The sequence below is a fragment of the Pan paniscus genome, chromosome 18 (assembly GCF_029289425.2).
Source record: "Pan paniscus chromosome 18, NHGRI_mPanPan1-v2.0_pri, whole genome shotgun sequence".
Classification (NCBI taxonomy): Eukaryota; Metazoa; Chordata; class Mammalia; order Primates; family Hominidae; genus Pan; species Pan paniscus.
The window spans coordinates 16,978,224-17,266,581 of record NC_073267.2 but is presented as its reverse complement, the minus strand read 5'-3'; the positions used below and the strand labels follow the sequence as shown (position 1 = coordinate 17,266,581).

The window sequence follows — 288,358 nt, the reverse complement described above, 5'->3', positions numbered from 1 at the left end:
TGTGCACAGAGCAGAGTTCCCCAAGAATCTGCCATCTTAGACCATTTTGTTTTTTAAATACCTCAGCAAACAAGTCTGTCTCATATGACTTTTGTCCCATTCCAAGTCTAATAACAGCCCGGGTGTGGTGGCTCACACCTGTAATCCCAGCACTTTGGGAGGCCAAGGTTGATGAATCACCTGAGGTAGGGAGTTCAAGACCAGCCTGGGCAACATGGTGAAACCCCGTATCGACTAAAAATACAAAAAATTAGGCGAGCGTGGTGGTGGGCACCTGTAATCCCAGGTACTCGGGAGGCTGAGGCAGGAAATCGCTTGAAACCGGGAGGCAGAGGTTGCAGTGAGCCGAGATCACGCCACTGCACTCCAGCCTGGGCCACAAGAGCGAAACTGAAAAAAAAAAAAAAATCTAATAACATTAATGTTTACTTCTCACAGGAAGATCAGAGGAGTTCTGTCCTGAGATTGCCAGAAAAATGATGAACAGAAAATTATACACAACCGAACAGGCCCAACTTTCAAATGGACTGAGAATGACCCACACAAGTTCCACCGAGGCCAAGGGTGACCTGCAGCCAGCGACAGGGAAAGACTGCCACTTACTGGCGGCCTCCGGAACTGGATGGAGTGTATTGACAATTGTATCTTTCGCAAGCTCTTAACCTTTATACCGTCAATAAAAACCCCATTAACATTTAAAAGGGATGTTTCTGGGTGTCCACTTGGAATAAGAGTTGGAAAACACTCCAAGAAGTGGATTCTGTATTAATATCACATCTGTCCCGGATCTCCAACACTGTTCACTTTCCTTCCACGGTGCCAACACCAAGCTAGCTGATAGGTGGGAACAGGGCAGCTCTGCGGTTGGCCCCCAAGAGCCAGGGAGTCCCCCAAGCTGACCCCCTGGGGTGGCAGTGGCACCTAACAAGAACTTCCACCTTGTTTTCCCTCTCTCTGTTCTTTGTCCTTTCGGACTCTGCTCACGCATCACATCCAGAAAGTTCCCTAAGCTCTCCAGTGGAATGAGAACTCTGCTCTGTGCTCCTGTGGCCCTCCATGTTCCTCCACCTGGAGGCCCTCGGCTCCCTGCATTACCCCTGTCTACTTACTGACTTGCCTTCTACCCAGTGATGGGCCATGTGCTGTGGGGGAACACGCTGTGTGCCCATCTATTCGTTCCTCTGTGCGTGTGTTCATTCATTCCTTACTGAATGCCCACCACGTGCCAAGCATTGGGGTACGAAGAACAAGGCAGACGGGGCCTCCCTGGCCTCTTCCAGCTCGCTGTAGAGTGTTGTCTACCCTACTCATCCTCACATACCCATGCCTGTCCTATGTGGCACTCAATAAATGTCGGATGGATGGATGTGTCCCCTCCTTCAATATCACTTAATTCACTTGATGACTTCCTGTGAGGATTAAGTTTAGCTGTTAAAATGCTGTGACTTCCTCTGGATCTCTGATGCAAGCCGGCAACCTTTAAGCCTCACCCGGCCGACGTACGCATTTTGTTTGGCCAAAGTGTGTGGTTTTTTTAAAAAAACACTGCATTTGTGGCTAATGTTTAAAATTGGGAAAACTTCACGTAAATCTTTGTTTTTCTGGCTTCTCTAGAAAAATGAACGCACATTTCTGCACAGCAGGGGTGAGCCAGAGCTGAGTCCCTAAGCTTCCCTTAGACGTGGTGGGCACACTTCAATTTGCCACAACCTCCACTATCTCCGATTTCTCTATCACTGACGCCAAAAGCTGCTGGGGACCATGTCGGCTGAGCTCGTGTTTTTCCTGCCCCAGCCAGCTTCACTCAGGACTCTGACTTGCTCTACATTTGGCTCAACTGAAGACCCCCGGGGGTTACGCGCATGTCATCCAAGAAATACATCTATGATGAGCTACAACACAAATGAATGGGCCATTTTATTGATTTTTACCTCCTAATAGTGGATAGAGGTTGCTGTGGCTTCCAGCAGGATCTCAGATGCAAAGGGAAGTGAAGAAAACAGATGAATCCCTAGGGTACCCCGCCATGGAACCAAACACCACATCAACTGGAACTCTTCTTGCAAACGAAGGTTGAAGATCAAGAATGACATTCTCACACCACAGCACAGCTTAAATACTTCTTTGACAAAAATAATAATAAATTATATTTGACTCAGAAAATAAATTCTGTTCAGCAGAGTGACAGGAGGGTCCATTCACTGCATTGCACGACGGGCTCTACGGAGGGGTGAGGATGGGTGCAGGATGCCACAGTGACAAGGGACATGGGGTGCGGGCCCAGCAGCACAGGCTGAAGTTAGCTGACGCATGCTTTTGGCTTTTATCCCACGGGCGGGTGGTGGCCAGACCCCTGGCTGTGGCCTGTCCCAAGTGAGACTCCAACTGTCCCCTTCCTCCTCACGTCCGCCTTGTCTTCTGTTTCTTGGCTTGTCTCTTTGCATCTTCTGGGCCGCTATTGTCAGAGGCTGCCTGGCCGAGCGCGCGGACTCCCTGTAGCCGGCTTGTCAACTGCAGCAGCAAAGGAATGAGCTGGAAAAGAGAGAAAGTGTGAGAGAGAGGGGTACAAAGAGGAGGCTTCTGCCAGATGAACAGCGGAGCCTCACTTCTCAACACACCTTCTTCAGACATGATCAGCAGCTGCCACGTGCTAATGGGTGGGTTTCAGTTCAAACGAGGCAGGCCTCTTCCTAATGAGTCCCCAGGGATGGGCTGGCCTCTCTCCGGGCCTAACATGTCCCTAGAGGTGTTCCAGGTTTAAGGATTAGGAGATGTTACAGAAGTTTACAGCCTTGAAAGGAGACCTAAGTCTGGACTTGAGGCCTTCACAGGCCCTCCCGACCCTGAAATGTGATTTCTGTGACCCTGGACATCCCTCTGCTATCACTCCTGCAGCTGTGAGGACTCGCTCTCCCTGACATGCCCGCCATCTCCTGAGGCCTCTGGATTTCCTACCTTGTCATGGTTGTAACCGGCCAGCAGAACCAGCAGCGTCAATGGCAGGGCAATGTAGGATCCTTGTGCGATGTCCTGTTCAGGCAGCTTCCTCTGCAAACACCGAGAGCCCCATCACTCCTCACCAAGGCCACACGCTTGTCCATCATCCACAATGCCACAGCCACCACCCACCCAGCCTTCCAAAGTGGCCACTCGAGGACACCCAGGGGCCCTCATGATCCAAATTCCTTCTATCCAAAGGAAGGAACCAAAGTGATTTGGATATATTTTCCCATGAATCCTCTTCTGCCCAAAGCTTCACTATTTGCTTCTGAAACTCAGGGACAAAGAGATTCCAATGACAAGGCATTCCTCAGCCTCTGGACCCTCCTCCCAACTGAGGAAATGAAGAGATGCAGCTATCAGAGAGTCTTGGTGGTTGAAAAGCAATTGGGTGTCAGTTTGTTGAGTCCCAGCAACATGCAGGGACTTAGTCCTACAAGGATGTGTCAAGAATACAGTTCTAGACCCAGGGCACACAGTGATGGGCAGCTATTCCCAGCCAGTACGGTCTAGTGAGGAAGCAAAGCAGGCACTGCTACTAGCATCCCTGTGGCCACTCTCCCTTTCTCCCAATAGAACCCCCAACTTTTATCTGGGCCACCGACAATACAGATCACCTTTCCCAGCCTCCCCTGCAGCAGGCGCAGCCCTGGAACTAAATTCTGGCCAATGGTACAGGAACAGAAGCGGTAAGTGCCACACCCTGGCTGGACCCTAGGGAAGTGGTGTGCCCTCCCTTTTGCTGGGCGGACAGCATTTGGCCAATTGCCCCATTTTGGAGAAAAGCAATGCACTGGAACAGCGCAATGAGACAGAAGGGGCCTGGGTCCCCTGACGCCTTGGAGCTACCAGACTATCTCTGCACTGGTCACTCCTGGACACTTGACATGAGACAGACATTTCCATCTTGCTAAAGCCCCTGAAATGCTGCGTTCTAATCCATCAAGTGAACCTATATCCCATTGGCCCACTCTACTCTCATAAAGGAAGCAAATAAATGGAAGGAGAACTTCCCAATAATGATAAAAACAAGTTAATGAGCCAGAGCAATGTTCTCAGTGTAGGGTACCGGGACTCCTCTCTCAGAGGTTCCCGAGGCCACAGCTATTTTCAGCCGATAGTAAGATGTGATGTGCCTTTTCCGCCCTCATTCATTCGCAAGCGCACAGTGGACTTTTCCAGAGGCTACGCACCCTGATGTCATCACGCCCACAGCTAACGGAATGTGTAGCTTGTGAGTTCTTGCGTTTTCAACATCTCAGTTTTAATTACTATTATGATAAATATACACATAGATAATCCATGCAAACTCAAACTCTTTAAAATCCTCAATAATTTTTAACAGTATAAAGGGGTCCTGCAACCAACCCATCCGAGAACTGCTGGGCTAGAGAGTGACTGTGGGGGCCACTGTACCTGGGATGCCCTTTCATAAATGAAAGAATAAGGGCAGGAACAGATTTCCATCTCCAACTGCCTACTCCTGTATCTTTGGACATCTCTTAGATCTCAACCCATTTTTCCACTGAAGTAAACACTTACTTAAAAGTTTAATTCAGGCCAGGTGCAGTGGCTCACACCTGTAATCCCAGCACTTTGGGAGGCCGAGGTGGGCAGATCACCTGAGGTCAGGAGTTTGAGAACAGCCTGGCCAGCATGGTGAAACCCCATCTCTATAAAAATACAAAATTAGCCAGAAGTGGTGGTGCATGCCTGTAATTCCAGCTATTCAGGAGGTGAGAATCACTTGAACCTGGGAGGCAGAGGTTGCAGTGGGCCAAGATCGTGCCACTGCACTCCAGCAGGGGCAACAAAGCAAGACTCTGTCTCAGAAAAAAATAATAATGAATAAATAAATAAAAGTTTAATTCAGCAGGAATTAGAGTGATTCAGTCTAGGCTCAGGTCCCAGGCCTCACTGGGTAAACTCAGGCAACCACGTTGAGACTCAGTTTACTCAACTATGACATGGAGATCATATGAACAACACCCACTGGGGGTGGATGCTGTGAAACTTGATGAAAGGAGTATGTGAAACGCTCAGCAGGGCACGGAATACTGAGTAAAATCCAGTCGCAAGGCTGTGGGCAGTCACATCAACAAAGAAGGAAACCAATGTGCTTACAAAGCCCCCGTGAACGTGCAATGCTGAGCCACTCATCACGCGGTGGGCAGAACGAGGTGGAAACCATGTGGCTTGAGACAAACCGCCTCACTTGAGTCCTGGTTCTGCTAACACTCAGTAAGTGACTCAATCTTTCTGGGCTTCTGTGAAAATGGGAGGAATGGCACACCTGCTCGAAGGCTTGTTGTGAGGATCAACCTGTGAGGGCCCTGTATGGGGTGGCACAGAGTGGGCGCTCTCTTCATTCAACACTTGGCCCTGCTCGGGAATCCAAGCCCCAGCAGGCACAGCTTTTTTTTTTTTTTTTTTTTTTAATTATACTTTAAGTTTTAGGATACATGTGCACAATGTGCAGGTTAGTTACATATGTATACAGGAAGGGGAACATCACACACCGGGGCACAGTTTCTTACATTCTCAGAAGCGACAGGCAGCAGCTACGAGGCTGGGCTGCTAGGCCACCACCAAGCAGTGTCTCTACATTCCTGCCACTGGCTCCCAGGTGTGTCCCTGAGCCCGGATGAGTTGTCTGCTAGGGGCCCCTGAGAATGTCACTGCCTGCAGCTATCAACGGCCTTCACAGAAGCCTCTCCCAGCAACTGGAGCCACAATGCAGCCCCAAGCAAAGGTAAGTGGTTCTTGTATATGCTTATCTTTCTGGCACTTTTTTTTTTTTTTTTTTTGAGACAGAGTCTTGCAGTAAGTGGTTCTTTTATATGCTTATCTTTCTGGCACTTTCTTTTTTTTTTTTTTTTGAGACAGAGTCTTGCTCTGTCGCCCAGGCTGGAGTGCACTGGGGCTATCTTAGCTCACTACAAACTCTGCATCCCAGGTTCACAATTCTCCTGCCACAGCCTCTCGAGTAGCTGGGATTACAGGTGCGTGCTACCACGCCTGGCTAATTTTTGTACTGTTAGCAGAGATGGGGTTTCACTTTCACCACATTGCCCAGGCTGGTCTCGAACTCCTGACCTCAAATGATCTGCCCACCTCAGCCTCCTAAAATGCTGGGATTACAGGCGTGAGTCACCACACCTAGCCCTCTCTGGCACTTTCTAACCAGGTCTCTACTGTGAGTAACAAGGAAGTGTTTCCTCGTGGGTCATGAGAAAAACTCTCTTGTTCAGGTAAGATCATATTTACAGGCTCACTGAGCATGAACCACTCTTCACAGAAGCCCGGAATCAGCAGCAGAGCTCTGCTCAAGCCCTAGCACTGCTCCGTGTGAGCTGGTGACCTTGGGCTGCTCACATCTCCTTCTAGGTTCCCATCTTCTCATCTCTAAATGAAAGGTAATTCCTGTCCACCTTCCATGCAGGATGGCGTTTGAAAAGCATGAAATGGTAACTGGATAGCATGTGGAAAAAGACAATCTGGAGCCAAACTTCACATCTATACCAGGAAAAACTCCAAATGGATAGAGAGATTTAAATGTAAAAACAGAAACTATAAAAGTCCCCCTGAAAAAAACATGATGAATTCCTTTATAAAAGCTGGGAATGAAGAAAACCTTCCTATGACTCTAAAATCCAGAAGCAATAAGAAAAAATCAACACATTTAACATAGAAATAAAGTAAATCTTTGCAGAAGCCAAGTGAAAAGATAAATGACAAATTGGGAAAAATATGTACAACAAACATTACAAAGGGTTAATATTCCTAGTATACAAAGAGCTGAAAATGGTTGAAAAAGACCAAAAATTCTATAGAAAAATAGGTTAAATAGTTCACAGAAAATACAAATGGCTCTTAACCACATGAAAAGAGAGAAATGCAAATTAAAAGTACACTGAGATAATATCACTTCTCATCTATAAGCCCGCAAAAATTGAAAAATTTGACAAAATACTCTGTTGGGGAAAAAAGGGTACTCATTCACTGCTGGCGGGAATACAAAACAGTAAAACCCCCATGGAAGGGAAGTGGCCGTATCAATCAAAATTCCGTATGCATTTACCCTTTGACTCAGCAATTCCACTTCTGGGAGTCTATTCCAAAGAGAGACTGACGAACACTCAAAAACATGCATGCGTAAGGCAATTCATTAAAGGGTTATGTGTAATAGCAGAAAACCAGTAACAACACAAACGCCCCTCAACCAGGGGCTAACTGAATATCCTACATGTAGTGCCAGGATCTGAATGTGTCTGTGCCTACATAATTCATAGGTTGAACCCTAATCCATAATGTGATAGTGTCAAGAGGACACCCTTTTTAGGAGGTGATTAAGTCAGGGATTAATGCCCCATAAGAGTGGCCTGAGGGAACTTGTTTGCTCCTTTCCGCCTTGTGGGGACACAGCTAGGTGGCACCATCTATGAAGCAGACAGGAAGTCCTCGCCAGACCCCAAATCTGCCAATGCCTTGATCTTGGACTTCCCAGCCTCTAGTACTGTAAGAAATAAATGTTTGTTGTTTATAAGTTACCCAGTCTAAGATACAAAATAGCAGCCCAAATGGCCTAAGACATACGGTATATCCACACAGAGGAATGCTGTGACGTTATCAAAAAAGGAAAAAGGAGGATCGGAAGATATTGTTCCACTTACAGTTACATTTTTTGAAAACAATAAAGTTCTTATTCTGCCAACTGAAAAGGCCTAGAAGCAACAACCAACACAGTAGCTATGAGGCCAGATTTTTGTTTTTAATGCAGACTCCTGTGCTACACTTTCACCCCGTCAAGTTCAGAATCAGCAGTCCTGAGGCTGAGCCCTGGACTCTGTTTTTGATATTGCTGATGTGTCTGTTTAATCATCAGGTGACAATACTGCATCTGAGCTTTAGGAATCACTAAACAATTTTATCAAGAAGGTAAAAGATACGTGTATGTTTTGTTTGTTCCACTGTTCCAGCCTATCGGATACAGGACAGACCGTATGCAACAGATACACATGTTGCAAATAGTAAGGGCCACATATTGCAATGAATTAAGCGATAAGTTAAGTTTCTTTTAACCCACAGGTATTCTGTCCACCTGTTGTTGGTTTTTTTTTTCCTTGCAATTTATTTGTCAAACAAATCAGGCTCCAGGTGGTTGTCCTGCATCCCTGTGGAGTCATTTGCGTGCTCCTGGGTCCTCCCTATTTCCTGTAAAGTAGCAGTTGGTTCTAGAGGTTTGCGTGGCCATGTACCATGTGCTCCCTCATGGAGGAGCACACGCCACACCAGCGATAGTGGTGTCCCTCCTCCCCCATAATCATTCCTGAGCCACCGATCTAAACAATTACACTGCTCTTATTACCAGTTTCCTCCTCAAAGGGAATCGCAGGCATCAGTGCTCAGAAAAGCTAAAAACAATCTGGAGAAGCCCAGAATCCAGAAGGCAGAATGAGAAAGTGACCCAATGCCAGGAGCCCTTTAAATATCTGCCCTGCAACCTGCGATCTGGAGCACAGGTTGTATGGACGTGCCTTCTTTCGCCACCCCATGGATTGTTTGGTTTTGTTTTGTTTTGTTTTGTTTCTTCTGGAGAAAGGGTCTCACTCTGTTACCCAAGCTGGAGTGCAGGGGCATGATCATGGCTCATCGAGGCCTCAACCTCCCAGGCTCAAGTGATCCTCCCACCTCAGCCTCCTGAGTAGCCGGGACTATAGGTGCGTTCCACCACGCCCGGTTAATTTTTGTATTTTTTGTAGAGTTGGGGTTTTACCATATTGCCCAGGCTGGTCTGAAACTCCTGGGCTCAAGAGATCCACCAGCCTTGGCCTCCCAAAGTGCTGGGATTACAGGCGTGAGCCACCAAACCCAGCCCACGGATTTTTTTTTTAACTCCTTCTTTTACTTACCGTGGGATTAAAAATCAAGGTGATGTGTTTATGGTAGCCCACTGCGGTGAAAGAAACTTGAGGCAAGATGTACTCATACTGGGATCTGGGGAGTGTGGAATCCAGAAGCACAACATAGTTCTGTGCACACATGGGAAGAAGTTATTTTTATAAAGACAGCTCTGGCAAGGCAAATGAAAACTAAAACCTAACGTATGGCTGTGATGTAAAGAACTTTATGTTTTTAAAGAAATCCCCAAGACTACACATCCAAAACAAGGTTGCTGCCTTCAAAGTATCAACCTCAGCGGGCTATTCCATCAGTGGCGGGCATGTGTCCCCAGTGTCTCTGAGACTGTGGCTTCTGATAAGGCTGTCAGAGCCTGCAGCCTTTTTATGAGTACTCAACCTTGACAATTACGGTCCTCTGAGGATCTGACTTTATGAAACACAAAAAATTATTATGAGCCAATTCTGATGAGGGAGGTACGTGATACAACTGAGGATCCACAACGAGGCTGACTTCTAAGGGACGATGCTTGAGAGGCTCGTAAGCTGGCAAATCCTAAAAATACAGCATCCCTGGAACGGCACCAGGGGCAGCCACAGCTCTGTGTGCTGAGCACTGACCAGCTGCCAGGCACCATTTACATTGCATGAGGCCCGCGGCTGCTCTGCTTTCTACCACTGGCAAGGTCGGGATCATCACCCCGTCTTATAGACGAGGAAAGTCAAGCACGAAGAGACTAAGAGTAACTTGCCCAAGGTCACTCAGCTAAGAAGCCTGCCACACATCTATGAAGGCTCTGAACTCAGGGGAAGTGTGACCCCAAAGCCCAAGATGTTTCCGCATCGCTGTAGGAAGTGACTATTTCAACACCCCTGGAGAAAGAGGAGGAGAAAATTCCGTGACAGCCTGTTTCATTATTTTGCAGCCATTTTCCACAGAGAAAGGCCGGAGTAGATCATCTTCACGGCAGGTGGTAAGGAGCCAGGAGAGGAAACGTCACCCTCTAGGCTCACACTTGACATCCTCAGGCTAAGACCACCAGAAAAGAACCAAATTCTTTGCAAAGTTTGCACTCCCCACACCAACTACAAGTTAGCTCTGTCCAAATAGAATTGATAATAAGCACTTTATAATCAGTAAATGACGGCCAGAATAATGGCTGAAAACTTCCCAGTTCCAAGGAGGGAGACATCCAGATTCATGGAACCCAAAGGACACTGAAAAGGTGGAGCTGCAAGTGTTCTACACGACACACGTTATAATCAGATTATCAAAGACAGAGAGAACGTTCAAAGCAGCAAGAGAAAAGCAACTCATCTCATTCAAGGGATCCCCCATCATGAGGAAACTGTATTTCCTTAAACTCATAGCAGAATGTTAAAATAGAGGAATTTTTAAAAATTACAAGGCATTTTTAAAAGTGGACTTCTTAGCAGGAAAGCATGGGGTGATATGTTCAAAGTGCAAGAGTCGATCATGCCCAACAGTAGGCCTTGGTTAAATAAATCATGGCGTTTCCTAGTTTATGGACTACTGTCCATAAAAATCATAGTATGAAAGATTTGGCCAGGCACGGGGGCTCACGCCTGTAATCTCAGCACTCTGGGAGGCCGAGGCAGGCGGATCACGAGGTCAGGAGATCAAGACAATCCTGGCTAACATGGTGAAACCCCGTCTCTACTAAAAATACAAAAAAAAAAAATTAGCCGGGTGTGGTGGCGCAGGCCTGTAGTCCCAGCTACTTCAGAGGCTGAGGCAGGAGAATGGTGTGAACCCAGGAGGCGGAGCTTGCAGTGAGCCCAGATTGCGCCACTGCACTCCAGCCTGGGCGACAAGGCGAGACTCCGTCTCAAAAAAAAAAAAAAAGAAAGATTTGATGATGAGGAACAGATTTGTGATAAATTCTTCATTGAAAAGCACAGATTACAAAACAATGTACAAAACAGTGTCAGTATTGAATTATTAAAATAAATGTCTATTTATATTTATACATGCATGTGCACACGTGCCTGAAAAAAGACCCAAAGGATACCAATCACCGTGTTAGCAGTGGCCATTTCTGGATGATGGGCTTATGTCTTCTTTTTCCCAAAATCTCCTGCCATGAATATGTATTCTTTTTGTAAACAGAAAAACAATGAAGAAAAAATAATCCCTACAGAACCCAACCTCTTTTGATTCAGAGAGCGCATTTCTGCAGAGTGGTATTTAGGGAGAAAAGGAGAGAACTGTGCTTCCTTAAACTAAACAGCAGAATTATTAAAACAAAGGCAGAAGGTAGAATCTGGCCACAGGCATTACCTCGCCGTCTCTGAGCAGCGGGGGGAAATGGAAGAACAGGGACTGGCCAAGGGAAACTGTCTGGATTGGATTGTCGAGGTTTTCGCTTTTGTAAAGCTTGACCTGGAGGGAGAAACAAAGCCAGACATGCTTTGAAACTGAAACACAATCAATATTTCATAGCAGACATCCTCAGGACAGCCGCTCTCTGGGTGGGTGTCTTTGGAAACATGGATATTTGAAAAAGAAAGCTCCCTCCACAGACATCACACATCCCTCTGTCATCTGAGACTCCATCCAGTTATGTACCATGCACAGAAATTAAGATTCAAATCAGATTCTGACTACCCATGTTCTTGCTCAAAATAGTAATATAAGTTAATATAATAGTAATATTAAAAATAGCTTCTAACACGTGTTGAACATCTGTAATATGCCAGGCAGGCGCCAGATATTTTATCTACATTATCGCCAATCCTGACTACAAAACAGGTATTGTTGTTATCCCTATGGAGACCCAGAGAGCCAAAGTCACCTAAGGTCACACAACTTACACATGGTAGAGCCTGGGACTCAACCCCCTGATGACTCCTGAGGGTCCTTCCCGCCTTGCACTGCCTCATGATATGATGTCACCTTAACTCCACCAATCTGTTAAACTCAAAACGCATTCCATCATGTACGTGGCTCTCCACGCTGCTTCAGGAGGCACTGGAGTACTTTGTTTCTGGCTTTATTTCTAGGGTTGTTGCCTGTTCTCACTCCCACACGGGATGGGGCATGAGCAGGGTTAAGGTGCAGCCCTGGCTGATGGCAAAGGCTGTGAGGATGCCACAGTGCACCTGCCGCAAGAGAATGCCAGGACCACCTCCCTGGGCCCACACTGGCACCTTTCTACATAACACACAAGAGGAATTTTCCTAAAATGAAAGTCACAGACTGAAGGTTACGGGTCGCATCAAAGATCCCTTATGTGTTCTTTTTTCTTCTATAACATCTTAAGTAAATCTGAATTCACCGACTATATTTAAAAATCAGGTGATTTCAAATAATTCTAATTTCCAGCTTCTCCAGAAAACTGGGAAGTGACACCAACCCTGAGCCTCAATTCTAGCCCAGCAACACTCAGGAGCAAGAGAGTGGCGCCCTCCCCTCCTCTCTGCCTCTTCCCCTCCCCTGTGCCCCTCATGGATGGGGCAGGAGTTCCCCAGTTTGCCTCCCACCCTACCCAACCCTCTGCACTCTCTGACATTACCTGCCTGGTCCCTACAAGCACACGCCTGCAAGCCCTGGACAGAGTGGACTAAAGTGCACACACACTTTCTCACCCATGCCAAATACTTAACTGCTTATAAAATTACAAGTGCATCTTAACAATGTACCCCCAGAGCAAATCACTAACATCTGCAGAGGGTCTGCAGGGTATTTTATAAACATTTCTTCATTAATGGTAACATGGAGATTTTGTTAGAGCTGAACAAGATTATAAGAGGTCTCTGAGTCCAAAATCTAGGTTTTGCAGAGGACGAAGTCGAGACATGTGGAAATGAAGTGACTGGCCCAGGCAGCAAGGTGAGTCACTACTGGAGACAAGAGAAAGCCCAGACCACCTGCTCTCCAGCCCACCGCCCACCACCTCTGATACTGTTTGGATATTTGTCCCTGCCCAAATCTCATGTTGAATTGTAATCCCCCATGCTGGAGATAGGGCCTGGTGGGAGATGATCGGATCTTGGGGGTGGATCCCTCGTGGCTTGGTGCTGTCTTCGTTATGAGTCTTGTGAAATCTGATCATTTAAAAGTGTGTGGCACCATGCCCCAACTCTCTCTTTTGCTCCAGCTTCTCCCACATGACATGCCTGCTCCCACTTCACCTTCTGCCATGATTGGAAGCCTCCTGAGGCCTCCCCAGAAGCAGATGCCACTATGCTTCCTGTACAACCTACAGAACGAGGAGCCAATGAAGCCTCTTTTGTTATAAATTATCTAGCCTCAGGCATTTCTTTATACCAATGCAAGAACGTTTAATACGACCTCCACTCCAGAGAAAATTTTAAGTTACAAGGCACTTTCTTTAAAATTGGCTTTCCACGTTAGATTCCATATTGTACTGATCATTGATCAGGCTTCTACTATAATTCTTTGGAAGATTAACTGATGGCAGACAGTTATCTGAAACTGGACCACATTCTCTCCCACAATTGGCAATCACTCTCCCAAATACGTGTTGTGGTCCAAGGTTCTTAAATCTCAACCTCAACCCTCAGCAGGCGGCACTCTGGAGCACCTCCACCTGTCACACCTAAGGCACGAGACAGGCACAAAACCAAAAACATCCCATTCGTACTTGTCTCAAAGCCAAAGGGAACACAATACTTGGAGCTTAAAAGTCTGGACTTACCCATAATGTAGGAAGGTATTCAGAGGAAGTGATCACATTTCCACTTAAATCAAATTGATTAATCTGCCGGAAAACTATGATGTTTACATCATCGATGTCATTATTCCCAACCTAGAGAGAGAAAGAGGGAATGCCAGTAATGAGAAAGCTGTGGAGGAACTTCTATGCCAGCTGTCCGATGGCCTGAGAGCTGCTTCATGGCAAACTTTGCTTCTTACATTAAAGAAACGAAGTTTGTCATTGAGTACTCTACGTCCAAGGTCACAAACTGACAGAAGATGGCTATCCCTGGCCCATAGACACATTTCATTTCGAAAGCACAGTATTTTTTTTCTACGTTTGAATTACTTGCCAACATGTTAAAAATTAAGAAATTTCATATATGAAGCCAGATTTTCCAGCTTCTCTTAAAAAAAAAGGAGAAGGATGCTCTTGCCTGTTAGAGCAGGGGCAGAGTCACAGCACCCCCTCTGCGTGAGGTCTGTACATGGAGTTTGCGAGACCCCAGAGGGCCGGCCCCCTTCCCTTTCATAGCTGCCCGGCCACAGTCCACATTATGCTAGTGATCCTGGCCTAAGTTACTACACCGAGAACATGCAAAGCATTTTGGTGTGAGATGCAGTCATCCCAGCCATTTAAAATGCCAACACCGTAAAGATGTCAAGGAAATCCACTTCCAGCCCAGTGCGGTGGCTCATGCCTGTAATCCCAGCACTTTGGGAGGCCGAAGCGAGCAGATCACCCGAGGTCAGGAGTTCAAGACCAATCTGGCCAACATGGTGAAACCCCGTCTCTACTAAAAATACAAAAATTAGCCGGGTGTGATGGTGTGTGCCTGTAGTCCCAGCTACAGGCTGAGGTGGGAAAATCACTTGAACCCACAAGGAGGAGGTTGCCGTGAGCCGAGATCGCGGCACTGCACTCCATCCTGCGTGACAGGGTGAGACTCCGTCTCAAAAAAGAAAAAGAAATCCACTTCCTAGGTCAAAAGTTCTATCCTCCCTCACAATCTTCATGCATAATGAAGCCACCTAAATAAAGCCACTAAGAGGCAGCCCCTCTTGCCCTACCTAAGCCCTCTAGTCTTCCCAATGAGAGTTACTCAGTAAGAGAAAAGCCTTACTTCAAATGATTCCCAGGCCACATTCTGTGACTCGAAGGACGTCCTTTTTAGGGATTAATTTAGCTAGGTCATGATCTTGAGTATCAAAAGACTCTGCCCACAAAATGGGAGCAGGAAAAAGGTCATCTGAACCTAAGATAACTGGGTGGCCCTGCCACCCATTAAGCCCATGTTCTATTATTGTCCCTTGATTTGAAATGCTGCTTAGGCCTTAAGTTCCTTAACTTGCAGAATAATGATCAGAGCTTACAGGGCAAGTCGGGGGGAGGATACAACAGTTCCAATTTCCTTTCTGGATGCATGACAGCAACGCTGTTCATTAAAAACCCACATAAGATGCTGCTTGTGAAGATGACACTATTCTAAGAGGACCCTTAATTAGGATGAAAGCTCCCCCCGCCACAGATGAAAGGCAGACAGCCAGAGGAGACGGGAGGACTTCTGATCAGGGAGGCACCCACACCCAGGTGCAGCGGCAGCACTGAATGCCTTACCTCAATCACCCTATGGTGGGGGAGCGCCCGCTCAATGTGGTCGTTGCCTTCTGCCTTGAGCTGAACGTGGTACACACATCCCGGCTGCAAAAAAACTCAGGAGTCAGTTCTCTAGAAAGGGGGCTTGTCATATCGTGCCTGGTCCAAGCCTGGTTTGGCTGCACGAGATCACTAAGACAGGAGCATTTCTCTCCCCTCATTTCCTAATCTGTGGCCTGTTAACCTTAAGAGTCCAGAGTTCCTTTAAGAACACCCCTAGTGTTGAAACATCTGAAATTTTGCGACTCTTTCAATCCCAACTCAGTTTCATTTTCTCCTACCCCAAAATAAATCAAATTTCGTTTCTTATTTCAAAATTCCAAGCATACTATGTGCTCTTACTCTTCTAAGATGTTTTTCCTCTCCATCCACCCCTCCCCTCTACCCATATATACACATTGATGGATATCTGGAATGTCCACCGTAAGCATTCCCAAATGCTTGTGTTGGGTATTATTTCTGGGAAGTGGGAATTTCTGACTTCTCTTTTTTAAATTTCAAGGATCTGGCAACCCTGACTCTGTCTTCCCCCATGGCTACAATAAGCTGGAACCAAGTGACAGGCTGTCCCTTTCCACAGGCCGTGCCCACTCCACAGCCCTCACCACTCCCTATCATTTCGCACAGCCTCCTCTCCCCCGTTCATACTGCTCTTCTGGCTCCATAGGCATTTGGCTTGAGCCCTGGCGTAAGCCATGGCCACACACTGCTAGGGAAAAGCCCTACCAAACCCATGGTTTTCCAACTCCATTGTGCCACAGATCCTTGATCTGACCTGTTGGCTAGAAAAAAGGCAAACTCTACCAATTAAAGGTAAGAACTGGGAGGGCTCCAGAGCCCCACCCCCAGCCCTCTCGCCCAACCCACTCCTAGCAGTCTTGGGGCCACCACAAGATACTTCTGGACACAGGATGAAAAAAAAGTCCCCAAAGAAAACACATTCCAAGTCTCACCAGCAGTCCACGTAATCTGAACTTGCCCTCTTCGTCTGTCACGGTGTCTTCTCCGTAAATGCTGCAGTCGTTCTGGCCCACCGCTTCCACGGCAACCCCTTGTTCGGGCTCTCCGTTTAAGGAAGACACTGTGCCATAGCAACTAGTATGGCAAGAAAAGGCACGAATGAGATATTCTCATGGTTATCTGAAGGACCCAAGTGTTTCCCGTTTACCAACAATTATGGGGCAAAATAGTTCAGTGGAGAACTGTGCCTCAATGACCCAGGCAACTCGGTGTGGCCAGCCCACTTCCAAACCACACCTTCCTGCCGGAGGGATAAGCTGCCATCAATTTCTTTTCTCATACATTTTGAGGCATGCTCTGGAAAATTGTAATTTAAGAAGGCTAAAGCTTTATTTTATTCTTTCTAGGCTTTATTTGAAATAATGGAGCTTTCAACAACATGGAAATAACTCACTTCCTCTTTCACTCCATATATTCAGTAGAAAATGGTCCATTTTTCTAAACCCAATCTTTCCAACTGCTCTTCCTCTAAAGTGATTCTGTATAAGTCTACAAAAAATACACATATATGTGTGTATCTGTGTGTATACATGTATATATGTATGCATCTCTCTATCTATAGATGTGTATTTTTTTACTTTGTATTTTTATTTTTTTGTAGAGACGGGGTCTTGCTATGTTGCCTAGGCTGGTCTTGAACTTCCAGACTCAAGAGAACTTCCCACTTCAGCCTCCAAAAGTGCTGGGATTACAGGTGTGAGCCACTGTGCCTTGCCAGACACTAATGTGTATCTATCTATCTACAGCTGGAAGCATTCAGAAAAACTGGAAGTACTGGTTGTCTCCCAGAAGAGGAACTTGGGTGGCTAGGAGACGAGACAGAGGGGAAATTTTACACTATACTCTTTTCAGCATTTTGAAGTTTTATTCAACTGAGCACATTTTCTCCTTTTAATAATTTAATTCAGGTTTGAAACTCTTTTAAAAAATAAAAGTGGCCAGGCGCGGTGGCTCACGCCTGTAATCCCAACACTTTGGGAGACCGAGGCAGGCAGATCATCTGAGATCAGGAGTCCGAGACCAACCTGGCCAACAAAGTGAAATCTTGTCTCTACTAAAAATAGAAAAATTAGCCATGCATGGTGGCAGTCCCAGCTACTTGGGAGGCCAGGACAAGAGAATTGCTGGAACCCGGGAGGCAGAGGTTGCAGTGAACCAAGGCTGCGCCATTGTACTCCAGCCTGGGCAAGAAGAATGAAACTCCGTCTCAAAAAATAAAAAACAAATAAAAGCTTTTAGCAACTCAATAGGCTCTCTCAAGCCAATTCCAAAATAGGAAATTTGAGACTGAACCACCAGGTTGAGCTCCTAGGAGAGAAGGGCAGCAGTCAAAACTCCTTTGCCCTCGTATCTCATCTCCCTTCCCTCCCAAGTAAAATCAGTGTGAAGCCTGGGATGCATTTCCAGGCAACAGAGGCCTGAATGTGATTCACCAGCCCAGCCCTGGAAGAGAGTGGGGTGGCCAGGGCACTTACCTGTAAGCGGTTCGGTACCCCGTGATGGTGATCTTCAGGTTCTGGCCTTCCTGCACCTCGATCATCTGTGAGGATGGCTCAAACCGGAACTCCTTCATCATGGGTTTGAAGTAATACTGGCCAGGGCTCTGCCAAGATAATCACACTGAGCCTCAGCAGCCACATCTAGGCATGGCTTAAAAGTGAGGGGCGAATGTCACGATGGACCAGAATTACACCAGGGGAGCGCCATGGCTTCCCGGGCAGCCAGAAATAGTAACCCTCTCTCTATAATCACCACTCACAGTCAGGTAATGGCAATCACAACTCTAACAACGGCAGCTGATGGTATCACCTGCCTGCAATGACTCAGAGAGGTAGAAGTCATATTTAATTTTTCTTTCTTTTTTTTTTTTTTTTTTTCTGAGACAGGGCCTGACTCTGTCCCCCAGGATGGAGTGCACGATCACAGCACACCGTAGTCTCAACCTTCTGGGCTCAAGCAAATCTCCCACCTCGGCCTCCTGAGTACCTGGGACCACAGGCAGGCACCACCATGCCCAGCTAATTTTTTTATTTTTTGTAGAGATGGGGTCTTCCTATGTTGCTGGTCTCAAACTCCCAAGCTCAAGCGATCCTACGGCCTCACCCTCCCAAAGCAGTGGGATTACAGGCGTGGGCCACCATACCTGGCCCATATTTGAATTTAATGAATAAAGAAACTGAGGCTCAGAGAGGCAAAGTAACTTGCCTGATAGGACACAGCAAGTAAGGAGCAGTCTGCATCACTGCAAAGTGGTGTCTTCAGATGCCCCCGCTGCCCGGTCTCCAATAGCCCCACCACAGCCACTTTGTTACCGTGACTGACAAGATGACCAACTAACACACACTTCCTGAATCCCCACCAGTCAGGGCCTCCGACTGCATCTTGAAAGAAAAACTGCTGCTCTCTTCCCACCAAGTGGAATGTCTTTTCAGAAGAAACGCAAGCTAACCACCAAACAAGGCTCAGCATCATAAACATGATTCCGTGGCAAAACAAGAAGACGCCTAAGAGAGCAGCCGTTGTGGCCAGGGAAATTAATTACACTGTCTTAGTGACAAGCGGGTGATCAGAAAACAAGAAGTGCGTGTGGAAGGGAACATGAATCAGCAGCATTAAGTTCGAGTAAGAGCAATACTCTAATGACTGTGGGCCCCCAAGAAACTGAAACCACTCCACATTGGCTTTCTCTTCTCATGTTGTCAAGCAACACATAAGTCTCGCATGCTGCATCCTGGCTCTCTCTCAGGGAAGACAGGCAGGTGGTAAATTGCAGAACACGTTACCAGGTTTGAGAATGTCAGAATGCCGTTGTCCTGGGTCAAGAGGTTGGAACGAAACAGGCCACCGCTCAGGGATAAGAGGACTCCCGGGAGGGGCTGGTCATCCTCAGCTTTTATCTGGGGATGAGAAGGTGAGACCGGAGCAAGGTTAAACTCCTACTAACTATGAAAATAACAGTTCCACAAGTCAAGAGGTCATTTTTTCAAGGTTTTTTTCTTTTATTGTTACTCAAAGGAGGACGGGGACCTAATCTTCCTCCCCACAGGTAACTACTGTTGTAAGTTTTGTAAGTTTGGTGTGTAGCCTTCTAGAACTTTTTTTTTTTTTTTTTTTTTTTTTTTTTTAGACAGGGTCTTGCTCTGTCACCCAGGCTGGAGTGCAGTGGCACAACCTGGGCTCACTACAACCTTCGCCTCCCAAGCTCAAGCAATCCTTCAGCTTTAACCTCCTGAGGAGATGGGACTATAGGTGCACACCATCATGCCCAGCTACATTTCTGTATTTTTTATAGAGACGGGTCTTGCCACGTTGCCCAGGCTGATCTCAAACTACTGGGCTCAAGCAATCCACATGCCTGGGCCTCCCAAAGTGCTGGGATTAGAGGCATGAGCCACCGTGCCCAGCCCAGAACTCTTTCTATGCCCACACAAATTTTATAAACATTACATCTTATTGTTCACAGACTGGCAAGTTCATTGAGTGGGTGGAGGAGGTGAAATAAAAATGGCATGTTATATGTACAGTTCTGCAACTTGCTCTCTTCCTCAACAATTTATCCTGGTTCTCTTCTGCCAGCCAATAGAAATCTGCCTGTTTCTTAACTACTGCATAGCATTCTAAGGCAGGGTTTGACAAACCACAGCACCTACTTTTGTGGTACACAAGAGACAATCGGAATATCCCCAAATATGTATCTCTAGGCACTTAGTTTTATTTTTATTTCCTGAACAATCCATTCCTAGAAGTAGAATTGTTGGATACATGCACTTTAAATTCAGAAAGATACTATCTAATTGCATTCCAAAGTGGCTGTAACCACTTACAGTCCCATAAATTATTTATGCTTGGGAAAACCCACACTTACCAAAAAATAGATTGTCTTAATTACAGCAAATCTAATCCCTGCAAAACAGTGTTTTGACTGTAACTTCCTTAGCACATTTCCTCAGTAACTACAGAGGCTTTGTGTTTCTGTGTTTATTAGTCACCTGCGTTACTTCCATGAATTTCCTTTTCATAATCTTTGTTCATTTTTTTTCTAGCGGGTTGTCTTTTTCTTACCAATTTTAGGAGCTCCTTGTAAAATGGGGATATTATTTATGATACAAACATTTCTTCTGAGTTTGAATATCTTTCAGTTTGGTTCCAAATGTATTCAGCAATATAGAATTTTAAATTTTTATGCGATGTAATCTGTCACTCTTTTCCTTTGGCCTATAGTTTATAAATATTCATTCTCAACGATCTCCAGACCCACTCTGTACAATCGCAGCACGCTTCTTCCCAGAAAGGACCGGTGGAAGGGAGCTAGGCAGCAAACGCCTCAGTAAGAACATTCTGTGTCCTTCAAAATGGAACGGTTATGGATGACAGCTTTAACTACTTCCCAGAAGGTACACAAACATGCTAAAGTCAACAGCTCTCCAAATTATGCTACGTGAAAGAAGTCAGACCAAAAAAAAAAAAAAAACAGTATATCCCGTTTGATTCCATTTATATACAGGTTGGTGCAAAAGTGATTGCGGTTTCTGCCATGATTCTCAATGGCAAAAACCACAATCACTTTTGCACCAACCTATAAAAACTTGAAAATGCAAACTAACCAATGGTGATGAAAAGCAGATCATCAGCTCAGCGGAAGGGTGGCAGGGAGGGATTACCAAGGGGCAGGAGGAAACCTTGAGGGCCACAGATGTGCTATTTTAATTGTGGAGGTGTTTTCATGGGTGTATTCCTAGGTCAAGACTATCACACTGTACCCTTTTTGTGCAGTTTATTATATGTTAATTATACCTCAGTATAACTGCCTTTTGAAAATACAGTGTTAGTTACCTCAAAGCTTACGCCTGCCAGGGCATAGGCCTTGAAGTCTCCGATGGTTCCTTCCACCGCAGTCAGAACATAGCCCTCCTTCTGTGAGGTCACCGTGTACTCCAGGTCACTGTGCAGGGGGCCAACACTGAAGAGGAGAGAGCAGAATGCTAGCAACGGCTTTGTTCACACCCTACAGGAAGCCTTACCAAGCCCAAGGAAATGTGGGCCCCAGTTTCTTCAGAGGACTCCCACGCTGATCCCAGGCAAATGTGTCTCTATCCCGGGCTCACCTGTAGGCACCTTTGTCATCAGTAAAGACTGTGATCAGCGGTGAACTTGCCCCCTTTTCACTGATGACAATCTCGACTCCTTCCAACTCGGGGTGGATCTGGCCTTCTAAAAACAGGCCTGCCTTCCCGTGGATCTCGATCAGCTTCCCTGGGCAGCTTTCTAAGAGGGGAAGAAATAAACACAAGGATGGGGCTTGGTAGCAGAGACAGGAGTTTCTTGGTTGGGGGTTTCCCATGACAAAAGTGGCTAAAACAGATCTTAGAAGCTAGTTCCAAATGCGGTTATTTTACACCCCGGGGAGCTCAATAATTGGATACAGCCCAAGCCTCTTTCCATGCCTGAAAGGCCTTTCTCAGTGTGAAGGACTTTAGCAAGAGAATCAAAAAACGCTGAAGGCTGGGTTTTTACTACTACTCTTCCTAGGTTCTCAGGAGGCCACAGATCAGGAGGGAACACTTTACAGCAGACAGGAGGCCGTGCTGCTCAGCCTCCAGAGGACCCACTGAGAAAGACCGCCCCAAACAGCCTGCCTGCTAGAAGTCACGCTCTTCAACACCCTCTGCTTCCAAACACGAACCACATAACACCCACAACTTAACGAAGCCATAGTGCTGGGAAAAAAATAGTAAGTGGCAAAAGACAAATACTCCACAAGTGATCACTTCAGTCATCCATTCCCCAAAAAAAGACCCTCCCATCATGCTCTGCCAAACAACAGAAAGATCATTAAAGATCATCACTGGCAGCTTTGTGCTTCATCTACCTTCTGGTGTCGACCTGATAATGTCAAAGAAAACCAAGTCCTTTTCCAAAAAGATCAACTCAATTCTAACAGCAAAAGTTACTTTTATTTATCTAAATCATTCATTCATTCATTCATCCATCCATCCATCCATCCATCCAACCCATCCATCCATCCATCCATCCATCCATCCATCCATCCAACCAACAGTAACATCTGTGTGCCAGAGAGGATGTAAGGTGGCTTACAAAGATGGCTTCACTATAACATCACAAATCTACTTGTAAATGCAGGCAACGGAACAACTGCAAAGGTGTGTGTGACATTCGCTCGCTGAGTTGACATTTACCTCCACTGACAACGGCTTCCATTGAAGGGGGATAAAAGAGCAGCTCTTTAGATGATGGTGTAACAGTGATTTTCTCTCCAGACCTAAAATAATTAATATACTTCAGTTTGGTGGGTCCTGTCCCCACAAAACAGAGGACACTGTAGGGAAACGCACAGGAGAGCTTACCGCGCCCAGTAAGAGAAATCATACGAGAAGGGGCCTTGTAACTCATCTACCATCTCCTGCACGGGAGGCTTGGTCATTCTTTCTTCGCCTTCCTCTTTGCCGTTTTTCTCCCTCTCCTGCCTGCGGGCCTCGATCTCAGCCAGCTGCTGCTCCCTCCGCAGCTCCTGCACAGACTTCAGAGGGCCTAAGACCAAGGCGGGTTCACTGTCGATGGAAGACCTAGAAGAAAGAAATGGCGGCCCCTAGGACGTGGTTGCGTATCCTTGTGGTCAGTGGGAATTTGACCTTTCTACGAGTATGGACTTGCGAGTTAAAAACTGGACATCTTATCATGACACCACAGTGGCGGAGTCTTCTGTTTTAAATAAACTAGTAGTTTCACAAAAAATAACAACTGAGCTTTGCAGTGATGGTGGCAGTATCTGGTAGATCTGGGCTGGAATGAAATACGGTTGATTTTATGGCGACTGGATATAAGCTTGTCAGTTTCCATGTAGGACATGGAGTTTTCTCCACGCCACCATCCTCTGTTCCTCCATTCTACCTTCACTGAGAACTGCTCTGATAGAGAAATAGGCACCAAGGATACAGCATCAACAAAACAGACCACACTTCCTACCCCTGTGGAATCCACGTTTCAGTGGGAAGGGGCTGAAAATAAAGAGAAAAATAATACCAGAGGAAAAGTGCAATAAAGGAAAATAAAGCAGTGTGGGAAGACGGAGAGCCCGGAGCACTGTTTTACATTAAAGGGACAGTCAAGGCCTTTCTGATAAGGTGACATTGAGCAAAGGTCTGAAGGAAGGGAGAGAATGCGCCACGCAGCTCTCTGGGTAAACAGTAGCTTGGGCAAAGCGGTGCCAAGTGCAAAGTCCTTGGAGAGAAAGCTCACTCAGATGTTCAAGCAATGGCAACACCAGTCCAGCCTGGGGCACAGGGGCCCACGGAAGAGTCATATCCGTCAGAGAGGTCCAAGGGGCAGCAGATGTCAGACTGAGGCTTCACAGGCTTGGTGCCGACCTGGAGCCACTGGAGTTTTCAGTCGAGGAATGGTATGATAAAAGAAATCATTCGCTGCTTCATGGAAAACACACAAAGCAATGGCGGAAACAGGAAGGCCAGCTGAGAAGCTGCTGCAGTGATCCCAGAGGGGGGTCAGACCAGGGCTGAGGGCCACGTGGTAAGAAGGGAAGGCCAGCTGGGAAGCTGCTGCAATGATCCCAGAGGGGGTCAGACTAGGGCTGAGGGCCATGTGGTAAGAAGCGAAGGCCAGCTGGGAAGCTGCTACAGTGATCCCGGAGGGGGTCAGACCAGGGCTGAGGGCCATGTGGTAAGAAGGGAAGGCCAGCTGGGAAGCTGCTGCAGTGACCCCAGAGGGGGGTCAGACCAAGGCTGAGGGCCAAGTGGTAAAAAGGGACTAGATGACGGGTGTATTTTGATTGTAAAGCCAAGGCTTTGTTGGGGAATTGGCTGGGCCTAGGGTTCAAGGGAAATAAGAATCAAGAAACAAGGAGAAAGCGGGAGCTGCCATATCTGAATCAGAAAAGACCACAGAGGGGCTCATGGAGGGCAACTGTCAGCAGTCGGGTTTTGGGTCTGCTAAGTACAAGATCCCCAGGGGGAATCCGAGTGGCTCTGTCTAGCTGGAAGATGCATTCCATACAACCTCCGGCACAAGCAAGCAACACAAACACCCTTGTGAAGTTACAAAAATGAATGTAATCAAGCTGAAAGGAGGTAATATGCAGTTACTACTGGTAAGAAGGTAGATCGCTAGTCCTATCAGTAATTCATACTTTCCAAGCAGGGAGACAGTAAATGATAGTAAAAGACAGCAACAGACCTTCAGCAAATCCACCCCCAGCTAAAAACCTGGCTCCCCATCACCAGAAACCAGGGCCAGCCCTGACATTTCTCCCGCCCTAACCCAGTGGTCACTTTAGTGCCATGTCTCATCAATTCAGTCCCTCAACGACTCTCCGACCAGTCCGTCGCTCTCCATCTCCGCAGCCACTAGTCTGGGGCCCCCATTGCCTCCCCCTGCCTCCACCACCTCCCACTCTCAGGCCTCTTCTGTCTGTTCTCCACTCGGCCAATAGGGGGACCTTTCAGGAAGAAAAATGTCATTCCTCTATGTAAAACACGTCAATTGCATCACGGGACAAAGACTATGGACCTTAACATGGCCTGGCCCCCCGCAGCCTACCTGTCCTGCATGCCCCCAAGGTCAAGCTCAAAGCACTCAGAACAGGTGTCATTTTACGGTTCTGCATGTGAGTATCTGACCACTGTTCCCCCCATGAGACTGTCAATCCCATAAGTGTAGGGGCTGTGGCCTCATAAGCCCAGTGCCTAAACACTGAAGACTCCCAGTTATTCAGTCATCATGTACTCTGCAGGGATGATGGATGGATAAACAGATGGTGGACAGAAAGATGGAAACATAGCTGGAAAGGTGACTTCAACCAGGGGCAGGAGGGAGACAGGGACTGCGATTCCCATTCTACTTGACAAAGACGGTCATGTTGCCAAAACTCTTTCAATTTCTCAAGAAAATTGGGGCGTCACAGGTACCTCACCACACTGCAAAAATTCCCTGAAAGGTGACATTCACATCAACGTGACCTTCGGTGAGGGACTTGCCTTTCAAATACTTCCTCTCTCGCGACCCTTCTCTTATACCAGGTGCCATCTCTATTTCCCAAGCCTTCAAGCAAAAGTCTAAAGAAAAATAGGCAATTTGAATTTGCTAAAACACTTGAAATACAATGCACAAACCCCAGAGATTTTTTTTTCCTTAGCAAAGATGAGAAGTACAAAGAGTTCAAACAGAAATTGAAGACACTGAAACAAGCTGTCGCAACGCTCTTCCTCACCCACAGGTAATTTCTGAATCAGAAAAGGAAAGGATCAAGGCTGCTGGGAATTGACGGCAATGTCCTATAAGAGAGGGAAGGCCACTTGTACATACATCTAGAGATAAGAAATCAAAACTAATTTCCAGAGAGCCTATTAGAGACTCCCCAGGCCTCATCCACACCCTGTCCCACCACTCTCGGCCCACCGCAGAACGCTCGTCTTACTTGATAGTCACAGTGACATCCATCATTTTGTCGGTGGTGATAGTTCCAAGGACATGGTGGCGAATGGCTGTCAATGTCAAGATACTAGGTGAAGACCTACAAATCAAAGGAGAGGAAACACTAGAACCTACTCATTCTCAGAAGATCATCAGCAATACCCTTTTTGGGCATCCTTCTTCACCCTAAATATACTACAGAAAATTGCTCTTAGTCTGGGGTAAAATAACTCTGGAGATCCAGAGAAGTATTCTAAAGAGTAAACTAATTCTCCACTCCACAACTTTATGCTTCCAATTCCCAGTGAAACCCACACACGTCTGTAAAAATACAAAAATGGCAGACTTGAACTTGACAGATGCCCATCGGTGAGGGCTGGGAGATTTGACAAAGCTTCTATTTAAGGCACTTCAAAAACACAGCCCTCTATCCTGGGGTTACAGAATTCTTGGGAAAGGGATCCTGTCTCCGGTTCCTCAGTAACTAATCCAAGTGTCTTAAAATCCTTATCTAGAAATGCTGTTGAAGGCCTAACCTTGCCTCTTTCAGAAAAAAACCCAGAAAAACTCCTTTTGTTCTCTGAAGTAAATGAAGAATCCTCCACAGAATGTATACAAACACCACAAAGCATTCAATTCCCAGGCTTACGTGTCATAGGTGTAGAACGCTTGCTCAAACCGGTGGCAGGAGCGAGGGGTCACTTTGTACACACCTACAGACGGGAAATCGAAAGTAATTTTCAGAGAATGGCATCTATTACACTGAGCAATTCCGACATCTGAAATCGAGTGGCAGCTCTTTGCATGTGAAAACTCAAACGTATCGCAGATCTGCAATAATGGGATCAGAAATACTGGGCAGGCATCGTTTTCACTGCCTATGAAGGCGTCTTACCAATGACCTGATCCATGCAATGGCCCGATCACAGGCGCATGATTTTCATTTTCCATAAGGTAACAACTCACAGTAGTTAAATCTGCACAGACCAAGTGAACGGACCCATCCATGCACGAGAAGGAACAGAAAGTATGTTTCTACTGCAAACTGGACTGAGGATAATTTTCTACTTAAAAGATTCTATTAAGGATCCAAGAGATAACCACAGCCTCAATTTCTTCCTATAAATATTCCTAAAAAGGAGGTAAGGAGTAAGGGAAGCCCCAGAAAAGTGTGAGTCTGTGTGGGAGGACACTCCGAGTAAGGGTACATTTCATCACTTGCCAGAGGAACACAGTCAATTTCAGGAAGATACAAGGAATAACAATGTATTTCCCCCAAATCATCATTAACCAATATTTTGGCCACACTTCCTACAAAAACCTGAAATTAGCTAAAACCACCCTGCTGTTTTCATTGCACTCAACAAGCCCCAGAGTAATTACCATCAAAAAAAAAAAAAAAAAAAATCAGGTTTCTCTGTTTGTTTTGTTTGGTCTTTCATTCAACAAATATCGACAGAGCACCTCTTCCTGGCCAGGTATTATGCTAGGTACTGGTACACAGTGGGGAATGACAGAGCAGTGGTCCCTGTCTTCATGGAGTTTACCATCCACAGAGAGGGGGAGCATTTGACAGCCACAAACATATCGATTGTGGCACATGCAAGAAGGGGATAGAAGTGAGTGCTGAGAGCAAGAGTGTAGGAGGCAGGCCTAAGTGGCCCTGGAGGCCATCCTTCCCCAGGAAAGCAATACTGAACTGATGGGTAAGAAGGCCCCAGCTAGGAGGGGCAGGAGGACATGTCCACAGAGAACAGCATCTGCCTCACAGGCTGGCTCATTGTTTCCTCAACAGGCATCCTTCCTGCCTTGAGAACAAACCCTGGTTATGTTGAGGGTGGCAACACGCTCAGCCTCGGGTAGCACATCCAACTGTCCCAGCATCCCTTGCAGCTAGAAGTAACCATGTGGCACGGTTCTGGCCAATAATACAGACAAGTAGCTTACTGGAGGAGGGGGCGCAAGGAAATGTTTGCCTGCCCTCTCCTTGACTTCCTCCTTTAAACATAAGTTTTCTAACCACAGCCATCTTGAAAATACAAGGCAAAAAATAGAAGGGAAAGGCCTAAAGAATCACAAAGACACCACCCCTAACATCTACCAGCTGCTGAACCCATGCTGGCAGCCACGCACTGCCACACTTCTTTATTGAGCCAAATAAACTACCACTTGCCGATGGCACTGCTGGATGGATTTTGTTACTTGTAGCCAAAGGCAGCCGAACTGACACCCAGAAGGACAGAGTGGCTGGAGTAGAGACAGTGGCAGACAGGGCTGGGTTATACAGGAGCTAAGATCAGGTTAAGGAGTTTGTATTTTATCTTGGGAACCAAACGGAGGAGCCACTGAATTATTCATTAGGAAAATGCAAAACAAAACCACAATGAGACACGACTTCACATCTACCAAGATGACTATAATAAAACAGACAATAACAAACGTTGGCGAAGGAGGTGAAGAAACAGGAACCCTCGTGCATTGCTGGTGGGAATATCAAACGACACAGCCTCTGTGGAAAACAATTTGACAGTTTCTTAAAAGGTTAAACATAAATTTATTACACAATGCAGCAATTCCATTCCTAGTTATCGAAACAAGAAAAATGAAAACATACGGACACAAAGACTTGTACAAGAATGTCTGTAACATTAGTCATAACAGCGTCAAACTGGAAACCACTCAAATATCCACCAACTGATAAATGGATACACAAAATATGATATAACCACACACCAGAATACTACACAGCAATGTAACAGAACAAACTACTGATATGTGCCATGACACAGATAAACTTCAAAAACATGTTAAATAAAAGAAGCCAAACAAAATACCAGCATCGTATGATAAACGTCCAAAAAAAGCCAATCCATGGGGACAGAAAATAGATCAGTGGCTGGCCATGGCTAGAAACAGGGATTAACTGTCAACGGCCACAGAGGATCTTACATTGTGGGTGATGAACAAATCTAAAACTGGATTCTGGCCATGGTTGTGCAACTTGATAAATTTACTACAAATCATTTTATTGTACATCTTAAATAGGTGAGTTTTATGATATGCAAATTCTGCCTCCAAAAAAAGCCATTATAAAAGAGAGAGAGGGTTGGGTGCAGCAGCTCACACCTGTAATCCCAGCACTTTGGGAGGCTGAGGCGGGCGGATCACTTTAGGTCAGGAGTTTGAGACCAGCCTGGACAATGTGGTGAAACCCATCCCTACTGAAAATACAAAAATTAGCCGGATGTGGTGGCGGGCACCAGTAATCCCAGCTACTCAAGAGGCTGAGGCAGGAGAATCGCTTGAACCCAGGAGGCGGAGGCTGCAGTGAGCCAAGATCGAGCCACTACACTCCAGCCTGGGTGACAGAGCAAGACTCCATCTCAAAAAAAAAAAGAGAAAAAAAAATGAGAAGGAGCGAGAAGCCACTGAAAGATTTTAAGCAAAGTGGGAAATGATTCAAATTTTAAAACAGCACTATAAAGAGAGGCCATTGGCCAATGGTATATTTTTGGAGGTGAAAGGGCCCAGTGGTCTCTACCCAACTCAAACCCAAGACAGACAGAAAAACAAGAGCAGGTTGAACACACAGAAATTGAAAGCTTGATGCAAACAGAACCAAGGTAGAAAAAAATGCCTTCAAAACCATCCTCTGGTGCCTTTCCATTTTTCTAATTCATGGCACATCAATCCTTCCAAACTTACCAGGCTTGGACAGGCAGAATCGGTTGACTCCTTTGGAGAGGTTATAAATCCCCACATTCTCACGCCCATTTCCATCCTGATAAAATTCCTAAGGGAGCAAAGCCAATACAATGACTTACTAAGAGAGATGGAGACACCAAGATGATTAATAATATTTCTCTTTCCAAACCAGTCATCTGTTTTGCCCATTAATTATTGGAGCAGTTGGGTGCCACAGGAAAATTAAAAACCTCCCAAAACTTCCAACAAAAGTGTGCTATTTTTCATTCAATCAACTAATATTTATTGAGCACCTGCTATGTGACAGACACAAGGCTGGGCCCTGGAAGTCATGACCATGGCTCCTGCTCTCACAGGGCTTATGTTCTAATACAGGAAGACAAAATCAACGCATCAACAAATAAATTAGTGATCTCAACTGGTCAGTAATGAAGCTCTGAAAATAAACAGGAAAGCAAGAGAACAATCCCCGCCTAGGGGTCTTTAGCTCGCTGGTCCCAGGGCACATCTCTCCTGAACAATAGGGCTGCACCTGAATGAGGAGGAAAAACCAACGACACGTGTTTCTGGAGAAGACACAGCACTCCAGGCAGAGGGGAGAGTATGTGCAAAGGCCCCGAGGAGGGAGTGAGCTTGGTGTGGGACTGCAGAGGACCACTGTGGCTGGGGCCCGGCGAGTGAAGGGACAGTGGGAGGAGATAAAGAAGGGGTTAAGAAGTGTCAAAAAAAAAAAAAAGGATCTTATTACAAGAGAGCTGGAAATCCACTCCACTGCTGGAAGGGAAAGGTTTCCTAAATATCTATCACTTATTATGAACCGGATATTAATCGATCTCCTATAACAAATCGACCTGTCGAGTTTTTGTAATTAAGCAGTTAGGGGAGTAAGCTGGCACATGAAACACCAGTTCCAATTCTTCTAGTTTCTCTACAGAGAAACTAAGACCTGACGATGACATCTGCCGCCGCTCGACATCAAAACATTATAGAAATTCACGAAGGGATCTACAGAAGTGCTCCTGAAACCCATTTCACACTGCCTTTCAGGCCACAGAGACCACAGTCAACAAGAAGCTAAGATCCTGTTTACAGCTTCTTCCCCTGTGCTGGAATAAATACACCAGAGAAGGTGGGGCACAATGGCTCATGCCTGTAATCCTAGCACTCTGCTAGGCCAACACGGGTGGATCCCCTGAGGTCAGGAGTTTTAAGACCAGTCTGGCCAACATGGTGGAACTCTGTCTCTAACAAAAATACAAAAAAAAAAAAAAAAATTAGCTGGGCATGGTGGCACGCACCTCTAGTCCCAGTTACGCGGGAGGCTGAGGCAGGAGAATCGCTTGAACCCGGGAGGTGGAGGTTTCAGTGAGCCGAGATTGCGCCACTGCACTCCAGACTGGGCAACAGAGCAAGACTCCATCTCAAAAAAAAAAAAAAAAAAATATATATATATATATATATATCAGAGAAACTCACTTGGCAGTACAGAGCGGTGTACACCAAGGACACTTTGATACCTAAGAGGGTTCACTTAAGCCCTGCCATAACCCTGAGAAGTAGGTATTAAGATCTCAATTTTCGGTGAAAACTGAGGCTGAGAAGCAGCAAATGAATTTACCCAAAGCTATTATTCCTAATAATATAAAGCCAGTGTGCTCTGCACTGTACCAAAGGCCACCCCGAATCACCAGTCAGATTTAGCGTACGGCCAGGACAAGGAAACCTCCTAAATACAGGGGTCCTTCCACTGAGAGAGTATAAATGCTTCCTGATTATGCGTTGCGTAACAGGTGGGCGAGTGGAGAGGCAGAAAAGGAAATCTGACTTGCCTACGTTTACAATATGCCTGGGATGTTAGTCTTTCTTGACATCCACAAGGCCAGCGTTTTTCCAAATAAGAGACTCCATAAGCCGTACATACCAGAGTGATGGCGTGAGACAGGGAACATCTCAGCATGTAGCCCGTCTGCCTGAACTCAACTGCAGACACCTCATCCTCCAGCACTTCCACCTCCAGGCTCTTGTTCTTCCAGCACCAATCCTCATGCATGATGCTTACTGCAAAAGCAAACACCAAAAACGGACACGTGGGCGTGGAGCACACCACCTCCCTGCACGCCACCAGAAACAACGATCATGAATTAACTAATTTTAAAAAGCAGGTGTGTATGTAGACATAAAGATAGAAATATACACATACATATATTTATAACTAGCAGTATTTGGAATAAATTACTGCTAAAGAAAACCTGGAGTCGAGCGTGGTGGCTCACGCCTATAATCCCAGCACTCTGGGAGGCTGAGGCAGTTGAATGGCTTGAAACCAGGAGTTCAAGACCAGTCTGACCAACATAGCAAAACCCCATCTCTACTAAAAATACAAAAGTTATCCAGGCATGGTGGTGCATGCCTGTAATCCCAGCTACTCGGAAAGCTGAGGCAAAAGAATCTCCTGCACCCAGAAGGCGGAGAGGTTGCAGTGAGCCAAGGTCACGCCACCACACTCCGGCCTGGGTGACAGAGCAAGGCTAAATTTCAAAAAAAAAAGAAAGAAAAACTCGAACCAATGTCCATTACATCAAGAAAGAAATCTAATGGGGCCTGTAAGATCAGGCTGCAAGTAAGGTATTCAGGGATCCACAAACTTTTTCTGCAACTCTTTTCAGTTTTGCAGGCCACATGCTTTGTCAGCCTCAACCACTCGACTTGGCCACTGTTACACACGAGCAGCCATAGAGAATCCATAAACAAATGGGCAAGGCTGTATTCTAAGGAAACTATGCTTATAAAAAAGGCAGTTTTTGTAGTCTGCCAAGCGCTGCCATAACAGAAAATATTAATATAATTCCAGAAAAGCAGTCTGTTTTATAAGCTATCCACTGCCAGCAGCCCCAAGCTGATTTCTGAAAAAGCAGAAATACAGGCAAGAAGTGGCTTCTTAAGAAGGGCAAGGAAAAGGGAAGTAACATTTGTGGGCACCAACTACTTAGCTGGCTCTCTGCACAACGGGCTTTATAAACTTTACTTCTTTTAGTCTTATATTCTACAGAAAGGTTCTATTACGTCTATTTTACTGATGGGAAAACTGAGTTTCGGGGAGGTCAAGTACCTTGCCATGGCCAGTACTCAGCACCAGTACTGCTAAGTTAGTAGAACACATCAGTGGAACTACTTCACACTCCTTTTTCTGGCCTTTAGAAATAAAATGCCATACGTCGGGGCACCCTCCCTTAACAGAAGCAGCCAGTGGGCTGTGCTGACAAGGTGGCGGTCAGCTCAGGGCCTGGACTCCTCCATGCTTGTCCAACGCTAAATAATGCCGTCAAGGTCACGAGGCAAAGACAACTTAAAGCAAGGAAAGGTACATGGTTGTGATACAATTTGAGACCTGAGTTTTAGAAAGTTTACAAAGACAAGAAGTGTGTGAGGGCCACAGGATGTTGCATTCCAATTCTTACTTTTGTATTTTCCAGGGAGCACGTTGTCAAAGGTGAAAGTCATGGCGTTGACCTTGCCGGAGAGCTGGAGGCTCCGCTTCTCACCCTGGCGGCTCAGGGACTGTAGAGTCACCAGCAAGTCAACGCAGGTGTCTGCAGGGAAAAGAAGGGAGGGCCCCATGTGACCCCTCATAAGGTTTCAGCACAGTTTCGAATCCTAACCCTATGTAATAGCTTCTTGCTACTGCTGAGCTCCTAAGAGGCAGTGGCCGGAGGCGGACGGAGTGCTTCTTTCAAGCTAACATGCACCCACTTGACTCCAAAAAGCCTCCCTCGCACGCAGGTGATCAGTAGCAAACAACAAAGGCAAAAGGAAAAGTTTCCCAAATCCCACTCCTACCGGCTGACTTCTTTGAAACTAAGTGTTCTTACTTTCCAGTGATATCTTACCCAAACAAGAGACTTTCCCAGAAACTGATGCCAAGAACTGTACAAAGGCCACATCCATCACTGGCCTGTCGGTCACAGTAAGAGGAAATGTCTGGGGTTTCAACGTCAGCCCTGCTCTGGTTTCTGCCTCAGGAACCATCACCTGCGGAAACATGGATGGAGCGTTAGAGGCTGCATTCGGGGAGATCTTCCCCCTGACCTACAGGGCGCTAGAACATTCATCTGGGACCAAGGCTAAAGAGATTTTGAAGGCCAAAGTTTCATTTCCAGGCCGATTTTACAATCACAACAAATCCACGAATAACTTGTGTGAAGTAAACACAGTTCTACCCAGATGAAAAATTAGCCTCAACAGACCCATGTGTATGAACAAAAGTCTATCTGGCCTTATTCCCCACAGGCACACAAAGCGGACATGCCTCAATTACATACTAGAAACCATACTACATCCCAGTCACTTTTCCCGGCTTCGGATCACTTGTAGCATAAGCTCTGAACCTGTCAACACTATGTGGATGACACTTTGGTGGAATTAAGTCATTTTCTTCCTCCTATTGTTCTGTGTGCCTTTCATGGGCTAAGAGGAGGAACAGGTGAAGGTAGCAGCGGTCAAATCTTTCATCCCTAGTAAAGACGACACTGCCCTTCCTTGGAGAAGTCCATCATGCTTCCGAAAGGGCTTCCAAAGACTTGTCAATGTGGACGTCTTCGCAAGAAGCCAGCTACCATCTAATAAAGGCAGCTGTCAACCCACACACCACGCTGTTCTGTGGAAGCAGGGAGAACGCAATCTCCTACCCTGTTTCCCACAGAGGGAGGGACCCCACTTTGCCCTAGAGGAGAGCAGAGTCTAACAGGGAACCTTCTCGGCCCTCTCCCTTTGTGTTATTTGCTCTTCCACAGGGAGGAAGGGCAGCTGCTGATTTGATGGGTGAGAGCCCACGGAAACAGTCTCTCCCCAAGGGCAGGGCCACTGCACTGAAAGGCATGGTGGGCTGACCTCTGCTCTGTCCTGTCTCTTGCTTGCTTGGGCCAGCTGTGGCTTGGGCCTTCACCATGGTGATGAGACCACAGGCCAGACCGTCTCCCCGTTCTCGGCCTGCTTGAATGGATAAGTCACGTGGTCCCTGCCTAGCCATCTTGAAGTCAAGGCAAAGCAGGAAATGGGAAGCTCCATTTTGGCCTGGGGTCCCAGAAGCCACGCACTATGGCCATTTTTGAGCTGCCATTAGTAGAGTTCATTTTTGGTGTCCTCTTGGACTCATCGACATTCTACAGCAGCCAGAAGCCTGAAGGTAGAGGAGTGACTGGCAGCCTGATACTAATAAACATCAAGACTGGAAAAAAGAGAGGCAGATGGCATTATTTTTTAGCTGGATGCCTATCTGACTCTCCTCTACTGGTGCAGGATTGTAAAGACTTAGAAACAAGAAGTTGGAAACTGGAATGCTCCTTCTCTAACCCCATTCAACCTAATAACCCTTCTAAAAATCACTGCTTTTTCTCAAAACATTTTAAATTTAAAACAATGCAACGCACCTGCACTTTGTAAGTCCCTGGTTTTGCTTTAAAACAAAATGATCCATGAGCATCTGTCTCCACGGTGACCAAAGACTTGTCCTTGTCTTGAGATGACAGGACAACTTTGTATTTATTCATCTGCTTGACGGTGTCGGGGAAACGAATGATTGATATCTGACCACAGACACTGAACCTGCAAAGAGAAGACCATTCATTCCAGCACGAGGACTCAATTATAACAGGAAAGGCTCTTATCGACCAAAAAAGATGCAGCCCTCTCCCAGCCCTTGTTCCTGAGAATAGTCTAATCTTAATGAAGAGACAGAATGCAGTCCAGATGATTCTGGTTTTAAAAAGCAACCTTCATTCTGGTTTTAAAAAGCAACCTTCAGAAGCAAGACTGGGCATCTTTCTACAGAACAGGGGCCCGTAGTGGGGCTGTTTGTGTGTTCCGGGTGACATCTGGCAATCCCCCACTGCAGAGGCAATTTTAAGAAAACCTGCAGATAATAAAAACGTTTCAGGTAATTGGATCGTTGACAGCGGAGCGGCCTTGGACTGAGAATGTGGGCTAGCCCTTAAAAGCAAGAGCTCTAAGCTGCCTAAGAAACTGTGGCATTACCAGGCCATCAAATAACTCAGGATTATCAAAGACGTCTTCCTTGCTTGTGATTATATATAATACATGGATGAAAGCAAACTGGGAGATTGGAACAGAAAAGGTAATTAAGTTAAAAAATGCAAAGCTAAAATTGAACTCCTTGGGAGGTAGGAGCCACAAATGTAACTTATAACTGAAAAGCCCTATTAAGGTAATGATTCAGATTTGAGATTCTAAATAAGGAGTAAGGTGTTGCAAGGCATCCCTCGAATAACACATGAGAGGCCCCCCTACAACGACCATCATCCTTGGAGTGCTGGTCTTCATTTCTGAAGCAGCTGGTGTGTTAAAGTGTAATAGTACATCGTAGCTGGGGGTCACAGTTGTCTTTTCAACTGTTCCTTTTAAAGAATCTTCAAGAATCATTTTAGATAAAAATTAGTTACTTTTGACATAAAGATAATCAAGAATGTTGGATTCTGACAATTAGGGGTACATTAAATGTTGGAACCACCACTCCGCCTCAAATAAAAAAACAGTGGAAAACACAAGGAAATGGTGGAAGATTGTGTATGTGAAATCTAGGAATCATGAAAAACACAGCCATTTCTTCAGAGTGAAGGGACTGCCCAGCCATATGAGCTCACTATCTCCAGCATGGGTCAGCAAACTACCACCCAAGGACCAAGTCAGGGCCCCCCTCCCGTTTGTGATGAACTGCAAGCCGAGAAAAAGAATTGTACACTCTTAAGTGGTTAAAGTTAAAAAAAAAAAGAAAGAAAGAAAGATAATATTTCACATGTAAAAATTACATGAAATGCAAACTGTGGTGTCCAAAAATGTCGTTGTGTTGCGCTCTGCCCATTCATTTACAAATTGTCTATCTCAGCTGTGGTCCTAGAGACCGTATGGCTCACGCAGCCTAAAATAGTTATTCTCTGGCTCTCCACAGAGAAAGTGTCCCAATCCCTGACCTAGCATATGCATTTTGGTTCTCACATTCCCCTACTGTGAACTTTCAGAATAAAAGGATGGGAAGCGAACACTGACACAATCATTCCCAAGGACCTGTCATATTCTCTTGATTTGTGTACCTGTCAGGGGACACATCACCTTGTCTATTTCCTATCAAATCTCTTTGCCTCCTTAAGTTGTAAATATTTGAACCATAAGATCTGTTTTAGCCCATATTCTTATTAAAAAGAAGTGCCTATTCTCCCTAAACCTCAAATCTATACTGGCTTAGTTTGGAAAAATAAACCAAAAGGGTGGTAGAAAAAGGTTCCGTTATACTGAAGCCCTTAAAAATTGATTTGTATCAATAAATTCTTTCAACAGGGTTTAAATACATATATGGACAGAAACAGGTAATATTGGTGGATATTGAGAGAAATCTATTTTCACAGTCATTTGGACAGAAGCCAAAGAGTTTGTTTTTTTTTTTTCTTTTTTTTTTTTTTTGAGACGGAGTCTCGCTCTGTCGCCCAGGCTGGAGTGCAGTGGCGCTATCTCGGCTCACTGCAAGCTCCGCCTCCCGGGTTCACGCCATTCTCCTGCCTCAGCCTCCCGAGTAGCTGGGACTACAGGCGCCCGCTACCACGCCCGGCTAATTTTTTGTATTTTTAGTAGAGACGGGGTTTCACCGTGTTAGCCAGGATGGTCTCGATCTCCTGACCTCGTGATCCGCCCGCCTTGGCCTCCCAAAGTGCTGGGATTACAGGCGTGAGCCACCGCGCCCGGCCAAGAGTTTGTTTTTACAATAAATTGAGTAATTTTTTTATTTTACTTTAAAGGAAGACTAGGCACCATGGCTCAGCCTGTAAGCCCAGCACTTTGGGAAGCCGAGGCGGGTGGGTCACTTGAGGTCAGGAGTTCGAGACCAGCCTAGCCAACACGGCAAAACCACATCTCTACTAAAAAATATAAAAATTAGCCTGTAATCCCAGCTACTCAGGAGGCTAGGGCAGGAGAATCACTTGAACCCGAGAGGCGGAGGCTGCAGTGAGCCGAGATGGCGCCACTGTACTCCAGCCTGGGCAATGGAGTAAGACCCTGTCTCAAAAAAAATAAAAAGGAAAAGAAATAGTAAGAAGTATCAGTGTGCTAAAAAGGCAAATGTACGACGTCGGCCAATAAAAAAAAGAGATTTTCCAAAAATGTTCAACAAATGCTATTTTTCTTTCTTTGACTCAAATACTCTACTTTAAAGGAGAAAATAAATATATTTCCTCCATCTCTGTGAACAGCGCCTCCTCCATCTACCCAGTGGCTCAAATAAGAAACCTGTAACCTCAACAGCACAGGCCTGTGGGTGTGTTCTCCATGTGACCTACCAAATCCATCTACTCCTCGCTCCCTCGCCTGCCAGCCGCCTGGGCCCGGCCACTACCATATCTCCTCCAGACAACCACCACTGCCTCATATCTGGCCCCTCCATTCACACCATGGCTTTCCTCCAATCCATTCTCCACACAGCAGCCAGGAAGAAAAACAAACTTTTTAAAGTACCATGATCCCTATCACTCCCTTGCCAACTGATAACTCTTTTTTTTTTTTTTGAGACGGAATCTCACCCTGTCGGCCAGGCTGGAGTGCAATGGTGCAATCTCAGCTCACTGCAACTCCTGCCTCCCGGGTTCAAGTGATTCTCCTGCCTCAGCCTCCTGAGTTGCTGGGATTATAGGCGCGCATCACCATGCCCTGCCAACCTTTTGTATCTTTAGTACAGACCGGGTTTCACCATGCTGGCCAGGCTGGGCTTGAACTCCTGACCTCATGATCCGCCCACCTCAGCCTCCCAAAGTGCTGAGATCATAGGCGTGAGCCACCGTGCCCGGCCAACCAACAGACAACTCCTAACGGGTTTCCACTGCATTAGGGAGCAAAGCCCAATCCCAAAGCAAGGCTACAAGGCCCCAGAGCTCCCTGACCTCACCCACCTCCTCCAGCTGCGCAGACTGCCTTTCAGGTCCTTCCTATCCTATGCAGGCCTCTGAGCATGCTGCTTCTCTACTAGGGAAGATTTGCTTTAGCTAACTTTTAGTCTCTACTAAGGTCTCTGCAACCCAGAGAGCCTTGCAGAGCTCCCACTCTAAATTAGCTCTTCTTGCAGCACCCTGATCTCTTCCCTGCACGACACTTGCCATAATTTAGCAGCATAAATGTATTTGTCTTTTTTGTCTTTTTTTAAAATCTTGTTATCTTTTAATTTTTATCTCTTTATTTATTTATTTTTAGACCAGGTTATGAAACTAGCTACTTTTTGCATTTTTGGTAGAGATGGTGTTTTGCCAAGTTGCCCAGGCTGGTCTCAAACTCCTGGGCTCAAGCGATCCGCCCACCTCCGCCTCCCAAGGTGCTGGGATGGATTACAGGTGTGAGGCATTAAGCCTGGCCACAGATGTATTTGTCTTCAGTCTGTCTCCCTGGTAGGGTGAAAGCCCCATCTCTGGAACACTAGTTTGATTAATTATTAGGTACGAAGCATTTTTCAGTGCCTCATCTAGAGCAATTGCACAAAGTGTTTATGGAAGGTGGGAAAGACTTCAATCCAAGAATTACTTTCTGAGGGTAATTTGCTTCCCTGTCTTCCATTCACCACTGGACTCCTTGACCTCGACCTCCATCTGTCTACAGAAAAGAGTCACTGTGGCCTCCTCAGTGATCAAGCCAGGGGACTGTGTTCACCAGGGCTCAGCTCCCTGCACCTCCCTGTTGGGCACTACCTCCTACCCCAAACTTACTTTCTTAGCTCCTATGACCTCATGCTCCCTAGGTCCCCCCTGGGCCACCTGGCACTCTGTTTTTGGCCTACTGTTCTTCTAATTCTACCTGCACATACATATTTGAGGTCCTGGCTGCCACCTGCAGCCGAATCTTCAGGATTGACCATCCATCCAAGTGCCTATTGAAGAGCTCCACCTAGTGGTCCTACAGACCAATGTGGCCAAATCTGAACCCTCATCACCTAACTGGCTTCTCTTTCTGTCCCCAGCCATCACATCTCTCAAGCTGGGCACCCTAAATATCTCACCAGTCTGTCCCTGACTTCCCTACAAGGCAAGCCCTTGTCGTCTCTGCTTTCAGACCTCCTGTGCCCAAGTCCTGTCCCCTTCAAAGCCACTCTACTCCATGCCATTGTTTCAGAATGCCCTATTGAAAACAATGATCAAAGCTTGTTAAATTAATGCTCAAAACCACTCACGGCCCGTTGGCCCCAGTGGGAGAAAGCCCCTACGCCCCGGTGGGGTGTGAGGAGGTGCTATGGGGTTGGCCTCATCATCACCTTCACCTGCCAGTATATTCTGCTCCAGTAGCACCCAGCTTTACACCCGCAGCCACCTGCTGCTGTGAGACTGCCTGACTTTGCTCATGCCACGCTTCTCCCAAGCAGACCCTGCACTCTCCTTCTAAGCTACTGTTTTGTGAGCACCTGTTATGTCTAAAGCTGTTCTGCAGGTTACATGCAGGTGGATCTGGGATCTCACTCCAAAGCCCAAGTTGTTGGCACTACACAATCTTGCTTCAGATGATGGTAAAACCACATGAATTCAACCACAAGATGTCCCTGCCTGTACTTATAGTATAATGAGTAACTACAAGCAGGAAGAACTACACCAATGACCTGAAGCATCTTCCAATAAGCTTTCTCAACCAACAATACCATCTTCCAAAAATCCTCAAAGATTAAGCAAAGAGGGGTCCTGTGAAAGATCGTGAAAGTCAGACATGAAAGATTTTTTAATTTCACAAGCCCATTTTAATTTGAAGCAAGGGACTTTTCATTAAGCATCCGACATGTCAGTACCTTCAGTTTGTAAGATTTAGAACTAATCTTTCTTGTCCGGGTGAAGTGTCTCACACCTATAATCCCAGCACTTTGGGAGGCCAAAGCAGGCAGACAGCCTGAGGTTAGGAGTTTTGAGACTAGCCTGGCCAACATAGAGTGAAACCCTGTCTCTACTTAAAAATACAAAAATTAGCTGGGTGTGGTGGGGCACGCCTGTAGTCCCAGCTACTTGGGAAGCTGAGGCAGGAGAATCACTTGAACCTGGGAGGCAGAGGTTGCAGTGAATCGAGATGGCACCACTGCACTACAGCCTGGGCAACAGGGCAAGACTCTGACTCTCAAAAAAAAAAAAAAAAAAAGTACTAATCTTTCTTAAGTTCTTAAGCTCGGCAAAGACACACAGATCACAGGTCATTTTGTTCTACACTGGCTGCCAGCATATTTACTGGCGCTTCCAAATCCACACGATAAGCTTACCCTGTTGCAATAATGTCAGCCAGCTGAGGTGTGTTCGGTGCAATTTTGATGGTGACCGTTTCAAAGTAGAGGTGCTCTTTCTGAGCATGGATGGTGTATGTCCCTGTGGTTATGTTCTCAAGGCGGAATGAGCCATCAGCTTTTGTTTTAACTGTAAAACAAAAACACACAAACAGAAGATAAGCCAAAAACAACAGTGTATCCTTACATGTACACCAGAATACTTGAGACCAAAAGCTGCCATGTTCTCATATAGTCATCAGTTCCTCTCCATTTCTCTCTGTGATCCAAAAACAGCGCTGGCCATCAGCCTGGGGCTGCTGTGTCAGCCCACCTTTGATTTGGTTATTCAGGGTGACTACTGCTTCTGGAACACCATCTCCTTCGGGTCCGTTCAAGACCCTCCCGGTGACGGAGAATCCCATGACGTGGAACACGGGCTAGAAAACAAAGAAGAAGAAGAAGGTGCTCAAAGGTGCTCCTGTGCCAGAGCCACAAAGCCTCCTTCTGCTGCGCCGGCCACCACCTACCATGTCTGCTCCTGCCGCCCACCTCCCAACACTCAGTGCCCCGGTCCTGTGTGCCAGCCGGGCTCCCTCTCACTTTACCCACATCTGTCTTCTCTGTTGTGTTCCCAACACACTGCTGAGTGTCAAACAACAGAAAAGAAAAGTCTAGAGACTTACTTCCCTCGTTAAAAGGTCACTGACTCAAGCTTCTAGAAGCCCCCCACCCTTACCCCTGTGCCATCTCCTCCCCTCCAGATGCCCCCATTTTGGTGAACCACGTCTTCCTCCAGTCTCCCATGCACACCCCGGCATCACTTCGGATGCCCCGCCCCGCTCCTCCAGCATCGATCAGTCCTGTGGATTCCACCTCTGCAACTGCAAGGTCTCATGTGCCCCCTCCTGTCTTTCCACCACGACCTGAACACAGGTCCTTATGAAATCCACCTAGGCCAGGCGCAGTGGTTCACGCCTGTAATCCCAGCACTTTGGGAGGCCGAGGCAGGCAGATCACTTGAGGTCAGGAGTCCAAGACCAGCCTGGCCAACATGGTGAAGCCCTGTCTCCACTAAAAATACAAAAATTAGCCAGATGTGGTGGCAGGCACCTGTAATCCCAGCTACTCGGGAGGCTGAGGCAGGAGAATCGCTTCAACTCGGGATGCGGAGGTTGCAGTGAGCCAAGATAGTGCCAGCCTGTGTGAAGCAGCAAGACTCTGTCTCAAAGAAAAAAAAAAAAAAAAAAAAGAAATCCACCTAGACCACCCTCCTCCACCACCATCACTGGCTCACACGTGGTCCCATGCTCCATGTGTCTGTGTCTGTGTCTGTGCCCCACTCGCCTGTGAGCAGCACACCTGTGCTTTCTCTGCAGTTACTGAGTTCCAGCCCTGATCTGTGTATCCCCAAGGTCACCACTGCTAACCTATTTTAGTATCTTCATCAAACTTACCAGTATCTGAAATGTCCTCGTTCGATTTCTTAGTTGTCTCCCTCCCACTAGCATGTTACCTCATGGAGACAGGGACTTTTTCTGTCTTAGTCACCTGGTACACAGCAGGCACTCAATAACTGACTCCTGAATGAATGAACGTGTGCACGCACGTGTGCAACAGCATTTGAGATGAAGCTTTAAATAATTAAATGACTTCCTTTTTATGCAGGTAGCCATTCTTTTTTATTTTTTTATTTTTTTTTCAGCAAATGGTTTCTTAGTGATGGTCTCACATGACAGGTAGTCCTTCTTGATCTTTCCAAAAAGACATGTTTCATTCCATGCATTACCTACTTATTAATTCACATATGTACTCAACAAATATTTTTGCTGGGCACCTACTATGTGGCAGGCACTAAATCACATGTTAGGAAAACAGTAAAGAATAAGACACGGTACCTGACCTCAGGGAACTTACAGGGCCCCATTCCCTGAAATTCCATTCATCATTTTCAAAATATGTATTTGGCTGTAATCTGGGAATAGCTGTCTCTGCTCACCTGCCCCCATCCTTCTCTGCAAGCTACGAGAAGCAAAGTAAAGGCTTCATCTTCTTACCCTTCTCTTTCCCCTCCAGTGTACAGCAGAACGGTCAAACACTCCACTGAATCTTAAAATGCAGAGTCTGCACCCCACTGTGCATATGACCTAAAAGTCCGCTTCTGCCAGTTTAAGCGATTTTAACACAGTACTTTCAAATGTAATATTAAAAGAAAATGATTAAAATATAATTGCTTCGATAACTCTAACATTGGGTGGTCCACTTAGGAGAGGCTGTTATTTTCTTTTGGGATTTGTTCTAGCTAGCCAATTTTCTACAGTAACCATTTTCTACTTCTGTAATTAAAGGAGACGTAAGTGAGATGAAAAATACATTTGCCATTTATGTGAGGGTCTAGGCAGTTTATCAAGCCATGTATCACACTGCCCATTCCTACCATCACGGTCCAAGCTCTGCCAGTTCTCACCTGGTTTATGGCCATGGCATCCCAACTGGTCTCCCACTTCCACCCTGACACCCTGCAAACTCTCCTCAACGCAGCTGCCAGAAGGATCACGCCACTCCTCTGCTAGGAACCTTCCAGTGGCACCAATTCTCACCCAGAGTTATAGGCAAAGTGGCCCACCAAGCCCTGCACAATCTGCCCTGTCACCTCCCTGACCCTCTTTCCGCCTCCTCCTTCCTTGCTCATTCCCTCCACTCCAGCCACCCTAGCCTCCTTGGGATGCCCCAAACCCTTCAGCACACTCCTGCCTCAGGACCTTTGCACGTGCCATTCCCTCAGTCTTACACACTCTTCCTGCAGGAGTGAAGTATGGTTCTCTTGTTCTTTCCCTTCAGGTTGTTGCTCAAATGTCACCTTCACAGGGAGGACTTCCCAAAAACACCCTATGTACAACTGCAACCCCTGTCTCCACCCTGATACTGTACGACCTCCTTTCTTCCTTTATTTTTCTAGAAAACACTTATCACCTTCTACTGTACTTTCTAACTTATACATCTATACATGTATTGACCCTTCCTGTCATTAGAACATGAGGTCTAGCCAGGTGCGATGGCTCACACCTGTAATCCCAACACTTTGGGAAGCGGAGGCAGGCAGATCACTTGAACCCAGGAGTTAGAGAACAGCCTGGGCAACATGATGAAACCCCATCTCTAACAAAAATACAAAAATTAGCTGGGCATGGTGGCACGCGCCTGTGGTCCCAGCTACTCAACAGGCTGAGGTGGGAGGATCACTTGAGCCCTGGAGGCAATGGCTGCAGTGAGACGAGATCGTACCACTGCACTCCAGCTTGAGCCACACAGTGAGACCCTATCTTAAAAAAAAAAAAAAAAAAAATGAGGTCCACAGGGACAAGAATTTTTGCCTCTTTTGGTCACTGCTGTATCCCCAGTCCTGGATGGTGCCTGAAACGTATGTCACTGGCAATCAATAAATATATTTCACTGAATGAGTAGATTTAACTAGGAATCCAGCTCTCTACGATAAGGACACCATGTGTAAGAATATAATACCAGATGGCATTTTTTCCAACAGCCCTTCCAGATAAAATAATTGATTTTTTTTAAAAACATGTTTGCAATACCTGTGCCTAGGGATGGGAACTCAAACACCTGTCCCTCCAGAAGACAGAAAAGCCTTACCTCGATTTTCAAGCTGTCATGCTCCACTGTGAAGTCAAGTCTGGAAGGCGCCACATCAAAGGTAATCCTCTCCCCTCGATAGAACGGAATCTGGAAGGAAGAGTCTGTTAATCACTAAGAACCACTAACATGATCAATCAGCAATATTAATAATCGATCTAGCAGCCCACAAATTACAAGGGGTTCAGACAGACCAAGAGAAACATTCATCATAACTGTTGCAGATTCGAAAAGAGGAAGCCTTGCCCTTTTTGTAGCTATTACGAAGGGGTGAGTGTCTCATCTTAAGTAAGTTACTGCTTAACAGCGTGTTCAGAGAACTGCAGGCCAACCATCTTTTCCTTTAACACCCGAACAGCATTGGCTTTTACTGTGTCACGAGAGTCCCAGACATAAACAGAATGGAAATCTGCTTCACTCACCACAGTGTAGCCCCCACTTGGCAAGGAATAGAAAGAGAACGAGCCATCTTCTCTGGAGACCGTGTAGCACAAATACACCAGACTCTCGTCTTGGGGCTGGAACCCAGGCACTGGTGAGACATTGCAGCCCAGGACATCCTATGCCAGGGGGTAAAAAAGACAAGACTTCCTTTTCCATTTACATGTTCTGAATACCATCAATTAGCCACATTATAGGAAAATTTTTTTAAGTTTCATGTCAATATATGTATTTCTGAAATCTAAGACACATTAATACAGAAAAAAGGAACAAAAATCTTGACATTCAAGTTGCAAAGTTAAAAACTGGCACAGTCTTCCCGGGAAAGATGACATGACTGTCCTTCCTTATGATGGGTCACCATTCTCCAAATAAGGAAACGGAGGCTCAGGAAGGTAATGTGACCGGCCCAGGGTCGCACAGCTAGGAAGAGGAATTTGTTTAAACCTGAGATTTGTTTAAACCCAGGTCTGATTTCAAAGCCTGTGTACTTTCCATCACATACCACTGCCTCCCAGTGTAGATGTGCAATGTCTTGTGAGTCAACAGAGACACATGATATTCTTGAAATTTTTTTTTTTTTTGAGACAGTCTCACTCTGTCACCCAGGCTGGAGTGCAGTGGCGTGATCTCGGCTCACTGCAACCTCCACCTCCTGGGTTCAAGCGATTCTACTGCCTCAGCCTCCCACGCAGCCGGGACTACAGGCACGTGCCAACATGCCCGGCTAATGTTTTTGTATTTTTAGTAGAGACGGGGTTTCATAATGTTGGCCAGGCTGGTCTAAAACTCCTGAGCTCAAGTGATCCACCCACCTTGGCCTCCCAAAGTGCTGGGATTGCAGGCATGAGCTACCACACCCGGCCTGAGACAGACGATATTCTTAAGTGTTAAAATGATAAATCAACTCAGACCTGCATTTCTTACAACAGTACGTTCTGGGCTATACTCCCCCACCCTCCTACCCCTCACACCATCTCTTTTGTTCTTTTCTTTGCTTACCTCTTTAGTTACTAAAGAAGAAAAGAGAAGAAACTTCACCCCTTTCATGGGCTCCCCATCACTTCGGACAGAGCCAGACACATTGTAGCCAGCAACGATGAGGGGACTGGCCGCATTGGCATTGGAGTTGGTTACACGCACTGTGGTGCTTGCCTGTAACAGAAAAAGATTTTAACCTGTAAAAAAATAAACACTTGCAAAGTGCCTAACAACATGAGGACACGCTGAAGCTAAAATATTAACTGGGAAATGTAATCTATAAAATTGCTTATTCAGTATGATCACTTCTTTTTTTGAGATGGAGTCTCAGTATGTCGCACAGGCTTGAGTGCAATGGCGCAACCTCGGCTCACTGCAACCTCTGCCTCCTGGGTTCAAGAGATTCTCCTGCCTCAGCCTCCCAAGTAGCGGGGATTACAAGCGCTCGCCACCACGCCCGGCTAATTTTTGTATTTTTAGTAGAGACAGGGTTTCACCATGTTGGCCAGGCTGGTCTCGAACTCCTGACCTCAGGTGATCCACCCGCCTCAGCCTCCCAAAGTGCTGGGATTACAGGTGTGAGCCACCGTGCCTGGCTTATCATTATTTTTTAATGCCCAAAATGAAGTGAAAGGAAATGTGGTAAAATGTAAACAATAATGATTTTGTCTATATGGTGCTATTTTACTTGTATACTTTTCCAGCTTCCAAAATTTGTTTCCACTGCTTTATATTCCTCTGTATGTTCCAATTTTTTTAATGAGCATATTTTGCCTTTTTTTCTATTTTTAATGATATATAGTGTTAACTGAAGATTAGCCTAAAGCTGCCTCCTTACATATTTTAAGTTTGGCCTAAAGGTTTCTCTGTACGTGTTGCCAAGTCTCAGCCAATTCAAGCAGCCACCCTTCAACTACTCACAGGCAGCCAACTGTTCAAACCATGTGCAAATAAGACAAACGTCCAGCTGTAACCAATCCAACTGTTTCTGTACCTCACTTCCACTTTCTGTCCGTCACTTTCTTTTTCTGTCCATAAACCCTTTCCAATCACGCAACAGTGCCACAGTCGCTGTAAACCTATTCTGGCTCAGGGGGCTGCCCAATTGACAAATTGTTCTATGCTCAATTAAACTCTGTTTAATTTGCCTTAAGTTGTTCTTTTCACAATATGTGTATATTTTTAAACATTTTTGTTAAGGTACAATAAACACAGAGAAAAGTGTACAGATTCTAAGCACACAGCACAGGGCTTGTCACAAATTGGGCACTGGTTACCCAACAGAATAGCACCAGCAAGCCAGAAGTGCCCTCACACTTGCTTCTGGTCACTAACACCCCAGGAGGATAAACATTATCCTGACTTCTAACAACATGCTTTACTTGAAAATCCCAATCTCATATTAATAAACTCAGATTCTTCTATGCAGACAATTAACATACAATGTAAACCTTAAAATCTCTTCTATTTATAAATGTGTAAGCTCTTTCATTTCGAATAAATTTTTTTTTTTTTTTTTTGAGATGGAGTCTCACTCTGTCACCCAAGCTGAAGTGCAGTGGTGCAATCTTGGCTCACTGCTACCTCCACCTCCCAGGTTCAAGTGATTCTCCTGCCTCAGCCTCCCGAGTAGCTGGGATTACAGGTGTATGCCACCATTCCTGGCTAATTTTTTTCTATTTTTAGTAGAGATGTGGTTTCACCATGTTGGCCAGGTTGGTCTCGAACTCCTGACCTCAAGTGATCCACCCACCTCAGCCTCCCAAAATGCTGGAATTACAGCATGAGCAACTGCGCCCAGCCTCGAATAAAATATTTTTAAATGTTGCTGCAGAAGAGAAAAACCCCCAAAACCAAAAGTCATAAACAGTAAGAAGAGACATCTAGGTGTGAAACTATCATCAATTATATGTGCGTAAAACCTACAGAGTAAAAATAATAATAAAACATATAGAGTAGAAGCTGAAATACTGATTCCAATGCTTCTTTAGCAAAAATGAGATACAGCTTCAATACTAACACACAAGCTAACATGTCAAGATGTCCCTTAAGTCTTATTTTAATTTGGTCTTTCACGGCTATTACAGAACCTCACCTACTAGGTGGAGTTCCTTTTTTGATCTTTGACTATAAACTATTTCAGTCAAACAAAAAAAGATATGCTAAAGAACACTTACATACCTTCTAACCAGCTAAACAAATTTAAAAAAATACAATTCAAGATGCTGGCATACCCCAAAGTCCCCCTCCTCCCTCTTTCTCTAGAAGTCAGTATCATTTTGAACAGCGTCTGCTATTCCCATACATGTCTTCATAATTTTTCTACATAAGACCGTATCCTCCCTGTCCCTACTAAAAATACAAAAATTAACTGGGCATGGTGGCAGGTGCCTGTAACCCCAGCTACTCAGGAGGCTGAGGCAGGAGAATCGCTTGAACCCAAGAGGCGGAGGTTGCAATGAGCTGAGATCGCGCCATTGCACTCCAGCCTGGGCAACAAGAGCAAGACTTCATCTCAAAAAAAAAGACTGTATCCTTAGCTAGGGGCAGTGGCACATGCCTGCAGTTCCAGATCCCTGGGAGGCCAAGGTGGAAGGATCGCTTAAGGCCAGGAACCAGAGGCTGCAATGAGCCATGAATATGTCACTGTACTCTAGCCTGGGCAACAGAGCAAGACCCTGTTGCAAAAAAAAAAAAAAAAGACTGTATCTGGCCGAGTGCACTGGTTTATACCTGTAATCCCACCACTTTGAGAGCCCGGGGCTGGTGGATCATTTGAGGCTAGGAGTTCGAGACCAGCCTGGCCAACATGGCAAAATCCCATATATACTAAAAATACAAAAATTAGCTGGGCGTGGTGGCACATCCCTGTAATTCAGCTGCTCAGGAGACTGAAGCCGGAGACTCGCTTGGACACAGAAGACCGAGGTTGCAATAAGCCAAGATCACGCCACTGCACTCCAGTCTTGACAACAGAGTGAGACTCCGTCTTTAAAAAAAAAAAAAGACTGTATCCATAAATGATTATCACAAGTATTTAAAATCATATTTCCTTCAACTCTGTTTTTAAATGTAGTTACATTGATATATGTAGCTCTGGTTCATTCATTACTGCTGACATACAGCAGCCTATTGTATGATGGAACCCCAATCCATTCTTCTCTTAAAAGGCATTTAGGTAGTTTACAATATTTTGCTATTACAAACAAAGCTGCAATAAACATTCTCATACATTCTCCTTGGTCACGCGTACCACAGTTTCTAGAATGTTTAGTATATTTACAGATTTCTGTTTCAGGCTGAAAAAAGAACAACAAATCAATCTCGTCAGGGCCTTCTGTTGTTGATTTAGTTTAAAATAGCTATAGTTAATAAAACAGATCTATTTCACAGCAGGAAGACAACACTGTCACCTAAAACTGAAACTAACACAAGCAACATCTGCTACAGTGAGGAGTTACACCTTATAAATAACTACCAAGCTAAACAACAGCACCATTGGTTCTTCATCTGGTCCTGGAGAAACCATAAATTCTTTTCATATCCTAAATTGAAAAGCCCTACATCTGTCCCAAGACCAGCATATTATTGGCATGGCTATAGACGTAGCTGTCACACTCACCTCTTTCAACGCCCAGGTTGGATGAGTTGCGAGGATTTCATAATCTCCAGGCAGAACTTTAAAAAATGCAAACCTAAGACATAAAAAATAACCATTTAACTTTCTCCAAACAACCCAAGTATTTCTAATTCTATGACTAATGTTGGCAGCACAAGAAAACAATGTTGGAATTATCGCAAACTTCCATTAGCTTGTTAAATGAGCATGAATGAAATTCAATCCTTCACTGTACAAATCTGCATAAAAGAGCGCTTACTGAGCACTTACTGTGTGCCAAGAGGGGTGCTCCATGTGCTGATCGGAAAGAGGAGCGCTTACGTCTCCCTTAATCTCAAGGATTTCTGGCATAAAACCAATCCTTGTAGCACAGCAGGGACCAGTCACAGAACATTCGACTGGGTTTGACAGAGGTGACAGGCATGAACTGACAAGGAGAAGGGGACAGAAGTGTCCAAGGAAACACATGGGAAGGGAGAAGTGGGGTGAAAAAGAACAGAACAGATGCACAGGCTGAGGGGGACGCTGACCCAAGATGATGCAAATGACACAGGGCAGGGTAAACTATCACAAGCTTTGAATCCCAGAAAAAAGGCTTTAGAGAAACACAGATAAGTCATTCTGGGTTTTTGCACAAAGCAACTGAGATAAGAAACCAGCAGCTGATGAAAATTACTCTACTAGCCATAGACAGACTAACACCAGAGTGAGCCGAGCTAAAGCTGGAAATGCTGCTGCCAGTATACTAACATGTTTATCCCTTCAAATTTGTAAGGCAACTGACAAATGAGAAGGCTAAGTCCAGTGAAATGAACTAGAAAACGCATTTGATTTCTTCTGTGGTATTTTATTGTATCAAATCTTGCCTGCAATAACTGGATAGGGCTTGGAAATCACATTACTACAAGTATTGGTAAGATTGAGCTTCTATTTCATTTTCATAATAGCCCAGTGCTACATGTTTCATTGTTTCAGTTAGTGCAGATGAAAGGTATTCAGTAGGCTCAAGACACTATTTTTTTCTAGTAAGGTCAACACCAAATTACTAGCCCAGAAAAAAAATTACAGCTCCATATTCCTGCTACACACCAGGGCTGGAGAGGCACCAGTCAAGCAGAAGTAAATGTTATTTCAAAAATGAAAACTAGTTTCAACAATAATAACTTTAAAATTGAATAACTTACTGACAGACTCATTATAAACTTCTATTTTGCAATTTACTCAGTTTGTATGTTAACGGAGTTAGTAATGATTTGAACGCTTTCGGAATTATCAGTTTGAACTATTCTGGTATTAATCTTGGCATATCTGTTAACATTTACAACTCAACTATATACATCCATTAAATAAATGCTTTAAATCTGACTCAGCAAGGTCAGCTAGGCATCTGTTCCAACTACAAAGCAGTTTTGATATAATAATGATAATGATTTTTTCTAATCATAACTGAGCTAACCTATTTGAGCTAATATGCCAAGCAGCTTGAAGTAATAATATTAATTTCATCTTTCCAGTACCTTAGGAGATAGGTTCCACAATTATCTTCATTTACAAAAGAGGAAACTGAGGCACAGAGGGGTTAAGGAACTTGCCCTACGTCAACCAGCCAGCAAATGGGGGAGCTGGGATTCAAGCCCAGGCTGGCAGGCTCCAGAGCCAGGCTGAGCTGCTAAACGAAGACCCACTAAGCCCCAGGCCTTGAAGCAGGTGCTTTATGGGTATTAACTCTTTTTTTGTTTGTTTCAGACAGGGTCTTGCTCTGCTGCCGAGGCTGGAGCACAGTGGCACATGATCACGGCTCACTGCAGCCTCAACCTTCCAAGCTCAAGCAATCCTCCCGCCTCAGCCTCCCGAGTAGCTGCGACCACAGGAGCATGCCACCACACCCAGCTAATTGTTTTCCCCCGTGGGACTCTACTTGATATAATTTTTTAAATTATTTGTGGAGATTGAGTCTCCCTATGTTGTCCAGGCTGGTCTCGAACTCCTGAACTCAAGTGATCCTCCCATCCTGGCCTCCCGAAGTGCTGGCATTATAGGCGCAAGCCAATATGCCTGGCCAGTATGAACTCATATTTAATCATCCCATCAGTGCTAGGCAAGATGGGTCAAATGGATTCCATTTCACATGTGGGGAACTCAGCACTCTGAGGGGCATGAACTCACCCAAAGTTAAGAGGCTGAATCAGGATCTGAACCCAGAACTCCCTGAATCCAAACTCCCAAACCCAGCTCCATGACCCCTGTCAGAGCCCGGCTCTAAGGCAACACTAAGAGACAGGACGCTACTCACTTTCCGCCAGGCCGTGTAACTGTGGACTGGATCTTTGCTTCGGTCCCAGTGTTTCTCAGAGACACCTGAACTCCCGCAGGACCCAGGGGCTGCCCTTTGCTGAGGACCTGCCATGGAGAAGAAAGTTAGGGCCCACCCAGCAAAGCACCCTCCTCTCAAAGCACTGGCAGCCCTGCTTACAACTCCCAGGTGGAGCCAGGAACCCTCTCTGGGTCAAGAATCCCATTGAAAAGATGATATAAATCATGGATATGTTTCCTGGGGATGAGGTAGGAGAGGGAACAGTAACAGTAAAATAAGACTCTATTTCAATGAATCTAAGACATCATCAGTTATAGATTCACCATTATTGGTCTGGGTGGGTGTGGTGGCTCACGCCTGTAATCCCAGCACTTTGGGAGGCTGAGGCAGGCAGACCACTTGAGGCCAGGAGTTTGAGACCAGCCTGGCCAACATGGTGAAACCCTGTCTCTACTAAAAATACAAAAATTAGCTGAACCTCACGGCACATGCTTGTAATCCTAGCTACTCCTGAGGCTGAGGCAGGAGAATCACTTGAACCCAGGAGGCGGAGGTTGCAGTAAGCTGCAATCGTGCCACTGCACTCCAGCCTGGGTGACAGAGGGAGACTCCATCTCAAAAAAAAAAAAAAAAAAAAGTAAATATACATAAAAATAAAAATATAAAAATTAGCTGGGTCAGGTGGCACACACCTGTAATCCCAGCTACTGGGGAGGCTGAGGCAGGAGAATTGCTCAAACCCAGGAGGTGGAGGTTGTGGTGAGAGAGACTGCGCTACTGCACTCCACCTTAGGCCACAGAGCGAGACTCTGTCTCAAAAAAATAAATAAATAAAAATAAAAATAAAAAAAGATTCACCATTATTTTGCAAACCATCGATAAAGAGAAAACTACCCAAGATCCCCATCTCTAACAAGAAGCCCACACATACAGCTGGGATGGCAGGGCCTCCCCCTCACCGCAAAGGTAGAGGAGAAAGAAGCCCATCATGAAGAGAAGGACAGGAAGGAAGGAAGCACATCTCAACCTCAGGCACAGGGCGGGTGGAGGAAAAACGACTGTCCCCTGAGGATCTGAATCGCGGGAGCTGGGGCACACACCCGTTAGGACTCTAAATTCACACCACCATGGCGGTCCAAAAAAATCTCAGAACTTAAATGATGGGAATCCTCCTAGGTAAGTGTCAGAAGCAGATGCACGCTCTCTCTGGGAGACGCTGACTTCAATTCACCCACAGGGACAGCAAGATGCCACAAGGCTTAGAGAGTGCGTCCTTCCAATTCGGCATCCCTGTAAAAGGCCATCCCTGACATAAACACTAACAGCGGCTGGGTGCACAGCGTACACCTGTAATCCCAGCACTATGGGAGGTGGAGGCAGGCAGATCACCTGAGGTCAGGAGTTTGAGACCAGCCTGGCCAACACAGCAAAAGCCCATCTCTACTGAAAATACAAAAATTAGCCAGGCATGGTGGCACACACTTGTAATCCTAGCTACTCGGGAGGGTGAAGGAGCGGGAGGGTGAGGCAGGAGAATCACTTGAACCTGGGAGGTGGAGGCTGCAGTGAGTCAAGATTGCACCACTGCACTCCAGCCTGGGCAATAGAGCAAGACCCTGTCTCAAAATAAAAAATAAAAAAATAAAAACACCAACAGCCTATGCTCTGGGAGCAGAGGGGATGACCAGCAACCTCAATCTCACTCCTAAATACACCTGCTGCGTTCTACACAGGATGAAGTACAGAGTTCACAGGCTCCCTTGCCACTTATCCATGGGTCCCCTGTGGGATCAAAGTCCCCAGGTTAAAGTATCCTGCATTTTTTTAAAAAAGGATTTAGTATACATTATAGAGTGAACAGGAAAAATAATCAAGTTCCAAAGACAAACCTTGCCATTCACAGAGAACCCAGTGAAGACAAAGTTGATGTCTCCGCCCTTTGTGCAGATGTCACTGACTCCATCCACATGGAGTTCCACGGTCGTCGGCTCTGAGGAACGAAGCAGGGGAGGAAACGGGGGCACAAGACACAAAGGCAAGCTTAGTTTTGGGGTACAGTGAACCTAAGTAGAACGTATTTTTATTATTCAGATTTCATTTTACTTTTGAACACTTAATACACTCGTGTGTTTCCAAATCCAAAGGTACAAAAAAGTATTCTGGGAAAAGTCTCCCTCTCACCCCTATCCCCCTAGCCTCCTGGTTTCCTGCCCCAGAGGGAATTCGTGTTTAGAGTATAAAATAATTTTACAACGCCTTTCAGCTAAGTTATATCTCAGAGTTCCAGTGAAAATTCAGTGAGCACCAAATAATTTTATTTCCTGAATACTCATCACCGACCAGGCACTGAGCTGAGTGCCTTTAATCCTCACAATTATCTTAAGAGACAGGCAGTAATAGCTGCAGTTTACTGAGGGGTAAATTAAGGCACAGAAAGGTTAAAGGAGCTCCCAAGATCACAGAGCTTCTGAGTGACAGAGCCCCAATTCGACCCTAAAAGTCTGGCTCTGGATCTGTTCTCTGACCAAGGACATGAGCTCAGCCATGTTAAACCAGGAACACAAACTCCAGGGCCACAGGGGCCTCATGGGTTCGAAGTAAGCGGAGCATCCTCAGGGGGACTGTGGCAAATTGAAAGGAGACAACTGCCACTCAAGTCTGCCAACCACTACCATGCTTTGCCAGAGCTTCCAACTTCTCCAAAAAACTGGAAATCTGGATTTTATATACCATCTCTTGATTTTTCAATATCAGCAATTAACTCCATTTTTTAACTGAAGAGTTCATCATAATAGGGGTTAAGGTTGAGTTTTTGAAAGGTTAGGAAGAATATGCAGTAATGAGTAGAGAAAAAAATGGAAAACCATGAGATGAGATTTTCAGTTAAGATGAATTACACACGTGCTTGCACGCATACATGCGCACGCGCGCACACACACACACACACACACACACAAAGACTCCAATAAAAAATGGGCAAAAGACTTGAACAGGAATCTTACAAAAATAGCTAGCCCATGGCAAATAAACATAAACATACGAAAAAGTGTGCAACCTCATTGGCCATCAGTGGAATGTAAATCAAGGCCACAGTGAGATAATACCACACCCCTACCAGAAGGGCTAAAATTAAAAAAAAACTGATGATACCAAGTGTAGGTTAGGATGTGGAGCAATGGAAACCCTTGTACACTGCTGGGAGAACACAAACTGGTGCATCCACTTTGGATGTTTGCAAACACCTAAAGCTGAGCATGTATCAGCTCTATGGCTCAGCAACTTTACTCCTGTGATATACTCAGCAAAAATGCAGACACACATGTATCAAAATATACATACAAGAATGTTCACAGGAGCACTACTCTTAGTGGCCAAAATCGGTAAGCAACTCAAATGGCCATCAACAGTAGAAGAGATCACTGATACAAAATATGAACATAAAATATAAATATAGGCCAGGCGTGGTGGCTCTTGCCTATAATCCCAACACTTTGGGAGGCCAAAGCGGGCAGATCACTTCAGGTCAGGAGTTCGAGACCAGCCTGGGTCAACATGATGAAACCCCATCTCTACTAAAAATACAAAAATTAGCTGGGTGTGGTGGTGCACACCTGTAATCTCATCTACTGAGGAGGCTGAGGCACAAGAATTGCTTGAACCCGGGCAGAAGTTGCAGTGAACCGAGATCACACTCCAGCCTGGGCAGCAGAGCGAGACTCAGTCTCAAAAAAAAGAAAAAAAGAAAATAAAATATAAATATTTTATAAAATATAAATAATTTTATATTTATGCATCAGAATTCTGAACAGCAAAGAGAATGAACTAAAGCTACAAATGATACAGATAAAGTTCATAATGTTGAGTGAAAGAAACCAGATATTAAAAAGTTCCCTGCATGATAGCATTTGTATAAAGTTCAAAACGACCAAATGGATCTCTCATTTGTAGAAGGTCAGGGTGGTGGTCACCTGGAGGGTGGGGTGGGATGGCTAATGAGCACCCAGGATGGGGACTTCAGGGGTGCTGGTGAAGTGCTATCTTATCATCTGGATGGTGGATACATGGGTGTGTTCACTTAGTGAAAATTCATCCAAGGCACTTTTCTGAAAGCATAATTCAATTAAAAAGCTTATCAACAGCACCAGTTGGGGGTAGGGTGGGGGGTGGCAAACACAACACTCCTCCAGGCCACCAATCTGGACTTCTGCTTTGGCCATGAGCAGGGCTACATTCCTCTCCAGCTTTCTGGAACGTACCAGCCAGGCACCCCCCGCCCTATCCCTGACTACAAACTGATAAAAGAGCTGCTCTCACAGAGCCAAATTAGCTGTCAGCTGCCTGAGCCTCATTTTAGCCTTGGTGATGGCAGGTGCTAAATTCTTCCTTGTCTAATGCACGAGCAAGCCTGATATCAACAACGGTGATCCCTACTCCTCTCCCCAAGCCATGGACTGGGGTCACCCACATCTGTTCTGCTGAAACATCAAGAGTCTCTCCTCTTCAAAAATGTAAACTACATCAAAACAGACCCTCTCTTCTGATCTCAACCCCATCCCCAACTCCCCAGCTATGCCTGAAGACAGTTATATGAGGAAAGTTTGGAGCTTTTATTGGGATGTGTGCAGAAGGGCTGTTTTCGAATACTGAGTACTTGCTAATTACGTGCCAGCCACTCTGAACACTCAGTATTGGTTTATTAACCCTCCAAGTACCCAGTGGGGCAGGGACTATAACTACCCTTGCTCGACAGTGAGGAGCCAGGCTGACACGGGGGAAGTAACTTGCCCAAAGGTATTTAACTGGTAAGGTATAAGGCTGACAGTCTTCTCATCTCATGGGACATAAATCTGGATTTTTATGACAAATCTCACAATCTTTAAATGTTTCAATTAATTCCATAAAAAATTAAAAAACTGAGGGGGCTAAAAAAGCCATCCTGGGACGGGAACCAAGTCCCCACTCTTGATTTCTATACTGTTCTACGGCCACATAATGAGTGAAACTGCAAGGGAGGAGTTTCCAGAAAGGTAGAAGAAAAGATGTCTATTTTTCAAAGGTGACAGAAAGTCTTAAGGTAGATTAAGGTAAATCCGAACGAAACCAGAGTGATGGGGGCAAGGAGGGGAGGAATACAAACCCTCTTCCATACTGGAAATGATCCTTAATATTTTAATAGCTTATGCACTCTGCTAGCCTAAATTAATATTTGGCATATCATCTAATCTTTTACAAAGAATGTCTAGTGATTCAGTTAACTTACCAAAACTCCACCCCAGGGGAGGCTCAATCTTCAGAATGAAATCCCCCTAAAAGGAAAAAAAGAAAATGTAATTTCAAGAAATGAGAATTGTGACTCTGGCTTAATTTAGTTTAGTGTTATCATTTAATCTGAAATTTTTTTACACCGGAAATGAAATTCTAAGAGTAAGCCTTGTTCTTCTACATGGTACTGAGCACTGATTCTCTTCAGAAGCTACAAGCTGAAGCTGAACACCAGAAGTTTTCATCTAAACAATCAGAAGACAGTGCTGAAGCCCATTCATGAGTTCTAAAGACACTAGGTTCAGCCACTCACTGTCTTTTAATACTAAACATACTATAATTCTATTAATTGAGTCTCCCATTAAGCCCTCACGTGCCTACAGTTGCACAAGTTAGCATGTATCTTCAGGAACTAAAGTCACCTCTTAAAACTAGATTTGGCCAGGCACAGTACCTCACACCTATAATCCCAACACTGTGGGAGGCCAAGGCAGGAGGGTCACTTGAGGCCAGGAGTTCAAGACCAGCCTAAGCAACATAGCAAGACCCCATCTGTACAAAAAATGTTCTTAAAAAATTAGCTGGGTGTGGTGGCAGGCGCCTACAGTCTTAGCTACTTAGGTGGAAGAGGCAGGAGGATCACTTGAGCCCAGGAGGTCAGTGCTGCAGTGAACCATAATTGTGCCACTGCACTCCAGCATGGGCAGCGGAGGGAGATCCTGTCTCTGAACAATACATTAACTCATTAATTCAATAAATAAAACTAGATTTTACTTATCAACCCTGGTTTCTTTGTTTTTGTTTTTGTTTTTTTTGAGATGGAGCTTTGCTCTGTTGCCCAGGCTGGAGTGAAGTGGTGCGATCTTGGCTCACTGCAACCTCCGTCTCCTAGGTTCAAGCGATTCTCCTGCCTCAGCCTCCCAAGTAGCTGGGACTACAGGCATCCACATGACACTCGGCTAATTTTTTTGTATTTTAGTAGAGACGGGGTTGCACCATGTTGCCCAGGCTGGTCTCACACTCCTGAGCTCAGGCGATCCACCTGCCTCAACCTCCCAAAGTGCTAGGATTACAGGCATGAGCTACCACATCCAGCCTCCTGGTTTCTTGAGACTGATACTGATACTATTTAAAAATTAATTAAATAGATTTCAGGACAGACCCAGCTAGTCCATCTCTAGAAATCAATCCTATGCATTCTGGATGAAGAGTTAAGTTCAAGAATATTTCCTGGTGTGTTATGTTAAAATTACTACTATTTTAAAATTGGGGAAAGTCTATATGTCCAAGTAGTTAAATAAATTACAGTTTGGGTTTGACTCTGACACACTATGCAGCGATTAAAAAGAAGTCAGTAGGCTGAGCATGGTGGCTCATGCCTGTAATCCCAGCACTCTGGGAGGCTGAGGTGGGCGGATCACCTGAGGTCAGGAGTTCAAAACCAGCCTGGCCAACATGGTGAAACACCATCTCTACTAAAAATACAAAAAAAATTAGCTGGGCATGGTGGTGGGTGCCTGTAATCCCAGCTACTTGGGAGGCTGAGGCAGAAGAATCACTGGAACCCAGGAGGCAGAGGTTGCAGTGAGCCGAGATCGCGCCACTGCACTCCAGCCTGGCTGACAGAGTGAGACTCTGTCTCAAAAAAAAAAAAAAAAAAAAAAGTCAGTAGATCTATCTATGCTAATGTTGAAAGCACGCAAGAGGAAAAAACCAAATGTCCCTCTGGTATTGAAAGCATTAACACAGGGGAAAAAATGAAACTGCAGAATAAATCCTATTGTTTGATTTCATTTGTATTAAAAAATGTATCAAAATCAAAACTATGTATATTGACTATTTTTGCAACTTCCTATGAATCTGTATTTCCAAATAAAATGTTTATATGTGGGAGGATGGGATTGTATAGAGGTGTTTGTGGATACATATCTATGTGCATGTGTGCTTGTGTGTATTTGCATATATACATATGCATGTGTACCCGTGGATATCTGAATAACTATAAATAGAAAGCAATCTGTTAGGATGCACATCAAAATTTTATAAGAGGGCCGGAAACACTGGCTCACACCTGTAATCCCAGCACTTTGGGAGGCTGAGGCACGTGGTTCACTTGAGGTCAGGAGTTCGAGACCAGCCTGGCCAACATGGCAAAACCCTGTCACTACTAAAAATACAAAACATTAGCTGGGTGTAGTGGCAGGTGCCCGTAATCCCAGCTATTTGGGAGGCCGAGGAAGGAAAATGGCTTGAACCTAGGGGGTGGAGGTTGGAGTGAGCCAAGATCACGCCACTGCACTCCAGCCTGGGCGACCCAGCGAGACTCCATCTCAAAAGAAGAAAAAAAAAAAAAATACCTTTATCAGATTATCAGAGGTTATCACTACAGAGGGAGGTAAAATTGGAGGGAAAAGGGTACAAATTTATTTCACATACTTCTAAAGACCTTGACTTTTTTTTTCACAAAGTTCATGAATTTATGTATTACTTATACAATTGTTTTAACAATACTTTAAGCTGCCTGCAAGTAACGGGTTCCATGAAATCAGAGTTTCTCAGCCCTGGCACTACTGACATCTGGGCTGTCGTAGGCAGCACTGTAGCGCATTTAGCTCCACGCCTGGCCACTACTCACTGGGTGACTGTAGCGCACAGCCACGATGTCACAACAAAAACATCTCTAGACATTGCCAAATGGCCCTAAACACAGAGAGAGCCACTGTATTCGTCAAGGCAGTTTGTAAGTTGTCTCCCTCCAAATGTGGCTAGGATTACCATATTCCACTAATAATTTACAAAACAGATGAGCATTTGCTAGTGTAGGAAAGGGCATGGTTAGTGCAGCCTGGTGAGGCACACTAGTGACTTCCCATCATAAGTGACAAGCAGTCCCCTCTTACCTTATCATACAAAGGGATCATAAAGTAACCATTATTAGGGGCACAGTCTGTCTGGTATTTCAAAGTCCCATGCTTGGTGTACAGCTTTATCTGGAAAGGAAGGAAGGAAAACAGAAATCATAACATTGCCTTTGGGAATTAACTACACACGTTACACTTGAATGCACTCAGTCAGTATACATTCACTGAGGACCTATTATATACCAGCTTTTAACACGGGGCATTACTGGGGACAGAGGGAAATCAACAAACTCTCTCCCAAATCATGTGACTCAATGTTTTTCAGATTAGAAACCACCTACAGCCTATTACAATGCCTTATTTTTCAATGCTTTTCTGTGTATTTTAGTGGCTGTCTCTAGGTAGCTCGTGTAAGTTTCTGGGTCTAAAACAAATTTGCCAACTTTGCCATTAGTAAGGTGCTTATTAACATGCAAATTCCTGGCTGGGCACGGTGGCTCATGCCAGTACTCCCAGCACTTCAGGAGGCTGAGGTGGGCAGATCACTTAAGGTCAGGAATTTGAGACCAGCCTGGCCAACAAGGTGAAACCCTGTCCCTACTAAAAATACAAAAAAAGTTACCCAGGCATGGTGGCAGGCACCGGTAGTCCCAGGTACTTGGGAGGCTGAGGCAGGAAAATTGTTTGAACTCAGGAGGCGGAGGTTGCAGTGAGCCAAGATCATGCCACAGCACTCCAGCCTGGGAGACAGAGCAAGACTCCCTCTCAAAAATAATAATAAAAAAATAAAATAAAATAAAATAAATTGCAAATACCTGGGGCCCACCTCTATTTCTCAACTAAAGGTCTGGAATGAGGGCCAGAAATCTTCCTTACTAACTCTGAATAATTTCAAATACTTGGAGCAACATTCATCTAGAAACTTAATTTTCTCATTACTTTCATTCTCCGAAGAAAAAGAGACTAAAAAGACATTTAATATCTGTCCTCTCTTCAAGGACTCTCTAAAACTCTTACATTCTGAGCATTACCAGACACGAAGTGTTAACCCAGTAAGATGCCCAAATGCCATCTGAGTCTTCCACGTGTTGCGTGGCCTTGGGCAAGCTCGTGTTCCGTTTCTTCAGGTGTAGACACAGAGCCACTCCTTTTCATGTGGTTGTACAGATTCACATCAATGCATATTAAGCACCTACTATAGAATATGGATTCAAAGAAAAATCAGTTTGCGGCCAGGCATGGTGGCTCATGCCTGCAATCCCAGCACTTTGGGAGGCCAAAGAAGGAGGATCACTTGAGCCCAGGAGACCAGCCTGGACAACATAGCCACACCTCATCCCTACTAGAAAAAAAATTAGCTAGGCATGATGGCACGTGCCTGTAGCCTCAGCTACTCAGGAGGCCGAGGCAGGAGGATTGCTTGAAGCCAGGAGTCAGAGGCTTTGGTGAGCTATGATGGTGCCACTGTACTCCAGCCTGAGCAACAGTGTGAGACCCTGCCTCAAAATAAAACAAAATAAAATAAGTAAAATGGAAAAAGCAGTTTGTATTACTATTTAATATCTCTCTCTGAAGAAAAAGGCAACACAGTGTAATACGTAGGGAACATACCGGGCTCAAGGAAAATTTCCTAAATGTACCTGCACAGCTCAACCACTCTGAGGCTCAGTTTCCATGTCTGTAAAAGGAAGCAGTTGGGTCTGATGCACCTAAAAGCCTCACCTCCAAAATGTTAATGCTCTATGACCATGAAACAAACCATGACACAAGCTGCAATGAAACAGTCGAATCTTACCAGCCAAGAAGATGTACAAAGTGACTAACTCATAAAATGAACATTTGAACACTTGGGAAAGGACTCGAGTGAAATAAGGTTAAGCCTGTATGTAAAGTTCTCTGAAGTCAGTGACCACAACTTCATTCCCCAGTGCCTGAGACAGTGTCTTGCTTACTCTAGGTACTCAGTGAATTTGCTACAGGTGACAAAGAGATTCAGATGCATGCATTTAAGGCAGGGACTGAAAATTCACCAGCCTAGACCGCTTAGGGAGGCAACATCAAGGGGCATTCATCCAAAAGGATTCAGATCACTACAAAACCCAAGCCAAGTGTGGCAGCCTAAAGATCGGCTGGTTTTCCAGAGAAATAAAGAACCCAGTTTTTAATGTGAAACCTGCTGATTGTTAAAGTATTAGCAGCAGTATAATTTTTTTTTTTTTTTAACAGTAAGGTCCCTGTTAGAGAACAAAATGTCAGTCTCATGAGAGTATGGAGTTTTGTCTGTTCTGTTCACTGTACTGCTATATCCACACTGGGGACAAGGCTTCAGTATGTGCCGGGGCTCAGTAAATAGTTGTTGACTCAATGAACACGATGTAAAAACACCCAGGATGGGAGAAAGCTAGAGAAGAATGACGGCAGTTGCATAGGAACGCAAAAAAACACAATCAAGAAATAACCGTGAAATATCATGATTATTTCTATATCTTTCATAAAGTACAATCAGGACACAGGATGGCAATGTAATCTACGTCAAGATGGCCAGTATGAAATGTCTGATTTCAGAATCTGAATTACTTACGAAAGAATGAGTGTCCCACACCATCTGGACAGGCAGCTCTTGGGCTTAAGGAACACACTTCGAAATGGGTCACAAAACCTGTCCTCTGCTCTCAAGGTCACTATTAGTATGAGGGTGAGGGTGGAGGGGGGTACCTGTCTTTTCCTTCCTTCCAGAACCCCTGGAAACTACAAGTTGCAAGAGGCCTTACTGGCATCTTGCATTTCAGCTTCTGAAATGCCCTGTGCCGTCTACAGCCATACCACCCTGAACGTGTCCTGTCCCCAGTGCAGACCTAGGAGGTGGCATAGGCACCCAGAAACATGTACCCAGGAAATCCTAGGAGCCTTGCCACTGCCAGTGGGTAGATTCATTCAATGCCTGACCTCTGACCTCTTCAGACTGAAAAAGCAGCAAACAAGGGGGCCTTGAAGAAGATCACGGATCTGCTTGTTTAAGAAATGTATCTGCTGGGTTCCACTCTTTCTCTCCCAACACCATCCTATAGGTACAAAAACTGAAACCTAGAGCAAGGGCAGGTCGCAGAGCTGGTGGGGTGTGGAACTGACTCCCTCCCCCTCCCCCAATCCTCAGCAGCCCGCTTTGCAGAACACAGAGCTTCACCCTTCACTGCCAGCCCTGGAACAGCTCAAAGGTGCTTTCAGACGATCTTTGGGGTCTTATTCCCCAATCCCTCTCTTTGGCATTTCCCAGCCTCTTCCTTCGTTTTCTCCTAAATTACCTCCGAGGCACCCGCTCTTTTCCTCTTCCTTGTCCTACTCCACCATAAATCCCCTCCCAAAAATGAGGCCCAGGCCTTGCTCTGGTCCCCTCCCATCTACCGGGACAAATGACATTCTGCCCCTACCTCCATCCATCCCTTTCCTCTTTACGGGAACCTTTCTGGGTCATAATCCCACCGGGCTGATAAACATTTAACAGGCCTTTACAACTTAATTTAAAACACACACACACACACACACACACACACACACACACACACACACAAACCTTCAGCACAAATCTCTAGGGTAATTCCATTAACTACTCATTAAGGCAATCAGGGCAGCTGGCAACTCTCCATTTTCAGAAGTGGAGGGGAGCCGGAGAAATAAAAAATAGCTTTCCGGCCCCAGGGTTGCCAATACTGATCTACTAGGTCAGAATCTATGGGATGGGAATTGACGCTCTTTAAAATCATGCCGCGGGGTTTGGAGGAGCAGTGGATTAGAACTTCGGGGGGTTCTGGGCTGTGGAGTTTGGGGGATAAGACATGTGGTCTCTAGGTTCTGGAATGTGGGTTTGGGGAAATCTGAGTTTCAGGGGGTCTGATTCGAGGAGATCTCAGGTCTAAGTTTTAAAGAAATGGAGTCTGGGCTCCAGGGAATTTAGGGTCTGGGTTTTGAGGATCTGGGGTCTGTGTTCCGGGGATCTGGAGTCCGGGTTTTGAAGAACCTGAGGTCTGGCACCCCCTCAGTCCTTAGACGACCCCATGATAAGAACCTCCCCTCCAGCGCGACTGGGGAGGGGCTGCAGGGAGCCCGCGGACAGCATAGCCTCGGAAGAGGTAAGGGCTCCAAGGACTCCACACCGCCCGGTGTCAGAGACGAGGCCAGCGCGGCCCAGAGAGGCTGAACCACCGGCCCGGCGACTCGGCGCCGGGCAGCGGGGCGGGCGCTCACCTCGATGAGCGAGTAGTTGATCTCCACGTCCGACTTGACGAAGCCACCGCAGCCCACCACGATGTCCTCCGAGCCGTGCGCCGGCCCCACGCCGCTCAGCAGCAGCACCACCGCGGCGGTGACCACCGCGGGCCCCAGCGGCCCCGCACCCTGGCCCACCAGCATGGCCCGACCTCCCCCAGCTAGACCAACCGCCGGCAGCCGGGTGCCGCCCCTCACACTGCAGGCTGCAGGCTCCTTCCTCCTCCTAGGCCGGCTGACAGTCCAGGCCCCGCCCCGCCGCCGCCGCAAGCCGCCGCCAGCCGCCGCCGCGCACGCGCGCTTCGACCCCACGTTCACAGCCCCAAAGGAGAGAACTAAGGCGCAAGCTCGGCAAGGAAGCGAGACCATCTCTGCCCTCTAGAGGCCTGGAGGACTCCGCGCAACATCTTGCTGGTGCAACCCAAGGTGCATGCCTACAGGGAGAAGCTCCAAAGATGAATTCTACTTTAGAATTCACCATCACAGCTGGAAAGGACGGGAGATTTTGTTGGTGGAATTATCTAACAACTTTCTCAAATCTTTCTGACCCATATATTTCGCAGGTAAAATATATAATCTCACAAAAAGCTTTGGGGCCGGGTGTGTGGCTCACGCCTGTAATCCCAGCACTTTGGGAGGCTGAGGTGGGTGGATCGCTTGAGCCCAGGAGTTCGAGACCAGCCTGGGCAATATGGCGAAACCCCATCTCCACACACACACACACACACACACACACACGCACACACACACACACACGAAAAACGCTTTAGGAATTTGTGTAAGCTGGTGTATTTTTCCATGATAAATGATCGATACTTTTTTAAGCGAAACGTGTTAATGTTAGCATATTAAAGAAGGTATGTAGGATTTATTTTAATCCTAGCTCTAATAACATATGCCTAGAAACAAATTATGATGAGTTTTCTTCCCCTAAGGAAGAAGTGCATGCAGTCAGTATACTTTGAATTAGCTCTGCAAGATGAAACATGATTTGCCTGAAAACAAGCTCAAATCCAGCATATTTTGTCCCAAGAGTGAATTCATATGTACACTGAATTTAACTACCAGTCACCACATCAAAATACACACCAAAGAGGCCGGGCACAGTGGCTGACGCCTGTAATCCCAGCACTTTGGGAGGCCGAGGCTGGCAGATCATGAGGTCACGAGATCGAGACCATCCTGGCTAACACGGTGAAACCCCGTCTCTACTAAAAATATAAAAAATTAGCCGGGCGTGGTGGCGGGCGCCTGTAGTACCAGCTACTCGGGAGGCTGAGGCAGGAGAATGGCGTGAACCTGGGAGGCGGAGCTTGCAGTGAGCCGAGATCGCACTCCTGCACTCCAGCCTGGGCGACAGAGCAAGACTGTGTCTCAAAATAAAATAAAATAAAATAAAATAAAAACACCAAAAAATTGCTTTTCTAACCTAATATTAGGATTTCTTCCATTTTGTCTCAAAAAAAAAAAAAGCTAGTGCTTTATTTTGACAGGTTTCATATTTTGTTTCTAAATGACAAAGTAAGACTGAATTTCCGGCTGCAATTTGCCATTGTGGCTAAAACTTAAGCAATAAACAACTAAGAAGCACAGGTTCAAACTATACAGTAGTCAAACCTTCATGGGGGCAAGGAGGGAATGAAGGAAATGACACATTGACCTCAGGGTCATAATCATGAGTGCATCTGATTTCAGTTTCTCGTGCTGCCTTTTCACTCAAATACAGTAGACTCTCAACTATTCAGTGATAATGAGAAACCATTTAAATAATTCGTCTATTTATTGGGGTTTGTTATTTATAAGCACAATTGAAATAGATGCCTTTTATGCAAATCACCAGAGGATTGAAAACCACCAATTAGAAAGTGTTGGCCTATGGAAACCTCTCATCTTACAGAATGGGAAACTGAGGCCCAGAGAAGAAAAGGAAGTTGTCTAAGACTCTGCATGCAGCCATAGGTTTTCCCGGAGCTAGAGAGCAGGAATTGGGGCCAGAAGCCGTGGCATACTACTGTAATACGAAGATGTTGGGAGTCCGAGGTGGGCAGATCATTTGAGGTCAGGAGTTCGAGACCAACTTGGCCAACATGGCGAAACCCTGTCTCTACTAAAAATACAAAAATTAGCTAGGTGTGGTGGTGCATGCCTCTAATCCCAGCTACTCAGGAGGCTGAGGCAGGAGAATCACTTGAACCAGGGAGCCACAGGTTGCAGTGAGCTGAGGTCTTGCCACTGCACTCCAGCCTGGGTGACAGAGTGAGACTCCATCTCAAAAAAAAAAAAAGAAAAAAAACAAAGCAGGAAGTGGGATCCCCAAGTTTTGTTCTGGACTCACCCCAATTGATTTCTGCTGTGTTCTTCTTGAGTTTCTGACTATGTCCCTCAAATTCATCTTCAAATATAGAAAGAAATGAAGCACCAGGACTGTGACAATGCCAATTCATGAGGGTGGGACTGGGGAGTGGCTTGCAGAGAGACAGGGATTTAGCTTCCCCATAATTTCCATCAGTTTCCACCAAAACCAACTCAGATAAGCAGACATGATTTACATGGAAACAGTAGACCTGCCACACTGAGCTTCATGACAAATCCTTGGATTCTTTCTGTCCCGAAGCTTCCCGAAGACTCAGGCAGGGGGACAGCTGAAGGGGGCAGGGGAGGTGGTGCTCCCTGGGCCCAAGACTGGATTTAGAGTGGTACAAAAAGATCGGGGAAAACACGCTGTGGGGTCCCTGCAGAAGGCAAGAGTAGAAGATGAGGACAGGACCCCGAGAATTAGCAAGGCAGCATGGAGAGTGCAGAGGATTTTAATTCTTCTCCCAAACTGAGCACCTGTGCTTGTCTGTCTAAAAGAGCTGAATATTTCATTCCTATCTTGAAATGAGTACTTGCTCACTGCAACAACAAAGAAATTGGAAAAGAAAACTAGGATTCCCCAAAATCACTGTGTTACCACATTTCCATCTTTTTATCGATGCATTTATGCTAGTATGACATTGAGTCATTTCTAAGAAGTGGGGGCTGGGTCTTTGACACTTTGCTTTAAGACCCAAGAGAGAGCTGGGCATGGTGGCTCACACCTGTAATGGCAGCACTTTGGGAGGCCTAGGCAAGAGGATGGCTTGAGGCCAGGAGTTCCAAAGCAGCTTGGGCAACAAAGTGAGACCAGTCTTCACAAAAAATTTAAAAATTAGCCAGGTTTGGTGGTGTGTGCGTGTAGTCCCAGATACTCCAGAGAGGCTGAGGTGTTAGGTTGCTTGAGCTCAGGAGGTCAAGGCTGCAGTGAGCCATGATGGCACTACTGCACTCCAGCCTGGGTGACAGAGCAAGACCCTGACTCAAAAAAAAAAAAAAAAAAAAAGAGACGGAGAGAGAAAAAGACTCAAGAGAGGAAGGTAAATGCCTTGGCCTTCTTCTCCATGTTCCCTAATTTAGGCATATCCTTTTCTTTTTTGCTTTAAAAAAACCAAAGCCTATTTTATATTATAATCTCTTTTATTCAATCATCATTTAGCAACCACCTTTTCATATTCATATATGTCTTCAATGGCATTTTGTTTGTTTGTTTTGAGACAGAGTCTCACTCTGTCACCCAGGCTGGAGTGCAGTGGCACAATCTTGGCTCACTGCAACCTTCGCCTCCCAGGTTCAAGCGATTCTCCTGCCTCAACCTCCTGAGAAGCTGAAACTACAGGCACGCACCAAAACACCCAGCTAATTTTTGTATTTTTAGTAGAAACGGGGTTTCACTATGTTTGCCAGGCTGGTCACAAACTCCTGACCTCAAGTGATCCGCCCTCATCAGCCTCCCAAAGTGCTGGGATTACAGGCGTGAGCCACCGTGCCCAGCTGCAATGGCATTTTAAACCACTGGTTAGTAACCCATGGCCTCACTTATAACAGTAATAATAAAAGCTAAGTCTTCTGAGCATTTAATGTATATCTGGCAGTGTGCTAAACGCTTGCATAATCTCACTAAGTTCTCCCCACCACTCCACGGGTAGACAGTGTCCATTCCAGCAGTGAGGGGACTGTGACGTGGTCTCCATCCTATCTCCCTCGGATATTATGAAAAATATCACAGAGTGTACACCCACTGTGATATTAGGAGAAAGCTCTCCCTTGGGTATTAGAATAATATCACAGGGTGTACACTCACTGTGATATCAGGAGTAAAATCACCCTCAAATATAATGAATAATATCACAGGGTGTACACCCACTGTGATATTGGCAGTAATATCTCTCTCAGATATTATGAATAATATCACAGTGTTTACAAACATGCTGTACACCCACAACGATATTAGGAGTAATATCTCCCTAAATTATTACAAATAATATCATAGGGTGTACAAACATGGTGTACACTGACTGTGATATTAGGAGTAATATCTCCCTAAAATATTATGAATAATATCACAGGGTGTACACACATGCTGTACAACCTCTGTGATATTAGAAGTAATATCTCCCTAAAATATTATGAATAACATCACAGGGTGTAAACACAGGGATACAGCCACTGTGAAATTAGGAGTAATATCACCCCAAGATGTAATCAACACTGTCACAGTGGGTACACACGCTGTGATATTATGGGTAATAATATCTCCAGAAAATTTGAAGAATAATATCACAGGGTGTACACCCACTGTGATATTAGGGGTAGTAACATCTCTCAAGGATATAACGAATAATATGACAGGGTGTACATCCACTGTGATATTATGGGTAACAATATCTCCCTAGGATGTAACGAATAATATCACAGGGTGTACACCCACTGTGATAATAGGAATAATAATATTTCTCAAGGATATAACAAATAATATGACAGGGTGTACATCCACTGTGATATTATGGGTAATACTATCTCCCCACTACATAATGAATAATATCACAGAGTGTACACCACTGTGATATTAGGGGTAATAACACCTTCCCCAAATATAATGAATACTATCACAGGGTGTTCACCCATTGTGATATGAGACATAATAATATCTCCCCAGGATATAACAAATAATATCACAGGGTGTACACCCACTGTGATATTAGAGGAAATAATATCTTCCCAGGATATAATGAATAATATCACAGGGTGTACACCCACTGTGATATTAGAGGAAATAATATCTCCCCAAAATATAACGAATAATATTACAGAATGTTCACCCACTGTGATATTAGGAATAATAATACTTCCCCAGGATATAACCAATAATATCACAGGGTGTACACCCACTGTGCTATTAGGACTAATAATATCTCCCCAGGACATTACAAATAATATTACAGGATGTACACCCACTGTGACAATACGGGTAATATCTCCCAGGATATTATGAATAATATCACAGGGTATACACTTACCAAATCCCAGCTCAATCACCAACTGGTTGAGTATCCTTAAGCTCTTCCAAGGAGTGGGGGATAATCCAATCCATCCCCACAGGATCCTGGTGGGGATTAAATGAGATGCTGTATGTAAAACATCAACACAGGGCCAGGTGCCACGACTCCCACCTGTAACACCAGCACAATGGGAGGTGGAGGCAGGAGAATCGCTTGAAGCCAGGAGTTTGAGACTAACTTGGGCAACATAGCCAGACCCCTATCTATACAATAAAATGTCTTTTTAATTAGCTGGGTGTGATAGCCCATGCCTGTAATCCCAGCTACTTGGGAAGCTGAGACAGGAAGATTGCTTAAGCCCAGGAGTTCAAAGCTGTAGTGAGCTATGATCATGCCACTGAACTCCAGCCATGGTGACAGAACAAGACCCAATCCCTGAAAATAAATCAATCAATTGGCACAGTGCCTGGCATACAGTCAGCACCTAATAAGTAGTAGCTGTTAGAATAATTACAAAAGGCCAGGCGTGGTGGCTCACACCTGTAATCCCAACACTTTCAGAGGCCAAGGAGGGTGGATGGCCTGAGGTCAGGAGTTTAAGACCAGCATGGCCAACACAGTGAAACCCCATCTCTGCTAAAAATACACACACACGCAAAACAAATCACTGGGCATGGTGGCACATGCCTGTAGTTAGTCTCAGCTTCTTGAGAGGCTGAGGCAAGAAAATCGCTTGAACCCAGGATGCAGAGATTGCAGTGAGCCAAGATAGTACCACTGCACTCCAGCCTGGGTGATAGAGCAAGACTTTGTCTCAAAACAAACAAACAAACAAAAACAAAAAAAACACTCAAATCATGGGATTGAGTGTTCAATCATTCAATCAATTTTTATTGAATGCCTACTACATGCTAGGTACTTAGGGATATAACAGGAAATAAGACATACGTGATTCTACCTTAATGAAACTTAGAAGAAGGAATATACTTATGGTATAGTGAAAGAAACATATTTATTAGAAATCAAACATAAAAAGCATAAAAAGTGTTGAAGAGTGCTCTAAAAGAACAGAGGTTTCTGTGAATCATCTACTTTATTTATTTATTTATTTATTTATTTATTTTGAGACAGAGTTTTGCTCTGTCACCCAGGTTGGAGTGCAGTGGCGTGATCTCAGCTCACTGCAACCTCCGCCTCCCAGGTTCAAGCGATTCTCCTGCCTCAGCCTCCCAAGTAGCTGGGATTACAGGCACCCGCCACCATGCCTGGCTTATTTTTGTATTTTTAGTAGACACGGGGTTTTACTATGTTGGCCAGGCTGGTCTTGAACTCCTGATGTCAGCTGATCTGCCTGCCTCAGCCTCCCAAAGTGCTGGGATTACAGGCGTGAGCCACTGCACCCAGCCTGGAATCATCTACTTTAGATTGAGGCATCTGAGACGTGCTCAAAGGACATTTCAGTGGAGAACCATGAGTGTGAAGGAGGGAGTCACACGGAGACTGGGAAGGGACGGACATTTGTAGGACAGACGGCAACACGTGCAAAGCTTGTGCTGGGAGGTGAAGGGAGAACAACTCGCTGGAGGAAGCAAGGAAGGGGAGATTTAGTTAGAGCAGACAGCCAGGATCAGAGCATGCAGGGTCTGATAATTTATTTCCAAGTTATTCTGAAATCAAAGAGAAGCAGGCTTTTAAGCTAAGAATGTGGTACATCGGCTGGCATAGAATAAGAGTTCAAAAAAAGTGTAAGCTCCCTTCCCTATCCTGAAACAACCAAAGTAAATAAAAATGGCCCCTCTGTTTTGAATTATTTATTTATTTTTGCTTTCAAACTGTTTTCTTAAAAAAAAACAAAAACAAAAAAACACTATAGAGTAGTGAGTGGGGGCGGGGGGGTAAGGGGTGGAATACTCAAAACATGTTCAAAATCAAATGAGCCAGAAACTCCTAGCTGGAAATTTTCTCTCTAGATCTCTGCAGGAATCAGGGGAACCATGAGAGACAGAGTCGAAAGCAGCAGAGCCTGGAATTATTTCTCTAAGCAAGACCCAGACGCCAGGCAGGTAGTGAAATTGCTCCTGCCCCACCTCCATCCTTGCTGCCTATCTGAGAACAGAGTCTGCCAACCCCTCCTGATGAGAGACTGACCCCTCATGGCCACTGCAGGCTGGAAGCCATAAGCTTAAACCACTTGGATACCATGAAAGCAAAATGTATGGTTGGCAAAAAGCAAAAAAAAAAAAAAAAAAAAAAAAAACACTGGTTACTGGCGAGTGCAGAACCACAGTCTGGGTGGATGACAAATTATCCAGCATGAATCTTGGTGTGACTTAGGCCCTTCTTAGTCCTCTAAAATTCATCACATTTTGTTTATTCGTTCACTACCCACTTACAGTAGATGCCAAGAAATATATATAACAAGATTATAGATATAAATTTAAAATTAGGACTAAAGAAAGATAATCTAGAATAAGAGGTAAAAGCAGAACAGAGCAGGATGGAAGGTAGAATAAAGATATACAGGCCAGAAGGCCAGTTACTAAACTGGATTTGAGAACATGGCGCTGAGTTCCCTGGTGGCCAAGTCAAAAAGGGCAGTTGGAGATGTTCTCATGGTCCACAAAAAGAAACACACGTAACTTTGCAGAACAAGCACTGTCCTGCCGTGTGACCTCAGATAAGTGATTTAACCTACTTAGACTCAGCTGCCTCGTTGCCAAAAAGTTAGTGAAAACTATTGAATGTTTAGGTAAAAAGTTGTAATAAAAAACAAGAATGGGAAAGGATTCCCTATTTAAAATGGTGTTGGGAAAACTGGCTAGCCATATGCAGAAAACTGAAACTGGGCCCCTTCCTTACACCTGATACAAAAATTAACTCGATTGATTAAAGTCTTAAATGTTAGACCTAAAACCATAAAAACCCAAGAAGAAAACCTAGGCAATACCATTCAGGACATAGGCATGGGCAAAGGCTTCATGACTGAAACACCAAAAGCAATGGCAACAAAAGCCAAAATTGACAAATGGGATCTAATTAAACTAAAGAGCTTCTGCACAGCAAAACAAACTATCATCAGAGTGAACAGGCAACTTACAGAATGGGAGAAAAGTTTTGCAATCTATCCATCGGGCTAATATCCAGAATCCACAAGGAACTTAAACATATTTACAAGAAAAAAACAACCCCATCCAAAAGTGGCCGGAGGATATGAACAGACACTTCTCAAAAGAAGACATTTATGTGGCCAACAAACATGTGAAGAAAAGCTCATCATCACTGGTCATTAGAGAAATGCAAATCATTGTCAGAGTGCTCAGAAAGGGCATGTTCCCTGGGTCTTGGTGGATTTAGAGGTCAAGGGACCATTTCTGGAAGCTCACAGTGTGCCAGGGCAGCTTATATCAGAGCTCCACTCTTTTTCTTTTTCTTTTTTTTTTTTTTAAGACAGAGTCTCACTGTTGCCCAGGCTGGAGTGCAGTGGCACCATTTCGGCTCACTGCAACCTCCACCTCCCGGGGCCAAGAGATTCTCCTGCCTCAGCCTCCTGAGTAGCTGGGACTACAGGCATGCACCACCACCACACCTGGCTAATTTTTGTATTTTTAGTAGAGACGGGGTTTCACCATGTTAGCAAGGCTGGTCTCGAACTCCTGACCTCAGGTGATCCACCTGCCTTGGCCTCTGAAAGTGCTGAGATTACAGGCATGAGCCACTGCACTTGGCCAGATATCTGCTCTGGAAGACTCCCCAGGCTGGAGGGCACTGCCACAAGCAGACAGTATGGCGAGGGTCCCTATGGCCACCTGGCAGGCAAGGTGGATTCTGGAGGGAGGTGGCCTGGGAGCAGGCTGAGGATGGGGTGAGGGTATTTGAGCAGCAGAGATGGATAGATTGCACCAGTCTGCGTGACCGGGCATAACTGGAGGGACAGTAAATGACTCTTGTGTGAGAGGATGAGGGAGGGGTGAGAGGGGCTGACTACCCCCAGGACTTGAGGTGCAGTGAGACTCCTTAGCTTTATCCAGACTCATGGGAGCCATGGAGGTTTGAGGCAGAGGCGTGGGCTGCTGGGAGAGTGAGGACTCACCATCCAGAGAGGAAGGTGAAGCTTTCAACTCTAAGTGCCGTTTTATTTTCGTGTGTTTTTTTTTTTTTTGAGACGGAGTTTCACTCTTATTGCCCAGGTTGGAGTGTGATAGCACGAGCTCGGCTCACTGCAACCTCTGCCTCCCGGGTTCAAGCGATTCTCCTGCCTCACCCTCCCAAGTAGCTGGGATTACAGGCATGCACCACCATGCGTGGCTAATTTTATATTTTTAGTAGAAACAGGGTTTCTCCGTGTTGGTCAGGCTGGTCTGGAACTCCTGACTTCAGGTGATCCGCCCGCCTTGGCCTCCCAAAGTGCTGGGATTACAGGCATGAGCCACTGTGCCCGGCCCCAGATGTGTTTTACATTTTCTTCCTATTTGATTCATCTTTGTCGTGCAACATAAATATGCTACTTTTCCACTGATAAAAAGACAAAATGGAATTTAAAATTGGCCTGGACTTCTCAAAAAAGTCAGTGTGATGAAAACATGTTCTAGATAAAACAGAAATGAGACTGGGCATGGTGGCTCATGCCTGGAATCCCAGCGCCTTGGGAGGCCAAGGAAGGAGAATCACTTGAGGCCAGGAGTTTGTGACCAGCCTGGGCAACATAGTGAGACCGCAGATCTACTAAAAATTTAAAAATTAGCTGGGCATGGTGGTGCATGCCCATATGTCTGGAGGCTGAGGGAGGAGGATCGCTTGAGCCCAGGATCTGGAGGCTGAGGCAGGAGGATCGCTTGAGCCCAGGATTTGGAGTCTGCAGTGAGCTATGATTGTGCCACTGCACTCCAGTGTGGGTGACAGAGTGAGACCCTGTCTCTATTTAAAAAAAGAGAGACAAGATGATCAGGATGAGCGCAGTGGCTCACGCCTATAATCCCAGCACTTTGGGAGGCCAAAGCAGGTGGATCACATGAGGTCAGGAGTTTGAGACCGGCCCAGCCTAGATGGTGAAACCCCGTTTCTACTAGAAATACAAAAATCAGCTGGGTGTGGTGGGGCACGCCTGTGATCCCAGCTACTCGGGAGACTGAGGCTGGACAATTGCTTGAACCTGGGAGGCAGAAGTTGCTGTGAGCAAGATTACACCACTGTGCTCCAGCCTGGGCAACAGGAATGAGACTCTGTCTCAAAAAAAAAAAAAAATAAAGGGATGATCAAACACAATGCATCAACCTCCCGGAGCCGTATAAACCCTAAACCTAAACCAGGAAGCAGGCAAGCCTGTGTGTGAGTTTCCACTCTATTGCTGGTACCACTCGGCTCTGGCAACCCGGAAGGCCACCTTCCCCTGTTGTTACTGTGTAAGGAGGAAGGAGCACTGGTTTCCAAGTCAGAAGCCTGGGTTGAAGCCTCTGCTTGAGTTCCTGCTGGCTGTGGGAATGTGGGGTTACCTTTCCCGGCTGGCCTCGTTTCCTACATGTCCAATGCAGGGGTTCCAGTCACATGCATTGGGCACCATTACATGTCCAAGCTGTGCCAGGATCTAGAAAAATGGCTGGGCTCAGGCCAAGGGGCCTTCCTATCTGGCAGTGAAAATAAGAGGAGATACCAAGGGCCCTGAGCCTGAGTCTGGAGGAAAAGTCATGAGCACAGGGCAGTGCCAGGGCTGGGAGCTGCCACAGAGGAGCCCACCTTGGTGACAGACACCTGTAGGCTCATATGATGCCGAGTGCCCAATACAGGGAACTGGACAAAGGTTTCATGCACGACTCTTTTCCCTCCTTGGCTACCTTGAGGACCTTGATTATAATAGTTAGCCTTTTTTTTTTCTTTCTTTTTTTGAGACTCTTGCTCTGTCGCCCAGGTTGGAATGCAGTGGCAAAATCTTGGCTCACTGCAATCTTCGCCTCTCAGGTTCAAGTGACTCTCCTTCCTCAGCCTCCCTAGTAGCTGGGATTACAGGCGTGCACCACTATGCTCGGCTAATTTTTGTATTTTTACTACAGATGGGGTTTCACCATGTTGGCCAGGCTGATCTTGAACTGCTGACCTCAGGTGATCTGCCCGCCTGGGCCTCCCAAAATCTTGGGATTACAGGTGTGAGCCACTGAGCCCAGCTGGATTATAATAGCCTTTTCATGCACCAGGGGCTTTATACTCATTATCTCATTTCATTCATATGAGTTGAAGTCAGCTTATCCCCCATTTCACAGATGAGGAAACCAAGGCCCAGAGAGGTTAGGAATTTGTCCAAGGTCACACAGCCAGGAAGTAGGACTCAAACCCAGACAGCCAGGCTGTAACACCTATGCTCTTCTCAGGCTCATGCCCTTCCCAGGGGTCTGGGAAGTCCTGACCTGCAGCCTGTCACCTTTGTTTACCCCCCAGCCTCCAGGATATTATGTGTGCACCGGCGTGGGATCCTGGAACTGGCAGGAATTGTGGGTTGTGTTGGTCCCTGAACCCCCATCGCCTATGTGAAATATGGTTGCTTTTGTGGCTTGGGAGGCCATGGCCAGCCCCGCGATGCCATTGACTGGTGAGTGCATGCCTGGGACCAGGCTACAAAATCCCTCACACTCTGGGGTAGTCAAGGCTTATGAGGAAGTACCCAAAACTGAAGCTGGGGTTTGGTCCAGGGAGATCCCAGTGTGCAGTACTACTTTGCAGGCAGGCAGAGGCCTCTTGGATAACATGGCCAGTGAAGCCAGATCTTGGTACTAGCTGCGCCTTACCCTGGCCATGGGCTGAAAGCGTTGCCTTAAAAAATTGGCCAGGAGCGGTGGCTCACTCCTGTAATCCCAGCACTTTGGGAGGCCGAGGCGGGCAAATCACTTGAGGTCAGGAGTTCAAGACCAGCCTGGCCAATATGGTGAAACCCCATCTCTACTAAAAATGCAAAAATTAGCTGTGTGTGGTGGCAGGCGTCTGTAATCTCAGCTACTGGGGAGACTGAGGCAGGAGAATTGCTTGAACCCCGGAGGTGGAGTTTGCAGTGAGTTGAGATTGCACCGCTGTATTCCAACCTGGACAACAGTGCCAAACCCTGTCTCAAAAGAAAAAAATAATAATAATATAAAGTGACCAGGTGTGTTGACTCATGCCTGTAATCCCACCACTTTGGGTCGAGGCAGGAGGATCACTGGAGCCCAGGAGTTTCAAACGAGCCTAGGCAACAGAGTGAGACCCTGTCTCTATATTAAACACACACACGCGTGCGCGCACACACACACACACACACACATACAAAGGCAGCCAGACTATGCACTAGGAACTGCCCTGGGAATCCCTTTGTGTTCTCACAACAATCCCATTTCACATGAAAAACCTAGGCACAGAAATATTCAGTAACGTGTCCAGGTGCGGTGGCTCACGCCTGTAATCCCAGTACTTTGGGAGGCTGAGGCAGGCAGATCACGAGGTCAGGAGTTCGAGACCATCCTGGCCAACATGGTGAAACCCCGTCTCTACTAAAAATACAAAAATTAGCTGTGTGTGGTGGCAGGTGCCCGTAATTCCAGCTACTCAGGAAGCTGAGGCAGGAGAATTGCTTGAACCCGGGAGGCAGAGGTTGCAATGAGCCGAGATCACACCACTGCACTCCAACCTGGGTGACAGAGCAAAACTCCGTCTGAAAAAAAAAAAAAAAGAAATATTAAGTAACTTGTCTGAGGCCACATAGTTACCAAGACGTGGGAGCTGGGACTTGAACCCAGGCAGTCTGGCTGGATTCATGCCTGCAGCCTCTGCACTCCTGCTACTTACTGTGTGAGAAGCGTCTGTTCTGTGGAAGGTTGTGGGCTGAGATCTTTCCATGACTTCCACTCATTTACCCCCAAGGCTGTTCTTAAAGACGGGCATGACAGTTATGCCCATTTTACAGATGGGGCCCTGAGGCTCACAAGGGCATGCCACTCACCCATTTCCACAAAGCTATAGTTAGTTAGCAGAGGGCAGAATTCGGCCGCCTCTCCCCTAGCTTGAAGGCTGTGATTGACACAGAGGTTTTTTTGTTGTCGTTGCTGTTGTTTGTTCCTTTTTCTGTTTTTTGAGACAGGGTCTTGCTCTGTCATCCCGGCTGGAGTGCAGTGGTGCGATGTCAGCTCACTGCAAACTCTGCCTCCAAGATGCAAATGATTCTCGTGCCTCAGCCTCCCAAGTAGCTGGAATTACAGGTGTGCACTACCACGCCCAGCTGTTTTTTGTAGAGATGGGGTTAGTAGAGATTTGTTTAATAGAGACGGGGTTTCACCATGGTCTCTACTAAACCCTGTCTCTACTAAAAATACAAAAATTACCCAGGCATGGTGGCACATGCCTGTAGTCCCAGCTACTCAAGAGGCTGAGGCAGGAGAATCACTTGAACCTGGGAGGTGGAGGTTGCAGTGACCCAAAATCATGCACTCTAGCCTGGGGTCTCGCTTTTGCCCAGGTTAGAGTGCAGTGGCACAATCATGGTGGCGCACTGCAGCCTCAAACTCCTGGGCTGAAGGGAATCCTCCCACCTCAGCCTCCCAAGTAGCTAGGACTATAGGCATGTGCCATCATGGCGAGTTAATTTTTTGTGTGTTTTTATTGTCTCGAGACAGAGTCTTGCTCTGTTGCTCAGGCTGGACTGCAATGGCGTGATCTTGGCTCACTGCAACCTCCACCTCCTGGGTTCAAGCAATTCTCCTACTTCAGCCTCCCGAGTAGCTGGGATTACAGGTGCGTGCCACCATGCCTGGCTAATCTTGTATTTTTAGTAGAGACAGGGTTTCGCCATGTTGGTCAGGCTGCTCTCGAACTCCTGACCTCGTGATCCACCTGCCTCGGCCTCTCAAAGTGTTGGGATTACAGGCATGAGCCACTGAGCCTGGCCTGGTGAGCTAATTTTTAAATTTGTTATAGAGACAAGAGTCTCTCTTATGTTGCCCAGGCTGGTCTCGACCCCCTGGCCCCAAGTGATCCTCCCACCTCAGCCTCCCAAAGTGCTGGGATTACAGATGGGTGTCACCGCACCTGGCCTCTGAGGAGGATTTCATTATAAACCTGCCCTGAAGGGAGGGAATCCAATTTTACGAGCGGGTGTAGCCTGGTGAGGCCTGGATGACCTCTGGAGGCAGGGGCTTGTGCCTGGGCTGAGGCCTAAGGGACAATGGGCAGACATGAAGTTGCCCCAGGCAGAGGGTACAGTGTGGGCAAAGTCAGGAAGTGGCAGGGCTTGGATCACTCCAGGAAGAGAGAGGAGTCATGTGTCACAGGAGCTCGAGACCCAGAGAGGGAGGCAGGCAGGCAGGCAGGGACCAAGCTTGGGCACAGCCAGGAAGGCAGGACAGACCATGGTGGGGCCAATGGAATCATTACCCAAGACGGGGATTTTCAGGGAAACAGCTTAGATAAGGCCAGGTGTACAGTAGCTCCCACCTGTAATCCCAGCATTTGCGGAGGCTGAGGTAGGAGGACTGCTTGAGCCTGGGAGTTCGAGACCAGCCTAGGCAACATAGTGAGACCCCATATCCACAAAAAATTTAAAAAAGGAGTTTGTGTTCCTGTAGTAGCAGACTTGGGAGGTTGAGGTGGCAGTATCACTTGAGCCCGGGAGTTCAAGGCTAAAGTGAGCTGATTGAGCCATTGCACTCCAGCCTGAGCAACAGAGAGATACGCTGTCTCAAAGGAAATACAAATTAAAAAACCAGCCGGGCATGCTGGCGTGTGCCTGTAGTCTCAGCTACTTGGGACACTGAAGTGGGAGGATCACTTGAGCCCAGGAGTTCAAGGCTGCAGTGAGCTATGATTGTGCCACTGCTCTCCAGCCTGGGCGGCAGAGAAAGACCCTGTCTCTTAAAAAAAAAAAAAAAAAAATCATAGATAAGAGGATGCTGTGCCTCCCTGGGGGTCTTCAGTCACCCATGGTCCTGGCAAGAGAGGAGGGCCAGGAGAGAGCTTCACCCACCTGCTGTCCTGCCCATGTGACATCCGCAGGTGCTGCCATGGCCACGACTGTTGTTACACTCGAGCTGAGGCGGCCGGCTGCAGCCCCAAGACAGAGCGCTACTCCTGGCAGTGCGTCAATCAGAGCATCCTGTGCGGTGAGTCCCAGCACCACCATGCCACCCACCCCGAGTATCCCCTGGGCATCCTGGCATAGCCAGATGACTTCCATGCCCCTGTTGCAATAACCACTGCTTCCAACTCTCTATAGACCACCCCTTGGGTATATCTAATGTAAGTGATATTTATTTTTTGAGTCAGTCTCACTCTGTCACCCAGGCTAGAGTGTGCTGATGTGATCTCGGCTCACTACAACCTCTGCCTCCTGGGTTCAAGCGATTCTCATGCCTCAGCCTCCCAAGTGGCTGGGACTACAGGCATGCACCATCACGCCCAGCTAATTTTTGTATTTTTTTCAGTAGAGGTGGGGTTTCACCAAGTTGGCTGGGCTGGTCTCAAACTCCCCACCTCAAGTGCTCTGCCCGCCTCGGGCTCCCAAAGTGCTGGGATTACAGGCATGAGCCGTGGTGTGTGGCCCTAATGTGAGTGATCTTTAACACTGAGCACTTGAAAAAGAAAACCCTGAAGAAACCTAATTCTTTGATGTCTGGACGACAAGGAAGAAGATAGAAATGGCATCAGATAATAAACAGTGTAAATGTTTATCAGAAAGAGGCTGGTGGTCGGGACAAGTAGGAGGATCGCTTGAGTCCAGGAGTGCATCTCTACAAAAAAGTTAAAGGATTTTTTAACATTGGCCAGGCGTGGTGGCACACATCTGTGATCCCAGCTACTTGGGAGGCTGGGGCAGGAGGATTGCTTGAAGCCCAGGAGGTTGAGGCTGCAGTGAGCTGTGATCGAGCCACTGCACTCCAGCCTGGGTGACAGAGCAAAATCCAGCCTCAAAAAAAAAAAACCAAATAATAATATTTTACATAACCAACCACTTCTAAAGATTAAAAAAAAACCCTACGATTAAAAACCTCAGGTCCCTCAGGCAATCATACCAGATATTGAAACAAAGCAATAACATAAGGACTGCAGTATTCATTTTATTTTTATATTATTTATTTATTCTTTGTTAGTTTCTTATCATCCGCTCAGGGTGGAAGCGGAGTTATGAGACACTCGGGAGGTGTCTTGAGATTATAATCCGCTGAGGGTGGAAGGGGAGGGAGCGGACACTCGGGAGGTGTCTTGAGGCTCAGGGAGTTATCCTTTATAGAACGTTGTTGAGGTGGAGGAGGTGGCTGGCGGCACATCCTGGTTTTTAAAGTTTCAGCTGTGAGGTAGGGCCAGTGGGGCAATCCTGAAGAATGACGATGCTCCGCTGCCGCCATTCTGACCTGTAGGGCCAAAGGAGGGAATGTTTTCACACATATTCATTTGATGGACAAAATTACCGCCACCAACACAGTCTGCACCTTCTGTTGCTGGTGATAGATTTTTGCACCTTTCCATCCTCCAGGTTTCAGAATAGCAGTATCAGTGTCATAATATCACCCTTCCACTGAGTACTGCCGACAGCTGGGGGGTAAAGAAAAGTCACTGGGACACACTGTTGTCTCCACATGCCACTGTGTCTGTCTGCAAATGTAGGCAGGCTGGGGTCCTGCCCCAGGGAAGACAGAGTCATAACGGAGTAATACAGAAGCATGTTTGAGACACAGGAGTGTCTATGTCTATCCTCATTCCTCCCTCACAGCCATCACCAGAGCATGTTTCTTGCACCAGGTCAACAGACAGTAAGAGACAGTAAGAGAGGCATGAAAAGCCCATTGTCCACACATGTTGCAGCTTCTTTTTGGAGAATGTTTTCCAGGCCTTTTATGTTCTGTCTCTGATTCTCAGAACTCTGCAAGGTCAGTGTGACCACCCTGCTCCAAATCCAAGAAAACAGAGGTTTCCAGAGGAAGGAGAAATTGTGCCCAGGGTCACACAGCTTGCAAGAGGCAGAGTGGAAGTTGATTCCAGCTCTGCCTGCAGGACCCTCTCATTTCCCCTCTGTTTCCCTTCTTGACAAAGAATCTTCTTCACTCTGGAGGTGCCACCCATGAGAACAAAGAGCTCTGGAGAGATGTGGATTCCTGAAGAGCTGCAGGGGAACTGGGAGAGGGTTTTCTGACAGAACAATCTTACCTCAAGAAGTCAGTTAGGCATGGCTGTAATATTTCTTTTCACTCCCAGGTAATACCAAATTGTAAGTGCACTAGGACATAAAGAATACTTTTGTCCATGCAAAAATGAGGTGGGAATTCTAAGCAAAGCAAGTTTTAAAACTGTGTTTCACTTCAAGTGTACAAGTCCCATCACGTGTAATCATAGGACTCGGCAGCTTTTGAAGGTACAGAGGCCACACAAGAACCAGCTTAGCTGAGCATCATTTAAGGCCTTCATTTGGAATTGTCCCTGTGGGTAATAAGTTGCATTCACTCTTCACTAATTTACAGTCAGGGCCCATTTGCTATAACAAATACGGAACCTCTGACACTTAGAATATTAGATCGGGGCCCCACTGGGTGGGGATGAAGGTGTTTTTGCACAACACGGTTACCAAGAGGGATGGGACTGTGATGCTTGTAGGCAGCCTTCCTCTCTGCCATCTCCCTCTGCAGGGCTTGAGCACAGAGCCGTAGGGAGAAAAATGTATCCATGTCCTGACCTGGCAGACTATGTCCAAAAGCAAGGAAAACAAGCAAACTTACCCAGTTGCAAAGAGGCTTTCTTGCAGAAGGGGGGATCTGAAAAAGCCAACACATGAGAAATTGAATGTTGAGAGAGTCTAAGGGCCGTGGCATCATCTGCATCAGCACTGAACTATCCTGCAGCTGCGGGGAGGAAGCTCCTTACTTTGCATTTGTAGTAGTCCTCTGCCCGCCGCCGCAACGCTTGCACACGTTCAAACAGTTCCCTATGGATTACAATCACTTTCATCAGATAAAGCACCACTTTCAGGATGATTTTAAATAATCTGCCACGTTTCTGTTATCCTCACAACTGTACCCTTACACACTCTATCTCTACCTAGAAAACTTATTTCAGATGGCTGTAAGAGTACAGTCTGAGCCGGTCACGGTGGCTCACGCCTGTAATCCCAGCACTCTGGGAGGGCGAGGCGGATGGATCACGAGGTCAGGAGATTGAGACCATCCTGGCTAATACGGTGAAACCCCGTCTCTACTAAAAATACAAAACATTAGCCGGGCGTGGTGGCAGGCACCTGTAATCCCAGCTACTCGGGAGGCTGAGGCAGGGGAATCACTTGAACCTGGGAGGCGGAGGTTGCAGTGAGCCAAGATCACGTCATTGCACTCCAGCCTGGGTGACACAGCGAGACTCCATCTCAGAAAAACAAAAACAAAAACAAAAAAACTGTACAGTCTGATCCAAACTGTTGCTATATTGATTCCTCCTCTTGCTTACTGCCTGCTGACTTCTGAGATGATAGTTTCCTTCCCCATTCTCAGTAGATCCCTAATTCATCCTTCATTGAGCATCTTTTATCGTAAAGCTGTATTCTCTTTGTATTAATATCCTTACCGTGTTTCACAGGGCAGAAACAGCTGGGCTTATAAACAGGCATAGTCCTTTTGAAGGATGTGGTTGATCCTACAACAACACACTTTCCTAAGGATGACAACAACTCACCCCACCCCTAGAATGGCTGGTATGAACTGAGTTTCCACACACTCTAGCTGGCAATGGGGTCAGGAGACGTTTTGCTGCTTCACATCTTTTGGTCACTGGTAAATATTAAGGTACTTTGTTTTCTGTTTTGTGAACTCTCTCTCTCTCTCTCACGATATGTCTTCTGACCATTTGTTTCTATTTATGCATTTACTGGGTCTAAACATTGTACAAAGGTTAAAAACAACACTCCAATGGGCGTTTCCCAAGAGGGTGGGGTTCAGTTTCTGAACTCACTTGTAGGTTTGTATTTCTTTCATATCCAATTTCCCATTTTCCTCTGCCTCTGATAGCTGCCTCTCCTTTTCTGCATGCTCACGTCCTTTCGTACTTAGTTTCCTCAGACTAGAAGGGAGAGAAATGCACACACATGATCCACCAGCCCGTGTGGGATTCCCTCTGCCCTTCTGGCATCTGAAGGCTGTGATTCAAAGATCCCCCCCTGCAACCTTCCCATAAATGAACCAACTGATTCTCACAACTGAAGGAAGAATGGACACCTCCCATTGAGGGACAAAAAAAAATCACACTCTGGCCTGCTGGCAAGTCACCTGTCATTTCCAGCTCATCTTCATAGTTCCATAGTTAGTCCTATTCTTTAGTAAATATAAAGACTATTAAAAGCTTCTATGAGGTGCACTATGTGTGTCTCTGGGGTCAGTCTTGTGCTTGACACAGCAAAAGCTCATTTTAGTTCAGTGTGAAAAACCAGACCTCACCAATTCATCACAACTAACTCCATCGGAAGCAGAGGATTGCTCCTCATCTGACTCCTCCTGTGTGAGACCTGATTCTCAGTCAGAGGCTGATGCCGGAACTGAGACCATCAGCCATAGAGAGATCCTTCCAGAATATGGTGTCATTAACCCCGCAGTTCACTACTGCACTTTGCCATGATTCAGGACTGGAACTCTTGTCATCGACTTTAAAGATCCTGAAAAGGCAATCTGAATGCTGGGCGCATCTATTGAATTAGAAATGATTGGAATGGCTCCTAAGTCAGGGTGTTATGTCCTGAAAATAGGTGACAACAGCAAACCATCCACCCTGGTGTTGACTGACTTTAACAAGGTTCAGTTCACAGAGATTGGGGGCAGAAAAAGGAAAGGGCCTAAAAAGGGTAAGTTTGCTGTGTTGCCCTCACACCACTTGATTCATGGTCCTGATCCTAAGGATCTCACCTGATACTTGGTTTTATAGGAAGGATGTGTAAAACTCCCAGAACGCTACGAATCAGGGACGAAAACACTTCAAAGAGAAAGTTAATGAACTTGTTTCTGACCACAGGGCATCCTTCAGCACATGCTGTCTGGAGTGGCCTCCAACAAGGAGTGTGTGGTGAGGTGCTGAGAATGCAATGGGAGCAGGGTCCTGTCCCCACGCTACAGAAGCTCACAGTTTAATGCAAATGAGAAGCCAGTGAGGACATCACTACTCCTGCTGTGCACTTGGGAACTAGAAACACAAAACCTGACTCTGGAGGGAAGCTAAGGAAGCATTCTACTCTTGAGTTGACATAAGTGCATCTGAAGCTTCTGATCTCCGATGAGAACAATGGAGGACACCAAACAGAATATGAAACCCATGATTGAATACATCAAATTGCTAACATGGCAGTAAACAGACACGAGGTGAAGACGGAGAAGAAGGAAACCCAGGACGAAAGTCAGCCTCGCATTTGGAACCCATTTCCCTGAGTTTCATTGCTGAATTCCAGAAGGAACTACTGAGATGCAAAGAAGCAGAGCAGCTTTTGCACACATGCATGGGGTTAGATGGAAAACAAGTGGACTGAGGGTCTGCCAATGAAAGCGACCCATACTGAAGTCCACTGGCTCTGGTTGAGACCCAGAAGGGTCATGCAACAGAATAGAGGTGGACAGGAAATACCCTGGCCTTTGTAGGGACTGAGCCTGCACCGAAGACCTCAATTGCAGCCTGTATGGAGGACCCCTGACCATCCCCCAGAAGTAGACTCCCATCTCTTCTGCAGCAAGATAACATGCTACTAGGCCTCAATTCATTGCTAAATATTTTTTAACAAGTATCTCACATTTAACAAAAAAAGATCAGTCATATGGCAGCAAAATACAATGTCATATGACCAAAACATGAAAGACTGTGAAAATGAATCTGGAGGTGACCCAAGCATTGAATTCAACAATCCAGGCTGGGTGCGGTGGCTCACACTGGGAGGCTGAGGTAGGCAGATCACCTGAGGTCAGGAGTTCAAGACTAGCCTGGCCAACATGGTGAACCCCTGTCTCTACTAAAAATACAAAAATTGGGCTGGGCACGGTGGCTCACACCTGTAATCCCAGCACATTGGGAGGCCGAGGTGTGCGGATCATGACGTCAGGAGTTCTAGACCAGCTTGGCCAATATGGTGAAACCCCGCCTGTACTAAAAATACAAAAATTATCCGGGCATGGTGGCATATGCCTGTAGTCCCAGCTACTCAAGAGGCTGAGGGATAAGAATCGTTTGAACCTGGGAGGCGGAGGTTGCAGTGAGCCAAGATCATGCCACTGCACTCTAGCCTGGGTGACAGAGTGAGACTCTGTCTCAAAAAAAAAAAAAAAAAAAAAAAAAAATTGGCCGAATGTGGCGGCACACACCTGTAATACAAGCTACTCGGGAAGCTGAGGCAGAGTTGCTTCAAACTGGGAGGCAGAGGTTGCAGTGAGCCAAGATTGAACCATAGCACTCCAGCCTGGGTGACAGAGCGAGACTCTATCTCAAAATTAAAAAAAAAAAAAAGGCTGGGTGTGGTGGCTCACGCCTCTAATGCCAGCACTTTGGGAGGCTGAGGCGGATGGATTACCTGAGGTCAGAAGTTCGAGACCAGCCTGGACAACATGGTGAAACCCCATCTCTAGGAAAAATACAAAAATTAGCTCGGCGTGGTGGTGGGCACCTGTAATCCCAGCTACTTGGGAGGCTGAGGCAGGAGAATTGCTTGAACCCAAAAGGCAGTGAGCTGACATTGTGCCATTGCACTACAGCCTGGGCAACAAGAGCAAAGCTCCATCTCAGGAAAAAAAAAAAAAAAAGAGAGAGAAAGGAAAACCAATGCCAGTACTAGCAACTCCTCTTCCCCCAAAAAAATTACAAACAAGAATGTAGGAAGGGAAAGGAATTATACATCTTAAACTAATGAAGCAGAAAGGACAAACTCAATTTTGAACCCACTGAATTTGCCACAAATATTGTAGAAAATATTCTCAAGGACAGTTGTCTACTTTGATTGGCACATGGTTCATACAACAGTATTTGTGTCAAGGCACATCTTACTGTTCTTTGGTGGTCTTCCTCTTTCCATTGATTTTGTCATGACGGTTGACTTTTGTTATCACCTTCATCTTATGGATTTTAGCTGGAACTTTGGTTTTCACCTGTCTCCATAAAGTAAAGATGGCTTCCAGGACAATTTTAATTCCTAGAAAGGAAGAAACTCTTTTCTTTGTGTGCATACAAATGGACCTCAGCCCTTGGTCAGAGTGAGGAGAGGAGAAGGTGAGAAACCTGAGGGCAAGAAGCTGTTCTTTCCCTTTCCAGGGCAAACTCATTTCCACACTATGGGGACTCCAACAGAGCCATACCTTCCTGTCTACGGTGGTTGGACCTCCTGGCTCTCTGCAGTACATCCGTGGATCCACCATGTCCATTTTGAGACGGGAAGAGAGTCTTCAGGAAAGACACCTAGGAAATAATAATATAAGAATGACGGCTGGGCACGCTGGCTCATGCGTATAATCCCAGTACTTTGGGAGGCCGAGGCAGGTGGATCACGGGGTCAGGAGTTCAAGACCAGCCTGGCTAAGATGGTGAAACCCCGTAGCTACTAAAAATACAAAAATTAGCCGGGCATGGCAGCGGGCGCCTGTAATCCGAGCTACTCGGGAGGCTGAGGCACAAAACCGTTGGAAGCTGGGAGGCGGAGGTTGCAGTGAGCCGAGATCACACCACTGCACTCCAGCCTGAGCGACAGAATGAGACTCTGTCACACACACACACACACACACACACACACACACACACACAAGAATGACATGAGGCTGGCACGGTGGCTCACTCCTGTAATCCCAGCACTTTGGGAGGCCGAGGCAGGCGGATCACCTGAGGTCGGGAGTTTGAGACCAGCCTCACCAACATGGAGAAATGCTGCCTCTGCTAAAAATACAAAATTAGCCAGGCATGGTGGTGCATGCCTGTAATCCCAGCTAGTCGGGAGGCTGAGGTAGGAGAATCACTTGAACCCAGCAGGAAAAGGTTGTGGTGAGCTGAGATTGTGCCATTGCACTCCAACCTGGGCAACAAAATTTAAACTCTGTCTCAAAAAAAAAAAAAAAAAAAAAAAAAAAAAAAAAAAAAAAAAGGCCAGCTGCGGTAGCTCACGCCTGTAATCCCAGCACTTTGGGAGGTCGAGGCGGGTGAATCACAGGGTCAAGAGATGGAGACCATCCTGGGCAACATGGTGAAACCCCGTCTCTACTAAAAATACAAAAATTAGCTGAGCATGGTGATGCACGCCTGTAGTCCCAGCTACTCGGGAGGCTGAGGCAGGAGAACTGCTTGAACCCAGGAGGCAGAGGTTGCAGTGAGCCAAGATCCCACCACTGCACTCCAGCCTGGTGACAGAGTGAGACTCCGTCTCAAAAAAAAAAAAAAAAAAAAAAAAATGACATGAATATACTTCACACAGCTGAACGGCACACTTCAACACGGTTAGATGGTAATTATCATCTTGTAAGTATTTTACCACAGGTTAACATGTTTCACAACTTGAAAAGGAAGTAATTACCTTCAGCTCTCTGAGTTCTAGAATTTGTAACATTTCACCCCCTGCTCCTTCCTGATCTGCACTGGAGCATCTTCCTTCTGTCCCTGCTCTACTCAGAGTTTACTTTCCCTTCCCCCACATCAGCTTCGATGAGGCTGGTTTGAACTTAACGCAAAACATTCTCACTAATGACTGAATTCCCACCAAGATTTCCATATTATCACAGTATGCTTTTAATCTTCAAAGATATTAAATATTTGTTCTCATCATAGCTAAAATGCAATGCAAATCCCATCTCAGATGTGGGTCAGATACCTATGAATCTCCTGAGGTAGTCATTGAAATGACTTTTTTCTTGAGACGGAGTGTCACTCAACCATGCTGAAGTGCAGTGGCGCTACCGTGGCTCACGGCAACCTCCACCTCCCAGATTCAAACGATTCTTGTGCCTCGGCCTCCCAAGTAGCTGGGATTACAGGTGCCCGCTGCCATGCCTGGCTAATTTTTGTCTTTTTAGTAGAGATGGGGTTTCACCATGTTGGCCCATCTGGTCTTGAACTCCTGACCTCAAGTGATCCACCTGCCTCAGCCTCCCAAAGTGCTGGGATTACAGGCATGAGCCACCACACCTGGCCTGAAATAATATCTTTCAAATTCTTTGTAGAATTTGTTTTTTCCTGATTTCTGCACATAGGATCAAAAAAAATCATGTACTACGATTTCGAGAGAAGCAACAGGTAATCTAAAAAGATGAAAAGCGCAACCACATCTATCCCACAGCTACTGCTAGATTTCATAGGAAAGGTAGCTGGTCCACTTTGGAGCTAGGAGAAATGTCAAACACATGAAGAAATGAGAAGCAAAGAAATGCCATCACGCATGAATGCTTCATGGCACCCATGATGTCCCTGCTTAGGAGGTAATGGTACAGATGACTAGATGACAAGGACAAAGATGAGAGGTGCAAAGTTGTCCAAGTCCAACAGCTCAACTGAACTTTCCTAAATGGAATTGTTAAAAAGTGGTAAATTTAAAAACTTCCCCTGGCTCACGTGGTGGCTCACGCTTGTAATCCCAGCACTTTGGGAGGCTGAGGCGGGTGGATCATTTGAGGTCGGGTTTTGAGACTAGCCTGGCCAACATGGTAAAACCCCGACTCTACTAAAAATACAAAAATTAGCTGGGCATGGTGGTGGGCACCTGTAATCCCAGCTACTTGAGAGGCTGAGGCAGGGGAATCACTTGAAGCCAGGAGGTGGAGGTTGCAGTGAGCCGAGCTCACACCATTATACTCCAGCCTGGGCAACAGAGGGAGACACGTCTTGGGGGTGAGAAAAGAAAAAAAAAAAAAAAAAAAAGCTTCCTCCAATTTATACCGAAAATTCTCTGTTCAGGACTAAGTGGCACAGAGAATGTTAAATGTGCCTAGATATCTTCATAACTCATATATTTTCTGTTTTCTACATATCTTGAAAGGCAGTGCCAAATGACGTGTAATTATCTAGGCGGTAAAACTGAAACATACTTCCTCTTCCCTTGAATATAAAAAAGCATTGTGGTATTAGTACTTTTATCTTGGATCATTGTTCAGAAGGAGGTTCAGCCCCCAGACGGCCACATTTTTACTGTCATGAATGGCAAGACAAAATGTAGAGCTCAACTTCCCCAAAGGAAAAAAGGCTCAAAAGACAAATTATGGCACAACTTAGCAGCCAAATTCTTACCAAGTACAGACTTTTGACATACTGATCTCTCTCCAGTTGCAAGTGGGAACATGCACTTTGAATGATGTCATTCAAAATTACCCTGCCCAGACACACTTTTCATTGATTCTCTTGGAGGGCAGTTCTAAGAGATTCTCTGGGGCTTTCTCTGCATCATGAGACGCAGTGCAGTTCTGCCCTTCACCTTCCGGCAGTTTGTCACCTCGTCCCTATGACCTCAGAGGAACTTTGTCTCAGGCCAACTGTTTGTTCCTTGGGCTCTTTCATTTCCCCTAAAAATCATTTGCTGCCCCTCTAAATGGCCTACATCTCCATCTATCTCCCTCTCCCCTCAGAAGAGGGTGCTCTTTAAGCATCAACCATCCAGCCCTTCTAGCAGTCTCATTTTTCAGCTGGTTCCCATGTTTATGCCTGTTCTATGTTTTTCTTTTCCTGTTAAGCTGTCTGTTGTCAGCTCATTTCTGCAGTGAATCTTCAGAGAGGAGATTGGAAGCTTTCCTTCCACCCATACGATAGAACTATAAAGCAGAAGAGTTTAGAAAGACTTTCCTATTTAAGTGACGAAACCTCATACTCCATTTGTGACAAATAGCACAAAGGTTAAAAAAACTTATTTTTGACCAAAAGCTCTGTTGACATTCTATTAAACACCGACCTATTTAATTTTCATAATGTAAATGGCAGATATTTTCATAATTCTTATGCTAATAAATCATTTCCCTGATTTTTGGGGTAAAACCACATATTCATAATGAAGTCCAGAAACGTGAATTGTTTCATGTAACTTATTCTTATTTGTGATTACAAGTATACCTCTACAGAAAGTTAGTATACTCACAGAAAGGTAACTTGTGCGGAGGGAGATGGCAAATTTATAACTTCTCAGAAACACAGTAATGATAAGTAACCAAAGACTTCCACCAAAGTCAGTCCCACGATGACGAAGGTCAGCCAGAGTATTGATAACCTGGAATAATAATAGTTGAAATAATGAAAAGGTCAATGACACTGACAATATTTCACTCAGAAAGAATCATCCTTAGAAACCGTCAACCTCCTCCAAAAGGTAACCACATCCCTCAGATATCACCGTGGGATTCCACTGCTACAAAAAAGAACAGAAGTTAGAGAAGTCTCATGTTTTTCAGATGGCTGGTAGTGTTTTTAGGCATTGCAAATGTGGGGTGTTGTCTTTCTTGGTATAAAGCAGGGATATCCAATCTTTTGACTTCCCTGCCTATATTAAAAGAAGCAAAGTTGTCTTGAGCCACACATAACATACACTAACACTAACAACAGCTGATGATCTAAAAAAAACCTCTTTTTTTTTTTTTTTGAGACAGAGTTCCGCTCCACTCAGTCGCCCAGGCTGGAGTGCAGTGGTGCAATCTCAGCTCACTGCAACCTCCAGCTCCTGGGCTCAAGCCATTCTCCTCCCTCAGCCTCCCGAGCAGCTGAGATTACAGGTCTCTGCCACCATGCCCGACTAATTTTTGTATTTTTAGTAGAGATGAGGTTTCACCATGTTGGCCAGTCTGGCCTTGAACTCCCGACAGGCGATCTGCCTGCCTCGGCCTCCCAAAGTGCTGGGATTACAGGTGTGAGCCACCGTGCCCGGCCATTGTTTTTGTTTTTGTTTTTGTTTGTTGTTTCTTTTTGAGATGGGGTCTCACTCTGTCACCCAGGCTGGAGTGCAGTGGTGTGCTCTCGGCTCACTGCAACCTCTGCCTCTCAGGTTCAAGTGATTCTCCTGCCTCAGCCTCCTGAGTAGCTGGGAGTACAGGTGCCTGACAGTGCACTCAGCAAATTTTTTTATTTTTTGTGGAGATGGGGTTTTGCCATGTTGGCCAGGGTGGTCTCGAACTCCTGACCTCAGGTAATCTGCCCGCCTCAGCCTCCCAAAGTGCTGGGATTACAGGCATGAGCCACTGTACCTGGCCAAAATCTCCTAATGTTTTAAGAAAGTTTACAAATTTGTGTTGAACTGCATTCAAAACTGTCCTGGGCCACATGCAGCCCGTCACTCATGGCTAAGACAAGCTAAGTATAAAGTAATTATCTTATCTTTCCTTTTCTTTTTGTTTTGAGACAAAGTCTTGCTCTGTCACCCAGGCTAGATTGCAGTGGCATGATCTCAGCTCACTGCAACCTCCGCCTCCCGGGTTCAAGCGATTCTCCTGCCTCAGCTACTGAGTAACTGGGATTACAGGCGCCTGCCACCACGCTCGGCTAATTTTTGTATTTTTAGTAGAAACAGGGTTTCACCATCTTGGCCAGGCTGGTCTCCAACTCCTGACCTCATGATCCACCTGCCTCGGCCTCCCAAAGTGCTGGGAATACAAGTGTGAGCCACTGCACCTGGCCAGTAGTAATCTTTTCTTTAGTTATTTACTTGTTTTTTAAATTGATGTATAACGTTGGATGCATTTATTATATATCACATGGTAAAAGAATCCCTCTAAATAATACTTCTCTCTTGGATTATATGAATCTTTGTCATTTATAGCTCAGCATAAGTAAAGAAAAAAAAATACAATGAAGAGATTACTTCATTCACAAATAAGTATCGAATTTTAGTGCTTAAAAATTAACAAGGTGGGCCGGGCGTGGTGGCTCACGCCTGCAATCCCAGCACTTTGGGAAGCCGAGGTGGGTGGACCGCGAGATCAGGAGATTGAGACCATCCTAGCTAACACGGTGAAACCAATCTCTACTAAAAATACAAAAAATTAGCAGGGCATGGTGGCACCCGCCTATAGTTCCAGCTACTTGGGAGGCTGAGGCAGAAGAATCACTTGAACCCGGGAGGCAGAGGTTGCAGTGAGCCGAGATCGCACCACTGCACTTCAGCCTGGGTGACAGAGCGAGACTCTGTCTCAAAAAAAAAAAATTACCAAGGTGGAGATGATGAAAATGGCATGAATAGTGTGGGATTTCTCTAAGATTGTTGACATTAATTCCATTAGACTCTTATGTGAGTGAAGACGATAACATTTCTACATCGATTCCTCAGGATTTAACTATATATTCTTGAAAACATCTCAATTTTAAATGTTTCTTTCAAGATGGTGAATTAAACAGAGATAGCCCTTCAACAGGTTGAACTCAGCATATGCTGAGTCTGAAATGGAAATGATGGACTTAGAGAACCATACAACAATGGTCATGATTTCAGAAACATGGTGTTGAGCAGAATAAAGCAGACACAAAAGAGTACCTATGGCATGGCATGCATCTGTATACACGAAATTCCAGAATAAGCAAGCTAACCTAGGATAAGAAAGAGACTGGCTGGGAAGAGTGAGAGTTCACTTTCTGGGGTGACATAATAGTGTAGATCTTGGCTGGGCACGGTGGTTCATGCCTGTAATCCCAATGCTTTGGGAGGCCGAGGCGGGCGGATCACCTGAGGTCGGGAGTTCAAAACCAGCCTGACCAACATGGAGAAACCCTATCTCTACTAAAAATACAAAATTAGCTGGGAGTGGTGGCACATGTCTGTAATCCCAGCCACTCGGGAGGCTGAGGCAGGAGAATCGCTCGAATCTGGGAAGCAGAGGTTGCAGTGAGCTGATATTGCCCCTTTGCACTCCAGCCTCGGCAACAAGGGAGAAACTGTCTCAAAAAAATAAATAAATAAATAAAATAATGTAGATCTTGAAAGGGGGTTGGTTTATGCTGGTGTATGTACTTTCCAAAGTTAGTAAACTTACACTTAAGGTTATATAGTTTGGCCAGGCGCGGTGGCTCACGCCTGTAATCCCAGCACTGGGAGGCCGAGGCAGGCGGATCACGAGGTCAAGAGATGGAGACTATCCTGGCGAACATGGTGAAACCCCGTCTGTACTACAAATACAGAAATTAGCCAGGCGTTGTAATCAGAGCTACTCAGGAGGCTGAGGCAGGACAATTGCTTGAACCTCGGAAGCGGAGGTTGCAGTGAGCCGAGATCTTGCCACTGCACTCCAGCTCTGTCTTAAAAAAAAAAAAAAAAAAAAAAAAGTCATCAAACCAGATGACACAAATCAAATGACAATTCACTTTGTTTTGGTCCGTTTTGTTTGTTAGAGACAAGAGTGCAGCGGGGCCATCTCGGCTCACTGCAACGGCCAGCTCCTGGGCCCAAGCGATCCTCCCACCTCAGCCTCTCCAGTAACTGGGATAACAGGTACGCACCACCAGGCCCGACTAATCTTTTTTGGAATTTTTTGTAGAGATGGGGTTTTGCTATGATGCCCTGGCTAGTCTTCAACTCCTGGACTCAAGTGATCTGCCCACCTCGGCCCCCTAAAGTGCTGGGATTACAGGCCTGAGCTGTGTCATTTCATGCCGCGTGACACAGCCCAGTAAAAAGGAATAAACCCCGCGGGTCCAGCGTCTACTCACACAGGTGGACTGATGGCTGATAAATCCCAGCAGGAGCCAAAAGAGGAGCCGAAAGAGCAGCCACAGCACCCGTCCACTCACACAGGTGGACTGATGGCTGATAAATGCCAGCAGGAGCCAAAAGAGGAGCCAAAAGAGCAGCCACCGCACCCGCATGTCCTGGTCCTTTCAGGCGCCCTGAGGCGGCCAGGACAGAGGTGGAGGTGGCTTAGGGCAGGGGGGAGGGAAGGGGACGGGGACGGGCCGGATCTGAGTTGGGGAGGGGGAGGGGAGGGGGAGGGGAAGGGGAGGGGAAGGGGAAGGGGAGGGGAAGGGGGGAAGTAAGGGAAGGGAAAGGAGGAGAAGGGGGCTGTTGGGCACCTGGAGGAGGTGGAGGAGGAGGAGGAGAAGAAGAAAGGGTCTGGGAAAGGATCTGGTTCAAATTAAGTACTCAAGCGCTGGTGGAAGGCTTAGCTACAGGTCACGGAGAAGATCAGGGAAGCAACAGGACACGCGGGGCAAGGGAGCGTGAGGCTTAGGAGCAATTAGAGGGAGACTAAGGTTCTGCTTTCCACCAAACCTTCTTCGGTCTGGGCCCTCCCTTAGCAACCCTGGGGCTTCATACTCCCTCTCCACCAATCCCTGATGACCCCGGTGGTGCCTCACAATGGACATTCCAAGTAGCGCCCGCATCATTCCAATGACCCCTCCCCCATCTCAGTCCCCCACGCTCCTCCCAAGGCCAGGTCCTCTCTGGAACCTTCACAAACCTGATTTCTGGTCCTCCCCAACCAGCTCCCTGTCCCTGCTTCTGGGCGCTCCTTCCTTCCTGAGCTCCCAGGGTTCCTCAAGGTCACTTTTGGTGACAAAACATAAAAAACAAATGATGGCAGGATGGCAGGAAGAACCTCATACCCAAGCAGAGTGCCAGGTTTTACAGCCTCCGCTCAGCCATTCATATCTTAAGCAACAAAACATCAGCAGGATGCGGAAGGTCCCGATAGTAAACCATCTCCATCACATCCATGTAGCCATCCGCCCATCAACCTGTATCTCAGGAACAAATGTACATACATTCATTTTAAACATGCGTGGTACATTTACAAAAATTAACCTGACTTATTTTGTTCCAGCAAATCTCAATATGTTTGAGAGCAATCCAATCACACAGCATGTTTCTGATCATATAACTGTGCTAGAAGTCAATGATTAAAAGCTAATTCAAAATTATTATTTGCTTGGAAATTCAAAGTGCCCTTATAAGACATAAACATAAGAAAGAATCCAAAATGAAACAAGATTGCCTTTCAACTCAATGATAAGATCATAACATGGCAATAAAATGTCTCCCTCTGGCCTGGGAATTCCTCTTTGTGCCACAAGGTTGTGTGATCTCAAATCACCCCTAACCCACCTAGACATTTTAACATCCGAAACCGAGTGATGATGTCCTTATCTATATCATCTTACTGCCTGTGTGTGTGGACTTTAAATTCTGAACCCAAATGAGGGGGAGAAAACCAAGTTGACTTTCATGATTGATCTCTCAGGGATGTCCAAGGAATCTGTGCATTTCAAGAAACAAAGTTCATCAGCTTCTCTCCTAAGGTATTTGCCCACAATACCCAGAGGGCTTGGCAGCATCATGTGTGATGGGTGGGGAGCTCCAAGCAGGTGGGCAGGACCCAGGGGCCTGGTGACCAGGACAGACCCCCACTGTCCATCACCTTTCCTGGCCCTGTCCTCGGCTAAACTTCCCACAGGCCTTCTGCCCGATCACACAGAGTGTGCCCAAACTCACTCAGGCCTCTGGCAGCTGAAAACCACTGCTTTAAATCCCTTTACCATTTACTATGACATAAGGTTATTGTTAACAGGAAATATTCGATTGATGCTACAAATGGAAAGCCAATGCCTTTACCATAAATAGAAAAACAACCCTAAGAAACAAGCAAAACAAAAACAAAACAGGGGCTGGGTGTGGTGGCTCACGCCTGTAATCCCAGCACTTTGGGAGGCCGAGGTGGGCGGATCACAAGGTCAGGAGTTCCAGACCAGCCTGGCCAATATGGTGAAACCCTGTCTCTAATAAAATACAAAAATTAGCCGGGTGTGGTGGTAGGCGCCTGTAGTCCCACCTACTTGGGAGGCTGAGGCAGGAGAATAGTTTGAACCCGGGAGGCAGAGTCTGCCGTGAGCCGAGATTGCACCACTGCACTCCAGCCTAGGCGACAGAGCGAGACTCTGTCTCAAAAACAGCAACAACTACAAACAAACAAAAAACAGGGTTAACAAAACGATGGAATTCAATTCTATTTATATGCTGCAGCCATGTTCCAGCCCTAGATTTCGCTGGGCATGGTGGCTCACGCCTGTAATCCCAGCACTTTGGGAGGCTGAGGCAGGCGGATCACGAGGTTAGGAGTTCAAGACCAGCCTGACCAACATGGTGAAACCCTGTCTCTACTAAAAATACAAAAATTAGCTGAGCATGGTGGCGCACGCCTGTAGTCCCAGCTACTCGGGAGGCTGAGGCAGGAGAACTGCTTGAACCCAGTGCAGAGGTTGCAGTGAGCCAAGATCCCACCACTGCACTCCAGCCTGGTGACAGAGTGAGACTCCGTCTCAAAAAAAAAAAAAAAAAAAAATGACATGAATATACTTCACACAACTGAACTGCACACTTCAACACGGTTAGATGGTAATTATCATCTTGTAAGTATTTTACCACAGGTTAACATGTTTCACAACCTGAAAAGGAAGTAATTACCTTCAGCTCTCTGAGTTCTAGAATTTGTAACATTTCACCCCCTGCTCCTTCCTGATCTGCACTGGAGCATCTTTCTTCTGTCCCTGCTCTACTCAGAGTTCACTTTCCCTTCCCTCACATCAGCTTCGTTGAGGCTGGTTTGAACTTAACGCAAAACATTCTCACTAATGACTGAATTCCCACCAAGATTTCCATATTATCACAGTATGCTTTTAATCTTCGAAGATATTAAATATTTGTTCTCATCATAGCTAAAATGCAATGCAAATCCCATCTCAGATGTGGGTCAGATACCTATGAATCTCCTGAGGTAGTCATTGAAATGACTTTTTTCTTGAGACGGAGTGTCACTCAACCATGCTGAAGTGCAGTGGCGCTACCGTGGCTCACGGCAACCTCCACCTCCCAGATTCAAGCGATTCTTGTGCCTCGGCCTCCCAAGTAGCTGGGATTACAGGTGCCTGCTACCATGCCTGGCTAATTTTTGTCTTTTTAGTAGGGATGGGATTTCACTATGTTGGCCCATCTGGTCTTGAACTCCTGACCTCAAGTGATCCACCTGCCTCAGCCTCCCAAAGTGCTGGGATTACAGGCATGAGCCACCACACCTGGCCTGAAATAATATCTTTCAAATTCTTTGTAGAATTTGTTTTTTCCTGATTTCTGCACATAGGATCAAAAAAAATCATGTACTACGATTTCGAGAGAAGCAACAGGTAATCTAAAAAGATGAAAAGCGCAACCACATCTATCCCACAGCTACTGCTAGATTTCATAGGAAAGGTAGCTGGTCCACTTTGGAGCTAGGAGAAATGTCAAACACATGAAGAAATGAGAAGCAAAGAAATGCCATCACGCATGAATGCTTCATGGCACCCATGATGTCCCTGCTTAGGAGGTAATGGTACAGATGACTAGATGACAAGGACAAAGATGAGAGGTGCAAAGTTGTCCAAGTCCAACAGCTCAACTGAACTTTCCTAAATGGAATTGTTAAAAAGTGGTAAATTTAAAAACTTCCCCTGGCTCACGTGGTGGCTCACGCTTGTAATCCCAGCACTTTGGGAGGCTGAGGCGGGTGGATCATTTGAGGTCGGGTTTTGAGACTAGCCTGGCCAACATGGTAAAACCCCGACTCTACTAAAAATACAAAAATTAGCTGGGCATGGTGGTGGGCACCTGTAATCCCAGCTACTTGAGAGGCTGAGGCAGGGGAATCACTTGAAGCCAGGAGGTGGAGGTTGCAGTGAGCCGAGCTCACACCATTATACTCCAGCCTGGGCAACAGAGGGAGACACGTCTTGGGGGTGAGAAAAGAAAAAAAAAAAAAAAAAAAAAAGCTTCCTCCAATTTATACCGAAAATTCTCTGTTCAGGACTAAGTGGCACAGAGAATGTTAAATGTGCCTAGATATCTTCATAACTCATATATTTTCTGTTTTCTACATATCTTGAAAGGCAGTGCCAAATGACGTGTAATTATCTAGGCGGTAAAACTGAAACATACTTCCTCTTCCCTTGAATATAAAAAAGCATTGTGGTATTAGTACTTTTATCTTGGATCATTGTTCAGAAGGAGGTTCAGCCCCCAGACGACCACATTTTTACTGTCATGAATGGCAAGACAAAATGTAGAGCTCAACTTCCCCAAAGGAAAAAAGGCTCAAAAGACAAATTATGGCACAACTTAGCAGCCAAATTCTTACCAAGTACAGACTTTTGACATACTGATCTCTCTCCAGTTGCAAGTGGGAACATGCACTTTGAATGATGTCATTCAAAATTACCCTGCCCAGACACACTTTTCATTGATTCTCTTGGAGGGCAGTTCTAAGAGATTCTCTGGGGCTTTCTCTGCATCATGAGACGCAGTGCAGTTCTGCCCTTCACCTTCCGGCAGTTTGTCACCTCGTCCCTATGACCTCAGAGGAACTTTGTCTCAGGCCAACTGTTTGTTCCTTGGGCTCTTTCATTTCCCCTAAAAATCATTTGCTGCCCCTCTAAATGGCCTACATCTCCATCTATCTCCCTCTCCCCTCAGAAGAGGGTGCTCTTTAAGCATCAACCATCCAGCCCTTCTAGCAGTCTCATTTTTCAGCTGGTTCCCATGTTTATGCCTGTTCTATGTTTTTCTTTTCCTGTTAAGCTGTCTGTTGTCAGCTCATTTCTGCAGTGAATCTTCAGAGAGGAGATTGGAAGCTTTCCTTCCACCCATACGATAGAACTATAAAGCAGAAGAGTTTAGAAAGACTTTCCTATTTAAGTGACGAAACCTCATACTCCATTTGTGACAAATAGCACAAAGGTTAAAAAAACTTATTTTTGACCAAAAGCTCTGTTGACATTCTATTAAACACCGACCTATTTAATTTTCATAATGTAAATGGCAGATATTTTCATAATTCTTATGCTAATAAATCATTTCCCTGATTTTTGGGGTAAAACCACATATTCATAATGAAGTCCAGAAACGTGAATTGTTTCATGTAACTTATTCTTATTTGTGATTACAAGTATACCTCTACAGAAAGTTAGTATACTCACAGAAAGGTAACTTGTGCGGAGGGAGATGGCAAATTTATAACTTCTCAGAAACACAGTAATGATAAGTAACCAAAGACTTCCACCAAAGTCAGTCCCACGATGACGAAGGTCAGCCAGAGTATTGATAACCTGGAATAATAATAGTTGAAATAATGAAAAGGTCAATGACACTGACAATATTTCACTCAGAAAGAATCATCCTTAGAAACCGTCAACCTCCTCCAAAAGGTAACCACATCCCTCAGATATCACCGTGGGATTCCACTGCTACAAAAAAGAACAGAAGTTAGAGAAGTCTCATGTTTTTCAGATGGCTGGTAGTGTTTTTAGGCATTGCAAATGTGGGGTGTTGTCTTTCTTGGTATAAAGCAGGGATATCCAATCTTTTGACTTCCCTGCCTATATTAAAAGAAGCAAAGTTGTCTTGAGCCACACATAACATACACTAACACTAACAACAGCTGATGATCTAAAAAAAACCTCTTTTTTTTTTTTTTTGAGACAGAGTTCCGCTCCACTCAGTCGCCCAGGCTGGAGTGCAGTGGTGCAATCTCAGCTCACTGCAACCTCCAGCTCCTGGGCTCAAGCCATTCTCCTCCCTCAGCCTCCCGAGCAGCTGAGATTACAGGTCTCTGCCACCATGCCCGACTAATTTTTGTATTTTTAGTAGAGATGAGGTTTCACCATGTTGGCCAGTCTGGCCTTGAACTCCCGACAGGCGATCTGCCTGCCTCGGCCTCCCAAAGTGCTGGGATTACAGGTGTGAGCCACCGTGCCCGGCCATTGTTTTTGTTTTTGTTTTTGTTTGTTGTTTCTTTTTGAGATGGGGTCTCACTCTGTCACCCAGGCTGGAGTGCAGTGGTGTGCTCTCGGCTCACTGCAACCTCTGCCTCTCAGGTTCAAGTGATTCTCCTGCCTCAGCCTCCTGAGTAGCTGGGAGTACAGGTGCCTGACAGTGCACTCAGCAAATTTTTTTATTTTTTGTGGAGATGGGGTTTTGCCATGTTGGCCAGGGTGGTCTCGAACTCCTGACCTCAGGTAATCTGCCCGCCTCAGCCTCCCAAAGTGCTGGGATTACAGGCATGAGCCACTGTACCTGGCCAAAATCTCCTAATGTTTTAAGAAAGTTTACAAATTTGTGTTGAACTGCATTCAAAACTGTCCTGGGCCACATGCAGCCCGTCACTCATGGCTAAGACAAGCTAAGTATAAAGTAATTATCTTATCTTTCCTTTTCTTTTTGTTTTGAGACAAAGTCTTGCTCTGTCACCCAGGCTAGATTGCAGTGGCATGATCTCAGCTCACTGCAACCTCCGCCTCCCGGGTTCAAGCGATTCTCCTGCCTCAGCTACTGAGTAACTGGGATTACAGGCGCCTGCCACCACGCTCGGCTAATTTTTGTATTTTTAGTAGAAACAGGGTTTCACCATCTTGGCCAGGCTGGTCTCCAACTCCTGACCTCATGATCCACCTGCCTCAGCCTCCCAAAGTGCTGGGAATACAAGTGTGAGCCACTGCACCTGGCCAGTAGTAATCTTTTCTTTAGTTATTTATTTGTTTTTTAAATTGATGTATAACGTTGGATGCATTTATTATATATCACATGGTAAAAGAATCCCTCTAAATAATACTTCTCTCTTGGATTATATGAATCTTTGTCATTTATAGCTCAGCATAAGTAAAGAAAAAAAATACAATGAAGAGATTACTTCATTCACAAATAAGTATCGAATTTTAGTGCTTAAAAATTAACAAGGTGGGCCGGGCGTGCTGGCTCACGCCTGCAATCCCAGCACTTTGGGAAGCCGAGGTGGGTGGACCGCGAGATCAGGAGATTGAGACCATCCTAGCTAACACGGTGAAACCAATCTCTACTAAAAATACAAAAAATTAGCAGGGCATGGTGGCACCCGCCTATAGTTCCAGCTACTTGGGAGGCTGAGGCAGAAGAATCACTTGAACCCGGGAGGCAGAGGTTGCAGTGAGCCGAGATCGCACCACTGCACTTCAGCCTGGGTGACAGAGCGAGACTCTGTCTCAAAAAAAAAAAAAAAAAAAAAAAAAAAAAATTACCAAGGTGGAGATGATGAAAATGGCATGAATAGTGTGGGATTTCTCTAAGATTGTTGACATTAATTCCATTAGACTCTTATGTGAGTGAAGACGATAACATTTCTACATCGATTCCTCAGGATTTAACTATATATTCTTGAAAACATCTCAATTTTAAATGTTTCTTTCAAGATGGTGAATTAAACAGAGATAGCCCTTCAACAGGTTGAACTCAGCATATGCTGAGTCTGAAATGGAAATGATGGAGTTAGAAAACCATACAACAATGGTCATGATTTCAGAAACATGGTGTTGAGCAGAATAAAGCAGACACAAAAGAGTACCTATGGCATGGCATGCATCTGTATACACGAAATTCCAGAATAAGCAAGCTAACCTAGGATAAGAAAGAGACTGGCTGGGAAGAGTGAGAGTTCACTTTCTGGGGTGACATAATACTGTAGATCTTGGCTGGGCACGGTGGTTCATGCCTGTAATCCCAATGCTTTGGGAGGCCGAGGCGGGCGGATCACCTGAGGTCGGGAGTTCAAAACCAGCCTGACCAACATGGAGAAACCCTATCTCTACTAAAAATACAAAATTAGCTGGGAGTGGTGGCACATGTCTGTAATCCCAGCCACTCGGGAGGCTGAGGCAGGAGAATCGCTCGAATCTGGGAAGCAGAGGTTGCGGTGAGCTGATATTGCCCCTTTGCACTCCAGCCTCGGCAACAAGGGAGAAACTGTCTCAAAAAAATAAATAAATAAATAAAATAATGTAGATCTTGAAAGGGGGTTGGTTTATGCTGGTGTATGTACTTTCCAAAGTTGGTAAACTTACACTTAAGGTTATATAGTTTGGCCAGGCGCGGTGGCTCACGCCTGTAATCCCAGCACTGGGAGGCCGAGGCAGGCGGATCACGAGGTCAAGAGATGGAGACTATCCTGGCGAACATGGTGAAACCCCGTCTGTACTACAAATACAGAAATTAGCCAGGCGTTGTAATCAGAGCTACTCAGGAGGCTGAGGCAGGACAATTGCTTGAACCTCGGAAGCGGAGGTTGCAGTGAGCCGAGATCTTGCCACTGCACTCCAGCTCTGTCTTAAAAAAAAAAAAAAAAAAAAAAGTCATCAAACCAGATGACACAAATCAAATGACAATTCACTTTGTTTTGGTCCGTTTTGTTTGTTAGAGACAAGAGTGCAGCGGGGCCATCTCGGCTCACTGCAACGGCCAGCTCCTGGGCCCAAGCGATCCTCCCACCTCAGCCTCTCCAGTAACTGGGATAACAGGTACGCACCACCAGGCCCGACTAATCTTTTTTGGAATTTTTTGTAGAGATGGGGTTTTGCTATGATGCCCTGGCTAGTCTTCAACTCCTGGACTCAAGTGATCTGCCCACCTCGGCCCCCTAAAGTGCTGGGATTACAGGCCTGAGCTGTGTCATTTCATGCCGCGTGACACAGCCCAGTAAAAAGGAATAAACCCCGCGGGTCCAGCGTCTACTCACACAGGTGGACTGATGGCTGATAAATCCCAGCAGGAGCCAAAAGAGGAGCCGAAAGAGCAGCCACAGCACCCGTCCACTCACACAGGTGGACTGATGGCTGATAAATGCCAGCAGGAGCCAAAAGAGGAGCCAAAAGAGCAGCCACCGCACCCGCATGTCCTGGTCCTTTCAGGCGCCCTGAGGCGGCCAGGACAGAGGTGGAGGTGGCTTAGGGCAGGGGGGAGGGAAGGGGACGGGGACCGGGGCGGATCTGAGTTGGGGAGGGGGAGGGGAGGGGGAGGGGAAGGGGAGGGGAAGGGGAAGGGGAGGGGAAGGGGGGAAGTAAGGGAAGGGAAAGGAGGAGAAGGGGGCTGTTGGGCACCTGGAGGAGGTGGAGGAGGAGGAGGAGAAGAAGAAAGGGTCTGGGAAAGGATCTGGTTCAAATTAAGTACTCAAGCGCTGGTGGAAGGCTTAGCTACAGGTCACGGAGAAGATCAGGGAAGCAACAGGACACGCGGGGCAAGGGAGCGTGAGGCTTAGGAGCAATTAGAGGGAGACTAAGGTTCTGCTTTCCACCAAACCTTCTTCGGTCTGGGCCCTCCCTTAGCAACCCTGGGGCTTCATACTCCCTCTCCACCAATCCCTGATGACCCCGGTGGTGCCTCACAATGGACATTCCAAGTAGCGCCCGCATCATTCCAATGACCCCTCCCCCATCTCAGTCCCCCACGCTCCTCCCAAGGCCAGGTCCTCTCTGGAACCTTCACAAACCTGATTTCTGGTCCTCCCCAACCAGCTCCCTGTCCCTGCTTCTGGGCGCTCCTTCCTTCCTGAGCTCCCAGGGTTCCTCAAGGTCACTTTTGGCGACAAAACATAAAAAACAAATGATGGCAGGATGGCAGGAAGAACCTCATACCCAAGCAGAGTGCCAGGTTTTACAGCCTCCGCTCAGCCATTCATATCTTAAGCAACAAAACATCAGCAGGATGCGGAAGGTCCCGATAGTAAACCATCTCCATCACATCCATGTAGCCATCCGCCCATCAACCTGTATCTCAGGAACAAATGTACATACATTCATTTTAAGCATGCGTGGTACATTTACAAAAATTAACCTGACTTATTTTGTTCCAGCAAATCTCAATATGTTTGAGAGCAATCCAATCACACAGCATGTTTCTGATCATATAACTGTGCTAGAAGTCAATGATTAAAAGCTAATTCAAAATTATTATTTGCTTGGAAATTCAAAGTGCCCTTATAAGACATAAACATAAGAAAGAATCCAAAATGAAACAAGATTGCCTTTCAACTCAATGATAAGATCATAACATGGCAATAAAATGTCTCCCTCTGGCCTGGGAATTCCTCTTTGTGCCACAAGGTTGTGTGATCTCAAATCACCCCTAACCCACCTAGACATTTTAACATCCGAAACCGAGTGATGATGTCCTTATCTATATCATCTTACTGCCTGTGTGTGTGGACTTTAAATTCTGAACCCAAATGAGGGGGAGAAAACCAAGTTGACTTTCATGATTGATCTCTCAGGGATGTCCAAGGAATCTGTGCATTTCAAGAAACAAAGTTCATCAGCTTCTCTCCTAAGGTATTTGCCCACAATACCCAGAGGGCTTGGCAGCATCATGTGTGATGGGTGGGGAGCTCCAAGCAGGTGGGCAGGACCCAGGGGCCTGGTGACCAGGACAGACCCCCACTGTCCATCACCTTTCCTGGCCCTGTCCTCGGCTAAACTTCCCACAGGCCTTCTGCCCGATCACACAGAGTGTGCCCAAACTCACTCAGGCCTCTGGCAGCTGAAAACCACTGCTTTAAATCCCTTTACCATTTACTATGACATAAGGTTATTGTTAACAGGAAATATTCGATTGATGCTACAAATGGAAAGCCAATGCCTTTACCATAAATAGAAAAACAACCCTAAGAAACAAGCAAAACAAAAACAAAACAGGGGCTGGGTGTGGTGGCTCACGCCTGTAATCCCAGCACTTTGGGAGGCCGAGGTGGGCGGATCACAAGGTCAGGAGTTCCAGACCAGCCTGGCCAATATGGTGAAACCCTGTCTCTAATAAAATACAAAAATTAGCCGGGTGTGGTGGTAGGCGCCTGTAGTCCCACCTACTTGGGAGGCTGAGGCAGGAGAATAGTTTGAACCCGGGAGGCAGAGTCTGCCGTGAGCCGAGATTGCACCACTGCACTCCAGCCTAGGCGACAGAGCGAGACTCTGTCTCAAAAACAGCAACAACTACAAACAAACAAAAAACAGGGTTAACAAAACGATGGAATTCAATTCTATTTATATGCTGCAGCCATGTTCCAGCCCTAGATTTCGCTGGGCATGGTGGCTCACGCCTGTAATCCCAGCACTTTGGGAGGCTGAGGCAGGCAGATCACGAGGTTAGGAGTTCAAGACCAGCCTGACCAACATGGTGAAACCTTGTCTCTACTAAAAATACAAAAATTAGCTGAGCATGGTGGCGCACGCCTGTAGTCCCAGCTACTCGGGAGGCTGAGGCAGGAGAACTGCTTGAACCCAGGAGGCAGAGGTTGCAGTGAGCCAAGATCCCACCACTGCACTCCAGCCTGGTGACAGAGTGAGACTCCGTCTCAAAAAAAAAAAAAAAAAAAAAAATGACATGAATATACTTCACACAACTGAACTGCACACTTCAACACGGTTAGATGGTAATTATCATCTTGTAAGTATTTTACCACAGGTTAACATGTTTCACAACCTGAAAAGGAAGTAATTACCTTCAGCTCTCTGAGTTCTAGAATTTGTAACATTTCACCCCCTGCTCCTTCCTGATCTGCACTGGAGCATCTTTCTTCTGTCCCTGCTCTACTCAGAGTTCACTTTCCCTTCCCTCACATCAGCTTCGTTGAGGCTGGTTTGAACTTAACGCAAAACATTCTCACTAATGACTGAATTCCCACCAAGATTTCCATATTATCACAGTATGCTTTTAATCTTCGAAGATATTAAATATTTGTTCTCATCATAGCTAAAATGCAATGCAAATCCCATCTCAGATGTGGGTCAGATACCTATGAATCTCCTGAGGTAGTCATTGAAATGACTTTTTTCTTGAGACGGAGTGTCACTCAACCATGCTGAAGTGCAGTGGCGCTACCGTGGCTCACGGCAACCTCCACCTCCCAGATTCAAGCGATTCTTGTGCCTCGGCCTCCCAAGTAGCTGGGATTACAGGTGCCTGCTACCATGCCTGGCTAATTTTTGTCTTTTTAGTAGGGATGGGATTTCACTATGTTGGCCCATCTGGTCTTGAACTCCTGACCTCAAGTGATCCACCTGCCTCAGCCTCCCAAAGTGCTGGGATTACAGGCATGAGCCACCACACCTGGCCTGAAATAATATCTTTCAAATTCTTTGTAGAATTTGTTTTTTCCTGATTTCTGCACATAGGATCAAAAAAAAATCATGTACTAGGATTTCGAGAGAAGCAATGGGTAATCTAAAAAGATGAAAAGAGCAACCACGTCTATCCCACAGCTACTGCTAGATTTCATAGGAAAGGCAGCTGGCCCAGTTTGGAGCTAGGAGAAATGTCAAACACACGAAGAAATGAGAAGCAAAGAAATGCCATCACGCATGAATGCTTCATGGCACCCATGATGTCCCTGCTTAGGAGGTAATGGTACAGATGACTAGATGACAAGGACAAAGATGAGAGGTGCAAAGTTGTCCAAGTCCAACAGCTCAACTGAACTTTCCTAAATGGAATTGTTAAAAAGTGGTAAATTTAAAAACTTCCCCTGGCTCACGTGGTGGCTCACGCTTGTAATCCCAGCACTTTGGGAGGCTGAGGCGGGTGGATCATTTGAGGTCGGGTTTTGAGACTAGCCTGGCCAACATGGTAAAACCCCGACTCTACTAAAAATACAAAAATTAGCTGGGCATGGTGGTGGGCACCTGTAATCCCAGCTACTTGAGAGGCTGAGGCAGGGGAATCACTTGAAGCCAGGAGGTGGAGGTTGCAGTGAGCCGAGCTCACACCATTATACTCCAGCCTGGGCAACAGAGGGAGACACGTCTTGGGGGTGAGAAAAGAAAAAAAAAAAAAAAAAAAAAGCTTCCTCCAATTTATACCGAAAATTCTCTGTTCAGGACTAAGTGGCACAGAGAATGTTAAATGTGCCTAGATATCTTCATAACTCATATATTTTCTGTTTTCTACATATCTTGAAAGGCAGTGCCAAATGACGTGTAATTATCTAGGCGGTAAAACTGAAACATACTTCCTCTTCCCTTGAATATAAAAAAGCATTGTGGTATTAGTACTTTTATCTTGGATCATTGTTCAGAAGGAGGTTCAGCCCCCAGACGACCACATTTTTACTGTCATGAATGGCAAGACAAAATGTAGAGCTCAACTTCCCCAAAGGAAAAAAGGCTCAAAAGACAAATTATGGCACAACTTAGCAGCCAAATTCTTACCAAGTACAGACTTTTGACATACTGATCTCTCTCCAGTTGCAAGTGGGAACATGCACTTTGAATGATGTCATTCAAAATTACCCTGCCCAGACACACTTTTCATTGATTCTCTTGGAGGGCAGTTCTAAGAGATTCTCTGGGGCTTTCTCTGCATCATGAGACGCAGTGCAGTTCTGCCCTTCACCTTCCGGCAGTTTGTCACCTCGTCCCTATGACCTCAGAGGAACTTTGTCTCAGGCCAACTGTTTGTTCCTTGGGCTCTTTCATTTCCCCTAAAAATCATTTGCTGCCCCTCTAAATGGCCTACATCTCCATCTATCTCCCTCTCCCCTCAGAAGAGGGTGCTCTTTAAGCATCAACCATCCAGCCCTTCTAGCAGTCTCATTTTTCAGCTGGTTCCCATGTTTATGCCTGTTCTATGTTTTTCTTTTCCTGTTAAGCTGTCTGTTGTCAGCTCATTTCTGCAGTGAATCTTCAGAGAGGAGATTGGAAGCTTTCCTTCCACCCATACGATAGAACTATAAAGCAGAAGAGTTTAGAAAGACTTTCCTATTTAAGTGACGAAACCTCATACTCCATTTGTGACAAATAGCACAAAGGTTAAAAAAACTTATTTTTGACCAAAAGCTCTGTTGACATTCTATTAAACACCGACCTATTTAATTTTCATAATGTAAATGGCAGATATTTTCATAATTCTTATGCTAATAAATCATTTCCCTGATTTTTGGGGTAAAACCACATATTCATAATGAAGTCCAGAAACGTGAATTGTTTCATGTAACTTATTCTTATTTGTGATTACAAGTATACCTCTACAGAAAGTTAGTATACTCACAGAAAGGTAACTTGTGCGGAGGGAGATGGCAAATTTATAACTTCTCAGAAACACAGTAATGATAAGTAACCAAAGACTTCCACCAAAGTCAGTCCCACGATGACGAAGGTCAGCCAGAGTATTGATAACCTGGAATAATAATAGTTGAAATAATGAAAAGGTCAATGACACTGACAATATTTCACTCAGAAAGAATCATCCTTAGAAACCGTCAACCTCCTCCAAAAGGTAACCACATCCCTCAGATATCACCGTGGGATTCCACTGCTACAAAAAAGAACAGAAGTTAGAGAAGTCTCATGTTTTTCAGATGGCTGGTAGTGTTTTTAGGCATTGCAAATGTGGGGTGTTGTCTTTCTTGGTATAAAGCAGGGATATCCAATCTTTTGACTTCCCTGCCTATATTAAAAGAAGCAAAGTTGTCTTGAGCCACACATAACATACACTAACACTAACAACAGCTGATGATCTAAAAAAAACCTCTTTTTTTTTTTTTTTGAGACAGAGTTCCGCTCCACTCAGTCGCCCAGGCTGGAGTGCAGTGGTGCAATCTCAGCTCACTGCAACCTCCAGCTCCTGGGCTCAAGCCATTCTCCTCCCTCAGCCTCCCGAGCAGCTGAGATTACAGGTCTCTGCCACCATGCCCGACTAATTTTTGTATTTTTAGTAGAGATGAGGTTTCACCATGTTGGCCAGTCTGGCCTTGAACTCCCGACAGGCGATCTGCCTGCCTCGGCCTCCCAAAGTGCTGGGATTACAGGTGTGAGCCACCGTGCCCGGCCATTGTTTTTGTTTTTGTTTTTGTTTGTTGTTTCTTTTTGAGATGGGGTCTCACTCTGTCACCCAGGCTGGAGTGCAGTGGTGTGCTCTCGGCTCACTGCAACCTCTGCCTCTCAGGTTCAAGTGATTCTCCTGCCTCAGCCTCCTGAGTAGCTGGGAGTACAGGTGCCTGACAGTGCACTCAGCAAATTTTTTTATTTTTTGTGGAGATGGGGTTTTGCCATGTTGGCCAGGGTGGTCTCGAACTCCTGACCTCAGGTAATCTGCCCGCCTCAGCCTCCCAAAGTGCTGGGATTACAGGCATGAGCCACTGTACCTGGCCAAAATCTCCTAATGTTTTAAGAAAGTTTACAAATTTGTGTTGAACTGCATTCAAAACTGTCCTGGGCCACATGCAGCCCGTCACTCATGGCTAAGACAAGCTAAGTATAAAGTAATTATCTTATCTTTCCTTTTCTTTTTGTTTTGAGACAAAGTCTTGCTCTGTCACCCAGGCTAGATTGCAGTGGCATGATCTCAGCTCACTGCAACCTCCGCCTCCCGGGTTCAAGCGATTCTCCTGCCTCAGCTACTGAGTAACTGGGATTACAGGCGCCTGCCACCACGCTCGGCTAATTTTTGTATTTTTAGTAGAAACAGGGTTTCACCATCTTGGCCAGGCTGGTCTCCAACTCCTGACCTCATGATCCACCTGCCTCGGCCTCCCAAAGTGCTGGGAATACAAGTGTGAGCCACTGCACCTGGCCAGTAGTAATCTTTTCTTTAGTTATTTACTTGTTTTTTAAATTGATGTATAACGTTGGATGCATTTATTATATATCACATGGTAAAAGAATCCCTCTAAATAATACTTCTCTCTTGGATTATATGAATCTTTGTCATTTATAGCTCAGCATAAGTAAAGAAAAAAAAATACAATGAAGAGATTACTTCATTCACAAATAAGTATCGAATTTTAGTGCTTAAAAATTAACAAGGTGGGCCGGGCGTGGTGGCTCACGCCTGCAATCCCAGCACTTTGGGAAGCCGAGGTGGGTGGACCGCGAGATCAGGAGATTGAGACCATCCTAGCTAACACGGTGAAACCAATCTCTACTAAAAATACAAAAAATTAGCAGGGCATGGTGGCACCCGCCTATAGTTCCAGCTACTTGGGAGGCTGAGGCAGAAGAATCACTTGAACCCGGGAGGCAGAGGTTGCAGTGAGCCGAGATCGCACCACTGCACTTCAGCCTGGGTGACAGAGCGAGACTCTGTCTCAAAAAAAAAAAATTACCAAGGTGGAGATGATGAAAATGGCATGAATAGTGTGGGATTTCTCTAAGATTGTTGACATTAATTCCATTAGACTCTTATGTGAGTGAAGACGATAACATTTCTACATCGATTCCTCAGGATTTAACTATATATTCTTGAAAACATCTCAATTTTAAATGTTTCTTTCAAGATGGTGAATTAAACAGAGATAGCCCTTCAACAGGTTGAACTCAGCATATGCTGAGTCTGAAATGGAAATGATGGACTTAGAGAACCATACAACAATGGTCATGATTTCAGAAACATGGTGTTGAGCAGAATAAAGCAGACACAAAAGAGTACCTATGGCATGGCATGCATCTGTATACACGAAATTCCAGAATAAGCAAGCTAACCTAGGATAAGAAAGAGACTGGCTGGGAAGAGTGAGAGTTCACTTTCTGGGGTGACATAATAGTGTAGATCTTGGCTGGGCACGGTGGTTCATGCCTGTAATCCCAATGCTTTGGGAGGCCGAGGCGGGCGGATCACCTGAGGTCGGGAGTTCAAAACCAGCCTGACCAACATGGAGAAACCCTATCTCTACTAAAAATACAAAATTAGCTGGGAGTGGTGGCACATGTCTGTAATCCCAGCCACTCGGGAGGCTGAGGCAGGAGAATCGCTCGAATCTGGGAAGCAGAGGTTGCGGTGAGCTGATATTGCCCCTTTGCACTCCAGCCTCGGCAACAAGGGAGAAACTGTCTCAAAAAAATAAATAAATAAATAAAATAATGTAGATCTTGAAAGGGGGTTGGTTTATGCTGGTGTATGTACTTTCCAAAGTTAGTAAACTTACACTTAAGGTTATATAGTTTGGCCAGGCGCGGTGGCTCACGCCTGTAATCCCAGCACTGGGAGGCCGAGGCAGGCGGATCACGAGGTCAAGAGATGGAGACTATCCTGGCGAACATGGTGAAACCCCGTCTGTACTACAAATACAGAAATTAGCCAGGCGTTGTAATCAGAGCTACTCAGGAGGCTGAGGCAGGACAATTGCTTGAACCTCGGAAGCGGAGGTTGCAGTGAGCCGAGATCTTGCCACTGCACTCCAGCTCTGTCTTAAAAAAAAAAAAAAAAAAAAAAAGTCATCAAACCAGATGACACAAATCAAATGACAATTCACTTTGTTTTGGTCCGTTTTGTTTGTTAGAGACAAGAGTGCAGCGGGGCCATCTCGGCTCACTGCAACGGCCAGCTCCTGGGCCCAAGCGATCCTCCCACCTCAGCCTCTCCAGTAACTGGGATAACAGGTACGCACCACCAGGCCCGACTAATCTTTTTTGGAATTTTTTGTAGAGATGGGGTTTTGCTATGATGCCCTGGCTAGTCTTCAACTCCTGGACTCAAGTGATCTGCCCACCTCGGCCCCCTAAAGTGCTGGGATTACAGGCCTGAGCTGTGTCATTTCATGCCGCGTGACACAGCCCAGTAAAAAGGAATAAACCCCGCGGGTCCAGCGTCTACTCACACAGGTGGACTGATGGCTGATAAATCCCAGCAGGAGCCAAAAGAGGAGCCGAAAGAGCAGCCACAGCACCCGTCCACTCACACAGGTGGACTGATGGCTGATAAATGCCAGCAGGAGCCAAAAGAGGAGCCAAAAGAGCAGCCACCGCACCCGCATGTCCTGGTCCTTTCAGGCGCCCTGAGGCGGCCAGGACAGAGGTGGAGGTGGCTTAGGGCAGGGGGGAGGGAAGGGGACGGGGACGGGCCGGATCTGAGTTGGGGAGGGGGAGGGGAGGGGGAGGGGAAGGGGAGGGGAAGGGGAAGGGGAGGGGAAGGGGGGAAGTAAGGGAAGGGAAAGGAGGAGAAGGGGGCTGTTGGGCACCTGGAGGAGGTGGAGGAGGAGGAGGAGAAGAAGAAAGGGTCTGGGAAAGGATCTGGTTCAAATTAAGTACTCAAGCGCTGGTGGAAGGCTTAGCTACAGGTCACGGAGAAGATCAGGGAAGCAACAGGACACGCGGGGCAAGGGAGCGTGAGGCTTAGGAGCAATTAGAGGGAGACTAAGGTTCTGCTTTCCACCAAACCTTCTTCGGTCTGGGCCCTCCCTTAGCAACCCTGGGGCTTCATACTCCCTCTCCACCAATCCCTGATGACCCCGGTGGTGCCTCACAATGGACATTCCAAGTAGCGCCCGCATCATTCCAATGACCCCTCCCCCATCTCAGTCCCCCACGCTCCTCCCAAGGCCAGGTCCTCTCTGGAACCTTCACAAACCTGATTTCTGGTCCTCCCCAACCAGCTCCCTGTCCCTGCTTCTGGGCGCTCCTTCCTTCCTGAGCTCCCAGGGTTCCTCAAGGTCACTTTTGGCGACAAAACATAAAAAACAAATGATGGCAGGATGGCAGGAAGAACCTCATACCCAAGCAGAGTGCCAGGTTTTACAGCCTCCGCTCAGCCATTCATATCTTAAGCAACAAAACATCAGCAGGATGCGGAAGGTCCCGATAGTAAACCATCTCCATCACATCCATGTAGCCATCCGCCCATCAACCTGTATCTCAGGAACAAATGTACATACATTCATTTTAAGCATGCGTGGTACATTTACAAAAATTAACCTGACTTATTTTGTTCCAGCAAATCTCAATATGTTTGAGAGCAATCCAATCACACAGCATGTTTCTGATCATATAAGTGTGCTAGAAGTCAATGATTAAAAGCTAATTCAAAATTATTATTTGCTTGGAAATTCAAAGTGCCCTTATAAGACATAAACATAAGAAAGAATCCAAAATGAAACAAGATTGCCTTTCAACTCAATGATAAGATCATAACATGGCAATAAAATGTCTCCCTCTGGCCTGGGAATTCCTCTTTGTGCCACAAGGTTGTGTGATCTCAAATCACCCCTAACCCACCTAGACATTTTAACATCCGAAACCGAGTGATGATGTCCTTATCTATATCATCTTACTGCCTGTGTGTGTGGACTTTAAATTCTGAACCCAAATGAGGGGGAGAAAACCAAGTTGACTTTCATGATTGATCTCTCAGGGATGTCCAAGGAATCTGTGCATTTCAAGAAACAAAGTTCATCAGCTTCTCTCCTAAGGTATTTGCCCACAATACCCAGAGGGCTTGGCAGCATCATGTGTGATGGGTGGGGAGCTCCAAGCAGGTGGGCAGGACCCAGGGGCCTGGTGACCAGGACAGACCCCCACTGTCCATCACCTTTCCTGGCCCTGTCCTCGGCTAAACTTCCCACAGGCCTTCTGCCCGATCACACAGAGTGTGCCCAAACTCACTCAGGCCTGTGGCAGCTGAAAACCACTGCTTTAAATCCCTTTACCATTTACTATGACATAAGGTTATTGTTAACAGGAAATATTCGATTGATGCTACAAATGGAAAGCCAATGCCTTTACCATAAATAGAAAAACAACCCTAAGAAACAAGCAAAACAAAAACAAAACAGGGGCTGGGTGTGGTGGCTCACGCCTGTAATCCCAGCACTTTGGGAGGCCGAGGTGGGCGGATCACAAGGTCAGGAGTTCCAGACCAGCCTGGCCAATATGGTGAAACCCTGTCTCTAATAAAATACAAAAATTAGCCGGGTGTGGTGGTAGGCGCCTGTAGTCCCACCTACTTGGGAGGCTGAGGCAGGAGAATAGTTTGAACCCGGGAGGCAGAGTCTGCCGTGAGCCGAGATTGCACCACTGCACTCCAGCCTAGGCGACAGAGCGAGACTCTGTCTCAAAAACAGCAACAACTACAAACAAACAAAAAACAGGGTTAACAAAACGATGGAATTCAATTCTATTTATATGCTGCAGCCATGTTCCAGCCCTAGATTTCGCTGGGCATGGTGGCTCACGCCTGTAATCCCAGCACTTTGGGAGGCTGAGGCAGGCGGATCACGAGGTTAGGAGTTCAAGACCAGCCTGACCAACATGGTGAAACCCTGTCTCTACTAAAAATACAAAAATTAGCTGAGCATGGTGGCGCACGCCTGTAGTCCCAGCTACTCGGGAGGCTGAGGCAGGAGAACTGCTTGAACCCAGGAGGCAGAGGTTGCAGTGAGCCAAGATCCCACCACTGCACTCCAGCCTGGTGACAGAGTGAGACTCCGTCTCAAAAAAAAAAAAAAAAAAAAAATGACATGAATATACTTCACACAACTGAACTGCACACTTCAACACGGTTAGATGGTAATTATCATCTTGTAAGTATTTTACCACAGGTTAACATGTTTCACAACCTGAAAAGGAAGTAATTACCTTCAGCTCTCTGAGTTCTAGAATTTGTAACATTTCACCCCCTGCTCCTTCCTGATCTGCACTGGAGCATCTTTCTTCTGTCCCTGCTCTACTCAGAGTTCACTTTCCCTTCCCTCACATCAGCTTCGTTGAGGCTGGTTTGAACTTAACGCAAAACATTCTCACTAATGACTGAATTCCCACCAAGATTTCCATATTATCACAGTATGCTTTTAATCTTCGAAGATATTAAATATTTGTTCTCATCATAGCTAAAATGCAATGCAAATCCCATCTCAGATGTGGGTCAGATACCTATGAATCTCCTGAGGTAGTCATTGAAATGACTTTTTTCTTGAGACGGAGTGTCACTCAACCATGCTGAAGTGCAGTGGCGCTACCGTGGCTCACGGCAACCTCCACCTCCCAGATTCAAGCGATTCTTGTGCCTCGGCCTCCCAAGTAGCTGGGATTACAGGTGCCTGCTACCATGCCTGGCTAATTTTTGTCTTTTTAGTAGGGATGGGATTTCACTATGTTGGCCCATCTGGTCTTGAACTCCTGACCTCAAGTGATCCACCTGCCTCAGCCTCCCAAAGTGCTGGGATTACAGGCATGAGCCACCACACCTGGCCTGAAATAATATCTTTCAAATTCTTTGTAGAATTTGTTTTTTCCTGATTTCTGCACATAGGATCAAAAAAAATCATGTACTACGATTTCGAGAGAAGCAACAGGTAATCTAAAAAGATGAAAAGCGCAACCACATCTATCCCACAGCTACTGCTAGATTTCATAGGAAAGGTAGCTGGTCCACTTTGGAGCTAGGAGAAATGTCAAACACATGAAGAAATGAGAAGCAAAGAAATGCCATCACGCATGAATGCTTCATGGCACCCATGATGTCCCTGCTTAGGAGGTAATGGTACAGATGACTAGATGACAAGGACAAAGATGAGAGGTGCAAAGTTGTCCAAGTCCAACAGCTCAACTGAACTTTCCTAAATGGAATTGTTAAAAAGTGGTAAATTTAAAAACTTCCCCTGGCTCACGTGGTGGCTCACGCTTGTAATCCCAGCACTTTGGGAGGCTGAGGCGGGTGGATCATTTGAGGTCGGGTTTTGAGACTAGCCTGGCCAACATGGTAAAACCCCGACTCTACTAAAAATACAAAAATTAGCTGGGCATGGTGGTGGGCACCTGTAATCCCAGCTACTTGAGAGGCTGAGGCAGGGGAATCACTTGAAGCCAGGAGGTGGAGGTTGCAGTGAGCCGAGCTCACACCATTATACTCCAGCCTGGGCAACAGAGGGAGACACGTCTTGGGGGTGAGAAAAGAAAAAAAAAAAAAAAAAAAAAGCTTCCTCCAATTTATACCGAAAATTCTCTGTTCAGGACTAAGTGGCACAGAGAATGTTAAATGTGCCTAGATATCTTCATAACTCATATATTTTCTGTTTTCTACATATCTTGAAAGGCAGTGCCAAATGACGTGTAATTATCTAGGCGGTAAAACTGAAACATACTTCCTCTTCCCTTGAATATAAAAAAGCATTGTGGTATTAGTACTTTTATCTTGGATCATTGTTCAGAAGGAGGTTCAGCCCCCAGACGACCACATTTTTACTGTCATGAATGGCAAGACAAAATGTAGAGCTCAACTTCCCCAAAGGAAAAAAGGCTCAAAAGACAAATTATGGCACAACTTAGCAGCCAAATTCTTACCAAGTACAGACTTTTGACATACTGATCTCTCTCCAGTTGCAAGTGGGAACATGCACTTTGAATGATGTCATTCAAAATTACCCTGCCCAGACACACTTTTCATTGATTCTCTTGGAGGGCAGTTCTAAGAGATTCTCTGGGGCTTTCTCTGCATCATGAGACGCAGTGCAGTTCTGCCCTTCACCTTCCGGCAGTTTGTCACCTCGTCCCTATGACCTCAGAGGAACTTTGTCTCAGGCCAACTGTTTGTTCCTTGGGCTCTTTCATTTCCCCTAAAAATCATTTGCTGCCCCTCTAAATGGCCTACATCTCCATCTATCTCCCTCTCCCCTCAGAAGAGGGTGCTCTTTAAGCATCAACCATCCAGCCCTTCTAGCAGTCTCATTTTTCAGCTGGTTCCCATGTTTATGCCTGTTCTATGTTTTTCTTTTCCTGTTAAGCTGTCTGTTGTCAGCTCATTTCTGCAGTGAATCTTCAGAGAGGAGATTGGAAGCTTTCCTTCCACCCATACGATAGAACTATAAAGCAGAAGAGTTTAGAAAGACTTTCCTATTTAAGTGACGAAACCTCATACTCCATTTGTGACAAATAGCACAAAGGTTAAAAAAACTTATTTTTGACCAAAAGCTCTGTTGACATTCTATTAAACACCGACCTATTTAATTTTCATAATGTAAATGGCAGATATTTTCATAATTCTTATGCTAATAAATCATTTCCCTGATTTTTGGGGTAAAACCACATATTCATAATGAAGTCCAGAAACGTGAATTGTTTCATGTAACTTATTCTTATTTGTGATTACAAGTATACCTCTACAGAAAGTTAGTATACTCACAGAAAGGTAACTTGTGCGGAGGGAGATGGCAAATTTATAACTTCTCAGAAACACAGTAATGATAAGTAACCAAAGACTTCCACCAAAGTCAGTCCCACGATGACGAAGGTCAGCCAGAGTATTGATAACCTGGAATAATAATAGTTGAAATAATGAAAAGGTCAATGACACTGACAATATTTCACTCAGAAAGAATCATCCTTAGAAACCGTCAACCTCCTCCAAAAGGTAACCACATCCCTCAGATATCACCGTGGGATTCCACTGCTACAAAAAAGAACAGAAGTTAGAGAAGTCTCATGTTTTTCAGATGGCTGGTAGTGTTTTTAGGCATTGCAAATGTGGGGTGTTGTCTTTCTTGGTATAAAGCAGGGATATCCAATCTTTTGACTTCCCTGCCTATATTAAAAGAAGCAAAGTTGTCTTGAGCCACACATAACATACACTAACACTAACAACAGCTGATGATCTAAAAAAAACCTCTTTTTTTTTTTTTTTGAGACAGAGTTCCGCTCCACTCAGTCGCCCAGGCTGGAGTGCAGTGGTGCAATCTCAGCTCACTGCAACCTCCAGCTCCTGGGCTCAAGCCATTCTCCTCCCTCAGCCTCCCGAGCAGCTGAGATTACAGGTCTCTGCCACCATGCCCGACTAATTTTTGTATTTTTAGTAGAGATGAGGTTTCACCATGTTGGCCAGTCTGGCCTTGAACTCCCGACAGGCGATCTGCCTGCCTCGGCCTCCCAAAGTGCTGGGATTACAGGTGTGAGCCACCGTGCCCGGCCATTGTTTTTGTTTTTGTTTTTGTTTGTTGTTTCTTTTTGAGATGGGGTCTCACTCTGTCACCCAGGCTGGAGTGCAGTGGTGTGCTCTCGGCTCACTGCAACCTCTGCCTCTCAGGTTCAAGTGATTCTCCTGCCTCAGCCTCCTGAGTAGCTGGGAGTACAGGTGCCTGACAGTGCACTCAGCAAATTTTTTTATTTTTTGTGGAGATGGGGTTTTGCCATGTTGGCCAGGGTGGTCTCGAACTCCTGACCTCAGGTAATCTGCCCGCCTCAGCCTCCCAAAGTGCTGGGATTACAGGCATGAGCCACTGTACCTGGCCAAAATCTCCTAATGTTTTAAGAAAGTTTACAAATTTGTGTTGAACTGCATTCAAAACTGTCCTGGGCCACATGCAGCCCGTCACTCATGGCTAAGACAAGCTAAGTATAAAGTAATTATCTTATCTTTCCTTTTCTTTTTGTTTTGAGACAAAGTCTTGCTCTGTCACCCAGGCTAGATTGCAGTGGCATGATCTCAGCTCACTGCAACCTCCGCCTCCCGGGTTCAAGCGATTCTCCTGCCTCAGCTACTGAGTAACTGGGATTACAGGCGCCTGCCACCACGCTCGGCTAATTTTTGTATTTTTAGTAGAAACAGGGTTTCACCATCTTGGCCAGGCTGGTCTCCAACTCCTGACCTCATGATCCACCTGCCTCGGCCTCCCAAAGTGCTGGGAATACAAGTGTGAGCCACTGCACCTGGCCAGTAGTAATCTTTTCTTTAGTTATTTATTTGTTTTTTAAATTGATGTATAACGTTGGATGCATTTATTATATATCACATGGTAAAAGAATCCCTCTAAATAATACTTCTCTCTTGGATTATATGAATCTTTGTCATTTATAGCTCAGCATAAGTAAAGAAAAAAAAATACAATGAAGAGATTACTTCATTCACAAATAAGTATCGAATTTTAGTGCTTAAAAATTAACAAGGTGGGCCGGGCGTGGTGGCTCACGCCTGCAATCCCAGCACTTTGGGAAGCCGAGGTGGGTGGACCGCGAGATCAGGAGATTGAGACCATCCTAGCTAACACGGTGAAACCAATCTCTACTAAAAATACAAAAAATTAGCAGGGCATGGTGGCACCCGCCTATAGTTCCAGCTACTTGGGAGGCTGAGGCAGAAGAATCACTTGAACCCGGGAGGCAGAGGTTGCAGTGAGCCGAGATCGCACCACTGCACTTCAGCCTGGGTGACAGAGCGAGACTCTGTCTCAAAAAAAAAAAAAAAAAAAAAAAAAAAAAAATTACCAAGGTGGAGATGATGAAAATGGCATGAATAGTGTGGGATTTCTCTAAGATTGTTGACATTAATTCCATTAGACTCTTATGTGAGTGAAGACGATAACATTTCTACATCGATTCCTCAGGATTTAACTATATATTCTTGAAAACATCTCAATTTTAAATGTTTCTTTCAAGATGGTGAATTAAACAGAGATAGCCCTTCAACAGGTTGAACTCAGCATATGCTGAGTCTGAAATGGAAATGATGGAGTTAGAAAACCATACAACAATGGTCATGATTTCAGAAACATGGTGTTGAGCAGAATAAAGCAGACACAAAAGAGTACCTATGGCATGGCATGCATCTGTATACACGAAATTCCAGAATAAGCAAGCTAACCTAGGATAAGAAAGAGACTGGCTGGGAAGAGTGAGAGTTCACTTTCTGGGGTGACATAATAGTGTAGATCTTGGCTGGGCACGGTGGTTCATGCCTGTAATCCCAATGCTTTGGGAGGCCGAGGCGGGCGGATCACCTGAGGTCGGGAGTTCAAAACCAGCCTGACCAACATGGAGAAACCCTATCTCTACTAAAAATACAAAATTAGCTGGGAGTGGTGGCACATGTCTGTAATCCCAGCCACTCGGGAGGCTGAGGCAGGAGAATCGCTCGAATCTGGGAAGCAGAGGTTGCGGTGAGCTGATATTGCCCCTTTGCACTCCAGCCTCGGCAACAAGGGAGAAACTGTCTCAAAAAAATAAATAAATAAATAAAATAATGTAGATCTTGAAAGGGGGTTGGTTTATGCTGGTGTATGTACTTTCCAAAGTTGGTAAACTTACACTTAAGGTTATATAGTTTGGCCAGGCGCGGTGGCTCACGCCTGTAATCCCAGCACTGGGAGGCCGAGGCAGGCGGATCACGAGGTCAAGAGATGGAGACTATCCTGGCGAACATGGTGAAACCCCGTCTGTACTACAAATACAGAAATTAGCCAGGCGTTGTAATCAGAGCTACTCAGGAGGCTGAGGCAGGACAATTGCTTGAACCTCGGAAGCGGAGGTTGCAGTGAGCCGAGATCTTGCCACTGCACTCCAGCTCTGTCTTAAAAAAAAAAAAAAAAAAAAAAAGTCATCAAACCAGATGACACAAATCAAATGACAATTCACTTTGTTTTGGTCCGTTTTGTTTGTTAGAGACAAGAGTGCAGCGGGGCCATCTCGGCTCACTGCAACGGCCAGCTCCTGGGCCCAAGCGATCCTCCCACCTCAGCCTCTCCAGTAACTGGGATAACAGGTACGCACCACCAGGCCCGACTAATCTTTTTTGGAATTTTTTGTAGAGATGGGGTTTTGCTATGATGCCCTGGCTAGTCTTCAACTCCTGGACTCAAGTGATCTGCCCACCTCGGCCCCCTAAAGTGCTGGGATTACAGGCCTGAGCTGTGTCATTTCATGCCGCGTGACACAGCCCAGTAAAAAGGAATAAACCCCGCGGGTCCAGCGTCTACTCACACAGGTGGACTGATGGCTGATAAATCCCAGCAGGAGCCAAAAGAGGAGCCGAAAGAGCAGCCACAGCACCCGTCCACTCACACAGGTGGACTGATGGCTGATAAATGCCAGCAGGAGCCAAAAGAGGAGCCAAAAGAGCAGCCACCGCACCCGCATGTCCTGGTCCTTTCAGGCGCCCTGAGGCGGCCAGGACAGAGGTGGAGGTGGCTTAGGGCAGGGGGGAGGGAAGGGGACGGGGACGGGCCGGATCTGAGTTGGGGAGGGGGAGGGGAGGGGGAGGGGAAGGGGAGGGGAAGGGGAAGGGGAGGGGAAGGGGGGAAGTAAGGGAAGGGAAAGGAGGAGAAGGGGGCTGTTGGGCACCTGGAGGAGGTGGAGGAGGAGGAGGAGAAGAAGAAAGGGTCTGGGAAAGGATCTGGTTCAAATTAAGTACTCAAGCGCTGGTGGAAGGCTTAGCTACAGGTCACGGAGAAGATCAGGGAAGCAACAGGACACGCGGGGCAAGGGAGCGTGAGGCTTAGGAGCAATTAGAGGGAGACTAAGGTTCTGCTTTCCACCAAACCTTCTTCGGTCTGGGCCCTCCCTTAGCAACCCTGGGGCTTCATACTCCCTCTCCACGAATCCCTGATGACCCCGGTGGTGCCTCACAATGGACATTCCAAGTAGCGCCCGCATCATTCCAATGACCCCTCCCCCATCTCAGTCCCCCACGCTCCTCCCAAGGCCAGGTCCTCTCTGGAACCTTCACAAACCTGATTTCTGGTCCTCCCCAACCAGCTCCCTGTCCCTGCTTCTGGGCGCTCCTTCCTTCCTGAGCTCCCAGGGTTCCTCAAGGTCACTTTTGGTGACAAAACATAAAAAACAAATGATGGCAGGATGGCAGGAAGAACCTCATACCCAAGCAGAGTGCCAGGTTTTACAGCCTCCGCTCAGCCATTCATATCTTAAGCAACAAAACATCAGCAGGATGCGGAAGGTCCCGATAGTAAACCATCTCCATCACATCCATGTAGCCATCCGCCCATCAACCTGTATCTCAGGAACAAATGTACATACATTCATTTTAAGCATGCGTGGTACATTTACAAAAATTAACCTGACTTATTTTGTTCCAGCAAATCTCAATATGTTTGAGAGCAATCCAATCACACAGCATGTTTCTGATCATATAACTGTGCTAGAAGTCAATGATTAAAAGCTAATTCAAAATTATTATTTGCTTGGAAATTCAAAGTGCCCTTATAAGACATAAACATAAGAAAGAATCCAAAATGAAACAAGATTGCCTTTCAACTCAATGATAAGATCATAACATGGCAATAAAATGTCTCCCTCTGGCCTGGGAATTCCTCTTTGTGCCACAAGGTTGTGTGATCTCAAATCACCCCTAACCCACCTAGACATTTTAACATCCGAAACCGAGTGATGATGTCCTTATCTATATCATCTTACTGCCTGTGTGTGTGGACTTTAAATTCTGAACCCAAATGAGGGGGAGAAAACCAAGTTGACTTTCATGATTGATCTCTCAGGGATGTCCAAGGAATGTGTGCATTTCAAGAAACAAAGTTCATCAGCTTCTCTCCTAAGGTATTTGCCCACAATACCCAGAGGGCTTGGCAGCATCATGTGTGATGGGTGGGGAGCTCCAAGCAGGTGGGCAGGACCCAGGGGCCTGGTGACCAGGACAGACCCCCACTGTCCATCACCTTTCCTGGCCCTGTCCTCGGCTAAACTTCCCACAGGCCTTCTGCCCGATCACACAGAGTGTGCCCAAACTCACTCAGGCCTGTGGCAGCTGAAAACCACTGCTTTAAATCCCTTTACCATTTACTATGACATAAGGTTATTGTTAACAGGAAATATTCGATTGATGCTACAAATGGAAAGCCAATGCCTTTACCATAAATAGAAAAACAACCCTAAGAAACAAGCAAAACAAAAACAAAACAGGGGCTGGGTGTGGTGGCTCACGCCTGTAATCCCAGCACTTTGGGAGGCCGAGGTGGGCGGATCACAAGGTCAGGAGTTCCAGACCAGCCTGGCCAATATGGTGAAACCCTGTCTCTAATAAAATACAAAAATTAGCCGGGTGTGGTGGTAGGCGCCTGTAGTCCCACCTACTTGGGAGGCTGAGGCAGGAGAATAGTTTGAACCCGGGAGGCAGAGTCTGCCGTGAGCCGAGATTGCACCACTGCACTCCAGCCTAGGCGACAGAGCGAGACTCTGTCTCAAAAACAGCAACAACTACAAACAAACAAAAAACAGGGTTAACAAAACGATGGAATTCAATTCTATTTATATGCTGCAGCCATGTTCCAGCCCTAGATTTCGCTGGGCATGGTGGCTCACGCCTGTAATCCCAGCACTTTGGGAGGCTGAGGCAGGCGGATCACGAGGTTAGGAGTTCAAGACCAGCCTGACCAACATGGTGAAACCCTGTCTCTACTAAAAATACAAAAATTAGCTGAGCATGGTGGCGCACGCCTGTAGTCCCAGCTACTCGGGAGGCTGAGGCAGGAGAACTGCTTGAACCCAGGAGGCAGAGGTTGCAGTGAGCCAAGATCCCACCACTGCACTCCAGCCTGGTGACAGAGTGAGACTCCGTCTCAAAAAAAAAAAAAAAAAAAAATGACATGAATATACTTCACACAACTGAACTGCACACTTCAACACGGTTAGATGGTAATTATCATCTTGTAAGTATTTTACCACAGGTTAACATGTTTCACAACCTGAAAAGGAAGTAATTACCTTCAGCTCTCTGAGTTCTAGAATTTGTAACATTTCACCCCCTGCTCCTTCCTGATCTGCACTGGAGCATCTTTCTTCTGTCCCTGCTCTACTCAGAGTTCACTTTCCCTTCCCTCACATCAGCTTCGTTGAGGCTGGTTTGAACTTAACGCAAAACATTCTCACTAATGACTGAATTCCCACCAAGATTTCCATATTATCACAGTATGCTTTTAATCTTCGAAGATATTAAATATTTGTTCTCATCATAGCTAAAATGCAATGCAAATCCCATCTCAGATGTGGGTCAGATACCTATGAATCTCCTGAGGTAGTCATTGAAATGACTTTTTTCTTGAGACGGAGTGTCACTCAACCATGCTGAAGTGCAGTGGCGCTACCGTGGCTCACGGCAACCTCCACCTCCCAGATTCAAGCGATTCTTGTGCCTCGGCCTCCCAAGTAGCTGGGATTACAGGTGCCTGCTACCATGCCTGGCTAATTTTTGTCTTTTTAGTAGGGATGGGATTTCACTATGTTGGCCCATCTGGTCTTGAACTCCTGACCTCAAGTGATCCACCTGCCTCAGCCTCCCAAAGTGCTGGGATTACAGGCATGAGCCACCACACCTGGCCTGAAATAATATCTTTCAAATTCTTTGTAGAATTTGTTTTTTCCTGATTTCTGCACATAGGATCAAAAAAAAATCATGTACTAGGATTTCGAGAGAAGCAATGGGTAATCTAAAAAGATGAAAAGAGCAACCACGTCTATCCCACAGCTACTGCTAGATTTCATAGGAAAGGCAGCTGGCCCAGTTTGGAGCTAGGAGAAATGTCAAACACACGAAGAAATGAGAAGCAAAGAAATGCCATCACGCATGAATGCTTCATGGCACCCATGATGTCCCTGCTTAGGAGGTAATGGTACAGATGACTAGATGACAAGGACAAAGATGAGAGGTGCAAAGTTGTCCAAGTCCAACAGCTCAACTGAACTTTCCTAAATGGAATTGTTAAAAAGTGGTAAATTTAAAAACTTCCCCTGGCTCACGTGGTGGCTCACGCTTGTAATCCCAGCACTTTGGGAGGCTGAGGCGGGTGGATCATTTGAGGTCGGGTTTTGAGACTAGCCTGGCCAACATGGTAAAACCCCGACTCTACTAAAAATACAAAAATTAGCTGGGCATGGTGGTGGGCACCTGTAATCCCAGCTACTTGAGAGGCTGAGGCAGGGGAATCACTTGAAGCCAGGAGGTGGAGGTTGCAGTGAGCCGAGCTCACACCATTATACTCCAGCCTGGGCAACAGAGGGAGACACGTCTTGGGGGTGAGAAAAGAAAAAAAAAAAAAAAAAAAAAAGCTTCCTCCAATTTATACCGAAAATTCTCTGTTCAGGACTAAGTGGCACAGAGAATGTTAAATGTGCCTAGATATCTTCATAACTCATATATTTTCTGTTTTCTACATATCTTGAAAGGCAGTGCCAAATGACGTGTAATTATCTAGGCGGTAAAACTGAAACATACTTCCTCTTCCCTTGAATATAAAAAAGCATTGTGGTATTAGTACTTTTATCTTGGATCATTGTTCAGAAGGAGGTTCAGCCCCCAGACGACCACATTTTTACTGTCATGAATGGCAAGACAAAATGTAGAGCTCAACTTCCCCAAAGGAAAAAAGGCTCAAAAGACAAATTATGGCACAACTTAGCAGCCAAATTCTTACCAAGTACAGACTTTTGACATACTGATCTCTCTCCAGTTGCAAGTGGGAACATGCACTTTGAATGATGTCATTCAAAATTACCCTGCCCAGACACACTTTTCATTGATTCTCTTGGAGGGCAGTTCTAAGAGATTCTCTGGGGCTTTCTCTGCATCATGAGACGCAGTGCAGTTCTGCCCTTCACCTTCCGGCAGTTTGTCACCTCGTCCCTATGACCTCAGAGGAACTTTGTCTCAGGCCAACTGTTTGTTCCTTGGGCTCTTTCATTTCCCCTAAAAATCATTTGCTGCCCCTCTAAATGGCCTACATCTCCATCTATCTCCCTCTCCCCTCAGAAGAGGGTGCTCTTTAAGCATCAACCATCCAGCCCTTCTAGCAGTCTCATTTTTCAGCTGGTTCCCATGTTTATGCCTGTTCTATGTTTTTCTTTTCCTGTTAAGCTGTCTGTTGTCAGCTCATTTCTGCAGTGAATCTTCAGAGAGGAGATTGGAAGCTTTCCTTCCACCCATACGATAGAACTATAAAGCAGAAGAGTTTAGAAAGACTTTCCTATTTAAGTGACGAAACCTCATACTCCATTTGTGACAAATAGCACAAAGGTTAAAAAAACTTATTTTTGACCAAAAGCTCTGTTGACATTCTATTAAACACCGACCTATTTAATTTTCATAATGTAAATGGCAGATATTTTCATAATTCTTATGCTAATAAATCATTTCCCTGATTTTTGGGGTAAAACCACATATTCATAATGAAGTCCAGAAACGTGAATTGTTTCATGTAACTTATTCTTATTTGTGATTACAAGTATACCTCTACAGAAAGTTAGTATACTCACAGAAAGGTAACTTGTGCGGAGGGAGATGGCAAATTTATAACTTCTCAGAAACACAGTAATGATAAGTAACCAAAGACTTCCACCAAAGTCAGTCCCACGATGACGAAGGTCAGCCAGAGTATTGATAACCTGGAATAATAATAGTTGAAATAATGAAAAGGTCAATGACACTGACAATATTTCACTCAGAAAGAATCATCCTTAGAAACTGTCAACCTCCTCCAAAAGGTAACCACATCCCTCAGATATCACCGTGGGATTCCACTGCTACAAAAAAGAACAGAAGTTAGAGAAGTCTCATGTTTTTCAGATGGCTGGTAGTGTTTTTAGGCATTGCAAATGTGGGGTGTTGTCTTTCTTGGTATAAAACAGGGATATCCAATCTTTTGACTTCCCTGCCTATATTAAAAGAAGCAAAGTTGTCTTGAGCCACACATAACATACACTAACACTAACAACAGCTGATGATCTAAAAAAAACCTCTTTTTTTTTTTTTTTTGAGACAGAGTTCCGCTCCACTCAGTCGCCCAGGCTGGAGTGCAGTGGTGCAATCTCAGCTCACTGCAACCTCCAGCTCCTGGGCTCAAGCCATTCTCCTCCCTCAGCCTCCCGAGCAGCTGAGATTACAGGTCTCTGCCACCATGCCCGACTAATTTTTGTATTTTTAGTAGAGATGAGGTTTCACCATGTTGGCCAGTCTGGCCTTGAACTCCCGACAGGCGATCTGCCTGCCTCGGCCTCCCAAAGTGCTGGGATTACAGGTGTGAGCCACCGTGCCCGGCCATTGTTTTTGTTTTTGTTTTTGTTTGTTGTTTCTTTTTGAGATGGGGTCTCACTCTGTCACCCAGGCTGGAGTGCAGTGGTGTGCTCTCGGCTCACTGCAACCTCTGCCTCTCAGGTTCAAGTGATTCTCCTGCCTCAGCCTCCTGAGTAGCTGGGAGTACAGGTGCCTGACAGTGCACTCAGCAAATTTTTTTATTTTTTGTGGAGATGGGGTTTTGCCATGTTGGCCAGGGTGGTCTCGAACTCCTGACCTCAGGTAATCTGCCCGCCTCAGCCTCCCAAAGTGCTGGGATTACAGGCATGAGCCACTGTACCTGGCCAAAATCTCCTAATGTTTTAAGAAAGTTTACAAATTTGTGTTGAACTGCATTCAAAACTGTCCTGGGCCACATGCAGCCCGTCACTCATGGCTAAGACAAGCTAAGTATAAAGTAATTATCTTATCTTTCCTTTTCTTTTTGTTTTGAGACAAAGTCTTGCTCTGTCACCCAGGCTAGATTGCAGTGGCATGATCTCAGCTCACTGCAACCTCCGCCTCCCGGGTTCAAGCGATTCTCCTGCCTCAGCTACTGAGTAACTGGGATTACAGGCGCCTGCCACCACGCTCGGCTAATTTTTGTATTTTTAGTAGAAACAGGGTTTCACCATCTTGGCCAGGCTGGTCTCCAACTCCTGACCTCATGATCCACCTGCCTCGGCCTCCCAAAGTGCTGGGAATACAAGTGTGAGCCACTGCACCTGGCCAGTAGTAATCTTTTCTTTAGTTATTTACTTGTTTTTTAAATTGATGTATAACGTTGGATGCATTTATTATATATCACATGGTAAAAGAATCCCTCTAAATAATACTTCTCTCTTGGATTATATGAATCTTTGTCATTTATAGCTCAGCATAAGTAAAGAAAAAAAAATACAATGAAGAGATTACTTCATTCACAAATAAGTATCGAATTTTAGTGCTTAAAAATTAACAAGGTGGGCCGGGCGTGGTGGCTCACGCCTGCAATCCCAGCACTTTGGGAAGCCGAGGTGGGTGGACCGCGAGATCAGGAGATTGAGACCATCCTAGCTAACACGGTGAAACCAATCTCTACTAAAAATACAAAAAATTAGCAGGGCATGGTGGCACCCGCCTATAGTTCCAGCTACTTGGGAGGCTGAGGCAGAAGAATCACTTGAACCCGGGAGGCAGAGGTTGCAGTGAGCCGAGATCGCACCACTGCACTTCAGCCTGGGTGACAGAGCGAGACTGTGTCTCAAAAAAAAAAAAAAAAAAAAAAAAATTACCAAGGTGGAGATGATGAAAATGGCATGAATAGTGTGGGATTTCTCTAAGATTGTTGACATTAATTCCATTAGACTCTTATGTGAGTGAAGACGATAACATTTCTACATCGATTCCTCAGGATTTAACTATATATTCTTGAAAACATCTCAATTTTAAATGTTTCTTTCAAGATGGTGAATTAAACAGAGATAGCCCTTCAACAGGTTGAACTCAGCATATGCTGAGTCTGAAATGGAAATGATGGACTTAGAGAACCATACAACAATGGTCATGATTTCAGAAACATGGTGTTGAGCAGAATAAAGCAGACACAAAAGAGTACCTATGGCATGGCATGCATCTGTATACACGAAATTCCAGAATAAGCAAGCTAACCTAGGATAAGAAAGAGACTGGCTGGGAAGAGTGAGAGTTCACTTTCTGGGGTGACATAATAGTGTAGATCTTGGCTGGGCACGGTGGTTCATGCCTGTAATCCCAATGCTTTGGGAGGCCGAGGCGGGCGGATCACCTGAGGTCGGGAGTTCAAAACCAGCCTGACCAACATGGAGAAACCCTATCTCTACTAAAAATACAAAATTAGCTGGGAGTGGTGGCACATGTCAGTAATCCCAGCCACTCGGGAGGCTGAGGCAGGAGAATCGCTCGAATCTGGGAAGCAGAGGTTGCGGTGAGCTGAGACTGCCCCATTGCACTCCAGCCTCGGCAACAAGGGAGAAACTGTCTCAAAAAAATAAATAAATAAATAAATAAAATAATGTAGATCTTGAAAGGGGGTTGGTTTATGCTGGTGTATGTACTTTCCAAAGTTAGTAAATTTACACTTAAGGTTATATAGTTTGGCCAGGCGCGGTGGCTCACGCCTGTAATCCCAGCACTGGGAGGCCGAGGCAGGCGGATCACGAGGTCAAGAGATGGAGACTATCCTGGCGAACATGGTGAAACCCCGTCTGTACTACAAATACAGAAATTAGCCAGGCGTTGTAATCAGAGCTACTCAGGAGGCTGAGGCAGGACAATTGCTTGAACCCCGAAGCGGAGGTTGCAGTGAGCCGAGATCTTGCCACTGCACTCCAGCTCTGTCTAAAAAAAAAAAAAGTCATCAAACCAGATGACACAAATCAAATGACAATTCACTTTGTTTTGGTCCGTTTTGTTTGTTAGAGACAAGAGTGCAGCGGGGCCATCTCGGCTCACTGCAACGGCCAGCTCCTGGGCCCAAGCGATCCTCCCACCTCAGCCTCTCCAGTAACTGGGATAACAGGTACGCACCACCAGGCCCGACTAATCTTTTTTGGAATTTTTTGTAGAGATGGGGTTTTGCTATGATGCCCTGGCCAGTCTTCAACTCCTGGACTCAAGTGATCTGCCCACCTCGGCCCCCTAAAGTGCTGGGATTACAGGCCTGAGCTGTGTCATTTCATGCCGCGTGACACAGCCCAGTAAAAAGGAATAAACCCCGCGGGTCCAGCGTCTACTCACACAGGTGGACTGATGGCTGATAAATCCCAGCAGGAGCCAAAAGAGGAGCCGAAAGAGCAGCCACAGCACCCGTCCACTCACACAGGTGGACTGATGGCTGATAAATGCCAGCAGGAGCCAAAAGAGGAGCCAAAAGAGCAGCCACCGCACCCGCATGTCCTGGTCCTTTCAGGCACCCTGAGGCGGCCAGGACAGAGGTGGAGGTGGCTTAGGGCAGGGGGGAGGGAAGGGGACGGGGACCGGGCCGGATCTGAGTTGGGGAGGGGGAGGGGAAGGGGAGGGGAAGGGGAAGGGGAGGGGAAGGGGGGAAGTAAGGGAAGGGAAAGGAGGAGAAGGGGGCTGTTGGGCACCTGGAGGAGGTGGAGGAGGAGGAGGAGAAGAAGAAAGGGTCTGGGAAAGGATCTGGTTCAAATTAAGTACTCAAGCGCTGGTGGAAGGCTTAGCTACAGGTCACGGAGAAGATCAGGGAAGCAACAGGACACGCGGGGCAAGGGAGCGTGAGGCTTAGGAGCAATTAGAGGGAGACTAAGGTTCTGCTTTCCACCAAACCTTCTTCGGTCTGGGCCCTCCCTTAGCAACCCTGGGGCTTCATACTCCCTCTCCACCAATCCCTGATGACCCCGGTGGTGCCTCACAATGGACATTCCAAGTAGCGCCCGCATCATTCCAATGACCCCTCCCCCATCTCAGTCCCCCACGCTCCTCCCAAGGCCAGGTCCTCTCTGGAACCTTCACAAACCTGATTTCTGGTCCTCCCCAACCAGCTCCCTGTCCCTGCTTCTGGGCGCTCCTTCCTTCCTGAGCTCCCAGGGTTCCTCAAGGTCACTTTTGGCGACAAAACATAAAAAACAAATGATGGCAGGATGGCAGGAAGAACCTCATACCCAAGCAGAGTGCCAGGGTTTACAGCCTCCGCTCAGCCATTCATATCTTAAGCAACAAAACATCAGCAGGATGCGGAAGGTCCCGATAGTAAACCATCTCCATCACATCCATGTAGCCATCCGCCCATCAACCTGTATCTCAGGAACAAATGTACATACATTCATTTTAAACATGCGTGGTACATTTACAAAAATTAACCTGACTTATTTTGTTCCAGCAAATCTCAATATGTTTGAGAGCAATCCAATCACACAGCATGTTTCTGATCATATAACTGTGCTAGAAGTCAATGATTAAAAGCTAATTCAAAATTATTATTTGCTTGGAAATTCAAAGTGCCCTTATAAGACATAAACATAAGAAAGAATCCAAAATGAAACAAGATTGCCTTTCAACTCAATGATAAGATCATAACATGGCAATAAAATGTCTCCCTCTGGCCTGGGAATTCCTCTTTGTGCCACAAGGTTGTGTGATCTCAAATCACCCCTAACCCACCTAGACATTTTAACATCCGAAACCGAGTGATGATGTCCTTATCTATATCATCTTACTGCCTGTGTGTGTGGACTTTAAATTCTGAACCCAAATGAGGGGGAGAAAACCAAGTTGACTTTCATGATTGATCTCTCAGGGATGTCCAAGGAATCTGTGCATTTCAAGAAACAAAGTTCATCAGCTTCTCTCCTAAGGTATTTGCCCACAATACCCAGAGGGCTTGGCAGCATCATGTGTGATGGGTGGGGAGCTCCAAGCAGGTGGGCAGGACCCAGGGGCCTGGTGACCAGGACAGACCCTCACTGTCCATCACCTTTCCTGGCCCTGTCCTCGGCTAAACTTCCCACAGGCCTTCTGCCCGATCACACAGAGTGTGCCCAAACTCACTCAGGCCTCTGGCAGCTGAAAACCACTGCTTTAAATCCCTTTACCATTTACTATGACATAAGGTTATTGTTAACAGGAAATATTCGATTGATGCTACAAATGGAAAGCCAATGCCTTTACCATAAATAGAAAAACAACCCTAAGAAACAAGCAAAACAAAAACAAAACAGGGGCTGGGTGTGGTGGCTCACGCCTGTAATCCCAGCACTTTGGGAGGCCGAGGTGGGCGGATCACAAGGTCAGGAGTTCCAGACCAGCCTGGCCAATATGGTGAAACCCTGTCTCTAATAAAATACAAAAATTAGCCGGGTGTGGTGGTAGGCGCCTGTAGTCCCACCTACTTGGGAGGCTGAGGCAGGAGAATAGTTTGAACCCGGGAGGCAGAGTCTGCCGTGAGCCGAGATTGCACCACTGCACTCCAGCCTAGGCGACAGAGCGAGACTCTCTCTCAAAAACAGCAACAACTACAAACAAACAAAAAACAGGGTTAACAAAACGATGGAATTCAATTCTATTTATATGCTGCAGCCATGTTCCAGCCCTAGATTTCGCTGGGCATGGTGGCTCACGCCTGTAATCCCAGCACTTTGGGAGGCTGAGGCAGGCAGATCACGAGGTTAGGAGTTCAAGACCAGCCTGACCAACATGGTGAAACCTTGTCTCTACTAAAAATACAAAAATTAGCTGAGCATGGTGGCGCACGCCTGTAGTCCCAGCTACTCGGGAGGCTGAGGCAGGAGAACTGCTTGAACCCAGGAGGCAGAGGTTGCAGTGAGCCAAGATCCCACCACTGCACTCCAGCCTGGTGACAGAGTGAGACTCCGTCTCAAAAAAAAAAAAAAAAAAAAAATGACATGAATATACTTCACACAACTGAACTGCACACTTCAACACGGTTAGATGGTAATTATCATCTTGTAAGTATTTTACCACAGGTTAACATGTTTCACAACCTGAAAAGGAAGTAATTACCTTCAGCTCTCTGAGTTCTAGAATTTGTAACATTTCACCCCCTGCTCCTTCCTGATCTGCACTGGAGCATCTTTCTTCTGTCCCTGCTCTACTCAGAGTTCACTTTCCCTTCCCTCACATCAGCTTCGTTGAGGCTGGTTTGAACTTAACGCAAAACATTCTCACTAATGACTGAATTCCCACCAAGATTTCCATATTATCACAGTATGCTTTTAATCTTCGAAGATATTAAATATTTGTTCTCATCATAGCTAAAATGCAATGCAAATCCCATCTCAGATGTGGGTCAGATACCTATGAATCTCCTGAGGTAGTCATTGAAATGACTTTTTTCTTGAGACGGAGTGTCACTCAACCATGCTGAAGTGCAGTGGCGCTACCGTGGCTCACGGCAACCTCCACCTCCCAGATTCAAGCGATTCTTGTGCCTCGGCCTCCCAAGTAGCTGGGATTACAGGTGCCTGCTACCATGCCTGGCTAATTTTTGTCTTTTTAGTAGGGATGGGATTTCACTATGTTGGCCCATCTGGTCTTGAACTCCTGACCTCAAGTGATCCACCTGCCTCAGCCTCCCAAAGTGCTGGGATTACAGGCATGAGCCACCACACCTGGCCTGAAATAATATCTTTCAAATTCTTTGTAGAATTTGTTTTTTCCTGATTTCTGCACATAGGATCAAAAAAAAATCATGTACTAGGATTTCGAGAGAAGCAATGGGTAATCTAAAAAGATGAAAAGAGCAACCACGTCTATCCCACAGCTACTGCTAGATTTCATAGGAAAGGCAGCTGGCCCAGTTTGGAGCTAGGAGAAATGTCAAACACACGAAGAAATGAGAAGCAAAGAAATGCCATCACGCATGAATGCTTCATGGCACCCATGATGTCCCTGCTTAGGAGGTAATGGTACAGATGACTAGATGACAAGGACAAAGATGAGAGGTGCAAAGTTGTCCAAGTCCAACAGCTCAACTGAACTTTCCTAAACGGAATTGTTAAAAAGTGGTAAATTTAAAAACTTCCCCTGGCTCACGTGGTGGCTCACGCTTGTAATCCCAGCACTTTGGGAGGCTGAGGCGGGTGGATCATTTGAGGTCGGGTTTTGAGACTAGCCTGGCCAACATGGTAAAACCCCGACTCTACTAAAAATACAAAAATTAGCTGGGCATGGTGGTGGGCACCTGTAATCCCAGCTACTTGAGAGGCTGAGGCAGGGGAATCACTTGAAGCCAGGAGGTGGAGGTTGCAGTGAGCCGAGCTCACACCATTATACTCCAGCCTGGGCAACAGAGGGAGACACGTCTTGGGGGTGAGAAAAGAAAAAAAAAAAAAAAAAAAAGCTTCCTCCAATTTATACCGAAAATTCTCTGTTCAGGACTAAGTGGCACAGAGAATGTTAAATGTGCCTAGATATCTTCATAACTCATATATTTTCTGTTTTCTACATATCTTGAAAGGCAGTGCCAAATGACGTGTAATTATCTAGGCGGTAAAACTGAAACATACTTCCTCTTCCCTTGAATATAAAAAAGCATTGTGGTATTAGTACTTTTATCTTGGATCATTGTTCAGAAGGAGGTTCAGCCCCCAGACGACCACATTTTTACTGTCATGAATGGCAAGACAAAATGTAGAGCTCAACTTACCCAAAGGAAAAAAGGCTCAAAAGACAAATTATGGCACAACTTAGCAGCCAAATTCTTACCAAGTACAGACTTTTGACATACTGATCTCTCTCCAGTTGCAAGTGGGAACATGCACTTTGAATGATGTCATTCAAAATTACCCTGCCCAGACACACTTTTCATTGATTCTCTTGGAGGGCAGTTCTAAGAGATTCTCTGGGGCTTTCTCTGCATCATGAGACGCAGTGCAGTTCTGCCCTTCACCTTCCGGCAGTTTGTCACCTCGTCCCTATGACCTCAGAGGAACTTTGTCTCAGGCCAACTGTTTGTTCCTTGGGCTCTTTCATTTCCCCTAAAAATCATTTGCTGCCCCTCTAAATGGCCTACATCTCCATCTATCTCCCTCTCCCCTCAGAAGAGGGTGCTCTTTAAGCATCAACCATCCAGCCCTTCTAGCAGTCTCATTTTTCAGCTGGTTCCCATGTTTATGCCTGTTCTATGTTTTTCTTTTCCTGTTAAGCTGTCTGTTGTCAGCTCATTTCTGCAGTGAATCTTCAGAGAGGAGATTGGAAGCTTTCCTTCCACCCATACGATAGAACTATAAAGCAGAAGAGTTTAGAAAGACTTTCCTATTTAAGTGACGAAACCTCATACTCCATTTGTGACAAATAGCACAAAGGTTAAAAAAACTTATTTTTGACCAAAAGCTCTGTTGACATTCTATTAAACACCGACCTATTTAATTTTCATAATGTAAATGGCAGATATTTTCATAATTCTTATGCTAATAAATCATTTCCCTGATTTTTGGGGTAAAACCACATATTCATAATGAAGTCCAGAAACGTGAATTGTTTCATATAACTTATTCTTATTTGTGATTACAAGTATACCTCTACAGAAAGTTAGTATACTCACAGAAAGGTAACTTGTGCGGAGGGAGATGGCAAATTTATAACTTCTCAGAAACACAGTAATGATAAGTAACCAAAGACTTCCACCAAAGTCAGTCCCACGATGACGAAGGTCAGCCAGAGTATTGATAACCTGGAATAATAATAGTTGAAATAATGAAAAGGTCAATGACACTGACAATATTTCACTCAGAAAGAATCATCCTTAGAAACCGTCAACCTCCTCCAAAAGGTAACCACATCCCTCAGATATCACCGTGGGATTCCACTGCTACAAAAAAGAACAGAAGTTAGAGAAGTCTCATGTTTTTCAGATGGCTGGTAGTGTTTTTAGGCATTGCAAATGTGGGGTGTTGTCTTTCTTGGTATAAAGCAGGGATATCCAATCTTTTGACTTCCCTGCCTATATTAAAAGAAGCAAAGTTGTCTTGAGCCACACATAACATACACTAACACTAACAACAGCTGATGATCTTAAAAAAACCTCTTTTTTTTTTTTTTTGAGACAGAGTTCCGCTCCACTCAGTCGCCCAGGCTGGAGTGCAGTGGTGCAATCTCAGCTCACTGCAACCTCCAGCTCCTGGGCTCAAGCCATTCTCCTCCCTCAGCCTCCCGAGCAGCTGAGATTACAGGTCTCTGCCACCACGCCCGACTAATTTTTGTATTTTTAGTAGAGATGAGGTTTCACCATGTTGGCCAGTCTGGCCTTCAACTCCCGACAGGCGATCTGCCTGCCTCGGCCTCCCAAAGTGCTGGGATTACAGGTGTGAACCACCGTGCCCGGCCATTGTTTTTGTTTTTGTTTTTGTTTTTGTTTGTTGTTTCTTTTTGAGATGGGGTCTCACTCTGTCACCCAGGCTGGAGTGCAGTGGTGTGCTCTCGGCTCACTGCAACCTCTGCCTCTCAGGTTCAAGTGATTCTCCTGCCTCAGCCTCCTGAGTAACTGGGATTACAGGCGCCTGCCACCACGCTCGGCTAATTTTTGTATTTTTAGTAGAAACAGGGTTTCACCATCTTGGCCAGGCTGGTCTCCAACTCCTGACCTCATGATCCACCTGCCTCGGCCTCCCAAAGTGCTGGGAATACAAGTGTGAGCCACTGCACCTGGCCAGTAGTAATCTTTTCTTTAGTTATTTACTTGTTTTTTAAATTGATGTATAACGTTGGATGCATTTATTATATATCACATGGTAAAAGAATCCCTCTAAATAATACTTCTCTCTTGGATTATATGAATCTTTGTCATTTATAGCTCAGCATAAGTAAAGAAAAAAAAATACAATGAAGAGATTACTTCATTCACAAATAAGTATCGAATTTTAGTGCTTAAAAATTAACAAGGTGGGCCGGGCGTGGTGGCTCACGCCTGCAATCCCAGCACTTTGGGAAGCCGAGGTGGGTGGACCGCGAGATCAGGAGATTGAGACCATCCTAGCTAACACGGTGAAACCAATCTCTACTAAAAATACAAAAAATTAGCAGGGCATGGTGGCACCCGCCTATAGTTCCAGCTACTTGGGAGGCTGAGGCAGAAGAATCACTTGAACCCGGGAGGCAGAGGTTGCAGTGAGCCGAGATCGCACCACTGCACTTCAGCCTGGGTGACAGAGCGAGACTGTGTCTCAAAAAAAAAAAAAAAAAAAAAAAAATTACCAAGGTGGAGATGATGAAAATGGCATGAATAGTGTGGGATTTCTCTAAGATTGTTGACATTAATTCCATTAGACTCTTATGTGAGTGAAGACGATAACATTTCTACATCGATTCCTCAGGATTTAACTATATATTCTTGAAAACATCTCAATTTTAAATGTTTCTTTCAAGATGGTGAATTAAACAGAGATAGCCCTTCAACAGGTTGAACTCAGCATATGCTGAGTCTGAAATGGAAATGATGGACTTAGAGAACCATACAACAATGGTCATGATTTCAGAAACATGGTGTTGAGCAGAATAAAGCAGACACAAAAGAGTACCTATGGCATGGCATGCATCTGTATACACGAAATTCCAGAATAAGCAAGCTAACCTAGGATAAGAAAGAGACTGGCTGGGAAGAGTGAGAGTTCACTTTCTGGGGTGACATAATAGTGTAGATCTTGGCTGGGCACGGTGGTTCATGCCTGTAATCCCAATGCTTTGGGAGGCCGAGGCGGGCGGATCACCTGAGGTCGGGAGTTCAAAACCAGCCTGACCAACATGGAGAAACCCTATCTCTACTAAAAATACAAAATTAGCTGGGAGTGGTGGCACATGTCAGTAATCCCAGCCACTCGGGAGGCTGAGGCAGGAGAATCGCTCGAATCTGGGAAGCAGAGGTTGCGGTGAGCTGAGACTGCCCCATTGCACTCCAGCCTCGGCAACAAGGGAGAAACTGTCTCAAAAAAATAAATAAATAAATAAATAAAATAATGTAGATCTTGAAAGGGGGTTGGTTTATGCTGGTGTATGTACTTTCCAAAGTTAGTAAATTTACACTTAAGGTTATATAGTTTGGCCAGGCGCGGTGGCTCACGCCTGTAATCCCAGCACTGGGAGGCCGAGGCAGGCGGATCACGAGGTCAAGAGATGGAGACTATCCTGGCGAACATGGTGAAACCCCGTCTGTACTACAAATACAGAAATTAGCCAGGCGTTGTAATCAGAGCTACTCAGGAGGCTGAGGCAGGACAATTGCTTGAACCCCGAAGCGGAGGTTGCAGTGAGCCGAGATCTTGCCACTGCACTCCAGCTCTGTCTAAAAAAAAAAAAAGTCATCAAACCAGATGACACAAATCAAATGACAATTCACTTTGTTTTGGTCCGTTTTGTTTGTTAGAGACAAGAGTGCAGCGGGGCCATCTCGGCTCACTGCAACGGCCAGCTCCTGGGCCCAAGCGATCCTCCCACCTCAGCCTCTCCAGTAACTGGGATAACAGGTACGCACCACCAGGCCCGACTAATCTTTTTTGGAATTTTTTGTAGAGATGGGGTTTTGCTATGATGCCCTGGCCAGTCTTCAACTCCTGGACTCAAGTGATCTGCCCACCTCGGCCCCCTAAAGTGCTGGGATTACAGGCCTGAGCTGTGTCATTTCATGCCGCGTGACACAGCCCAGTAAAAAGGAAGAAACCCCGCGGGTCCAGCGTCTACTCACACAGGTGGACTGATGGCTGATAAATCCCAGCAGGAGCCAAAAGAGGAGCCGAAAGAGCAGCCACAGCACCCGTCCACTCACACAGGTGGACTGATGGCTGATAAATGCCAGCAGGAGCCAAAAGAGGAGCCAAAAGAGCAGCCACCGCACCCGCATGTCCTGGTCCTTTCAGGCACCCTGAGGCGGCCAGGACAGAGGTGGAGGTGGCTTAGGGCAGGGGGGAGGGAAGGGGACGGGGACCGGGCCGGATCTGAGTTGGGGAGGGGGAGGGGAAGGGGAGGGGAAGGGGAAGGGGAGGGGAAGGGGGGAAGTAAGGGAAGGGAAAGGAGGAGAAGGGGGCTGTTGGGCACCTGGAGGAGGTGGAGGAGGAGGAGGAGAAGAAGAAAGGGTCTGGGAAAGGATCTGGTTCAAATTAAGTACTCAAGCGCTGGTGGAAGGCTTAGCTACAGGTCACGGAGAAGATCAGGGAAGCAACAGGACACGCGGGGCAAGGGAGCGTGAGGCTTAGGAGCAATTAGAGGGAGACTAAGGTTCTGCTTTCCACCAAACCTTCTTCGGTCTGGGCCCTCCCTTAGCAACCCTGGGGCTTCATACTCCCTCTCCACCAATCCCTGATGACCCCGGTGGTGCCTCACAATGGACATTCCAAGTAGCGCCCGCATCATTCCAATGACCCCTCCCCCATCTCAGTCCCCCACGCTCCTCCCAAGGCCAGGTCCTCTCTGGAACCTTCACAAACCTGATTTCTGGTCCTCCCCAACCAGCTCCCTGTCCCTGCTTCTGGGCGCTCCTTCCTTCCTGAGCTCCCAGGGTTCCTCAAGGTCACTTTTGGCGACAAAACATAAAAAACAAATGATGGCAGGATGGCAGGAAGAACCTCATACCCAAGCAGAGTGCCAGGGTTTACAGCCTCCGCTCAGCCATTCATATCTTAAGCAACAAAACATCAGCAGGATGCGGAAGGTCCCGATAGTAAACCATCTCCATCACATCCATGTAGCCATCCGCCCATCAACCTGTATCTCAGGAACAAATGTACATACATTCATTTTAAACATGCGTGGTACATTTACAAAAATTAACCTGACTTATTTTGTTCCAGCAAATCTCAATATGTTTGAGAGCAATCCAATCACACAGCATGTTTCTGATCATATAACTGTGCTAGAAGTCAATGATTAAAAGCTAATTCAAAATTATTATTTGCTTGGAAATTCAAAGTGCCCTTATAAGACATAAACATAAGAAAGAATCCAAAATGAAACAAGATTGCCTTTCAACTCAATGATAAGATCATAACATGGCAATAAAATGTCTCCCTCTGGCCTGGGAATTCCTCTTTGTGCCACAAGGTTGTGTGATCTCAAATCACCCCTAACCCACCTAGACATTTTAACATCCGAAACCGAGTGATGATGTCCTTATCTATATCATCTTACTGCCTGTGTGTGTGGACTTTAAATTCTGAACCCAAATGAGGGGGAGAAAACCAAGTTGACTTTCATGATTGATCTCTCAGGGATGTCCAAGGAATCTGTGCATTTCAAGAAACAAAGTTCATCAGCTTCTCTCCTAAGGTATTTGCCCACAATACCCAGAGGGCTTGGCAGCATCATGTGTGATGGGTGGGGAGCTCCAAGCAGGTGGGCAGGACCCAGGGGCCTGGTGACCAGGACAGACCCTCACTGTCCATCACCTTTCCTGGCCCTGTCCTCGGCTAAACTTCCCACAGGCCTTCTGCCCGATCACACAGAGTGTGCCCAAACTCACTCAGGCCTCTGGCAGCTGAAAACCACTGCTTTAAATCCCTTTACCATTTACTATGACATAAGGTTATTGTTAACAGGAAATATTCGATTGATGCTACAAATGGAAAGCCAATGCCTTTACCATAAATAGAAAAACAACCCTAAGAAACAAGCAAAACAAAAACAAAACAGGGGCTGGGTGTGGTGGCTCACGCCTGTAATCCCAGCACTTTGGGAGGCCGAGGTGGGCGGATCACAAGGTCAGGAGTTCCAGACCAGCCTGGCCAATATGGTGAAACCCTGTCTCTAATAAAATACAAAAATTAGCCGGGTGTGGTGGTAGGCGCCTGTAGTCCCACCTACTTGGGAGGCTGAGGCAGGAGAATAGTTTGAACCCGGGAGGCAGAGTCTGCCGTGAGCCGAGATTGCACCACTGCACTCCAGCCTAGGCGACAGAGCGAGACTCTCTCTCAAAAACAGCAACAACTACAAACAAACAAAAAACAGGGTTAACAAAACGATGGAATTCAATTCTATTTATATGCTGCAGCCATGTTCCAGCCCTAGATTTCGCTGGGCATGGTGGCTCACGCCTGTAATCCCAGCACTTTGGGAGGCTGAGGCAGGCAGATCACGAGGTTAGGAGTTCAAGACCAGCCTGACCAACATGGTGAAACCTTGTCTCTACTAAAAATACAAAAATTAGCTGAGCATGGTGGCGCACGCCTGTAGTCCCAGCTACTCGGGAGGCTGAGGCAGGAGAACTGCTTGAACCCAGGAGGCAGAGGTTGCAGTGAGCCAAGATCCCACCACTGCACTCCAGCCTGGTGACAGAGTGAGACTCCGTCTCAAAAAAAAAAAAAAAAAAAAAATGACATGAATATACTTCACACAACTGAACTGCACACTTCAACACGGTTAGATGGTAATTATCATCTTGTAAGTATTTTACCACAGGTTAACATGTTTCACAACCTGAAAAGGAAGTAATTACCTTCAGCTCTCTGAGTTCTAGAATTTGTAACATTTCACCCCCTGCTCCTTCCTGATCTGCACTGGAGCATCTTTCTTCTGTCCCTGCTCTACTCAGAGTTCACTTTCCCTTCCCTCACATCAGCTTCGTTGAGGCTGGTTTGAACTTAACGCAAAACATTCTCACTAATGACTGAATTCCCACCAAGATTTCCATATTATCACAGTATGCTTTTAATCTTCGAAGATATTAAATATTTGTTCTCATCATAGCTAAAATGCAATGCAAATCCCATCTCAGATGTGGGTCAGATACCTATGAATCTCCTGAGGTAGTCATTGAAATGACTTTTTTCTTGAGACGGAGTGTCACTCAACCATGCTGAAGTGCAGTGGCGCTACCGTGGCTCACGGCAACCTCCACCTCCCAGATTCAAGCGATTCTTGTGCCTCGGCCTCCCAAGTAGCTGGGATTACAGGTGCCTGCTACCATGCCTGGCTAATTTTTGTCTTTTTAGTAGGGATGGGATTTCACTATGTTGGCCCATCTGGTCTTGAACTCCTGACCTCAAGTGATCCACCTGCCTCAGCCTCCCAAAGTGCTGGGATTACAGGCATGAGCCACCACACCTGGCCTGAAATAATATCTTTCAAATTCTTTGTAGAATTTGTTTTTTCCTGATTTCTGCACATAGGATCAAAAAAAAATCATGTACTAGGATTTCGAGAGAAGCAATGGGTAATCTAAAAAGATGAAAAGAGCAACCACGTCTATCCCACAGCTACTGCTAGATTTCATAGGAAAGGCAGCTGGCCCAGTTTGGAGCTAGGAGAAATGTCAAACACACGAAGAAATGAGAAGCAAAGAAATGCCATCACGCATGAATGCTTCATGGCACCCATGATGTCCCTGCTTAGGAGGTAATGGTACAGATGACTAGATGACAAGGACAAAGATGAGAGGTGCAAAGTTGTCCAAGTCCAACAGCTCAACTGAACTTTCCTAAATGGAATTGTTAAAAAGTGGTAAATTTAAAAACTTCCCCTGGCTCACGTGGTGGCTCACGCTTGTAATCCCAGCACTTTGGGAGGCTGAGGCGGGTGGATCATTTGAGGTCGGGTTTTGAGACTAGCCTGGCCAACATGGTAAAACCCCGACTCTACTAAAAATACAAAAATTAGCTGGGCATGGTGGTGGGCACCTGTAATCCCAGCTACTTGAGAGGCTGAGGCAGGGGAATCACTTGAAGCCAGGAGGTGGAGGTTGCAGTGAGCCGAGCTCACACCATTATACTCCAGCCTGGGCAACAGAGGGAGACACGTCTTGGGGGTGAGAAAAGAAAAAAAAAAAAAAAAAAAAGCTTCCTCCAATTTATACCGAAAATTCTCTGTTCAGGACTAAGTGGCACAGAGAATGTTAAATGTGCCTAGATATCTTCATAACTCATATATTTTCTGTTTTCTACATATCTTGAAAGGCAGTGCCAAATGACGTGTAATTATCTAGGCGGTAAAACTGAAACATACTTCCTCTTCCCTTGAATATAAAAAAGCATTGTGGTATTAGTACTTTTATCTTGGATCATTGTTCAGAAGGAGGTTCAGCCCCCAGACGACCACATTTTTACTGTCATGAATGGCAAGACAAAATGTAGAGCTCAACTTACCCAAAGGAAAAAAGGCTCAAAAGACAAATTATGGCACAACTTAGCAGCCAAATTCTTACCAAGTACAGACTTTTGACATACTGATCTCTCTCCAGTTGCAAGTGGGAACATGCACTTTGAATGATGTCATTCAAAATTACCCTGCCCAGACACACTTTTCATTGATTCTCTTGGAGGGCAGTTCTAAGAGATTCTCTGGGGCTTTCTCTGCATCATGAGACGCAGTGCAGTTCTGCCCTTCACCTTCCGGCAGTTTGTCACCTCGTCCCTATGACCTCAGAGGAACTTTGTCTCAGGCCAACTGTTTGTTCCTTGGGCTCTTTCATTTCCCCTAAAAATCATTTGCTGCCCCTCTAAATGGCCTACATCTCCATCTATCTCCCTCTCCCCTCAGAAGAGGGTGCTCTTTAAGCATCAACCATCCAGCCCTTCTAGCAGTCTCATTTTTCAGCTGGTTCCCATGTTTATGCCTGTTCTATGTTTTTCTTTTCCTGTTAAGCTGTCTGTTGTCAGCTCATTTCTGCAGTGAATCTTCAGAGAGGAGATTGGAAGCTTTCCTTCCACCCATACGATAGAACTATAAAGCAGAAGAGTTTAGAAAGACTTTCCTATTTAAGTGACGAAACCTCATACTCCATTTGTGACAAATAGCACAAAGGTTAAAAAAACTTATTTTTGACCAAAAGCTCTGTTGACATTCTATTAAACACCGACCTATTTAATTTTCATAATGTAAATGGCAGATATTTTCATAATTCTTATGCTAATAAATCATTTCCCTGATTTTTGGGGTAAAACCACATATTCATAATGAAGTCCAGAAACGTGAATTGTTTCATATAACTTATTCTTATTTGTGATTACAAGTATACCTCTACAGAAAGTTAGTATACTCACAGAAAGGTAACTTGTGCGGAGGGAGATGGCAAATTTATAACTTCTCAGAAACACAGTAATGATAAGTAACCAAAGACTTCCACCAAAGTCAGTCCCACGATGACGAAGGTCAGCCAGAGTATTGATAACCTGGAATAATAATAGTTGAAATAATGAAAAGGTCAATGACACTGACAATATTTCACTCAGAAAGAATCATCCTTAGAAACCGTCAACCTCCTCCAAAAGGTAACCACATCCCTCAGATATCACCGTGGGATTCCACTGCTACAAAAAAGAACAGAAGTTAGAGAAGTCTCATGTTTTTCAGATGGCTGGTAGTGTTTTTAGGCATTGCAAATGTGGGGTGTTGTCTTTCTTGGTATAAAGCAGGGATATCCAATCTTTTGACTTCCCTGCCTATATTAAAAGAAGCAAAGTTGTCTTGAGCCACACATAACATACACTAACACTAACAACAGCTGATGATCTAAAAAAAACCTCTTTTTTTTTTTGTTGAGACAGAGTTCCGCTCCACTCAGTCGCCCAGGCTGGAGTGCAGTGGTGCAATCTCAGCTCACTGCAACCTCCAGCTCCTGGGCTCAAGCCATTCTCCTCCCTCAGCCTGCCGAGCAGCTGAGATTACAGGTCTCTGCCACCATGCCCGACTAATTTTTGTATTTTTAGTAGAGATGAGGTTTCACCATGTTGGCCAGTCTGGCCTTGAACTCCCGACAGGCGATCTGCCTGCCTCGGCCTCCCAAAGTGCTGGGATTACAGGTGTGAGCCACCGTGCCCGGCCATTGTTTTTGTTTTTGTTTGTTGTTTCTTTTTGAGATGGGGTCTCACTCTGTCACCCAGGCTGGAGTGCAGTGGTGTGCTCTCGGCTCACTGCAACCTCTGCCTCTCAGGTTCAAGTGATTCTCCTGCCTCAGCCTCCTGAGTAGCTGGGAGTACAGGTGCCTGACAGTGCACTCAGCAAATTTTTTTATTTTTTGTGGAGATGGGGTTTTGCCATGTTGGCCAGGGTGGTCTCGAACTCCTGACCTCAGGTAATCTGCCCGCCTCAGCCTCCCAAAGTGCTGGGATTACAGGCATGAGCCACTGTACCTGGCCAAAATCTCCTAATGTTTTAAGAAAGTTTACAAATTTGTGTTGAACTGCATTCAAAACTGTCCTGGGCCACATGCAGCCCGTCACTCATGGCTAAGACAAGCTAAGTATAAAGTAATTATCTTATCTTTCCTTTTCTTTTTGTTTTGAGACAAAGTCTTGCTCTGTCACCCAGGCTAGATTGCAGTGGCATGATCTCAGCTCACTGCAACCTCCGCCTCCCGGGTTCAAGCGATTCTCCTGCCTCAGCTACTGAGTAACTGGGATTACAGGCGCCTGCCACCACGCTCGGCTAATTTTTGTATTTTTAGTAGAAACAGGGTTTCACCATCTTGGCCAGGCTGGTCTCCAACTCCTGACCTCATGATCCACCTGCCTCGGCCTCCCAAAGTGCTGGAAATACAAGTGTGAGCCACTGCACCTGGCCAGTAGTTATCTTTTCTTTAGTTATTTACTTGTTTTTTAAATTGATGTATAACGTTGGATGCATTTATTATATATCACATGGTAAAAGAATCCCTCTAAATAATACTTCTCTCTTGGATTATATGAATCTTTGTCATTTATAGCTCAGCATAAGTAAAAAAAAAAAAATACAATGAAGAGATTACTTCATTCACAAATAAATATCGAATTTTAGTGCTTAAAAATTAACAAGGTGGGCCGGGCGTGGTGGCTCACGCCTGCAATCCCAGCACTTTGGGAAGCCGAGGTGGGTGGACCGCGAGATCAGGAGATTGAGACCATCCTAGCTAACACGGTGAAACCAATCTCTACTAAAAATACAAAAAATTAGCAGGGCATGGTGGCACCCGCCTATAGTTCCAGCTACTTGGGAGGCTGACGCAGAAGAATCACTTGAACCCAGGAGGCAGAGGTTGCAGTGAGCCGAGATCGCACCACTGCACTTCAGCCTGGGTGACAGAGCGAGACTGTGTCTCAAAAAAAAAAAAAAAAAAAAAAAAATTACCAAGGTGGAGATGATGAAAATGGCATGAATAGTGTGGGATTTCTCTAAGATTGTTGACATTAATTCCATTAGACTCTTATGTGAGTGAAGACGATAACATTTCTACATCGATTCCTCTGGATTTAACTATATATTCTTGAAAACATCTCAATTTTAAATGTTTCTTTCAAGATGGTGAATTAAACAGAGATAGCCCTTCAACAGGTTGAACTCAGCATATGCTGAGTCTGAAATGGAAATGATGGAGTTAGAGAACCATACAACAATGGTCATGATTTCAGAAACATGGTGTTGAGCAGAATAAAGCAGACACAAAAGAGTACCTATGGCATGGCATGCATCTGTATACACGAAATTCCAGAATAAGCAAGCTAACCTAGGATAAGAAAGAGACTGGCTGGGAAGAGTGAGAGTTCACTTTCTGGGGTGACATAATAGTGTAGATCTTGGCTGGGCACGGTGGTTCATGCCTGTAATCCCAATGCTTTGGGAGGCCGAGGCGGGCGGATCACCTGAGGTCGGGAGTTCAAAACCAGCCTGACCAACATGGAGAAACCCTATCTCTACTAAAAATACAAAATTAGCTGGGAGTGGTGGCACATGTCAGTAATCCCAGCCACTCGGGAGGCTGAGGCAGGAGAATCGCTCGAATCTGGGAAGCAGAGGTTGCGGTGAGCTGAGACTGCCCCATTGCACTCCAGCCTCGGCAACAAGGGAGAAACTGTCTCAAAAAAATAAATAAATAAATAAATAAAATAATGTAGATCTTGAAAGGGGGTTGGTTTATGCTGGTGTATGTACTTTCCAAAGTTAGTAAATTTACACTTAAGGTTATATAGTTTGGCCAGGCGCGGTGGCTCACGCCTGTAATCCCAGCACTGGGAGGCCGAGGCAGGCGGATCACGAGGTCAAGAGATGGAGACTATCCTGGCAAACATGGTGAAACCCCGTCTGTACTACAAATACAGAAATTAGCCAGGCGTTGTAATCAGAGCTACTCAGGAGGCTGAGGCAGGACAATTGCTTGAACCCCGAAGCGGAGGTTGCAGTGAGCCGAGATCTTGCCACTGCACTCCAGCTCTGTCTAAAAAAAAAAAAAGTCATCAAACCAGATGACACAAATCAAATGACAATTCACTTTGTTTTGGTCCGTTTTGTTTGTTAGAGACAAGAGTGCAGCGGGGCCATCTCGGCTCACTGCAACGGCCAGCTCCTGGGCCCAAGCGATCCTCCCACCTCAGCCTCTCCAGTAACTGGGATAACAGGTACGCACCACCAGGCCCGACTAATCTTTTTTGGAATTTTTCGTAGAGATGGGGTTTTGCTATGATGCCCTGGCCAGTCTTCAACTCCTGGACTCAAGTGATCTGCCCACCTCGGCCCCCTAAAGTGCTGGGATTACAGGCCTGAGCTGTGTCATTTCATGCCGCGTGACACAGCCCAGTAAAAAGGAAGAAACCCCGCGGGTCCAGCGTCTACTCACACAGGTGGACTGATGGCTGATAAATCCCAGCAGGAGCCAAAAGAGGAGCCGAAAGAGCAGCCACAGCACCCGTCCACTCACACAGGTGGACTGATGGCTGATAAATGCCAGCAGGAGCCAAAAGAGGAGCCAAAAGAGCAGCCACCGCACCCGCATGTCCTGGTCCTTTCAGGCGCCCTGAGGCGGCCAGGACAGAGGTGGAGGTGGCTTAGGGCAGGGGGGAGGGAAGGGGACGGGGACCGGGCCGGATCTGAGTTGGGGAGGGGGAGGGGAGGGGGAGGGGAAGGGGAGGGGAAGGGGAAGGGGAGGGGAAGGGGGGAAGTAAGGGAAGGGAAAGGAGGAGAAGGGGGCTGTTGGGCACCTGGAGGAGGTGGAGGAGGAGGAGGAGAAGAAGAAAGGGTCTGGGAAAGGATCTGGTTCAAATTAAGTACTCAAGCGCTGGTGGAAGGCTTAGCTACAGGTCACGGAGAAGATCAGGGAAGCAACAGGACACGCGGGGCAAGGGAGCGTGAGGCTTAGGAGCAATTAGAGGGAGACTAAGGTTCTGCTTTCCACCAAACCTTCTTCGGTCTGGGCCCTCCCTTAGCAACCCTGGGGCTTCATACTCCCTCTCCACCAATCCCTGATGACCCCGGTGGTGCCTCACAATGGACATTCCAAGTAGCGCCCGCATCATTCCAATGACCCCTCCCCCATCTCAGTCCCCCACGCTCCTCCCAAGGCCAGGTCCTCTCTGGAACCTTCACAAACCTGATTTCTGGTCCTCCCCAACCAGCTCCCTGTCCCTGCTTCTGGGCGCTCCTTCCTTCCTGAGCTCCCAGGGTTCCTCAAGGTCACTTTTGGTGACAAAACATAAAAAACAAATGATGGCAGGATGGCAGGAAGAACCTCATACCCAAGCAGAGTGCCAGGTTTTACAGCCTCCGCTCAGCCATTCATATCTTAAGCAACAAAACATCAGCAGGATGCGGAAGGTCCCGATAGTAAACCATCTCCATCACATCCATGTAGCCATCCGCCCATCAACCTGTATCTCAGGAACAAATGTACATACATTCATTTTAAACATGCGTGGTACATTTACAAAAATTAACCTGACTTATTTTGTTCCAGCAAATCTCAATATGTTTGAGAGCAATCCAATCACACAGCATGTTTCTGATCATATAACTGTGCTAGAAGTCAATGATTAAAAGCTAATTCAAAATTATTATTTGCTTGGAAATTCAAAGTGCCCTTATAAGACATAAACATAAGAAAGAATCCAAAATGAAACAAGATTGCCTTTCAACTCAATGATAAGATCATAACATGGCAATAAAATGTCTCCCTCTGGCCTGGGAATTCCTCTTTGTGCCACAAGGTTGTGTGATCTCAAATGACCCCTAACCCACCTAGACATTTTAACATCCGAAACCGAGTGATGATGTCCTTATCTATATCATCTTACTGCCTGTGTGTGTGGACTTTAAATTCTGAACCCAAATGAGGGGGAGAAAACCAAGTTGACTTTCATGATTGATCTCTCAGGGATGTCCAAGGAATCTGTGCATTTCAAGAAACAAAGTTCATCAGCTTCTCTCCTAAGGTATTTGCCCACAATACCCAGAGGGCTTGGCAGCATCATGTGTGATGGGTGGGGAGCTCCAAGCAGGTGGGCAGGACCCAGGGGCCTGGTGACCAGGACAGACCCCCACTGTCCATCACCTTTCCTGGCCCTGTCCTCGGCTAAACTTCCCACAGGCCTTCTGCCCGATCACACAGAGTGTGCCCAAACTCACTCAGGCCTCTGGCAGCTGAAAACCACTGCTTTAAATCCCTTTACCATTTACTATGACATAAGGTTATTGTTAACAGGAAATATTCGATTGATGCTACAAATGGAAAGCCAATGCCTTTACCATAAATAGAAAAACAACCCTAAGAAACAAGCAAAACAAAAACAAAACAGGGGCTGGGTGTGGTGGCTCACGCCTGTAATCCCAGCACTTTGGGAGGCCGAGGTGGGCGGATCACAAGGTCAGGAGTTCCAGACCAGCCTGGCCAATATGGTGAAACCCTGTCTCTAATAAAATACAAAAATTAGCCGGGTGTGGTGGTAGGCGCCTGTAGTCCCACCTACTTGGGAGGCTGAGGCAGGAGAATAGTTTGAACCCGGGAGGCAGAGTCTGCCGTGAGCCGAGATTGCACCACTGCACTCCAGCCTAGGCGACAGAGCGAGACTCTGTCTCAAAAACAGCAACAACTACAAACAAACAAAAAACAGGGTTAACAAAACGATGGAATTCAATTCTATTTATATGCTGCAGCCATGTTCCAGCCCTAGATTTCGCTGGGCATGGTGGCTCACGCCTGTAATCCCAGCACTTTGGGAGGCTGAGGCAGGCAGATCACGAGGTTAGGAGTTCAAGACCAGCCTGACCAACATGGTGAAACCTTGTCTCTACTAAAAATACAAAAATTAGCTGAGCATGGTGGCGCACGCCTGTAGTCCCAGCTACTCGGGAGGCTGAGGCAGGAGAACTGCTTGAACCCAGGAGGCAGAGGTTGCAGTGAGCCAAGATCCCACCACTGCACTCCAGCCTGGTGACAGAGTGAGACTCCGTCTCAAAAAAAAAAAAAAAAAAAAAATGACATGAATATACTTCACACAACTGAACTGCACACTTCAACACGGTTAGATGGTAATTATCATCTTGTAAGTATTTTACCACAGGTTAACATGTTTCACAACCTGAAAAGGAAGTAATTACCTTCAGCTCTCTGAGTTCTAGAATTTGTAACATTTCACCCCCTGCTCCTTCCTGATCTGCACTGGAGCATCTTTCTTCTGTCCCTGCTCTACTCAGAGTTCACTTTCCCTTCCCTCACATCAGCTTCGTTGAGGCTGGTTTGAACTTAACGCAAAACATTCTCACTAATGACTGAATTCCCACCAAGATTTCCATATTATCACAGTATGCTTTTAATCTTCGAAGATATTAAATATTTGTTCTCATCATAGCTAAAATGCAATGCAAATCCCATCTCAGATGTGGGTCAGATACCTATGAATCTCCTGAGGTAGTCATTGAAATGACTTTTTTCTTGAGACGGAGTGTCACTCAACCATGCTGAAGTGCAGTGGCGCTACCGTGGCTCACGGCAACCTCCACCTCCCAGATTCAAGCGATTCTTGTGCCTCGGCCTCCCAAGTAGCTGGGATTACAGGTGCCTGCTACCATGCCTGGCTAATTTTTGTCTTTTTAGTAGGGATGGGATTTCACTATGTTGGCCCATCTGGTCTTGAACTCCTGACCTCAAGTGATCCACCTGCCTCAGCCTCCCAAAGTGCTGGGATTACAGGCATGAGCCACCACACCTGGCCTGAAATAATATCTTTCAAATTCTTTGTAGAATTTGTTTTTTCCTGATTTCTGCACATAGGATCAAAAAAAAAATCATGTACTAGGATTTCGAGAGAAGCAATGGGTAATCTAAAAAGATGAAAAGAGCAACCACGTCTATCCCACAGCTACTGCTAGATTTCATAGGAAAGGCAGCTGGCCCAGTTTGGAGCTAGGAGAAATGTCAAACACACGAAGAAATGAGAAGCAAAGAAATGCCATCACGCATGAATGCTTCATGGCACCCATGATGTCCCTGCTTAGGAGGTAATGGTACAGATGACTAGATGACAAGGACAAAGATGAGAGGTGCAAAGTTGTCCAAGTCCAACAGCTCAACTGAACTTTCCTAAATGGAATTGTTAAAAAGTGGTAAATTTAAAAACTTCCCCTGGCTCACGTGGTGGCTCACGCTTGTAATCCCAGCACTTTGGGAGGCTGAGGCGGGTGGATCATTTGAGGTCGGGTTTTGAGACTAGCCTGGCCAACATGGTAAAACCCCGACTCTACTAAAAATACAAAAATTAGCTGGGCATGGTGGTGGGCACCTGTAATCCCAGCTACTTGAGAGGCTGAGGCAGGGGAATCACTTGAAGCCAGGAGGTGGAGGTTGCAGTGAGCCGAGCTCACACCATTATACTCCAGCCTGGGCAACAGAGGGAGACACGTCTTGGGGGTGAGAAAAGAAAAAAAAAAAAAAAAAAAGCTTCCTCCAATTTATACCGAAAATTCTCTGTTCAGGACTAAGTGGCACAGAGAATGTTAAATGTGCCTAGATATCTTCATAACTCATATATTTTCTGTTTTCTACATATCTTGAAAGGCAGTGCCAAATGACGTGTAATTATCTAGGCGGTAAAACTGAAACATACTTCCTCTTCCCTTGAATATAAAAAAGCATTGTGGTATTAGTACTTTTATCTTGGATCATTGTTCAGAAGGAGGTTCAGCCCCCAGACGACCACATTTTTACTGTCATGAATGGCAAGACAAAATGTAGAGCTCAACTTCCCCAAAGGAAAAAAGGCTCAAAAGACAAATTATGGCACAACTTAGCAGCCAAATTCTTACCAAGTACAGACTTTTGACATACTGATCTCTCTCCAGTTGCAAGTGGGAACATGCACTTTGAATGATGTCATTCAAAATTACCCTGCCCAGACACACTTTTCATTGATTCTCTTGGAGGGCAGTTCTAAGAGATTCTCTGGGGCTTTCTCTGCATCATGAGACGCAGTGCAGTTCTGCCCTTCACCTTCCGGCAGTTTGTCACCTCGTCCCTATGACCTCAGAGGAACTTTGTCTCAGGCCAACTGTTTGTTCCTTGGGCTCTTTCATTTCCCCTAAAAATCATTTGCTGCCCCTCTAAATGGCCTACATCTCCATCTATCTCCCTCTCCCCTCAGAAGAGGGTGCTCTTTAAGCATCAACCATCCAGCCCTTCTAGCAGTCTCATTTTTCAGCTGGTTCCCATGTTTATGCCTGTTCTATGTTTTTCTTTTCCTGTTAAGCTGTCTGTTGTCAGCTCATTTCTGCAGTGAATCTTCAGAGAGGAGATTGGAAGCTTTCCTTCCACCCATACGATAGAACTATAAAGCAGAAGAGTTTAGAAAGACTTTCCTATTTAAGTGACGAAACCTCATACTCCATTTGTGACAAATAGCACAAAGGTTAAAAAAACTTATTTTTGACCAAAAGCTCTGTTGACATTCTATTAAACACCGACCTATTTAATTTTCATAATGTAAATGGCAGATATTTTCATAGTTCTTATGCTAATAAATCATTTCCCTGATTTTTGGGGTAAAACCACATATTCATAATGAAGTCCAGAAACGTGAATTGTTTCATGTAACTTATTCTTATTTGTGATTACAAGTATACCTCTACAGAAAGTTAGTATACTCACAGAAAGGTAACTTGTGCGGAGGGAGATGGCAAATTTATAACTTCTCAGAAACACAGTAATGATAAGTAACCAAAGACTTCCACCAAAGTCAGTCCCACGATGACGAAGGTCAGCCAGAGTATTGATAACCTGGAATAATAATAGTTGAAATAATGAAAAGGTCAATGACACTGACAATATTTCACTCAGAAAGAATCATCCTTAGAAACCGTCAACCTCCTCCAAAAGGTAACCACATCCCTCAGATATCACCGTGGGATTCCACTGCTACAAAAAAGAACAGAAGTTAGAGAAGTCTCATGTTTTTCAGATGGCTGGTAGTGTTTTTAGGCATTGCAAATGTGGGGTGTTGTCTTTCTTGGTATAAAGCAGGGATATCCAATCTTTTGACTTCCCTGCCTATATTAAAAGAAGCAAAGTTGTCTTGAGCCACACATAACATACACTAACACTAACAACAGCTGATGATCTAAAAAAAACCTCTTTTTTTTTTTTTTTGAGACAGAGTTCCGCTCCACTCAGTCGCCCAGGCTGGAGTGCAGTGGTGCAATCTCAGCTCACTGCAACCTCCAGCTCCTGGGCTCAAGCCATTCTCCTCCCTCAGCCTCCCGAGCAGCTGAGATTACAGGTCTCTGCCACCATGCCCGACTAATTTTTGTATTTTTAGTAGAGATGAGGTTTCACCATGTTGGCCAGTCTGGCCTTGAACTCCCGACAGGCGATCTGCCTGCCTCGGCCTCCCAAAGTGCTGGGATTACAGGTGTGAGCCACCGTGCCCGGCCATTGTTTTTGTTTTTGTTTTTGTTTTTGTTTCTTTTTGAGATGGGGTCTCACTCTGTCACCCAGGCTGGAGTGCAGTGGTGTGCTCTCGGCTCACTGCAACCTCTGCCTCTCAGGTTCAAGTGATTCTCCTGCCTCAGCCTCCTGAGTAGCTGGGAGTACAGGTGCCTGACAGTGCACTCAGCAAATTTTTTTATTTTTTGTGGAGATGGGGTTTTGCCATGTTGGCCAGGGTGGTCTCGAACTCCTGACCTCAGGTAATCTGCCCGCCTCAGCCTCCCAAAGTGCTGGGATTACAGGCATGAGCCACTGTACCTGGCCAAAATCTCCTAATGTTTTAAGAAAGTTTACAAATTTGTGTTGAACTGCATTCAAAACTGTCCTGGGCCACATGCAGCCCGTCACTCATGGCTAAGACAAGCTAAGTATAAAGTAATTATCTTATCTTTCCTTTTCTTTTTGTTTTGAGACAAAGTCTTGCTCTGTCACCCAGGCTAGATTGCAGTGGCATGATCTCAGCTCACTGCAACCTCCGCCTCCCGGGTTCAAGCGATTCTCCTGCCTCAGCTACTGAGTAACTGGGATTACAGGCGCCTGCCACCACGCTCGGCTAATTTTTGTATTTTTAGTAGAAACAGGGTTTCACCATCTTGGCCAGGCTGGTCTCCAACTCCTGACCTCATGATCCACCTGCCTCGGCCTCCCAAAGTGCTGGGAATACAAGTGTGAGCCACTGCACCTGGCCAGTAGTAATCTTTTCTTTAGTTATTTACTTGTTTTTTAAATTGATGTATAACGTTGGATGCATTTATTATATATCACATGGTAAAAGAATCCCTCTAAATAATACTTCTCTCTTGGATTATATGAATCTTTGTCATTTATAGCTCAGCATAAGTAAAGAAAAAAAAATACAATGAAGAGATTACTTCATTCACAAATAAGTATCGAATTTTAGTGCTTAAAAATTAACAAGGTGGGCCGGGCGTGCTGGCTCACGCCTGCAATCCCAGCACTTTGGGAAGCCGAGGTGGGTGGACCGCGAGATCAGGAGATTGAGACCATCCTAGCTAACACGGTGAAACCAATCTCTACTAAAAATACAAAAAATTAGCAGGGCATGGTGGCACCTGCCTATAGTTCCAGCTACTTGGGAGGCTGAGGCAGAAGAATCACTTGAACCCGGGAGGCAGAGGTTGCAGTGAGCCGAGATCGCACCACTGCACTTCAGCCTGGGTGACAGAGCGAGACTCTGTCTCAAAAAAAAAAAAAAAAAAAAAAAAAAAAAAAAAAAATTACCAAGGTGGAGATGATGAAAATGGCATGAATAGTGTGGGATTTCTCTAAGATTGTTGACATTAATTCCATTAGACTCTTATGTGAGTGAAGACGATAACATTTCTACATCGATTCCTCAGGATTTAACTATATATTCTTGAAAACATCTCAATTTTAAATGTTTCTTTCAAGATGGTGAATTAAACAGAGATAGCCCTTCAACAGGTTGAACTCAGCATATGCTGAGTCTGAAATGGAAATGATGGAGTTAGAGAACCATACAACAATGGTCATGATTTCAGAAACATGGTGTTGAGCAGAATAAAGCAGACACAAAAGAGTACCTATGGCATGGCATGCATCTGTATACACGAAATTCCAGAATAAGCAAGCTAACCTAGGATAAGAAAGAGACTGGCTGGGAAGAGTGAGAGTTCACTTTCTGGGGTGACATAATAGTGTAGATCTTGGCTGGGCATGGTGGTTCATGCCTGTAATCCCAATGCTTTGGGAGGCCGAGGCGGGCGGATCACCTGAGGTCGGGAGTTCAAAACCAGCCTGACCAACATGGAGAAACCCTATCTCTACTAAAAATACAAAATTAGCTGGGAGTGGTGGCACATGTCAGTAATCCCAGCCACTCGGGAGGCTGAGGCAGGAGAATCGCTCGAATCTGGGAAGCAGAGGTTGCGGTGAGCTGAGACTGCCCCATTGCACTCCAGCCTCGGCAACAAGGGAGAAACTGTCTCAAAAAAATAAATAAATAAATAAATAAAATAATGTAGATCTTGAAAGGGGGTTGGTTTATGCTGGTGTATGTACTTTCCAAAGTTAGTAAATTTACACTTAAGGTTATATAGTTTGGCCAGGCGCGGTGGCTCACGCCTGTAATCCCAGCACTGGGAGGCCGAGGCAGGCGGATCACGAGGTCAAGAGATGGAGACTATCCTGGCGAACATGGTGAAACCCCGTCTGTACTACAAATACAGAAATTAGCCAGGCGTTGTAATCAGAGCTACTCAGGAGGCTGAGGCAGGACAATTGCTTGAACCCCGAAGCGGAGGTTGCAGTGAGCCGAGATCTTGCCACTGCACTCCAGCTCTGTCTAAAAAAAAAAAAAGTCATCAAACCAGATGACACAAATCAAATGACAATTCACTTTGTTTTGGTCCGTTTTGTTTGTTAGAGACAAGAGTGCAGCGGGGCCATCTCGGCTCACTGCAACGGCCAGCTCCTGGGCCCAAGCGATCCTCCCACCTCAGCCTCTCCAGTAACTGGGATAACAGGTACGCACCACCAGGCCCGACTAATCTTTTTTGGAATTTTTCGTAGAGATGGGGTTTTGCTATGATGCCCTGGCCAGTCTTCAACTCCTGGACTCAAGTGATCTGCCCACCTCGGCCCCCTAAAGTGCTGGGATTACAGGCCTGAGCTGTGTCATTTCATGCCGCGTGACACAGCCCAGTAAAAAGGAAGAAACCCCGCGGGTCCAGCGTCTACTCACACAGGTGGACTGATGGCTGATAAATCCCAGCAGGAGCCAAAAGAGGAGCCGAAAGAGCAGCCACAGCACCCGTCCACTCACACAGGTGGACTGATGGCTGATAAATGCCAGCAGGAGCCAAAAGAGGAGCCAAAAGAGCAGCCACCGCACCCGCATGTCCTGGTCCTTTCAGGCACCCTGAGGCGGCCAGGACAGAGGTGGAGGTGGCTTAGGGCAGGGGGGAGGGAAGGGGACGGGGACCGGGCCGGATCTGAGTTGGGGAGGGGGAGGGGAAGGGGAGGGGAAGGGGAAGGGGAGGGGAAGGGGGGAAGTAAGGGAAGGGAAAGGAGGAGAAGGGGGCTGTTGGGCACCTGGAGGAGGTGGAGGAGGAGGAGGAGAAGAAGAAAGGGTCTGGGAAAGGATCTGGTTCAAATTAAGTACTCAAGCGCTGGTGGAAGGCTTAGCTACAGGTCACGGAGAAGATCAGGGAAGCAACAGGACACGCGGGGCAAGGGAGCGTGAGGCTTAGGAGCAATTAGAGGGAGACTAAGGTTCTGCTTTCCACCAAACCTTCTTCGGTCTGGGCCCTCCCTTAGCAACCCTGGGGCTTCATACTCCCTCTCCACCAATCCCTGATGACCCCGGTGGTGCCTCACAATGGACATTCCAAGTAGCGCCCGCATCATTCCAATGACCCCTCCCCCATCTCAGTCCCCCACGCTCCTCCCAAGGCCAGGTCCTCTCTGGAACCTTCACAAACCTGATTTCTGGTCCTCCCCAACCAGCTCCCTGTCCCTGCTTCTGGGCGCTCCTTCCTTCCTGAGCTCCCAGGGTTCCTCAAGGTCACTTTTGGTGACAAAACATAAAAAACAAATGATGGCAGGATGGCAGGAAGAACCTCATACCCAAGCAGAGTGCCAGGTTTTACAGCCTCCGCTCAGCCATTCATATCTTAAGCAACAAAACATCAGCAGGATGCGGAAGGTCCCGATAGTAAACCATCTCCATCACATCCATGTAGCCATCCGCCCATCAACCTGTATCTCAGGAACAAATGTACATACATTCATTTTAAACATGCGTGGTACATTTACAAAAATTAACCTGACTTATTTTGTTCCAGCAAATCTCAATATGTTTGAGAGCAATCCAATCACACAGCATGTTTCTGATCATATAACTGTGCTAGAAGTCAATGATTAAAAGCTAATTCAAAATTATTATTTGCTTGGAAATTCAAAGTGCCCTTATAAGACATAAACATAAGAAAGAATCCAAAATGAAACAAGATTGCCTTTCAACTCAATGATAAGATCATAACATGGCAATAAAATGTCTCCCTCTGGCCTGGGAATTCCTCTTTGTGCCACAAGGTTGTGTGATCTCAAATGACCCCTAACCCACCTAGACATTTTAACATCCGAAACCGAGTGATGATGTCCTTATCTATATCATCTTACTGCCTGTGTGTGTGGACTTTAAATTCTGAACCCAAATGAGGGGGAGAAAACCAAGTTGACTTTCATGATTGATCTCTCAGGGATGTCCAAGGAATCTGTGCATTTCAAGAAACAAAGTTCATCAGCTTCTCTCCTAAGGTATTTGCCCACAATACCCAGAGGGCTTGGCAGCATCATGTGTGATGGGTGGGGAGCTCCAAGCAGGTGGGCAGGACCCAGGGGCCTGGTGACCAGGACAGACCCCCACTGTCCATCACCTTTCCTGGCCCTGTCCTCGGCTAAACTTCCCACAGGCCTTCTGCCCGATCACACAGAGTGTGCCCAAACTCACTCAGGCCTCTGGCAGCTGAAAACCACTGCTTTAAATCCCTTTACCATTTACTATGACATAAGGTTATTGTTAACAGGAAATATTCGATTGATGCTACAAATGGAAAGCCAATGCCTTTACCATAAATAGAAAAACAACCCTAAGAAACAAGCAAAACAAAAACAAAACAGGGGCTGGGTGTGGTGGCTCACGCCTGTAATCCCAGCACTTTGGGAGGCCGAGGTGGGCGGATCACAAGGTCAGGAGTTCCAGACCAGCCTGGCCAATATGGTGAAACCCTGTCTCTAATAAAATACAAAAATTAGCCGGGTGTGGTGGTAGGCGCCTGTAGTCCCACCTACTTGGGAGGCTGAGGCAGGAGAATAGTTTGAACCCGGGAGGCAGAGTCTGCCGTGAGCCGAGATTGCACCACTGCACTCCAGCCTAGGCGACAGAGCGAGACTCTGTCTCAAAAACAGCAACAACTACAAACAAACAAAAAACAGGGTTAACAAAACGATGGAATTCAATTCTATTTATATGCTGCAGCCATGTTCCAGCCCTAGATTTCGCTGGGCATGGTGGCTCACGCCTGTAATCCCAGCACTTTGGGAGGCTGAGGCAGGCAGATCACGAGGTTAGGAGTTCAAGACCAGCCTGACCAACATGGTGAAACCTTGTCTCTACTAAAAATACAAAAATTAGCTGAGCATGGTGGCGCACGCCTGTAGTCCCAGCTACTCGGGAGGCTGAGGCAGGAGAACTGCTTGAACCCAGGAGGCAGAGGTTGCAGTGAGCCAAGATCCCACCACTGCACTCCAGCCTGGTGACAGAGTGAGACTCCGTCTCAAAAAAAAAAAAAAAAAAAAAAGACATGAATATACTTCACACAACTGAACTGCACACTTCAACACGGTTAGATGGTAATTATCATCTTGTAAGTATTTTACCACAGGTTAACATGTTTCACAACCTGAAAAGGAAGTAATTACCTTCAGCTCTCTGAGTTCTAGAATTTGTAACATTTCACCCCCTGCTCCTTCCTGATCTGCACTGGAGCATCTTTCTTCTGTCCCTGCTCTACTCAGAGTTCACTTTCCCTTCCCTCACATCAGCTTCGTTGAGGCTGGTTTGAACTTAACGCAAAACATTCTCACTAATGACTGAATTCCCACCAAGATTTCCATATTATCACAGTATGCTTTTAATCTTCGAAGATATTAAATATTTGTTCTCATCATAGCTAAAATGCAATGCAAATCCCATCTCAGATGTGGGTCAGATACCTATGAATCTCCTGAGGTAGTCATTGAAATGACTTTTTTCTTGAGACGGAGTGTCACTCAACCATGCTGAAGTGCAGTGGCGCTACCGTGGCTCACGGCAACCTCCACCTCCCAGATTCAAGCGATTCTTGTGCCTCGGCCTCCCAAGTAGCTGGGATTACAGGTGCCTGCTACCATGCCTGGCTAATTTTTGTCTTTTTAGTAGGGATGGGATTTCACTATGTTGGCCCATCTGGTCTTGAACTCCTGACCTCAAGTGATCCACCTGCCTCAGCCTCCCAAAGTGCTGGGATTACAGGCATGAGCCACCACACCTGGCCTGAAATAATATCTTTCAAATTCTTTGTAGAATTTGTTTTTTCCTGATTTCTGCACATAGGATCAAAAAAAAATCATGTACTAGGATTTCGAGAGAAGCAATAGGTAATCTAAAAAGATGAAAAGAGCAACCACGTCTATCCCACAGCTACTGCTAGATTTCATAGGAAAGGCAGCTGGCCCAGTTTGGAGCTAGGAGAAATGTCAAACACACGAAGAAATGAGAAGCAAAGAAATGCCATCACGCATGAATGCTTCATGGCACCCATGATGTCCCTGCTTAGGAGGTAATGGTACAGATGACTAGATGACAAGGACAAAGATGAGAGGTGCAAAGTTGTCCAAGTCCAACAGCTCAACTGAACTTTCCTAAATGGAATTGTTAAAAAGTGGTAAATTTAAAAACTTCCCCTGGCTCACGTGGTGGCTCACGCTTGTAATCCCAGCACTTTGGGAGGCTGAGGCGGGTGGATCATTTGAGGTCGGGTTTTGAGACTAGCCTGGCCAACATGGTAAAACCCCGACTCTACTAAAAATACAAAAATTAGCTGGGCATGGTGGTGGGCACCTGTAATCCCAGCTACTTGAGAGGCTGAGGCAGGGGAATCACTTGAAGCCAGGAGGTGGAGGTTGCAGTGAGCCGAGCTCACACCATTATACTCCAGCCTGGGCAACAGAGGGAGACACGTCTTGGGGGTGAGAAAAGAAAAAAAAAAAAAAAAAAAAAGCTTCCTCCAATTTATACCGAAAATTCTCTGTTCAGGACTAAGTGGCACAGAGAATGTTAAATGTGCCTAGATATCTTCATAACTCATATATTTTCTGTTTTCTACATATCTTGAAAGGCAGTGCCAAATGACGTGTAATTATCTAGGCGGTAAAACTGAAACATACTTCCTCTTCCCTTGAATATAAAAAAGCATTGTGGTATTAGTACTTTTATCTTGGATCATTGTTCAGAAGGAGGTTCAGCCCCCAGACGACCACATTTTTACTGTCATGAATGGCAAGACAAAATGTAGAGCTCAACTTCCCCAAAGGAAAAAAGGCTCAAAAGACAAATTATGGCACAACTTAGCAGCCAAATTCTTACCAAGTACAGACTTTTGACATACTGATCTCTCTCCAGTTGCAAGTGGGAACATGCACTTTGAATGATGTCATTCAAAATTACCCTGCCCAGACACACTTTTCATTGATTCTCTTGGAGGGCAGTTCTAAGAGATTCTCTGGGGCTTTCTCTGCATCATGAGACGCAGTGCATTTCTGCCCTTCACCTTCCGGCAGTTTGTCACCTCGTCCCTATGACCTCAGAGGAACTTTGTCTCAGGCCAACTGTTTGTTCCTTGGGCTCTTTCATTTCCCCTAAAAATCATTTGCTGCCCCTCTAAATGGCCTACATCTCCATCTATCTCCCTCTCCCCTCAGAAGAGGGTGCTCTTTAAGCATCAACCATCCAGCCCTTCTAGCAGTCTCATTTTTCAGCTGGTTCCCATGTTTATGCCTGTTCTATGTTTTTCTTTTCCTGTTAAGCTGTCTGTTGTCAGCTCATTTCTGCAGTGAATCTTCAGAGAGGAGATTGGAAGCTTTCCTTCCACCCATACGATAGAACTATAAAGCAGAAGAGTTTAGAAAGACTTTCCTATTTAAGTGACGAAACCTCATACTCCATTTGTGACAAATAGCACAAAGGTTAAAAAAACTTATTTTTGACCAAAAGCTCTGTTGACATTCTATTAAACACCGACCTATTTAATTTTCATAATGTAAATGGCAGATATTTTCATAATTCTTATGCTAATAAATCATTTCCCTGATTTTTGGGGTAAAACCACATATTCATAATGAAGTCCAGAAACGTGAATTGTTTCATATAACTTATTCTTATTTGTGATTACAAGTATACCTCTACAGAAAGTTAGTATACTCACAGAAAGGTAACTTGTGCGGAGGGAGATGGCAAATTTATAACTTCTCAGAAACACAGTAATGATAAGTAACCAAAGACTTCCACCAAAGTCAGTCCCACGATGACGAAGGTCAGCCAGAGTATTGATAACCTGGAATAATAATAGTTGAAATAATGAAAAGGTCAATGACACTGACAATATTTCACTCAGAAAGAATCATCCTTAGAAACCGTCAACCTCCTCCAAAAGGTAACCACATCCCTCAGATATCACCGTGGGATTCCACTGCTACAAAAAAGAACAGAAGTTAGAGAAGTCTCATGTTTTTCAGATGGCTGGTAGTGTTTTTAGGCATTGCAAATGTGGGGTGTTGTCTTTCTTGGTATAAAGCAGGGATATCCAATCTTTTGACTTCCCTGCCTATATTAAAAGAAGCAAAGTTGTCTTGAGCCACACATAACATACACTAACACTAACAACAGCTGATGATCTAAAAAAAACCTCTTTTTTTTTTTGTTGAGACAGAGTTCCGCTCCACTCAGTCGCCCAGGCTGGAGTGCAGTGGTGCAATCTCAGCTCACTGCAACCTCCAGCTCCTGGGCTCAAGCCATTCTCCTCCCTCAGCCTGCCGAGCAGCTGAGATTACAGGTCTCTGCCACCATGCCCGACTAATTTTTGTATTTTTAGTAGAGATGAGGTTTCACCATGTTGGCCAGTCTGGCCTTGAACTCCCGACAGGCGATCTGCCTGCCTCGGCCTCCCAAAGTGCTGGGATTACAGGTGTGAGCCACCGTGCCCGGCCATTGTTTTTGTTTTTGTTTGTTGTTTCTTTTTGAGATGGGGTCTCACTCTGTCACCCAGGCTGGAGTGCAGTGGTGTGCTCTCGGCTCACTGCAACCTCTGCCTCTCAGGTTCAAGTGATTCTCCTGCCTCAGCCTCCTGAGTAGCTGGGAGTACAGGTGCCTGACAGTGCACTCAGCAAATTTTTTTATTTTTTGTGGAGATGGGGTTTTGCCATGTTGGCCAGGGTGGTCTCGAACTCCTGACCTCAGGTAATCTGCCCGCCTCAGCCTCCCAAAGTGCTGGGATTACAGGCATGAGCCACTGTACCTGGCCAAAATCTCCTAATGTTTTAAGAAAGTTTACAAATTTGTGTTGAACTGCATTCAAAACTGTCCTGGGCCACATGCAGCCCGTCACTCATGGCTAAGACAAGCTAAGTATAAAGTAATTATCTTATCTTTCCTTTTCTTTTTGTTTTGAGACAAAGTCTTGCTCTGTCACCCAGGCTAGATTGCAGTGGCATGATCTCAGCTCACTGCAACCTCCGCCTCCCGGGTTCAAGCGATTCTCCTGCCTCAGCTACTGAGTAACTGGGATTACAGGCGCCTGCCACCACGCTCGGCTAATTTTTGTATTTTTAGTAGAAACAGGGTTTCACCATCTTGGCCAGGCTGGTCTCCAACTCCTGACCTCATGATCCACCTGCCTCGGCCTCCCAAAGTGCTGGAAATACAAGTGTGAGCCACTGCACCTGGCCAGTAGTTATCTTTTCTTTAGTTATTTACTTGTTTTTTAAATTGATGTATAACGTTGGATGCATTTATTATATATCACATGGTAAAAGAATCCCTCTAAATAATACTTCTCTCTTGGATTATATGAATCTTTGTCATTTATAGCTCAGCATAAGTAAAAAAAAAAAAATACAATGAAGAGATTACTTCATTCACAAATAAATATCGAATTTTAGTGCTTAAAAATTAACAAGGTGGGCCGGGCGTGGTGGCTCACGCCTGCAATCCCAGCACTTTGGGAAGCCGAGGTGGGTGGACCGCGAGATCAGGAGATTGAGACCATCCTAGCTAACACGGTGAAACCAATCTCTACTAAAAATACAAAAAATTAGCAGGGCATGGTGGCACCCGCCTATAGTTCCAGCTACTTGGGAGGCTGACGCAGAAGAATCACTTGAACCCAGGAGGCAGAGGTTGCAGTGAGCCGAGATCGCACCACTGCACTTCAGCCTGGGTGACAGAGCGAGACTGTGTCTCAAAAAAAAAAAAAAAAAAAAAAAAATTACCAAGGTGGAGATGATGAAAATGGCATGAATAGTGTGGGATTTCTCTAAGATTGTTGACATTAATTCCATTAGACTCTTATGTGAGTGAAGACGATAACATTTCTACATCGATTCCTCTGGATTTAACTATATATTCTTGAAAACATCTCAATTTTAAATGTTTCTTTCAAGATGGTGAATTAAACAGAGATAGCCCTTCAACAGGTTGAACTCAGCATATGCTGAGTCTGAAATGGAAATGATGGAGTTAGAGAACCATACAACAATGGTCATGATTTCAGAAACATGGTGTTGAGCAGAATAAAGCAGACACAAAAGAGTACCTATGGCATGGCATGCATCTGTATACACGAAATTCCAGAATAAGCAAGCTAACCTAGGATAAGAAAGAGACTGGCTGGGAAGAGTGAGAGTTCACTTTCTGGGGTGACATAATAGTGTAGATCTTGGCTGGGCACGGTGGTTCATGCCTGTAATCCCAATGCTTTGGGAGGCCGAGGCGGGCGGATCACCTGAGGTCGGGAGTTCAAAACCAGCCTGACCAACATGGAGAAACCCTATCTCTACTAAAAATACAAAATTAGCTGGGAGTGGTGGCACATGTCAGTAATCCCAGCCACTCGGGAGGCTGAGGCAGGAGAATCGCTCGAATCTGGGAAGCAGAGGTTGCGGTGAGCTGAGACTGCCCCATTGCACTCCAGCCTCGGCAACAAGGGAGAAACTGTCTCAAAAAAATAAATAAATAAATAAATAAAATAATGTAGATCTTGAAAGGGGGTTGGTTTATGCTGGTGTATGTACTTTCCAAAGTTAGTAAATTTACACTTAAGGTTATATAGTTTGGCCAGGCGCGGTGGCTCACGCCTGTAATCCCAGCACTGGGAGGCCGAGGCAGGCGGATCACGAGGTCAAGAGATGGAGACTATCCTGGCAAACATGGTGAAACCCCGTCTGTACTACAAATACAGAAATTAGCCAGGCGTTGTAATCAGAGCTACTCAGGAGGCTGAGGCAGGACAATTGCTTGAACCCCGAAGCGGAGGTTGCAGTGAGCCGAGATCTTGCCACTGCACTCCAGCTCTGTCTAAAAAAAAAAAAAGTCATCAAACCAGATGACACAAATCAAATGACAATTCACTTTGTTTTGGTCCGTTTTGTTTGTTAGAGACAAGAGTGCAGCGGGGCCATCTCGGCTCACTGCAACGGCCAGCTCCTGGGCCCAAGCGATCCTCCCACCTCAGCCTCTCCAGTAACTGGGATAACAGGTACGCACCACCAGGCCCGACTAATCTTTTTTGGAATTTTTCGTAGAGATGGGGTTTTGCTATGATGCCCTGGCCAGTCTTCAACTCCTGGACTCAAGTGATCTGCCCACCTCGGCCCCCTAAAGTGCTGGGATTACAGGCCTGAGCTGTGTCATTTCATGCCGCGTGACACAGCCCAGTAAAAAGGAAGAAACCCCGCGGGTCCAGCGTCTACTCACACAGGTGGACTGATGGCTGATAAATCCCAGCAGGAGCCAAAAGAGGAGCCGAAAGAGCAGCCACAGCACCCGTCCACTCACACAGGTGGACTGATGGCTGATAAATGCCAGCAGGAGCCAAAAGAGGAGCCAAAAGAGCAGCCACCGCACCCGCATGTCCTGGTCCTTTCAGGCGCCCTGAGGCGGCCAGGACAGAGGTGGAGGTGGCTTAGGGCAGGGGGGAGGGAAGGGGACGGGGACCGGGCCGGATCTGAGTTGGGGAGGGGGAGGGGAGGGGGAGGGGAAGGGGAGGGGAAGGGGAAGGGGAGGGGAAGGGGGGAAGTAAGGGAAGGGAAAGGAGGAGAAGGGGGCTGTTGGGCACCTGGAGGAGGTGGAGGAGGAGGAGGAGAAGAAGAAAGGGTCTGGGAAAGGATCTGGTTCAAATTAAGTACTCAAGCGCTGGTGGAAGGCTTAGCTACAGGTCACGGAGAAGATCAGGGAAGCAACAGGACACGCGGGGCAAGGGAGCGTGAGGCTTAGGAGCAATTAGAGGGAGACTAAGGTTCTGCTTTCCACCAAACCTTCTTCGGTCTGGGCCCTCCCTTAGCAACCCTGGGGCTTCATACTCCCTCTCCACCAATCCCTGATGACCCCGGTGGTGCCTCACAATGGACATTCCAAGTAGCGCCCGCATCATTCCAATGACCCCTCCCCCATCTCAGTCCCCCACGCTCCTCCCAAGGCCAGGTCCTCTCTGGAACCTTCACAAACCTGATTTCTGGTCCTCCCCAACCAGCTCCCTGTCCCTGCTTCTGGGCGCTCCTTCCTTCCTGAGCTCCCAGGGTTCCTCAAGGTCACTTTTGGTGACAAAACATAAAAAACAAATGATGGCAGGATGGCAGGAAGAACCTCATACCCAAGCAGAGTGCCAGGTTTTACAGCCTCCGCTCAGCCATTCATATCTTAAGCAACAAAACATCAGCAGGATGCGGAAGGTCCCGATAGTAAACCATCTCCATCACATCCATGTAGCCATCCGCCCATCAACCTGTATCTCAGGAACAAATGTACATACATTCATTTTAAACATGCGTGGTACATTTACAAAAATTAACCTGACTTATTTTGTTCCAGCAAATCTCAATATGTTTGAGAGCAATCCAATCACACAGCATGTTTCTGATCATATAACTGTGCTAGAAGTCAATGATTAAAAGCTAATTCAAAATTATTATTTGCTTGGAAATTCAAAGTGCCCTTATAAGACATAAACATAAGAAAGAATCCAAAATGAAACAAGATTGCCTTTCAACTCAATGATAAGATCATAACATGGCAATAAAATGTCTCCCTCTGGCCTGGGAATTCCTCTTTGTGCCACAAGGTTGTGTGATCTCAAATGACCCCTAACCCACCTAGACATTTTAACATCCGAAACCGAGTGATGATGTCCTTATCTATATCATCTTACTGCCTGTGTGTGTGGACTTTAAATTCTGAACCCAAATGAGGGGGAGAAAACCAAGTTGACTTTCATGATTGATCTCTCAGGGATGTCCAAGGAATCTGTGCATTTCAAGAAACAAAGTTCATCAGCTTCTCTCCTAAGGTATTTGCCCACAATACCCAGAGGGCTTGGCAGCATCATGTGTGATGGGTGGGGAGCTCCAAGCAGGTGGGCAGGACCCAGGGGCCTGGTGACCAGGACAGACCCCCACTGTCCATCACCTTTCCTGGCCCTGTCCTCGGCTAAACTTCCCACAGGCCTTCTGCCCGATCACACAGAGTGTGCCCAAACTCACTCAGGCCTCTGGCAGCTGAAAACCACTGCTTTAAATCCCTTTACCATTTACTATGACATAAGGTTATTGTTAACAGGAAATATTCGATTGATGCTACAAATGGAAAGCCAATGCCTTTACCATAAATAGAAAAACAACCCTAAGAAACAAGCAAAACAAAAACAAAACAGGGGCTGGGTGTGGTGGCTCACGCCTGTAATCCCAGCACTTTGGGAGGCCGAGGTGGGCGGATCACAAGGTCAGGAGTTCCAGACCAGCCTGGCCAATATGGTGAAACCCTGTCTCTAATAAAATACAAAAATTAGCCGGGTGTGGTGGTAGGCGCCTGTAGTCCCACCTACTTGGGAGGCTGAGGCAGGAGAATAGTTTGAACCCGGGAGGCAGAGTCTGCCGTGAGCCGAGATTGCACCACTGCACTCCAGCCTAGGCGACAGAGCGAGACTCTGTCTCAAAAACAGCAACAACTACAAACAAACAAAAAACAGGGTTAACAAAACGATGGAATTCAATTCTATTTATATGCTGCAGCCATGTTCCAGCCCTAGATTTCGCTGGGCATGGTGGCTCACGCCTGTAATCCCAGCACTTTGGGAGGCTGAGGCAGGCAGATCACGAGGTTAGGAGTTCAAGACCAGCCTGACCAACATGGTGAAACCTTGTCTCTACTAAAAATACAAAAATTAGCTGAGCATGGTGGCGCACGCCTGTAGTCCCAGCTACTCGGGAGGCTGAGGCAGGAGAACTGCTTGAACCCAGGAGGCAGAGGTTGCAGTGAGCCAAGATCCCACCACTGCACTCCAGCCTGGTGACAGAGTGAGACTCCGTCTCAAAAAAAAAAAAAAAAAAAAAATGACATGAATATACTTCACACAACTGAACTGCACACTTCAACACGGTTAGATGGTAATTATCATCTTGTAAGTATTTTACCACAGGTTAACATGTTTCACAACCTGAAAAGGAAGTAATTACCTTCAGCTCTCTGAGTTCTAGAATTTGTAACATTTCACCCCCTGCTCCTTCCTGATCTGCACTGGAGCATCTTTCTTCTGTCCCTGCTCTACTCAGAGTTCACTTTCCCTTCCCTCACATCAGCTTCGTTGAGGCTGGTTTGAACTTAACGCAAAACATTCTCACTAATGACTGAATTCCCACCAAGATTTCCATATTATCACAGTATGCTTTTAATCTTCGAAGATATTAAATATTTGTTCTCATCATAGCTAAAATGCAATGCAAATCCCATCTCAGATGTGGGTCAGATACCTATGAATCTCCTGAGGTAGTCATTGAAATGACTTTTTTCTTGAGACGGAGTGTCACTCAACCATGCTGAAGTGCAGTGGCGCTACCGTGGCTCACGGCAACCTCCACCTCCCAGATTCAAGCGATTCTTGTGCCTCGGCCTCCCAAGTAGCTGGGATTACAGGTGCCTGCTACCATGCCTGGCTAATTTTTGTCTTTTTAGTAGGGATGGGATTTCACTATGTTGGCCCATCTGGTCTTGAACTCCTGACCTCAAGTGATCCACCTGCCTCAGCCTCCCAAAGTGCTGGGATTACAGGCATGAGCCACCACACCTGGCCTGAAATAATATCTTTCAAATTCTTTGTAGAATTTGTTTTTTCCTGATTTCTGCACATAGGATCAAAAAAAAAATCATGTACTAGGATTTCGAGAGAAGCAATGGGTAATCTAAAAAGATGAAAAGAGCAACCACGTCTATCCCACAGCTACTGCTAGATTTCATAGGAAAGGCAGCTGGCCCAGTTTGGAGCTAGGAGAAATGTCAAACACACGAAGAAATGAGAAGCAAAGAAATGCCATCACGCATGAATGCTTCATGGCACCCATGATGTCCCTGCTTAGGAGGTAATGGTACAGATGACTAGATGACAAGGACAAAGATGAGAGGTGCAAAGTTGTCCAAGTCCAACAGCTCAACTGAACTTTCCTAAATGGAATTGTTAAAAAGTGGTAAATTTAAAAACTTCCCCTGGCTCACGTGGTGGCTCACGCTTGTAATCCCAGCACTTTGGGAGGCTGAGGCGGGTGGATCATTTGAGGTCGGGTTTTGAGACTAGCCTGGCCAACATGGTAAAACCCCGACTCTACTAAAAATACAAAAATTAGCTGGGCATGGTGGTGGGCACCTGTAATCCCAGCTACTTGAGAGGCTGAGGCAGGGGAATCACTTGAAGCCAGGAGGTGGAGGTTGCAGTGAGCCGAGCTCACACCATTATACTCCAGCCTGGGCAACAGAGGGAGACACGTCTTGGGGGTGAGAAAAGAAAAAAAAAAAAAAAAAAAGCTTCCTCCAATTTATACCGAAAATTCTCTGTTCAGGACTAAGTGGCACAGAGAATGTTAAATGTGCCTAGATATCTTCATAACTCATATATTTTCTGTTTTCTACATATCTTGAAAGGCAGTGCCAAATGACGTGTAATTATCTAGGCGGTAAAACTGAAACATACTTCCTCTTCCCTTGAATATAAAAAAGCATTGTGGTATTAGTACTTTTATCTTGGATCATTGTTCAGAAGGAGGTTCAGCCCCCAGACGACCACATTTTTACTGTCATGAATGGCAAGACAAAATGTAGAGCTCAACTTCCCCAAAGGAAAAAAGGCTCAAAAGACAAATTATGGCACAACTTAGCAGCCAAATTCTTACCAAGTACAGACTTTTGACATACTGATCTCTCTCCAGTTGCAAGTGGGAACATGCACTTTGAATGATGTCATTCAAAATTACCCTGCCCAGACACACTTTTCATTGATTCTCTTGGAGGGCAGTTCTAAGAGATTCTCTGGGGCTTTCTCTGCATCATGAGACGCAGTGCAGTTCTGCCCTTCACCTTCCGGCAGTTTGTCACCTCGTCCCTATGACCTCAGAGGAACTTTGTCTCAGGCCAACTGTTTGTTCCTTGGGCTCTTTCATTTCCCCTAAAAATCATTTGCTGCCCCTCTAAATGGCCTACATCTCCATCTATCTCCCTCTCCCCTCAGAAGAGGGTGCTCTTTAAGCATCAACCATCCAGCCCTTCTAGCAGTCTCATTTTTCAGCTGGTTCCCATGTTTATGCCTGTTCTATGTTTTTCTTTTCCTGTTAAGCTGTCTGTTGTCAGCTCATTTCTGCAGTGAATCTTCAGAGAGGAGATTGGAAGCTTTCCTTCCACCCATACGATAGAACTATAAAGCAGAAGAGTTTAGAAAGACTTTCCTATTTAAGTGACGAAACCTCATACTCCATTTGTGACAAATAGCACAAAGGTTAAAAAAACTTATTTTTGACCAAAAGCTCTGTTGACATTCTATTAAACACCGACCTATTTAATTTTCATAATGTAAATGGCAGATATTTTCATAGTTCTTATGCTAATAAATCATTTCCCTGATTTTTGGGGTAAAACCACATATTCATAATGAAGTCCAGAAACGTGAATTGTTTCATGTAACTTATTCTTATTTGTGATTACAAGTATACCTCTACAGAAAGTTAGTATACTCACAGAAAGGTAACTTGTGCGGAGGGAGATGGCAAATTTATAACTTCTCAGAAACACAGTAATGATAAGTAACCAAAGACTTCCACCAAAGTCAGTCCCACGATGACGAAGGTCAGCCAGAGTATTGATAACCTGGAATAATAATAGTTGAAATAATGAAAAGGTCAATGACACTGACAATATTTCACTCAGAAAGAATCATCCTTAGAAACCGTCAACCTCCTCCAAAAGGTAACCACATCCCTCAGATATCACCGTGGGATTCCACTGCTACAAAAAAGAACAGAAGTTAGAGAAGTCTCATGTTTTTCAGATGGCTGGTAGTGTTTTTAGGCATTGCAAATGTGGGGTGTTGTCTTTCTTGGTATAAAGCAGGGATATCCAATCTTTTGACTTCCCTGCCTATATTAAAAGAAGCAAAGTTGTCTTGAGCCACACATAACATACACTAACACTAACAACAGCTGATGATCTAAAAAAAACCTCTTTTTTTTTTTTTTTGAGACAGAGTTCCGCTCCACTCAGTCGCCCAGGCTGGAGTGCAGTGGTGCAATCTCAGCTCACTGCAACCTCCAGCTCCTGGGCTCAAGCCATTCTCCTCCCTCAGCCTCCCGAGCAGCTGAGATTACAGGTCTCTGCCACCATGCCCGACTAATTTTTGTATTTTTAGTAGAGATGAGGTTTCACCATGTTGGCCAGTCTGGCCTTGAACTCCCGACAGGCGATCTGCCTGCCTCGGCCTCCCAAAGTGCTGGGATTACAGGTGTGAGCCACCGTGCCCGGCCATTGTTTTTGTTTTTGTTTTTGTTTTTGTTTCTTTTTGAGATGGGGTCTCACTCTGTCACCCAGGCTGGAGTGCAGTGGTGTGCTCTCGGCTCACTGCAACCTCTGCCTCTCAGGTTCAAGTGATTCTCCTGCCTCAGCCTCCTGAGTAGCTGGGAGTACAGGTGCCTGACAGTGCACTCAGCAAATTTTTTTATTTTTTGTGGAGATGGGGTTTTGCCATGTTGGCCAGGGTGGTCTCGAACTCCTGACCTCAGGTAATCTGCCCGCCTCAGCCTCCCAAAGTGCTGGGATTACAGGCATGAGCCACTGTACCTGGCCAAAATCTCCTAATGTTTTAAGAAAGTTTACAAATTTGTGTTGAACTGCATTCAAAACTGTCCTGGGCCACATGCAGCCCGTCACTCATGGCTAAGACAAGCTAAGTATAAAGTAATTATCTTATCTTTCCTTTTCTTTTTGTTTTGAGACAAAGTCTTGCTCTGTCACCCAGGCTAGATTGCAGTGGCATGATCTCAGCTCACTGCAACCTCCGCCTCCCGGGTTCAAGCGATTCTCCTGCCTCAGCTACTGAGTAACTGGGATTACAGGCGCCTGCCACCACGCTCGGCTAATTTTTGTATTTTTAGTAGAAACAGGGTTTCACCATCTTGGCCAGGCTGGTCTCCAACTCCTGACCTCATGATCCACCTGCCTCGGCCTCCCAAAGTGCTGGGAATACAAGTGTGAGCCACTGCACCTGGCCAGTAGTAATCTTTTCTTTAGTTATTTACTTGTTTTTTAAATTGATGTATAACGTTGGATGCATTTATTATATATCACATGGTAAAAGAATCCCTCTAAATAATACTTCTCTCTTGGATTATATGAATCTTTGTCATTTATAGCTCAGCATAAGTAAAGAAAAAAAAATACAATGAAGAGATTACTTCATTCACAAATAAGTATCGAATTTTAGTGCTTAAAAATTAACAAGGTGGGCCGGGCGTGCTGGCTCACGCCTGCAATCCCAGCACTTTGGGAAGCCGAGGTGGGTGGACCGCGAGATCAGGAGATTGAGACCATCCTAGCTAACACGGTGAAACCAATCTCTACTAAAAATACAAAAAATTAGCAGGGCATGGTGGCACCTGCCTATAGTTCCAGCTACTTGGGAGGCTGAGGCAGAAGAATCACTTGAACCCGGGAGGCAGAGGTTGCAGTGAGCCGAGATCGCACCACTGCACTTCAGCCTGGGTGACAGAGCGAGACTCTGTCTCAAAAAAAAAAAAAAAAAAAAAAAAAAAAAAAAAAAATTACCAAGGTGGAGATGATGAAAATGGCATGAATAGTGTGGGATTTCTCTAAGATTGTTGACATTAATTCCATTAGACTCTTATGTGAGTGAAGACGATAACATTTCTACATCGATTCCTCAGGATTTAACTATATATTCTTGAAAACATCTCAATTTTAAATGTTTCTTTCAAGATGGTGAATTAAACAGAGATAGCCCTTCAACAGGTTGAACTCAGCATATGCTGAGTCTGAAATGGAAATGATGGAGTTAGAGAACCATACAACAATGGTCATGATTTCAGAAACATGGTGTTGAGCAGAATAAAGCAGACACAAAAGAGTACCTATGGCATGGCATGCATCTGTATACACGAAATTCCAGAATAAGCAAGCTAACCTAGGATAAGAAAGAGACTGGCTGGGAAGAGTGAGAGTTCACTTTCTGGGGTGACATAATAGTGTAGATCTTGGCTGGGCATGGTGGTTCATGCCTGTAATCCCAATGCTTTGGGAGGCCGAGGCGGGCGGATCACCTGAGGTCGGGAGTTCAAAACCAGCCTGACCAACATGGAGAAACCCTATCTCTACTAAAAATACAAAATTAGCTGGGAGTGGTGGCACATGTCAGTAATCCCAGCCACTCGGGAGGCTGAGGCAGGAGAATCGCTCGAATCTGGGAAGCAGAGGTTGCGGTGAGCTGAGACTGCCCCATTGCACTCCAGCCTCGGCAACAAGGGAGAAACTGTCTCAAAAAAATAAATAAATAAATAAATAAAATAATGTAGATCTTGAAAGGGGGTTGGTTTATGCTGGTGTATGTACTTTCCAAAGTTAGTAAATTTACACTTAAGGTTATATAGTTTGGCCAGGCGCGGTGGCTCACGCCTGTAATCCCAGCACTGGGAGGCCGAGGCAGGCGGATCACGAGGTCAAGAGATGGAGACTATCCTGGCGAACATGGTGAAACCCCGTCTGTACTACAAATACAGAAATTAGCCAGGCGTTGTAATCAGAGCTACTCAGGAGGCTGAGGCAGGACAATTGCTTGAACCCCGAAGCGGAGGTTGCAGTGAGCCGAGATCTTGCCACTGCACTCCAGCTCTGTCTAAAAAAAAAAAAAGTCATCAAACCAGATGACACAAATCAAATGACAATTCACTTTGTTTTGGTCCGTTTTGTTTGTTAGAGACAAGAGTGCAGCGGGGCCATCTCGGCTCACTGCAACGGCCAGCTCCTGGGCCCAAGCGATCCTCCCACCTCAGCCTCTCCAGTAACTGGGATAACAGGTACGCACCACCAGGCCCGACTAATCTTTTTTGGAATTTTTCGTAGAGATGGGGTTTTGCTATGATGCCCTGGCCAGTCTTCAACTCCTGGACTCAAGTGATCTGCCCACCTCGGCCCCCTAAAGTGCTGGGATTACAGGCCTGAGCTGTGTCATTTCATGCCGCGTGACACAGCCCAGTAAAAAGGAAGAAACCCCGCGGGTCCAGCGTCTACTCACACAGGTGGACTGATGGCTGATAAATCCCAGCAGGAGCCAAAAGAGGAGCCGAAAGAGCAGCCACAGCACCCGTCCACTCACACAGGTGGACTGATGGCTGATAAATGCCAGCAGGAGCCAAAAGAGGAGCCAAAAGAGCAGCCACCGCACCCGCATGTCCTGGTCCTTTCAGGCACCCTGAGGCGGCCAGGACAGAGGTGGAGGTGGCTTAGGGCAGGGGGGAGGGAAGGGGACGGGGACCGGGCCGGATCTGAGTTGGGGAGGGGGAGGGGAAGGGGAGGGGAAGGGGAAGGGGAGGGGAAGGGGGGAAGTAAGGGAAGGGAAAGGAGGAGAAGGGGGCTGTTGGGCACCTGGAGGAGGTGGAGGAGGAGGAGGAGAAGAAGAAAGGGTCTGGGAAAGGATCTGGTTCAAATTAAGTACTCAAGCGCTGGTGGAAGGCTTAGCTACAGGTCACGGAGAAGATCAGGGAAGCAACAGGACACGCGGGGCAAGGGAGCGTGAGGCTTAGGAGCAATTAGAGGGAGACTAAGGTTCTGCTTTCCACCAAACCTTCTTCGGTCTGGGCCCTCCCTTAGCAACCCTGGGGCTTCATACTCCCTCTCCACCAATCCCTGATGACCCCGGTGGTGCCTCACAATGGACATTCCAAGTAGCGCCCGCATCATTCCAATGACCCCTCCCCCATCTCAGTCCCCCACGCTCCTCCCAAGGCCAGGTCCTCTCTGGAACCTTCACAAACCTGATTTCTGGTCCTCCCCAACCAGCTCCCTGTCCCTGCTTCTGGGCGCTCCTTCCTTCCTGAGCTCCCAGGGTTCCTCAAGGTCACTTTTGGTGACAAAACATAAAAAACAAATGATGGCAGGATGGCAGGAAGAACCTCATACCCAAGCAGAGTGCCAGGTTTTACAGCCTCCGCTCAGCCATTCATATCTTAAGCAACAAAACATCAGCAGGATGCGGAAGGTCCCGATAGTAAACCATCTCCATCACATCCATGTAGCCATCCGCCCATCAACCTGTATCTCAGGAACAAATGTACATACATTCATTTTAAACATGCGTGGTACATTTACAAAAATTAACCTGACTTATTTTGTTCCAGCAAATCTCAATATGTTTGAGAGCAATCCAATCACACAGCATGTTTCTGATCATATAACTGTGCTAGAAGTCAATGATTAAAAGCTAATTCAAAATTATTATTTGCTTGGAAATTCAAAGTGCCCTTATAAGACATAAACATAAGAAAGAATCCAAAATGAAACAAGATTGCCTTTCAACTCAATGATAAGATCATAACATGGCAATAAAATGTCTCCCTCTGGCCTGGGAATTCCTCTTTGTGCCACAAGGTTGTGTGATCTCAAATGACCCCTAACCCACCTAGACATTTTAACATCCGAAACCGAGTGATGATGTCCTTATCTATATCATCTTACTGCCTGTGTGTGTGGACTTTAAATTCTGAACCCAAATGAGGGGGAGAAAACCAAGTTGACTTTCATGATTGATCTCTCAGGGATGTCCAAGGAATCTGTGCATTTCAAGAAACAAAGTTCATCAGCTTCTCTCCTAAGGTATTTGCCCACAATACCCAGAGGGCTTGGCAGCATCATGTGTGATGGGTGGGGAGCTCCAAGCAGGTGGGCAGGACCCAGGGGCCTGGTGACCAGGACAGACCCCCACTGTCCATCACCTTTCCTGGCCCTGTCCTCGGCTAAACTTCCCACAGGCCTTCTGCCCGATCACACAGAGTGTGCCCAAACTCACTCAGGCCTCTGGCAGCTGAAAACCACTGCTTTAAATCCCTTTACCATTTACTATGACATAAGGTTATTGTTAACAGGAAATATTCGATTGATGCTACAAATGGAAAGCCAATGCCTTTACCATAAATAGAAAAACAACCCTAAGAAACAAGCAAAACAAAAACAAAACAGGGGCTGGGTGTGGTGGCTCACGCCTGTAATCCCAGCACTTTGGGAGGCCGAGGTGGGCGGATCACAAGGTCAGGAGTTCCAGACCAGCCTGGCCAATATGGTGAAACCCTGTCTCTAATAAAATACAAAAATTAGCCGGGTGTGGTGGTAGGCGCCTGTAGTCCCACCTACTTGGGAGGCTGAGGCAGGAGAATAGTTTGAACCCGGGAGGCAGAGTCTGCCGTGAGCCGAGATTGCACCACTGCACTCCAGCCTAGGCGACAGAGCGAGACTCTGTCTCAAAAACAGCAACAACTACAAACAAACAAAAAACAGGGTTAACAAAACGATGGAATTCAATTCTATTTATATGCTGCAGCCATGTTCCAGCCCTAGATTTCGCTGGGCATGGTGGCTCACGCCTGTAATCCCAGCACTTTGGGAGGCTGAGGCAGGCAGATCACGAGGTTAGGAGTTCAAGACCAGCCTGACCAACATGGTGAAACCTTGTCTCTACTAAAAATACAAAAATTAGCTGAGCATGGTGGCGCACGCCTGTAGTCCCAGCTACTCGGGAGGCTGAGGCAGGAGAACTGCTTGAACCCAGGAGGCAGAGGTTGCAGTGAGCCAAGATCCCACCACTGCACTCCAGCCTGGTGACAGAGTGAGACTCCGTCTCAAAAAAAAAAAAAAAAAAAAAAGACATGAATATACTTCACACAACTGAACTGCACACTTCAACACGGTTAGATGGTAATTATCATCTTGTAAGTATTTTACCACAGGTTAACATGTTTCACAACCTGAAAAGGAAGTAATTACCTTCAGCTCTCTGAGTTCTAGAATTTGTAACATTTCACCCCCTGCTCCTTCCTGATCTGCACTGGAGCATCTTTCTTCTGTCCCTGCTCTACTCAGAGTTCACTTTCCCTTCCCTCACATCAGCTTCGTTGAGGCTGGTTTGAACTTAACGCAAAACATTCTCACTAATGACTGAATTCCCACCAAGATTTCCATATTATCACAGTATGCTTTTAATCTTCGAAGATATTAAATATTTGTTCTCATCATAGCTAAAATGCAATGCAAATCCCATCTCAGATGTGGGTCAGATACCTATGAATCTCCTGAGGTAGTCATTGAAATGACTTTTTTCTTGAGACGGAGTGTCACTCAACCATGCTGAAGTGCAGTGGCGCTACCGTGGCTCACGGCAACCTCCACCTCCCAGATTCAAGCGATTCTTGTGCCTCGGCCTCCCAAGTAGCTGGGATTACAGGTGCCTGCTACCATGCCTGGCTAATTTTTGTCTTTTTAGTAGGGATGGGATTTCACTATGTTGGCCCATCTGGTCTTGAACTCCTGACCTCAAGTGATCCACCTGCCTCAGCCTCCCAAAGTGCTGGGATTACAGGCATGAGCCACCACACCTGGCCTGAAATAATATCTTTCAAATTCTTTGTAGAATTTGTTTTTTCCTGATTTCTGCACATAGGATCAAAAAAAAATCATGTACTAGGATTTCGAGAGAAGCAATAGGTAATCTAAAAAGATGAAAAGAGCAACCACGTCTATCCCACAGCTACTGCTAGATTTCATAGGAAAGGCAGCTGGCCCAGTTTGGAGCTAGGAGAAATGTCAAACACACGAAGAAATGAGAAGCAAAGAAATGCCATCACGCATGAATGCTTCATGGCACCCATGATGTCCCTGCTTAGGAGGTAATGGTACAGATGACTAGATGACAAGGACAAAGATGAGAGGTGCAAAGTTGTCCAAGTCCAACAGCTCAACTGAACTTTCCTAAATGGAATTGTTAAAAAGTGGTAAATTTAAAAACTTCCCCTGGCTCACGTGGTGGCTCACGCTTGTAATCCCAGCACTTTGGGAGGCTGAGGCGGGTGGATCATTTGAGGTCGGGTTTTGAGACTAGCCTGGCCAACATGGTAAAACCCCGACTCTACTAAAAATACAAAAATTAGCTGGGCATGGTGGTGGGCACCTGTAATCCCAGCTACTTGAGAGGCTGAGGCAGGGGAATCACTTGAAGCCAGGAGGTGGAGGTTGCAGTGAGCCGAGCTCACACCATTATACTCCAGCCTGGGCAACAGAGGGAGACACGTCTTGGGGGTGAGAAAAGAAAAAAAAAAAAAAAAAAAAAGCTTCCTCCAATTTATACCGAAAATTCTCTGTTCAGGACTAAGTGGCACAGAGAATGTTAAATGTGCCTAGATATCTTCATAACTCATATATTTTCTGTTTTCTACATATCTTGAAAGGCAGTGCCAAATGACGTGTAATTATCTAGGCGGTAAAACTGAAACATACTTCCTCTTCCCTTGAATATAAAAAAGCATTGTGGTATTAGTACTTTTATCTTGGATCATTGTTCAGAAGGAGGTTCAGCCCCCAGACGACCACATTTTTACTGTCATGAATGGCAAGACAAAATGTAGAGCTCAACTTCCCCAAAGGAAAAAAGGCTCAAAAGACAAATTATGGCACAACTTAGCAGCCAAATTCTTACCAAGTACAGACTTTTGACATACTGATCTCTCTCCAGTTGCAAGTGGGAACATGCACTTTGAATGATGTCATTCAAAATTACCCTGCCCAGACACACTTTTCATTGATTCTCTTGGAGGGCAGTTCTAAGAGATTCTCTGGGGCTTTCTCTGCATCATGAGACGCAGTGCATTTCTGCCCTTCACCTTCCGGCAGTTTGTCACCTCGTCCCTATGACCTCAGAGGAACTTTGTCTCAGGCCAACTGTTTGTTCCTTGGGCTCTTTCATTTCCCCTAAAAATCATTTGCTGCCCCTCTAAATGGCCTACATCTCCATCTATCTCCCTCTCCCCTCAGAAGAGGGTGCTCTTTAAGCATCAACCATCCAGCCCTTCTAGCAGTCTCATTTTTCAGCTGGTTCCCATGTTTATGCCTGTTCTATGTTTTTCTTTTCCTGTTAAGCTGTCTGTTGTCAGCTCATTTCTGCAGTGAATCTTCAGAGAGGAGATTGGAAGCTTTCCTTCCACCCATACGATAGAACTATAAAGCAGAAGAGTTTAGAAAGACTTTCCTATTTAAGTGACGAAACCTCATACTCCATTTGTGACAAATAGCACAAAGGTTAAAAAAACTTATTTTTGACCAAAAGCTCTGTTGACATTCTATTAAACACCGACCTATTTAATTTTCATAATGTAAATGGCAGATATTTTCATAATTCTTATGCTAATAAATCATTTCCCTGATTTTTGGGGTAAAACCACATATTCATAATGAAGTCCAGAAACGTGAATTGTTTCATATAACTTATTCTTATTTGTGATTACAAGTATACCTCTACAGAAAGTTAGTATACTCACAGAAAGGTAACTTGTGCGGAGGGAGATGGCAAATTTATAACTTCTCAGAAACACAGTAATGATAAGTAACCAAAGACTTCCACCAAAGTCAGTCCCACGATGACGAAGGTCAGCCAGAGTATTGATAACCTGGAATAATAATAGTTGAAATAATGAAAAGGTCAATGACACTGACAATATTTCACTCAGAAAGAATCATCCTTAGAAACCGTCAACCTCCTCCAAAAGGTAACCACATCCCTCAGATATCACCGTGGGATTCCACTGCTACAAAAAAGAACAGAAGTTAGAGAAGTCTCATGTTTTTCAGATGGCTGGTAGTGTTTTTAGGCATTGCAAATGTGGGGTGTTGTCTTTCTTGGTATAAAGCAGGGATATCCAATCTTTTGACTTCCCTGCCTATATTAAAAGAAGCAAAGTTGTCTTGAGCCACACATAACATACACTAACACTAACAACAGCTGATGATCTAAAAAAAACCTCTTTTTTTTTTTGTTGAGACAGAGTTCCGCTCCACTCAGTCGCCCAGGCTGGAGTGCAGTGGTGCAATCTCAGCTCACTGCAACCTCCAGCTCCTGGGCTCAAGCCATTCTCCTCCCTCAGCCTGCCGAGCAGCTGAGATTACAGGTCTCTGCCACCATGCCCGACTAATTTTTGTATTTTTAGTAGAGATGAGGTTTCACCATGTTGGCCAGTCTGGCCTTGAACTCCCGACAGGCGATCTGCCTGCCTCGGCCTCCCAAAGTGCTGGGATTACAGGTGTGAGCCACCGTGCCCGGCCATTGTTTTTGTTTTTGTTTGTTGTTTCTTTTTGAGATGGGGTCTCACTCTGTCACCCAGGCTGGAGTGCAGTGGTGTGCTCTCGGCTCACTGCAACCTCTGCCTCTCAGGTTCAAGTGATTCTCCTGCCTCAGCCTCCTGAGTAGCTGGGAGTACAGGTGCCTGACAGTGCACTCAGCAAATTTTTTTATTTTTTGTGGAGATGGGGTTTTGCCATGTTGGCCAGGGTGGTCTCGAACTCCTGACCTCAGGTAATCTGCCCGCCTCAGCCTCCCAAAGTGCTGGGATTACAGGCATGAGCCACTGTACCTGGCCAAAATCTCCTAATGTTTTAAGAAAGTTTACAAATTTGTGTTGAACTGCATTCAAAACTGTCCTGGGCCACATGCAGCCCGTCACTCATGGCTAAGACAAGCTAAGTATAAAGTAATTATCTTATCTTTCCTTTTCTTTTTGTTTTGAGACAAAGTCTTGCTCTGTCACCCAGGCTAGATTGCAGTGGCATGATCTCAGCTCACTGCAACCTCCGCCTCCCGGGTTCAAGCGATTCTCCTGCCTCAGCTACTGAGTAACTGGGATTACAGGCGCCTGCCACCACGCTCGGCTAATTTTTGTATTTTTAGTAGAAACAGGGTTTCACCATCTTGGCCAGGCTGGTCTCCAACTCCTGACCTCATGATCCACCTGCCTCGGCCTCCCAAAGTGCTGGAAATACAAGTGTGAGCCACTGCACCTGGCCAGTAGTTATCTTTTCTTTAGTTATTTACTTGTTTTTTAAATTGATGTATAACGTTGGATGCATTTATTATATATCACATGGTAAAAGAATCCCTCTAAATAATACTTCTCTCTTGGATTATATGAATCTTTGTCATTTATAGCTCAGCATAAGTAAAAAAAAAAAAATACAATGAAGAGATTACTTCATTCACAAATAAATATCGAATTTTAGTGCTTAAAAATTAACAAGGTGGGCCGGGCGTGGTGGCTCACGCCTGCAATCCCAGCACTTTGGGAAGCCGAGGTGGGTGGACCGCGAGATCAGGAGATTGAGACCATCCTAGCTAACACGGTGAAACCAATCTCTACTAAAAATACAAAAAATTAGCAGGGCATGGTGGCACCCGCCTATAGTTCCAGCTACTTGGGAGGCTGACGCAGAAGAATCACTTGAACCCAGGAGGCAGAGGTTGCAGTGAGCCGAGATCGCACCACTGCACTTCAGCCTGGGTGACAGAGCGAGACTGTGTCTCAAAAAAAAAAAAAAAAAAAAAAAAATTGCCAAGGTGGAGATGATGAAAATGGCATGAATAGTGTGGGATTTCTCTAAGATTGTTGACATTAATTCCATTAGACTCTTATGTGAGTGAAGACGATAACATTTCTACATCGATTCCTCAGGATTTAACTATATATTCTTGAAAACATCTCAATTTTAAATGTTTCTTTCAAGATGGTGAATTAAACAGAGATAGCCCTTCAACAGGTTGAACTCAGCATATGCTGAGTCTGAAATGGAAATGATGGAGTTAGAGAACCATACAACAATGGTCATGATTTCAGAAACATGGTGTTGAGCAGAATAAAGCAGACACAAAAGAGTACCTATGGCATGGCATGCATCTGTATACACGAAATTCCAGAATAAGCAAGCTAACCTAGGATAAGAAAGAGACTGGCTGGGAAGACTGAGAGTTCACTTTCTGGGGTGACATAATAGTGTAGATCTTGGCTGGGCACGGTGGTTCATGCCTGTAATCCCAATGCTTTGGGAGGCCGAGGCGGGCGGATCACCTGAGGTCGGGAGTTCAAAACCAGCCTGACCAACATGGAGAAACCCTATCTCTACTAAAAATACAAAATTAGCTGGGAGTGGTGGCACATGTCAGTAATCCCAGCCACTCGGGAGGCTGAGGCAGGAGAATCGCTCGAATCTGGGAAGCAGAGGTTGCGGTGAGCTGAGACTGCCCCATTGCACTCCAGCCTCGGCAACAAGGGAGAAACTGTCTCAAAAAAATAAATAAATAAATAAATAAAATAATGTAGATCTTGAAAGGGGGTTGGTTTATGCTGGTGTATGTACTTTCCAAAGTTAGTAAATTTACACTTAAGGTTATATAGTTTGGCCAGGCGCGGTGGCTCACGCCTGTAATCCCAGCACTGGGAGGCCGAGGCAGGCGGATCACGAGGTCAAGAGATGGAGACTATCCTGGCGAACATGGTGAAACCCCGTCTGTACTACAAATACAGAAATTAGCCAGGCGTTGTAATCAGAGCTACTCAGGAGGCTGAGGCAGGACAATTGCTTGAACCCCGAAGCGGAGGTTGCAGTGAGCCGAGATCTTGCCACTGCACTCCAGCTCTGTCTAAAAAAAAAAAAAGTCATCAAACCAGATGACACAAATCAAATGACAATTCACTTTGTTTTGGTCCGTTTTGTTTGTTAGAGACAAGAGTGCAGCGGGGCCATCTCGGCTCACTGCAACGGCCAGCTCCTGGGCCCAAGCGATCCTCCCACCTCAGCCTCTCCAGTAACTGGGATAACAGGTACGCACCACCAGGCCCGACTAATCTTTTTTGGAATTTTTCGTAGAGATGGGGTTTTGCTATGATGCCCTGGCCAGTCTTCAACTCCTGGACTCAAGTGATCTGCCCACCTCGGCCCCCTAAAGTGCTGGGATTACAGGCCTGAGCTGTGTCATTTCATGCCGCGTGACACAGCCCAGTAAAAAGGAAGAAACCCCGCGGGTCCAGCGTCTACTCACACAGGTGGACTGATGGCTGATAAATCCCAGCAGGAGCCAAAAGAGGAGCCGAAAGAGCAGCCACAGCACCCGTCCACTCACACAGGTGGACTGATGGCTGATAAATGCCAGCAGGAGCCAAAAGAGGAGCCAAAAGAGCAGCCACCGCACCCGCATGTCCTGGTCCTTTCAGGCGCCCTGAGGCGGCCAGGACAGAGGTGGAGGTGGCTTAGGGCAGGGGGGAGGGAAGGGGACGGGGACCGGGGCGGATCTGAGTTGGGGAGGGGGAGGGGAGGGGGAGGGGAAGGGGAGGGGAAGGGGAAGGGGAGGGGAAGGGGGGAAGTAAGGGAAGGGAAAGGAGGAGAAGGGGGCTGTTGGGCACCTGGAGGAGGTGGAGGAGGAGGAGGAGAAGAAGAAAGGGTCTGGGAAAGGATCTGGTTCAAATTAAGTACTCAAGCGCTGGTGGAAGGCTTAGCTACAGGTCACGGAGAAGATCAGGGAAGCAACAGGACACGCGGGGCAAGGGAGCGTGAGGCTTAGGAGCAATTAGAGGGAGACTAAGGTTCTGCTTTCCACCAAACCTTCTTCGGTCTGGGCCCTCCCTTAGCAACCCTGGGGCTTCATACTCCCTCTCCACCAATCCCTGATGACCCCGGTGGTGCCTCACAATGGACATTCCAAGTAGCGCCCGCATCATTCCAATGACCCCTCCCCCATCTCAGTCCCCCACGCTCCTCCCAAGGCCAGGTCCTCTCTGGAACCTTCACAAACCTGATTTCTGGTCCTCCCCAACCAGCTCCCTGTCCCTGCTTCTGGGCGCTCCTTCCTTCCTGAGCTCCCAGGGTTCCTCAAGGTCACTTTTGGTGACAAAACATAAAAAACAAATGATGGCAGGATGGCAGGAAGAACCTCATACCCAAGCAGAGTGCCAGGTTTTACAGCCTCCGCTCAGCCATTCATATCTTAAGCAACAAAACATCAGCAGGATGCGGAAGGTCCCGATAGTAAACCATCTCCATCACATCCATGTAGCCATCCGCCCATCAACCTGTATCTCAGGAACAAATGTACATACATTCATTTTAAACATGCGTGGTACATTTACAAAAATTAACCTGACTTATTTTGTTCCAGCAAATCTCAATATGTTTGAGAGCAATCCAATCACACAGCATGTTTCTGATCATATAACTGTGCTAGAAGTCAATGATTAAAAGCTAATTCAAAATTATTATTTGCTTGGAAATTCAAAGTGCCCTTATAAGACATAAACATAAGAAAGAATCCAAAATGAAACAAGATTGCCTTTCAACTCAATGATAAGATCATAACATGGCAATAAAATGTCTCCCTCTGGCCTGGGAATTCCTCTTTGTGCCACAAGGTTGTGTGATCTCAAATCACCCCTAACCCACCTAGACATTTTAACATCCGAAACCGAGTGATGATGTCCTTATCTATATCATCTTACTGCCTGTGTGTGTGGACTTTAAATTCTGAACCCAAATGAGGGGGAGAAAACCAAGTTGACTTTCATGATTGATCTCTCAGGGATGTCCAAGGAATCTGTGCATTTCAAGAAACAAAGTTCATCAGCTTCTCTCCTAAGGTATTTGCCCACAATACCCAGAGGGCTTGGCAGCATCATGTGTGATGGGTGGGGAGCTCCAAGCAGGTGGGCAGGACCCAGGGGCCTGGTGACCAGGACAGACCCCCACTGTCCATCACCTTTCCTGGCCCTGTCCTCGGCTAAACTTCCCACAGGCCTTCTGCCCGATCACACAGAGTGTGCCCAAACTCACTCAGGCCTCTGGCAGCTGAAAACCACTGCTTTAAATCCCTTTACCATTTACTATGACATAAGGTTATTGTTAACAGGAAATATTCGATTGATGCTACAAATGGAAAGCCAATGCCTTTACCATAAATAGAAAAACAACCCTAAGAAACAAGCAAAACAAAAACAAAACAGGGGCTGGGTGTGGTGGCTCACGCCTGTAATCCCAGCACTTTGGGAGGCCGAGGTGGGCGGATCACAAGGTCAGGAGTTCCAGACCAGCCTGGCCAATATGGTGAAACCCTGTCTCTAATAAAATACAAAAATTAGCCGGGTGTGGTGGTAGGTGCCTGTAGTCCCACCTACTTGGGAGGCTGAGGCAGGAGAATAGTTTGAACCCGGGAGGCAGAGTCTGCCGTGAGCCGAGATTGCACCACTGCACTCCAGCCTAGGCGACAGAGCGAGACTCTGTCTCAAAAACAGCAACAACTACAAACAAACAAAAAACAGGGTTAACAAAACGATGGAATTCAATTCTATTTATATGCTGCAGCCATGTTCCAGCCCTAGATTTCGCTGGGCATGGTGGCTCACGCCTGTAATCCCAGCACTTTGGGAGGCTGAGGCAGGCAGATCACGAGGTTAGGAGTTCAAGACCAGCCTGACCAACATGGTGAAACCCTGTCTCTACTAAAAATACAAAAATTAGCTGAGCATGGTGGCGCATGCCTGTAGTCCCAGCTACTCGGGAGGCTGAGGCAGGAGAACTGCTTGAACCCAGGAGGCAGAGGTTGCAGTGAGCCAAGATCCCACCACTGCACTCCAGCCTGGTGACAGAGTGAGACTCCGTCTCAAAAAAAAAAAAAAAAAAAAAAAAATGACATGAATATACTTCACACAACTGAACTGCACACTTCAACACGGTTAGATGGTAATTATCATCTTGTAAGTATTTTACCACAGGTTAACATGTTTCACAACCTGAAAAGGAAGTAATTACCTTCAGCTCTCTGAGTTCTAGAATTTGTAACATTTCACCCCCTGCTCCTTCCTGATCTGCACTGGAGCATCTTTCTTCTGTCCCTGCTCTACTCAGAGTTCACTTTCCCTTCCCTCACATCAGCTTCGTTGAGGCTGGTTTGAACTTAACGCAAAACATTCTCACTAATGACTGAATTCCCACCAAGATTTCCATATTATCACAGTATGCTTTTAATCTTCGAAGATATTAAATATTTGTTCTCATCATAGCTAAAATGCAATGCAAATCCCATCTCAGATGTGGGTCAGATACCTATGAATCTCCTGAGGTAGTCATTGAAATGACTTTTTTCTTGAGACGGAGTGTCACTCAACCATGCTGAAGTGCAGTGGCGCTACCGTGGCTCACGGCAACCTCCACCTCCCAGATTCAAGCGATTCTTGTGCCTCGGCCTCCCAAGTAGCTGGGATTACAGGTGCCTGCTACCATGCCTGGCTAATTTTTGTCTTTTTAGTAGGGATGGGATTTCACTATGTTGGCCCATCTGGTCTTGAACTCCTGACCTCAAGTGATCCACCTGCCTCAGCCTCCCAAAGTGCTGGGATTACAGGCATGAGCCACCACACCTGGCCTGAAATAATATCTTTCAAATTCTTTGTAGAATTTGTTTTTTCCTGATTTCTGCACATAGGATCAAAAAAAAATCATGTACTAGGATTTCGAGAGAAGCAATAGGTAATCTAAAAAGATGAAAAGAGCAACCACGTCTATCCCACAGCTACTGCTAGATTTCATAGGAAAGGCAGCTGGCCCAGTTTGGAGCTAGGAGAAATGTCAAACACACGAAGAAATGAGAAGCAAAGAAATGCCATCACGCATGAATGCTTCATGGCACCCATGATGTCCCTGCTTAGGAGGTAATGGTACAGATGACTAGATGACAAGGACAAAGATGAGAGGTGCAAAGTTGTCCAAGTCCAACAGCTCAACTGAACTTTCCTAAATGGAATTGTTAAAAAGTGGTAAATTTAAAAACTTCCCCTGGCTCACGTGGTGGCTCACGCTTGTAATCCCAGCACTTTGGGAGGCTGAGGCGGGTGGATCATTTGAGGTCGGGTTTTGAGACTAGCCTGGCCAACATGGTAAAACCCCGACTCTACTAAAAATACAAAAATTAGCTGGGCATGGTGGTGGGCACCTGTAATCCCAGCTACTTGAGAGGCTGAGGCAGGGGAATCACTTGAAGCCAGGAGGTGGAGGTTGCAGTGAGCCGAGCTCACACCATTATACTCCAGCCTGGGCAACAGAGGGAGACACGTCTTGGGGGTGAGAAAAGAAAAAAAAAAAAAAAAAAAAAGCTTCCTCCAATTTATACCGAAAATTCTCTGTTCAGGACTAAGTGGCACAGAGAATGTTAAATGTGCCTAGATATCTTCATAACTCATATATTTTCTGTTTTCTACATATCTTGAAAGGCAGTGCCAAATGACGTGTAATTATCTAGGCGGTAAAACTGAAACATACTTCCTCTTCCCTTGAATATAAAAAAGCATTGTGGTATTAGTACTTTTATCTTGGATCATTGTTCAGAAGGAGGTTCAGCCCCCAGACGACCACATTTTTACTGTCATGAATGGCAAGACAAAATGTAGAGCTCAACTTCCCCAAAGGAAAAAAGGCTCAAAAGACAAATTATGGCACAACTTAGCAGCCAAATTCTTACCAAGTACAGACTTTTGACATACTGATCTCTCTCCAGTTGCAAGTGGGAACATGCACTTTGAATGATGTCATTCAAAATTACCCTGCCCAGACACACTTTTCATTGATTCTCTTGGAGGGCAGTTCTAAGAGATTCTCTGGGGCTTTCTCTGCATCATGAGACGCAGTGCAGTTCTGCCCTTCACCTTCCGGCAGTTTGTCACCTCGTCCCTATGACCTCAGAGGAACTTTGTCTCAGGCCAACTGTTTGTTCCTTGGGCTCTTTCATTTCCCCTAAAAATCATTTGCTGCCCCTCTAAATGGCCTACATCTCCATCTATCTCCCTCTCCCCTCAGAAGAGGGTGCTCTTTAAGCATCAACCATCCAGCCCTTCTAGCAGTCTCATTTTTCAGCTGGTTCCCATGTTTATGCCTGTTCTATGTTTTTCTTTTCCTGTTAAGCTGTCTGTTGTCAGCTCATTTCTGCAGTGAATCTTCAGAGAGGAGATTGGAAGCTTTCCTTCCACCCATACGATAGAACTATAAAGCAGAAGAGTTTAGAAAGACTTTCCTATTTAAGTGACGAAACCTCATACTCCATTTGTGACAAATAGCACAAAGGTTAAAAAAACTTATTTTTGACCAAAAGCTCTGTTGACATTCTATTAAACACCGACCTATTTAATTTTCATAATGTAAATGGCAGATATTTTCATAATTCTTATGCTAATAAATCATTTCCCTGATTTTTGGGGTAAAACCACATATTCATAATGAAGTCCAGAAACGTGAATTGTTTCATATAACTTATTCTTATTTGTGATTACAAGTATACCTCTACAGAAAGTTAGTATACTCACAGAAAGGTAACTTGTGCGGAGGGAGATGGCAAATTTATAACTTCTCAGAAACACAGTAATGATAAGTAACCAAAGACTTCCACCAAAGTCAGTCCCACGATGACGAAGGTCAGCCAGAGTATTGATAACCTGGAATAATAATAGTTGAAATAATGAAAAGGTCAATGACACTGACAATATTTCACTCAGAAAGAATCATCCTTAGAAACCGTCAACCTCCTCCAAAAGGTAACCACATCCCTCAGATATCACCGTGGGATTCCACTGCTACAAAAAAGAACAGAAGTTAGAGAAGTCTCATGTTTTTCAGATGGCTGGTAGTGTTTTTAGGCATTGCAAATGTGGGGTGTTGTCTTTCTTGGTATAAAGCAGGGATATCCAATCTTTTGACTTCCCTGCCTATATTAAAAGAAGCAAAGTTGTCTTGAGCCACACATAACATACACTAACACTAACAACAGCTGATGATCTAAAAAAAACCTCTTTTTTTTTTTGTTGAGACAGAGTTCCGCTCCACTCAGTCGCCCAGGCTGGAGTGCAGTGGTGCAATCTCAGCTCACTGCAACCTCCAGCTCCTGGGCTCAAGCCATTCTCCTCCCTCAGCCTGCCGAGCAGCTGAGATTACAGGTCTCTGCCACCATGCCCGACTAATTTTTGTATTTTTAGTAGAGATGAGGTTTCACCATGTTGGCCAGTCTGGCCTTGAACTCCCGACAGGCGATCTGCCTGCCTCGGCCTCCCAAAGTGCTGGGATTACAGGTGTGAGCCACCGTGCCCGGCCATTGTTTTTGTTTTTGTTTGTTGTTTCTTTTTGAGATGGGGTCTCACTCTGTCACCCAGGCTGGAGTGCAGTGGTGTGCTCTCGGCTCACTGCAACCTCTGCCTCTCAGGTTCAAGTGATTCTCCTGCCTCAGCCTCCTGAGTAGCTGGGAGTACAGGTGCCTGACAGTGCACTCAGCAAATTTTTTTATTTTTTGTGGAGATGGGGTTTTGCCATGTTGGCCAGGGTGGTCTCGAACTCCTGACCTCAGGTAATCTGCCCGCCTCAGCCTCCCAAAGTGCTGGGATTACAGGCATGAGCCACTGTACCTGGCCAAAATCTCCTAATGTTTTAAGAAAGTTTACAAATTTGTGTTGAACTGCATTCAAAACTGTCCTGGGCCACATGCAGCCCGTCACTCATGGCTAAGACAAGCTAAGTATAAAGTAATTATCTTATCTTTCCTTTTCTTTTTGTTTTGAGACAAAGTCTTGCTCTGTCACCCAGGCTAGATTGCAGTGGCATGATCTCAGCTCACTGCAACCTCCGCCTCCCGGGTTCAAGCGATTCTCCTGCCTCAGCTACTGAGTAACTGGGATTACAGGCGCCTGCCACCACGCTCGGCTAATTTTTGTATTTTTAGTAGAAACAGGGTTTCACCATCTTGGCCAGGCTGGTCTCCAACTCCTGACCTCATGATCCACCTGCCTCGGCCTCCCAAAGTGCTGGAAATACAAGTGTGAGCCACTGCACCTGGCCAGTAGTTATCTTTTCTTTAGTTATTTACTTGTTTTTTAAATTGATGTATAACGTTGGATGCATTTATTATATATCACATGGTAAAAGAATCCCTCTAAATAATACTTCTCTCTTGGATTATATGAATCTTTGTCATTTATAGCTCAGCATAAGTAAAAAAAAAAAAATACAATGAAGAGATTACTTCATTCACAAATAAATATCGAATTTTAGTGCTTAAAAATTAACAAGGTGGGCCGGGCGTGGTGGCTCACGCCTGCAATCCCAGCACTTTGGGAAGCCGAGGTGGGTGGACCGCGAGATCAGGAGATTGAGACCATCCTAGCTAACACGGTGAAACCAATCTCTACTAAAAATACAAAAAATTAGCAGGGCATGGTGGCACCCGCCTATAGTTCCAGCTACTTGGGAGGCTGACGCAGAAGAATCACTTGAACCCAGGAGGCAGAGGTTGCAGTGAGCCGAGATCGCACCACTGCACTTCAGCCTGGGTGACAGAGCGAGACTGTGTCTCAAAAAAAAAAAAAAAAAAAAAAAAATTGCCAAGGTGGAGATGATGAAAATGGCATGAATAGTGTGGGATTTCTCTAAGATTGTTGACATTAATTCCATTAGACTCTTATGTGAGTGAAGACGATAACATTTCTACATCGATTCCTCAGGATTTAACTATATATTCTTGAAAACATCTCAATTTTAAATGTTTCTTTCAAGATGGTGAATTAAACAGAGATAGCCCTTCAACAGGTTGAACTCAGCATATGCTGAGTCTGAAATGGAAATGATGGAGTTAGAGAACCATACAACAATGGTCATGATTTCAGAAACATGGTGTTGAGCAGAATAAAGCAGACACAAAAGAGTACCTATGGCATGGCATGCATCTGTATACACGAAATTCCAGAATAAGCAAGCTAACCTAGGATAAGAAAGAGACTGGCTGGGAAGACTGAGAGTTCACTTTCTGGGGTGACATAATAGTGTAGATCTTGGCTGGGCACGGTGGTTCATGCCTGTAATCCCAATGCTTTGGGAGGCCGAGGCGGGCGGATCACCTGAGGTCGGGAGTTCAAAACCAGCCTGACCAACATGGAGAAACCCTATCTCTACTAAAAATACAAAATTAGCTGGGAGTGGTGGCACATGTCAGTAATCCCAGCCACTCGGGAGGCTGAGGCAGGAGAATCGCTCGAATCTGGGAAGCAGAGGTTGCGGTGAGCTGAGACTGCCCCATTGCACTCCAGCCTCGGCAACAAGGGAGAAACTGTCTCAAAAAAATAAATAAATAAATAAATAAAATAATGTAGATCTTGAAAGGGGGTTGGTTTATGCTGGTGTATGTACTTTCCAAAGTTAGTAAATTTACACTTAAGGTTATATAGTTTGGCCAGGCGCGGTGGCTCACGCCTGTAATCCCAGCACTGGGAGGCCGAGGCAGGCGGATCACGAGGTCAAGAGATGGAGACTATCCTGGCGAACATGGTGAAACCCCGTCTGTACTACAAATACAGAAATTAGCCAGGCGTTGTAATCAGAGCTACTCAGGAGGCTGAGGCAGGACAATTGCTTGAACCCCGAAGCGGAGGTTGCAGTGAGCCGAGATCTTGCCACTGCACTCCAGCTCTGTCTAAAAAAAAAAAAAGTCATCAAACCAGATGACACAAATCAAATGACAATTCACTTTGTTTTGGTCCGTTTTGTTTGTTAGAGACAAGAGTGCAGCGGGGCCATCTCGGCTCACTGCAACGGCCAGCTCCTGGGCCCAAGCGATCCTCCCACCTCAGCCTCTCCAGTAACTGGGATAACAGGTACGCACCACCAGGCCCGACTAATCTTTTTTGGAATTTTTCGTAGAGATGGGGTTTTGCTATGATGCCCTGGCCAGTCTTCAACTCCTGGACTCAAGTGATCTGCCCACCTCGGCCCCCTAAAGTGCTGGGATTACAGGCCTGAGCTGTGTCATTTCATGCCGCGTGACACAGCCCAGTAAAAAGGAAGAAACCCCGCGGGTCCAGCGTCTACTCACACAGGTGGACTGATGGCTGATAAATCCCAGCAGGAGCCAAAAGAGGAGCCGAAAGAGCAGCCACAGCACCCGTCCACTCACACAGGTGGACTGATGGCTGATAAATGCCAGCAGGAGCCAAAAGAGGAGCCAAAAGAGCAGCCACCGCACCCGCATGTCCTGGTCCTTTCAGGCGCCCTGAGGCGGCCAGGACAGAGGTGGAGGTGGCTTAGGGCAGGGGGGAGGGAAGGGGACGGGGACCGGGGCGGATCTGAGTTGGGGAGGGGGAGGGGAGGGGGAGGGGAAGGGGAGGGGAAGGGGAAGGGGAGGGGAAGGGGGGAAGTAAGGGAAGGGAAAGGAGGAGAAGGGGGCTGTTGGGCACCTGGAGGAGGTGGAGGAGGAGGAGGAGAAGAAGAAAGGGTCTGGGAAAGGATCTGGTTCAAATTAAGTACTCAAGCGCTGGTGGAAGGCTTAGCTACAGGTCACGGAGAAGATCAGGGAAGCAACAGGACACGCGGGGCAAGGGAGCGTGAGGCTTAGGAGCAATTAGAGGGAGACTAAGGTTCTGCTTTCCACCAAACCTTCTTCGGTCTGGGCCCTCCCTTAGCAACCCTGGGGCTTCATACTCCCTCTCCACCAATCCCTGATGACCCCGGTGGTGCCTCACAATGGACATTCCAAGTAGCGCCCGCATCATTCCAATGACCCCTCCCCCATCTCAGTCCCCCACGCTCCTCCCAAGGCCAGGTCCTCTCTGGAACCTTCACAAACCTGATTTCTGGTCCTCCCCAACCAGCTCCCTGTCCCTGCTTCTGGGCGCTCCTTCCTTCCTGAGCTCCCAGGGTTCCTCAAGGTCACTTTTGGTGACAAAACATAAAAAACAAATGATGGCAGGATGGCAGGAAGAACCTCATACCCAAGCAGAGTGCCAGGTTTTACAGCCTCCGCTCAGCCATTCATATCTTAAGCAACAAAACATCAGCAGGATGCGGAAGGTCCCGATAGTAAACCATCTCCATCACATCCATGTAGCCATCCGCCCATCAACCTGTATCTCAGGAACAAATGTACATACATTCATTTTAAACATGCGTGGTACATTTACAAAAATTAACCTGACTTATTTTGTTCCAGCAAATCTCAATATGTTTGAGAGCAATCCAATCACACAGCATGTTTCTGATCATATAACTGTGCTAGAAGTCAATGATTAAAAGCTAATTCAAAATTATTATTTGCTTGGAAATTCAAAGTGCCCTTATAAGACATAAACATAAGAAAGAATCCAAAATGAAACAAGATTGCCTTTCAACTCAATGATAAGATCATAACATGGCAATAAAATGTCTCCCTCTGGCCTGGGAATTCCTCTTTGTGCCACAAGGTTGTGTGATCTCAAATCACCCCTAACCCACCTAGACATTTTAACATCCGAAACCGAGTGATGATGTCCTTATCTATATCATCTTACTGCCTGTGTGTGTGGACTTTAAATTCTGAACCCAAATGAGGGGGAGAAAACCAAGTTGACTTTCATGATTGATCTCTCAGGGATGTCCAAGGAATCTGTGCATTTCAAGAAACAAAGTTCATCAGCTTCTCTCCTAAGGTATTTGCCCACAATACCCAGAGGGCTTGGCAGCATCATGTGTGATGGGTGGGGAGCTCCAAGCAGGTGGGCAGGACCCAGGGGCCTGGTGACCAGGACAGACCCCCACTGTCCATCACCTTTCCTGGCCCTGTCCTCGGCTAAACTTCCCACAGGCCTTCTGCCCGATCACACAGAGTGTGCCCAAACTCACTCAGGCCTGTGGCAGCTGAAAACCACTGCTTTAAATCCCTTTACCATTTACTATGACATAAGGTTATTGTTAACAGGAAATATTCGATTGATGCTACAAATGGAAAGCCAATGCCTTTACCATAAATAGAAAAACAACCCTAAGAAACAAGCAAAACAAAAACAAAACAGGGGCTGGGTGTGGTGGCTCACGCCTGTAATCCCAGCACTTTGGGAGGCCGAGGTGGGCGGATCACAAGGTCAGGAGTTCCAGACCAGCCTGGCCAATATGGTGAAACCCTGTCTCTAATAAAATACAAAAATTAGCCGGGTGTGGTGGTAGGCGCCTGTAGTCCCACCTACTTGGGAGGCTGAGGCAGGAGAATAGTTTGAACCCGGGAGGCAGAGTCTGCCGTGAGCCGAGATTGCACCACTGCACTCCAGCCTAGGCGACAGAGCGAGACTCTGTCTCAAAAACAGCAACAACTACAAACAAACAAAAAACAGGGTTAACAAAACGATGGAATTCAATTCTATTTATATGCTGCAGCCATGTTCCAGCCCTAGATTTCGCTGGGCATGGTGGCTCACGCCTGTAATCCCAGCACTTTGGGAGGCTGAGGCAGGCAGATCACGAGGTTAGGAGTTCAAGACCAGCCTGACCAACATGGTGAAACCCTGTCTCTACTAAAAATACAAAAATTAGCTGAGCATGGTGGCGCATGCCTGTAGTCCCAGCTACTCGGGAGGCTGAGGCAGGAGAACTGCTTGAACCCAGGAGGCAGAGGTTGCAGTGAGCCAAGATCCCACCACTGCACTCCAGCCTGGTGACAGAGTGAGACTCCGTCTCAAAAAAAAAAAAAAAAAAAAAAAAATGACATGAATATACTTCACACAACTGAACTGCACACTTCAACACGGTTAGATGGTAATTATCATCTTGTAAGTATTTTACCACAGGTTAACATGTTTCACAACCTGAAAAGGAAGTAATTACCTTCAGCTCTCTGAGTTCTAGAATTTGTAACATTTCACCCCCTGCTCCTTCCTGATCTGCACTGGAGCATCTTTCTTCTGTCCCTGCTCTACTCAGAGTTCACTTTCCCTTCCCTCACATCAGCTTCGTTGAGGCTGGTTTGAACTTAACGCAAAACATTCTCACTAATGACTGAATTCCCACCAAGATTTCCATATTATCACAGTATGCTTTTAATCTTCGAAGATATTAAATATTTGTTCTCATCATAGCTAAAATGCAATGCAAATCCCATCTCAGATGTGGGTCAGATACCTATGAATCTCCTGAGGTAGTCATTGAAATGACTTTTTTCTTGAGACGGAGTGTCACTCAACCATGCTGAAGTGCAGTGGCGCTACCGTGGCTCACGGCAACCTCCACCTCCCAGATTCAAGCGATTCTTGTGCCTCGGCCTCCCAAGTAGCTGGGATTACAGGTGCCTGCTACCATGCCTGGCTAATTTTTGTCTTTTTAGTAGGGATGGGATTTCACTATGTTGGCCCATCTGGTCTTGAACTCCTGACCTCAAGTGATCCACCTGCCTCAGCCTCCCAAAGTGCTGGGATTACAGGCATGAGCCACCACACCTGGCCTGAAATAATATCTTTCAAATTCTTTGTAGAATTTGTTTTTTCCTGATTTCTGCACATAGGATCAAAAAAAAAATCATGTACTAGGATTTCGAGAGAAGCAATGGGTAATCTAAAAAGATGAAAAGAGCAACCACGTCTATCCCACAGCTACTGCTAGATTTCATAGGAAAGGCAGCTGGCCCAGTTTGGAGCTAGGAGAAATGTCAAACACACGAAGAAATGAGAAGCAAAGAAATGCCATCACGCATGAATGCTTCATGGCACCCATGATGTCCCTGCTTAGGAGGTAATGGTACAGATGACTAGATGACAAGGACAAAGATGAGAGGTGCAAAGTTGTCCAAGTCCAACAGCTCAACTGAACTTTCCTAAATGGAATTGTTAAAAAGTGGTAAATTTAAAAACTTCCCCTGGCTCACGTGGTGGCTCACGCTTGTAATCCCAGCACTTTGGGAGGCTGAGGCGGGTGGATCATTTGAGGTCGGGTTTTGAGACTAGCCTGGCCAACATGGTAAAACCCCGACTCTACTAAAAATACAAAAATTAGCTGGGCATGGTGGTGGGCACCTGTAATCCCAGCTACTTGAGAGGCTGAGGCAGGGGAATCACTTGAAGCCAGGAGGTGGAGGTTGCAGTGAGCCGAGCTCACACCATTATACTCCAGCCTGGGCAACAGAGGGAGACACGTCTTGGGGGTGAGAAAAGAAAAAAAAAAAAAAAAAAAGCTTCCTCCAATTTATACCGAAAATTCTCTGTTCAGGACTAAGTGGCACAGAGAATGTTAAATGTGCCTAGATATCTTCATAACTCATATATTTTCTGTTTTCTACATATCTTGAAAGGCAGTGCCAAATGACGTGTAATTATCTAGGCGGTAAAACTGAAACATACTTCCTCTTCCCTTGAATATAAAAAAGCATTGTGGTATTAGTACTTTTATCTTGGATCATTGTTCAGAAGGAGGTTCAGCCCCCAGACGACCACATTTTTACTGTCATGAATGGCAAGACAAAATGTAGAGCTCAACTTACCCAAAGGAAAAAAGGCTCAAAAGACAAATTATGGCACAACTTAGCAGCCAAATTCTTACCAAGTACAGACTTTTGACATACTGATCTCTCTCCAGTTGCAAGTGGGAACATGCACTTTGAATGATGTCATTCAAAATTACCCTGCCCAGACACACTTTTCATTGATTCTCTTGGAGGGCAGTTCTAAGAGATTCTCTGGGGCTTTCTCTGCATCATGAGATGCAGTGCAGTTCTGCCCTTCACCTTCCGGCAGTTTGTCACCTCGTCCCTATGACCTCAGAGGAACTTTGTCTCAGGCCAACTGTTTGTTCCTTGGGCTCTTTCATTTCCCCTAAAAATCATTTGCTGCCCCTCTAAATGGCCTACATCTCCATCTATCTCCCTCTCCCCTCAGAAGAGGGTGCTCTTTAAGCATCAACCATCCAGCCCTTCTAGCAGTCTCATTTTTCAGCTGGTTCCCATGTTTATGCCTGTTCTATGTTTTTCTTTTCCTGTTAAGCTGTCTGTTGTCAGCTCATTTCTGCAGTGAATCTTCAGAGAGGAGATTGGAAGCTTTCCTTCCACCCATACGATAGAACTATAAAGCAGAAGAGTTTAGAAAGACTTTCCTATTTAAGTGACGAAACCTCATACTCCATTTGTGACAAATAGCACAAAGGTTAAAAAAACTTATTTTTGACCAAAAGCTCTGTTGACATTCTATTAAACACCGACCTATTTAATTTTCATAATGTAAATGGCAGATATTTTCATAATTCTTATGCTAATAAATCATTTCCCTGATTTTTGGGGTAAAACCACATATTCATAATGAAGTCCAGAAACGTGAATTGTTTCATGTAACTTATTCTTATTTGTGATTACAAGTATACCTCTACAGAAAGTTAGTATACTCACAGAAAGGTAACTTGTGCGGAGGGAGATGGCAAATTTATAACTTCTCAGAAACACAGTAATGATAAGTAACCAAAGACTTCCACCAAAGTCAGTCCCACGATGACGAAGGTCAGCCAGAGTATTGATAACCTGGAATAATAATAGTTGAAATAATGAAAAGGTCAATGACACTGACAATATTTCACTCAGAAAGAATCATCCTTAGAAACCGTCAACCTCCTCCAAAAGGTAACCACATCCCTCAGATATCACCGTGGGATTCCACTGCTACAAAAAAGAACAGAAGTTAGAGAAGTCTCATGTTTTTCAGATGGCTGGTAGTGTTTTTAGGCATTGCAAATGTGGGGTGTTGTCTTTCTTGGTATAAAGCAGGGATATCCAATCTTTTGACTTCCCTGCCTATATTAAAAGAAGCAAAGTTGTCTTGAGCCACACATAACATACACTAACACTAACAACAGCTGATGATCTAAAAAAAACCTCTTTTTTTTTTTTTTTGAGACAGAGTTCCGCTCCACTCAGTCGCCCAGGCTGGAGTGCAGTGGTGCAATCTCAGCTCACTGCAACCTCCAGCTCCTGGGCTCAAGCCATTCTCCTCCCTCAGCCTCCCGAGCAGCTGAGATTACAGGTCTCTGCCACCATGCCCGACTGATTTTTGTATTTTTAGTAGAGATGAGGTTTCACCATGTTGGCCAGTCTGGCCTTGAACTCCTGACAGGCGATCTGCCTGCCTCGGCCTCCCAAAGTGCTGGGATTACAGGTGTGAGCCACCGTGCCCGGCCATTGTTTTTGTTTTTGTTTTTGTTTGTTGTTTCTTTTTGAGATGGGGTCTCACTCTGTCACCCAGGCTGGAGTGCAGTGGTGTGCTCTCGGCTCACTGCAACCTCTGCCTCTCAGGTTCAAGTGATTCTCCTGCCTCAGCCTCCTGAGTAGCTGGGAGTACAGGTGCCTGACAGTGCACTCAGCAAATTTTTTTATTTTTTGTGGAGATGGGGTTTTGCCATGTTGGCCAGGGTGGTCTCGAACTCCTGACCTCAGGTAATCTGCCCGCCTCAGCCTCCCAAAGTGCTGGGATTACAGGCATGAGCCACTGTACCTGGCCAAAATCTCCTAATGTTTTAAGAAAGTTTACAAATTTGTGTTGAACTGCATTCAAAACTGTCCTGGGCCACATGCAGCCCGTCACTCATGGCTAAGACAAGCTAAGTATAAAGTAATTATCTTATCTTTCCTTTTCTTTTTGTTTTGAGACAAAGTCTTGCTCTGTCACCCAGGCTAGATTGCAGTGGCATGATCTCAGCTCACTGCAACCTCCGCCTCCCGGGTTCAAGCGATTCTCCTGCCTCAGCTACTGAGTAACTGGGATTACAGGCGCCTGCCACCACGCTCGGCTAATTTTTGTATTTTTAGTAGAAACAGGGTTTCACCATCTTGGCCAGGCTGGTCTCCAACTCCTGACCTCATGATCCACCTGCCTCGGCCTCCCAAAGTGCTGGGAATACAAGTGTGAGCCACTGCACCTGGCCAGTAGTTATCTTTTCTTTAGTTATTTACTTGTTTTTTTAAATTGATGTATAACGTTGGATGCATTTATTATATATCACATGGTAAAAGAATCCCTCTAAATAATACTTCTCTCTTGGATTATATGAATCTTTGTCATTTATAGCTCAGCATAAGTAAAAAAAAAAAAAAAAAATACAATGAAGAGATTACTTCATTCACAAATAAGTATCGAATTTTAGTGCTTAAAAATTAACAAGGTGGGCCGGGCGTGGTGGCTCACGCCTGCAATCCCAGCACTTTGGGAAGCCGAGGTGGGTGGACCGCGAGATCAGGAGATTGAGACCATCCTAGCTAACACGGTGAAACCAATCTCTACTAAAAATACAAAAAATTAGCAGGGCATGGTGGCACCCGCCTATAGTTCCAGCTACTTGGGAGGCTGAGGCAGAAGAATCACTTGAACCCGGGAGGCAGAGGTTGCAGTGAGCCGAGATCGCACCACTGCACTTCAGCCTGGGTGACAGAGCGAGACTCTGTCTCAAAAAAAAAAAAAAAAAAAAAATTACCAAGGTGGAGATGATGAAAATGGCATGAATAGTGTGGGATTTCTCTAAGATTGTTGACATTAATTCCATTAGACTCTTATGTGAGTGAAGACGATAACATTTCTACATCGATTCCTCAGGATTTAACTATATATTCTTGAAAACATCTCAATTTTAAATGTTTCTTTCAAGATGGTGAATTAAACAGAGATAGCCCTTCAACAGGTTGAACTCAGCATATGCTGAGTCTGAAATGGAAATGATGGACTTAGAGAACCATACAACAATGGTCATGATTTCAGAAACATGGTGTTGAGCAGAATAAAGCAGACACAAAAGAGTACCTATGGCATGGCATGCATCTGTATACACGAAATTCCAGAATAAGCAAGCTAACCTAGGATAAGAAAGAGACTGGCTGGGAAGAGTGAGAGTTCACTTTCTGGGGTGACATAATAGTGTAGATCTTGGCTGGGCACGGTGGTTCATGCCTGTAATCCCAATGCTTTGGGAGGCCGAGGCGGGCGGATCACCTGAGGTCGGGAGTTCAAAACCAGCCTGACCAACATGGAGAAACCCTATCTCTACTAAAAATACAAAATTAGCTGGGAGTGGTGGCACATGTCTGTAATCCCAGCCACTCGGGAGGCTGAGGCAGGAGAATCGCTCGAATCTGGGAAGCAGAGGTTGCGGTGAGCTGATATTGCCCCATTGCACTCCAGCCTCGGCAACAAGGGAGAAACTGTCTCAAAAAAAAAAAAATAAATAAATAAAATAATGTAGATCTTGAAAGGGGGTTGGTTTACGCTGGTGTATGTACTTTCCAAAGTTAGTAAACTTACACTTAAGGTTATATGGTTTGGCCAGGCGCGGTGGCTCACGCCTGTAATCCCAGCACTGGGAGGCCGAGGCAGGCGGATCACGAGGTCAAGAGATGGAGACTATCCTGGCGAACATGGTGAAACCCCGTCTCTACTAAAAATACAGAAAATAGCCAGGCGTTGTAATCAGAGCTACTCAGGAGGCTGAGGCAGGACAATTGCTTGAACCTCGGAAGTGGAGGTTGCAGTGAGCCGAGATCTTGCCACTGCACTCCAGCTCTGTCTAAAAAAAAAAAAAAAAAAAAAAAAGTCATCAAACCAGATGACACAAATCAAATGACAATTCACTTTGTTTTGGTCCGTTTTGTTTGTTAGAGACAAGAGTGCAGCGGGGCCATCTCGGCTCACTGCAACGGCCAGTTCCTGGGCCCAAGCGATCCTCCCACCTCAGCCTCTCCAGTAACTGGGATAACAGGTACGCACCACCAGGCCCGACTAATCTTTTTTGGAATTTTTTGTAGAGATGGGGTTTCGCTATGATGCCCTGGCTAGTCTTCAACTCCTGGACTCAAGTGATCTGCCCACCTCGGCCCCCTAAAGTGCTGGGATTACAGGCCTGAGCTGTGTCATTTCATGCCGCGTGACACAGCCCAGTAAAAAGGAAGAAACCCCGCGGGTCCAGCGTCTACTCACACAGGTGGACTGATGGCTGATAAATCCCAGCAGGAGCCAAAAGAGGAGCCGAAAGAGCAGCCACAGCACCCGTCCACTCACACAGGTGGACTGATGGCTGATAAATGCCAGCAGGAGCCAAAAGAGGAGCCAAAAGAGCAGCCACCGCACCCGCATGTCCTGGTCCTTTCAGGCGCCCTGAGGCGGCCAGGACAGAGGTGGAGGTGGCTTAGGGCAGGGGGGAGGGAAGGGGACGGGGACCGGGGCGGATCTGAGTTGGGGAGGGGGAGGGGAGGGGGAGGGGAAGGGGAGGGGAAGGGGAAGGGGAGGGGAAGGGGGGAAGTAAGGGAAGGGAAAGGAGGAGAAGGGGGCTGTTGGGCACCTGGAGGAGGTGGAGGAGGAGGAGGAGAAGAAGAAAGGGTCTGGGAAAGGATCTGGTTCAAATTAAGTACTCAAGCGCTGGTGGAAGGCTTAGCTACAGGTCACGGAGAAGATCAGGGAAGCAACAGGACACGCGGGGCAAGGGAGCGTGAGGCTTAGGAGCAATTAGAGGGAGACTAAGGTTCTGCTTTCCACCAAACCTTCTTCGGTCTGGGCCCTCCCTTAGCAACCCTGGGGCTTCATACTCCCTCTCCACCAATCCCTGATGACCCCGGTGGTGCCTCACAATGGACATTCCAAGTAGCGCCCGCATCATTCCAATGACCCCTCCCCCATCTCAGTCCCCCACGCTCCTCCCAAGGCCAGGTCCTCTCTGGAACCTTCACAAACCTGATTTCTGGTCCTCCCCAACCAGCTCCCTGTCCCTGCTTCTGGGCGCTCCTTCCTTCCTGAGCTCCCAGGGTTCCTCAAGGTCACTTTTGGCGACAAAACATAAAAAACAAATGATGGCAGGATGGCAGGAAGAACCTCATACCCAAGCAGAGTGCCAGGTTTTACAGCCTCCGCTCAGCCATTCATATCTTAAGCAACAAAACATCAGCAGGATGCGGAAGGTCCCGATAGTAAACCATCTCCATCACATCCATGTAGCCATCCGCCCATCAACCTGTATCTCAGGAACAAATGTACATACATTCATTTTAAGCATGCGTGGTACATTTACAAAAATTAACCTGACTTATTTTGTTCCAGCAAATCTCAATATGTTTGAGAGCAATCCAATCACACAGCATGTTTCTGATCATATAACTGTGCTAGAAGTCAATGATTAAAAGCTAATTCAAAATTATTATTTGCTTGGAAATTCAAAGTGCCCTTATAAGACATAAACATAAGAAAGAATCCAAAATGAAACAAGATTGCCTTTCAACTCAATGATAAGATCATAACATGGCAATAAAATGTCTCCCTCTGGCCTGGGAATTCCTCTTTGTGCCACAAGGTTGTGTGATCTCAAATCACCCCTAACCCACCTAGACATTTTAACATCCGAAACCGAGTGATGATGTCCTTATCTATATCATCTTACTGCCTGTGTGTGTGGACTTTAAATTCTGAACCCAAATGAGGGGGAGAAAACCAAGTTGACTTTCATGATTGATCTCTCAGGGATGTCCAAGGAATCTGTGCATTTCAAGAAACAAAGTTCATCAGCTTCTCTCCTAAGGTATTTGCCCACAATACCCAGAGGGCTTGGCAGCATCATGTGTGATGGGTGGGGAGCTCCAAGCAGGTGGGCAGGACCCAGGGGCCTGGTGACCAGGACAGACCCCCACTGTCCATCACCTTTCCTGGCCCTGTCCTCGGCTAAACTTCCCACAGGCCTTCTGCCCGATCACACAGAGTGTGCCCAAACTCACTCAGGCCTGTGGCAGCTGAAAACCACTGCTTTAAATCCCTTTACCATTTACTATGACATAAGGTTATTGTTAACAGGAAATATTCGATTGATGCTACAAATGGAAAGCCAATGCCTTTACCATAAATAGAAAAACAACCCTAAGAAACAAGCAAAACAAAAACAAAACAGGGGCTGGGTGTGGTGGCTCACGCCTGTAATCCCAGCACTTTGGGAGGCCGAGGTGGGCGGATCACAAGGTCAGGAGTTCCAGACCAGCCTGGCCAATATGGTGAAACCCTGTCTCTAATAAAATACAAAAATTAGCCGGGTGTGGTGGTAGGCGCCTGTAGTCCCACCTACTTGGGAGGCTGAGGCAGGAGAATAGTTTGAACCCGGGAGGCAGAGTCTGCCGTGAGCCGAGATTGCACCACTGCACTCCAGCCTAGGCGACAGAGCGAGACTCTGTCTCAAAAACAGCAACAACTACAAACAAACAAAAAACAGGGTTAACAAAACGATGGAATTCAATTCTATTTATATGCTGCAGCCATGTTCCAGCCCTAGATTTCGCTGGGCATGGTGGCTCACGCCTGTAATCCCAGCACTTTGGGAGGCTGAGGCAGGCAGATCACGAGGTTAGGAGTTCAAGACCAGCCTGACCAACATGGTGAAACCTTGTCTCTACTAAAAATACAAAAATTAGCTGAGCATGGTGGCGCACGCCTGTAGTCCCAGCTACTCGGGAGGCTGAGGCAGGAGAACTGCTTGAACCCAGGAGGCAGAGGTTGCAGTGAGCCAAGATCCCACCACTGCACTCCAGCCTGGTGACAGAGTGAGACTCCGTCTCAAAAAAAAAAAAAAAAAAAAAAAAATGACATGAATATACTTCACACAACTGAACTGCACACTTCAACACGGTTAGATGGTAATTATCATCTTGTAAGTATTTTACCACAGGTTAACATGTTTCACAACCTGAAAAGGAAGTAATTACCTTCAGCTCTCTGAGTTCTAGAATTTGTAACATTTCACCCCCTGCTCCTTCCTGATCTGCACTGGAGCATCTTTCTTCTGTCCCTGCTCTACTCAGAGTTCACTTTCCCTTCCCTCACATCAGCTTCGTTGAGGCTGGTTTGAACTTAACGCAAAACATTCTCACTAATGACTGAATTCCCACCAAGATTTCCATATTATCACAGTATGCTTTTAATCTTCGAAGATATTAAATATTTGTTCTCATCATAGCTAAAATGCAATGCAAATCCCATCTCAGATGTGGGTCAGATACCTATGAATCTCCTGAGGTAGTCATTGAAATGACTTTTTTCTTGAGACGGAGTGTCACTCAACCATGCTGAAGTGCAGTGGCGCTACCGTGGCTCACGGCAACCTCCACCTCCCAGATTCAAGCGATTCTTGTGCCTCGGCCTCCCAAGTAGCTGGGATTACAGGTGCCTGCTACCATGCCTGGCTAATTTTTGTCTTTTTAGTAGGGATGGGATTTCACTATGTTGGCCCATCTGGTCTTGAACTCCTGACCTCAAGTGATCCACCTGCCTCAGCCTCCCAAAGTGCTGGGATTACAGGCATGAGCCACCACACCTGGCCTGAAATAATATCTTTCAAATTCTTTGTAGAATTTGTTTTTTCCTGATTTCTGCACATAGGATCAAAAAAAAATCATGTACTAGGATTTCGAGAGAAGCAATGGGTAATCTAAAAAGATGAAAAGAGCAACCACGTCTATCCCACAGCTACTGCTAGATTTCATAGGAAAGGCAGCTGGCCCAGTTTGGAGCTAGGAGAAATGTCAAACACACGAAGAAATGAGAAGCAAAGAAATGCCATCACGCATGAATGCTTCATGGCACCCATGATGTCCCTGCTTAGGAGGTAATGGTACAGATGACTAGATGACAAGGACAAAGATGAGAGGTGCAAAGTTGTCCAAGTCCAACAGCTCAACTGAACTTTCCTAAATGGAATTGTTAAAAAGTGGTAAATTTAAAAACTTCCCCTGGCTCACGTGGTGGCTCACGCTTGTAATCCCAGCACTTTGGGAGGCTGAGGCGGGTGGATCATTTGAGGTCGGGTTTTGAGACTAGCCTGGCCAACATGGTAAAACCCCGACTCTACTAAAAATACAAAAATTAGCTGGGCATGGTGGTGGGCACCTGTAATCCCAGCTACTTGAGAGGCTGAGGCAGGGGAATCACTTGAAGCCAGGAGGTGGAGGTTGCAGTGAGCCGAGCTCACACCATTATACTCCAGCCTGGGCAACAGAGGGAGACACGTCTTGGGAGTGAGAAAAGAAAAGAAAAAAAAAAAAAAAAAAAAAAAAGCTTCCTCCAATTTATACCGAAAATTCTCTGTTCAGGACTAAGTGGCACAGAGAATGTTAAATGTGCCTAGATATCTTCATAACTCATATATTTTCTGTTTTCTACATATCTTGAAAGGCAGTGCCAAATGACGTGTAATTATCTAGGCGGTAAAACTGAAACATACTTCCTCTTCCCTTGAATATAAAAAAGCATTGTGGTATTAGTACTTTTATCTTGGATCATTGTTCAGAAGGAGGTTCAGCCCCCAGACGACCACATTTTTACTGTCATGAATGGCAAGACAAAATGTAGAGCTCAACTTACCCAAAGGAAAAAAGGCTCAAAAGACAAATTATGGCACAACTTAGCAGCCAAATTCTTACCAAGTACAGACTTTTGACATACTGATCTCTTTCCAGTTGCAAGTGGGAACATGCACTTTGAATGATGTCATTCAAAATTACCCTGCCCAGACACACTTTTCATTGATTCTCTTGGAGGGCAGTTCTAAGAGATTCTCTGGGGCTTTCTCTGCATCATGAGACGCAGTGCAGTTCTGCCCTTCACCTTCCGGCAGTTTGTCACCTCGTCCCTATGACCTCAGAGGAACTTTGTCTCAGGCCAACTGTTTGTTCCTTGGGCTCTTTCATTTCCCCTAAAAATCATTTGCTGCCCCTCTAAATGGCCTACATCTCCATCTATCTCCCTCTCCCCTCAGAAGAGGGTGCTCTTTAAGCATCAACCATCCACCCCTTCTAGCAGTCTCATTTTTCAGCTGGTTCCCATGTTTATGCCTGTTCTATGTTTTTCTTTTCCTGTTAAGCTGTCTGTTGTCAGCTCATTTCTGCAGTGAATCTTCAGAGAGGAGATTGGAAGCTTTCCTTCCACCCATACGATAGAACTATAAAGCAGAAGAGTTTAGAAAGACTTTCCTATTTAAGTGACGAAACCTCATACTCCATTTGTGACAAATAGCACAAAGGTTAAAAAAACTTATTTTTGACCAAAAGCTCTGTTGACATTCTATTAAACACCGACCTATTTAATTTTCATAATGTAAATGGCAGATATTTTCATAATTCTTATGCTAATAAATCATTTCCCTGATTTTTGGGGTAAAACCACATATTCATAATGAAGTCCAGAAACGTGAATTGTTTCATGTAACTTATTCTTATTTGTGATTACAAGTATACCTCTACAGAAAGTTAGTATACTCACAGAAAGGTAACTTGTGCGGAGGGAGATGGCAAATTTATAACTTCTCAGAAACACAGTAATGATAAGTAACCAAAGACTTCCACCAAAGTCAGTCCCACGATGACGAAGGTCAGCCAGAGTATTGATAACCTGGAATAATAATAGTTGAAATAATGAAAAGGTCAATGACACTGACAATATTTCACTCAGAAAGAATCATCCTTAGAAACCGTCAACCTCCTCCAAAAGGTAACCACATCCCTCAGATATCACCGTGGGATTCCACTGCTACAAAAAAGAACAGAAGTTAGAGAAGTCTCATGTTTTTCAGATGGCTGGTAGTGTTTTTAGGCATTGCAAATGTGGGGTGTTGTCTTTCTTGGTATAAAGCAGGGATATCCAATCTTTTGACTTCCCTGCCTATATTAAAAGAAGCAAAGTTGTCTTGAGCCACACATGACATACACTAACACTAACAACAGCTGATGATCTAAAAAAAACCTCTTTTTTTTTTTTTTTGAGACAGAGTTCCGCTCCACTCAGTCGCCCAGGCTGGAGTGCAGTGGTGCAATCTCAGCTCACTGCAACCTCCAGCTCCTGGGCTCAAGCCATTCTCCTCCCTCAGCCTCCCGAGCAGCTGAGATTACAGGTCTCTGCCACCATGCCCGACTAATTTTTGTATTTTTAGTAGAGATGAGGTTTCCCCATGTTGGCCAGTCTGGCCTTGAACTCCCGACAGGCGATCTGCCTGCCTCGGCCTCCCAAAGTGCTGGGATTACAGGTGTGAGCCACCGTGCCCGGCCATTGTTTTTGTTTTTGTTTTTGTTTGTTGTTTCTTTTTGAGATGGGGTCTCACTCTGTCACCCAGGCTGGAGTGCAGTGGTGTGCTCTCGGCTCACTGCAACCTCTGCCTCTCAGGTTCAAGTGATTCTCCTGCCTCAGCCTCCTGAGTAGCTGGGAGTACAGGTGCCTGACAGTGCACTCAGCAAATTTTTTTATTTTTTGTGGAGATGGGGTTTTGCCATGTTGGCCAGGGTGGTCTCGAACTCCTGACCTCAGGTAATCTGCCCGCCTCAGCCTCCCAAAGTGCTGGGATTACAGGCATGAGCCACTGTACCTGGCCAAAATCTCCTAATGTTTTAAGAAAGTTTACAAATTTGTGTTGAACTGCATTCAAAACTGTCCTGGGCCACATGCAGCCCGTCACTCATGGCTAAGACAAGCTAAGTATAAAGTAATTATCTTATCTTTCCTTTTCTTTTTGTTTTGAGACAAAGTCTTGCTCTGTCACCCAGGCTAGATTGCAGTGGCATGATCTCAGCTCACTGCAACCTCCGCCTCCCGGGTTCAAGCGATTCTCCTGCCTCAGCTACTGAGTAACTGGGATTACAGGCGCCTGCCACCACGCTCGGCTAATTTTTGTATTTTTAGTAGAAACAGGGTTTCACCATCTTGGCCAGGCTGGTCTCCAACTCCTGACCTCATGATCCACCTGCCTCGGCCTCCCAAAGTGCTGGGAATACAAGTGTGAGCCACTGCACCTGGCCAGTAGTAATCTTTTCTTTAGTTATTTACTTGTTTTTTAAATTGATGTATAACGTTGGATGCATTTATTATATATCACATGGTAAAAGAATCCCTCTAAATAATACTTCTCTCTTGGATTATATGAATCTTTGTCATTTATAGCTCAGCATAAGTAAAGAAAAAAAAATACAATGAAGAGATTACTTCATTCACAAATAAGTATCGAATTTTAGTGCTTAAAAATTAACAAGGTGGGCCGGGCGTGCTGGCTCACGCCTGCAATCCCAGCACTTTGGGAAGCCGAGGTGGGTGGACCGCGAGATCAGGAGATTGAGACCATCCTAGCTAACACGGTGAAACCAATCTCTACTAAAAATACAAAAAATTAGCAGGGCATGGTGGCACCCGCCTATAGTTCCAGCTACTTGGGAGGCTGAGGCAGAAGAATCACTTGAACCCGGGAGGCAGAGGTTGCAGTGAGCCGAGATCGCACCACTGCACTTCAGCCTGGGTGACAGAGCGAGACTCTGTCTCAAAAAAAAAAAAAAAAAAAAAATTACCAAGGTGGAGATGATGAAAATGGCATGAATAGTGTGGGATTTCTCTAAGATTGTTGACATTAATTCCATTAGACTCTTATGTGAGTGAAGACGATAACATTTCTACATCGATTCCTCAGGATTTAACTATATATTCTTGAAAACATCTCAATTTTAAATGTTTCTTTCAAGATGGTGAATTAAACAGAGATAGCCCTTCAACAGGTTGAACTCAGCATATGCTGAGTCTGAAATGGAAATGATGGAGTTAGAGAACCATACAACAATGGTCATGATTTCAGAAACATGGTGTTGAGCAGAATAAAGCAGACACAAAAGAGTACCTATGGCATGGCATGCATCTGTATACACGAAATTCCAGAATAAGCAAGCTAACCTAGGATAAGAAAGAGACTGGCTGGGAAGAGTGAGAGTTCACTTTCTGGGGTGACATAATAGTGTAGATCTTGGCTGGGCACGGTGGTTCATGCCTGTAATCCCAATGCTTTGGGAGGCCGAGGCGGGCGGATCACCTGAGGTCGGGAGTTCAAAACCAGCCTGACCAACATGGAGAAACCCTATCTCTACTAAAAATACAAAATTAGCTGGGAGTGGTGGCACATGTCTGTAATCCCAGCCACTCGGGAGGCTGAGGCAGGAGAATCGCTCGAATCTGGGAAGCAGAGGTTGCGGTGAGCTGATATTGCCCCTTTGCACTCCAGCCTCGGCAACAAGGGAGAAACTGTCTCAAAAAAATAAATAAATAAATAAAATAATGTAGATCTTGAAAGGGGGTTGGTTTATGCTGGTGTATGTACTTTCCAAAGTTAGTAAACTTACACTTAAGGTTATATAGTTTGGCCAGGCGCGGTGGCTCACGCCTGTAATCCCAGCACTGGGAGGCCGAGGCAGGCGGATCACGAGGTCAAGAGATGGAGACTATCCTGGCGAACATGGTGAAACCCCGTCTGTACTACAAATACAGAAATTAGCCAGGCGTTGTAATCAGAGCTACTCAGGAGGCTGAGGCAGGACAATTGCTTGAACCTCGGAAGCGGAGGTTGCAGTGAGCCGAGATCTTGCCACTGCACTCCAGCTCTGTCTTAAAAAAAAAAAAAAAAAAAAAAAGTCATCAAACCAGATGACACAAATCAAATGACAATTCACTTTGTTTTGGTCTGTTTTGTTTGTTAGAGACAAGAGTGCAGCGGGGCCATCTCGGCTCACTGCAACGGCCAGCTCCTGGGCCCAAGCGATCCTCCCACCTCAGCCTCTCCAGTAACTGGGATAACAGGTACGCACCACCAGGCCCGACTAATCTTTTTTGGAATTTTTTGTAGAGATGGGGTTTTGCTATGATGCCCTGGCTAGTCTTCAACTCCTGGACTCAAGTGATCTGCCCACCTCGGCCCCCTAAAGTGCTGGGATTACAGGCCTGAGCTGTGTCATTTCATGCCGCGTGACACAGCCCAGTAAAAAGGAAGAAACCCCGCGGGTCCAGCGTCTACTCACACAGGTGGACTGATGGCTGATAAATCCCAGCAGGAGCCAAAAGAGGAGCCGAAAGAGCAGCCACAGCACCCGTCCACTCACACAGGTGGACTGATGGCTGATAAATGCCAGCAGGAGCCAAAAGAGGAGCCAAAAGAGCAGCCACCGCACCCGCATGTCCTGGTCCTTTCAGGCGCCCTGAGGCGGCCAGGACAGAGGTGGAGGTGGCTTAGGGCAGGGGGGAGGGAAGGGGACGGGGACCGGGGCGGATCTGAGTTGGGGAGGGGGAGGGGAGGGGGAGGGGAAGGGGAGGGGAAGGGGAAGGGGAGGGGAAGGGGGGAAGTAAGGGAAGGGAAAGGAGGAGAAGGGGGCTGTTGGGCACCTGGAGGAGGTGGAGGAGGAGGAGGAGAAGAAGAAAGGGTCTGGGAAAGGATCTGGTTCAAATTAAGTACTCAAGCGCTGGTGGAAGGCTTAGCTACAGGTCACGGAGAAGATCAGGGAAGCAACAGGACACGCGGGGCAAGGGAGCGTGAGGCTTAGGAGCAATTAGAGGGAGACTAAGGTTCTGCTTTCCACCAAACCTTCTTCGGTCTGGGCCCTCCCTTAGCAACCCTGGGGCTTCATACTCCCTCTCCACCAATCCCTGATGACCCCGGTGGTGCCTCACAATGGACATTCCAAGTAGCGCCCGCATCATTCCAATGACCCCTCCCCCATCTCAGTCCCCCACGCTCCTCCCAAGGCCAGGTCCTCTCTGGAACCTTCACAAACCTGATTTCTGGTCCTCCCCAACCAGCTCCCTGTCCCTGCTTCTGGGCGCTCCTTCCTTCCTGAGCTCCCAGGGTTCCTCAAGGTCACTTTTGGCGACAAAACATAAAAAACAAATGATGGCAGGATGGCAGGAAGAACCTCATACCCAAGCAGAGTGCCAGGTTTTACAGCCTCCGCTCAGCCATTCATATCTTAAGCAACAAAACATCAGCAGGATGCGGAAGGTCCCGATAGTAAACCATCTCCATCACATCCATGTAGCCATCCACCCATCAACCTGTATCTCAGGAACAAATGTACATACATTCATTTTAAGCATGCGTGGTACATTTACAAAAATTAACCTGACTTATTTTGTTCCAGCAAATCTCAATATGTTTGAGAGCAATCCAATCACACAGCATGTTTCTGATCATATAACTGTGCTAGAAGTCAATGATTAAAAGCTAATTCAAAATTATTATTTGCTTGGAAATTCAAAGTGCCCTTATAAGACATAAACATAAGAAAGAATCCAAAATGAAACAAGATTGCCTTTCAACTCAATGATAAGATCATAACATGGCAATAAAATGTCTCCCTCTGGCCTGGGAATTCCTCTTTGTGCCACAAGGTTGTGTGATCTCAAATCACCCCTAACCCACCTAGACATTTTAACATCCGAAACCGAGTGATGATGTCCTTATCTATATCATCTTACTGCCTGTGTGTGTGGACTTTAAATTCTGAACCCAAATGAGGGGGAGAAAACCAAGTTGACTTTCATGATTGATCTCTCAGGGATGTCCAAGGAATCTGTGCATTTCAAGAAACAAAGTTCATCAGCTTCTCTCCTAAGGTATTTGCCCACAATACCCAGAGGGCTTGGCAGCATCATGTGTGATGGGTGGGGAGCTCCAAGCAGGTGGGCAGGACCCAGGGGCCTGGTGACCAGGACAGACCCCCACTGTCCATCACCTTTCCTGGCCCTGTCCTCGGCTAAACTTCCCACAGGCCTTCTGCCCGATCACACAGAGTGTGCCCAAACTCACTCAGGCCTCTGGCAGCTGAAAACCACTGCTTTAAATCCCTTTACCATTTACTATGACATAAGGTTATTGTTAACAGGAAATATTCGATTGATGCTACAAATGGAAAGCCAATGCCTTTACCATAAATAGAAAAACAACCCTAAGAAACAAGCAAAACAAAAACAAAACAGGGGCTGGGTGTGGTGGCTCACGCCTGTAATCCCAGCACTTTGGGAGGCCGAGGTGGGCGGATCACAAGGTCAGGAGTTCCAGACCAGCCTGGCCAATATGGTGAAACCCTGTCTCTAATAAAATACAAAAATTAGCCGGGTGTGGTGGTAGGCGCCTGTAGTCCCACCTACTTGGGAGGCTGAGGCAGGAGAATAGTTTGAACCCGGGAGGCAGAGTCTGCCGTGAGCCGAGATTGCACCACTGCACTCCAGCCTAGGCGACAGAGCGAGACTCTGTCTCAAAAACAGCAACAACTACAAACAAACAAAAAACAGGGTTAACAAAACGATGGAATTCAATTCTATTTATATGCTGCAGCCATGTTCCAGCCCTAGATTTCGCTGGGCATGGTGGCTCACGCCTGTAATCCCAGCACTTTGGGAGGCTGAGGCAGGCAGATCACGAGGTTAGGAGTTCAAGACCAGCCTGACCAACATGGTGAAACCCTGTCTCTACTAAAAATACAAAAATTAGCTGAGCATGGTGGTGGGCACCTGTAATCCCAGCTACTTGAGAGGCTGAGGCAGGGGAATCACTTGAAGCCAGGAGGTGGAGGTTGCAGTGAGCCGAGCTCACACCATTATACTCCAGCCTGGGCAACAGAGGGAGACACGTCTTGGGACTCAGAAAAGAAAAAAAAAAAAAAAAAAAAAAAGCTTCCTCCAATTTATACCCAAAATTCTCTGTTCAGGACTAAGTGGCACAGAGAATGTTAAATGTGCCTAGATATCTTCATAACTCATATATTTTCTGTTTTCTACATATCTTGAAAGGCAGTGCCAAATGACGTGTAATTATCTAGGCGGTAAAACTGAAACATACTTCCTCTTCCCTTGAATATAAAAAAGCATTGTGGCATTAGTACTTTTATCTTGGATCATTGTTCAGAAGGAGGTTCAGCCCCCAGACGACCACATTTTTACTGTCATGAATGGCAAGACAAAATGTAGAGCTCAACTTACCCAAAGGAAAAAAGGCTCAAAAGACAAATTATGGCACAACTTAGCAGCCAAATTCTTACCAAGTACAGACTTTTGACATACTGATCTCTTTCCAGTTGCAAGTGGGAACATGCACTTTGAATGATGTCATTCAAAATTACCCTGCCCAGACACACTTTTCATTGATTCTCTTGGAGGGCAGTTCTAAGAGATTCTCTGGGGCTTTCTCTGCATCATGAGACGCAGTGCAGTTCTGCCCTTCACCTTCCGGCAGTTTGTCACCTCGTCCCTATGACCTCAGAGGAACTTTGTCTCAGGCCAACTGTTTGTTCCTTGGGCTCTTTCATTTCCCCTAAAAATCATTTGCTGCCCCTCTAAATGGCCTACATCTCCATCTATCTCCCTCTCCCCTCAGAAGAGGGTGCTCTTTAAGCATCAACCATCCACCCCTTCTAGCAGTCTCATTTTTCAGCTGGTTCCCATGTTTATGCCTGTTCTATGTTTTTCTTTTCCTGTTAAGCTGTCTGTTGTCAGCTCATTTCTGCAGTGAATCTTCAGAGAGGAGATTGGAAGCTTTCCTTCCACCCATACGATAGAACTATAAAGCAGAAGAGTTTAGAAAGACTTTCCTATTTAAGTGACGAAACCTCATACTCCATTTGTGACAAATAGCACAAAGGTTAAAAAAACTTATTTTTGACCAAAAGCTCTGTTGACATTCTATTAAACACCGACCTATTTAATTTTCATAATGTAAATGGCAGATATTTTCATAATTCTTATGCTAATAAATCATTTCCCTGATTTTTGGGGTAAAACCACATATTCATAATGAAGTCCAGAAACGTGAATTGTTTCATGTAACTTATTCTTATTTGTGATTACAAGTATACCTCTACAGAAAGTTAGTATACTCACAGAAAGGTAACTTGTGCGGAGGGAGATGGCAAATTTATAACTTCTCAGAAACACAGTAATGATAAGTAACCAAAGACTTCCACCAAAGTCAGTCCCACGATGACGAAGGTCAGCCAGAGTATTGATAACCTGGAATAATAATAGTTGAAATAATGAAAAGGTCAATGACACTGACAATATTTCACTCAGAAAGAATCATCCTTAGAAACCGTCAACCTCCTCCAAAAGGTAACCACATCCCTCAGATATCACCGTGGGATTCCACTGCTACAAAAAAGAACAGAAGTTAGAGAAGTCTCATGTTTTTCAGATGGCTGGTAGTGTTTTTAGGCATTGCAAATGTGGGGTGTTGTCTTTCTTGGTATAAAGCAGGGATATCCAATCTTTTGACTTCCCTGCCTATATTAAAAGAAGCAAAGTTGTCTTGAGCCACACATAACATACACTAACACTAACAACAGCTGATGATCTAAAAAAAACCTCTTTTTTTTTTTTTTTGAGACAGAGTTCCGCTCCACTCAGTCGCCCAGGCTGGAGTGCAGTGGTGCAATCTCAGCTCACTGCAACCTCCAGCTCCTGGGCTCAAGCCATTCTCCTCCCTCAGCCTCCCGAGCAGCTGAGATTACAGGTCTCTGCCACCATGCCCGACTAATTTTTGTATTTTTAGTAGAGATGAGGTTTCACCATGTTGGCCAGTCTGGCCTTGAACTCCCGACAGGCGATCTGCCTGCCTCGGCCTCCCAAAGTGCTGGGATTACAGGTGTGAGCCACCGTGCCCGGCCATTGTTTTTGTTTTTGTTTTTGTTTGTTGTTTCTTTTTGAGATGGGGTCTCACTCTGTCACCCAGGCTGGAGTGCAGTGGTGTGCTCTCGGCTCACTGCAACCTCTGCCTCTCAGGTTCAAGTGATTCTCCTGCCTCAGCCTCCTGAGTAGCTGGGAGTACAGGTGCCTGACAGTGCACTCAGCAAATTTTTTTATTTTTTGTGGAGATGGGGTTTTGCCATGTTGGCCAGGGTGGTCTCGAACTCCTGACCTCAGGTAATCTGCCCGCCTCAGCCTCCCAAAGTGCTGGGATTACAGGCATGAGCCACTGTACCTGGCCAAAATCTCCTAATGTTTTAAGAAAGTTTACAAATTTGTGTTGAACTGCATTCAAAACTGTCCTGGGCCACATGCAGCCCGTCACTCATGGCTAAGACAAGCTAAGTATAAAGTAATTATCTTATCTTTCCTTTTCTTTTTGTTTTGAGACAAAGTCTTGCTCTGTCACCCAGGCTAGATTGCAGTGGCATGATCTCAGCTCACTGCAACCTCCGCCTCCCGGGTTCAAGCGATTCTCCTGCCTCAGCTACTGAGTAACTGGGATTACAGGCGCCTGCCACCACGCTCGGCTAATTTTTGTATTTTTAGTAGAAACAGGGTTTCACCATCTTGGCCAGGCTGGTCTCCAACTCCTGACCTCATGATCCACCTGCCTCGGCCTCCCAAAGTGCTGGGAATACAAGTGTGAGCCACTGCACCTGGCCAGTAGTTATCTTTTCTTTAGTTATTTACTTGTTTTTTAAATTGATGTATAACGTTGGATGCATTTATTATATATCACATGGTAAAAGAATCCCTCTAAATAATACTTCTCTCTTGGATTATATGAATCTTTGTCATTTATAGCTCAGCATAAGTAAAGAAAAAAAAATACAATGAAGAGATTACTTCATTCACAAATAAGTATCGAATTTTAGTGCTTAAAAATTAACAAGGTGGGCCGGGCGTGGTGGCTCACGCCTGCAATCCCAGCACTTTGGGAAGCCGAGGTGGGTGGACCGCGAGATCAGGAGATTGAGACCATCCTAGCTAACACGGTGAAACCAATCTCTACTAAAAATACAAAAAATTAGCAGGGCATGGTGGCACCCGCCTATAGTTCCAGCTACTTGGGAGGCTGAGGCAGAAGAATCACTTGAACCCGGGAGGCAGAGGTTGCAGTGAGCCGAGATTGCACCACTGCACTTCAGCCTGGGTGACAGAGCGAGACTCTGTCTGAAAAAAAAAAAAAAAAAAAAAAATTACCAAGGTGGAGATGATGAAAATGGCATGAATAGTGTGGGATTTCTCTAAGATTGTTGACATTAATTCCATTAGACTCTTATGTGAGTGAAGACGATAACATTTCTACATCGATTCCTCAGGATTTAACTATATATTCTTGAAAACATCTCAATTTTAAATCTTTCTTTCAAGATGGTGAATTAAACAGAGATAGCCCTTCAACAGGTTGAACTCAGCATATGCTGAGTCTGAAATGGAAATGATGGACTTAGAGAACCATACAACAATGGTCATGATTTCAGAAACATGGTGTTGAGCAGAATAAAGCAGACACAAAAGAGTACCTATGGCATGGCATGCATCTGTATACACGAAATTCCAGAATAAGCAAGCTAACCTAGGATAAGAAAGAGACTGGCTGGGAAGAGTGAGAGTTCACTTTCTGGGGTGACATAATAGTGTAGATCTTGGCTGGGCACGGTGGTTCATGCCTGTAATCCCAATGCTTTGGGAGGCCGAGGCGGGCGGATCACCTGAGGTCGGGAGTTCAAAACCAGCCTGACCAACATGGAGAAACCCTATCTCTACTAAAAATACAAAATTAGCTGGGAGTGGTGGCACATGTCTGTAATCCCAGCCACTCGGGAGGCTGAGGCAGGAGAATCGCTCGAATCTGGGAAGCAGAGGTTGCGGTGAGCTGATATTGCCCCTTTGCACTCCAGCCTCGGCAACAAGGGAGAAACTGTCTCAAAAAAATAAATAAATAAATAAAATAATGTAGATCTTGAAAGGGGGTTGGTTTATGCTGGTGTATGTACTTTCCAAAGTTAGTAAACTTACACTTAAGGTTATATAGTTTGGCCAGGCGCGGTGGCTCACGCCTGTAATCCCAGCACTGGGAGGCCGAGGCAGGCGGATCACGAGGTCAAGAGATGGAGACTATCCTGGCGAACATGGTGAAACCCCGTCTGTACTACAAATACAGAAATTAGCCAGGCGTTGTAATCAGAGCTACTCAGGAGGCTGAGGCAGGACAATTGCTTGAACCTCGGAAGCGGAGGTTGCAGTGAGCCGAGATCTTGCCACTGCACTCCAGCTCTGTCTTAAAAAAAAAAAAAAAAAAAAAAAGTCATCAAACCAGATGACACAAATCAAATGACAATTCACTTTGTTTTGGTCCGTTTTGTTTGTTAGAGACAAGAGTGCAGCGGGGCCATCTCGGCTCACTGCAACGGCCAGCTCCTGGGCCCAAGCGATCCTCCCACCTCAGCCTCTCCAGTAACTGGGATAACAGGTACGCACCACCAGGCCCGACTAATCTTTTTTGGAATTTTTTGTAGAGATGGGGTTTTGCTATGATGCCCTGGCTAGTCTTCAACTCCTGGACTCAAGTGATCTGCCCACCTCGGCCCCCTAAAGTGCTGGGATTACAGGCCTGAGCTGTGTCATTTCATGCCGCGTGACACAGCCCAGTAAAAAGGAATAAACCCCGCGGGTCCAGCGTCTACTCACACAGGTGGACTGATGGCTGATAAATCCCAGCAGGAGCCAAAAGAGGAGCCGAAAGAGCAGCCACAGCACCCGTCCACTCACACAGGTGGACTGATGGCTGATAAATGCCAGCAGGAGCCAAAAGAGGAGCCAAAAGAGCAGCCACCGCACCCGCATGTCCTGGTCCTTTCAGGCGCCCTGAGGCGGCCAGGACAGAGGTGGAGGTGGCTTAGGGCAGGGGGGAGGGAAGGGGACGGGGACCGGGGCGGATCTGAGTTGGGGAGGGGGAGGGGAGGGGGAGGGGAAGGGGAGGGGAAGGGGAAGGGGAGGGGAAGGGGGGAAGTAAGGGAAGGGAAAGGAGGAGAAGGGGGCTGTTGGGCACCTGGAGGAGGTGGAGGAGGAGGAGGAGAAGAAGAAAGGGTCTGGGAAAGGATCTGGTTCAAATTAAGTACTCAAGCGCTGGTGGAAGGCTTAGCTACAGGTCACGGAGAAGATCAGGGAAGCAACAGGACACGCGGGGCAAGGGAGCGTGAGGCTTAGGAGCAATTAGAGGGAGACTAAGGTTCTGCTTTCCACCAAACCTTCTTCGGTCTGGGCCCTCCCTTAGCAACCCTGGGGCTTCATACTCCCTCTCCACCAATCCCTGATGACCCCGGTGGTGCCTCACAATGGACATTCCAAGTAGCGCCCGCATCATTCCAATGACCCCTCCCCCATCTCAGTCCCCCACGCTCCTCCCAAGGCCAGGTCCTCTCTGGAACCTTCACAAACCTGATTTCTGGTCCTCCCCAACCAGCTCCCTGTCCCTGCTTCTGGGCGCTCCTTCCTTCCTGAGCTCCCAGGGTTCCTCAAGGTCACTTTTGGCGACAAAACATAAAAAACAAATGATGGCAGGATGGCAGGAAGAACCTCATACCCAAGCAGAGTGCCAGGTTTTACAGCCTCCGCTCAGCCATTCATATCTTAAGCAACAAAACATCAGCAGGATGCGGAAGGTCCCGATAGTAAACCATCTCCATCACATCCATGTAGCCATCCGCCCATCAACCTGTATCTCAGGAACAAATGTACATACATTCATTTTAAACATGCGTGGTACATTTACAAAAATTAACCTGACTTATTTTGTTCCAGCAAATCTCAATATGTTTGAGAGCAATCCAATCACACAGCATGTTTCTGATCATATAACTGTGCTAGAAGTCAATGATTAAAAGCTAATTCAAAATTATTATTTGCTTGGAAATTCAAAGTGCCCTTATAAGACATAAACATAAGAAAGAATCCAAAATGAAACAAGATTGCCTTTCAACTCAATGATAAGATCATAACATGGCAATAAAATGTCTCCCTCTGGCCTGGGAATTCCTCTTTGTGCCACAAGGTTGTGTGATCTCAAATCACCCCTAACCCACCTAGACATTTTAACATCCGAAACCGAGTGATGATGTCCTTATCTATATCATCTTACTGCCTGTGTGTGTGGACTTTAAATTCTGAACCCAAATGAGGGGGAGAAAACCAAGTTGACTTTCATGATTGATCTCTCAGGGATGTCCAAGGAATCTGTGCATTTCAAGAAACAAAGTTCATCAGCTTCTCTCCTAAGGTATTTGCCCACAATACCCAGAGGGCTTGGCAGCATCATGTGTGATGGGTGGGGAGCTCCAAGCAGGTGGGCAGGACCCAGGGGCCTGGTGACCAGGACAGACCCCCACTGTCCATCACCTTTCCTGGCCCTGTCCTCGGCTAAACTTCCCACAGGCCTTCTGCCCGATCACACAGAGTGTGCCCAAACTCACTCAGGCCTCTGGCAGCTGAAAACCACTGCTTTAAATCCCTTTACCATTTACTATGACATAAGGTTATTGTTAACAGGAAATATTCGATTGATGCTACAAATGGAAAGCCAATGCCTTTACCATAAATAGAAAAACAACCCTAAGAAACAAGCAAAACAAAAACAAAACAGGGGCTGGGTGTGGTGGCTCACGCCTGTAATCCCAGCACTTTGGGAGGCCGAGGTGGGCGGATCACAAGGTCAGGAGTTCCAGACCAGCCTGGCCAATATGGTGAAACCCTGTCTCTAATAAAATACAAAAATTAGCCGGGTGTGGTGGTAGGCGCCTGTAGTCCCACCTACTTGGGAGGCTGAGGCAGGAGAATAGTTTGAACCCGGGAGGCAGAGTCTGCCGTGAGCCGAGATTGCACCACTGCACTCCAGCCTAGGCGACAGAGCGAGACACTGTCTCAAAAACAGCAACAACTACAAACAAACAAAAAACAGGGTTAACAAAACGATGGAATTCAATTCTATTTATATGCTGCAGCCATGTTCCAGCCCTAGATTTCGCTGGGCATGGTGGCTCACGCCTGTAATCCCAGCACTTTGGGAGGCTGAGGCAGGCAGATCACGAGGTTAGGAGTTCAAGACCAGCCTGACCAACATGGTGAAACCCCGTCTCTACTAAAAATACAAAAATTAGCTGAGCATGGTGGTGGGCACCTGTAATCCCAGCTACTTGAGAGGCTGAGGCAGGGGAATCACTTGAAGCCAGGAGGTGGAGGTTGCAGTGAGCCGAGCTCACACCATTATACTCCAGCCTGGGCAACAGAGGGAGACACGTCTTGGGAGTGAGAAAAGAAAAGAAAAAAAAAAAAAAAAAAAAAAAGCTTCCTCCAATTTATACCGAAAATTCTCTGTTCAGGACTAAGTGGCACAGAGAATGTTAAATGTGCCTAGATATCTTCATAACTCATATATTTTCTGTTTTCTACATATCTTGAAAGGCAGTGCCAAATGACGTGTAATTATCTAGGCGGTAAAACTGAAACATACTTCCTCTTCCCTTGAATATAAGAAAGCATTGTGGTATTAGTACTTTTATCTTGGATCATTGTTCAGAAGGAGGTTCAGCCCCCAGACGACCACATTTTTACTGTCATGAATGGCAAGACAAAATGTAGAGCTCAACTTACCCAAAGGAAAAAAGGCTCAAAAGACAAATTATGGCACAACTTAGCAGCCAAATTCTTACCAAGTACAGACTTTTGACATACTGATCTCTCTCCAGTTGCAAGTGGGAACATGTACTTTGAATGATGTCATTCAAAATTACCCTGCCCAGACACACTTTTCATTGATTCTCTTGGAGGGCAGTTCTAAGAGATTCTCTGGGGCTTTCTCTGCATCATGAGACGCAGTGCAGTTCTGCCCTTCACCTTCCGGCAGTTTGTCACCTCGTCCCTATGACCTCAGAGGAACTTTGTCTCAGGCCAACTGTTTGTTCCTTGGGCTCTTTCATTTCCCCTAAAAATCATTTGCTGCCCCTCTAAATGGCCTACATCTCCATCTATCTCCCTCTCCCCTCAGAAGAGGGTGCTCTTTAAGCATCAACCATCCAGCCCTTCTAGCAGTCTCATTTTTCAGCTGGTTCCCATGTTTATGCCTGTTCTATGTTTTTCTTTTCCTGTTAAGCTGTCTGTTGTCAGCTCATTTCTGCAGTGAATCTTCAGAGAGGAGATTGGAAGCTTTCCTTCCACCCATACGATAGAACTATAAAGCAGAAGAGTTTAGAAAGACTTTCCTATTTAAGTGACGAAACCTCATACTCCATTTGTGACAAATAGCACAAAGGTTAAAAAAACTTATTTTTGACCAAAAGCTCTGTTGACATTCTATTAAACACCGACCTATTTAATTTTCATAATGTAAATGGCAGATATTTTCATAATTCTTATGCTAATAAATCATTTCCCTGATTTTTGGGGTAAAACCACATATTCATAATGAAGTCCAGAAACGTGAATTGTTTCATGTAACTTATTCTTATTTGTGATTACAAGTATACCTCTACAGAAAGTTAGTATACTCACAGAAAGGTAACTTGTGCGGAGGGAGATGGCAAATTTATAACTTCTCAGAAACACAGTAATGATAAGTAACCAAAGACTTCCACCAAAGTCAGTCCCACGATGACGAAGGTCAGCCAGAGTATTGATAACCTGGAATAATAATAGTTGAAATAATGAAAAGGTCAATGACACTGACAATATTTCACTCAGAAAGAATCATCCTTAGAAACCGTCAACCTCCTCCAAAAGGTAACCACATCCCTCAGATATCACCGTGGGATTCCACTGCTACAAAAAAGAACAGAAGTTAGAGAAGTCTCATGTTTTTCAGATGGCTGGTAGTGTTTTTAGGCATTGCAAATGTGGGGTGTTGTCTTTCTTGGTATAAAGCAGGGATATCCAATCTTTTGACTTCCCTGCCTATATTAAAAGAAGCAAAGTTGTCTTGAGCCACACATAACATACACTAACACTAACAACAGCTGATGATCTAAAAAAAACCTCTTTTTTTTTTTTTTTGAGACAGAGTTCCGCTCCACTCAGTCGCCCAGGCTGGAGTGCAGTGGTGCAATCTCAGCTCACTGCAACCTCCAGCTCCTGGGCTCAAGCCATTCTCCTCCCTCAGCCTCCCGAGCAGCTGAGATTACAGGTCTCTGCCACCATGCCCGACTAATTTTTGTATTTTTAGTAGAGATGAGGTTTCACCATGTTGGCCAGTCTGGCCTTGAACTCCCGACAGGCGATCTGCCTGCCTCGGCCTCCCAAAGTGCTGGGATTACAGGTGTGAGCCACCGTGCCCGGCCATTGTTTTTGTTTTTGTTTTTGTTTGTTGTTTCTTTTTGAGATGGGGTCTCACTCTGTCACCCAGGCTGGAGTGCAGTGGTGTGCTCTCGGCTCACTGCAACCTCTGCCTCTCAGGTTCAAGTGATTCTCCTGCCTCAGCCTCCTGAGTAGCTGGGAGTACAGGTGCCTGACAGTGCACTCAGCAAATTTTTTTATTTTTTGTGGAGATGGGGTTTTGCCATGTTGGCCAGGGTGGTCTCGAACTCCTGACCTCAGGTAATCTGCCCGCCTCAGCCTCCCAAAGTGCTGGGATTACAGGCATGAGCCACTGTACCTGGCCAAAATCTCCTAATGTTTTAAGAAAGTTTACAAATTTGTGTTGAACTGCATTCAAAACTGTCCTGGGCCACATGCAGCCCGTCACTCATGGCTAAGACAAGCTAAGTATAAAGTAATTATCTTATCTTTCCTTTTCTTTTTGTTTTGAGACAAAGTCTTGCTCTGTCACCCAGGCTAGATTGCAGTGGCATGATCTCAGCTCACTGCAACCTCCGCCTCCCGGGTTCAAGCGATTCTCCTGCCTCAGCTACTGAGTAACTGGGATTACAGGCGCCTGCCACCACGCTCGGCTAATTTTTGTATTTTTAGTAGAAACAGGGTTTCACCATCTTGGCCAGGCTGGTCTCCAACTCCTGACCTCATGATCCACCTGCCTCGGCCTCCCAAAGTGCTGGGAATACAAGTGTGAGCCACTGCACCTGGCCAGTAGTAATCTTTTCTTTAGTTATTTACTTGTTTTTTAAATTGATGTATAACGTTGGATGCATTTATTATATATCACATGGTAAAAGAATCCCTCTAAATAATACTTCTCTCTTGGATTATATGAATCTTTGTCATTTATAGCTCAGCATAAGTAAAGAAAAAAAAATACAATGAAGAGATTACTTCATTCACAAATAAGTATCGAATTTTAGTGCTTAAAAATTAACAAGGTGGGCCGGGCGTGGTGGCTCACGCCTGCAATCCCAGCACTTTGGGAAGCCGAGGTGGGTGGACCGCGAGATCAGGAGATTGAGACCATCCTAGCTAACACGGTGAAACCAATCTCTACTAAAAATACAAAAAATTAGCAGGGCATGGTGGCACCCGCCTGTAGTTCCAGCTACTTGGGAGGCTGAGGCAGAAGAATCACTTGAACCCGGGAGGCAGAGGTTGCAGTGAGCCGAGATCGCACCACTGCACTTCAGCCTGGGTGACAGAGCGAGACTCTGTCTCAAAAAAAAAAAAAAAAAAAAAATTACCAAGGTGGAGATGATGAAAATGGCATGAATAGTGTGGGATTTCTCTAAGATTGTTGACATTAATTCCATTAGACTCTTATGTGAGTGAAGACGATAACATTTCTACATCGATTCCTCAGGATTTAACTATATATTCTTGAAAACATCTCAATTTTAAATGTTTCTTTCAAGATGGTGAATTAAACAGAGATAGCCCTTCAACAGGTTGAACTCAGCATATGCTGAGTCTGAAATGGAAATGATGGACTTAGAGAACCATACAACAATGGTCATGATTTCAGAAACATGGTGTTGAGCAGAATAAAGCAGACACAAAAGAGTACCTATGGCATGGCATGCATCTGTATACACGAAATTCCAGAATAAGCAAGCTAACCTAGGATAAGAAAGAGACTGGCTGGGAAGAGTGAGAGTTCACTTTCTGGGGTGACATAATAGTGTAGATCTTGGCTGGGCACGGTGGTTCATGCCTGTAATCCCAATGCTTTGGGAGGCCGAGGCGGGCGGATCACCTGAGGTCGGGAGTTCAAAACCAGCCTGACCAACATGGAGAAACCCTATCTCTACTAAAAATACAAAATTAGCTGGGAGTGGTGGCACATGTCTGTAATCCCAGCCACTCGGGAGGCTGAGGCAGGAGAATCGCTCGAATCTGGGAAGCAGAGGTTGCGGTGAGCTGATATTGCCCCTTTGCACTCCAGCCTCGGCAACAAGGGAGAAACTGTCTCAAAAAAATAAATAAATAAATAAAATAATGTAGATCTTGAAAGGGGGTTGGTTTATGCTGGTGTATGTACTTTCCAAAGTTAGTAAACTTACACTTAAGGTTATATAGTTTGGCCAGGCGCGGTGGCTCACGCCTGTAATCCCAGCACTGGGAGGCCGAGGCAGGCGGATCACGAGGTCAAGAGATGGAGACTATCCTGGCGAACATGGTGAAACCCCGTCTGTACTACAAATACAGAAATTAGCCAGGCGTTGTAATCAGAGCTACTCAGGAGGCTGAGGCAGGACAATTGCTTGAACCTCGGAAGCGGAGGTTGCAGTGAGCCGAGATCTTGCCACTGCACTCCAGCTCTGTCTAAAAAAAAAAAAAGTCATCAAACCAGATGACACAAATCAAATGACAATTCACTTTGTTTTGGTCCGTTTTGTTTGTTAGAGACAAGAGTGCAGCGGGGCCATCTCGGCTCACTGCAACGGCCAGCTCCTGGGCCCAAGCGATCCTCCCACCTCAGCCTCTCCAGTAACTGGGATAACAGGTACGCACCACCAGGCCCGACTAATCTTTTTTGGAATTTTTCGTAGAGATGGGGTTTTGCTATGATGCCCTGGCCAGTCTTCAACTCCTGGACTCAAGTGATCTGCCCACCTCGGCCCCCTAAAGTGCTGGGATTACAGGCCTGAGCTGTGTCATTTCATGCCGCGTGACACAGCCCAGTAAAAAGGAATAAACCCCGCGGGTCCAGCGTCTACTCACACAGGTGGACTGATGGCTGATAAATCCCAGCAGGAGCCAAAAGAGGAGCCGAAAGAGCAGCCACAGCACCCGTCCACTCACACAGGTGGACTGATGGCTGATAAATGCCAGCAGGAGCCAAAAGAGGAGCCAAAAGAGCAGCCACCGCACCCGCATGTCCTGGTCCTTTCAGGCGCCCTGAGGCGGCCAGGACAGAGGTGGAGGTGGCTTAGGGCAGGGGGGAGGGAAGGGGACAGGGACCGGGGTGGATCTGAGTTGGTGAGGGGGAGGGGAGTGGGAGGGGAAGGGGAGGGGAAGGGGGAGGGGAAGGAGGGAAGTAAGGGAAGGGAAAGGAGGAGAAGGGGGCTGTTGGGCACCTGGAGGAGGTGGAGGAGGAGGAGGAGAAGAAGAAAGGGTCTGGGAAAGGATCTGGTTCAAATTAAGTACTCAAGCGCTGGTGGAAGGCTTAGCTACAGGTCACGGAGAAGATCAGGGAAGCAACAGGACACGCGGGGCAAGGGAGCGTGAGGCTTAGGAGCAATTAGAGGGAGACTAAGGTTCTGCTTTCCACCAAACCTTCTTCGGTCTGGGCCCTCCCTTAGCAACCCTGGGGCTTCATACTCCCTCTCCACCAATCCCTGATGACCCCGGTGGTGCCTCACAATGGACATTCCAAGTAGCGCCCGCATCATTCCAATGACCCCTCCCCCATCTCAGTCCCCCACGCTCCTCCCAAGGCCAGGTCCTCTCTGGAACCTTCACAAACCTGATTTCTGGTCCTCCCCAACCAGCTCCCTGTCCCTGCTTCTGGGCGCTCCTTCCTTCCTGAGCTCCCAGGGTTCCTCAAGGTCACTTTTGGCGACAAAACATAAAAAACAAATGATGGCAGGATGGCAGGAAGAACCTCATACCCAAGCAGAGTGCCAGGGTTTACAGCCTCCGCTCAGCCATTCATATCTTAAGCAACAAAACATCAGCAGGATGCGGAAGGTCCCGATAGTAAACCATCTCCATCACATCCATGTAGCCATCCGCCCATCAACCTGTATCTCAGGAACAAATGTACATACATTCATTTTAAACATGCGTGGTACATTTACAAAAATTAACCTGACTTATTTTGTTCCAGCAAATCTCAATATGTTTGAGAGCAATCCAATCACACAGCATGTTTCTGATCATATAACTGTGCTAGAAGTCAATGATTAAAAGCTAATTCAAAATTATTATTTGCTTGGAAATTCAAAGTGCCCTTATAAGACATAAACATAAGAAAGAATCCAAAATGAAACAAGATTGCCTTTCAACTCAATGATAAGATCATAACATGGCAATAAAATGTCTCCCTCTGGCCTGGGAATTCCTCTTTGTGCCACAAGGTTGTGTGATCTCAAATCACCCCTAACCCACCTAGACATTTTAACATCCGAAACCGAGTGATGATGTCCTTATCTATATCATCTTACTGCCTGTGTGTGTGGACTTTAAATTCTGAACCCAAATGAGGGGGAGAAAACCAAGTTGACTTTCATGATTGATCTCTCAGGGATGTCCAAGGAATCTGTGCATTTCAAGAAACAAAGTTCATCAGCTTCTCTCCTAAGGTATTTGCCCACAATACCCAGAGGGCTTGGCAGCATCATGTGTGGTGGGTGGGGAGCTCCAAGCAGGTGGGCAGGACCCAGGGGCCTGGTGACCAGGACAGACCCCCACTGTCCATCACCTTTCCTGGCCCTGTCCTCGGCTAAACTTCCCACAGGCCTTCTGCCCGATCACACAGAGTGTGCCCAAACTCACTCAGGCCTCTGGCAGCTGAAAACCACTGCTTTAAATCCCTTTACCATTTACTATGACATAAGGTTATTGTTAACAGGAAATATTCGATTGATGCTACAAATGGAAAGCCAATGCCTTTACCATAAATAGAAAAACAACCCTAAGAAACAAGCAAAACAAAAACAAAACAGGGGCTGGGTGTGGTGGCTCACGCCTGTAATCCCAGCACTTTGGGAGGCCGAGGTGGGCGGATCACAAGGTCAGGAGTTCCAGACCAGCCTGGCCAATATGGTGAAACCCTGTCTCTAATAAAATACAAAAATTAGCCGGGTGTGGTGGTAGGCGCCTGTAGTCCCACCTACTTGGGAGGCTGAGGCAGGAGAATAGTTTGAACCCGGGAGGCAGAGTCTGCCGTGAGCCGAGATTGCACCACTGCACTCCAGCCTAGGCGACAGAGCGAGACTCTGTCTCAAAAACAGCAACAACTACAAACAAACAAAAAACAGGGTTAACAAAACGATGGAATTCAATTCTATTTATATGCTGCAGCCATGTTCCAGCCCTAGATTTCGCTGGGCATGGTGGCTCACGCCTGTAATCCCAGCACTTTGGGAGGCTGAGGCAGGCAGATCACGAGGTTAGGAGTTCAAGACCAGCCTGACCAACATGGTGAAACCCTGTCTCTACTAAAAATACAAAAATTAGCTGAGCATGGTGGTGGGCACCTGTAATCCCAGCTACTTGAGAGGCTGAGGCAGGGGAATCACTTGAAGCCAGGAGGTGGAGGTTGCAGTGAGCCGAGCTCACACCATTATACTCCAGCCTGGGCAACAGAGGGAGACACGTCTTGGGACTCAGAAAAGAAAAAAAAAAAAAAAAAAAAAAAGCTTCCTCCAATTTATACCCAAAATTCTCTGTTCAGGACTAAGTGGCACAGAGAATGTTAAATGTGCCTAGATATCTTCATAACTCATATATTTTCTGTTTTCTACATATCTTGAAAGGCAGTGCCAAATGACGTGTAATTATCTAGGCGGTAAAACTGAAACATACTTCCTCTTCCCTTGAATATAAAGAAGCATTGTGGTATTAGTACTTTTATCTTGGATCATTGTTCAGAAGGAGGTTCAGCCCCCAGACGACCACATTTTTACTGTCATGAATGGCAAGACAAAATGTAGAGCTCAACTTACCCAAAGGAAAAAAGGCTCAAAAGACAAATTATGGCACAACTTAGCAGCCAAATTCTTACCAAGTACAGACTTTTGACATACTGATCTCTCTCCAGTTGCAAGTGGGAACATGCACTTTGAATGATGTCATTCAAAATTACCCTGCCCAGACACACTTTTCATTGATTCTCTTGGAGGGCAGTTCTAAGAGATTCTCTGGGGCTTTCTCTGCATCATGAGACCCAGTGCAGTTCTGCCCTTCACCTTCCGGCAGTTTGTCACCTCGTCCCTATGACCTCAGAGGAACTTTGTCTCAGGCCAACTGTTTGTTCCTTGGGCTCTTTCATTTCCCCTAAAAATCATTTGCTGCCCCTCTAAATGGCCTACATCTCCATCTATCTCCCTCTCCCCTCAGAAGAGGGTGCTCTTTAAGCATCAACCATCCAGCCCTTCTAGCAGTCTCATTTTTCAGCTGGTTCCCATGTTTATGCCTGTTCTATGTTTTTCTTTTCCTGTTAAGCTGTCTGTTGTCAGCTCATTTCTGCAGTGAATCTTCAGAGAGGAGATTGGAAGCTTTCCTTCCACCCATACGATAGAACTATAAAGCAGAAGAGTTTAGAAAGACTTTCCTATTTAAGTGACGAAACCTCATACTCCATTTGTGACAAATAGCACAAAGGTTAAAAAAACTTATTTTTGACCAAAAGCTCTGTTGACATTCTATTAAACACCGACCTATTTAATTTTCATAATGTAAATGGCAGATATTTTCATAATTCTTATGCTAATAAATCATTTCCCTGATTTTTGGGGTAAAACCACATATTCATAATGAAGTCCAGAAACGTGAATTGTTTCATGTAACTTATTCTTATTTGTGATTACAAGTATACCTCTACAGAAAGTTAGTATACTCACAGAAAGGTAACTTGTGCGGAGGGAGATGGCAAATTTATAACTTCTCAGAAACACAGTAATGATAAGTAACCAAAGACTTCCACCAAAGTCAGTCCCACGATGACGAAGGTCAGCCAGAGTATTGATAACCTGGAATAATAATAGTTGAAATAATGAAAAGGTCAATGACACTGACAATATTTCACTCAGAAAGAATCATCCTTAGAAACCGTCAACCTCCTCCAAAAGGTAACCACATCCCTCAGATATCACCGTGGGATTCCACTGCTACAAAAAAGAACAGAAGTTAGAGAAGTCTCATGTTTTTCAGATGGCTGGTAGTGTTTTTAGGCATTGCAAATGTGGGGTGTTGTCTTTCTTGGTATAAAGCAGGGATATCCAATCTTTTGACTTCCCTGCCTATATTAAAAGAAGCAAAGTTGTCTTGAGCCACACATAACATACACTAACACTAACAACAGCTGATGATCTAAAAAAAAACCTCTTTTTTTTTTTTTGAGACAGAGTTCCGCTCCACTCAGTCGCCCAGGCTGGAGTGCAGTGGTGCAATCTCAGCTCACTGCAACCTCCAGCTCCTGGGCTCAAGCCATTCTCCTCCCTCAGCCTGCCGAGCAGCTGAGATTACAGGTCTCTGCCACCATGCCCGACTAATTTTTGTATTTTTAGTAGAGATGAGGTTTCACCATGTTGGCCAGTCTGGCCTTGAACTCCCGACAGGCGATCTGCCTGCCTCGGCCTCCCAAAGTGCTGGGATTACAGGTGTGAGCCACCGTGCCCGGCCATTGTTTTTGTTTTTGTTTTTGTTTGTTGTTTCTTTTTGAGATGGGGTCTCACTCTGTCACCCAGGCTGGAGTGCAGTGGTGTGCTCTCGGCTCACTGCAACCTCTGCCTCTCAGGTTCAAGTGATTCTCCTGCCTCAGCCTCCTGAGTAGCTGGGAGTACAGGTGCCTGACAGTGCACTCAGCAAATTTTTTTATTTTTTGTGGAGATGGGGTTTTGCCATGTTGGCCAGGGTGGTCTCGAACTCCTGACCTCAGGTAATCTGCCCGCCTCAGCCTCCCAAAGTGCTGGGATTACAGGCATGAGCCACTGTACCTGGCCAAAATCTCCTAATGTTTTAAGAAAGTTTACAAATTTGTGTTGAACTGCATTCAAAACTGTCCTGGGCCACATGCAGCCCGTCACTCATGGCTAAGACAAGCTAAGTATAAAGTAATTATCTTATCTTTCCTTTTCTTTTTGTTTTGAGACAAAGTCTTGCTCTGTCACCCAGGCTAGATTGCAGTGGCATGATCTCAGCTCACTGCAACCTCCGCCTCCCGGGTTCAAGCGATTCTCCTGCCTCAGCTACTGAGTAACTGGGATTACAGGCGCCTGCCACCACGCTCGGCTAATTTTTGTATTTTTAGTAGAAACAGGGTTTCACCATCTTGGCCAGGCTGGTCTCCAACTCCTGACCTCATGATCCACCTGCCTCGGCCTCCCAAAGTGCTGGAAATACAAGTGTGAGCCACTGCACCTGGCCAGTAGTTATCTTTTCTTTAGTTATTTACTTGTTTTTTAAATTGATGTATAACGTTGGATGCATTTATTATATATCACATGGTAAAAGAATCCCTCTAAATAATACTTCTCTCTTGGATTATATGAATCTTTGTCATTTAAAGCTCAGCATAAGTAAAAAAAAAAAATACAATGAAGAGATTACTTCATTCACAAATAAATATCGAATTTTAGTGCTTAAAAATTAACAAGGTGGGCCGGGCGTGGTGGCTCACGCCTGCAATCCCAGCACTTTGGGAAGCCGAGGTGGGTGGACCGCGAGATCAGGAGATTGAGACCATCCTAGCTAACACGGTGAAACCAATCTCTACTAAAAATACAAAAAATTAGCAGGGCATGGTGGCACCCGCCTATAGTTACAGCTACTTGGGAGGCTGACGCAGAAGAATCACTTGAACCCAGGAGGCAGAGGTTGCAGTGAGCCGAGATCGCACCACTGCACTTCAGCCTGGGTGACAGAGCGAGACTCTGTCTCAAAAAAAAAAAAAAAAAAAAAAAAATTGCCAAGGTGGAGATGATGAAAATGGCATGAATAGTGTGGGATTTCTCTAAGATTGTTGACATTAATTCCATTAGACTCTTATGTGAGTGAAGACGATAACATTTCTACATCGATTCCTCAGGATTTAACTATATTTTCTTGAAAACATCTCAATTTTAAATGTTTCTTTCAAGATGGTGAATTAAACAGAGATAGCCCTTCAACAGGTTGAACTCAGCATATGCTGAGTCTGAAATGGAAATGATGGAGTTAGAGAACCATACAACAATGGTCATGATTTCAGAAACATGGTGTTGAGCAGAATAAAGCAGACACAAAAGAGTACCTATGGCATGGCATGCATCTGTATACACGAAATTCCAGAATAAGCAAGCTAACCTAGGATAAGAAAGAGACTGGCTGGGAAGAGTGAGAGTTCACTTTCTGGGGTGACATAATAGTGTAGATCTTGGCTGGGCACGGTGGTTCATGCCTGTAATCCCAATGCTTTGGGAGGCCGAGGCGGGCGGATCACCTGAGGTCGGGAGTTCAAAACCAGCCTGACCAACATGGAGAAACCCTATCTCTACTAAAAATACAAAATTAGCTGGGAGTGGTGGCACATGTCTGTAATCCCAGCCACTCGGGAGGCTGAGGCAGGAGAATCGCTCGAATCTGGGAAGCAGAGGTTGCGGTGAGCTGATACTGCCCCATTGCACTCCAGCCTCGGCAACAAGGGAGAAACTGTCTCAAAAAAATAAATAAATAAATAAAATAATGTAGATCTTGAAAGGGGGTTGGTTTATGCTGGTGTATGTACTTTCCAAAGTTAGTAAATTTACACTTAAGGTTATATAGTTTGGCCAGGCGCGGTGGCTCACGCCTGTAATCCCAGCACTGGGAGGCCGAGGCAGGCGGATCACGAGGTCAAGAGATGGAGACTATCCTGGCGAACATGGTGAAACCCCGTCTCTACTAAAAATACAGAAATTAGCCAGGCGTTATAATCAGAGCTACTCAGGAGGCTGAGGCAGGACAATTGCTTGAACCCCGAAGCGGAGGTTGCAGTGAGCCGAGATCTTGCCACTGCACTCCAGCTCTGTCTAAAAAAAAAAAAAGTCATCAAACCAGATGACACAAATCAAATGACAATTCACTTTGTTTTGGTCCGTTTTGTTTGTTAGAGACAAGAGTGCAGCGGGGCCATCTCGGCTCACTGCAACGGCCAGCTCCTGGGCCCAAGCGATCCTCCCACCTCAGCCTCTCCAGTAACTGGGATAACAGGTACGCACCACCAGGCCCGACTAATCTTTTTTGGAATTTTTCGTAGAGATGGGGTTTTGCTATGATGCCCTGGCCAGTCTTCAACTCCTGGACTCAAGTGATCTGCCCACCTCGGCCCCCTAAAGTGCTGGGATTACAGGCCTGAGCTGTGTCATTTCATGCCGCGTGACACAGCCCAGTAAAAAGGAAGAAACCCCGCGGGTCCAGCGTCTACTCACACAGGTGGACTGATGGCTGATAAATCCCAGCAGGAGCCAAAAGAGGAGCCGAAAGAGCAGCCACAGCACCCGTCCACTCACACAGGTGGACTGATGGCTGATAAATGCCAGCAGGAGCCAAAAGAGGAGCCAAAAGAGCAGCCACCGCACCCGCATGTCCTGGTCCTTTCAGGCGCCCTGAGGCGGCCAGGACAGAGGTGGAGGTGGCTTAGGGCAGGGGGGAGGGAAGGGGACAGGGACCGGGGTGGATCTGAGTTGGTGAGGGGGAGGGGAGTGGGAGGGGAAGGGGAGGGGAAGGGGGAGGGGAAGGAGGGAAGTAAGGGAAGGGAAAGGAGGAGAAGGGGGCTGTTGGGCACCTGGAGGAGGTGGAGGAGGAGGAGGAGAAGAAGAAAGGGTCTGGGAAAGGATCTGGTTCAAATTAAGTACTCAAGCGCTGGTGGAAGGCTTAGCTACAGGTCACGGAGAAGATCAGGGAAGCAACAGGACACGCGGGGCAAGGGAGCGTGAGGCTTAGGAGCAATTAGAGGGAGACTAAGGTTCTGCTTTCCACCAAACCTTCTTCGGTCTGGGCCCTCCCTTAGCAACCCTGGGGCTTCATACTCCCTCTCCACCAATCCCTGATGACCCCGGTGGTGCCTCACAATGGACATTCCAAGTAGCGCCCGCATCATTCCAATGACCCCTCCCCCATCTCAGTCCCCCACGCTCCTCCCAAGGCCAGGTCCTCTCTGGAACCTTCACAAACCTGATTTCTGGTCCTCCCCAACCAGCTCCCTGTCCCTGCTTCTGGGCGCTCCTTCCTTCCTGAGCTCCCAGGGTTCCTCAAGGTCACTTTTGGCGACAAAACATAAAAAACAAATGATGGCAGGATGGCAGGAAGAACCTCATACCCAAGCAGAGTGCCAGGGTTTACAGCCTCCGCTCAGCCATTCATATCTTAAGCAACAAAACATCAGCAGGATGCGGAAGGTCCCGATAGTAAACCATCTCCATCACATCCATGTAGCCATCCGCCCATCAACCTGTATCTCAGGAACAAATGTACATACATTCATTTTAAACATGCGTGGTACATTTACAAAAATTAACCTGACTTATTTTGTTCCAGCAAATCTCAATATGTTTGAGAGCAATCCAATCACACAGCATGTTTCTGATCATATAACTGTGCTAGAAGTCAATGATTAAAAGCTAATTCAAAATTATTATTTGCTTGGAAATTCAAAGTGCCCTTATAAGACATAAACATAAGAAAGAATCCAAAATGAAACAAGATTGCCTTTCAACTCAATGATAAGATCATAACATGGCAATAAAATGTCTCCCTCTGGCCTGGGAATTCCTCTTTGTGCCACAAGGTTGTGTGATCTCAAATCACCCCTAACCCACCTAGACATTTTAACATCCGAAACCGAGTGATGATGTCCTTATCTATATCATCTTACTGCCTGTGTGTGTGGACTTTAAATTCTGAACCCAAATGAGGGGGAGAAAACCAAGTTGACTTTCATGATTGATCTCTCAGGGATGTCCAAGGAATCTGTGCATTTCAAGAAACAAAGTTCATCAGCTTCTCTCCTAAGGTATTTGCCCACAATACCCAGAGGGCTTGGCAGCATCATGTGTGGTGGGTGGGGAGCTCCAAGCAGGTGGGCAGGACCCAGGGGCCTGGTGACCAGGACAGACCCCCACTGTCCATCACCTTTCCTGGCCCTGTCCTCGGCTAAACTTCCCACAGGCCTTCTGCCCGATCACACAGAGTGTGCCCAAACTCACTCAGGCCTCTGGCAGCTGAAAACCACTGCTTTAAATCCCTTTACCATTTACTATGACATAAGGTTATTGTTAACAGGAAATATTCGATTGATGCTACAAATGGAAAGCCAATGCCTTTACCATAAATAGAAAAACAACCCTAAGAAACAAGCAAAACAAAAACAAAACAGGGGCTGGGTGTGGTGGCTCACGCCTGTAATCCCAGCACTTTGGGAGGCCGAGGTGGGCGGATCACAAGGTCAGGAGTTCCAGACCAGCCTGGCCAATATGGTGAAACCCTGTCTCTAATAAAATACAAAAATTAGCCGGGTGTGGTGGTAGGCGCCTGTAGTCCCACCTACTTGGGAGGCTGAGGCAGGAGAATAGTTTGAACCCGGGAGGCAGAGTCTGCCGTGAGCCGAGATTGCACCACTGCACTCCAGCCTAGGCGACAGAGCGAGACTCTGTCTCAAAAACAGCAACAACTACAAACAAACAAAAAACAGGGTTAACAAAACGATGGAATTCAATTCTATTTATATGCTGCAGCCATGTTCCAGCCCTAGATTTTGCTGGGCATGGTGGCTCACGCCTGTAATCCCAGCACTTTGGGAGGCTGAGGCAGGCAGATCACGAGGTTAGGAGTTCAAGACCAGCCTGACCAACATGGTGAAACCCTGTCTCTACTAAAAATACAAAAATTAGCTGAGCATGGTGGCGCACGCCTGTAGTCCCAGCTACTCGGGAGGCTGAGGCAGGAGAACTGCTTGAACCCAGGAGGCAGAGGTTGCAGTGAGCCAAGATCCCACCACTGCACTCCAGCCTGGTGACAGAGTGAGACTCCGTCTCAAAAAAAAAAAAAAAAAAAAAAAAAATGACATGAATATACTTCACACAACTGAACTGCACACTTCAACACGGTTAGATGGTAATTATCATCTTGTAAGTATTTTACCACAGGTTAACATGTTTCACAACCTGAAAAGGAAGTAATTACCTTCAGCTCTCTGAGTTCTAGAATTTGTAACATTTCACCCCCTGCTCCTTCCTGATCTGCACTGGAGCATCTTTCTTCTGTCCCTGCTCTACTCAGAGTTCACTTTCCCTTCCCTCACATCAGCTTCGTTGAGGCTGGTTTGAACTTAACGCAAAACATTCTCACTAATGACTGAATTCCCACCAAGATTTCCATATTATCACAGTATGCTTTTAATCTTCGAAGATATTAAATATTTGTTCTCATCATAGCTAAAATGCAATGCAAATCCCATCTCAGATGTGGGTCAGATACCTATGAATCTCCTGAGGTAGTCATTGAAATGACTTTTTTCTTGAGACGGAGTGTCACTCAACCATGCTGAAGTGCAGTGGCGCTACCGTGGCTCACGGCAACCTCCACCTCCCAGATTCAAGCGATTCTTGTGCCTCGGCCTCCCAAGTAGCTGGGATTACAGGTGCCTGCTACCATGCCTGGCTAATTTTTGTCTTTTTAGTAGGGATGGGATTTCACTATGTTGGCCCATCTGGTCTTGAACTCCTGACCTCAAGTGATCCACCTGCCTCAGCCTCCCAAAGTGCTGGGATTACAGGCATGAGCCACCACACCTGGCCTGAAATAATATCTTTCAAATTCTTTGTAGAATTTGTTTTTTCCTGATTTCTGCACATAGGATCAAAAAAAAATCATGTACTAGGATTTCGAGAGAAGCAATGGGTAATCTAAAAAGATGAAAAGAGCAACCACGTCTATCCCACAGCTACTGCTAGATTTCATAGGAAAGGCAGCTGGCCCAGTTTGGAGCTAGGAGAAATGTCAAACACACGAAGAAATGAGAAGCAAAGAAATGCCATCACGCATGAATGCTTCATGGCACCCATGATGTCCCTGCTTAGGAGGTAATGGTACAGATGACTAGATGACAAGGACAAAGATGAGAGGTGCAAAGTTGTCCAAGTCCAACAGCTCAACTGAACTTTCCTAAACGGAATTGTTAAAAAGTGGTAAATTTAAGAACTTCCCCTGGCTCACGTGGTGGCTCACGCTTGTAATCCCAGCACTTTGGGAGGCTGAGGCGGGTGGATCATTTGAGGTCGGGTTTTGAGACTAGCCTGGCCAACATGGTAAAACCCCGACTCTACTAAAAATACAAAAATTAGCTGGGCATGGTGGTGGGCACCTGTAATCCCAGCTACTTGAGAGGCTGAGGCAGGGGAATCACTTGAAGCCAGGAGGTGGAGGTTGCAGTGAGCCGAGCTCACACCATTATACTCCAGCCTGGGCAACAGAGGGAGACACGTCTTGGGACTCAGAAAAGAAAAAAAAAAAAAAAAAAAAGCTTCCTCCAATTTATACCGAAAATTCTCTGTTCAGGACTAAGTGGCACAGAGAATGTTAAATGTGCCTAGATATCTTCATAACTCATATATTTTCTGTTTTCTACATATCTTGAAAGGCAGTGCCAAATGACGTGTAATTATCTAGGCGGTAAAACTGAAACATACTTCCTCTTCCCTTGAATATAAAAAAGCATTGTGGTATTAGTACTTTTATCTTGGATCATTGTTCAGAAGGAGGTTCAGCCCCCAGACGACCACATTTTTACTGTCATGAATGGCAAGACAAAATGTAGAGCTCAACTTCCCCAAAGGAAAAAAGGCTCAAAAGACAAATTATGGCACAACTTAGCAGCCAAATTCTTACCAAGTACAGACTTTTGACATACTGATCTCTCTCCAGTTGCAAGTGGGAACATGCACTTTGAATGATGTCATTCAAAATTACCCTGCCCAGACACACTTTTCATTGATTCTCTTGGAGGGCAGTTCTAAGAGATTCTCTGGGGCTTTCTCTGCATCATGAGACGCAGTGCAGTTCTGCCCTTCACCTTCCGGCAGTTTGTCACCTCGTCCCTATGACCTCAGAGGAACTTTGTCTCAGGCCAACTGTTTGTTCCTTGGGCTCTTTCATTTCCCCTAAAAATCATTTGCTGCCCCTCTAAATGGCCTACATCTCCATCTATCTCCCTCTCCCCTCAGAAGAGGGTGCTCTTTAAGCATCAACCATCAAGCCCTTCTAGCAGTCTCATTTTTCAGCTGGTTCCCATGTTTATGCCTGTTCTATGTTTTTCTTTTCCTGTTAAGCTGTCTGTTGTCAGCTCATTTCTGCAGTGAATCTTCAGAGAGGAGATTGGAAGCTTTCCTTCCACCCATACGATAGAACTATAAAGCAGAAGAGTTTAGAAAGACTTTCCTATTTAAGTGACGAAACCTCATACTCCATTTGTGACAAATAGCACAAAGGTTAAAAAAACTTATTTTTGACCAAAAGCTCTGTTGACATTCTATTAAACACCGACCTATTTAATTTTCATAATGTAAATGGCAGATATTTTCATAATTCTTATGCTAATAAATCATTTCCCTGATTTTTGGGGTAAAACCACATATTCATAATGAAGTCCAGAAACGTGAATTGTTTCATGTAACATATTCTTATTTGTGATTACAAGTATACCTCTACAGAAAGTTAGTATACTCACAGAAAGGTAACTTGTGCAGAGGGAGATGGCAAATTTATAACTTCTCAGAAACACAGTAATGATAAGTAACCAAAGACTTCCACCAAAGTCAGTCCCACGATGACGAAGGTCAGCCAGAGTATTGATAACCTGGAATAATAATAGTTGAAATAATGAAAAGGTCAATGACACTGACAATATTTCACTCAGAAAGAATCATCCTTAGAAACCGTCAACCTCCTCCAAAAGGTAACCACATCCCTCAGATATCACCGTGGGATTCCACTGCTACAAAAAAGAACAGAAGTTAGAGAAGTCTCATGTTTTTCAGATGGCTGGTAGTGTTTTTAGGCATTGCAAATGTGGGGTGTTGTCTTTCTTGGTATAAAGCAGGGATATCCAATCTTTTGACTTCCCTGCCTATATTAAAAGAAGCAAAGTTGTCTTGAGCCACACATAACATACACTAACACTAACAACAGCTGATGATCTAAAAAAAACCTCTTTTTTTTTTTTTTTGAGACAGAGTTCCGCTCCACTCAGTCGCCCAGGCTGGAGTGCAGTGGTGCAATCTCAGCTCACTGCAACCTCCAGCTCCTGGGCTCAAGCCATTCTCCTCCCTCAGCCTCCCGAGCAGCTGAGATTACAGGTCTCTGCCACCATGCCCGACTAATTTTTGTATTTTTAGTAGAGATGAGGTTTCCCCATGTTGGCCAGTCTGGCCTTGAACTCCCGACAGGCGATCTGCCTGCCTCGGCCTCCCAAAGTGCTGGGATTACAGGTGTGAGCCACCGTGCCCGGCCATTGTTTTTGTTTTTGTTTGTTGTTTCTTTTTGAGATGGGGTCTCACTCTGTCACCCAGGCTGGAGTGCAGTGGTGTGCTCTCGGCTCACTGCAACCTCTGCCTCTCAGGTTCAAGTGATTCTCCTGCCTCAGCCTCCTGAGTAGCTGGGAGTACAGGTGCCTGACAGTGCACTCAGCAAATTTTTTTATTTTTTGTGGAGATGGGGTTTTGCCATGTTGGCCAGGGTGGTCTCGAACTCCTGACCTCAGGTAATCTGCCCGCCTCAGCCTCCCAAAGTGCTGGGATTACAGGCATGAGCCACTGTACCTGGCCAAAATCTCCTAATGTTTTAAGAAAGTTTACAAATTTGTGTTGAACTGCATTCAAAACTGTCCTGGGCCACATGCAGCCCGTCACTCATGGCTAAGACAAGCTAAGTATAAAGTAATTATCTTATCTTTCCTTTTCTTTTTGTTTTGAGACAAAGTCTTGCTCTGTCACCCAGGCTAGATTGCAGTGGCATGATCTCAGCTCACTGCAACCTCCGCCTCCCGGGTTCAAGCGATTCTCCTGCCTCAGCTACTGAGTAACTGGGATTACAGGCGCCTGCCACCACGCTCGGCTAATTTTTGTATTTTTAGTAGAAACAGGGTTTCACCATCTTGGCCAGGCTGGTCTCCAACTCCTGACCTCGTGATCCACCTGCCTCGGCCTCCCAAAGTGCCGGGAATACAAGTGTGAGCCACTGCACCTGGCCAGTAGTAATCTTTTCTTTAGTTATTTACTTGTTTTTTAAATTGATGTATAATGTTGGATGCATTTATTATATATCACATGGTAAAAGAATCCCTCTAAATAATACTTCTCTCTTGGATTATATGAATCTTTGTCATTTATAGCTCAGCATAAGTAAAGAAAAAAAAATACAATGAAGAGATTACTTCATTCACAAATAAGTATCGAATTTTAGTGCTTAAAAATTAACAAGGTGGGCCGGGCGTGGTGGCTCACGCCTGCAATCCCAGCACTTTGGGAAGCCGAGGTGGGTGGACCGCGAGATCAGGAGATTGAGACCATCCTAGCTAACACGGTGAAACCAATCTCTACTAAAAATACAAAAAATTAGCAGGGCATGGTGGCACCCGCCTATAGTTCCAGCTACTTGGGAGGCTGAGGCAGAAGAATCACTTGAACCCGGGAGGCAGAGGTTGCAGTGAGCCGAGATCGCACCACTGCACTTCAGCCTGGGTGACAGAGCGAGACTCTGTCTCAAAAAAAAAAAAAAAAAAAAAAAAAAATTACCAAGGTGGAGATGATGAAAATGGCATGAATAGTGTGGGATTTCTCTAAGATTGTTGACATTAATTCCATTAGACTCTTATGTGAGTGAAGACGATAACATTTCTACATCGATTCCTCAGGATTTAACTATATATTCTTGAAAACATCTCAATTTTAAATGTTTCTTTCAAGATGGTGAATTAAACAGAGATAGCCCTTCAACAGGTTGAACTCAGCATATGCTGAGTCTGAAATGGAAATGATGGACTTAGAGAACCATACAACAATGGTCATGATTTCAGAAACATGGTGTTGAGCAGAATAAAGCAGACACAAAAGAGTACCTATGGCATGGCATGCATCTGTATACACGAAATTCCAGAATAAGCAAGCTAACCTAGGATAAGAAAGAGACTGGCTGGGAAGAGTGAGAGTTCACTTTCTGGGGTGACATAATAGTGTAGATCTTGGCTGGGCACGGTGGTTCATGCCTGTAATCCCAATGCTTTGGGAGGCCGAGGCGGGCGGATCACCTGAGGTCGGGAGTTCAAAACCAGCCTGACCAACATGGAGAAACCCTATCTCTACTAAAAATACAAAATTAGCTGGGAGTGGTGGCACATGTCTGTAATCCCAGCCACTCGGGAGGCTGAGGCAGGAGAATCGCTCGAATCTGGGAAGCAGAGGTTGCGGTGAGCTGATACTGCCCCATTGCACTCCAGCCTCGGCAACAAGGGAGAAACTGTGTCAAAAAAAAAATAAATAAATAAAATAATGTAGATCTTGAAAGGGGGTTGGTTTATGCTGGTGTATGTACTTTCCAAAGTTAGTAAACTTACACTTAAGGTTATATAGTTTGGCCAGGCGCGGTGGCTCACGCCTGTAATCCCAGCACTGGGAGGCCGAGGCAGGCGGATCACGAGGTCAAGAGATGGAGACTATCCTGGCGAACATGGTGAAACCCCGTCTCTACTAAAAATACAGAAATTAGCCAGGCGTTGTAATCAGAGCTACTCAGGAGGCTGAGGCAGGACAATTGCTTGAACCTCGGAAGCGGAGGTTGCAGTGAGCCGAGATCTTGCCACTGCACTCCAGCTCTGGCTTAAAAAAAAAAAAAAAAAAAAGTCATCAAACCAGATGACACAAATCAAATGACAATTCACTTTGTTTTGGTCCGTTTTGTTTGTTAGAGACAAGAGTGCAGCGGGGCCATCTCGGCTCACTGCAACGGCCAGCTCCTGGGCCCAAGCGATCCTCCCACCTCAGCCTCTCCAGTAACTGGGATAACAGGTACGCACCACCAGGCCCGACTAATCTTTTTTGGAATTTTTTGTAGAGATGGGGTTTTGCTATGATGCCCTGGCTAGTCTTCAACTCCTGGACTCAAGTGATCTGCCCACCTCGGCCCCCTAAAGTGCTGGGATTACAGGCCTGAGCTGTGTCATTTCATGCCGCGTGACACAGCCCAGTAAAAAGGAAGAAACCCCGCGGGTCCAGCGTCTACTCACACAGGTGGACTGATGGCTGATAAATCCCAGCAGGAGCCAAAAGAGGAGCCGAAAGAGCAGCCACAGCACCCGTCCACTCACACAGGTGGACTGATGGCTGATAAATGCCAGCAGGAGCCAAAAGAGGAGCCAAAAGAGCAGCCACCGCACCCGCATGTCCTGGTCCTTTCAGGCGCCCTGAGGCGGCCAGGACAGAGGTGGAGGTGGCTTAGGGCAGGGGGGAGGGAAGGGAACGGGGACCGGGGCGGATCTGAGTTGGGGAGGGGGAGGGGAGGGGGAGGGGAAGGGGAGGGGAAGGGGAAGGGGAGGGGAAGGGGGGAAGTAAGGGAAGGGAAAGGAGGAGAAGGGGGCTGTTGGGCACCTGGAGGAGGTGGAGGAGGAGGAGGAGAAGAAGAAAGGGTCTGGGAAAGGATCTGGTTCAAATTAAGTACTCAAGCGCTGGTGGAAGGCTTAGCTACAGGTCACGGAGAAGATCAGGGAAGCAACAGGACACGCGGGGCAAGGGAGCGTGAGGCTTAGGAGCAATTAGAGGGAGACTAAGGTTCTGCTTTCCACCAAACCTTCTTCGGTCTGGGCCCTCCCTTAGCAACCCTGGGGCTTCATACTCCCTCTCCACCAATCCCTGATGACCCCGGTGGTGCCTCACAATGGACATTCCAAGTAGCGCCCGCATCATTCCAATGACCCCTCCCCCATCTCAGTCCCCCACGCTCCTCCCAAGGCCAGGTCCTCTCTGGAACCTTCACAAACCTGATTTCTGGTCCTCCCCAACCAGCTCCCTGTCCCTGCTTCTGGGCGCTCCTTCCTTCCTGAGCTCCCAGGGTTCCTCAAGGTCACTTTTGGCGACAAAACATAAAAAACAAATGATGGCAGGATGGCAGGAAGAACCTCATACCCAAGCAGAGTGCCAGGGTTTACAGCCTCCGCTCAGCCATTCATATCTTAAGCAACAAAACATCAGCAGGATGCGGAAGGTCCCGATAGTAAACCATCTCCATCACATCCATGTAGCCATCCGCCCATCAACCTGTATCTCAGGAACAAATGTACATACATTCATTTTAAGCATGCGTGGTACATTTACAAAAATTAACCTGACTTATTTTGTTCCAGCAAATCTCAATATGTTTGAGAGCAATCCAATCACACAGCATGTTTCTGATCATATAACTGTGCTAGAAGTCAATGATTAAAAGCTAATTCAAAATTATTATTTGCTTGGAAATTCAAAGTGCCCTTATAAGACATAAACATAAGAAAGAATCCAAAATGAAACAAGATTGCCTTTCAACTCAATGATAAGATCATAACATGGCAATAAAATGTCTCCCTCTGGCCTGGGAATTCCTCTTTGTGCCACAAGGTTGTGTGATCTCAAATCACCCCTAACCCACCTAGACATTTTAACATCCGAAACCGAGTGATGATGTCCTTATCTATATCATCTTACTGCCTGTGTGTGTGGACTTTAAATTCTGAACCCAAATGAGGGGGAGAAAACCAAGTTGACTTTCATGATTGATCTCTCAGGGATGTCCAAGGAATCTGTGCATTTCAAGAAACAAAGTTCATCAGCTTCTCTCCTAAGGTATTTGCCCACAATACCCAGAGGGCTTGGCAGCATCATGTGTGATGGGTGGGGAGCTCCAAGCAGGTGGGCAGGACCCAGGGGCCTGGTGACCAGGACAGACCCCCACTGTCCATCACCTTTCCTGGCCCTGTCCTCGGCTAAACTTCCCACAGGCCTTCTGCCCGATCACACAGAGTGTGCCCAAACTCACTCAGGCCTCTGGCAGCTGAAAACCACTGCTTTAAATCCCTTTACCATTTACTATGACATAAGGTTATTGTTAACAGGAAATATTCGATTGATGCTACAAATGGAAAGCCAATGCCTTTACCATAAATAGAAAAACAACCCTAAGAAACAAGCAAAACAAAAACAAAACAGGGGCTGGGTGTGGTGGCTCACGCCTGTAATCCCAGCACTTTGGGAGGCCGAGGTGGGCGGATCACAAGGTCAGGAGTTCCAGACCAGCCTGGTCAATATGGTGAAACCCTGTCTCTAACAAAATACAAAAATTAGCCGGGTGTGGTGGTAGGCGCCTGTAGTCCCATCTACTTGGGAGGCTGAGGCAGGAGAATAGTTTGAACCCGGGAGGCAGAGTCTGCCGTGAGCCGAGATTGCACCACTGCACTCCAGCCTAGGCGACAGAGCGAGACTCTGTCTCAAAAACAGCAACAACTACAAACAAACAAAAAACAGGGTTAACAAAACGATGGAATTCAATTCTATTTATATGCTGCAGCCATGTTCCAGCCCTAGATTTGGCTGGGCATGGTGGCTCACGCCTGTAATCCCAGCACTTTGGGAAGCTGAGGCAGGCGGATCACGAGGTTAGGAGTTCGAGACCAGCCTGACCAACATGGTGAAACCCCGTCTCTACTAAAAATACAAAAATTAGCCAGGCATGGTGGCACTCGCCTGTAATCCCAGCTACTCAGGAGGCTGAGGCGGGACAATCCCTTGAACCCGGGAGGCAGAGGTTGCAGTGAGCCGAGATCGTACCATTGGACTCCAGCCTGGGTGGCAGAATGGAATGAGACTCTGTCACAAAAAAAAAAAAAAAAAAAAAGCCCTAGATTTCGGTTGTGTTGGTTGTAAAAGGAGAGACCCAGTAAGTGGGGGTTGTGCCGCAGATTGCTTCCCACAATGGACGGGTCACTGAGCAGATCCGGCCAACTGGGTTCCCTCGCTGGAGGGCCAGCACACCAGACTGCAGGTGGCACGTGTCAGCAAGGTACCAGGGGATGTGTCACACACACACCCCATCCCCGTGCAGTCACGCACAGACACCCTGGGCTTCCGAGCAAACCTGCTCCCAGGTGGTGTGACCACATGGAGCCACAGACACCCAGCTGGGACACGCAGCCCGCACACCCCCGGCACCCCAGACACAGTGACCTGCACCAGGGCTCGAGGTTTCTCTAGGGAACCCACCTCTTAGAATCATCCAGAAACAAGTCACTCTTCATCTGTCCAGCAAAGGCCTGCTAAGAGGTGCACAGTGTCTTGAGTTCAAGCTGCGCCAAGGCGGCAGGACCCCCAGCCCAGCCCAGGACCCCCAGTAGAGCCCTCATCTCAGCATGGAGGCCTGAGAACGTGAGGAAGGAGCTGTCCAGCATGGACGAGTCCAGGCAGCTTTCAATGTCCAGCACCTGCTGCCCGGCAGGTGTGGGGCTCGGGCTCCCAGCCACCTGCAGGACGAGGGCAGTGATCAGCGGGCGGCAGCTCAGACCTGCTCAGGACAGGGATGAGAAGCCACCTCCTCAGCAGACAGGGCAGAGCCCGGTGCCATCTGACAGAATGTTCTAGAATGCTGGATATATGGGACATGTGCACCGTCCGTGATGGCAGCCGCTCACGACGTGTGCCACTGAACACTTGACAGCAGACTGGTGCAGCTAAGGAACAGAGTTTTAAATTTCATTTTTTTTTTTTTTAGATGGAGTCTCGCTCTGTCACCCAGGCTGGAGTGCACTGGCACAATCTCAGCTCACTGCAACCTCCACCTCCCGCGTTCAGGCGATTGTCCTGGCTCAGCCTCCCGAGTAGCTGGGATTACAGGGGCCTGCCACGATGCCCAGCTAATTTTTTGTATTTTTAGTAGAGACGGGGTTTCACTGTGTTGGCCAGGCTGGTCTTGGAACTCCTGACCTCAAGTGATCTGCCCGCCTCGGCCTCCCAAAGTGCTGGGATTACAGGTGTGAGCCACCACGCCCAGCCATCGTTCCATTTTAATTAACTTAAATATAAGCAGCCACATGTGGCCTCTGGTTCCTGCCACGGACTCGGGAGCAACCCCTCCTGGTCGTGGCTTATGCGCCTTCTCTGTGTGCTGCTGGGGTTAGTTTGCATGTAACCTCTTGAGGACCCCACATGTGTATTCCTAAGGGGTGCGGCCTACCGTTTCCGTATGAATGGGAAGAGTTCCCATCTGCTGTATTCTTGGAAAGAGGCTGTGAAGGATTGGTGTGAATTCTTCCTGAACTGCTTAGAAAAATTCTATCGTGAAGGCTCTGAGCCTGGGCTTTTCTTTGTGGGACTTTTTTTTTTTTTTTTTTTTTTTGGAGACGGAGTCTTGCTCCGTTGCCCAGGATGGAGTGCAGTGGCGCAATCTCGGCTCACTGCAAGCTCCGCCTCCTGGGTTCATGCCATTCTCCTGCCTCAGCCTCTCGAGTAGCTGGGACTACAGGCACCCGCCACCATGCCCAGCTAAGTTTTTCTATTTGTAGTAGAGACGGGGTTTCATTGTGTTGGCCAGGCTGGTCTCGAACTCCTGACCTCAAGTGATCTGCCCGCCTCGGCCTCCCAAAGTGTTGGGATTACAGGCGTGAGCCACCGTGCCTGGCCCTTTTTAATGTTTTATATAGATGGGGTCTTGCTATGTTGCCCAGGCTGGTCTCAGACTCCTGGACTCAGATCCGCCCACCTCGGCCTCCTGAAGTGTTGGGATTACAGGCGTGAGCCACCACACCCGGCCCGGCCACTGGGAGGTTTCTAAGGGACTAACTCGGCCTCTTCACTTGCTATAGATGTACTGAGATTTTCTTCTGGAGTGCATTTCGGAAGCGTGCACAGCCGCGTGCTTGCTTCTTCTGAGTTATCTGGCGTGCTGCTGTGCAGTTGTCCGTGGTGTCTGCTTAGCAAAGTGCCCTCGTTCTTTCACGATTCTGGCTTCTGAGTCTTCTCTCTTTCTCCCTGGTCAGTCTAGCTAAGGCTGCTCAAGTGTGTTGACCCTTCCCGAGCAGCCTTTGGTGGACGCCTTTCCCTCTGGCTGCAGCACTGGAAAGTGGCGGCCCTGGGCATGGTGCCAAGGCCCAGGCTCCATTCCCACTACTCCCGGGTCCCCAGCCCCAGCCCACCTTGCTCCGGGACATCCAGAAGAGAAAGAGGATGGCCAGGTAGACGGGATAGACAACCACGCTGGACACCAGGCCAACAGCGACTGTGTCGACGCTCAGTGGGCTCAGCCTGGACACACGCCCCGTGCTGTGTGGAGGAGAGGAGGCCACACAGGTGAGGCTGAGGGGCAGGAAGGGCTGGGCAGGAAGAGGCTGTCCCGACCCCTACGACACCCACCTGTAGGCAGAGTCACCAACAGCCCCGTACCACACGGCATTGGCGCCCAGGAAGAGGCAGATGAGAAGAACGCAGCAGGTGGCCCTCTGGATGCGAGTGAAACAGCTACGAGGCAGCCGGTCCCATATGGAGAGCCAGATGTGCTTGTCAAAGAAGCCGCGCTGCAGCTCAGCCACCAGCAGGCACCGGAAGCGCAACAGGGCTGCGTCGCCTGGAAGGCAGGGAGGGCCGCACTGCAGGAGGCCACGGGGCAGGACCACCCTGCCCAACCTCCCACGGAGTGGGAACATGGAACGAGGCCTTACTCGCGGCCAGCATCTCCTTCTCCACCAGGCCCCCGTTGGCCTCCGTCTCCACCGAAAGCCAGTCATTGACCAGGAAGAAGGTGCTGTGTGCCGTCTGCAGGTCCCTGACGATGATGTGCTGCAGGAACCAGGCAGGGCTGAGCCCTGCAGAGGCGCGGGGGGGAGGTCAGGCTCGCAGGGCACCCCAATGCGGGGGCAGAGGGGCAGAGCTTGGCAGGGTCCGCACAGACCTTTGTTGTCGTGCCACACTCGGATCTTCCACACGCTACCCAGGCTGTGCGGGTGGCGATCCGGAAGATGTCCAGGCTGTTGCGGTGGAAGGCTCTGTCGCCGTCCAGGTGCCAGTGGCTGCTCCGGCTGTCCACCCCATACAGCATGATGCCCACGTGGGCCGTGGTACCTGGAGGGCAAGAGGGAGGGGTGGGAGGCTCGGTCTGCTGCCCAACACGTGTGGCATCCCAGGCAAGTCATCTCAGCTTTGGCCTCCGCGCACTCAAGGAGCCACACAGGCAGTCCCGGCTTTGCACGGCTCTGCCATACACGAGGAGCTGCGGTTACTGCAATTTGTCCAATAAACAGCAGGACCTCAAGGACGTGATTAAGTTACATGGAAAGAACTGTAACTTGTGACATGCAAACATGGCTGCACACGCCTCAGTCCACACCACAACCAGTGACCCGCACTGCACACCTGTCCACGCCTCAGTCACGCCACAACCGGTGACCCGCACCACACACCCATCCCTCAGTTCATGCACAGACTGCAAAACGTGAAGCTGTGTCACCTCCTCTCCCAGTGACAGACCCAGGTGACAGTATTTTTTTTCTTTTCTTTTTTTTTGAGATGGAGTCTTGCTGTGTCACCCAGGCTGGAGTGCAGTGGCGCAATCTCAGCTCACTGCAAGCTCCGCCTCCCGGGTTCACGCCATTCTCCTGCCTCAGTCTCCCGAGGAGCTGGGACTACAGGCGCCTGCCACCACGCCGGGCTAATTTTTTTGTATTTTTTAGTAGAGACAGGGTTTCACCGTTAGCCAGGATGGTCTCGATCTCCTGACCCCGTGATTTGCCTGCCTCGGCCTCCCAAAGTGCTCGGATTACAGGTGTGAGCCACCGTGCCCAGCCGACAGTTTTTAAAAGTAGGTAATCAAAAGAAAGAACTGGGAAATGAAGATGAAAGCAGCACGTAAATAAAAAATGGGAACACGGCCAGGTGTGGTGGCTCACACCTGTCATCCCAGCACTCTGGCAGGCCGAGGCAGGCGGATCACCTGAGGTCAGGAGTTCGCCTGGCCGACATGGTGAAAAATTAACTGGGTGTGGTGGCGTGCACCTGTACTCCCAGCTACTCAGGAGAATCGCTTAAGGGGAATCGCTTAAACCCAGGAGCTGGAAGTTGCTGTGAGCCAAGAGCACGCCATTGCACTCCAGCCTGGGCAACAGAGCGAGACTCCGTCTCCAAAAAAAGAAAAACGAAAACAAAAAGGGAATGCCAGAAGGGCAATTCCAATGAAAGGAAAATGGAGGTATTGAAGAAACAGCCAGGGGGAGGGTGCTGGCGCCTCCGTCTGAGAGACGAGCTATGCAGTCAGGATCACGGGTGGATGCACGGTCTCCCACAGTGGTAGCGATGCTCACGTCACTTGTGGGGCCACGCTACTGTGCAGAACGTGGGCTGCCCACCCTGACTGACTGGCACCTACTTCCAGCTAGGAGCTGTCCTAGTCCTCAGGGACAGTGAGTGCTCACGAGGTCATTCCCAGGATGAACACACCAGCCCTTCACACAGCACTGCAAAAACTGCCTTGTTCTGACGCCTGCGACGAGACTCACTCCCAGAGGGTGCAACCAGCACAGCCAGTGAGAGCAGGGGAGGCCCTGCCACCCCGCTGCGCCCCACCTGAGCCCCGGCCCCAGCCTGTCTTGACGAGGATCTCGTACTTGAAGCGGCCCCGCTGCCCACAGAAGGGGATGGCGCGGCCCCGGCTGGCATCCAACTGGTCCAGCTTGTGCAGGATGGCGGCCATGACCATGTAGGTCACCAGGCACACAGCACATGTCAGCATGACGATATAGTTTACATCCGCTGTCGGCTCCTGTGAGGACACAGCCGCCAGGCCCAGGAGGTCACGTGCAAGCTGTGCCTTCTCAGGATAGAGCCGAGCCCACCCAGACCCTCCTCAACTCTGCAGAGGCTCCCAGGAGCACAGGGTCACTCACAGGAAAGACAAAGCGGACATGGCTTGGGGGCACGATGAGGCTGGCGCCGAAGGCGGTGAGGTGACGGGTGAGGCAGACGGCCTGGCGGGGCGAGGTCTCCTCCAGGGGCAGCAGCCCCTCTGTCCGCCACACCATGTCCTCCTCGCTGAAGTACTGGCACAGGGACGTGTACAGGCCCACGGACACCTCCAGTGCCGACCAGCGGAAGTGGCTGGAGAGGTTCAGATGGTAACTCCCCGCTGGGTCTCTGCTCCTGGGCAGGGAAGGGGCAGTGGACATGAGCCCAGGCTCCGCCAGGTTGGATGTCAGAGTCCCAGAGCCCATACCCGGTCCAGTCCCCTCGCTGCCTGCCGTCCCCATAGGGCCAGTAACCCGGGCAATGCTGACCCATGATGCCCTGCCCTGCCCTGCCAGGCCGGCCCGCAGAGCTCACCCCGGGGAAATGAAGAAGGTGTAGGGCCGGTGGTCGGCACCCTGGAGTGACTCTGGGTGGATCCTCCTGCTAGCCGAGCAGTTGTGCTCATTGGGCCGGGGCTCCGAGTGCAGATAGACTGCCAGGTAGGGCTCGGATTCCTCAGACAGGTAGCGGCCTGGGGCAGAACGCACAGGTCACACGCCTGCCGGGAAGCTCAACCACCCGGGGGACACCCACAATGGCCCTCCTGAGCCCACCCTCTGCCACGGGCCTGAAAGGCCATAGGAGCCTCTGCACCAGAGCTGGCACCTGCTTCTCCGTGGCCCCCAGCTCCTCTCCGGCCAGGCCCCCAGCAGCCCATGAAACAGAAAGCAAATTTCACCAGAGACACCCATGGAAGCCCTACGAGAAAGGCCTTCCCCCCAAGAACAAGGCCAGGGGGCCGCGTGTGCCCCACCCACTGCACGCACCGTCCAGCAGCATATAGTTGAGCTGCAGATGCAGCACGGCCGCAGGGTTGCTGCTGTCCAGGGTGACCACAGCACCGACGGAGGCCTGGGGCTGGACCACAACGGAGTTGGCGGAGCTGCGGTGGCCCCGGGCAGCCCAGTCCGAGTTGTTGGGCACCTTCACGGTTATGGCGCGCTCTGAGGCCAGCCGCTCGATGGGGATCTGGGCGCCGGCCCGTGTCTGGAACGCCATCGAGGCCACCTTGGTGGAGACGGTGTAGTTGCTGATATAGCCAAAGGGAAAGGGATTGGAGTCCACCAGAAAGATGAGCTGCACCACGTCACTGAGGTTGGCCAGGGCCCTGCTGAAAGCCTAGGGGATGGAGAAGTGGCAGCCAGACCCTGGGGCGCCGCCATAGCACAGCAGGCTCCGCGGGTCCGAGCGCTTGCCCTGGGCCACGATCTCCTCGCCTGCCAGCGTCAGGTGCTCCTTGTTGAGCACGCGGGAGCGTGTGAGGATGCGCATGAGGGCAGAGGTCAGGTTGTAGGCCTGGGACGCCACCATCCGCGATGGTGACTCGGCTCCCAGCTCTGAGGGCTGTGGTGCCCGCACATCTGAGCTGGCCAGGTGGATGAGGTCTCCTGCAGACAGGCGTGAGGTCAGTGCAGAGACAGGGAGGCAGAGGGAGGGTGGGGGCAGGCAAAAAGGGGGAGCCGGAGGGTGGGGGCTGAGAGAAAGGGGGAACCTGAGGGGGCAGAGAGCGAGGCGCAGGCAGAAGGAAGGGGGAAGCTGGAGAGAGAGTGCTGGAGGGGGAGGGGGAAGGGGATGGGGATGAGGATGAAGATGAGGGGGATGATGGGGAGAGGGAGGAAAAAGGAAGGAAAAGGGTAGAGAAAAGAGAAAGGGGAGAAGAGGAGGAGCAGGGGGAAAGGGAGGGGAAGGGGGATAAGGGAGGGGAAGGGGAATAAGGGAGGGGAAGGAGAATAAGGGGGATAAGAAAGATGAGGGGAATGGACAAAAGGACGGGGAGGATGGGGGGAAATGGAGAAAAGGGGAGAGAGATGGAGAAAAGGTAATAGGGAAGGGGGAGGGGGAGGAGAATGGGAATTGGGGGAGGGGGATAAGGATGGGAATTGGGGGAGGGGGATAAGGATGGGAATTGGGGGAGAGGGATGAGGATGGGAATTGGGGGAGGGGGATGAGGATGGGAATTGGGGGGAGGGAAGGGGGACAAAGATGGGATGGGGCAAAGGTGAGGCGGTTGTGGGGAGGAGGGAGGCAGAGGAAAGGGCAGCATGGGGCAGACGGGCCACGTGGGGCGGACAGGTGGCATGGGGCACAGGCCGCGGCACCTGTGATGTTGAGGATGCTGTCTCCGATGGCGGTGGGCATCACGGTGCCCGCGGTGGTCTCTGCCTGCAGGATGCGCATCATGGCCTCCAGCTTGTGCAGCGTCTGCTTCAGGCACGAGCAGCATACGAGCTCCCTGCTGGGCCCCTGTGTGGAGCCAGCAGTGTCCAGTCCCGCTCCTGGCCCCACTCCTTGCACACGCCCTCCTCTCTACACAGGTCCTCACCTGGCTCACACCCCCAGCCCTGCAGCTGGAGAGCCCACTTGACTGGACCCCCACAGCCTCCTCACTAAGCATTTTCTGTGGCTCTGCATGACCCAGGGCCTCCACCTGGGGACCACGTGATGCAGCGCACCGACCACACAAGGCACCTCTTCACAAGAGAGGAGGAGGAGGGGAGAGGGGAGAGAGGAGAGGGGAGTGGAGAAAAGGGGGGAGAAGAGAGGGAAGGGGAGAGAAGGGGTAGAGGAGAGGGAAGGGAGAGAGAAGGAGGAGAGGAGAGGGAAGGGGGAGAGGAGAGGGGAGGGGAGAGAAGGGGGGAGAGGAGAGGGGAGGGGACAGAAGGGGGAGAGGAGAGGGGAGGGGAGAGAAGGGGGAGAGGAGAGGGGAGGGGAGAGAAGGGGGAGAGGAGAGGGGAGGGGAGAGAAGGGGGAGAAAGGAGAGGGAAGAGGAGGGGAGGGGAAGAGGGGAAAGAGGGGAGGGATGAGGAGGGGAGGGGAAGAGGAAAGGGGAAGAGGGGAGGGAAGAGGAGAAGAGGGGAGGGAACAGGAGGAGAGGGGAAGAGGGGAGGGAAGAGGAGGGGAGGGGAAGAGGAGGGGAGGGGAAGAGGAGAGGGAGAAGTGTTTCTGGAGAAGACACAGCACTCCAGGCAGAGGGGAGAGTATGTGCAAAGGCCCCGAGGAGGGAGTGAGCTTGGTGTGGGACTGCAGAGGACCACTGTGGCTGGGGCCCGGCGAGTAAGGGGACAGTGGGAGGAGATAAAGAAGGGGTTAAGAAGTGTCAAAAAAAAAAAAAAAAAAAAGGATCTTATTACAAGAGAGCTGGAAATCCACTCCACTGCTGGAAGGGAAAGGTTTCCTAAATATCTATCACTTATTATGAACTGGATATTAATCGATCTCCTATAACAAATCGACCTGTCGAGCTTTTGTAATTAAGCAGTTAGGGGAGTAAGCTGGCACATGAAACACCAGTTCCAATTCTTCTAGTTTCTCTACAGAGAAACTAAGACCTGACGACGACATCTGCCGCCGCTCAACATCAAAACATTATAGAAATTCACGAAGGCATCTACAGAGGTGCTCCTGAAACCCATTTCACACTGCCTTTCAGGCCACAGAGACCACAGTCAACAAGAAGCTAAGATCCTGTTTACAGCTTCTTCCCCTGTGCTGGAATAAATACACCAGAGAAGGTGGGGCACAATGGCTCACGCCTGTAATCCTAGCACTCTGCGAGGCCAACACGGGTGGATCCCCTGAGGTCAGGAGTTTTAAGACCAGTCTGGCCAACATGGTGGAACTCTGTCTCTAACAAAAATACAAAAAAAAAAAAAAAAATTAGCTGGGCATGGTGGCACGCACCTCTAGTCCCAGCTACTCGGGAGGCTGAGGCAGGAGAATCGCTTGAACCCAGGAGAAGGAGGTTTCAGTGAGCCGAGATTGTGCCACTGCACTCCAGCCTGGGCAACAGAGCAAGACTCCATCTCAAAAAAAAAAAAAAAAAATATATATATATATATATATATATATCAGAGAAATTCACTTGGCAGTACAGAGCGGTGTACACCAAGGACACTTTGATACCTAAGAGGGTTCACTTAAGCCCTGCCATAACCCTGAGAAGTAGGTATTAAGATCTCAATTTTCGGTGAAAACTGAGGCTGAGAAGCAGCAAATGAATTTACCCAAAGCTATTATTCCTAATAATATAAAGCCAGTGTGCTCTGCACTGTACCAAAGGCCACCCCGAATCACCAGTCAGATTTAGCATACGGCCAGGACAAGGAAACCTCCTAAATACAGGGGTCCTTCCACTGAGAGAGTATAAATGCTTCCTGATTATGCGTTGCGTAACAGGTGGGCGAGTGGAGAGGCAGAAAAGGAAATCTGACTTGCCTACGTTGACAATATGCCTGGGATGTTAGTCTTTCTTGACATCCACAAGGCGAGCGTTTTTCCAAATAAGAGACTCCATAAGCCGTACATACCAGAGTGATGGCGTGAGACAGGGAACATCTCAGCACGTAGCCCGTCTGCCTGAACTCAACTGCAGACACGTCATCCTCCAGCACTTCCACCTCCAGGCTCTTGTTCTTCCAGCACCAATCCTCATGCATGATGCTTACTGCAAAAGCAAACACCAAAAACGGACACGTGGGCGTGGAGCACACCACCTCCCTGCACGCCACCAGAAACAATGATCATGAATTAACTAATTTTAAAAAGCAGGTGTGTATGTAGACATAAAGATAGAAATATACACATACATATATTTATAACTAGCAGTATTTGGAATAAATTACTGCTAAAGAAAACCTGGAGTCGAGCGTGGTGGCTCACGCCTATAATCCCAGCACTCTGGGAGGCCGAGGCAGTTGGATGGCTTGAAGCCAGGAGTTCAAGACCAGTCTGACCAACATAGCAAAACCCCATCTCTACTAAAAATACAAAAGTTATCCAGGCATGGTGGTGCATGCCTGTAATCCCAGCTACTTGGGAAGCTGAGGCAAGAGAATCTCCTGCACCCAGAAGGCGGAGAGGTTGCAGTGAGCCAAGGTCACGCCACCACACTCAGGCCTGGGTGACAGAGCAAGGCTAAATTTCAAAAAAAAAAAGAAATAAAAACTCGAACCAATGTCCATTACATCAAGAAAGAAATCTAATGGGGCCTGTAAGATCAGGCTGCAAGTAAGGTATTCAGGGATCCACAAACTTTTTCTGCAACTCTTTTCAGTTTTGCAGGCCACATGCTTTGTCAGCCTCAACCACTCGACTTGGCCACTGTTACACACGAGCAGCCATAGAGAATCCATAAACAAATGGGCAAGGCTGTATTCTAAGGAAACTATGCTTATAAAAAAGGCAGTTTTTGTAGTCTGCCAAGCCCTGCCATAACAGAAAATATTAATATAATTCCAGAAAAGCAGTCTGTTTTATAAGCTATCCACTGCCAGCAGCCCCAAGCTGATTTCTGAAAAAGCAGAAATACAGGCAAGAAGTGGCTTCTTAAGAAGGGCAAGGAAAAGGGAAGTAACATTTGTGGGCACCAACTACTTAGCTGGCTCTCTGCACAACGGGCTTTATAAACTTTACTTCTTTTAGTCTTATATTCTGCAGAAAGGTTCTATTACGTCTATTTTACAGATGGGAAAACTGAGTTTCGGGGAGGTCAAGTACCTTGCCATGGCCAGTACTCAGCACCAGTACTGCTAAGTTAGTAGAACACATCAGTGGAACTATTTCACACTCCTTTTTCTGGCCTTTAGAAATAAAATGCCATACGTCGGGGCACCCTCCCTTAACAGAAGCAGCCAGTGGGCTGTGCTGACAAGGTGGCGGTCAGCTCAGGGCCTGGACTCCTCCATGCTTGTCCAACGCTAAATAATGCCGTCAAGGTCACGAGGCAAAGACGACTTAAAGCAAGGAAAGGTACATGGTCGTGATACAATTTGAGACCTGAGTTTTAGAAAGTTTACAAAGACAAGAAGTGTGTGAGGGCCACAGGATGTTGCATTCCAATTCTTACTTTTGTATTTTCCAGGGAGCATGTTGTCAAAGGTGAAAGTCATGGCGTTGACCTTGCCGGAGAGCTGGAGGCTCCGCTTCTCACCCTGGCGGCTCAGGGACTGCAGAGTCACCAGCAAGTCACCGCAGGTGTCTGCAGGGAAAAGAAGGGAGGGCCCCATGTGACCCCTCATAAGGCTTCAGCACAGGTTCGAATCCTAACCCTATGTAATAGCTTCTTGCTACTGCTGAGCTCCTAAGAGGCAGTGGCCGGAGGCGGACGGAGTGCTTCTTTCAAGCTAACATGCACCCACTTGACTCCAAGAAGCCTCCCTCGCACGCAGGTGATCAGTAGCAAACAACAAAGGCAAAAGGAAAAGTTTCCCAAATCCCACTCCTACCAGCTGACTTCTTTGAAACTAAGTGTTCTTACTTTCCAGTGATATCTTACCCAAACAAGAGACTTTCCCAGAAACTGATGCCAAGAACTGTACAAAGGCCACATCCATCACCGGCCTGTCGGTCACAGTAAGAGGAAATGTCTGGGGTTTCAACGTCAGCCCTGCTCTGGTTTCTGCCTCAGGAACCATCACCTGCGGAAACGTGGATGGAGCGTTAGAGGCTGCATTCGGGGAGATCTTCCCCCTGACCTACAGGGCGCTAGAACATTCATCTGGGACCAAGGCTAAAGAGATTTTGAAGGCCAAAGGTTCGTTTCCAGGCCGATTTTACAATCACATCAAATCCACGAATAACTTGTGTGAAGTAAACACAGTTCTACCCAGATGAAAAATTAGCCTCAACAGACCCATGTGTATGAACAAAAGTCTATCTGGCCTAATTCCCCACAGGCACGCAACGCGGACACGCCTCACTTACATACTAGAAACCATACTACATCCCAGTCACTTTTCCAGGCTTCAGATCACTTGTAGCATAAGCTCTGAACCTGTCAACACTATGTGGATGACACTTTGGTGGAATTAAGTCATTTTCTTCCTCCTATTGTTCTGTGTGCCTTTCATGGGCTAAGAGGAGGAACAGGTGAAGGTAGCAGCGGTCAAATCTTTCATCCCTAGTAAAGACGACACTGCCCTTCCTTGGAGAAGTCCATCACGCTTCCGAAAGGGCTTCCAAAGACTTGTCAATGTGGACGTCTTCGCAAGAAGCCAGCTACCATCTAATAAAGGCAGCTGTCAACCCACACACCACGCTGTTCTGTGGAAGCAGGGAGAACGCAATCTCCTACCCTGTTTCCCACAGAGGGAGGGACCCCACTTTGCCCTAGAGGAGAGCAGAGTCTAACAGGGAACCTTCTCGGCCCTCTCCCTTTGTGTTATTTGCTCTTCCACAGGGAGGAAGGGCAGCTGCTGATTTGATGGGTGAGAGCCCACGGAAACAGTCTCTCCCCAAGGGCAGGGCCACTGCACTGAAAGGCATGGTGGGCTGACCTCTGCTCTGTCCTGTCTCTTGCTTGCTTGGGCCAGCTGTGGCTTGGGCCTTCACCATGGTGATGAGACCACAGGCCAGACCGTCTCCCCGTTCTCGGCCTGCTTGAATGGATAAGTCGCGTGGTCCCTGCCTAGCCATCTTGAAGTCAAGGCAAAGCAGGAAATGGGAAGCTCCATTTTGGCCTGGGGTCCCAGAAGCCACGCACTATGGCCATTTTTGAGCTGCCATTAGTAGAGTTCATTTTTGGTGTCCTCTTGGACTCATCGACATTCTACAGCAGCCAGAAGCCTGAAGGTAGAGGAGTGACTGGCAGCCTGATACTAATAAACATCAAGACTGGAAAAAAGAGAGGCAGATGGCATTATTTTTTAGCTGGATGCCTATCTGACTCTCCTCTACTGGTGCAGGATTGTAAAGACTTAGAAACAAGAAGTTGGAAACTGGAATGCTCCTTCTCTAACCCCATTCAACCTAATAACCCTTCTAAAAATCACTGCTTTTTCTCAAAACATTTTAAATTTAAAACAATGCAACGCACCTGCACTTTGTAAGTCCCTGGTTTTGCTTTAAAACAAAATGATCCATGAGCATCTGTCTCCACGGTGACCAAAGACTTGTCCTTGTCTTGAGATGACAGGACAACTTTGTATTTATTCATCTGCTTGACGGTGTCGGGGAAGCGAATGATTGATATCTGACCACAGACACTGAACCTGCAAAGAGAAGACCATTCATTCCAGCACGAGGACTCAATTATAACAGGAAAGGCTCTTATCGACCAAAAAAGATGCAGCCCTCTCCCAGCCCTTGTTCCTGAGAATAGTCTAATCTTAATGAAGAGACAGAATGCAGTCCAGATGATTCTGGTTTTAAAAAGCAACCTTCATTCTGGTTTTAAAAAGCAACCTTCAGAAGCAAGACTGGGCATCTTTCTACAGAACAGGGGCCCGTAGTGGGGCTGTTTGTGTGTTCCGGGTGACATCTGGCAATCCCCCACTGCAGAGGCAATTTTAAGAAAACCTGCAGATAATAAAAACGTTTCAGGTAATTGGATCGTTGACAGCGGAGCGGCCTTGGACTGAGAATGTGGGCTAGCCCTTAAAAGCAAGAGCTCTAAGCTGCCTAAGAAACTGTGGCATTACCAGGCCATCAAATAACTCAGGATTATCAAAGACGTCTTCCTTGCTTGTGATTATATATAATACATGGATGAAAGCAAACTGGGAGATTGGAACAGAAAAGGTAATTAAGTTAAAAAATGCAAAGCTAAAATTGAACTCCTTGGGAGGTAGGAGCCACAAATGTAACTTATAACTGAAAAGCCCTATTAAGGTAATGATTCAGATTTGAGATTCTAAATAAGGAGTAAGGTGTTGCAAGGCATCCCTCGAATAACACATGAGAGGCCCCCCTACAACGACCATCATCCTTGGAGTGCTGGTCTTCATTTCTGAAGCAGCTGGTGTGTTAAAGTGTAATAGTACATCGTAGCTGGGGGTCACAGTTGTCTTTTCAACTGTTCCTTTTAAAGAATCTTCAAGAATCATTTTAGATAAAAATTAGTCACTTTTGACATAAAGATAATCAAGAATGTTGGATTCTGACAATTAGGGGTACATTAAATGTTGGAACCACCACTCCGCCTCAAATAAAAAAACAGTGGAAAACACAAGGAAATGGTGGAAGATTGTGTATGTGAAATCTAGGAATCATGAAAAACACAGCCATTTCTTCAGAGTGAAGGGACTGCCCAGCCATATGAGCTCACTATCTCCAGCATGGGTCAGCAAACTACCACCCAAGGACCAAGTCAGGGCCCCCCTCCCGTTTGTGATGAATTGCAAGCCGAGAAAAAGAATTGTACACTCTTAAGTGGTTAAAGTTAAAAAAAAAAAAAAAAAGAAAGATAATATTTCACAGGTAAAAATTACATGAAATGCAAACTGTGGTGTCCAAAAATGTAGCTGTGTTGCGCTCTGCCCATTCATTTACAAATTGTCTATCTCAGCTGTGGTCCTACAGACCGTATGGCTCACGCAGCCTAAAATAGTTATTCTCTGGCTCTCCACAGAGAAAGTGTCCCAATCCCTGACCTAGCATATGCATTTTGGTTCTCACATTCCCCTACTGTGAACTTTCAGAATAAAAGGATGGGAAGCGAACACTGACACAATCATTCCCAAGGACCTGTCATATTCTCTTGATTTGTGTACCTGTCAGGGGACACATCACCTTGTCTATTTCCTATCAAATCTCTTTGCCTCCTTAAGTTGTAAATATTTGAACCATAAGATCTGTTTTAGCCCATATTCTTATTAAAAAGAAGTGCCTATTCTCCCTAAACCTCAAATCTATACTGGCTTAGTTTGGAAAAATAAACCAAAAGGGTGGTAGAAAAAGGTTCCGTTATACTGAAGCCCTTAAAAATTGATTTGTATCAATAAATTCTTTCAACAGGGTTTAAATACATATATGGACAGAAACAGGTAATATTGGTGGATATTGAGAGAAATCTATTTTCACAGTCATTTGGACAGAAGCCAAAGAGTTTGTTTTTACAATAAATTGAGTAATTTTTTTATTTTACTTTAAAGGAAGACTAGGCACCATGGCTCAGCCTGTAATCCCAGCACTTTGGGAAGCCGAGGCGGGTGGGTCACTTGAGGTCAGGAGTTCGAGACCAGCCTAGCCAACACGGCAAAACCACATCTCTACTAAAAAATATAAAAATTAGCCTGTAATCCCAGCTACTCAGGAGGCTGGGGCAGGAGAATCACTTGAACCCGAGAGGCGGAGGCTGCAGTGAGCCGAGATGGCGCCACTGTACTCCAGCCTGGGCAATGGAGTAAGACCCTGTCTCAAAAAAAATAAAAAGGAAAAGAAATAGTAAGAAGTATCAGTGTGCTAAAAAGGCAAATGTACTACGTTGGCCAATAAAAAAAAGAGATTTTCCAAAAATGTTCAACAAATGCTATTTTTCTTTCTTTGACTCAAATACTCTACTTTAAAGGAGAAAATAAATATATTTCCTCCATCTCTGTGAACAGCGCCTTCTCCATCTACCCAGTGGCTCAAATAAGAAACCTGTAACCTCAACAGCACAGGCCTGTGGGTGTGTTCTCCATGTGACCTACCAAATCCATCTACTCCTCGCTCCCTCGCCTGCCAGCCGCCTGGGCCCGGCCACTACCATATCTCCTCCAGACAACCACCACTGCCTCATATCTGGCCCCTCCATTCACACCATGGCTTTCCTCCAATCCATTCTCCACACAGCAGCCAGGAAGAAAAACAAACTTTTTAAAGTACCATGATCCCTATCGCTCCCTTGCCAACTGATAACTCTTTTTTCTTTTTTTTGAGACGGAATCTCACCCTGTTGGCCAGGCTGGAGTGCAATGGTGCAATCTCAGCTCACTGCAACCCCTGCCTCCCGGGTTCAAGCGATTCTCCTGCCTCAGCCTCCTGAGTTGCTGAGATTATAGGCGCGCATCACCATGCCCTGCCAACCTTTTGTATCTTTAGTACAGACCGGGTTTCACCATGCTGGCCAGGCTGGGCTTGAACTCCTGACCTCATGATCCGCCCACCTCAGCCTCCCAAAGTGCTGAGATCATGGGCGTGAGCCACCGTGCCCGGCCAACCAACAGACAACTCCTAACGGGTTTCCACTGCATTAGGGAGCAAAGCCCAAACCCAAAGCAAGGCTACAAGGCCCCAGAGCTCCCTGACCTCACCCACCTCCTCCAGCTGCGCAGACTGCCTTTCAGGTCCTTCCTATCCTATGCAGGCCTCTGAGCATGCTGCTTCTCTACTAGGGAAGATTTGCTTTAGCTAACTTTTAGTCTTTACTAAGGTCTCTGCAACCCAGAGAGCCTTGCAGAGCTCCCACTCTAAATTAGCTCTTCTTGCAGCACCCTGATCTCTTCCCTGCACGACACTTGCCATAATTTAGCAGCATAAATGTATTTGTCTTTTTTGTCTTTTTTTAAAATCTTGTTATCTTTTAATTTTTATCTCTTTATTTATTTATTTTTAGACCAGGTTATGAAACTAGCTACTTTTTGCATTTTTGGTAGAGATGGTGTTTTGCCAAGTTGCCCAGGCTGGTCTCAAACTCCTGGGCTCAAGCGATCCGCCCACCTCTGCCTCCCAAGGTGCTGGGATGGATTACAGGTGTGAGGCATTAAGCCTGGCCACAGATGTATTTGTCTTCAGTCTGTCTCCCTGGTAGGGTGAAAGCCCCATCTCTGCAACACTAGTTTGATTAATTATTAGGTACGAAGCATTTTTCAGTGCCTCATCTAGAGTAATTGCACAAAGTGTTTATGGAAGGTGGGAAAGACTTCAATCCAAGAATTACTTTCTGAGGGTAATTTGCTTCCCTGTCTTCCATTCACCACTGGACTCCTTGACCTCGACCTCCATCTGTCTACAGAAAAGAGTCACTGTGGCCTCCTCAGTGATCAAGCCAGGGGACTGTGTTCACCAGGGCTCAGCTCCCTGCACCTCCCTGTTGGGCACTACCTCCTACCCCAAACTTACTTTCTTAGCTCCTATGACCTCATGCTCCCTAGGTCCCCCCTGGGCCACCTGGCACTCTGTTTTTGGCCTACTGTTCTTCTAATTCTACCTGCACATACATATTTGAGGTCCTGGCTGCCACCTGCAGCCGAATCTTCAGGATTGACCATCCATCCAAGCGCCTATTGAAGAGCTCCACCTAGTGGTCCTACAGACCAATGTGGCCAAATCTGAACCCTCATCACCTAACTGGCTTCTCTTTCTGTCCCCAGCCATCACATCTCTCAAGCTGGGCACCCTAAATATCTCACCAGTCTGTCCCTGACTTCCCTACAAGGCAAGCCCTTGTCGTCTCTGCTTTCAGACCTCCTGTGCCCAAGTCCTGTCCCCTTCAAAGCCACTCTACTCCATGCCATTGTTTTCAGAATGCCCTATTGAAAACAATGATCAAAGCTTGTTAAATTAATGCTCAAAACCACTCACGGCCCATTGGCCCCAGTGGGAGAAAGCCCCTACGCCCCGGTGGGGTGTGAGGAGGTGCTATGGGGTTGGCCTCATCATCACCTTCACCTGCCAGTATATTCTGCTCCAGTAGCACCCAGCTTTACACCCGCAGCCACCTCATGCTGCTGTGAGACTGCCTGACTTTGCTCATGCCGCACTTCTCCCAAGCAGACCCTGCACTCTCCTTCTAAGCTACTGTTTTGTGAGCACCTGTTATGTCTAAAGCTGTTCTGCAGGTTACATGCAGGTGGATCTGGGATCTCACTCCAAAGCCCAAGTTGTTGGCACTACACAATCTTGCTTCAGATGATGGTAAAACCACATGAATTCAACCACAAGATGTCCCTGCCTGTACTTATAGTATAATGAGTAACTACAAGCAGGAAGAACTACACCAATGACCTGAAGCATCTTCCAATAAGCTTTCTCAACCAACAATACCATCTTCCAAAAATCCTCAAAGATTAAGCAAAGAGGGGTCCTGTGAAAGATCGTGAAAGTCAGACATGAAAGATTTTTTAATTTCACAAGCCCATTTTAATTTGAAGCAAGGGACTTTTCATTAAGCATCCGACATGTCAGTACCTTCAGTTTGTAAGATTTAGAACTAATCTTTCTTGTCCGGGTGCAGTGTCTCACACCTATAATCCCAGCACTTTGGGAGGCCAAAGCAGGCAGACAGCCTGAGGTTAGGAGTTTTGAGACTAGCCTGGCCAACATAGAGTGAAACCCTGTCTCTACTTAAAAATACAAAAATTAGCTGGGTGTGGTGGGGCACGCCTGTAGTCCCAGCTACTTGGGAAGCTGAGGCAGGAGAATCACTTGAACCTGGGAGGCAGAGGTTGCAGTGAGTCGAGATGGCACCACTGCACTACAGCCTGGGCAACAGGGCAAGACTCTGACTCTCAAAAAAAAAAAAAAAGTACTAATCTTTCTTAAGTTGTTAAGCTCGGCAAAGACACACAGATCACAGGTCATTTTGTTCTACACTGGCTGCCAGCATATTTACTGGCGCTTCCAAATCCACACGATAAGCTTACCCTGTTGCAATAATGTCAGCCAGCTGAGGTGTGTTCGGTGCAATTTTGATGGTGACCGTTTCAAAGTAGAGGTGCTCTTTCTGAGCATGGATGGTGTATGTCCCTGTGGTTATGTTCTCAAGGCGGAATGAGCCATCAGCTTTTGTTTTAACTGTAAAACAAAAACACACTAACAGAAGATAAGCCAAAAACAACAGTGTATCCTTACATGTACACCAGAATACTTGAGACCAAAAGCTGCCATGTTCTCATATAGTCATCAGTTCCTCTCCATTTCTCTCTGTGATCCAAAAACAGCGCTGGCCATCAGCCTGGGGCTGCTGTGTCAGCCCACCTTTGATTTGGTTATTCAGGGTGACTACTGCTTCTGGAACACCATCTCCTTCGGGTCCGTTCAAGACCCTCGCGGTGACGGAGAATCACGTGACGTGGAACACGGGCTAGAAAACAAAGAACAAGAAGAAGGTGCTCGAAGGTGCTCCTGTGCCAGAGCCACAAAGCCTCCTTCTGCTGCGCCGGCCACCACCTACCATGTCTGCTCCTGCCGCCCACCTCCCAACACTCAGTGCCCCGGTCCTGTGTGCCAGCCGGGCTCCCTCTCACTTTACCCACATCTGTCTTCTCTGTTGTGTTCCCAACACACTGCTGAGTGTCAAACAACAGAAAAGTCTAGAGACTTACTTCCCTCGTTAAAAGGTCACTGACTCAAGCTTCTAGAAGCCCCCCACCCTTACCCCTGTGCCATCTCCTCCCCTCCAGATGCCCCCATTTTGGTGAACCACGTCTTCCTCCAGTCTCCCATGCACACCCCGGCATCACTTCGGATGCCCCGCCCCGCTCCTCCAGCATCGATCAGTCCTGCGGATTCCACCTCTGCAACTGCAAGGTCTCATGTGCCCCCTCCTGTCTTTCCACCACGACCTGAACACAGGTCCTTATGAAATCCACCTAGGCCAGGGGCAGTGGTTCACGCCTGTAATCCCAGCACTTTGGGAGGCTGAGGCAGGCAGATCACTTGAGGTCAGGAGTCCAAGACCAGCCTGGCCAACATGGTGAAGCCCTGTCTCCACTAAAAATACAAAAATTAGCCAGATGTGGTGGCAGGCGCCTGTAATCCCAGCTACTCGGGAGGCTGAGGCAGGAGAATCGCTTCAACTCGGGATGCGGAGGTTGCAGTGAGCCAAGATAGTGCCAGCCTGTGTGAAGCAGCAAGACTCTGTCTCAAAGAAAAAAAAAAAAAAAAAGAAAGAAATCCACCTAGACCACCCTCCTCCACCACCATCACTGGCTCACACGTGGTCCCATGCTCCATGTGTCTGTGTCTGTGTCTGTGCCCCACTCGCCTGTGAGCAGCACACCTGTGCTTTCTCTGCAGTTACTGAGTTCCAGCCCTGATCTGTGTATCCCCAAGGTCACCACTGCTAACCTATTTTAGTATCTTCATCAAACTTACCAGTATCTGAAATGTCCTCGTTCGATTTCTTAGTTGTCTCCCTCCCACTAGCATGTTACCTCATGGAGACAGGGACTTTTTCTGTCTTAGTCACCTGGTACACAGCAGGCACTCAATAACTGACTCCTGAATGAATGAATGTGTGCACGCACGTGTGCAACAGCATTTGAGATGAAGCTTTAAATAATTAAATGACTTCCTTTTTATGCAGGTAGCCCTTCTTTTTTATTTATTTTTTTTTTTTTCAGCAAATGGTTTCTTAGTGATGGTCTCACATGACAGGTAGTCCTTCTTGATCTTTCCAAAAAGACATGTTTCATTCCATGCATTACCTACTTATTAATTCACATATGTACTCAACAAATATTTTTGCTGGGCACCTACTATGTGGCAGGCACTAAATCACATGTTAGGAAAACAGTAAAGAATAAGACACGGTACCTGACCTCAGGGAACTTACAGGGCCCCATTCCCTGAAATTCCATTCATCATTTTCAAAATATGTATTTGGCTGTAATCTGGGAATAGCTGTCTCTGCTCACCTGCCCCCATCCTTCTCTGCAAGCTACGAGAAGCAAAGTAAAGGCTTCATCTTCTTACCCTTCTCTTTCCCCTCCAGTGTACAGCAGAACGGTCAAATACTCCACTGAACCTTAAAATGCAGAGTCTGCACCCCACTGTGCATATGACCTAAAAGTCCGTTTCTGCCAGTTTAAGCGATTTTAACACAGTACTTTCAAATGTAATATTAAGAGAAAATGATTAAAATATAATTGCTTCGATAACTCTAACATTGGGTGGTCCACTTAGGAGAGGCTGTTATTTTCTTCTGGGATTTGTTCTAGCTAGCCAATTTTCTACAGTAACCATTTTCTACTTCTGTAATTAAAGGAGACGTAAGTGAGATGAAAAATACATTTACCATTTATGTGAGGGTCTAGGCAGTTTATCAAGCCATGTATCACACTGCCCATTCCTACCATCACGGTCCAAGCTCTGCCAGTTCTCACCTGGTTTACGGCCATGGCATCCCAACTGGTCTCCCCCTTCCACCCTGACACCCTGCAAACTCTCCTCAACGCAGCTGCCAGAAGGATCACGCCACTCCTCTGCTAGGAACCTTCCAGTGGCACCAATTCTCACCCAGAGTTATAGGCAAAGTGGCCCACCAAGCCCTGCACAATCTGCCCTGTCACCTCCCTGACCCTCTTTCCGCCTCCTCCTTCCTTGCTCATTCCCTCCACTCCAGCCACCCTAGCCTCCTTGGGATGCCCCAAACCCTTCAGCACACTCCTGCCTCAGGACCTTTGCACGTGCCATTCCCTCAGTCTTACACACTCTTCCTGCAGGAGTGAAGTATGGTTCTCTTGTTCTTTCCCTTCAGGTTGTTGCTCAAATGTCACCTTCACAGGGAGTACTTCCCCAAAACACCCTATGTACAACTGCAACCCCTGTCTCCACCCTGATACTGTACGACCTCCTTTCTTCCTTTATTTTTCTAGAGAACACTTATCACCTTCTACTGTACTTTCTAACTTATACATCTATACATGTATTGACCCTTCCTGTCATTAGAACATGAGGTCTAGCCAGGTGCGATGGCTCACACCTGTAATCCCAACACTTTGGGAAGCCGAGGCAGGCAGATCACTTCAACCCAGGAGTTAGAGAACAGCCTGGGCAACATGGTGAAACCCCATCTCTAACAAAAATACAAAAATTAGCTGGGCATGGTGGCACGCGCCTGTGGTCCCAGCTACTCAACAGGCTGAGGTGGGAGGATCACTTGAGCCCTGGAGGCAATGGCTGCAGTGAGACGAGATCGTACCACTGCACTCCAGCTTGAGCCACACAGTGAGACCCTATCTTAAAAAAAAAAAAAAAAAAAAAATGAGGTCCACAGGGACAAGAATTTTTGCCTCTTTTGGTCACTGCTGTATCCCCAGTCCTGGATGGTGCCTGAAACGTATGTCACTGGCAATCAGTAAATATATTTCACTGAATGAGTAGATTTAACTAGGAATCCAGCTCTCTACGATAAGGACACCATGTGTAAGAATATAATACCAGATGGCATTTTTTCCAACAGCCCTTCCAGATAAAATAATTGATTTTTTTTTTAAAACATGTTTGCAATACCTGTGCCTAGGGATGGGAACTCAAACACCTGTCCCTCCAGAAGACAGAAAAGCCTTACCTCGATTTTCAGGCTGTCATGCTCCACTGTGAAGTCAAGTCTGGAAGGCGCCACATCAAAGGTAATCCTCTCCCCTCGATAGAACGGAATCTGGAAGGAAGAGTCTGTTAATTACTAAGAACCACTAACATGATCAATCAGCAATATTAATAATCGATCTAGCAGCCCACAAATGACAAGGGGTTCAGACAGACCAAGAGAAACATTCATCATAACTGTTGCAGATTCGAAAAGAGGAAGCCTTGCCCTTTTTGTAGCTATTACGAAGGGGTGAGTGTCTCATCTTAAGTAAGTTACTGCTTAACAGCGTGTTCAGAGAACTGCAGGCCAACCATCTTTTCCTTTAACACCCGAACAGCATTGGCTTTTACTGTGTCATGAGAGTCCCAGACATAAACAGAACGGAAATCTGCTTCACTCACCACAGTGTAGCCCCCACTTGGCAAGGAATAGAAAGAGAACGAGCCATCTTCTCTGGAGACCGTGTAGCACAAATACACCAGACTCTCGTCTTGGGGCTGGAACCCAGGCACTGGTGAGACATTGCAGCCCAGGACATCCTATGCCAGGGGGTAAAAAAGACAAAACTTCCTTTTCCATTTACATGTTCTGAATACCATCAATTAGCCACATTATAGGAAAATTTTTTTAAGTTTCATGTCAATATATGTATTTCTGAAATCTAAGACACATTAATACAGAAAAAAGGAACAAAAATCTTGACATTCAAGTTGCAAAGTTAAAAACTGGCACAGTCTTCCTGGGAAAGATGACACGACTGTCCTTCCTTACGATGGGTCATCATTCTCCAAATAAGGAAACGGAGGCTCAGGAAGGTAATGTGACCGGCCCAGGGTCGCACAGCTAGGAAGAGGAATTTGTTTAAACCTGAGATTTGTTTAAACCCAGGTCTGATTTCAAAGCCTGTGTACTTTCCATTACATACCACTGCCTCCCAGTGTAGATGTGCAATGTCTTGTGAGTCAACAGAGACACATGATATTCTTGCATTTTTTTTTTTTTTTTTTTGAGACAGTCTCACTCTGTCACCCAGGCTGGAGTGCAGTGGCGTGATCTCGGCTCACTGCAACCTCCACCTCCTGGGTTCAGGTGATTCTACTGCCTCAGCCTCCCACGCAGCCGGGACTACAGGCACGTGCCAACATGCCCGGCTAATGTTTTTGTATTTTTAGTAGAGACGGGGTTTCATAATGTTGGCCAGGCTGGTCTAAAACTCCTGAGCTCAAGTGATCCACCCACCTTGGCCTCCCTAAGTACTGGGATTGCAGGCATGAGCTACCACACCCGGCCTGAGACAGACGATATTCTTAAGTGTTAAAATGATAAATCAACTCAGACCTGCATTTCTTACAACAGTACGTTCTGGGCTATACTCCCCCACCCTCCTACCCCTCACACCATCTCTTTTGTTCTTTTCTTTGCTTACCTCTTTAGTTACTAAAGAAGAAAAGAGAAGAAACTTCACCCCTTTCATGGGCTCCCCATCACTTCGGACAGAGCCAGACACATTGTAGCCAGCAACGATGAGGGGACTGGCCGCATTGGCATTGGAGTTGGTTACACGCACTGTGGTGCTTGCCTGTAACAGAAAAAGATTTTAACCTGTAAAAAAATAAACACTTGCAAAGTGCCTAACAACATGAGGACACGCTGAAGCTAAAATATTAACTGGGAAACGTAATCTATAAAATTGCTTATTCAGTATGATCACTTCTTTTTTTGAGATGGAGTCTCAGTATGTCGCACAGGCTTGAGTGAAATGGCGCAACCTCGGCTCACTGCAACCTCTGCCTCCTGGGTTCAAGAGATTCTCCTGCCTCAGCCTCCCAAGCAGCGGGGATTACAAGCGCTCGCCACCACGCCCGGCTAATTTTTGTATTTTTAGTAGAGACAGGGTTTCACCATGTTGGCCAGGCTGCTCTCGAACTACTGACCTCAGGTGATCCACCCGCCTCAGCCTCCCAAAGTGCTGGGATTACAGGTGTGAGCCACCGTGCCTGGCTTATCATTATTTTTTAATGCCCAAAATGAAGTGAAAGGAAATGTGGTAAAATGTAAACAATAATGATTTTGTCTATATGGTGCTATTTTACTTGTATACTTTTCCAGCTTCCAAAATTTGTTTCCGCTGCTTTATATTCCTCTGTATGTTCCAATTTTTTTAATGAGCATATTTTGCCTTTTTTTCTATTTTTAATGATATATAGTGTTAACTGAAGATTAGCCTAAAGCTGCCTCCTTACATATTTTAAGTTTGGCCTAAAGGTTTCTCTGTACGTGTTGCCAAGTCTCAGCCAATTCAAGCAGCCACCCTTCAACTACTCACAGGCAGCCAACTGTTCAAACCATGTGCAAATAAGACAAACGTCCAGCTGTAACCAATCCAACTGTTTGTGTACCTCACTTCCACTTTCTGTCCGTCACTTTCTTTTTCTGTCCATAAACCCTTTCCAATCACGCAACAGTGCCACAGTCGCTGTAAACCTATTCTGGCTCAGGGGGCTGCCCAACTGACAAATTGTTCTATGCTCAATTAAACTCTGTTTAATTTGCCTTAAGTTGTTCTTTTCACAATATGTGTATATTTTTAAACATTTTTGTTAAGGTACAATAAACACAGAGAAAAGTGTACAGATTCTAAGCACACAGCACAGGGCTTGTCACAAATTGGGCACTGGTTACCCAACAGAATAGCACCAGCAAGCCAGAAGTGCCCTCACACTTGCTTCCGGTCACTAACACCCCAGGAGGATAAACATTATCCTGACTTCTAACAACATGCTTTACTTGAAAATCCCAATCTCATATTAATAAACTCAGATTCTTCTATGCAGACAATTAACATACAAGGTAAACCTTAAAATCTCTTCTATTTATAAATGTGTAAGCTCTTTCATTTCGAATAAATTTTTTTTTTTTTTTTTGAGATGGAGTCTCACTCTGTCACCCAAGCTGAAGTGCAGTGGTGCAATCTTGGCTCACTGCTACCTCCACCTCCCAGGTTCAAGCGATTCTCCTGCCTCAGCCTCCCGAGTAGCTGGGATTACAGGTGTATGCCACCATTCCTGGCTAATTTTTTTCTATTTTTAGTAGAGATGTGGTTTCACCATGTTGGCCAGGTTGGTCTCGAACTCCTGACCTCAAGTGATCCACCCACCTCAGCCTCCCAAAATGCTAGAATTACAGCATGAGCAACTGCACCCAGCCTCGAATAAAATATTTTTAAATGTTGCTGCAGAAGAGAAAAACCCCCAAAACCAAAAGTCATAAACAGTAAGAAGAGACATCTAGGTGTGAAACTATCATCAATTATAAGTGCGTAAAACCTACAGAGTAAAAAAAAAATAAAACATATAGAGTAGAAGCTGAAATACTGATTCCAATACTTCTTTAGCAAAAATGAGATACAGCTTCAATACTAACACACAAGCTAACATGTCAGGATGTCCCTTAAGTCTTATTTTAATTTGGTCTTTCACGGCTATTACAGAACCTCACCTACTAGGTGGAGTTCCTTTTTTGATCTTTGACTATAAACTATTTCAGTCAAACAAAAAAAGATATGCTAAAGAACACTTACATACCTTCTAACCAGCTAAACAAATTTAAAAAAATACAATTCAAGATGCTGGCATACCCCAAAGTCCCCCTCCTCCCTCTTTCTCTAGAAGTCAGTATCATTTTGAACAGCGTCTGCTATTCCCATACATGTCTTCATAATTTTTCTACATAAGACCGTATCCTCCCTGTCCCTACTAAAAATACAAAAATTAACTGGGCATGGTGGCAGGTGCCTGTAACCCCAGCTACTCAGGAGGCTGAGGCAGGAGAATCGCTTGAACCCAAGAGGCGGAGGTTGCAATGAGCTGAGATCGCGCCATTGCACTCCAGCCTGGGCAACAAGAGCAAGACTTCATCTCAAAAAAAAAGACTGTATCCTTAGCTAGGGGCAGTGGCACATGCCTGCAGTTCCAGATCCCTGGGAGGCCAAGGTGGAAGGATCGCTTAAGGCCAGGAACCAGAGGCCGCAATGAGCCATGAATATGTCACTGTACTCTAGCCTGGGCAACAGAGCAAGACCCTGTTGCAAAAAAAAAAAAAAAAAGACTGTATCTGGCCGAGTGCACTGGTTTATACCTGTAATCCCACCACTTTGAGAGCCCGGGGCTGGTGGATCATTTGAGGCTAGGAGTTCGAGACCAGCCTGGCCAACATGGCAAAATCCCATATATACTAAAAATACAAAAATTAGCTGGGCGTGGTGGCACATCCCTGTAATTCAGCTGCTCAGGAGACTGAAGCCGGAGACTCGCTTGGACACAGAAGGCCAAGGATGCAATAAGCCAAGATCACGCCACTGCACTCCAGTCTTGACAACAGAGCGAGACTCCGTCTTTAAAAAAAAAAAAAAAAAAAAAGACTGTATCCATAAATGATTATCACAAGTATTTAAAATCATATTTCAACTCTGTTTTTAAATGTAGTTACATTAATATATGTAGCTCTGGTTCATTCATTACTGCTGACATACAGCAGCCTATTGTATGATGGAACCCCAATCCATTCTTCTCTTAAAAGGCATTTACATTGTTTACAATATTTTGCTATTACAAACAAAGCTGCAATAAACATTCTCATACATTCTCCTTGGTCACGCGTACCACAGTTTCTAGAATGTTTAGTATATTTACAGATTTCTGTTTCAGGCTGAAAAAAGAACAACAAATCAATCTCGTCAGGGCCTTCTGTTGTTGATTTAGTTTAAAATAGCTATAGTTAATAAAACAGATCTATTTCACAGCAGGAAGACAACACTGTCACCTAAAACTGAAACTAACACAAGCAACATCTGCTACAGTGAGGAGTTACACCTTATAAATAACTACCAAACTAAACAACAGCACCATTGGTTCTTCATCTAGTCCTGGAGAAACCATAAATTCTTTTCATATCCTAAATTGAAAAGCCCTACATCTGTCCCAAGACCAGCATATTATTGGCATGGCTATAGACGTAGCTGTCACACTCACCTCTTTCAACGCCCAGGTTGGATGAGTTGCGAGGATTTCATAATCTCCAGGCAGAACTTTAAAAAATGCAAACCTAAGACATAAAAAATAACCATTTAACTTTCTCCAAACAACCCAAGTATTTCTAATTCTATGACTAATGTTGGCAGCACAAGAAAACAATGTTGGAATTATCGCAAACTTCCATTAGCTTGTTAAATGAGCATGAATGAAATTCAATCCTTCACTGTACAAATCTGCATAAAAGAGCGCTTATTGAGCACTTACTGTGTGCCAAGAGGGGTGCTCCATGTGCTGATCGGAAAGAGGAGCGCTTACGTCTCCCTTAATCTCAAGGATTTCTGGCATAAAACCAATCCTTGTAGCACAGCAGGGACCAGTCACAGAACATTCGACTGGGTTTGACAGAGGTGACAGGCATGAACTGACAAGGAGAAGGGGACAGAAGTGTCCAAGGAAACACATGGGAAGGGAGAAGTGGGGTGAAAAAGAACAGAACAGATGCACAGGCTGAGGGGGACGCTGACCCAAGATGATGCAAATGACACAGGGCAGGGTAAACTATCACAAGCTTTGAATCCCAGAAAAAAGGCTTTAGAGAAACACAGATAAGTCATTCTGGGTTTCTGCACAAAGCAACTGAGATAAGAAACCAGCAGCTGATGAAAATTACTCTACTAGCCATAGACAGACTAACACCAGAGTGAGCCGAGCTAAAGCTGGAAATGCTGCTGCCAGTATACTAACATGTTTATCCCTTCAAATTTGTAAGGTAACTGACAAATAAGAAGGCTAAGTCCAGTGAAATGAACTAGAAAACGCATTTGATTTCTTCTGTGGTATTTTATTGTATCAAATCTTGCCTGCAATAACTGGATAGGGCTTGGAAATCACATTACTACAAGTATTGGTAAGATTGAGCTTCTATTTCATTTTCATAATAGCCCAGTGCTACATGTTTCATTGTTTCAGTTAGTGCAGATGAAAGGTATTCAGAAGGCTCAAGACACTATTTTTTTCTAGTAAGGTCAACACCAAATTACTAGCCCAGAAAAAAAATTACAGCTCCATATTCCTGCTACACACCAGGGCTGGAGAGGCACCAGTCAAGCAGAAGTAAATGTTATTTCAAAAATGAAAACTAGTTTCAACAATAATAACTTTAAAATTGAATAACTTACTGACAGACTCATTATAAACTTCTATTTTGCAATTTACTCAGTTTGTATGTTAACGGAGTTAGTAATGATTTGAACGCTTTCGGAATTATCAGTTTGAACTATTCTGGTATTAATCTTGGCATATCTGTTAACATTTACAACTCAACTATATACATCCATTAAATAAATGCTTTAAATCTGACTCAGCAAGGTCAGCTAGGCATCTGTTCCAACTACAAAGCAGTTTTGATATAATAATGATAATGATTTTTTCTAATCATAACTGAGCTAACCTATTTGAGCTAATATGCCAGGCAGCTTGAAGTAATATTAATTTCATCTTTCCAGTACCTTAGGAGATAGGTTCCACAATTATCTTCATTTACAAAAGAGGAAACTGAGGCACAGAGGGGTTAAGGAACTTGCCCTACGTCAACCAGCCAGCAAATGGGGGAGCTGGGACTCAAGCCCAGGCTGGCAGGCTCCAGAGCCAGGCTGAGCTGCTAAATGAAGACCCACTAAGCCCCAGGCCTTGAAGCAGGTGCTTTATGGGTATTAACTCTTTTTTTGTTTGTTTCAGACAGGGTCTTGCTCTGCTGCCGAGGCTGGAGCACAGTGGCACATGATCACGGCTCACTGCAGCCTCAACCTTCCAGGCTCAAGCAATCCTCCCGCCTCAGCCTCCCGAGTAGCTGCGACCACAGGAGCATGCCACCACACCCAGCTAATTGTTTTCCCCCGTGGGACTCTACTTGATATAATTTTTTAAATTATTTGTGGAGATTGAGTCTCCCTATGTTGTCCAGGCTGGTCTCGAACTCCTGAACTCAAGTGATCCTCCCATCCTGGCCTCCCAAAGTGCTGGCATTATAGGCGCAAGCCAATATGCCTGGCCAGTATGAACTCATATTTAATCATCCCATCAGTGCTAGGCAAGATGGGTCAAATGGATTCCATTTCACATGTGGGGAACTCAGCACTCTGAGGGGCATGAACTCACCCAAAGTTAAGAGGCTGAATCAGGATCTGAACCCAGAACTCCCTGAATCCAAACTCCCAAACCCAGCTCCATGACCCCTGTCAGAGCCCGGCTCTAAGGCAACACTAAGAGACAGGACGCTACTCACTTTCCGCCAGGCCGTGTAACTGTGGACTGGATCTTTGCTTCAGTCCCAGTGTTTCTCAGAGACACCTGAACTCCCGCAGGACCCAGGGGCTGCCCTTTGCTGAGGACCTGCCATGGAGAAGAAAGTTAGGGCCCACCCAGCAAAGCACCCTCCTCTCAAAGCACTGGCAGCCCTGCTTACAACTCCCAGGTGGAGCCAGGAACCCTCTCTGGGTCAAGAATCCCATTGAAAAGATGATATAAATCATGGATATGTTTCCTGGGGATGAGGTAGGAGAGGGAACAGTAACAGTAAAATAAGACTCTATTTCAATGAATCTAAGACATCATCAGTTATAGATTCACCATTATTGGTCTGGGTGGGTGTGGTGGCTCACACCTGTAATCCCAGCACTTTGGGAGGCTGAGGCAGGCAGACCACTTGAGGCCAGGAGTTTGAGACCAGCCTGGCCAACATGGTGAAACCCTGTCTCTACTAAAAATACAAAAATTAGCTGAACCTCACGGCACATGCTTGTAATCCCAGCTACTCCTGAGGCTGAGGCAGGAGAATCACTTGAACCCAGGAGGCGGAGGTTGCAGTAAGCTGCAATCGTGCCACTGCACTCCAGCCTGGGTGACAGAGGGAGACTCCATCTCAAAAAAAAAAAAAAAAAAAAAAAAGTAAATATACATAAAAATAAAAATATAAAAATTAGCTGGGTCAGGTGGCACACACCTGTAATCCCAGCTACTGGGGAGGCTGAGGCAGGAGAATTGCTCAAACCCAGGAGGTGGAGTTTGTGGTGAGAGAGACTGCGCTACTGCACTCCACCTTAGGCCACAGAGCGAGACTCTGTCTCAAAAAAATAAATAAATAAAAATAAAAATAAAAAAAGATTCACCATTATTTTGCAAACCATCGATAAAGAAAAAACTACCCAAGATCCCCATCTCTAACAAGAAGCCCACACATACAGCTGGGATGGCAGGGCCTCCCCCTCACCGCAAAGGTAGAGGAGAAAGAAGCCCATCATGAAGAGAAGGACAGGAAGGAAGGAAGCACATCTCAACCTCAGGCACAGGGCGGGTGGAGGAAAAACGACTCTCCCCTGAGAATCTGAATCGCGGGAGCTGGGGCACACACCCGTTAGGACTCTAAATTCACACCACCATGGCGGTCCAAAAAAATCTCAGAACTTAAATGATGGGAATCCTCCTAGGTAAGTGTCAGAAGCAGATGCACGCTCTCTCTGGGAGAAGCTGACTTCAATTCACCCACAGGGACAGCAAGATGCCACAAGGCTTAGAGAGTGCGTCCTTCCAATTCGGCATCCCTGTAAAAGGCCATCCCTGACATAAACACTAACAGCGGCTGGGTGCACAGCGTACACCTGTAATCCCAGCACTATGGGAGGTGGAGGCAGGCAGATCACCTGAGGTCAGGAGTTTGAGACCAGCCTGGCCAACACAGCAAAAGCCCATCTCTACTGAAAATACAAAAATTAGCCAGGCATGGTGGCACACACTTGTAATCCTAGCTACTCGGGAGGGTGAAGGAGCGGGAGGGTGAGGCAGGAGAATCACTTGAACCTGGGAGGTGGAGGCTGCAGTGAGTCAAGATTGCACCACTGCACTCCAGCCTGGGCAATAGAGCAAGACCCTGTCTCAAAATAAAAAATAAAAAAATAAAAACACCAACAGCCTATGCTCTGGGAGCAGAGGGGATGACCAGCAACCTCAATCTCACTCCTAAATACACCTGCTGCGTTCTACACAGGATGAAGTACAGAGTTCACAGGCTCCCTTGCCACTTATCCATGGGTCCCCTGTGGGATCAAAGTCCCCAGGTTAAAGTATCCTGCATTTTTTTAAAAAAGGATTTAGTATACATTATAGAGTGAACAGGAAAAATAATCAAGTTCCAAAGACAAACCTTGCCATTCACAGAGAACCCAGTGAAGACAAAGTTGATGTCTCCGCCCTTTGTGCAGATGTCACTGACTCCATCCACATGGAGTTCCACGGTCGTCGGCTCTGAGGAACGAAGCAGGGGAGGAAACGGGGGCACAAGACACAAAGGCAAGCTTAGTTTTGGGGTACAGTGAACCTAAGTAGAATGTATTTTTATTATTCAGATTTCATTTCACTTTTGAACACTTAATACACTCGTGTGTTTCCAAATCCAAAGGTACAAAAAAGTATTCTGGGAAAAGTCTCCCTCTCACCCCTATCCCCCTAGCCTCCTGGTTTCCTGCCCCAGAGGGAATTCGTGTTTAGAGTATAAAATAATTTTACAACGCCTTTCAGCTAAGTTATATCTCAGAGTTCCAGTGAAAATTCAGTGAGCACCAAATAATTTTATTTCCTGAATGCTCATCACCGACCAGGCACTGAGCTGAGTGCCTTTAATCCTCACAATTATCTTAAGAGACAGGCAGTAATAGCTGCAATTTACTGAGGGGTAAATTAAGGCACAGAAAGGTTAAAGGAGCTCCCAAGATCACAGAGCTTCTGAGTGACAGAGCCCCAATTCGACCCTAAAAGTCTGGCTCTGGATCTGTTCTCTGACCAAGGACATGAGCTCAGCCATGTTAAACCAGGAACACAAACTCCAGGGCCACAGGGGCTTCATGGGTTCGAAGTAAGCGGAGCATCCTCAGGGGGACTGTGGCAAATTGAAAGGAGACAACTGCCACTCAAGTCTGCCAACCACTACCATGCTTTGCCAGAGCTTCCAACTTCTCCAAAAAACTGGAAATCTGGATTTTATATACCATCTCTTGATTTTTCAATATCAGCAATTAACTCCATTTTTTAACTGAAGAGTTCATCATAATAGGGGTTAAGGTTGAGTTTTTGAAAGGTTAGGAAGAATATGGAGTAATGAGTAGAGAAAAAAATGGAAAACCATGAGATGAGATTTTCAGTTAAGATGAATTACACACGTGCTTGCACGCGTACATGCACGCGCACACACACACACACAAAGACTCCAATAAAAAATGGGCAAAAGACTTGAACAGGAATCTTACAAAAATAGCTAGCCCATGGCAAATAAACATAAACATACGAAAAAGTGTGCAACCTCATTGGCCATCGGTGGAATGTAAATCAAGGCCACAGTGAGATAATACCACACCCCTACCAGAAGGGCTAAAATTAAAAAAAACGGACGATACCAAGTGTAGGTTAGGATGTGGAGCAATGGAAACCCTTGTACACTGACGATACCAAGTGTAGGTTAGGATGTGGAGCAATGGAAACCCTTGTACACTGCTGGGAGAACACAAACTGGTGCATCCACTTTGGATGTTTGCAAACACCTAAAGCTGAGCATGTATCAGCTCTATGGCTCAGCAACTTTACTCCTGTGATATACTCAGCAAAAATGCAGACACACATGTATCAAAATATACATACAAGAATGTTCACAGGAGCACTACTCTTAGTGGCCAAAATCGGTAAGCAACTCAAATGGCCATCAACAGTAGAAGAGATCACTGATACAAAATATGAATATAAAATATAAATATAGGCCAGGCGTGGTGGCTCTTGCCTATAATCCCAACACTTTGGGAGGCCAAAGCGGGCAGATCACTTCAGGTCAGGAGTTCGAGACCTGCCTGGGTCAACATGATGAAACCCCATCTCTACTAAAAATACAAAAATTAGCTGGGTGTGGTGGTGCACACCTGTAATCTCATCTACTGAGGAGGCTGAGGCACAAGAATTGCTTGAACCCGGGCAGAAGTTGCAGTGAACCGAGATCACACTCCAGCCTGGGCAGCAGAGCAAGACTCAGTCTCAAAAAAAAGAAAAAAAGAAAATAAAATATAAATATTTTATAAAATATAAATAATTTTATATTTATGCATCAGAATTCTGAACAGCAAAGAGAATGAACTAAAGCTACAAATGATACAGATAAAGTTCATAATGTTGAGTGAAAGAAACCAGATATTAAAAAGTTCCCTGCATGATAGCATTTGTATAAAGTTCAAAACGACCAAATGGATCTCTCATTTGTAGAAGGTCAGGGTGGTGGTCACCTGGAGGGTGGGGTGGGATGGCTAATGAGCACCCAGGATGGGGACTTCTGGGGTGCTGGTGAAGTGCTATCTTATCATCTGGATGGTGGATACATGGGTGTGTTCACTTAGTGAAAATTCATCCAAGGCACTTTTCTGAAAGCATAATTCAATTAAAAAGCTTATCAACAGCACCAGTTGGGGGTAGGGTGGGGGGTGGCAAACACAACACTCCTCCAGGCCACCAATCTGGACTTCTGCTTTGGCCATGAGCAGGGCTACATTCCTCTCCAGCTTTCTGGAACGTACCAGCCAGGCACCCCCCGCCCTATCCCTGACTACAAACTGATAAAACAGCTGCTCTCACAGAGCCAAATTAGCTGTCAGCTGCCTGAGCCTCATTTTAGCCTTGGTGATGGCAGGTGCTAAATTCTTCCTTGTCTAATGCACGAGCAAGCCTGATATCAACAACGGTGATCCCTACTCCTCTCCCCAAGCCATGGACTGGGGTCACCCACACCTGTTCTGCTGAAACATCAAGAGTCTCTCCTCTTCAAAAATGTAAACTACATCAAAACAGACCCTCTCTTCTGATCTCAACCCCATCCCCAACTCCCCAGCTATGCCTGAAGACAGTTATATGAGGAAAGTTTGGAGCTTTTATTGGGATGTGTGCAGAAGGGCTGTTTTCGAATACTGAGTACTTGCTAATTACGTGCCAGCCACTCTGAACACTCAGTATTGGTTTATTAATCCTCCAAGTACCCAGTGGGGCAGGGACTATAACTACCCTTGCTCGACAGTGAGGAGCCAGGCTGACACGGGGGAAGTAACTTGCCCAAAGGTATTTAACTGGTAAGGTTTAAGGCTGACAGTCTTCTCATCTCATGGGACATAAATCTGGATTTTTATGACAAATCTCACAATCTTTAAATGTTTCAATTAATTCCATAAAAAATTAAAAAACTGAGGGGGCTAAAAAAGAAGCCATCCTGGGACGGGAACCAAGTCCCCACTCTTGATTTCTATACTGTTCTACGGCCACGTAATGAGTGAAACTGCAAGGGAGGAGTTTCCAGAAAGGTAGAAGAAAAGATGTCTATTTTTCAAAGGTGACAGAAAGTCTTAAGGTAGATTAAGGTAAATCCGAACTAAACCAGAGTGATGGGGGCAAGGAGGGGAGGAATACAAACCCTCTTCCATACTGGAAATGATCCTTAATATTTTAATAGTTTATGCACTCTGCTAGCCTAAATTAATATTCGGCATATCATCTAATCTTTTACAAAGAATGTCTAGTGATTCAGTTAACTTACCAAAACTCCACCCCAGGGGAGGCTCAATCTTCAGAATGAAATCCCCCTAAAAGGAAAAAAAGAAAATGTAATTTCAAGAAATGAGAATTGTGACTCTGGCTTAATTTAGTTTAGTGTTATCATTTAATCTGAAATTTTTTTACACCGGAAATGAAAGTCTAAGAGTAAGCCTTGTTCTTCTACATGGTACTGAGCACTGATTCTCTTCAGAAGCTACAAGCTGAAGCTGAACACCAGAAGTTTTCATCTAAACAATCAGAAGACAGTGCTGAAGCCCATTCATGAGTTCTAAAGACACTAGGTTCAGCCACTCACTGTCTTTTAATACTAAACATACTATAATTCTATTACTTGAGTCTCCCATTAAGCCCTCACGTGCCTACAGTTGCACAAGTTAGCATGTATCTTCAGGAACTAAAGTCACCTCTTAAAACTAGATTTGGCCAGGCACAGTACCTCACACCTATAATCCCAACACTGTGGGAGGCCAAGGCAGGAGGGTCACTTGAGGCCAGGAGTTCAAGACCAGCCTAAGCAACATAGCAAGACCCCATCTGTACAAAAAATGTTCTTAAAAAATTAGCTGGGTGTGGTGGCAGGCGCCTACAGTCTTAGCTACTTAGGTGGAAGAGGCAGGAGGATCACTTGAGCCCAGGAGGTCAGTGCTGCAGTGAACCATAATTGTGCCACTGCACTCCAGCATGGGCAGCGGAGGGAGATCCTGTCTCTGAACAATACATTAACTCATTAATTCAATAAATAAAACTAGATTTTACTTATCAACCCTGGTTTCTTTGTTTTTGTTTTTGTTTTTTTTGAGATGGAGCTTTGCTCTGTTGCCCAGGCTGGAGTGAAGTGGTGCGATCTTGGCTCACTGCAACCTCCGTCTCCTAGGTTCAAGCGATTCTCCTGCCTCAGCCTCCCAAGTAGCTGGGACTACAGGCATCCACATGACACTCGGCTAATTTTTTTGTATTTTAGTAGAGACGGGGTTGCACCATGTTGCCCAGGCTGGTCTCACACTCCTGAGCTCAGGCGATCCACCTGCCTCAACCTCCCAAAGTGCTAGGATTACAGGCATGAGCTACCACATCCAGCCTCCTGGTTTCTTGAGACTGATACTGATACTATTTAAAAATTAATTAAATAGATTTCAGGACAGACCCAGCTAGTCCATCTCTAGAAATCAATCCTATGCATTCTGGATGAAGAGTTAAGTTCAAGAATATTTCCTGGTGTGTTATGTTAAAATTACTACTATTTTAAAATTGGGGAAAGTCTATATGTCCAAGTAGTTAAATAAATTACAGTTTGGGTTTGACTCTGACACACTATGCAGTGATTAAAAAGAAGTCAGTAGGCCGAGCATGGTGGCTCATGCCTGTAATCCCAGCACTCTGGGAGGCTGAGGTGGGCGGATCACCTGAGGTCAGGAGTTCAAAACCAGCCTGGCCAACATGGTGAAACACCATCTCTACTAAAAATACAAAAAAAATTAGCTGGGCATGGTGGTGGGTGCCTGTAATCCCAGCTACTTGGGAGGCTGAGGCAGAAGAATCACTGGAACCCAGGAGGCAGAGGTTGCAGTGAGCCGAGATCGCGCCACTGCACTCCAGCCTGGCTGACAGAGTGAGACTCTGTCTCAAAAAAAAAAAAAAAAAAAAGTCAGTAGATCTATCTATGCTAATGTTGAAAGCACGCAAGAGGAAAAAACCAAATGTCCCTCTGGTATTGAAAGCATTAACACAGGGGAAAAAATGAAACTGCAGAATAAATCCTATTGTTTGATTTCATTTGTATTAAAAAATATATCAAATTCAAAACTATGTATATTGACTATTTTTGCAACTTCCTATGAATCTGTATTTCCATATAAAAGGTTTATATGTGGGAGGATGGGATTGTATAGAGGTGTTTGTGGATACATATCTATGTGCATGTGTGCTTGTGTGTATTTGCATATATACATATGCATGTGTACCCGTGGATATCTGAATAACTATAAATAGAAAGCAATCTGTTAGGATGCACATCAAAATTTTATAAGAGGGCTGGAAACACTGGCTCACACCTGTAATCCCAGCACTTTGGGAGGCTGAGGCACGTGGTTCACTTGAGGTCAGGAGTTCAAGACCAGCCTGGCCAACATGGCAAAACCCCGTCACTACTAAAAATACAAAACATTAGCTGGGTGTAGTGGCAGGTGCCCGTAATCCCAGCTATTCGGGAGGCCGAGGAAGGAAAATGGCTTGAACCTAGGGGGTGGAGGTTGGAGTGAGCCAAGATCACGCCACTGCACTCCAGCCTGGGCGACCCAGCGAGACTCCATCTCAAAAGAAGAAAAAAAAAAAAAACAAAAAAAAACACCTTTATCAGATTATCAGAGGTTATCACTACAGAGGGAGGTAAAATTGGAGGGAAAAGGGTACAAATTTATTTCACATACTTCTAAAGACCTTGACTTTTTTTTTCACAAAGTTCATGAATTCATGTATTACGTATACAATTGTTTTAACAATACTTTAAGCTGCCTGCAAGTAACGGGTTCCATGAAATCAGAGTTTCTCAGCCCTGGCACTACTGACATCTGGGCTGTCGTAGGCAGCACTGTAGCGCATTTAGCTCCACGCCTGGCCACTACTCACTGGGTGACTGTAGCGCACAGCCACAGATGTCACAACAAAAACATCTCTAGACATTGCCAAATGGCCCTAAACACAGAGAGAGCCACTGTATTTGTCAAGGCAGTTTTTAAGTTGTCTCCCTCCAAATGTGGCTAGGATTACCATAATCCACTAATAATTTACAAAACAGATGAGCATTTGCTAGTGTAGGAAAGGGCATGGTTAGTGCAGCCTGGTGAGGCACACTAGTGACTTCCCATCATAAGTGACAAGCAGTCCCCTCTTACCTTATCATACAAAGGGATCATAAAGTAACCATTATTAGGGGCACAGTCTGTCTGGTATTTCAAAGTCCCATGCTTGGTGTACAGCTTTATCTGGAAAGGAAGGAAGGAAAACAGAAATCATAACATTGCCTTTGGGAATTAACTACACATGTTACACCTGAATGCACTCAGTCAGTATACATTCACTGAGGACCTATTATATACCAGCTTTTAACACGGGGCATTACTGGGGACAGAGGGAAATCAACAAACTCTCTCCCAAATCATGTGACTCAATGTTTTTCAGATTAGAAACCACCTACAGCCTATTACAATGCCTTATTTTTCAATGCTTTTCTGTGTATTTTAGTGGCTGTCTCTAGGTAGCTCGTGTAAGTTTCTGGGTCTAAAACAAATTTGCAAACTTTGCCATTAGTAAGGTGCTTATTAACATGCAAATTCCTGGCTGGGCACGGTGGCTCATGCCAGTACTCCCAGCACTTCAGGAGGCTGAGGTGGGCAGATCACTTAAGGTCAGGAATTTGAGACCAGCCTGGCCAACAAGGTGAAACCCTGTCCCTACTAAAAATACAAAAAAAGTTACCCAGGCATGGTGGCAGGCACCGGTAGTCCCAGGTACTTGGGAGGCTGAGGCAGGAAAATTGTTTGAACTCAGGAGGCGGAGGTTGCAGTGAGCCAAGATCATGCCACAGCACTCCAGCCTGGGAGACAGAGCAAGACTTCGTCTCAATAATAATAATAATAATAAAAATAAAGTAAAATAAATTGCAAATTCCTGGGGCCCACCTCTATTTCTCAACTAAAGGTCTGGAATGAGGGCCAGAAATCTTCCTTACTAACTCTGAATAATTTCAAATACTTGGAGCAACATTCATCTAGAAACTTAATTTTCTCATTACTTTCATTCTCCGAAGAAAAAGAGACTAAAAAGACATTTAATATCTGTCCTCTCTTCAAGGACTCTCTAAAACTCTTACATTCTGAGCATTACCAGACACGAAGTGTTAACCCAGTAAGATGCCCAAATGCCATCTGAGTCTTCCACGTGTTGCGTGGCCTTGGGCAAGCTCGTGTTCCGTTTCTTCAGGTGTAGACACAGAGCCACTCCTTTTCATGTGGTTGTACAGATTCACATCAACGCATATTAAGCACCTACTATAGAATATGGATTCAAAGAAAAATCAGTTTGCGGCCAGGCATGGTGGCTCATGCCTGCAATCCCAGCACTTTGGGAGGCCAAAGAAGGAGGATCACTTGAGCCCAGGAGACCAGCCTGGACAACACAGCCACACCTCATCCCTACTAGAAAAAAAATTGGCTAGGCATGATGGCACGTGCCTGTAGCCTCAGCTACTCAGGAGGCCGAGGCAGGAGGATTGCTTGAGGCCAGCAGTCAGAGGCTTTGGTGAGCTATGATGGTGCCACTGTACTCCAGCCTGAGCAACAGTGTGAGACCCTGCCTCAAAATAAAACAAAATAAAATAAGTAAAATGGAAAAAGCAGTTTGTATTACTATTTAATATCTCTCTCTGAAGAAAAAGGCAACACAGTGTAATACGTAGGGAACATACCGGGCTCAAGGAAAATTTCCTAAATGTACCTGCACAGCTCAACCACTCTGAGGCTCAGTTTCCATGTCTGTAAAAGGAAGCAGTTGGGTCTGATGCACCTAAAAGCCTCACCTCCAAAATGTTAATGCTCTATGACCATGAAACAAACCATGACACGAGCTGCAATGAAACAGTCGAATCTTACCAGCTAAGAAGATGTACAAAGTGACTAACTCATAAAATGAACATTTGAACATTTGGGAAAGGACTCGTGTGAAATAAGGTTAAGCCTGTATGTAAAGTTCTCAGAGGTCAGTGACCACAGCTTCATTCCCCAGTGCCTGAGACAGTGTCTTGCTTACTCTAGGTACTCAGTGAATTTGCTACAGGTGACAAAGAGATTCAGATGCATGCATTTAAGGCAGGGACTGGAAATTCACCAGCCTAGACCGCTTAGGGAGGCAACATCAAGGGGCATTCATCCAAAAGGATTCAGATCACTACAAAACCCAAGCCAAGTGTGGCAGCCTAAAGATCGGCTGGTTTTCCAGAGAAATAAAGAACCCAGTTTTTAATGTGAAACCTGCTGATTGTTAAAGTATTAGCAACCAGTATAATTTTTTTTTTTTTAACAGTAAGGTCCCTGTTAGAGAAGAAAATGTCAGTCTCATGAGAGTATGGAGTTTTGTCTGTTCTGTTCACTGTACTGCTATATCCACACTGGGGACAAGGCTTCAGTATGTGCCGGGGCTCAGTAAATAGTTGTTGACTCAATGAACACGATGTAAAAACACCCAGGATGGGAGAAAGCTAGAGAAGAATGGCGGCAGTTGCATAGGAACGCAAAAAAACACAATCAAGAAATAACCGTGAAATATCATGATTATTTCTACATCTTTCATAAAGTACAATCAGGACACAGGATGGCAATGTAATCTACGTCAAGATGGCCAGTATGAAATGTCTGATTTCAGAATCTGAATTACTTACGAAAGAATGAGTGTCCCACACCATCTGGACAGGCAGCTCTTGGGCTTAAGGAACACACTTCGAAATGGGTCACAAAACCTGTCCTCTGCTCTCAAGGTCACTATTAGTATGAGGGTGAGGGTGGAGGGGGGTGCCTGTCTTTTCCTTCCTTCCAGAACCCCTGGAAACTACAAGTTGCAAGAGGCCTTACCGGCCTCTTGCATTTCAGCTTCTGAAATGCCCTGTGCCGTCTACAGCCATACCACCCTGAACGTGTCCTGTCCCCAGTGCAGACCTAGGAGGTGGCATAGGCACCCAGAAACATGTACCCAGGAAATCCTAGGAGCCTTGCCGCTGCCAGTGGGTAGATTCATTCAATGCCTGACCTCTGACCTCTTCAGACTGAAAAAGCAGCAAACAAGGGGGCCTTGAAGATGATCACGGATCCGCTTGTTAAAGAAATGTATCTGCTGGGTTCCACTGTTTCTCTCCCAACACCATCCTATAGGTACAAAAACTGAAACCTAGAGCAAGAGCAGGTCGCAGAGCTGGTGGGGTGTGGAACTGACTCCCTCCCCCTCCCCCAATCCTCAGCAGCCCGCTTTGCAGAACACAGAGCTTCACCCTTCACTGCCAGCCCTGGAACAGCTCAAAGGTGCTTTCAGACGATCTCTGGGGTCTTATTCCCCAATCCCTCTCTTTGGCATTTCCCAGCCTCTTCCTTCGTTTTCTCCTAAATTACCTCCGAGGCACCCGCTCTTTTCCTCTTCCTTGTCCTACCCCACCATAAATCCCCTCCCAAAAATGAGGCCCAGGCCTTGCTCTGGTCCCCTCCCATCTACCGGGACAAATGACATTCTGCCCCTACCTCCATCCATCCCTTTCCTCTTTACGGGAAACTTTCTGGGTCATAATCCCACCGGGCTGATAAACATTTAACAGGACTTTACAACTTAATTAAAAACACACACACACACACACACACACAAAACCTTCAGCACAAATCTCTAGGGTAATTCCATTAACTACTCATTAAGGCAATCAGGGCAGCTGGCAACTCTCCATTTTCAGAAGTGGAGGGGAGCCGGAGAAATAAAAAATAGCTTTCCGGCCCCAGGGTTGCCAATACTGATCTACTAGGTCAGAATCTATGGGATGGGAATTGATGCTCTTTAAAATCATGCCGCGGGGTTTGGAGGAGCAGTGGATTAGAACTTCGGGGGGTTCTGGGCTGTGGAGTTTGGGGGATAAGACATGTGGTCTCTAGGATCTGGAATGTGGGTTTGGGGAAATCTGAGTTTCAGGGGGTCTGATTCGAGGAGATCTCAGGTCTAAATTTTAAAGAAATGGAGTCTGGGCTCCAGGGAATTTAGGGTCTGGGTTTTGAGGATCTGGGGTCTGTGTTCCGGGGATCTGGAGTCCGGGTTTTGAAGAACCTGAGGTCTGGCACCCCCTCAGTCCTTAGACGACCCCATGATAAGAACCTCCCCTCCAGCGCGACTGGGGAGGGGCTGCAGGGAGCCCGCGGACAGCATAGCCTCGGAAGAGGTAAGGGCTCCAAGGACTCCACCCCGCCCGGTGTCAGAGACGAGGCCAGCGCGGCCCAGAGAGGCTGAACCACCGGCCCGGCGACTCGGCGCCGGGCGGCGGGGCGGGCACTCACCTCGATGAGCGAGTAGTTGATCTCCACGTCCGACTTGACGAAGCCACCGCAGCCCACCACGATGTCCTCCGAGCCGTGCGCCGGCCCCACGCCGCTCAGCAGCAGCACCACCGCGGCGGTGACCACCGCGGGCCCCAGCGGCCCCGCGCCCTGGCCCACCGGCATGGCCCGACCTCCCCCAGCTAGACCAACCGCCGGCAGCCGGGTGCCGCCCCTCACACTGCACGCTGCAGGCTCCTTCCTCCTCCTAGGCCGGCTGACAGCCCAGGCCCCGCGCCGCCGCCAGCCGCCGCCGCCAGCCGCCGCCGCCAGCCGCCGCCGCCAGCCGCCGCCGCCAGCCGCCGCGCACGCGCGCTTCGACCCCACGTTCACAGCCCCAAAGGAGAGAACTAAGGCGCATGCTCGGCAAGGAAACGAGACCATCTCTGCCCTCTAGAGGCCTGGAGGACTCCGCGCAACATCTTGCTGGTGCGACGCAAGGTGCATGCCTACAGGGAGAAGCTCCAAAGATGAATTCTACTTTAGAATTCACCATCACAGCTGGAAAGGACGGGAGATTTTGTTGGTGGAATTATCTAACAACTTTCTCAAATCTTTCTGACCCATACATTTCGCAGGTAAAATATATAATCTCACAAAAAGCTTTGGGGCCGGGTGTGTGGCTCACGCCTGTAATCCCAGCACTTTGGGAGGCTGAGGTGGGTGGATCGCTTGAGCCCAGGAGTTCGAGACCAGCCTGGGCAATATGGCGAAACCCCATCTCTACACACACACACACACACACACGCACACACACACACACACACGAAAAACGCTTTAGGAATTTGTGTAAGCTGGTGTATTTTTCCATGATAAATGATCGATACTTTTTTAAGCGAAACGTGTTAATGTTAGCATATTAAAGAAAGTATGTAGGATTTATTTTAATCCTAGCTCTAATAACATATGCCTAGAAACAAATTATGATGAGTTTTCTTCCCCTAAGGAAGAAGTGCATGCAGTCAGTATACTTTGAATTAGCTCTGCAAGATGAAACATGATTTGCCTGAAAACAAGCTCAAATCCAGCATATTTTGTCCCAAGAGTGAATTCATATGTACACTGAATTTAACTACCAGTCACCACATCAAAATACACACCAAAGAGGCCGGGCACAGTGGCTCACGCCTGTAATCCCAGCACTTTGGGAGGCTGAGATAGGCAGATCACTTGAGGTTAGGAGTTTGAGACCAGCCTGGCCAACATGGTGAAACCCTGTCTCTAGATGCCTTTAGTCCCCAGCCATCAAGTCACCCTCAACTTTTGAGTTTTCCCAGCTGAGTCCCCAGACATCATGAGGCAGAGCAAGCCACTCTCTCTGGTCTGATTCTTGACCTACAGGATCTGTGAGTGTAATAAAATTGTGGCTTATAGCACTAAAAATTGGTGTGATTTGTTATCCAGTAATAGCAACTGGAAGAGCCCTCATATATTTTTAATACAAAAAAAAAAAGTGTGTGAAACAGGACCTGCCCTTCTGTTTAATTTGGAAAACAAGACTTCTATAACAATGTTATTTAAAAAATGTATCTTATAATAGCCAAAAGGTGGAAATAATCCAAATGTCTGTAAACAGATAAATAAACAAAATGGGGTCTATCCATACAATGGAATGTTATTCAGCCATAAAAAGAAATGAAGTACTGATATATTCTACGACAGAAATGTAGAAATTAGAAATTAGAAAACACTGTGTTTCGTGAAAGAACCAAGACACAGAAGGCCACATATTGTATGACTCCATGTGTATCAAATACCCAGAATGGGCAAATCCATAGAGACAGAAAGTAAATTAGTGGTTGCCAGAGGCTGGGGACAGGAGTGAAAGAGTGGCTGCTTAATGGTAGAAGGTCTGGGGTTGGGGGGTGATGAAAACATCCTAGAATTAGACAGTGGTGATAGTTGAAAAATCTTGAGAATACACTAAGACCACTAAATTATACACTTTTAAATGGTGAGTTTTATAAGACATGAATTATATCCCAATGTAAAAAAAAAGCAATGTGCCATATTAGGACCTTCTGTGAGGGTGGAAACTCATCAGCTTTGGGGTCAAGTAGATCTGGGTTGTTGTCCAGGGACTACCAGTGCCTAATTGTATGGACTTGAGCAAGTTTCTCAGTACCCAAGAGCTCAGATTATCCATCTGTGAAATGGGAATAATAAGACTCACTTTGCAAGGCTGCTGTCAGGATTAATGATTGTCTTTATCAAAGATGGTAACAGAAACTCACTCGAGCAGCATAAGCCAAAATAAGCATTTTATGAAAGGAATCAGGGACATTTTACAGAAGCCCAGTTCACTAAGAACAATTTGGCCACATAAGAAACTTGAACCAGGAATTTAAAATATATCAAATCCAAGGTTGATATTCTTTCTGGAGTATATGTAGTGAACAGAGAAATTTCTTTCAAATTATTCATTCATGGAAAATCAAGATTTGGCATTGCATTTTAAACTTAATCCATTAGAGTCACTTAGTTATTTGCAAAATAACATTTTGGTAAAGGAGAATTTATTTGAATATCAAATAAGAAAAGGTTCAATACCCTACCTGGTAGAGCTGGAAAACAGTTGATGATCACAGGCTTGGAACACAAAATCAACCTCCTGTAACAAATTTAGTTTATGACCTTAAAAGGAAAAATGGACTTTTCTACAATAAACATTCAAACAAACATGGTTTCCAATAATAAATGTTTTTAAATCTCAAGGTCATAATAAATCAGTCCTGGGACTCTTAAAGCAAACTTTTTTATAGTATAGGAACATGCTTTCCTATTTTATAATCAAAATTAGAAGGAAACTAGACTCTATGTTGGCAAGAGACAAACTTACACATAGACTTTAACTTAATTCTTTGGGGTAGTTGCCTTAATAGCCATTGACCTTCTTTATCAGTCTGAAGGAGTGATTCTCAGCTCTAGCTACACATTGAAATCACTGAGTACCTTTTTAAAAATACCAATGTCACTGGCCGGGCCCAGTGGCTCACATCTGCAATCCCAGCACTTTGGGAGGCCAAGGCAGGTGGATCACTTGAGCCCAGGAATTCGAGACCAACCTGGGCAACATAGTGAGACTCTGTCTCTCCAAAAAATTCAAAAAATTAGCCAGGCATGGTGGCACATGCTTGTAGTCCCAGCTACTTGGGAGGCTGAGGACAGGTGGTTGTAACCTTCTATTTCTCATGTTGAGTGATGAAGTCTATGATCCCTTCCCCTTGAACCTTAGCAACTGCCTCAATCATTAAGATTAAGATTACAGCAGAAAAGATGCTATTTGACTTCCAGGGCTAGAGCATAAAAAATCATAGGCATGTCCTCCTTGCTTTCTGGAGCCGCTCACTCTTGCACACCAGCCACCATGTAGTGAGGAAGTCCAACCAGCCCATGTGAAGAGAACACCTGGGGAGGCCACATGCATACATTTTGGCTAACTGGCTGGCTGAGATCCCAGCTAACGGTGAGTATTAGAAGGATCGCATGAGCCTGGGAGGTCGAGGCTGCAGCGAGCCGTGTTCGTGCCACTGCACTCCAGCCTGGGCAACAGAGTGACCCTGTCTCAAAAAATAAAATTAAATTAAAAACAAATAAAATACTAATGTCCTGATCCCACTCAAAAAGTCTGATTTAATCCGTATGAAGTAGGGCCTGGCACGTTTGACGAACAAGCAAGGAGGCAAGAATGGCTGCAGCGGAGTAAACAATGGCGAGAGGGACGGGAGATGAGGCCATTGAGGCTAGGGCATGTGTGTCCTGGCATGCCAATGTGAGGGCTTGGGATTTTCATCTAAAGAAATGGGGAGCCATCACGGGGACCACTTGGCTACAAGTAGCAAAAAACCAACTCAAATCAGTCCAAGCAAAAGTGGGAAGTTATTGGCTTTTCTAAGTCTAAATAGAGCTGATTTAAAGCTCAACATTATATTATGTCTCTCTCTTTCTCTCCCCCCCTTCAATGTCCCTCTCCCTCTCCCTCTCAATGACTTTCCATCTTTTGGCTCGTTCTCCCTATAGACAAGATTTCTCCTCATGGTATAGGAGACAGCCCCTGGCAGTCCCTGACTCACTTCTTTCAGCCCCATTATTCAAAAGCCAAGACCCTGTCTCTCACAGCTCTG

At 46.2% G+C, this 288,358-nt stretch overlaps 5 protein-coding genes and 1 long non-coding RNA gene across 14 annotated transcripts; 1 reads left to right on the top strand and 5 right to left on the bottom strand.

Moving 5' to 3' along the window:
* Positions 1-1,888: 1,888 nt before the first annotated feature.
* Positions 1,889-64,406, bottom strand: LOC129394160 (BOS complex subunit NOMO1-like). 3 transcript variants are annotated; one of them, XM_063598400.1, is made up of 32 exons: positions 64,054-64,406; positions 59,851-59,940; positions 56,949-56,994; positions 53,578-53,678; positions 51,668-51,774; positions 49,378-49,450; positions 45,777-45,929; positions 44,756-44,893; positions 44,334-44,423; positions 41,017-41,122; positions 40,683-40,833; positions 34,834-35,008; positions 33,295-33,436; positions 32,866-32,997; positions 31,329-31,465; positions 29,408-29,495; positions 26,352-26,415; positions 25,707-25,802; positions 22,624-22,842; positions 22,456-22,538; positions 21,364-21,523; positions 21,092-21,218; positions 19,042-19,155; positions 17,734-17,861; positions 16,192-16,333; positions 15,200-15,283; positions 13,583-13,693; positions 11,203-11,304; positions 8,913-9,032; positions 2,956-3,048; positions 2,405-2,532; positions 1,889-2,094 (listed from the first exon to the last, which is right to left on the bottom strand). In XM_063598400.1, the coding sequence occupies exons 1-32, from the start codon at positions 64,216-64,218 to the stop codon at positions 1,935-1,937; spliced, it is 3,825 nt and encodes a 1,274-aa protein (XP_063454470.1). In that variant the 5' UTR covers positions 64,219-64,406; the 3' UTR covers positions 1,889-1,934. The 3 variants fall into 3 exon arrangements, with proteins under 3 accessions (XP_063454470.1, XP_063454468.1, XP_063454469.1); XM_063598398.1 differs by having other exon boundaries at positions 1,889-2,532; XM_063598399.1 differs by lacking the exon at positions 64,054-64,406 and adding an exon at positions 60,434-60,551 and having other exon boundaries at positions 1,889-2,532.
* A 7,945-nt stretch (positions 64,407-72,351) lies between these two features.
* Positions 72,352-81,648, top strand: LOC129394172 (uncharacterized). 3 transcript variants are annotated; one of them, XR_010110497.1, is made up of 3 exons: positions 72,352-76,008; positions 78,059-79,540; positions 81,294-81,648. It is a non-coding gene; the product is annotated as an uncharacterized LOC129394172 (long non-coding RNA). The 3 variants fall into 3 exon arrangements; XR_010110496.1 differs by having other exon boundaries at positions 78,055-79,540; XR_008621342.2 differs by having other exon boundaries at positions 72,362-76,008; positions 79,434-79,540.
* On the bottom strand, positions 80,479-86,797 carry LOC129394167 (nuclear pore complex-interacting protein family member A9-like). Its single transcript, XM_063598433.1, has 6 exons — positions 86,732-86,797; positions 86,424-86,590; positions 83,367-83,474; positions 82,293-82,353; positions 82,148-82,183; positions 80,479-80,788 (listed from the first exon to the last, which is right to left on the bottom strand). The coding sequence occupies exons 1-6, from the start codon at positions 86,795-86,797 to the stop codon at positions 80,543-80,545; spliced, it is 684 nt and encodes a 227-aa protein (XP_063454503.1). The 3' UTR covers positions 80,479-80,542.
* A 4,005-nt stretch (positions 86,798-90,802) lies between these two features.
* On the bottom strand, positions 90,803-220,003 carry LOC129394155 (uncharacterized; the record flags this gene model as incomplete). The annotated part of the gene is made up of 16 exons (XM_063598411.1): positions 90,803-94,857; positions 99,315-99,443; positions 108,175-108,303; positions 117,016-117,144; positions 125,877-126,005; positions 134,714-134,842; positions 143,130-143,258; positions 151,970-152,098; positions 160,816-160,944; positions 169,656-169,784; positions 178,502-178,630; positions 187,346-187,474; positions 196,189-196,317; positions 205,061-205,189; positions 212,468-212,596; positions 219,881-220,003. Coding segments are annotated over 16 exons (1,932 nt in total), but the record flags the coding sequence as incomplete, so codon positions are not given.
* A 19,639-nt stretch (positions 220,004-239,642) lies between these two features.
* On the bottom strand, positions 239,643-253,423 carry LOC129394308 (polycystin-1-like). The gene is given in 14 exon segments (XM_055100286.2): positions 239,643-242,791; positions 242,793-242,921; positions 244,590-244,716; positions 244,807-245,017; positions 245,112-245,255; positions 245,342-245,395; positions 245,398-245,511; positions 247,009-247,204; positions 247,329-247,581; positions 247,762-247,918; positions 248,214-248,476; positions 249,546-249,690; positions 251,754-251,890; positions 253,292-253,423. Coding segments are annotated over 13 exon segments (1,917 nt in total). The 5' UTR covers positions 251,782-251,890; positions 253,292-253,423; the 3' UTR covers positions 239,643-242,695.
* A 7,366-nt stretch (positions 253,424-260,789) lies between these two features.
* Positions 260,790-285,879, bottom strand: LOC129394309 (BOS complex subunit NOMO3-like). Of its 5 annotated transcripts, XM_055100288.2 has the most exons (11): positions 284,196-284,647; positions 280,014-280,103; positions 277,103-277,148; positions 273,692-273,792; positions 271,778-271,884; positions 269,491-269,563; positions 265,887-266,039; positions 264,862-264,999; positions 264,440-264,529; positions 261,124-261,229; positions 260,790-260,940 (listed from the first exon to the last, which is right to left on the bottom strand). In XM_055100288.2, exons 1-10 carry the CDS (start codon positions 284,616-284,618, stop codon positions 261,209-261,211), a joined length of 1,242 nt encoding a protein of 413 aa, XP_054956263.2. In that variant the 5' UTR covers positions 284,619-284,647; the 3' UTR covers positions 260,790-260,940; positions 261,124-261,208. The 5 variants fall into 5 exon arrangements, with proteins under 5 accessions (XP_054956263.2, XP_063454483.1, XP_054956262.2 ...); XM_055100287.2 differs by lacking the exons at positions 260,790-260,940; positions 261,124-261,229 and adding an exon at positions 261,291-262,005 and having other exon boundaries at positions 284,196-284,957; XM_063598414.1 differs by lacking the exons at positions 260,790-260,940; positions 261,124-261,229; positions 284,196-284,647 and adding exons at positions 261,292-262,005; positions 280,597-284,189.
* Between the last annotated feature and the right edge of the window lie 2,479 nt (positions 285,880-288,358).

What these genes read in the sequence shown, in the direction of transcription:
- LOC129394160 (XM_063598400.1), bottom strand. Translation starts at nt 64,218, where the DNA reads ATGCTGGTGGGCCAGGGTGCGGGGCCGCTGGGGCCCGCGGTGGTCACC. An exon ending in TCCCCTGGGGTGGAGTTTTG is followed by an intron (nt 53,679 to 56,948) that starts GTAAGTTAACTG and finishes TTCGTTCCTCAG; the next exon opens with AGCCGACGACCGTGGAACTC. An exon ending in TCAGATTACGTGGACTGCTG is followed by an intron (nt 15,284 to 16,191) that starts GTGAGACTTGGA and finishes GTTTTTTTGCAG; the next exon opens with CCGGGATGTGTGTACCACGT.
- LOC129394167 (XM_063598433.1), bottom strand. Translation starts at nt 86,797, where the DNA reads ATGGACATGGTGGATCCACGGATGTACTGCAGAGAGCCAGGAGGTCCA. An exon ending in AAAGAAATACAAACCTACAA is followed by an intron (nt 82,354 to 83,366) that starts GTGAGTTCAGAA and finishes TGTAATCCATAG; the next exon opens with GGAACTGTTTGAACGTGTGC. An exon ending in GAAAGCCTCTTTGCAACTGG is followed by an intron (nt 80,789 to 82,147) that starts GTAAGTTTGCTT and finishes TTGGCCCTACAG; the next exon opens with GTCAGAATGGCGGCAGCGGA.
- LOC129394309 (XM_055100287.2), bottom strand. Translation starts at nt 284,618, where the DNA reads ATGGTCTCGTTTCCTTGCCGAGCATGCGCCTTAGTTCTCTCCTTTGGG. An exon ending in CAACCTGGGCGTTGAAAGAG is followed by an intron (nt 266,040 to 269,490) that starts GTGAGTGTGACA and finishes TTTCTGTTACAG; the next exon opens with GCAAGCACCACAGTGCGTGT. An exon ending in ATGACAGCCTGAAAATCGAG is followed by an intron (nt 262,006 to 264,439) that starts GTAAGGCTTTTC and finishes TCTTTGAGACAG; the next exon opens with AGTCTTGCTGCTTCACACAG.